Source organism: Macaca mulatta, chromosome 4 (genome assembly GCF_049350105.2).
Source record: "Macaca mulatta isolate MMU2019108-1 chromosome 4, T2T-MMU8v2.0, whole genome shotgun sequence".
In the NCBI taxonomy this organism is placed as follows: Eukaryota; Metazoa; Chordata; class Mammalia; order Primates; family Cercopithecidae; genus Macaca; species Macaca mulatta.
In genome coordinates this window covers 11,884,799-12,114,552 of record NC_133409.1, presented here as the reverse complement: position 1 = coordinate 12,114,552, position 229,754 = coordinate 11,884,799, and the positions used below count along the sequence as shown (strand labels likewise).

Below are 229,754 nucleotides of genomic sequence, written 5' to 3'. Positions count from 1 at the left end.
GCCCTTCGCCAGGCACCCTTCATTATGGTTCTCGGTTGTTTGATGGGAGAAAGAGAGATGTTGTTTCTCTAGGGAACTTTGGAAGGTGTGACTTGGAGGTGGATGCTAGAACTTCCGCCGGAAGTTGGAGCTCCAGACCCTCCGCTTCCCCAGGTTCAGTTGCTTTGTTACTCGCTCTTCCCCTCAAACTCTGCCCACCTCTCAAGAAGAGAATGATTACTCACAAAGACAAACCAAGCACAGAAATAGCCAACCTATTTGTGGCTTAAATGCAAGCAGTTTTATTTTTACAGTGAGTTGCTGTATTTTCTCTAAGGATAAATCATTATCTACCACAAATGCGACTCCAGCTCCATCTGCGATAGTTCCTGCTTTGTTAGTGGTGCCAATTAGTCACCAAACAACTGGGGCCTTCCGCCACCCACTCAAGCTGGGGGCAAAGAGAGCCACCTCTTTCAGACTCCCCTGGCCGGCCACCAACCCCTTTGGAGACTCTCCCCCTACCTAGAAGCCATCAGGCCACCCTGGCTTCCTGGTGGCTTGCTCTTCAGTCACCTTGTGACCATTATCAATTTCCAAATTGTGCAGCTTGTTGTCCTCTGCCCATGTGGACAGACTTCTGTTAGGCACTGGAAAAAGCAAATTGGTGAGGCCCTCTGTTCTGTTGACTTACATAATGACGTTGGAGTCCTCCTTCTAGTTGGTCACTCTGAGCAAGGTTTCACAGCACCCATAGGGACAGGGTGAAATGTTCATAACAGCTGGACAGCCCCTGATCCGAGAAGCAACGAATGTGGAGCAGAGAGGATCCCTCTGTCCCATCTCATCTCCTTCATCTCTCGTTTCCTTCGGGATCAATTCCTCCCCTGCTGGGACTGGAACCTTCCTGGGCAGCCTGTTATTTTTCCCTAATCACGTTTTCTTCTGTGGGTCTGATCCTTTCCCACCAGGCGCTCCTTCTTTTCTGCCTTGCAGTTTGCTCTAGATGGTGCCCGTTTCCTTTCTAGTTTCTGACCGTCCTCTGGGAAACTAAAGTTCTCCAGGAGGCTGAACAACTTCTTCCTTGGAACATCAGAACCAGGTAATGAGAACACCTTTCCAACTTCAGGACTGAGTTCCCCTGGTCTGTTGATTTGCTGCTCAGCACTACCTACCTAGTAGATGCCCGCTGGCTTCAGGGAAGCTCTCTTCTCTCCCCTTTCTTCTTCCCACTGGGAGGACTGAGCTGCTGGTCAGGCTTCCCACAAGAGTAGTTTGGCTCTGCCCTGGGACTATGGTCTTACTGCTTATGAAAACAGTTGGAGGGAAACTTCATCTGTGGGTTCCTATGTCCGCTTTCCCACAGAGTCTGAAATTGCCTTCTTATCCCTTTTGATATAGTTGGTCCCTGGGGTCTCTTAATACTTTGGCACAGTAACTGTGAAGGATCCCTTTGAACAAGAGAAAATGCTACCATGAGTGAGGGGCGGGTCTTCAGGCTTGGGATCTCAAGCTTGGCTACCTGAGGTCCAAGAGATCCAAAATTCTCAGCCTTTGGGGCTTCACATTGGGTTCTTTGAAAAATGGGTAACATATTGAACATTTTTGGTTTTTAAAAGATAGAAAAACAAAAAACCTAACCAAACAAAAAAAACTGCAGAACAGGGATCGGGGAAGCTTTCATGTTCCCGACTGCACGGGTGAAAGTCTGCATCTAACAGAAACAGCTACTCCCAGGAGGAGTCCCCGGACCAGGCTGGGAAGCAGTCTGGGCATGGCCAATGGTGCAGACCCCTGCCTCCACCCCTGAACACACTCCTTGGTTTGCTTGCTTTTCATTGCACCCTATGAGTCTTATATACTACACTGAGCAGGATACTCTCTGAAACTGGGTTGTGAGAAGGGAACAGATCCTTAACTATCTAGCCATGTGTCTCTTGCATGTCTCTCTGGGTCTATACATAGACTCATCTCATCATTACAATGTTTTGAGTTAATATTATTAGCTCCATTTTACAGGTGGGAAAACCAAGTCTTAGAGAGCTTGGCAGAGGTCACATGACTTATTAGACGCTGAGCAGGGAACTTGAGCTGGTTCTATCTTTCTACTACACATGCGGTTTTGCCCTTCCATGTGGCGTTTCTCCAGGTCATCTTTCTCTTTAGCCCTGCCTGGCCTTAGTGGTTCAAGGTGGTCCACCGCCTTGCATTGTCACCAGCTCACACCCTGCTCTGGATTGGCGTGAAGATTTTCACTCGAGTGTGTCACTGAATGATGCCATTGGAAGCTTCTGCTGATAAGCGTGGGACCATCTGCTTGGCACATCTCAAATATTTTCAGCAGTGGGAGAGCAGCTCTAATTCCTTCAGAGATGAGAGGCTGCAGCCATCCTTCGAGATGTTGGGACCGGAGACCCTGCAGGCTGGCTGGGCATTGATGCCCCAGATGCGAAGAGAGAGCCAACCTGTGGCCACCTCTGACCCTTCCTGAGCAAATGACACCAGCGAGTCTGCTTCCCAGTTTTTCATTGCTTAGCTGTCCTTGACAACCAGAGTAAGATTTTCTCTCTTTCAAAAGCTATTTCTTGGGTAACTCTTTTCTGTGCTGGTTTTTCTTTCTTTCTTTCCTTTTTTTTTTTTTTTTCCAGTGTGTTGGATGTTTGCCGTTGGTGTGTGTTGGCAAAACTTCTCTTTCCTCCTGCCTTTGTTTTGGAAAATTTACTTCTTTGCTGCGTTAACTGTTCCCAGACATTGTTTTTCAACTTCAGGGTTGAAACTTCTGCAGTAGCGTTTTCTTTTTTAACTCACTGCAGGGGAAAGAATCTTAGGATCAATTCACGGTTTGAATGGTGGACTTGGAGGTTTTCACGGTTGCTTAATGAAAGCTTATAAAAGAAGTTGAGGTTTGAAAGGGTTGTTACTGAATTTGATTTCTCTGGCGAAATCTCTTGGCTATCGGCTCTTGGGCATCACAGGGGCAAGCTGTATTGATGTTTCTTTGTTTTTCCTTAGTGGGCCCTGGCATCAGTATTAGCTTCTGTTGCTTTCGAAGTCATGTGCAGTCCTTTGGTGACAAGGTGTTTATTAAAAGGAATCTCCTGCTCAGTCTTGATCTTTGGTATGAGCATCTTAGCAACACTTCCCAGCGAGGATACTTAGGAGTAATTTGGTGAGAGAAGGTATAGTGTGTTGTTAGAGTGCTGTGGGTGCAGCAGTAAAAGGGTGGTAACAAGCTGGCCTCTAGCAGAGTGCCACGGCCTTGGCACCATTGACATTTTGGACTGGGTAATTATTTACCATGTGGGCTGTCCCGTATATTGTAGGATGTTTAGCAGCATCTCTGGCCTCTACCAACTAGATACCAGTAGCACACTCCTCTCCGTTGTGACAACCAAAAATATCTCCAGGCATGACAAACATCCCTTAGGGGACAAAATCACCTTCCCCGCTTTTAGACCAAGGCTCTAAATTGATCCAGTGGTATGTTTGGAAAGGGAGCAAGAAGTGTCTGCTTCTGCATGCAGATGGCCCCAGTGCGGGGAAGACGGGAATGATGCATTTAATACCAGGACAGATGTTCCTGCCCTGCACATTCCCATCAGAGCCCTTGCCTGCCATGGAAATTCCATCTCACAAATGGGTTTCTGTTTGTCCAGGTGACTGCACACGCACACAGGGAAGAGTTTGCTCTTTTCTCTGGATCTGCACACCTAGAAAGTCCAGCCTAGGGTCAGGCTGTCTTTAAGTTGCCTGGGAACAACAGGCAGTTTCAGACGGCCCACTCCTCCAACCTGAGTTCTGCTGGCTTTTTTATCTTTCCTTTTTTTCTCCCTGACTTTCTCCCCAGCCCCCTTTCTTTATTCTAAGAGTGATGTGCTAGGCTGGGAATCTGGGGCCCTGGGAGGACTGTGCTCAACTGAATGGGAATGTGGAAGGGGTTGTTTGTTTCTGAGGTCTCTAGAGAACACTTGAGCAGCATAAATGTATGGCATTTAGAACTCTCTGCCGACTCTGAGTCTCCTTGTTTTTTCTATCAGCTCCGCCACCCATCTGCTGCTCTCACTTTCATTGAGAGGTAAATGCAGCCAGCAATCTCAAGTGGACCTGCCAGGACACAGGCTCTGCAAAGCCCACATCCTTACCCATCTATGGAAACCACCATGCTTGTTTTCCCTGCTTGTTGATTCATTATCTCAGTTTGGCATTTCCATGAGATTCATACTGGCAAAGTGCTTTCAATCTCTAGCATTTCTTATACCCCAGCCTTTCAGAACTACATTAAAATGCCAGTATGTCAAGCAGTTAAGGCCCAGTGGGGTTAATCTGCTTGATGGAGGACTTGCTTCTCATGGTCAGTTTGACTGAAAGTGCAGCTCCCAGGCCAAGCAGCCGTAGGCACAAGCAGAATAGGCAGTGATCTCTGCACTGTACTTTGATCAATGTCAAAACCCCTCTTCTCAAAAGTCTCTTCAGGATTCAGATGCGATACTGCCTACAATTCTTTGAGTTTTGCAGGAAGGTGGTGGGTATTAAGTCCTACTTTCCACCATGGTCAGCCTGGCTTGTGGTGGCTTGCGTGAAGTGCTGGAGCCTGAATAGGCAAGGATCATCCCTATGGGGGCAGCCATGCCAGGGTGAGGGCAGTGGCAGTGGTGACATGGCAGGGGATGTCAGTGCTTGGCAGAGCAGGATATCTGCGTGGCAGGTACAGGGAACTGGTGCTGGGTGTTGGCGCTCCTGCTGCGTGAGGTCTGTGTCTCAGGGTGGGGGGCAGGGGCAGCACTGTTCCAACAGGAAGTAAAAGAGTCCAGCAAAGTGAGGAGGGCATCTGTGCAGGGCAGGGGAGGAGCTGTGCCAGACATAGGCAACTGTTCATAGGTGGGTTGATCAAATGAGGAAATGCATAGAGGGCCATGGAAGCCAGGTTTCTTAGAGAAGGGAGTTACAAATGTGGAGAGGGAGAAAACTCAAATGAATTCACTGGCGGTGGGTCAAAATTGGAGATATTGGGGTCAATTCATGATTATATGTGTATATTTTATAAAGATATACAAAGATACCAAAATACAGCTGTAGGTGTGTGTATGTATGACTATACATAAATGTATCTATGTACATATATTCCTTAGCCCTACCCCTGAGAGGCCCTGGGAGCAGTGACAGCCTTCTAGCAATGAGCACATTTTACACCCAGATCTTGGCTTCTAAATATAATTATTTACTGAAAGGAACCAGGGCTCCTTGGAGAAATGGCTGATTCTAGGCACTGGTGCAGGGGACATACAAGGTTATGGTAAAGTGTCCAGCTTTTTGTGTTGGAAGGCTATTAGGCATATTGGAGGAAGTGTGGACCAGTGGGGAAGGTTGGATTGCTGTTTTGGCCCACTGAGGCTGCTGTGCCACCATGAGACACAGTTGGAGAGACCCAGGGCTGTTGGTTATATGGGTCTGACATGCTGGGGAGATGTGTGAGCTAAAGCTGTGCATTTGAATTTCATCAGCAAGTGGGGATGGTTGAAACGGTGGGATTGAGCAAGACCACCCAAGGAGAATCTGTAGAGTAGGAAGCGAAAAGGGTCGAGAATGGAGCCTGCAGACTGGCCAACATGGCAAAACCCTGTCTCTACTGAAAATACAAAAACATTTGTCAGGCGTGGTGGCGGGTGCCTGTAGTCCCAGCTACTCGGGAGGCTGAGGCAAGAGAATCACTTGAACCTGGGAGGCGGAGGCTGCAGTGAGCAGAGATGGCGCCACTGCACTCCAGCCTGGTGATAGAGTGAGATCTTGTCTCAAAAAAAAAAAAAAAAAAAAAAAAAAAAAAAAAAAAGAATGGAGGCCGGTGGAACTCCAATGTGCAAAGGGCAGTGTAAGAAGGGATCCACCGAAGGAGACAGAAGAAGAACTGCAGGCAGGCAAGAGGAGAGCCAGAGGGAAGAAATATGCTAGGCTCTAGCATCATCTCAGAGACAGAGGCAAGGAGACATAAAGTGGGGTTCCATAGCAACACTCACGCATTGGGGAGGGGCTCGAGCCCCAGATCTTGTCTCATCCACCTTCTGGAGGACTTGGCTGAGAGCACTGTGCTGTTGAATGGATTGGCTCCTTTCTCTTATTTGTTCTGATGAAAGGACGTGCCTGAATTTCCCCCTCTGACATCAATTATTTTTACACATAATGGTGAAGCATGGTGTCCTTCATCAATAGATGTGTTTATTGATAATGATGATAGCTAGGAGTCACTCTGTTTCACAGAAGAAAGTGACAACAGAGACAGTATTTCTGAAAGCAACTCATTCCTGTGTGTTTGTGTTGTTTTGGTTATGGGTTTGGTATTGGCTAGATGGTGCTTTAATAAATAAAAATCCATTCTTTGATAAATAGATCCATCCTTTGATAAATAAAAAAATCCATCTTTTAAGGATTTTAATTACTGACAACCCAGTTGATAGTGTGGTTGCTTCTGGTGACATAAAAGCCATTAATAAATGTTCCAAAACTCTTAAGAGCCCCATGAATGGGTGTGTGAACTTCACACACAGATGGACTATTGACAATAAGCTGGTGTGTGTATATGTTGGGTGGGGCAGGGGAGAGCTAGATATAGCGCCAATTTGGACCTGGGGCAATCCAGGCTCTGCTGCTGCCTTTGTTACTAAGTAGGCAACCTTGGACTAGTCCTGAGTTAATTTCCTCACCTGGAAAAACAAGGGGGCGGTCTGCAGTATCTGCATGATTTTTTCAAGCTCTAAATCTTAATGATCAGCACAGGATGGTCTTTACCAATAAGGAAGTGTTTTTAAGAAAACTCCAAGCAGCATCCTTTCATGTCTTTTATAAAATACTCCAGTTTCTGGGGAAAAATAATTGTAACATATAACATATAACAAATTGCCATATTTACAAATGTTTCTTGCAATTCAATAAAAGAAATGAACATAGAGTTTGAAAAAACAATCCATCGAAAAATACAAGTAACTGTTAACCTAAAAGAATGTCCAACCTCATTAGGAATCAGATAAATGCAAATTAAAACAAGGTATCTTTTATCACCTATCAAATTTGGGAATTTAAGAGACTGAAGATGTTGTAGAAAAAGAAACATATATGCTGTTGTAAAATTTATATACTGTTGATGTTCGTATTAATGTAATTGGCATGGTTATTTTGGATGACGGTTTGTTAATGCACATTTAAATCTTGAAGAATGTTTATACCCTTTGGTCTAGCAATTCCACTTTTAGAAATATGTCCTAGGGGAATAATTAGAGATGTGCACAAAATTTGCATCCATGTAAATTCATGACAGTGCTTTGTTTTTAAAAATAGCGGTGAAAAATCAGAAGCAAATGGTATGTCCAAGGCTAGGGGATTACTAAAAATAAATAATGAAAGCTGGGCACAGTGGCTCACGCCTGTAATCCCAGCACTGTGGGAGGCCAAGGCAGGAGAATCAGTTGAGTCCAAGAGTTCGAGACCATCCTGGGCAACATGGCAAAACCCTGTCTCTACAAAAAATACATAAAAATTAGCTGGCATGGTGGCATGTCCCTCTAGTCCTAGCTACCTGGGAGGCTCACTTAAGCCCAGGAGATTGAGGCTGCAATGAGCTGTGATCTCGCCACTGCGCTCCAGCCTGGGTGACAGAGTGAGACCTTGTCTCAAAATTATAAATAAATAAATAAATCATGATACCTTCAGTTAGTGATATTAAAGTCATACTTTAAGAGTGTATACTGACATGAGAAAATGTTTACAATATGATATTGAGTGAAGAAAAGGTAGAAAGGATACCAAAAGATTATAAAAATGCAATCTCAATTTTAAAAAAGAGTGTGTATAAGACATTGAACAAAGACTAATGGAATATCCTAAATGTTGAATCAGGTTAATTTTTTAATAGTAGTTGTATGTGTGGACTTTCTAAATTGTCTTCAATGAGCACATACTGTTTTAAAATTAGAAGAAAGGTGATAAACGTTTAAAAGAAAATACCCGCATTTTGTGTTAAGACTAAAGAAGCTATAAAATGAGCCCTGTTGGGACTGTAACTGCTTAAACTTCTCTTTGCCCCCTGCCCAGACAGAGCTGATTTATCAAGACAGAGGAATTGCAATAGAGAAACAGTTTAATTCATGCAGAGCCAGCTAAACGACAGACCAGAGTTTTACTACTCAAATCAGTCTCCCTGAAAATCCAGAGACTGGGTTTTGTTTGTTTGTTTGTTTGTTTGAGACGGAGTCTCGCTCTGTCGCCCAGGCTGCAGTGCAGTGGCGCGATCTCGGCTCACTGCAAGCTCCGCCTCCCGGGTTCACGCCATTCTCCTGCCTCAGCCTCCCGAGTAGCTGGGACTACAGGCGCCCGCCACCTCGCCCGGCTAATTTTTTGTATTTTTTAGTAGAGACGGGGTTTCACCATGTTGGCCAGGATGGTCTCGATCTCCTGACCTCGTGATCCGCCCGCCTCTGCCTCCCACGGTGCTGGGATTACAGGCGTGAGCCACTGCACCCGGCCGGAGACTGGTGTTTTTTTAAGGATAATTTGGTGTGTAGAGGACCAGGGAATGGGGTGTGCTGATTGGTCAGGATGAAGGATGAAGTCACAGGAAGTTGAAGCAAGTTGTCTTGAGGTCTGGGTGGGATCACAGAACTGGTTGAGCCGGATTACCTGTCGAGTGGCACCAGCTGGTGCATCAGAACGCAGTGTCTGAAAAAATATCTTGAGCCCTAATGTTAGGTTTTACAATAGTGATGTTATCCCTAGGAGCAATCGGGGAGGTACAGAATCTTGTGGCCTCTAGCTGCATGACTCCTAAACCATAATTTTGAATCTTGTGCCTAACTTGTTAGTCTCACAAAGGCATTCTGGTCCCCAGGCAAGAAGTGTGCTTGTTTTGGGAAAGGGCTGTTACTGTCTTTGTTTCAAAGTTAAACTATAAACTAAGTTCCTCCCAAAGTTAGTTCAGCCTATGCTCAGGAATGAACAAGGACAGCTTAGAGTTTAGAAGCAAGATGGAATCAGTTAGGTGAGATCTCACACTGTCAAAATTTTCTCATTGTTATAATTTTTGCAAAGGTGGTTTCAGGGTAATCATTTATTTAGTGGCAGAGGTCTCTGAACAGGCAGGAGTGGTTTGATCAGTCCCTGTGGACTACTTCACATGCAGAGACCACATAGTGGCAAAGTCACAACTAGAAATTAAACAAGCCTTTTTTTTTTTTTTTCTTTTTGAGATGGAGTCTCACTCTGTTGGCTAGGCTAGAGTGCAGTGGTGCAATCTGGGCTCACTGCATCCTCCGTCTCCAGAGTTCAAGTGATTCTCCTGCCTCTGCTTCTGAGGAGCTGGGATTACAGGCATGCACCGCCATGCCCAGCTAATTTTTGTGTTTTTAGTAGAGACAGAGTTTTACCATGTTGGCCAGGCTGGTCTCGAACTCCTGACCTCAGGTGATCTGCCTGCTTCGGTCTCCCAAAGTGCTGGGATTACCAGCATGAGCCACTCTGCCCAGCCTAAACAAGTCTTAATAAAAAATATTCCCTACAATATGATGACTTTAATTCCTTAAATAGGAAAGGTTAGAGGCAGACTAGATTGGAAAACTTAAGTATAGAGACGCTATAAAAGGTAAAGTCTTAAAAATAGGATTGGGCCCCAGAGTGTAGTGGAGAGAGCTCCGGGCTAAGATCAGGCACGCTGGGCTACAGGGCTTCTCAAACCAGTTGTGAAGGTTGGCTTGCCTCACAGGCTCTCCAGCAACCACTTACTAATCTGCAAAGTTGAGGTGTTTGATAGAACAGTGATTTCCAGACTATGACTACTCCTCCTCCTCCCTCTTCCTCCTCCCTCTTCCTGTTCCTCCCTCCTCCTCCTCCTCACTCCTCTTCCTCCTTCTCCCTCCTCCTCCCTATTCCTCCTCCTCCCTCCTCCCCCTCCTCTTCCTCCCTCTTCCTCGTGCTCCCTCCTCTTCCTTTGTCCTTCTTCCTCCTCCTCCCTCCTCCCCCTTCCTCCTCCCTCCTCCCCCTCCTCCCTCCTCCCCTTCCTCCTCCCTCTTTCTGCTTCCTCTTCCTCCTCCTCCCTCCTCCCTCTTTCTCCTCTTCTCTCTTCCCTCCTCCTCCCTCTTCCTCCTCCTCCCTCCTCCCTCCTCCTCCCTTCTCCTCCCTCCTCCTCCCTCCTCCTTCTCTCTCCTTCTCCCTTTTCTACTTCCTCCTTCTCCCTCTTCCTCCTCCTCCCTCTTTCTTCTCCTCTCTCTTCATCGTCCTCCGTTCTCCCTCTTCCTCTTCCTCCTCCCTCCTCCTCCTCCCTCTTCCTCCTCCTCCTTCTTCCTTCTCTTTCTCCCTTCTTCCCCTTCCCCTTCTCCTTTCTTCTCGTTCTCCTCCCTTCTCCCTTCTTTTTTCTTCTTACTATCTCAGCTTATGGTCAGAAGTCAAGTGACCTGAATTTCTGCCTGGCCAACACTGTGATTAAGATCCGCATAAGTTTCTGAGCACTACAGCCCTGCAGGACCCAGAGAGCACTGGACACACTGGAGCAAACGCAGATGGTAGGTCCTTTGGGGCTGTGCAACACGGTGGCTCTGAGCCTGGCGTGGTTATTAATCCTTAGGTTTTTCCCTCTAAAAAGGGGGCAATGACATCATCCTTATCAGCCTCCCAAGCTGATTTCAAGGCTCCAAAGCTAGGATGGAAGGAAAGGTGCTTTGGCCTCAAGAGCCCCACACCACGATATTCTCACAGACTAACTTATTTCTTTCGCCCTAGACGTCTCTTTTGTGAGAAGAAAGAGGGGAGGGAAGATGCTCTGTGATGCTTCCAGTAATGCTGACCAGTCACGGTGCTGTCACCTCCTCGTCTGTCTTTGCAATCTGTTCCCAACTGAGGTTTCCGTTGCAGTGTAACTGACACTCCAGGGGCCACTGAGGGCTGTCAGGATGAACTATCCTTCCACCCCAGGCTGTCACTGCCAGGTAAACATGCATCCCTGCAAATGCAAGTGCTGTGTAAGAAAAATGATTGCTGGCCGGGCGTGGTGGCTGATGCCTGTAATCCCAGAACTTTGGGAGCCTGAGGCAGGAGGATCGCTTGAGTCCAGGAGTTTGAGACCAGCCTGGGTAACATGGTGAGACCCCATCTCTGTAAGAAATAACAATGACAACAAAAATTAGCTAGCATGGTCATGAGTGCCTGTAGTCCCAGCTCCTCAGGAGGCTGAGGTGGGAGGATCACTTGAGCCCAGGAAGTCAAGGCTGCAGTGAGCTATGATTGCACCACTGCACTCCAGTTTGGGCAACAGAGCAAGACCCTGTTTCAAACAAAAAAAATATAATGAAAAATGTTTGGCATGTCTGGGCAGAGAGCCTCTGGTCCTAGAACTGGGTTGACACAGAGAGAAGTTACCTACTGATTCACCCTGCAGTGCAAGTGCCTACCTGTCTGCATGGTTTTCTGAGATCTCAACTGTGTGGTCTTCTCTCTGCTGTTGGGGAGACTCACTAAGCCAACACAAAATTATTCTGAGCTAGACTGTTTTGTCAGCTAGCAGCAATTACCGTTCTATTCTCCTCACACTTCCCAACTTCAGATATCCCCGTCAGTCAACCACCGGCAGAGATGAAGAATACACAAAATGACCAAGGAGCTGGGGGAGGAAAGGGTTGGGGTGGCGAGCACGTAGGGCCGGCTGTTGTCAAGGCACTTCTCGCCATCTGCTATTTCGCTTCAGAGACCGAAACTCAGTTGGTTGGGTAAGACTGGGAATGTGATTTTTAGCAATGTGTTCGTTTAAATAGAACCCCGCTATAAAAACAATTTGGAGGATTATGATTCGTTTTTAAATGAGAACTAGTTTCAATGGAATTTTTATATGCATTCCAATCATGACTAAAATCCACATCATGATCAAAGTCTGCCTGAATGCTGTATGTGCTTCATGAGTTGTGCTCTAACGATTCGAAACCCGTGTTTATTAAGTGTGATGCCCTGCATGGAAAGTGGTGGTTTTTTCTCGTGGGGAAGCGGAGTATATTCTTAGAACTGTTATAATGGGCTTTATTTCTTGAAACAGTTTGATAAGTATTTATTAAATGCTTACTGTGTGCAAGTGTTGGAGATTCAGACACAAAAAAGATGAAGTCCTGGTTTCAAGGAGTTTGCAGTTTAGTGGGTGTATTAGGCTGCTCTGACTGCCATAACAAAATACCATGGACTGGGTGACTTACAAACAGAAATTTATTTTCTGACAGTTCTGGAGACCAGAAGTCCAAGATCGAGGCATCGTCAGGGCTGGTCTGGTGAGGGCTCTCTTTTGGTTTGCAGACGGCTGCCTTCTCCCTCTGTCCTTACCTGGCTTTTCCTCTGTGCCCTCACGGAGAGAGATCTCTCATGTCTCTTTCCCTTCTTACAAGGACACCACTTCTATTGGATTAGGGCCCCACTCTTAGGACCTTATTCAGCCATAATTACCTCCCTAAAGGCCCTATCACCGCATATAGTCACATTGAGGATTAGGACTTCAACACATGAATTTTGGAAGGGAACACAATTCCATCCACAACAGTCAATAAGATAGAATTTTAACTCTGACGCCAGGCACAGTGGCTCTCACCTGTAATCCCAGCACTTTGGGAGGCTGAAGCAGGAGGATTGCTTGAGGTCAGGAGTTTGAGACAAGCCTGGCAACACTACAAAAAATTAAAAACAAAATTAACCAGGTGTGATGGTGCATGTCTGTTGTCCTAGCTACTCAGAAGGCTGAGAGGGGAGGATTGTTTGGGCCCAGGCGTTGGAAGCTGCAGTGAGCTATGGTTGCACCATTGTACTCTAGCCTGGTCAACAGAGTGAGACTATCTCTAAACATTTTTTATTAATTAAAAAATTTTACCTCTGCTCTGTTACAAGGAGAGATGTATTGGCTATGAACATAACGAGACCCCATCTCTACAAAAAAAAAAAAAAAATTGAGCCAGGTGTAGTGCCATGTACCTGTAGTCCCAGTGATTTGGGAGGCTGAGGCAGGAGTGTCACCTGAGCCCAGGAGTTCAACCTCCAATGAGTTATAACCACTCAACTGCACTCTAGCCTGGGCAACAGAGCAAGACCCTATCTCTAAAAAAAGAAAGAAAGAAAAAAAGAAAGAAAGAAAGAAAGAAAGAAAGAAAGAAAGAAAGAAAGAAAGAAAGAAAGAAGATATAATTTGAAACACCTTTCCCAGTTGACTTTTGTGAATTTATTTGGAAACTTTTGGGGAAAAGGAGAAAAGTTGAATACAGAAATAGAAACTGGTATTGTAAAAGGAAAGGGTAGGACAGGCCGCCTTGAAGGATGGGTCAGTGGTGAAAATAGAGCATGCCTTGAATCTAGGATGAGCAAGCAGGGTGACAGAGAAGGGGAGGTGACCTGGGATAACTGAGAGCTCTCTCCACATAGCAAGAAGCTGCAGCTGAAGGACGTGGTCCATGAGAGATCCCAGGGAATGGACCGGAGGCAGAAAGACGATCTTGTCAATGTTCTCGAAAACTTGGATTAGGTCCTGAATTTATATTTCTGGTCTTTGGTTTAGGTCAGTAATTAAAAGATGAAAGCACTTGGCTTCCTTGCATAAGTGACTTTGGTTTTGCCATGGCTGTTGACCTGTGATGGCCAACACGGGAGCCCCAAGTCGCATGAGGCTCCTGAGCATAGGGAACCAGGCTCATTGGAAGCGAGAGGCCCTGCATCTGGGGCACTTAATGCATAGAAAATAATATTAATACCTCATCCATATTTTTTGTATTGATGATGTGTTGAAATAATATTTTAAACACATTAGGCTAAATAAAGTACATTATTAAAATGGATTTTGTTGGTTTCTTTTTACTTTCTTTAACGTGGCTACTAGAACTTCCCTTACACAGGTGGCCCACGTTGTGTTTCTGTTGGACGGCACTGGTCCAGGCCCTTGTTACCCCTACCTTTTGTGTACTATGAGTTACTTTTCTTCCCTCTCTCCTCTCTCTCCAATACCACCAGCAGCAGAAGCAACAAAACACCAGGCTCCAAAGTGCATGCTGGCCACTGTATGGCCTCCCACCCTCCTTGCTGTGGTCGCTTCGGACCTCTGGGCTGCTGTCCCAAATTCCTTGATGATTTTAGCACCTGGATTACAGCCAACGATATTCCTGGTCTCCAACACTATTTCTCAGCAATTTCAGCATCTGTGGATAATTCTTCCAGCCCTGAGGCTCCAGGTTCTGCTCTCAACTCAAATGATCTTGTCCTCCACTCTCCCTCAGCCCTTCTTTTCCATGGTCATGCTCTGCACTTAATACTGATAACCCCAAAACTACACTGCCCCAAGCTCAGTTTTAAGCATCACGTTCTCCAACCCCCACCTCCTCCTTCCCCTTCAGTGCGTTTAGTATGGGGACTTCAATGATTTCTTGTCACCGCTGGGACCTCCAATATGTAGCTCCTATTTCCTGTTCACGTCTGTTACCTCCCTCGTGCCCTCACTTTTCTCCTAACCCTGTTGAGCTCTAGAGTCCATTATCGTAGGCCTTCCCTTCTACATGCTTTGCTTCCTTTGGCCCCCACTCTGTGTCGTACCCGCCTGGTAAACCTCAGCCCTGGTTAAATCCAACTCTCCCCTTTCTCCATACCAGCACCTGGACAGCTGAACCGAGCTGGAGAGAAGCACGGGTGAGGCTGAGTGGTCTCTCCCAGGTTCCCGAGCACTAGCCTGGGCGGGCTCTAGGTTAGCCTGGCTGGAGATCCTGCACTTTGTGTATGTCCCTAGCCCTCTCTTTCCCTCATTTATTTCATGTCTTGCCCTCTCTTCTTAAACCTTTAACATCGGCTGGGCGCGATGGCTCAAGCCTGTAATCCCAGCACTTTGGGAGGCCGAGACGGGCGGATCACGAGGTCAGGAGATCGAGACCATCCTGGCTAACACAGTGAAACCCCGTCTCTACTAAAAAATACAAAAGACTAGCCGGGCGAGGTGGCGGGCGCCTGTAGTCCCAGCTACTCGGGAGGCTGAGGCAGGAGAATGGTGTGAACCCAGGAGGCGGAGCTTGCAGTGAGCTGAGATCTGGCCACTGCACTCCAGCCTGGGCAAGAGAGCCAGACTCTGCCTCAAAAAAAAAACAAAAACAAAAAAACCCTTAACATCTCCTCACTCTTAGCTGATGACCTTGCTTCTTACTTTGCTGAAAAAGAGATACTGTGCATTCAGAAGACAACTTCTCGCCTTGGGCACTCCCACAACCACGTCTACCCACCTCACCGTATCTGCAGCCACACACCCAGCCTTCCCCTTCATCGGGTATAAATCATGCTCTGGCAAGGCCGCCACTCCGCCCAGCTCTAGACCCCTACTTCCTGACTCCTCAATTGTTTGCTTTCTACTGGATAATTCTTATCCGTTTATCACCTCTCAACCCCACAGCCCCCAAGAGGGTTGTCTACACTCACTGTCTCCACCTATTCTCCTCCTGTTCTCTCTAAACCACTTGCATCAGGCATTCGTTTTGTCCAGTCTACTGAAAATACTCCTACCAAGGTCAGCAATGACTCCACCCCCATGGTCAATATCAAGTTCCAGGTCTCAGCCCACTTGAACTTGCAGTAGAATTTAGCCCAGTTGATCACACTTTCTTCTCCTCCAACTCATTCTTACTTGGCCTCCCGGGAGCCCTTCTTCCCCAGTTGTCCTCCTGCCTCTCTGTCAGGTCATCCTCAGTTTCCTCTCCTTCTTCCTCCTCATCTCCCCAGCCTCTAACTTCCAAATGCCTCGAGGCCCAGTACTTGAACCTCTTCTTTTTAATTGTATTTCACAGATAATGTCATCTCACTCATGGCTTCAAATTCCCCCGGTTTGCATACAACACCCACATTTATATCCCCAGGCTACAACTGTCCCCCCGGCTCCTGACCTCCCCTGGACATGGCCTGGCTGCCTCACAGGCTTCTCAAACTCCATAGGCCCTGCTAACCCACTTCACCTGCACCTGTCCATTCAGCAAATGGCTAAACACGTATTCTCTCTTTCTACCACAACACATATCTCTTCCGTCAGTGAATCAAATCAAAGACCTCCCACCAGATATTACTACCTCTGCCACAACCTAGTTTATGCTAACATCCTCCCTGTGTCTAGGCCAGTGCCTTCACCTCCCACATGGCCTCCTCCTTCTTGCCGTGGCCCCTAGAGTGTCACCTGAACACAGAGGCCATACCGAGGCTGTTCACGCCTCAGTCCCCCAAGTTAACCACATTCCTCCTCTAAGAACCTCCTGTGGTTTATTGGCTCATTGGGAGTAAAAGCCCCAGCCCGCAAAGCCCGTTTGGACCTGGCCGCCAAAGACCCCTGCCTTCAGCACCTGACCATTCTCCTTGCCAGGCCGTTCCTGCCTCACTGGCCTTTTTTGCGGTTCTTCACTCTTGGCTGCCTCCTGCTTCTGGAACTTTGAACTTGCTGTTCCCTTTGCCTGGAATACTTTTCCCCCAAGAACCTGCAGGCCTCGGTCACCTACTTCCTTCATGTCTTTGTCCAAGTGTGACCTCATGAGTGAGTCTTTTCCCATCACTCTATGGATGATGGAACCCCCAGGTCCCTGCCACTCCTTTCCTTTAATGCTGCTTTACTTTTTTCCATAGCACTGTTTATGCACTGACGTCAGTTTGGTTGTTGTTGCTGTTATTGTTTTTTGTTTACCGACTGCCTCCCCACTGGAATATAGACTCCAGCAGGCCGGCACTTTGTCTGTTTTATTTACTGCTGTGTCCCAGTGCCTACAACAGTGTCTGGCATGGGATAAATGTGTGGGGGGAGAATTGGGGGAACATGGTGGTCTTACTTGCAAACTTCTAACAAGGCCCGGTCTCTACAGCAGGCCTTTGGTTAGCCATGACAGGGCATGTGAGCTCTCGTCCTGTGTGGGTTCCTATCGGGGTCTCTGTCTTCTAATTATGAAGTAAAAGGAAGCTCTCCTCCAGTGAAAGTAATTTCCTGCATCCCATTAGAACAGCTGAGGGAAGTGTCAGTGGGAGAGGTGTGATCGGGCCCACTGAGGCAGAGGCCTCCTTGGAGCCTGGATCACATTGCTGGAAGGAAACACCTGTTTCGCCAACCCAAAGGCTACCTGCTGGCCCAGGATCCAGGCCCGGCTGTACTGAGATCACAACTCAGGGCCCTGCACATGCTGGGGTTCTGCTGACTCGATTCTGGAAATGTCTAATATCACCAGAGCCATTAGAGTGCCACGAAATAACACATTTATGTATTATTCTGCCTCCGGTGAGCTCATGAGAAAAGGCAGATATCTACTAATTAAAAATATTTTTTTGATCAGCCAGCATGGTGGCTTATGCCTGTAATCCTGGCACTTTGGGAGGCCGAGGCAAGCGGATCACCTGAGATTGTGAGTTCAAGACCAGCCTCACCAACATGGTGAAACCCTGTCTCTGCTAAAATACAAAAAATTAGCCGGGCATTGTGGCGCACACCTGTAGTCCCAGCTACTCGGGAAGCTGAGGCAGGAGAATTGCTTGAACCTGGGAGGTGGAGGTTGCAGTGAGCCAACATCTTGCCACTGCACTCCAGCCTGGTGACAGAGCAAGACTCTGTCTCAAAAAAAAAAATTATTTTGATCAGCTTCCTACCGACAAAGTTCAGAAAACAAAGAACAATGTTTTACTACATACATATGCATATGCATGCACACGAACTAGAAAAAAAAATTTTTTTGAGACAGGGTCTGCTCTGTCACCCAGGCTGGAGTGCAGTGACATGATCACAACTCACTACAGCCTCAACCTCCCGCGCTCAAGCAATCCTCCGACCTCAGCCTCTCAAGCAGCTGGGACTACAGGCATGCACCACCATGCCTCGCTAATTTTTGTATTTTTTTGTAGAGACGGGGTTTGCCACATTGCCCAGGCTGGTTCTCAAACTCCTGGGCTCAAGCAATCCTCCTGCCCTGGCCTTCCAAAGTGCTGGGACTGCAGGAGTAAGCCACAGTGTCCAGCCTAAAAAAACTTTTTAAAAGCCAAGGACAAGTTAGTTTTGGAACAAGGGAAATGATCTCTGTTGACAGCCTCCTTTTCCTTCTCAGTGGTAGGGTATTTTTGTTTTAGCAAGAGGGCAGAGCTGTGCATATATTCATTTTGTAATTGGTAAAATGTGAGGGAAAGTTTCTGAGAATCTTTCCTTTGCAGCCTCAAATGCTGAGCATTTTTCCTGGTTCGGGAGAGTGCTTTGTCTGGCATCTGGCGATGGTGTTTCCGGCACCGTCTGGCCTGTGGTCTGTGGGGACGTACATACGTCTTGTTAGGGCTCTCCATCTACTCCACACATGGCTTGCCTGGCTTATGTAGTCTGAGCAGGTGCCCAGCTTTGTCCCAGATATTGAAGCCGTGTAAAATAAATGCCTTTTGATTGTTCACACTGTAAGCAATATTGGTACAGTATTGTCCAATTGTCCCAGGCGCTCCCTCTCCTTCCTGCTTATGGCACTTCATGTATTAAAAAATGACAATGGCAGCATTGCCCAAACATGCATTTTGCCATCAAGTCTTAATGCAGTCAACCTGGTCCCTCAGGAAAATGAATGGAGGCCCAGAAGATGAAATGATTTTCAAAATGCCATTAGGAAAGCTCGGGCCAGAACTGGAAATGGGTCCTGCACAGGGCACTCGGCCACTCTTGCCTGGCCATCTCCTTTTTGGCGCTAAGCCACAAGCACACAGTGATATAGAATGAATGGCTATCACTGGGGATCCAAAAGGGTCATTCAATCACTTCTCTCTTTTATCAGGTCTAAGTTCTCTTTCTTATCAGATCCTAAAGGCCTAATCTTATCATTGGGAAAAAGATAACTGTACAGTCTGTTAAACTTTTTTTAATAACATGAAGATTATGATTTATAGCTGAATTTCTCCCTTTTATTCCAATCCAACAATTTTCATGGATTTTGTGTTTGTTTTTGTTTTGGATATATTTACAGAAAATTACCTGAAGAGTTCCAGCCTGAGACCTCCTCATGGATGGGTTAAATGTGACATCATCTGTTGTTGAGGAACCCACGAACATCTCAACTGGCAGGAACGCCTCGGTTGGGAATGCACATCGGCAAATCCCCATCGTGCACTGGGTCATTATGAGCATCTCCCCAGTGGGGTTTGTTGAGAATGGGATTCTCCTCTGGTTCCTGTGCTTCCGGATGAGAAGAAATCCCTTTACTGTCTACATCACCCACTTGTCTATTGCAGACATCTCACTGCTTTTCTGTATTTTCATCTTGTCTATCGACTATGCTTTAGATTACGAGCTTTCTTCTGGCCATTACTACACAATTGTCACATTATCAGTGACTTTTCTGTTTGGCTACAACACGGGCCTCTATCTGCTGACGGCCATTAGTGTGGAGAGGTGCCTGTCAGTCCTTTACCCCATCTGGTACCGATGCCATCGCCCCAAGTACCAGTCGGCGTTGGTCTGTGCCCTTCTGTGGGCTCTTTCTTGCTTGGTGACCACCATGGAGTATGTCATGTGCATCGACAGAGAAGAAGAGAGTCACTCTCGAAGTGACTGCCGGGCAGTCATCATCTTTATAGCCGTCCTGAGCTTCCTGGTCTTCACACCTCTCATGCTGGTGTCCAGCACGATCTTGGTCGTGAAGATCCGGAAGAACACGTGGGCTTCCCATTCCTCCAAGCTGTACATCGTCATCATGGTCACCATCATTATATTCCTCATCTTCGCCATGCCCATGAGACTCCTTTACCTGCTGTACTATGAGTATTGGTCAACCTTTGGGAACCTACACCACATTTCCCTGCTCTTTTCCACAATCAACAGTAGCGCCAACCCTTTCATTTACTTCTTTGTGGGAAGCAGTAAGAAGAAACGATTCAAGGAGTCCTTAAAAGTTGTTCTGACCAGGGCTTTCAAAGATGAAATGCAACCTCGGCGCCAGGAAGACAATTGTAATACGGTCACAGTTGAGACTGTTGTCTAAGAACTGAGAGGGAAGTTGTGGATAACAATGGTGGAACACAGGTCATTTTTAGCTTGTGCTTGGAATATAACTTAAGTATCTCCTAAATGTGATACAGAGGGACATCTCATCTAATATGTATGAGATACTAATTAATGATGAAATTGAACTCTTGTACTGTATCTTCTGGAAATGACCTGTCATTTCCGTACTTGATAAAGACTCTTTCTATTTCTTTCAGCTCTTTTGGCAGCATCTTACCATGAACCATAAAAATGACTCTAGCAGGAAGATTTACAGATATGTACGGGACAAGGTAACAAAAGTATTTGTTGGAACTTGAGGAGGCAGCTTGATGTAGCAGGAAGAACAAGGGTCACTTCCTGTGTGACCTCAGGCAAGTTGTTAAACCTCTCAGAGCCTCATTTTCTCACTCATATAATGGTCATGGCAACAGTCTATACCTCCTTGGTCTGCTGTGAGGATGAAATGAGAAGATGAGGCTTGCAAAGCACCTGGCACATTGTGGATGCTCAACAAACATCAGTCTCTCCTCACTCCCTTCAATGGTAGACAAAATATAAATTTTTGTTTCGTAAAGCGCACACACACACATACACACAGCTCTATCATGTACAGAAGTTATTATGTGTTTTTACACATTGAATGTAAATTTACGAAGGTCTTCTTTTTGCTTGCAGCATGAAAGCTTTTCATGGCATTACCCCTCTATTGAAAAACATCGCGGATGTTATGATCTAAGCAGCTATGTGCTCGTGCATCATTTCAGGTTAAGAAGAAAAACATTTGGCCACCAGTAGAGGAGTTTCTCATGGCTTCTCTTCCCTCTGTGGGTATACTAGATGAAATGAAAGTCTGTGTTTTGAAATCCTTTGATTGCATATGAATTTTTATGAATGGAGTTGAATTTATGACTTCCTGGTGGTGACTGGGATCCTCCTCCCCCATGAAACGGTGGGTTATTTATAGCCAGAGTTCTCACCTGCAGCCAAGTGCAGGTATCTGCACCTGTTTGCCTCCTCGCCTCCTGAGCCTTTTTTTTTTTTCTCATCATACCTGGAAGGAGGCTCAGTGTAAGGGCTAATGAGAATGTGGACACATCCTGGAGGACTCTGATATTTTTGCTCATGGCAGATCCTTGCATGACATCCTCAGCATCTTTATTCAGCACTCCAGGGCAGGCTCTGCCTCTTGCCTGCCACGAGTTGCCCTCCAGACACCACATGTCCTGGGTTTTAGCTGTGAAGCCCGTCTCAGCCTATAGACTGCATAGCGATGTTTATTTCCTTCTGTCCCTTCTAGGAGTTCCACAAAATGCCAATATGTCACGTGATTCTACAGGTTGTAAAATGTTCAAGTCCATAGAAATGAGCCCGATAGTATTTATTTTAACCATTTGCTCTTTAAAAGGTCAGAGAGGCAGTGATGAAACGGTTCTCTGTTGCTGCTGGTCCTTCCCCATTCTCTTCCTTTCTCAAAAGAAACGATGGGGGTCAGCTTCGCTGAGGGAGCTGAGTCTCTCCCGTCGAGCCAGGACCCCACTACCAGCCAAGCTTGGATGCCGGAGGCTTTTCAGTGGGTGACAACATCTGATTCAGAAACAAGGCAGCTTTGCTGTCAGGAGCCCAGATGGGGTGTGGAGCAGTGACATTTAGAATGATCTTGGTTTTGGTTGAAAACAGAGCATCTTCCCTGGGAAAGAACAGAATATGGAGATCAGAGCGACTCCCCTCTGTTTCCTGTCCTCTCCTGTGTGTGCTGCGTGCTGGCCTCTGGGGTAGGGAAAGGGGGCCAACCTCATCTCATTTCAAAGGGGATCTTAGTCTCAAAGAGGACCCTAAAGACTATCAGATACAAGGAATTTCTACCTAAGGAAAATATGGTGAACTAATAGGAAGCCCCCATTTATTGTTTTTCTGCAGATAAAGTTGGGAAATCAAATGTGATAATGAATATAAAAGTTATTCTAACCTTTTAAAATGATGCCTTACCAAGAGGTAGGATTCAGAGTTTGGCAGGGTTATAAAGACTAATTTCTTTCTCTCTTCCCCCAAATCCATTCCTAAAATGAACTGTAAGGTTAAAACGAAAACAAGAAGATCTGAGTAGATTTGCAAATGTGTAGAGAATACTAAAAAATTTGTACCCTTTAGGCATTCAGACAATTTGCCTAAGTCACTGTAGGTTACTAGGTGCCGCTTCCGAGAATTCCCTGGGGATGGGGAGGAGATTGTTTGGATAATGCCTGTCCTAACTGAAGAGGAAGGGTTTGTAGCGTTCCTACTACAAAGATTCATGGACAGCCTTCTCTGCAGAACGCCATGATGTGGACAAGGCAAAGATGGGGAAGTGGAAGCCGCTGTCCTGTGTCGTAGGAGAGAGAGACACCGCATAACTAAAACGCCAGGCTGCACACAAGTTTGTTTGACAAGTGTTAGGAACAAAATTGTGTGGCAGAGGTCACCGCAGCAGGGGGCTCTTCCTGCCACCCCCACACTGCACACAGCCTCTTCTGTTCCCTCCCCTGCCCACTGGCGTTTCTCCTCAGCAGTCGTCATGCTGTGTATTGATTTGCTTATTTGCTTGTTCTCTGTCTCTTCACGCTAGACTATAAGCTCCTTGAGGGCAGGGATGTAACTTTGCTCACTGCTATAGCCCCAGCTTATCTGCTGTGGTGGTCTAATCCACTGCACCCCTCTCTGGGATGTTTCCCTTGCACATATAAATAGGCTCAAATTGCTTCCACCTAACCACAAGCCATTCCTTGCCCCATAGTCCTTTCCTTTCCAGTTTCTATCTCTCCTCCCTCCCTTCCATCCAAACCACCTTCTGGAAAGGCTCTTCCACACTCACTGTCCTGACTCTTGCCACAATTCACCCCTCAACATCCTACCAGTTGTCTTGCAGTCTGACCATCACAGAGAGATTGGTCCAGATAGGAAGGTGAGTAACTTCCACAGTGCCAAATCTGATGGGCTGTTTTCTACCTACGCCTTTTGTGGCATTTAATATCCACAGTCTTCCTGAAATTATCTCTTTTCTTGGATTCTAGTTTGCTACATTTTTCTCCAGGTCTCTTTTTGAATCCTGTCTTCCCGATTGGAATCTTCTCACTTCTTTCCTCCCTCTTCTACTGCTCCTCCCTTAAATGGACACATTTTCCATAATTCAGTGGCTGGGCCTCCACTCTCCTCTTTCTGAGAACTCTCCCTGGATCCTGATCCATAATCATCTGCTTATTAATGAACCTCAAATAGACATTTGCTGAGCAGAACCCTTTGCTGGCTTCCAGTCCTGTGTGTGCAACCATCTAATGGACTTTTTGACCCAACGTCCTACAGGTGCTTGTAACCCATTCATTTCTCCACCATTTCTTTTTTCTTTTTTTTCTTTTTCTTTTCTTTTTTTTCTTTTTCTTTTTGAGACAGAGTCTTGCTCTGTTGCCCCACCTGGAGTGCGGTGGCGTGATCTCGGCTCACTGCAACCTCCACCTCCCAGGTTCAAACAATTCTCCTGCCTCAGCCTCCCAAGTAGCTGGGATTACAGATGTGAGCCACTGCACTGGACCCACCCCTATTCATTTTTCAGTGAAGGACACCGCTGGTCACCCTGTCCCCCTTGCTATGCTATTCCCTTTGCACAGATTGCTCTACCTTTTCTTAATCTAGCAAACTCCGTTTATCCATCTACATCCAGCTCAAGCGTTAGAGTCTCAGGAGAGCCTCTGGAAGCTGAGTTCCTGGATAACAGTGTCATACCTTTTCATTCCCAGACTTTCCACATCTTTCCCTTCCTCACTTTCGGCTAATGATGGCTGGTTCCCCTTTACACAAGGGGAATAGAAGCAACTGGAAGAACTCTTCCAGACATCCCTGCCATCCCCTCTGCTGACCTAGCTACATCTCCTGCATAGTGGCCTCTCCCCTCTGTGCTCGGGGGAACTCGCTATGCCCCTCCCTGGCTAAGGTGACACCCTGGCTGAGATGCTCCAGCCCCTTCCGCTGTTGCCTGCCCAATGGCATTTCTCCAGCAATTCTCCCTCTCTGTCCTGCACCATCAGTTTCAGTCCAGGATAAGGGAGGATAGAATTTTCAGGAAGCAGGATGGAGGAGGGTTGGTGAACAGCACCACTGGCCTTGACTAGCCTGCTCCCGGCCACACATACTGGTTGTTTCTCTGGAGAGAGCACTGTATTCACTGAGATGAGCAACTGGAGAACTACCAGCAGCCATCCCCTCCCTTTGTGCCTCACAGCCCCAGTGACTGATGGAGATGGAGACAGGATCCTTGGCTGCCTTCATGGAGTTGTTTAAGGAGCACTTAGAAGATGCTTTATGGGGCTGGGCGCAGTGGCTCAGGCCTGTAATCTCAGCACTTTGGGAGGCCGAGGTGGGCGGATCACAAGCTCAGGAGATGAGAGCATCCTGGCTAACACGGTGAAACCCCGTCTCTACTAAAAATACAAAAAATTAACCGGGCGTGATGGCGGGCGCCTGTAGTCCCAGCTACTCGGGAGACTGAGGCAGGAGAAGGGCGTGAACCCGGGAGGCGGAGCTTGCAGTGAGCCGAGATCGTGCCACTGCACTCCAGCCTGCAGCCTGGGCGACAGAGCCAAACTCCATCTCAAAAAAAAAAAAAAAAAGAAGAAGAAGAAGAAGAAGAAGATGCTTTATGGGTGTCCCTACAATTTCACCATCAGAAGAGTAGTTCCGTTAGGTTGAAATTTGTCTTTTTACTCAACCTCTTCTAAAATTACAAATCATCCCTGGAAAGGATAACACATCAAGTCATACATACTTTATCCTGTGCTTTTTCTCATGGAGTGCAGTGCAAGACAAGACATCCAGGTGTCCAGGCTGCTGAATGTGATGGTGTGGAGTGGGTGGTAGAAGTGAAGAAAGGAGTAGGTGGGAGCAATCAAGTATTTGCTTGCTTGATTCCACAAACAGGAGGCTTCTTTTCTCTTTACCTAACCTTTGGCTGTTTAACTTTGCAAGGTTATGTGGGAAACAAAAATCCTTAATATGGAAACATTAGCAAATGTATCACTTATAAAATGCGTACCATCAGGCCTTCCCCTGCTTAGCACTACAGTCTCTCTCCCTGCCTCATCTAGTTTTGTGGATCAGTCTTGTGATGCCTGAGAGTCAATGTAAACACTATGCAAACTGTCCTCAAACTTTAATTGATGATCTTGACAAACATTCAGGATTCCATGAAGTTGGTAAGAGAGGTGTCACAGAACTGCTAAAATAACATTTCAACTATTGATAAAAGAGCATGGAGCAGAGTGAGACCGGTTAGCAGCTGAATCAGAGGAAATAAACAAGGATGATGATGAGATGGGAGCTTCCAAAAAGAAGCGTTTTAATATCAAATGTTGAAGAGAGGCTCTTGGGAAAACTGTTGAAGTCTTTAGATATTTTTGCAAAAATTACCCACTTTTTGATATTCAGCAAAAGTAACCATTAAGTAAAGACAGAAAAATTGGCCGGGTACGGTGGCTTATGCCTGTAATCCCAGCCTGTAAACCTCAGGCCGAGGTGAGCAGATCACCTGAGGTCAGGAGTTTGAGACCAGCCTGGCCAACATGGTGAAACCCCATCTCTACTAAAAATACAAAAATTAGCTGGGTGTGGTGGCGGGTGCCTTATAATCCCAGCTACTTGGGAGGCTGAGGCAGGAGAATTGCTTGAACCTGGGAGGCAGAGGTTGCAGTAAGCTGAGATCGGGCCAGTACTCTCCAGCCTGGGTGACAGAGTGAGACTCCATCACAAAAAAAAAAAAAAAAAAAAAAAAAAAAAGAAAAGAAAAGAAAAAGAAAAAGAAAAAGAAAAATTATGCCAAAAAATTAAGTATTTTTGTGGCTTAAAAGAACAATGTATTATCATTTCTCAAGGCTTCATGGGTTGATTGAGCTCAGTTTCTCATTGGTGTCTCTTGTAGTTGCAGTGAGTTGTTGGCTGAGGCAGAAGCCACTTGAAGGCTTGACTGGGCAGGGCAGTCGAGGTGGTGCACTCACAAGGCTGGTCATTGCCTGAGGCTCAGCTGGAAAGGTGGACCTGGGTTCCTATACAAGGCCCTTTGATGTGGTTTGGGTTTCTTGCAACATAGTGATTGTGTTCTGGAAGGAAGTCTCCTGAGAATTAGCTTTTCCTGAAGGCCAAAAATCAACTATTGGGGTCTTATTAGCTTAAAATTATTGGCATGTTGTTGAAATTATAATGAGTTTTAGTAAAGCAAAATTAAAACAATTTTCCTGATTTTAATTTGACTTTTTCCACAATTTTCTATGAAATTTTGGCCCTCATTTTAACAAGATTCCTTTTTAACAATCTTTTACTAAAACTGATCATTCATGGATAAGAAGATCCTCTTACACTAATTATTTAAATGTGTACATATACATGTTAATACAAAGGGTCGAATGGTTAAAGCAGATTCAGAGTGACTTACAGATCTTACTCAACATGAAATTAATGATTCAAATGATAAGAGCCCAGTGCCAGGCACAAATGAAACACCCTTTTCTTGAGGAGACCAACAATTTTAATTGTTTCTGGGTTTGATTTTTTTTTTTTTTTTTGGTCAAATTTCTCATTTTGTTTCTGGATTGTTTTCCAAATGTCATTTAGTTTTCTATGTGTGCTTTTTGTGATTCCCTGAACTTCTTTAGTAGGATTATTCTGAATTCTCTGCCAGATGTTTCGTAGATCTTCAGTTCTTCTGGGTCCATTGCTACAGCTTTGTTATCTCTTTTGATGGTGTCGTTTTCCCGTGAGTTTTCACAGTCCTTGCACTTCACGTCGATCCCTGTGCGATTGAGAAGACAGTCACCTCTGCCAGTTTTTCAAGTGTTCTTCGGTGGTGTCAGAGCTTTGCTACTTAGTATTGGAACTTAAACTCTGGTCTGTTGTTTCTTCCTGTTCTGAGTGAGACTTGCGCTGAGCACTGGAACTTAAACATTGCCCTGGAACTATCGTGCTGCTCTGTCAACATTTCCCAGTCCGGGGAAGATGTAAGTGGGTATCAGAACTTAATCTTGAGCTTTTTGTTGTTTCCAGGCCAGGGGAGGGCTCTCGAGTATACCTGGGCTCTGTGGAAAATGCAGCCAGGATTTGGACCTCCCTGTGGATTGTGCCAGCGAGTCCCTTCACCATGGTGTCCCCACTGATCAGAGCTCAGAGTACACCAGTGCACCTGTTGCTGCAATCAGCACTTGGCTTTGTGTCTCCAGTTCACCCCAGGTCATTCAGCCATCCTGGCATTCCCAGTGGTTCCTGTGGGACGGGGCCAGAGTGGGCGTCCCATGAAGATTACCAGATCAGTGGGGAGATAAAATGTTCACCTCTAATTCCCTGCTGTCACCTTGGAAAACATGGATCTAGAGACATTCTCTGAGTGGCATTATACCCACTGGGGGTGGTGGCACAGTCCAAATTGATTGTTTCTCTTACCAGTTCTGGCCTCTTTCAATTCTGTGGACCCAGGGTTTTTCTGCTTCTCCCCAAAGTTCTGGTGAATTTAGGCTGGCGTTCTTGTCTTTGAATAGCTGGAATATATTTCTGTGGGGGAAATGGTTCCGGAGAATCTTCTATTCTGCCATCTTGTTGAGCTCCCCCAAAACGTCCCCTTCTCCTACATTGGCACACACTTTAGTTTCATGTTGACTGATGAGTTTTGAGCAACGTATATAAAGAAACATTGTTCTCAAAGGAAACTGGTGAAAGTTTGGGGGTGCCTCCATTTTGCACGTTGTTCATTACACAGGTAGAATACACTTACGTGACTACCCGTATCCCTTCTCCAGCCTCCCTGCCCCATAAATCTATAAATCCCAAATTTATTTATAATAAACAATTTTGACAGATTAGGTATATCCTGCTGGAAATAGGACTAGTTCACTGAGTATAACGTTTCTACAGAGCAGTCTGATTGAGGTCTTCAGCGTCTTTGCAAGGTGCCCTGGTTGAGAATATTGTCTGTGCAGGCATTCCTGTGGGGAAAGAGTGATTTGCAGGCTTGATGCTAACATTCCCTGTGTGGTGCCTTTTGATCAACACCAGCCTGTCAACGCCTGAGGCAGAGGCCTCAGGAATGAGAAAACAGCACTAGAAGCCTGACTGTCTACTTAGTAGCTTGGCAAGTGTCAACAAGTTAATCTCCGTGACTGGTGACTTAGTTGGAGTTCCACCCAAAGCAGATCCCAAGACAAGGATTTAGTGCAAGTAATTCATGTAGGCGCCATCCAGAGGAACATGAGAGAAAGTGGGGAATTTAGACAGGGAAAGGAGGAAGTTAGCAAAGGGTGAGTGAAGGAGAACAAGGGCCTAGGATAGTGAGGCCCCACCTCAGAACTGCCCTCCTGGAAGGGCGAAGGAGCCGTGGTGCTGACCTCCACTTCCTGCCCCTCAATAGGGAGCATCACTCACTGACGTCAGCTCCCATCTCTTCCTGGCCTGCCCTGTGCTCAGGCCTAGCATGACCCAAAGCAGGGAATATGTCTAGGCAGAGCGACACAGGGAGCCATGGGTAGGTACAGGATCTACCTGCAAGTGACCACAGGGGTGGCTGCAGGGCTGACCAATGGCATCTGCTCTCATGGAATGGAATTAAAGTAACCTACCCCACAAAGTAGCTGTGCCAAGTAAGTGAAGTAATGCACAAGGAAATTCTGTGTAAACTTTCAAGCATCAAACAAATGTTAGTTATTTCTTGAGGACATTATGCAAAGTGAAATAAGCCAGGCCCAGAAGGACAAAGACTGTATGACTCCACTCATATGAAGGGCTTAGAGTTGTCAGATTCATAGAGACAGAAAGTAGAATGGTGGTGACCAGGGGCTGGAGGGAGGAGGGAGTGGGGAGTTAGTGTTTAATAGGGACTGAATTTCAGTTTGGGGAGATGAAAATGTTTTGGAGATCTGTCGCACAACAATGGGCATGTAGCTAACCCCACTGTACTGTATTCCTTAAAATGTTTCAGATGGTAAATTTTATGTTATGTATATTTTACCACAATAAAAAAAGTTAGTTATTGTACTTTCAAGGCACTCAGTGTGTTTCTTAGGATGCTGGGCAGCACATGGCCCCGAGACAGGCACCAAGTCAATACTTGGGTGATGAAGGATGAAAACAAACCTCCTCTTCATCTTCGCTCCAGTAAGGGGAGCACTGGCACTGTCGCCAGCCAGGGGCAAAGACATGAGGCCAATTCAACAACCCATCTCAAACCTGTATTCCCAAGTGAGTGCAGACTCCCCTGATTCCAATGAAGCCGCTATCGAGGGCCGGATAGCAGCCACTCTCGGCTTTGCGGGCCGCACAGTCTGTGCTGCAATGACAACTCTGTGGGTGTGTGAAAGCAGACAGTGCTTAGATGAACGAGGATGGCTGCACGCCAACAAATTCATTATAGACACTAAAAATTGAATTTCATGTAATTTTCATGTCATAGAAATTCTTTCTTTTCCCCTTCAACCATTTAAAAATGTAAAAAACTATTCTCAGCTTGTGGGTTTTATAAAAACAGGTGGCAGCCAGATTTGGTAGTGGCCGGACTTTGCCACTGCCAGCCTACAGTGTTTTGGTAATTCCCCTTCCTGAAATGTTCTTCAATGTGGCTGCAGCACGTCCATTTGACAATCCTGACTTCAGTAGTGGCAAATCTTGCTTGTTTCCTGGTGGATTTAACTTTGCAGAAGGACCAGCAGACATCCTGACCCAAACCTGATGGATGAGATTGGTGTAAAGTTGAGAAATTCTGTTTTGGGTTAATCACAAGGCGATTTTTAAAAATGAGAGATTTCTGTAGTGAGTACCTTGGCTGTAAATAGAATTTCAATTCTACGTGCTCAGGGACCATTTTGTTCACTTGTATCAAACTATATTCTCTGGATTAAGGGGGAATTATTGGAACTTTTCAGAGATCAGGGATAAAATGTTCATGCACAAGAATTTTGTGTTGGGTTTTTAGAAGAATAGGATCTCACATATGGCTTCTGGGTACAGCATGAATAAAATGTAGTTGCTAACAAATTAAAAACCAGAACATTCCTCACATTGGGTTGATTAGCACTTGCAGGGTCTGTACCATCACTATCCTCAGCAAGGAACATAAGCCTTGCCCCAGGTTGCAGGATAAATATTTCAGGAACTCAGTTGCAAAGGTCATTATTACATTGATTTATTGATGTATGCTTTTAATCAAAGTGTACCCTTTAGAATTAGTTGCTCTTAGGCAAATGTCAAAAGCTCAAAACATTCCTTAAAACACTTAAAACAAAATAATGACACAATAAAACATCATTACAAATCCTTCAGGCTCATTAGCTCTAGTTGAAGATGATTGAATGTTTACGAGAATTGAATTGAGCTACAGAGAACTTCCTGTCTTTCTTCTTCCAAGACGGAAAATAGATGAGGGTTGAGAAGCAGTTTTCCTTCTGCATCTGACTAAGCTAGGAACTTGCTAACCCAGCGAGTGCATGACAATGCTGATTGTATTTTGGGAGGGTTTAGCATCCCCAAATCTTTTATTTCTACAGACCAAAAACAAGGGTATTTCCCTGTTGAATTTTAGGTGTAGACATATGGGAAAGAATAATCTCTATTATCTTTACATGGATAAAGCTTGCCTATCAGCCTGTGGCCTGTGTCAGTCCTTGACGTCCAGCCATTTTCTCCTCCAGGACAGTGGCTCAACACCCTCTCCCACAAGGCTTCGAGCACTATCATGCTAGACTGTTCCTGCTTGCTTTGACTTCTCCTGGCAGACCTTCTGCCCAACTGGTATGGCCTGAATGCTCATGTACTCCCAGATTCATATGTTGAGATACAACCCTTCATGTGATGGTATTTGGAGGTGGAGTTCTTGAGAGGTAAATGGGTCCTGAAGGTGGGTCCCTCATGAATGAGATTAGTGCCCTTAAAAAAGAGGCCTCCCATTATCTCCCTCACCCCTTCCACCATATGAGGACGGGGTGAGGGAGATAGGTGAGAAGGTGCTGTCCATGAACCAGGAAGCAGCCCTCACCAGGCACTGAATCTGCCAGTGCCTTGATCTTAGACTTTCCAGCCTCCAAAAGTGTGAGAAACAAATTTCTGTTGTTTACGAGCCACCCAGTTTATGGGATTTTGTTATAGCATCCTGAACAGACTAAGACACCAACTTTTGATCATTTTCCTTACTTTTCATAAAGTTGGTGAACAGAAGTGAGTGAAGACGATGCCAGTCACAGCAGAACATTGCTGAAGGCTGCAGAAATATGACAGCCCCTGGGCCCCCGCACTTCCCCTCCCTGCACACACAACAGCATGGTGAAGAATAGAATGAAGTTATAATGCTTGGGAAGTGGCCTGTGAGGCCTGATGCGCCCATGCCCTCTCTCTCACATGGTAAGAGATGACCCCAAGTGACCAGAGGAGCTCATCAGAGCTGATCTGAGTTCAGTAAAAGTGCTGATGTGGAAGATGAGGCAGAAAGTGGATCTTAGATCTCAGAAGAGTCTGTTGGATGATGGAGATCTTCACAGGGAAAACTTTCTCAGGAAGCGTTCCCAGCAGAGGCCTCAGCCCCTGGCTGATTCACCGTCTGGGATTAGAACAGAGATTGAGTTGGAGGAGATTCCACCTCTCCATGCATTCCCACTGTCCTGAAACTAGTCAATGTTAGAACCAGAATTCAAACTGACAGTCTGAGCCCAGAACTCTGCTCTTCATCTTATCCAGTATTAGATTCATTCCCATGTTGACCGAAGATTTGCTTTCACTGTTATCCTGAAAAGTAAGTTGAGAAATTGACATGTCATGTAGATGCTGCGAGGAATCACTGCGGAGAGATGAAGATGTTCCTTCAAGCTTCATATCTTTCAGAGAGATAAGTGGTGTGGAGTTGCGCTGTTGGGAAACAAGTCTTGGTGTTCTAGCTCTTCACTTGTTCGCCTGCCTTCCTCCTCCAGCCCAGCTGCTGCAGTGTGGTATGTTACACTTACACTTCATGGAGGAAATGGAACTGGGGTTGCTCCAGTGTTCTCTTTTCAGGTTTTAATGGAAGGTTCTGCATTCAGCTGCACCAACACTGCTTGCAAACAAGAAAAGAACCCAGATAGTGGAGAACGTTGTGTGGGGACTTGGGTATGGATTTCAGGGAGTACCTGGAAATTCGCACCTCGCAGGTCCATCTCACCTGGTGGTTGTTCCTACTGAAAAGGGATATGGTCCTGTGTCCTGAGGGCCACAAACAGCATAAATGTTCTGGAGCAGAGCCTGGAAGTGGGAAGGTACAGAGGGAAGACATAAGAAGATGGAGGTGGAAGCATGAAGGGCAGTTCTAAAGTGTCTTGGGGAGAATAGGAGATAAATTAGATGATAATGCACAAGGACAAGGGCGTGGAAAAATAAGGAACCAAGAATAATGAAACTGATTTGATAAAGATAACAATTAACAGTACACACAGTTATGAATAAGAGATATGTTACGTAATAATTAGCAGGTATCTATAGGTTGGTGCAAAAGTTATTGCGGTTTTTGCCATGGAAAGTAAAGGCAAAAACTCGCGATTACTTTTGCACCAACCTAATACATCTTCTTTCACCAAGGATCGTAAATGTTTTAAAATAAACAGAATGTCTTTATGCACCCTACCTCCCTCCGCAGTTTGGAGCCCTTCCTTTTCCAGAATGATCCAGCCCAGGTCCCCTCACCCTCTGTCCTCAACAGCAAGTCTCCGGAAAGGCCTCATCTTTAACAGCTTTCATGTCTCAATAAATGTTGAATGAATGAACAAAGAAAGCTATATATATATATATAGTTATAGTTATTAACAAATAAATGATTTACCTTTTTGTCTTCCCGTGTACCACACTCAAATTTTGCTTTTGAAAATTCCATCAAGGCAGCTATGATATCCATGTTTAATCTACTTATGCCTGCATCAATGGCTACCCTAACTTTTTTCTCTTTATCATTCTCTTGCAATTAACATTTTGTTATACTTGTGTGCTATGTAATATATAGTTTTTGTGTTTTCTTGAAGTCTATAAAAATCATAACGTGTTCTATGTAGTTTTCTTCATATTGTTTTTTCCACTCAGCATTATGCAGAGTGGTTCAATGTCTTTGTGTGTAGTGTAGTTCATTTATTTCGACTGCTCAAATATATTCCACTGAGTAAATATACTAAATTTTATTTATCCTCTTGTCAGTGGACTGTTTCCAGGTTTTTTCTGAAATGTGGAAACATTACTATTTAAAAAACTTTTCTATATATGTCTCCTTGTACACTTCCGCGAGAATTTCTCTTGGGTGTGTACCTAGGAGTAAGATTACTAGGTCAGATTTATAAAACAATATCAAAGTGCTTTCAAGGTGGGTCAGTCAGATCAAGTGAACCAATTTACACTCTCATCCACGATATATGAGTCTACTGGATCCACATTCTCTCTGTACTTCTCAATGTTTGCCAATCTGCAGGGTGTAAAATGGTATAATGTTGTGGGCTTGATTTACATTTACCAGATTACAAAAGTGGTTGAGCATCTTTTTATGACTCTTAGCCATATGGTATACTGAGTTGAATAGTGTCCCTGCCTTCCCCAGAATTCCTGTCCACCTGGACCTCAGAATGTGACCTGATTTGGAAATAGGGTATTATAGCTGTAATTAGTTAAATTATATTGATGATATACTGGATTAGGGTTGACCCTAAATACAATGACATATGTCCTTATAAGAGAACCATTTGAAGACAGAAGTGATATGGTTTGGCTGTGTCCCCACCCGAATATCATCTTGAATTGTAACTCCCACAATTCCCACATGTTGTGGGAAGAAACCTCTTTCTTTTGTAAATTGCTCAGTCTTAGTTATGTCTTTATCAGCAGCGTGAAAATGGACTAAGTTGGTACCAGTAGAGTGGGGTGTTGCTGAAAAGATACCCAAAAATGTGGAAGTGACTTTGGAACTGGGTAACAGGCAGAGTTTGGAACAGTTTGGAGGGCTCAGAAGAAGACAGGAAGATGTGGGAAAGTTTGGAACTTCCTAGAGACTTGTTGAATGGCTTTGACAAAAATGCTGATGGTGATAGGAACAATAAGGTCCAGGCTGAGGTGGTCTCAGATGGAGATGAGGAACTTCTTGGGAACTGGGGCAAAGGTGAGTCTTGTTATGTTTTAGCAAAGAGACTAATGGCATTTTGCCTTGCCCTAGAGATTTGTGGAAATTTGAACTTGAGAGAGATGTTTTAGGGTATCTGGTGGAATAAATTTCTAAGCAGCAAAGCATTCAAGAGGTGACTTGGGTGCTGTTAAAGCCATTCAGTTTTAAAAGGGAAATAGAGCATAAACGTTTGGAAGATTTGCAGCCTGACAATGAGATGGAAAATAAAATACTATTTTCTGAGGTGAAATTCAAGCAGGCTGCAGAAATTTGCATAAGTAACGAGGAGCTGAATGTTAATCCCCAAGACAATGGGGAAAATGTCTCGAGGGCATGTCAGAGGTCTTCACAGCAGTACCTCCCATCACAGGCCTGAAGTTTTAGGAGGAAAAAGTGGTTTCCCAGGTTGGCCCCAGGGTCCCCATGCTGTTTGCAGCCTAGGGACTTGGTGCCCTGCATCTCAGCTGCTACAGCAATGGCTGAAAGGGGCCAAAACAGAGCTTGGGCCATGGCTTCAGAGGGTGCAAGCCCCAAGCCTTGGCAGCTTCCATGTGGTGTTGAGCCTGTGAGTGCACAGGAGTCAAGAATTGGGGATTTGGGAACCTCCACCTAGATTTCAGATGTGTAGAAACACCTGGATGCCCAGGCAGAAGTTTGCTGCAGGGGCGAGGCTCTCATGGAGAATCTCTGCAAGAGCAGTGCAGAAGGGAAATGTTGGTTGGAGCCCCCACACAGAGTCCCTACTGGGGTACCACCTAGTGGAGCTGTGAGAAGAAGGCCACTGTCCTCCAGACCCCAGCATGGTAGATCCACTGACAGCTTGCACCATGTGCCTGGAAAACCCGCAGACACTCAACACCAGCCTGTGAAAGCAGCTGGAAGGGAGGCTGTACCCTGCATAGCTACAAGGGCAGAGCTGCCCAAGACCATGGGAACCCACCTTTTGCATCAGCATGACCCAGATGTGAGACATGGAGTCAAAGAAGATAATTTTGGAGCTTTAAGATTTAATATGCCCTGCTGGATTTTGAACTTGCATGGGGCCTGTAGCCCCTTTGTTTTGGCCAATTTCTCCCATCTGGAATAGCTGTATTTACCCAATGCCTGTACCCCCATTGTATCTAGGAAGTAACTAGCTTGCTTTTGATTTTACAGGCTCATAGGTGGAAGGGATTGCCTTGCTTCAGATGAGATGTTGGACTGTGGACTTTTGAGTTAATGCTGAAATCAATGAAGAATTTGGGGGTCTGGTGGGAAGGCATGATTGGTTTTGAAATGTGAGGACATGAGATTTGGCAGGGGCCAGGGGTGGAATGATATGGTTTAGCTGTGTCCCTACCCAGATATCATCTTGAATTGTAACTCCCATGATTCCCACGTGTCATGGGAGAAACCTGGTGAGAGGTGATTTAATTATGGGGATGAATCTTTTCTGCACCGTTCTGATGATAGTGAATGAGTTTTATGAGATCTGATGGTTTTAAAAAGGGGAGCTTCCCTGCACAAGCTCTCGTTTCTTGTCTCCTTCCATATAAGATGTGCCTTTCACCTTTGCCATGATTGTGAGGCCTCCCCAGGCCTCCTCCCTTCTTTTGTACATTGCCCAGTCTTGTGAAAACTGACTAATACAAGAAGGATAAGTTGGAGTGAGGCATCTACAAGCCAGGGAACACCAAAGATTGCCAGCAACCTCCAAGAGCTGGGAAGAGACAAGGCAAGATTCTTCTCTAGCGCTTTCAGAATAAGCATGGCTCTGCCAGCACTCTTTTTTCCCCTGGTCAATGTTAAAAAATTTCTCTGGCAAGTCCATAATGCTGTAATTGCCATAGCCTTATGTAAGTCTTGATATCTGGAGGGCAATTTCCTCTGCTGTTCATTTTGTTTAGGGATAATAGAGCAACTGTTGCCAGGGCTCTCCCCAAATCCTTTTGGATTCATTTGCATTGTCCATTGTACTACCAGTTTTTTCTGGGAGTACTTCCTGATAAATTACTTTCACATGTATCCCTGTCTCAGAGTTTTCTTTGGGACTAACCTATTTTAAAACTTTGACATCTCATATACATTTTGGAATATCTTTTCAGGTTACATGAAAATGCTGTTGAGATTTTGTTTTGGAATTATATAGAATGTATACATCAGTTTTAGAGGACAATTGTTCCCTGATAATATTAAGTATTTTTACTGTGAATATGAAATACTTTTCCATTTAGATAATTTTAAAATAACTTTCAATAGTTTTAATAATTTTCTGAGTAATGGTCTTGCACATATTTTATTAGATTTATTTCTAGGCACCCTATAGTTTTTATTGCTATTGTAGATGGTGGGGGGCAGTTGTTATAATTATGTTTCCTGTTGCTAGTATATAGACATGAAATTGATTTTTATTCTTGGTTCTATTTTTTGTGTGTGTGCCTGGAAACTTTTGGTGAATTCTGGACGTTGCATATAAGAAACGTGTCTCAGGAATCCTTTGTCAATCTAGAGAAGCCTAAGGACTCCTTCTTGAAGAATATTTTGAAATGCAGAAAATAAAATCTATGAGATTACAAAGAAACCAATGATATGAAAATGTAACTATATTAGTCTGTTTTCATGCTGCTGATAAAGACATACCCAAGACTGGGCAATTTACAAAAGAGAGGGGTTTAATTGTACTTACAGTTCCACGTGGCTGGGGAAGCCTCACAATCATGGTGGAAGACAAGGAGGAGCAGATCACATCTTACATGGATGGCAGCAGGCAAAGAGAGAGCTTGTGCAGAGAAACTTGCATTTCTAAAACCATCAGATCTCATAAAACCCATTCACTATCATGAGAATGGCATGGGAAAGACCCACCCCCATGATTCAATCATCTGCCACCAGGTCCCTCCTACAACACGTGGGAATTATCGGAGCTATAAGATGAGATTTGGGTGGGGACACAGAGCCAAACCATATCAGGAACCCTAGCCACAGATCCTTTTTGAGTCCTTAGACCCCCAGTTAAGAATGCTGCAGTTATGGGTGATATTATTATCTTCTTCCAGAGGTGAGTGCTGCAAGCTTTGGTTAGGAAGATAGAGTGAGTTTGATCATCTTAATCTAACCATGAACTGAGCTAACTTGAGGCTGATCTGCAGTTTTGGAAGATGTTGGCTCTCTCCGGTTTGCACTCCCCTGCTGGGGTGTATCACTCCAGGAGTTGCAAATAGGTGCTCATTTTAATGTTAGATAACTTTTAACCAAGAGAAGATCCCAACCACCCAGTACTGTAGGGAATAATACATTTGGCAGAAGCAAATACATTTCCACAGATAATAGCCTCAGACAGATTGTAGATATCAAGACATTTAATCACAGGGTTCTGACATTTAAGAACCTGGGAGTTTGGAGGTTTGTTGGCTTCCAGAGATAGGCAGAATTTAATAAGCCAAATCAATTATTCTTTAGTTTTCTGCTGAAAAGGCTATAAATAACATTTTACAAGTTCTGTCTGACATCTTTTTATGAGGAACATTATTTCCAATATTTTTGTGACAGAAAGAACATTTCTAAATATATTTATTAATTACCAAATAACAAGGCAAATGAAAGATCAGAGGTCGGTTGCCTTCCACCCTTTCTTTCCATGATTCAAACAAATGTTTAAGATATTTTTAAAGGTACAGTTTTAACCTTTTGGTTCATTTACATTGTATTTTGGCAACAGAAAGGGTTATATAATAGTGCAGCCTCCATCTACCAAAAAGAGATCTAAGGGGGGAAAGAAACCTCACTATTTAAATTTAGAAATCTTGAATGTTTGGTTAAGAAGGAACTGTTTTCCCTTTTGACATTTTTTACAGGCTTTATTGAAACTGGAGCTTTATATTCTTTCTAAAAAAGAAACAACAATAAATACAGTACAATACTTTCCAAAACACATTATTTCAGTGGCTTAAGGTCAGCTGGAGGAAAAATACAGTTCTCCACAGTGTGTAGCTTTAAAGTGGTCATTATAATTCTCTACTTTATTTTCCAAATTAGTATAAACATTTATTGAGCACCTTCTGCATGCCATGCACCATGCTAAGCATAAATAACATGATCCTGGTTCAGAGATTTTTGATTTCTTATCACGCTTGAGTGTAAGCCATACAGGATTGCTTTGTGCTAAGCATGCCAGCAAGTCAGGGGCTCAAAAACAAAGCAGAATAAGAAAAATTTGAATAAAACATTCATTTTCAATAAACTCATTTAGCATTTCGCATCCAGAAGGATCTAGAAATTATTTTTACTTTCAGCATACATATAAGTTTGAGTTTTATGGTTCAGTATTGTTCTTATTTGAAGTTCATAGTGGGTGTCATAATCTTTTCAGTATTTGGACCACTAAAGGTCTCAAGTAGTTTGCGTTTTAAGCTCTGACTTTGCCAAGTTGATTGAGAGAAGCTTCAGCGGAAGAAAGGATATTTAATTCACCCTGCCTGCTTCTCCCTTCCCAGTGCACCCTCTATCCAGAATTCCTGAGCTAGGGATAAGAAATTCAAGAATCTTGGAGACAGATTTTTTTGTTTGTTTGTTTTTGAGACAGAGTCTTGCTCTGTGCAGTGGTGCGATCTTGGCTCACTGCAACTTCTGCCTCCTGGGTTCAAGCGATTCTCATGCCTCAGCCTCCCAAGTAGCTGGGACTACAGGCGCCCGCCACTGTGCCTGGCTAATTTTAGTATTTTTAGTAGAGACGAGGTTTTGCTATGTTGGCCAGGCTAGTCTCAAACTCTTGACCTCAAGTGATCCGCCCACCTCAGCCTCCCACAGTGCTGGGATTATAGGCATGAGCCACCGCGCCCAGCTCCTTGGGGAGAGATTTGATGCAGAGGACATGGTGATTTGAAAGTGATCATTTTTTCCCCAAGAATTCAGACAGCGACAGAAAGGATCAAAAGAAAGTTCTTTAATGATACAATGAGGACTGCTGTGGTCAGCTTGAGGGTTTCAAGGCAAATCAGGAAGAGGCAGCACTGCACAATAAGCTTTACTGAGTGATGCTTGAGTGGGGCTGCCTGAGAAGAGGGGGGCTCCCTCACAGCAGGAGACCCTCCCAGAAGGAGAAAAGGGCAAGGAAACTCCAGGGCCAGAGAGAGTCGAAGAGGGGGCTTATGTGTCTAGGTGACGTCACTCAGCAACAAGGTGGGGAGTCTCTGGGTCAGAGACTTCCAAAGGGCCAAAGCAGTTTGAGATCTGTGATGGTTAATTTCACATCAGCTTGACTAGGTACTGAGATGCTCAGAAATGTGGTTAAATGTTATTCTGTTTTATCTGTGAAGGCATTTCTGGATGAGATCAATATTTGAATTGTAAGACCAAGTCAAGCAAACTGCTTTCCCCAGCATGGATGGACCTCATCCAATCTGCTGGAGACCTGAGCAGAACAAAAAAGGCTGAGTGGGGGGAATTCACTGGCTCGGCCTGACCGTCATTGCACCAGGACAGGGGTCTTCTCTTGCCTTAAGACCAGGACCGAAACTTACACCATAGGCTCTCCTGGATCTCCAGCTTGCCAACTACAGGTCCTGGGACCTCTCGGCCTCTGTAATTGCATGAGGCAATTCCTTATAAATCTCTCTCCCTCTGTGTGTGTGTGTGTATACACAGAGAAAGAATATATTTGCCGGGCATGGTGGTTCATGCCTGTAATCCCAGTACTTTGGGAGGCCAAGGTGGGTGGATCATTTGAGGTCAGGAGTTCAAGACCAGCCTGGCCAACACGGTGAAATGCCATCTCTACTAAAAATACAAAAATTAGCCTGGCATGGTGGCAGGTGCCTGTAATCCCAGCTACTTGGGAGGCTGAGGCAGGAGAATTGCTTGAACCTAGGAGGTGGAGGTTGCAGTGAGCCGAAATCATGCCACTGCACACTAGCGTGGGTGACACAGCGAGACTCTGTCTCTAAAATATATATATATAATATATAAATATATGTTATATATTTATATATTGTGTGTGTACACATACAGAATATATATAGTGTGTGTTTATATGTATAGATACTTATGTATATAACATATTAGAATGTGTGTAGTTATCCACTGCCTAATGACATTTTGGTCAATGATGGACCTCCTATATGGTGGTGATTTCTTAAGATTATAATGGAGCTGAAAAATCCCTATTGCCTGGTGACATTATTGCTTCTGTAATGTTGTAATGCAGCACTTTATTCATGTGTTTGTGGTGCTGCTGGTGTGGACACGCCTACTGAGCTGTAATCATATAATAGTATAGCACATACAGTTATGTATAGTACATGATGCTTGATAGTGATAATAAGCAACTATGTTACTGGTTTATGTATTTACCATACTATACTTTTTATTGTTATTTTAGAGTGTACACCTATTTATTAAAAAATTAACTGTAACACAGCCTCAGGCAGGTCCTTCAGGAGGCATCCAGAAGAAGACATTGTGATCATAGGAGATGACAGTTCCATGTATATTATTGCCCCTGAACACCTCCCAGTGGGACAAGATATGGAATTGGAAGACAGTGATATGGATGATCCTGACCCTATGTGGGCTGAGGCTAATGTGTGTGTCTGTGTCTTAGTCTTTAACAAAAAGTGTGAAAAAAGTTTTAATAGAAAAAAGCTTATAGAATAGAGATATAAAGAAAGTATTTGTATAGCTGTACAGTATGTTTGTGTTTTAGGCTAAATATTATTACAGAAGAGCCAAAAAGTTACAAAAAAATTAAAAAGTTTGTAAAGTGAATACGTTACAGTAAAGTAAGGTTAATTTATTATTGAAGAAATAAATATAGTGTTCTCTAAGTGTACAGTGCTTACAAAGTCTATCGTAGTGTGCAATACTGTCTTAGGCCTTCACATTCACTCACCATGCACTCGCTGACATCAGAGCAACTTCTACTCCTCCAGGCTTCATTCGTGGTAAGTGCCCGATACAGGTGTTGCTTTTAAATAACTTTTAAAATACCCTTCACTCTGATGTTTGCATAATGACAAAATCGCCTAATGACATATCCCCGTAGTTAAGTGACACATGGCTATATATACATTGTATCATGTATGTACATACACATTATGTTAATATACAGACTAATACAGGGTCATTGATAGCAGCAGCGTTCGTCTTATCTGTGGCTTAGCAGATGTTGGGCACAGTTTCGTGGGCTATGTAAAGTAGGTAGGATCCAAATTGCCAAAAATAGATTTCTCTGGACTATATTTAAAGCAATCAATGTGGAAGAATTTGAGTTTGGTGTCAGTGGGCTTTGAGCTAGTGGTCTTAGCCTGCTGTGAAGGCCTAAATAACATGGAGCCATTGTAGGCCAACACACGAGGCCACCTCTGGCTCATTTATATAACAACTATGGAGGAAAAAGAGGAGAGCGTTTCATCAGCAAACATCTCAGTAGCTAATGGTGCTTTCCCTAATTCTGGGGTTCTTTCTATTACGAGGTGGCAATGAGCTTGGGGTTGTATGTTTGCTGTAAACTCTTTGTCACCCTTGCTTGTCTACGCCACACCAGGCTGGAGAGGGAAGCGAGGGCTCAGGTAACAGTGGCGGCAGTTATAAAAATAGCTGAATCCTCTCAGCCACCATCCCCGTTCTGGATTTTCCCTGGCAGAGTTCCAGGTGGTTCCATGTGCTTTCCCTGCCTGGCAGTCAGTTTAGTGCACCCACTATGGCCACTGGTGTGTTTGCTTAAAAATGTTTTTCTTTTTTTCTGATTAAAATATGTTAAATGCTTATTATAAAGCATCTGGGAATAGGAAAACAGAGACTTAAAAGTGACCTATACCATAGGTAAGTACTAACATTTTGATGTACTTTTTCTTAGTCTTTTAAAAGGCAGGTTTATAGTATTTAACATCATTACTGCTTTGTATTCAGGTTTTTGCACCAAATTAAATCATGTGCCTTTCCTGTGTCATTAACTATGTTTTTGAAGCATAATATTTCATGCTGGTGTGAAATTACACTCTATGGTCATAGCATGTTTGTCTAATTATTGGACATTCAGGTTGGTACCCAACTGGCCCACTGGTAGCCAATGCTGCAGCTGCTGCTGGAGCCCAGGCCGCCCCTGCTGCTGTGCCTCCAGATGAGACTGCAAAGGGCTCCTGCCCCATCAGTGTTCACACTCCTAGGCTTCAAAGTAGAAAGTTCTTTCTTGGTTTCTTTCCGCATCTCTGACCTTACAACATTTCATTAAGATCATTCTATCAAAAGAATACAAATCTTCTCTCTGAGAAATGGTGAAGCTTCCAAAAGCCAATTAAAAACAAACTGATTTGGAGAAGGAGAGGAAGCCTGGGCTGACTGAAAGGCTGCAAGGGTGACAACTGAGGCACAGTCTCAATAAGGACACTGTGCAGAAACGTGATGTGTTCAGGCTGAATGTATGTGAGAGCCCACAGTGGGCCACTTCACACCTGTGGCTGTTATTAAGAAAAATAACAAGTGTTGGCATGGATAGGGAGAAATTGGAACCCTCATAGATACCAGTTGCCGGTAGGAATGTAAAATGGTATGGTTGCTGTGAACACATGGAGTGGTTTCTCAAAAAGTTAAACATAGAATTACCATATGAACAAGCAGTTTTACTCATAGGCATATACCCAAAGGAGCTGAAAGCACAGACTTGTACAGATACTTATACATCAATGTTCATAGCAGCATTATTCATAGTAGCCAAAAGGTGCAAACAAACCAAACACGTGTCATCGAATGAATGGATCAGCACAATGTGAAATATACAATGGAATATTATTCAGTCTTAGAAAGGAAGTTCTGACACATGCTATGACATGGATGAACCTTGAGGACAATATGCGAAGTGAAATATGCCAGTCATAACAGGACAAATGCGGTATGCCTCCACTTACATGAGGTCCCTGGAGTACTCAAATTCATAGAGACAGAAAGTAGAATGGTGGTTGCCAGGGGCTGGAGGGAGGAGGGAGTGGGGAGTGAGTGTTTAATCATTACAGAGTTTCAGTTTTTCAAGATGAAAAAGAGTTCTGGAGATGGATGATGAAGACGGTTTCACAACAACGTGAATGTACTTAATGCCACTGAATGGTACATTAAAAATAGTCAAGATGGTACATTTTATGTTATGTATACTTTATGTTGTGTATATTTTATATATAATAAAAAGACAAGAACAGCACATTACAGTGGGGTGCACAGCAGCAGGGGTGGAGCCAGAGGCTGGAATCTATTAGAAAAGTGAAAGACAGAAAAAGAAGTCAAGGTTGACTGAAGTCCCAGGACAGTGATTATGCCCGTCTCGTTAGTATCATATCCCCCAATCTAGAACAGCACCTGACATCTAGCGGGTGCTCAAGGTTTATTGAATGAACGAACTAAGCTGGAAAAGATAAGCACAACCACAGGGGGCAAAGTAAGTCCACTGTGTCAGTTATTAAGCTGTCCCTCAATAACCAGCTGTCTATGCTCAGCTATGTGATGCTCGAGCTAAGGCTCTGCAAACATGTCTGCTATGCCACTGGCTCTCTCTTAGTTTTGCTAACTGGGGGCTCAAGAGAGAAGGCTGGAGGAGGAGGAAAGGGAACACACTCCTTTCTGCTTGCTCCCTGTGGGTTCCACGTCTGCTGTGATCCTATGTTCTCATCTTAACCATCTTCCTCCAGTCATGCTGCTTCACCCTGGCAGCTGGAAGTCCTTCCGTCGCAGCAGCTGAGGCCACTTTGCAGTTGTTCCAGCACATGCAGCACCAGCACCATCAGACCTCACTTCAGATATCCCAGCACTTGCTTGCTGTCAGGAAGGTGCCCCCTTCTTCAGAAGCCTGGATCCCAGCACCGTGGTGTCTCCTCTAGATTTACTAGTTTGAATAATGCAGATCCTTCCCTCTGTGCCCTCAGTCCTAGGATATCTGTTCCTGTGATGCTACCTTGGGGTGCTTTAGTTTTCCTCTTGGCCTTTCAATTTAGTTAACAAAATACATAAATACATAAATAAAATGACTCAGGCTCAACAGTTGTCAACATTCCATAGTTCCTTTTTATTTAACTCCACTCCTGTCTTCTTGTTGTTATTCATAGTTATTGTTGCTGAAGAATTTTAAAGCCAATCCCAGATGGTGTGTCTCCCATAAATATCTTTGTATGTGTCTTTGGAGGTTATTCTTGAGCTAAGAAGGGATTTTCTCTTAAATCAAGTGAATATTGAAGGTCATGCCCTTAAATCAAGCGAATATCTTTGCAGGTAAAGATATTTCACATGGACATGCAGGAGAAAGGGATGCTCCCAGGCCTGCCATATCAGAAGCCAATCGGAACTACTCAATGGAGTGGCAGCTCCTATGACCAGATGGCCCAGGCAGCTAAGTCTGGAGTTCAAGAACCCCAGACTCCCCATCACTTGATAGAGGGTGAGTAATTATTTTACTTGCTAGGGCAGATCACATATGTATTTTTGGCACCACTTCATCAGATACAACCAGTGTTTCATTGGTTAGATATGACAAATGTTTGAGTGTCAACCAACGAAGACTAGTCCTGTGCAATATTGACAGGTTGGATACTGGTAGTAACTGCTACTGTAACATCAGATATGAGCTTCCGAGCACCACTACAAGGAATAGAGGGACTCTCATTTGTCAAATATATTGACCAGTAATCCAAAAGCACACTAAACCTTTCTGAGATTGAAAACTGAAGAAAAAGAGATTGTCATGAACTCAAAAGACCTTTTTGATAAACTGAAAAGTGTTAGCATAACTTTGACTTGGAGGAAGAGCATTGTGGCTCTATGAAGCAGCCCACAGCTTGGCCTCATGCCCAAGATCCTTGTTTAGCAGATGCTAGAGAGGAGATACACAATTCCCCAGCTCCCCCCCAACTATGATCTTTTCAGAACCTTTAAAAAATCTGTGTGGCAGCAGATGGGAACTTAAGGGTGATCTCTTTTCTTGGTGCTGTGTCTTCGCTCTCTGGGAGCTTACCTGAACTGGAACTCCCCACCAGGGTTTTGAATCTCCTGGTAAGTTCCACCTGATGGTTGACTAGCATCATTACTACCTTAGCATGGTCAGGTTCTTGCTGTCTCATCATTCAATATTGGTTTCAAAGGGTCACCTAAGCAGCCTTCTTTGCCAAATGACCAACAACTGTAATTTTCCTAATTCCACAGCTAGACAAGCCCTGGACCCAGTGGAACCCCCAGCCTCCAGGCTGCAGAGCAAGAGCTAAGGGTGGTTTGGAGAAAGCCACAGGTGCTTAAAAGAAGTCAAAGAGGCAAGTTCAATAGAGGGAGCAATGCACAGGGCCCAAGGAGGAGTCAGAATCCAGAAATGTGGAGCAGGACAGAGGTGTTACAGACCGGAAGTGGGTTTAGAAGGCCGGGGGCAGCTGATGGGAAATGGGAGAGAGGAGGTGGAAGACGGGGAGACGGATGGTTTCTTGGGCTATTTGGTCCCTGTTTTGGGTGATACTGCATTTATCCGCAAGGCATAGAATGTGCCGATGAATAACACAGACATTGGAGCCCCACAGCCAGAGCCTATATTCTGGCTGTACCAGCACACTAGCTATATACTCCAAACAAGTACTGGAACCCTCTGTAACTCAGTTTCCTGATCTATATATGGGGGATCATTATAATAACGTTTCTCTCATAGGCGGCTGTGAAGGTGGACTGAGTTGCCATGTGTAAAGTGCATAGTGTAGCATGTAGTACACAGTAAGCACTGCCACCAGTGTCAGTTATGATCACCTCTAAGCCCTCGGGGCCTCAGTCATGGGTGAGAAGTGGTTATGGAAACAGAATTGGCTCAGACTGGTACCCATAATGCTTATTAAACATGTTATGGGCAGCTTTCACATGCCCAACCTGCTGAGGTTGCAGGGCAGCCATTATTATCTTTATTCTACACAGGAGAGGCTGAGACTAAGAGAAGTTAACTTATTCTGACTCACACAGCAAGCTGGTGGCAGAATTCCTAAGATGTAGCACTATACTTACTTTTTGTTCTACTTGCATCCTCCCTCCTCCTCTGCCCCCTTAAGCTTCATGAAATTGTGGCCATCCCTAAGAGCATGCCTGGAGAAATTGGCATCAACTTAATAAAAAGTAGAATGCAACACAAGAGGCAAATGCCTGACTGGCTTCCAAGGGGCTGAGCAGTGACATGCTACTTAGAAGACCTTGCTACGCAGCTGCTCTGTGGTCCCAGGGCCCCTGTGGGGTTCTAAGCAGCTGTGATCCAAACTCAGGAGCTGTTGCTACTCTTGGAAGCTTTGGTGCTCCTGGGCCACAGATGTGCTGGACAGAAATCACAAGGTCAAGGAAGGAGACCCAAGCCCAGAGTCACCTCTACTGTGCCCAGCACAGTGCTCAGCACACAACTGGCCCCTTTAGCCACTCATTTATTTATGTATAAAGGGGAGCATTTGAGTATATAATCTCAATGCAAGAACCTACATTTCTCTTTATACGAAAAGACCCTTGAGAGTTTGTATGTGAAAGGAGAAAAAGAGGAGGTGGGGGGAAGTAGAAACCAAAGACTCAATTCTTTTCTTTTCTTTCTTTAACAGGTTCATATTTGCTGTTCTGTTGTTCTTGGTCGTGGCAGTAATTCAAAGTCTCAAGTATGCAAAAACCAGTTGGAAATGTTTTAAAAGGGCAGCCAAGTAGGCATTTCTCTTCCAAATAACAGGCTTGATTCCACTGTTGGATTTTTTTAAAAACTTTTATTTATCTTCACTAATTATTTAACTTTGATTTTCATGCTTTCTCACTGAATAAATATTCCTAAATAGGTTAAAATAACAGAGAAATGAAATCATCTAAAGACGTTAGTCACACAGTGTGCTCTGGTGATAAGACTCCTGGACTGCATGAGGAAACTGTGCGGCTTCTGGCTCTGCCACGAAGTTGTTGTGTGATTGTGGAAGCCGTTCACCATCTCTGGACCTGTTTCTTCCCCAGTCAAATTAAATGGGGAGGGCTCTCAGGTGGGCAATTACTATTTTGTAGATGTTCACTTTCTATCTCCTTTTTCTTTTGGTAATGAGACCCTGTATTTCCTTTGGGAAACCACCCCTCTTCTACAGTCAGTCATTTATTTCAGCTAGGGGACCACCATGAGCTTGAGATGTGGGATGCCCTCTGTGACCGTGGGACTTGGAAAGGATGCTTCTTATAGCATGAAAGGATAACTAGAAACAACATTTTTTATGAAAGTAAAAATGGCTAGCAAGTCAAACTATTTCTTTTTTTTTTTTTTTTTTGATACGGAGTCTGGCTCTGTCACTCAGGCTGGAGTGCAGTGGCGCAATCTCGGCTCACTGCAAGCTCTGCCTCCTGGGTTCACACCATTCTCCTGCCTCAGCCTCCCAAGTAACTGGGACTACAGGGGCCTGCCACCACGCCTGGCTAATTATTTTTGTTTTTAGTAGAGACGAGGTTTCACCATGTTAGCCAGGATGGTCTCAATCTCCTGACCTTGTGATCCACCCACCTTGGCCTCCCAAAGTGCTGGGATTACAGGCGTGAGCCACTGCGCCTGACCAAACTATTTCTTATCTCCTGTATTAGTCAGCTACTGCTGTGTAACAAATTACTATGAACTTAGCAGCCAGAACAACACACACTTATTATCTCCCTGTTTCTGTAGGTCAGAAGCCTGGGCATGGCTCATCTGGGTTCTCAGCTTCAGCATCTCACTAGGCTGCAGTCAATGTGTTGACTCGGCTGCAGTGTCATCAGAGGCTCACCCAGGGAAGGATCCACTCCCAAGCTCCCTCAGCTTGTTGGCAGAATTCATTTCCTACTTCTTGGAGGGTTGAGGCTTTGGATTCTTGCTGAAGCTGTTCTCAGCAATGACAGGTTGCTTGCAGTTCCTTGCCATATGGGCTTCTTCACCACGGCCCCTTACTTCATGGCAGATTCTTCGAGGCCAGTAAGGGAGAGTACAGCATGTCTGCTCCAAAGAGGGAGTCTTATATATATAGTAACTTAATCATAAAGGGACATCCTGTTATCTCTGCCATATCCTGTTAGTTATAAGTAAGTCCCAGGTCCTGCCCACACTCAAGGGGAGGAGAGTACCCAGAGGCATGATCTCAGAAGGTGGGTGTCTTTGGGGGTCACTTTGGATCTTTCCACCACATTCTCCACTGGACCTTCTAAGTGGAAAGACTGACTTGACATGTAAATGAATATTTAATGCCTTCTCCATTCCATTTGGTAAGTGTTTCCAAGTCTTGGACTGACACTGCCCTTATTGTACATACTGTTCAATGGTTTTATCTTGAGTTCCTTGTGATTTTATTGTAGTAAAAAGCCATTTATGGAATTCCACTCTGTAGTATGCATTGTTGTGTTCAGGTTCCAATATATTTGCTTTCATTTTAACACTTGCGTTTACTGGGTGGACTTTCTCCTGGGCAAATCTGTGACCCAGGAAACACAGTAACCTGGTTGGTGCTAGTGTGTGACAGAGCTCTGTGTCTTTGTGTTTATCCATCTGTGAGATTATCCCATTAGTGGGACACTCCTCAGTAGAAGACCTTTCTCAGCAGGGTGCTCTGATTCCCAGGACACAGAATGGATATTTTCATATCCTCCGTTTGTGTTATGCCAGAACAGCAGTGATAGATGATGAGAGCCTGAAATCCTCTTCTTTAACTTCCCATGCTTTCATACCTTCCATCAGCACTGAGAATTTTAGATTCTCTTGTGAAAAGACTTTCAAGATCCATTTTTCTTATCTCTGATTAAACCAGAAAAAAAAAAAATGACATGACCAGGGTTGAGGAGAAGGAGGAACAGATGGAAGGGTATTTGAACCAGGAAGGGTTGGGGGTGAAACCAAAACATGTTTGCTTCTGCTGCATGGAGCCATCTATGGCCATTTCACAGCTCAAAGAAATGCATACCCAATCAAATAGGAGTCTCCAGAAGAGTGAAGATTTATGGTCATTTTTCAGTTGGGAAGATAATAAAAAAAGAGAATGGTTACTTTTTATAATGGCTAGGTTGCTTTTCATTAGTTTTAATAAACCTTTCCTTTCCCTAACTTTTCTTCTAAACAGTTACTTGGACCTTTAACAAAAAACAACTTTTTATTTTAGAATAGTTTTAGATTTACAGGCAAATCACACAGATCATATAGAAGGTTCCACGTTCCCTGCTTCCCTAACTTTCTGTCCAGCCCTGCCCATTGCCCAGTGCCAGGCTCATGCAGGTCATCAATATCATGCTCCTAGAGAGAGAGCTAGAGACAGCCTCTTTTCCTACTTCCTTCACAGCATATAACTGTCTCACAATTTCTGAAGATCGAGAGTGATGTTGCAAGAGGGAAATGAGGGACAGGAAGGAGGTACAATAAATTCTTTAATATTCCCAAATCTGATTTTAATGTCTCATTTCAGCCCCTGTGTCTGCAAATCTTTACAGAAACTGCTAGCCAGTTGGATGGCCCAGAGCTAGGAACACCAGTAGTCCTTGTTCCTACAGGAGCAGGCACTCTTCCTTGCCATTGAGAGTGGCTACATGAGGCCTTTTGTTTGCTGTCAGCTTGGCTCTCAGGCTGGTTTAGGGAGCCAATGATGGATGAATTTTCTGCAGAGCTTCCCATCATCCACAGAGGCCCAGGAAATTCTCTGTTGCAACCTGTTGGCAGCAGTTCTAAGACCCTTTGAGCAAAAGACGGGCCATGCTCACCTCTAAGAAGAGGTTGTAGGCTTTCCCCCTTGACTTGGAAGGAAAAAGGAATTCCAAATCTCCAGGATAAAATGAACCTCAGAGCCATTTTTAAACTTCTCATCATGCTCAAATTCCTCTACTGCAGTCAAAACAGCATGCCATTGGTATAAAGATAGACAAATAGATTAATGGAACAGAGTAGAGAGTCCAGAAATAAACTCACACGTATATGGACAACTGATTTTTGACAAAAGATGCTGGAATAGGTGCAAAAAAAAAAAAGAAGAAGAAGAAGAAGAAGAAGAAGAAGAAGAAGAAGAAGAAGAAGAAGAAGAAGAAGAAGAAGAAGAAACTTAGTTCCTTGAACCCATAATTTAAAGTGTGTTCAGAAACTAACAAATGCTGGGCACAGTGGTTCATGCCTATAATCCCAGCACTTTGAGAGGTCAAAGCAGGTGGATCACTTGGGCCCAGGAGTTTGAGACTAGCCTGGGCAACATGGGGAGACTCCATCTCTACTAAAAGAAATACAAAAAATTAGCCAGGTGGGGTGACGTGCACCTGTAGTCCCAGCTACTTGAGAGGCTGAGGTGGGAGAATCACCTGAGCTCAAGAAGTTGAGGCTGCAGTGAGCTGAGATCATGTCACTGCACTCCAGCCTGAGCAATGGGAGTAAGACCCTAAAAAAACAAAAACCAAAAGCTAACAAATGAGATTATAGACTTAAATGTAAAATCTAAAACTATAGCATTTCTACAAATTATAGGAGAAAACCTTTGTTACCTTGGGTTGGGCAAAGAAAGATTTCTTACATGTAATGTCAAAAGCACCATCCGTAAAGTAACAAAGTGATAAACTGTACTTTATGAAAATTAAAAACTTGGCCATTCAAAAGTTTCTGTTAAGACAATGAAAAGATAAGCAATAAATGGGCAGAAAATCTTTGCCAAGCGTGTATGTGGAAAGGACTTTGTCTAAAATATATAAAGAACTCTCAGAACTCAACAATGAAGAAACAAACAAGCCCATTTAAAAATGGGTAAAAACTTTGAACAGACGCTTCACAAAGAAGATACATGGATGGCAAATAAGCACATGAAAAGCTGTTCCACATCGTTAGACATTATTAATAAAACCACAATGAGATACCACTACATACCCATTAAGATGGATGAAATTTAAAAGTCTGATGATACCAAGTGTTGGCAAAGATGTAGAAAAACAAACTCTCAGGCACTACTGATGGGAATATAAAATGGTACAACCATCTTTGCAAGTAGTAGACCCACCATCCATTCCATCCATTCCACTCCTAGGTACTTACCCCCCAAAAAAGGATAAATGTCCAATGATAGGTGAATGGATACACCGGTATACCCATACAGTGGGATATTACTCAGCAATAAAAATGAGTGAACCATTGATACACACAACACAAATGTCAAAATTACGCTGAGCAAAAGAATCTACATAAAAAGGAGTACATACTATATGGTTCCATTTATATTAAATTAGAAAATTCCTTCTAATCTATGGGGACAGAAGGCAGATCAGTGGTTGCTTGCAGGAGGCAGAAAGGTATAAAAAGGAGGGACAAAGGACAGTTTTGTGGGGGATGGATGCGTTCACTATCTTGATGGTGCTGATGGTTTTATGGGTGTATGCATATGTCAAAACGTACCAAGGTGTTCAGTTTAAATGGACAATTTATTGTATGTCAATAAGCAAGTCATTGCATGTTAATGATACCCCAATAAAGCTTTTAAAATTAAAAAAAATCCCTTACTGAATCACCGCCAAGAGCTTTTCAGCAAAGCTCCCTTTATCAAAATCAGAGATAAGGCAGTGCCAAAACTGCAAATAAAATGAAGTCATTTGTACTGAATAAGAGGAAGTTTTCCAGTCACGAGAGTTTTCTCCAGAGGGATTTAGTCAGCGGGACTGGGTCAGGGTGAACAGCAGGGCTGGCAGGTCAGCAAATCCAAGAGGCTTCACTCCATCTTCAAGCTGAGTGTTCTCATCGCTAAGATGGCAGCCTTGGATAAGGTGATCTTTAATACCCAAGACATCATGGCAGTGGAAACACTGAGCATTTTCTATTGGTCTGGGTTGGGTTTCATTCTCCACCAGGCGCTGGTACTAGTGTTGGCCTTGCGGCCCTCAATGCCTTGGCTTGTGTGTCCTCAAGGTCGACACTGGAGGTTATTAGCCCCTTGCACCTGTGGGGAGGATTCATGGAGTGGTGTTAAAGAGTGTCTAGCTTGTTTTCTTCCTTTTCCTTATTCTAGTGGGAATGAAGTTCAGTCCAAGTCAGACATGCCAGAAATTGATTTTCTTCTTGACATTTTTGGTACTGAATTTAATTTCTACTTTGAGCCATTGACCCACTGTTGAGTAGAAATCAATTAATGTGGTTGGTGCCCTTCCTCAGAGTAACTTCTAAGTTGAGGAAGGTTTATGTGGGGGCCTCTGGGCATGACGCTTGCTGGGGTCTTGTCCTCGTCAGGAGCTACTCAGCAGTCAGTGCCCTCCACCTTCCTCTGGCTGAGCACCCACGGCTCATGATTCAATCTTCCCGGTGCAGCCTCAAGCCTCTTCAGGCCCAGCTCTCCTTGGCGTCTTCCACACACAGAAGTCAGAGGCGTGTGACATGGTGGCTCATGCCTGTAATCCCAGCACTTTGGCAGACTGAGGCGGGTGGGTTGCTTAGGGCCAGGAGTTTGAGACTAGCCTAGGAAATACGAGGAGACCCTATCTCTACAAAAAATAAAAATTAAAAAAAAAAAAAGAAGTTAGAGGCATGGGCTTCAGAGACTGTTTGGATGGGGGGAAGGTCCCACATTTCCCAGCAAAGGCAGGACTTGGTTTTTGCATCTGAAAACAACAGTGGGCATTAATTAAAAATAGTTTGACTCAGATCCGGCATGGTGGCTCACGCCTGTAATCCCAGCACTTTGGGAGGCTGAGGCGGGAGGATTACCTGAGGTCAGGAGTTCAAGACCAGCTTGGCCAACATGGTGAAAACCCATCTCTACTAAAAATACAAAAATTAGCTGGGTGTGGTGGTACCTGCCTGTAATCCCAGCTCCTCAGGAGGCTGAGGCAGCAGAATCGCTTGAACCCGGGAGGTGGAGATTTCAGTGAGCCTAGATCATGCCACTGCACTCCAGCCTGGGCAACAGAGCAAGACTCAGTCTTAAAAAATAAATAAGTAAAATAAAAATAAAAGTAGTTTGTCTCACAGGGTTGTTGTGAAAATTAAAAGAGTCAGTACTTAGAGCAGTGCCTGGAATATGGTGAGTCTTCTGTAAGTGATATTTATTTTGTCACACTGGAGTCAGGGGAGCTTGTCTGCCCTTCTTCCTGGGCTCCTGGTTCCTTCAGGTTCTACCCAGGAAATGTGGCTCTTGTGCCTCTGATCCTTTCTCTTCAAAATGATCCAGGGATTCTAGGGATGGAGAGGGCAGGGCCCAGGGCCTTATCACAATCTATTTGCTTACGGCTTCCATCTTTAGAGAGGTCTAGCCCCAGAAATCTTCATCCAGACGTGGGGAGAAGGTGCAAGAGCAGAAAGCCTTGCTACTCCTCATCGTGCATTCTCCGAAAAAAATACATTCAAAAATATCTCCACCAGTCTCTCAAAATGCAATGCCAATTACTCTCCTTTTCTGTCTGCATTCTGCTCTGCCATCCCTTGAATGAACCACAGGCGGGGGTGCCCTGGGTGACTGCATGCGGGTGACTCAAGGACACAGGGAAATGGAGGAGGAAGCCCTGAACAACAGGTCCAAATGTTAACTTCCACCTGGTTCTCTGTGGGTTAAGAGGAGGCACCCAGTGCTAAGAAGCTGCCAGCAGAAGACGCCTTGGTACCCTGACCACCCATAAGTCCTGACACTCGGATGGCTGCAGTCCGCTCCTCCTGCAGGAGACAGGACCTACTGTGTTAGAATCTCTTGTGGTCGGTGCTTGGGAGATTGGCATTACCTGTTGTCTAATGCCCTTTGCAAAGACCGGGGGACACGGGTGAGGATGGCCTGGAAGTCAAATCAACTTCTGTTCCATTTTCTCCTGGGGACATGCGATGTGCTCTAAGGGCGGCTTAGTGGGTAGGCTACCAATATTTTGGAAGATAATTCAAACCGAAAATGTTATATTGAAGCACAATGTCATTCTGCCATCTTGTGGCAGTATCATTCTCCGGATTCTTTGGTGATTGTGGTCTGTGGCTGTTAGAGACGTGGACTTATCCTGATGAGGACAAGTGCTTAACCCTGCATGATGTCTTACTAACTACCATTATGCTTTCTATGAAGAATGAATTATTTAAATAGGAAATCTATCATTAAGATGAATCTTTGAGGTGTATACAACTTCAAATATTCATTCAGCAAATATTTATCTTTCTATATGCATGGAAAAATCCTAGACTCTGGTAAACAATATATAATTATAGTCTCTGTCTTCAATGAGCTTCAATGAGCTAGAGAATAAGGACAGTTTACACACATACCTGTATTACAAGGCAAAAAAAAAAAAAAAAGAATAAGTGTGTGTTATATGAGGAGCTCTAAATAAATGGAAAGAAGTTAACAGCATTGGACACTGGGAAGGGTAATGAAGAAAGTGGTGTTTGAGTCCAGGGGGTCACCGAAGGGTGATGAAGAAAGTGGTGTTTGAGTCCAGGGGATCACCGAATATCTTCGAGTAAAGGAGGGACATAAGAAAGGCAGGAAGGAAAGAAGTGTGGCAGGAAAGAAGGAAGTGTGGCAGGAAGGTCACTGGGCTACTAGCACAGAGCAGTGATCCACAAACTTTTTTATCATGCACCTCTAACAAACCTACCAATCAAACAAAACCGAGTGAGCATGCAACCAAACCGAAGCATTTTACTTATAAAATATAAGCATTTATGGATCTAGCATATACAATTTAAGACGTATATTAAAAGAAAGAAATTAAAGTGATAAAAAAAATAGTAGCCCAAGTATTTTCTTCTTGCATCCTATTGGATGTCAGGTTCCCCTGACTTTGAAGATTGCTGTTGTAGACCAGTGTGGGCAGGAAAATGGGGAAAAGAGAATCAGAAAGACCCTTGCAGGTCATGATGATAGTGATAGTGCAGACAAGAGATCACCTGGACCCAGGTAAGGTGGAGATGCAGGGAATGTAAGGTAATGGACAGACACTCAGAGACAGAAGTAGAAAATTGCCAGGAGCTTAGGGAGAGGGAACTGTTCAAGATCATTCTGGGTTTGAGGTTTTGTTTTGTTTTGTTTTAAAGTCTTACGCTGTTGGAAAGATGAGGATTCATTTTAGAGAGAGTACAGGGGGAAAAGGCAAGTTTGTGAAGAAGACGGTGAGTTTGTTTTGTATAAGGTGAGTTTTTTGTACCAGTGAAATCTGTTTATCTGTCCTCAGAAATCTGGAGATTTAGGATTGGACTCAGAAAAGGAGTCCCGAGTGGAGCAGTGTCATCTGATTCAGACGTGATGTCAAACTTCAGGAATGTGTGAGGACGCCCAGTGCAAGAGTACAGAGTGAGAAGAAAACAGAGCCAAGGACAAACCCACAAGGACACCGGCATCTAAGTGTGTTGTAGCTCAGGTTCCTTGAGAAGTAGCCTATGAGATGGAAACTTATGAGCAGGAAGTGTATTGGGGAGTGTTCCAGAATCAATACCTGTAAGGAAGGAGGAATGCTGGATTGGGTGGAGAAAGAAGTGGAAGTCTGATGTGGTTTCAACAGAGGCCTCAGCTGATCCCGTGAGCAGCTCTGAAACCAGGATGGCCCTTCGAGGGATGGCTGGGGAGTGCTGAACTGGGTTCCCTGGTTCCCACCAGCTGGATTCCTGAGTCAGCTGTGTGGATCTCCTCCCAACTCCTCATTCAGTGATGTCAGGTTGATCTTGACATTGGCACAGTGGGAATATTTACACCATGGAAACTGCCCAATATTACAAACCAGGGCTTTCCCGCTCCGCCAGGAACAACTTGTTAAATATGTACCAGTATTCACATGTATGTTCCTAATGAAGAGGGGAACTAAGTCTCTGGATCTTTTCATAAACTGATCATTGGATGCAGGCTGTCCCTGGGGAGAAGATGTTGTTTCTCACACTCACTCACCCTCCCACTTTCTGCCATGGGGTGACACAGAAGGCCCTCACCAAATGTGGGCCACTTAACCTTGGACTTCCCAGCTTCCAGAACTGTGAGAAATACATCTCTGTTCATTATAAATTACCTAGTCTGTGGTATTTCATTATATCAGCAGAAAACAAAACATGGATGGGGTAGCCCCTTTCAGTCGAGGACTGTACCTAGAGAAGAACACAGCTGTGAAGCAGAAAACATTTCCTAAATCTGGAGAAATTAGTGCCTTTGAATGTGAAACGTGGATATGAACAGCATACCACAGCATCCTCTACAGCCCACCTTTTGCCCAACTGCTTCATATAGTAATTTCATCTCATCTAGAAACAGCTACTTCAGGATCTTAGTTACTCTCTTTTCCTGGGTAAATTTATGACAGTAATATTGGTTGCTATGGTTTGAATGTCCTTCTCCAAACTCATGTTAAAATTTAATTGCCATTATGACAGTATTAAGAGGTGGGATCCTGAAGAAGCTATTAGGTCACGAGGGCTCTGCCCTCATGAGTGGATTAATGCTGTTATTGCAGAAGTGGTTTTTCTATTGCAGGCATTCGGCCCTTTTCCTCTCTTTTTTCGCACTCACCCTCCCCCTTTCTGCCATGGGGTGACACAGAAGGCCCTCACCAAATGTGGGTCACTTGGACTTCCCAGTTTCCAGAACTGTGAGAAATAAATCTCTGTTCATTATAAATTACCCAGTCTGTGTATTTATTCCATTATATCAGCAGAAAACAAAACTAAAAGAAAATTGGTACTAGGAGTGAGGTTGTTGCTGTAACAAATACCTGAAAATGTGGAAGTAGCTTTGGAACTGGTTAATGGGTAGAGGCTGGAAGAATTGGGAGAAGAAGGCTAGAAAAAGCCTAGACTGCCATGAATGTAGCATTAAGGGCAAATCTGGTAAGGGCTCAGAAGACCCCAGAACTAGAGAGAGCCTAAATCTTAGAAATTACTTAAGTGGTTGTGATCAGAATGTTGGTAGAAACAAGGATGGTAAAGGCCATTCTGATGTCTCAGATGGTACTGGGAACTGGAGTAAAGGTCATCCCTGTCATATGGTTGCAAAGAACTTAGCAGGATTATGTTCTTGTCCTAGGACTTTATGGAATACAGAATGTGAGAGTGATGAACTAAGATATTTGGTAGAGGAAACTTCTAAGCAACTGAAAATCAGGCTGCTGTGTAGCTACTTTTAAATACATATAGTGAGATGTGAGAGGCAAGAAATGACTTAAAGACAGGCTTTCGTAATGAAAAGAAAAGAAGAATGGAAAGATTTCGAAAATGTGCAACCTGGCTATGTGAAGAGTAAAAAGGTGTGTTTGGGAGAGCAAATCAAGGGTATGGTCAAGCAATTATTTGCTTAAGAGATTAGTATGACGGGAAAGAAGCCAGGTGTTATTCATCAAGTCAATGGGCGCAATACCTCAAAGGCATTTCAAAGATCTTCGAAATCTGCCCCTCCCACCACAGGCCTAGGGCATCTAGGAGGGCAGAATGGTTTCAGAGGACAGGCCCAGGGCACCATCCGTGAGCTCACTGGCCAGGGCCACTTCAGCACTCTGCTCTCTGCATTCCAATATAATACCCCTCAACTGTCCCAGCTGTGGCTCAAGCAGGCTCAGGTGTGGCTCAGACTCCACAAGGTGCGAACAGTAAACCTTAGTGACATTCACATGGTGTTAAGTCTGTAGGCTTACAGAAGAAAGAGATGTGGGAGCATAGCAACCTTCACTTAGGTCTCAAAGAATGTTCAGACAACATGGGGGCCCAGGCAGAAACTTGTTTCAGGGGTAGAGCTACCCTAGAGAGTTCCTACTAAGGCAATGCCTAGTGAAGCCATTGGAACAAGGCCAGCACAGAGAGTCCTCACAAAGGTAATGCCTGATGGGAGTGGGATCACCATTGAGACCCCGGAACTGTAGCTACCAGTGTGCAACATCAGCCTGGGAAAGCTGCAGGCAGGAGACTCCAACCTGAGAGAGCTGAAGTGTGGACTGAGCCCAGCAAAGCCATGTGGGTGAGGCTGCCTGAGGCCTTGGGGGCTCAATCTCCCACCCAGTGTGCTCTCTGTCTTGCAGGCTCATTCACGTTTTCATCCGCTGCTATTAGTTGATACAGCAAGAAGGCACTCACCAGATGCTGACACCTTGATTTTGGATTGCCCTAATGTAGCTTTCCCAGCTTCAAGAACTGTGAGAAATGAATTTATTTTCTTTACAAATTACCCAATCTGTGGTATTCTGTGATAGCAGCACAAAACACTGCAAGACATTAGTCTCCTTTGCTGCAGGTGAGGCCACAATCACTATTCATCATCTCTCTTCTTTATTAGCTATTCTAGATCTCCCTCCACCTCAGCCAGCACCTGTGCTGGTCTGGTTACCTTACTGACCCTGGTAGGATGATCTAAACCCTCATCTCTGGGGGTTGGAAATCTTGGTCATCATGCCCTTCTCAGGCTATGGCTGCTGCATGATGTCTAATGATGCTATTAGAATTAGGCAAAGAAATACCAAGAGACACCCTCATGAACTGCCAGTATGCAAATATATTCTTCCATGACCCCGCCATGTAAGGGCAGACCCTCCTGCTGGTCTGATGAATCCCTTTTTTGTAGCTGCTCTCTTGGCACCAAGAGGCCTGATGGCAGCTGCGGCCCCAGTGAAAGCATTCCTTCTCTGGGAGCCAGGGCCTCTCACCCCACAAACACAGGATCCTCCTGGAGTTCATTCATCCAAACTTTAGGAGGTATGTTCCATGCACAGTGCTCTTCAGCCTATTAGAAAATGAGCCTGGGTTCTGTCTGGTGGGAGGTGAACCATTAGGATGTGGTTTGGACTCAGAACAGAACACATTGAAGAAGGCCCAAAGTGTTGCCTGTGGTGAGTGGAGATTCTCCTCTCTCACTAAGAAGACTAAGAGAGGAGGAGCCTGAAAAATGTGATTTCTTCTGTCTCAGCAGGGCCTGGTAGGGAGTCATTGGGCCCCCTCTAGAATTAACATCACTGCATGTAAACATTAGGGACGGTTTTTTTTTTTTTTTTTAATCCTGTCTAGGTATAATGTTTTCTTTTCCATTAGTAAGTAAAGTATATTCTCTTAAGTAAGCTATGCCATGGATAATATGGAATTTTTGTCATAAGCCTTCCCCATTCATCATACTCCCCAACACTGTTTTAGATCTTCCAGTCCTGGTTTTCAGATAATTCCAGGTGCACTATCTCAGAGGTATAAAAATCCCCAAAATGAAATTGATTTTAATTCATTTAAAATGCCACACCACACAGCTATTAAGAATGGAGAAGATTAGAGAGGAAAGAGGAAAATTATCTGCACAAACCAGAGAAAGATGCCATCATTCCCAAAATACTGGGAATGATAACACACTGCTTTGTAGTCCCTAACTGCAATTTCCCAGGGGGTGCTATGTTTAACTCTGTGGCTGTGTTGTTGATTCTTTAATGCTTCTCCTGACTTTCCATGGTGTTTACCACAACTAAGGAATGGTAAGGGGCTGGCGAATAACAAATGATGAATGGAATCACTTGATTGTTACCAGAGAAAAGGTCACAGAGAACTTCCTATATGAACTTGATTTTCATCTCTATGATGAATAGGCCACAATAGATTATCCTACGGTATGGCGCAATCTTGATGTTAGGCCATGTAACAAAATGTCTAATCTAAAAATTTCCTCCTGGCATTTATCTCTCATTTCTCTCTCTGTGCTTAGGAAAAGTGGAAAATAATCACTCATTGGAAATTATCTTCTCATTTATTGATTTATTAACCATTTCAATGAATTCCTCATACATGTATTCCACTAGGCATTTGTGTATTATCTCGTGAATCAAACATATAATAAATAAACAAGTAACTATAAAGTGTGAAATGCTATAAAGTTTAAAAAACAAAAAAGAAAGAAAAGAACGTTGAGATAAAGAATGAGATGGGGCCAGAACAACTATTTAAGCCAATTGCAACTGACCCCACCAAATCTGAGAAGGAGCTGGTATGGGAAATACCATTTTTGCCAGAAGAAACTGTACACACATAAGCCCCAAAGTAGGAAAGAGCTTGGCAAGTGTGCCCATCAAAAAGGAGACCCAGTAGGACAAAAGCTTGGTTAGAGATGGAGAGGTGGAACTAGAGTCTTAAAGGCCTGAGGCCGGAGTTTGGATTAATTTACAAGTGCAAAGGAAATAATTACAATATTTTTAGCAGGAGATTGCCAAGAACCCACAGAAGGCATAAACTTCTCCATCCACAAACTCAGGTGTGCAGAAATGTGACTTCTCTAAAATTGAACTCAACTTAGCCAACAACTTTTTTTTCTTCTCATGGAGGAGACCTATGGCTTGTCATGCTTCAATTGTCTCCAGTTTACTACAGTTTCTTCTGAGAAACCACTCAGCTAACCCAAGATTCTTTCAAGCCTCTCCCCTTTTTCCTTTCATCCCAGGTGGTGCCTGGGTTCAGGTGAGGTGACTACAAAGGGACCTGAAATGAGCCTCCAGAGATACCCCTGTTTTGCCAACAATGAGAGCCTTGGTGCCAACATGAGCACCACTGTGTTAACTCAACCTCACCAGGTGAGCAGGAGTCTCTGTGGAGTCTCCTCTCAGATTTTGAATCTCCCTAATTTTTGGTTTGAGATTCAAACTTTATTCAACTGACCTGACTTCACACTTGACAGGGTTGGAAATGAAGCTCTATTTTAAAGCTTTGAGGTGGGAGCTTTGCTTGTTAATCTCTAGAAATTCTGCCCACTGCGGGTTTGTGATTTTCACTTTTCTCTGAGGTTCAGGTTTTGTGTGTCTTACTCATTAAAATTTACAACCTTTTCTCTTATTCTAAATTTGGTCAAAGAGAAAACAGTTTTCTCTGAAAAGAGAAAGTGATATCCTTGTAGCTTAAGTGAAAAATGTGTGATCTGTAAACTGGCGGGATTCTGCAACTTGGTGCAATTGACAGATCTAAAATTTCTTCTTGAGTGACTGAAATTCCTCCCACTAGGTCTTTTTGGTCTTTCAAAGGAAAGTCTAAATTATGGACAATTCTACTACTAAAGGAGAAATCTGCCTTAGAAATACTGCCTGAATGCATGTATGATACTAATGATACCTTTTCATTCATATATTCAGAAAAATGGTCTCACATAACTTAGGAAGACGCCAAGTTACAATGGCCAAAATGGGGTATCTTTAAAATACCTAAAGTAGTTTATCTGTGCACTCAATCAGAAAATGCTGGCCGAAATAAAACAAAATAACAGATAGAGCTACCTTCAAAGTACTTAGAAGCTTCTAGGCCAGGAGTGATAGCTCACACCTGTAATCCCAGGATTTTGGAAGGCTGAGGTGGGAGAATCACTTAAGCCTAGGAGTTCGAGACCAGCCTGGGCAACATAGTGAGACTCCATCTCTATTTTACAAAGCTTCTAATAAAGTCATTTATTTGCAAGAGGAAAACAATTGTCTACAACAATTTCTGAATTGAAAAAAAGACTGCCAAAATTGATTTTCAGTTGGGTTCTCTTTAGGGAACATGTTTTCCTCTTGGTTCCCTCAGCTCCCATCCACATGATATGCAGAGACTTTTAAAAATTATATAGGCCGGGCGCGGTGGCTCACGCCTGTAATCCCAGCACTTTGGGAGGCCAAGATGGGCGGATCACGAGGTCAGGAGATCGAGACCATCCTGGCTAACACGGTGAAACCCTGTCTCTACTAAAAAAAATACAAAAAACTAGCCGGGCGAGGTGGTGGGTGCCTATAGTCCCAGCTACTCCGGAGGCTGAGGCAGGAGAATGGCGTAAACCCGGGAGGCGGAGCTTACAGTGAGCTGAGATCCGGCCACTGCACTGCAGCCTGGGCGACAGAGCGAGACTCCGTCTCAAAAAATAAATAAATAAATAAATAAAAAATAAATAAAAATTACACAATACACCTATCTCTTTCTCTCCAAAGGGGAATAGTTATCCCCTGTGTGGATGTTAATAAATTGCATGCCATTTCCCCCATTAATCTCTTTTTGTGAGTTCAGTTTTTTCAGCGAACTTTCAGAGGGTGAGGGGAAAGCTTTCCCATGGCCCCTAGAGCTTTAGCACTGTGAGCAGAGTACCCAACCTGCTCTGCTCTAAGCCCCAGTGAAGGGAACTGAGGAACTGACAGGCCAGCAGAAGGGTAAGAACTTCTTACCAGCCAGCCTCCCCATCTTTCATTTTGTGGAATCTGGTTGAGCAGACAGTAAAAACCATGTTTGTCTCTTTTTCCTCTGCAAAATTTTGGCTAATGGGAGAAAAGGATTTGTATGACTAGTCTTGGGTATAGCAACCTTGGTGTACTTCTTGGTACACATATGGGATCGAGTTGCTCTTAGAATAAGTACACCATTAAAAATTCTAATCATCACTGGCCATGAGATGGATCCTTTGAATTATAATAACTTCTAGATTTATATATACATATGATCTCTCATTCTAAACAAATTGCCTTATTTGTATTTATGGGAAGATCAGATTTTTTTTTTCTTTTGAGACTGAGTCTTGCTCTGTCACCCAGGCTGCTGGAGGGCAATGGCATGATCTTGGCTCACTGCAACCCCTGCCTCCCAGGTTCAAGCAATCCTCCTGCCTCAGCCCCCCAAGTAGCTGGGATTACAGCCACCTGCCACCATGCCCGGCTAATTTTTGTATTTTTAGCGAGACGGGGTTTCACCATGTTGGCCAGGTTGGTCTCAAACTCCTGACCTCAGGTGGTCCACCGGCCTTGACCTCCCACAGTGTTGGGATTACAGGTGTGAGCCACCGTGTCCGGCCAAGATCAGATTTTCTAAAAGACACATAATGGTACCATGGCCAGCCTTAGAAATTCTCTTGACAAAAGTAAAGGGCAAAAATTTGACCAAAAACAAAGTTAAAATCCTGTGTAAGCTCAAGTGACTGCTTCAGATGCCCTATGGGATTCGCAGTGAAAGTTGCTCCGCCTGGAATTCTGGACAGTGAAATCCTGTACCTTCACCGCCATGGCCTGGGTTCGATCCCTGGTTAGAGAACCATCCCTTTGGTTTGGTATTTGGGTGACTTTTGGCTTTGGGGATACCTGTTTGTTACTGACCCTGTTCCCTTTCATGGACAGCTTTTGGTTTCTATCTTTCCATTCGTGGGACACATGGGGGCCTTCAGGTCTTCATGTGTAGGTGCTCAGCTGCCCACAAAGCTGGACAGAATGTGAGTTGTCCTCCATTTGTGGTTAGTGAAACTATCCTTTCGTTGAGCTATCTTCAGAGTGGTTCTGGATCTTGTGAGGACTGCTTTGCACCTCTTCAGAGACACCTCATGCGTTCTTGATTAAATTACAACCTTGGTTAAGCCTTATTGGTTTTGGTAATTCACTTGGGAGGGTACTTGGGTGAAAAAAAAAAAAAAAAAAAAAAAGCTCAAAAGCCAGGAATCTCATCTGTTTGTCTCAGTAATAATCTGATAATAAGAGATTTAAAGGAGTTTTTAAAAACGAGCTCTGGCCAGGTGCAGTGGCTCACACCTGTAGTCCCAGCACTCTGGGAGGTGGAGGTGAGAGGATTGCTTGAACCCAAGAGTTTGAGACCAGCCTGGGTAACATAGTGAGATCTGTCTCAGAAATTTTTTTTTTTTTTTTGAGACGGAGTCTTGCTCTGTCGCCCAGGCTGGAGTGCAATGGCACAATCTCGGCTCACTGCAAGCTCCGCCTCCCAGTTTCACACCATTCTCCTGCCTCAGCCTCCCAAGTAGCTAGGACTACAGTCGCCCGCCACCATGCCTGGCTAATTTTTTTGTATTTTTGGTAGAGACAGGGTTTCACCGTGTTAACCAGGATGGTCTTGATCTCCTGACCTCGTGATCCGCCTGCCTCGGCCTGCCAAAGTGCTGCGATTACAGGTGTGAGCCACCGAGCCCGGCCTCAGAAAAAAATTTTTTTAATTAGCCTCACTTGGTGGTACATGCTAGCGGTCCCACCTACTCGGGAGGCTGAGTGGGAGGGATTGCCTGAGACCGGGAGATTGAAGCTGCAGTGAGCTGTGATTGTGTCACTGCACTCCAGCCTGGGTGACAGAGTGAGACCCTGTCAAACAAAACAAAACAAAACAAAACAAACAAAGAACTCAATGGTCAAAGTTGGCTGAATTAAAAGCTGATTTTCAAGCTCCTGCTTCCTCTTGCTGTATTTAGTAGCATATGAAGGAATGTAGAGAGGAATTCTAGTGACTCAGGCTCCTAAAAAACACAGAAAAAAGTGCCATTCACCCCCTTTCTGGGATCTTCTGTCTTCCTGTGGAGTCTGAGGTGTCATAGACAGGTAGGTTCCTCTCAGGCCTAAAGCTCAGCTTTCTTTTGCATTATATGACCTGATCTCTTTGGCTTTTGGGGTACCAGGGATCACTTTGTACTGTGAGAGAACCACTTTTGCGTGTTCGTATTCAGGGCAACTTGAAGTTATGCTTCTGGGTGTCCATTCTCAACCATGGTGCTTGAATAAACTTTTTAAACCAGATTCTGACCTTTTTGATTATTTTAGGTTGATACCTCAGAAGACGTGCACTGCCCTGCAAGACATACATTATTATTGGGGTAACTTTGTTAGTCCTCTTTATCCCAGTTGGGAGAGCCCCTTCGGGACCACCGGCCCCCAACTACTGTAGCCATGTCCTTGCCGCCCTGATCCCCCCACGCTGCGAAGCTTCTCTCAAGCCCATCTACCAGAGCATGGACCTCAGGACTGGTGCTACCCAACCACTCAGGTGCCCTGCGGGCATGGGAATTCTCTTTGGGGTTTGCAGCTTCCAGGGCCAAGTGCTCTTGAGTTTTCCCGAAGTTTCTATCTGGTGTTTCTGCTCCTCACTCAGCCCTGGAAGGTAGGGGGCTGGACTCCTTCCCTGGGATCTTCCTGCATCTACATTCCGAATGACCCTCAGGTTCCCTTATCACAGTACAGGGCGCACGCTGCCTTTCGGGTGGAACACGGCTCTGATCTTTGTACACATTTCCCACTCTGAAGGTGGAGTTTCCCCATTCCCCAGGAGGATGTGTAAACTCTCTGCACTTTCCTGCTGGGAGTTAAACACTGCTTCCAACATTTCCCCTCCTCCTGCCCAACCTTCTTCCTCAGGAAGTTCACTTCCATAAGCACCTCCCTCTTCTGCTCTAGGGGGATTTTGGAGCACTTGGGGCCCTTGGGTGATGGATTGGAAAATCTTGAGGCACAGGTTGAGTCAACTAAAACCAGCAGATTGTCAGACAACGGGCCGGGCATCCTTCCCAATAGTGGCTAGAAGCGAATCTCTGCCAGTGGGTTCCTTCACTTCTTTCAAACACGGGGCTGCCTGACCCTGGCTCTGTGCTCTCTCAATGTTTCACTTTTCTCTAGAACAGACCTCTTCCTCCCATCCTCCTCCTGTACCAGTGCTAGGAGCAGCAAACCTGCTCTGTGACTCTGCTTCTGAATTTTCTTATCTGGCCTTGAGGCTTGTGACTTCTGGGCCGAATTGCCAAGTGTTGGAATTGCCAAGTATTCGCCAACACTCAGGGGCCCTCTGGTTACAAGTGAAGGACTTGGGGCAGGGGGTGCGGTTGCAGAGCTGAGTGGGGAAATTCACTGATGAAAGCTTTGCAAACTTGATTCTAAAGCATTCAAACACTATAAATAATGTGCCCGGAGGCTGCAGTGTAGGTGTGACATAGAGAAAGGTAGAAGGTCATCAGGAGGCTGAGGCTGATGGGGACCTGGCCTGGGGGCGGCTTTGGAGTCTGGAAAGATCAGAACCATAATGACTTGTTTTGTATGCAGAGACTCTGGTGTCCTGTGTGTGCTCTAAGTTAAGGACCTTGCTCATCATTTCAAGGACCCTGGGAGACTAGTTCTGCATATTTGTGTGATTTATAAATCCTGTTTCAGTCCATACACCTTTTTCGACCTTGCAGGGTCATCGGCTTTTGTTTTTGTTCTGCCAGGGACCAGCCATAGCACAGAAATCTTGAGGAATGGCAACAGCAAGCCAAAGAAAGCAGATGTCTTCTATCAACACACCCAGGATCCACCTTGTCTCTTGAACGGTCACCCCCGGGGGAAGACCCCCAGAAGGGGTTCCATTTATAAATGATTAAACAGTGAATGACACCTGTGCCGTTAAAGGGGACTGTACATTTGCTGTTCATTTGTAAAACGCGTCTGATTCTCCTAGCCTAAAGCTGGCAAGTTCCAGTGATGGGAACCCCTGAGCCCAATTCACCTTGGCAGAGGCCACACAAGCTGCCTTCCTCATTCACCAAAACAGCGAGATTTGCTGGAGGGAGGCCAACCAAGGTCAGTCGGGGGACACACTCCTGGTGCCCATGTGCCTCCTGCCAAGATTTCCTATCCCTTTGATGGCATATCTGCCCCTGCAGTGTGAACAATCACACCATTTGCACGGAGTCTGTGGGACAGAAAAAACAGCAAAAATCCATATATAATTAGTCCCCCTTCACCGCCCCCAGCCCTTTGCAACTTCTGTGGCCACAACTCCTATAGCACACTCTTGGGAAACAGGAAATCCTTGTAAGAGCTGCTCAGTAATCACGCTGGGGTTATTTCACAAACTCAAGAACTGAATTGCTTAACAGCAAAGCACAGCTTTAAGGTGCAAAAATCAAACGCAGGGCACAGGGGCGGTTAGAAACAGCTGCCTGTCAGGAACCATTTTCTGGAGTAGCAGCCTGTAACCAAAGACTTTTTTGTTTTTCACCGAAAGCGATTGATACTTCCATGACAGTGTCTGTAGGCCTGGCATGGTGGGAAGACCTCGCTCCTGCTTGTTTGGCAACAGTTATTTTTTAGGACTGTTGGCAGGATTGACTTAAACAGACCCGTCAGAAGAACGTGTCATGAAATCAAAGGGCACCCGCCTTGCTGCTCAAATGGTTTTCTCACAAAGATAATGAGGGCGGTGGCGTGACTTACGGATATGGTGAGCTGATGTCAAGCGATGCTAAGCGCAGGTAGCCACAGAAGCATCCAGGTCCGAGGTTCCCAAACCTTTTGGTTTCAGCACCACTTTGCACTCTTAAAATCAAAGAGATTTTTTAAAATGTGAGTTGTATCTATTGATATTTACCGCAGTCAAGATTATAATGGAGAAAATATAAACACACAGGAATAGTGAAGCCTGCGTGCCGTTAGCGGAGAGGTGACGTCATGATACATCAGATTGCCTCTGGGAAACAACACTGCCCGCATACGTGCAAGTGAGAGTGAAGAAAGCAAGAGATGTCGTGCAGTATTATAAAAATAGCTTTGACCTCACAGATGCTTTGAAAGGGTCCTATGGCCCCTGAGGGTCCCCAGAGCACACTTTCCTATGTCGGTCAACATCCAGCACTCCAGCCTGGGCAACATAGTGAAATGCCATCTCTGAAAAAAAAATTAGCTGGGTGTGGTGGCACACAACTGTAATTTCAGCTGCTTGGGAGGCTGAGGTGAGAGGATACCTTGAGCCAAGGAGTTTGAGGCTGCGGTGAGCTATGACTGCACCACGGCCTTCCAGCCTGGGTGACAGACTGAGACTCTCTCTAAAAAATAACAATAATAACTTTTAAAAATATATTTTAAAAACTCAAACATCTGGCACATGAATGTTTTTACATGCTTGGCCTTGTACTAGGTCCTGGGGAAGACACAGAATAATAGGATGTAGGGACCAAAAAGGATATAAAATGTAGCCCTGCCTTTGAGCATACTGAAATAAATGCTCAAAAATGGAAAATTGCCTAGTGATACAAGGCGGTATACAGTAAGTGCCAAACGACAGTCAGAGCTAAGGAGTGTCCCTGGCATTTGGAACAGCAGTCACTAGGGCCTAAGTGGGGCAAGCAAGGTGTCTTGGAGAAGGAGAGTTTTGTGCTGGGCTTAAAGGAAAGATAGTTGGATTATGGGAAAGGATGGAATTGGCATCAGAAACTTGGATTCCTTTGGGTTCCAGTTCTGCCATTAATCAAACGTGTGAACTGGAAGCCCATTATGACTTCCCTGGGTGCAAAAGCAGTTGTGACATTTCCAGGTAGCTGATCCCAGCTTGAATTCACCCCTCTCCCTGGTAGACGTCTCGCTGTCCCTTTGCTCGCTCATGGTCCAACGTGCACCTCCCCAGGGCCTGGCATACCTCCCCCCGTGTGGCATGTCCCATCCTCGAACTCAGTGTCACAGCCAGAAGCACTGGATAAGCACAAACTCCTGACAGATACACTCTTCCCACTGTTTCCACACTGAGTGGTTCTATGTAAATGCCTTTGATGTCTTGCGGACCTGGATCTAAGTCCAGGCCCCTCTACTTCCTTTTTCTATAACCTTAGGCAAGTTGCTTAGCTGCTTGGAACCTCAATTTGTTTATGTGTGAAATTAAGGGAATAATACCTTGCAGGGTTGTGGGGAGAGTTGATTGTCAATCTCTCAGTCCAAGACATAGTCCAATGTGGGGACTTCCAAGTTAGAGCTGCAATTCATCATCCATCTCTGGTAGGCTGCACATACAACATAGTTGCAAGCAACAGAAGTTATGAAATATGATATCGGATTAATTGATTTCTTTGTTTCAAATTTTAAATCACCACAGAACTGGGTCATCATGGAAAGATAAAAAAGAAATAGAAAAACAAATATTACTGATCCTACTAAACCTCCCTAGGAAGAGAACATAAGAGAGAGAAAAAGACTATGAGTGTTGTAACTTTATAAGGTTTTCAGCACTTTTTGATTTTAATAAGTAATCACAAATCCTTATTTATACCCTTCTTGATACTATGAAATATTACTTATGAGGACTAGTGATACCCAGTATGCAATGATTTACTCAGAAGCAGAAGTTGGAAAGTCACAGAAGATCTGTTTTTGATTCCAGGCCCACATTCCTCAAACCGAACTTTACTAATTGCTATTTTCCAAAAAAGAAACATAAAAAGGAAGGAAGGAAGGAAGGGAGAATGGAAGCAAGGAAGGAAGGAGGAAGGAAGGAAGGAAAAAGAAAAAAGGAAGGAAGAGAAAGAAAAGGAGAAAGTTAGGAAGGGAGAAAGGAAGGAAGGAAGGGAGAAAGGAAGGAAAGAAGGAAGGAAGGAAAGAAGGATGGAAAAGAAAGGAAGGAAGGGAGAAAGGAAGGAAAGAAGGGAGAAAGGAAGGAAGGAAAGAAGAAAAGAGAGAAGGAAGGAGGGAAGGAGGGAGGGAGGGAGAGACGAAGGGAGGGAAGGAAAGAAAGAAGGAAGGAAGGAAAGAAGGAAGGAAGGAAAGAAAGGAAGGAAGGAAGGAAAGGAAGGAAGGAAGGAAGGAAAGAAGGAAGGAAGGAAGGAAGGAAAGAAGAGAAACTGCCTTGTATGGCCCTTCACCTACCCCTTCAGGGGTCATTAGCATACTGCTGCTTCATCACTTTCACAGGTTAATAATTACTGCTGTTTTCTTTCCCCTGAGTTTTATCTTAGGTGGGTTGGGAAACTCTAGCTAAGAGAAGTGATAGTTTGTGATCTTTTTTAATTATGGAGAAGGATGAAGGGTTTTCACTTTCAATGGAATATGTGTATCAAAGGCATGTGCATACATACAGTTAATGTGACTGAGACCCAGGGACGACTTGGGAGGTAGTTGGTGATTATTTCACTATTACTGAGTTGTAATGGTAGAGTTTTACAACTTGCATGCCATGATCACACATGTTTTTCCATTTAGATCTCATAACTACCCTTGGAATAAGGTTTTCACTTAGGATGCCTTTAGCCAAGATAACAAATGACCCAATTCAGAGTTAATAAAGAGAAGCTGGAAAATTTTTTAGCTTACATAAGAAGTCCAGAGGAAGATTCCTCTCTGCTATTCTGGCCATCAGATTTTTCCTAAGGCTGGTAGTACAGTGCTAGTCCTAGCTGGGCCTGTCTGCTTCCTTGTCCATGCCCAGCGTAGAGAGAGGCCAGCTTTGTGAAGCAGCATTTTCTTAAGAGCGAGGATGCTGATTTCCCAGAAGCCACAGGTAGTTTTCTGCTCGTGTCTCATGGGCACAGAATGGCTTAGGCAGGCCTGTTTCTATACTAATATGGCCCCGGGGCTAGACATCTTGATTGGCTTAGACTCATTAGTTGGGATAAATAGATGTTGAGCAGTCAACTACAATGTCCTCTACATATATCATTTTCTAGATCAGAGGTTGGCAAATTATAGCCTTTGCACCAAATCTGGCCAGCTGCCTGTTTTATAAATAAAATTTTATTGGAACACAGCATGTTCATATGATTGTGTATTGTTTATACCTGTTTTCGTGCTAGGATCACAGATTGAGTGGTTGTGACAGAGACCAGATGGTCCACAGAGCCTAACATATGTATTATCTGTCCCTTTACGGAAAGTTTGTTGACCCTTGTTCAAGATGAAGAAAGTGGAGTTGAGGTTAAACAACCTGTTCAACATCAAAGAGCTGGTAGACAGAGGCTAGAGTCTAAGCCAGAAGCCCAAAGCTCTCTCTGCTACCAGCTCCACTGGGAGAATTTCTTAGGATAGGCTTGCATGTTTTGTGATGTGTGCCAATGCTGCCTTTTACACAGAGCAACACTGACATAGGCCTGCTGAAATTAATATGTCCATAGTGATGAATTCAGTTCTTAGGAACTGAAATTCTACATGTTAATGTGAATAGAGGGATAAGGAAGGGCATGAGAAAATGAAAAGGATATTTTATAATTTATCATAAAACATTGGACACTCCATTTTTAAAAGACACACAAACACCAACTGGAATAAGATTTAAAAATTTTAATAAAGGCCGGGTTGAAATTACAGAATTACAGATTTTCTTTCTTTTCTTTTTTTCTGAGGCGGAGTCTCACTCTGTCACCCAGGCTGGAGTGCAGTGGTGCAATCTTGGCTCAATGCAACCTCTGCCTCCTGGGTTCAAGCGATTCTCCTGCCTCAGCCTCCCAGTAGCTGGATTACAGGCACACACCACCACGCCTGGCTAATTTTTGTCTTTTAGTAGGGGTTTCACTATGTTGGCTAGGCTGGTCTTGAACTCCTGAACTCAGGTGATCTGCCCACCTTGGCCTCCCAAAGTGCTGGGATTATAGGCATAAGCCACCATGCCCTGCTGAAATTACAGATTTTCAACAGATAACTTCACACAGATTGAAATTTTGATTCATGTTTACCTTGATGAGTTTAATTCACAGAAAGTTTTAAAAATGAAGTTAAAAACATGAAATGAATATAGTATTCACAAAAAGGACACATGTGTAATATCTGTTTTTTCTTTTATTATGCAGTCAATCCCTGCTCCCCAACTGTACTTCTTCAGCCCCTCACCTACCCCCCATCTTTCTATAGTAGTTTGTCTCCAAGGTGGCCCAAGCCCCTCTGGCCTTCTGGAATTCATACCCCCATAGAGTTTCCTTCCACATCATCTAAGAGTTGCTCTATGACCAATAGAATATGGCTGGCATGATGGCGTGCAATATCTTAAAAGGCATCACAGAGTCTACCTTGGTTTCCCGGCTTGCTTGCTCTGGGGAAATTCAGTCGCCATGCTGTGAGGATGCTCAGGCAGCCCTGTGGAGAGCCCCCTTGGAGAGGCACCAAGGCCTCCCACCAGCAGATGCACTAAATTGCCAGCCATGTGAGTGAGTTCATGGGAAGCAGTCCCTTCAACCTTATCAAGCCTTCAGATGACGGCAACTTTGGCTCGCCAAAGAGGGTGTGAGAGATAACAAGTGCTTATTGTTCTTTTTAGTCATCATGTTTTGGGGGTAATTTGTTATGCTGCCATAGGTAACCAATATTGACATGCTTGCCTCATCACATGATACTCTTTTTCTTTCATTTTTGGTCAAAAGTGATGGTGGAAGAAAGAGGCAGGCAGGTCAGAAGGAAGAGTTAGGGATGAAATGGACAAAAAAGGAGGCTAGAAAGATGTCAAATGAAGGGACAAAAAGGGGGAAAAAAAGAGTCCCAGATTTTTCAGAATAGCACACGTTCAATTTTTCTGATAACAATAACAATAGGTAGCTTTTATTGAGCACTTACTAGGTGCTCGGCACTGTGGTGGTATCTACAAGCATATTTTCTTTAAGGGATCAGGGGTTCTATTTTTTTTTTTTTACTAAAAATATGCACCTTAAAGGGAGGAAGTAATAAATATGAGGGGTAAAAGCTGGACAATGGAGAACATTGTAAATAAGGCTATACAGAAAAAAAAAATAGTATGGAACTTTAAAATTTGGTAAAGAAAGGGGAAACTTGAAAAGATCTATGTGTGTATTATGGATATGAAAAAGATATTCTTCCTCTTTTCCTTCTTTTAGCCATTTTTCATTTGTTCAATAAATATTTGTTCTAGGTACTAGGATCCAGCATTAAGCAAAATGCAGTAACCCTGGGGCCATTTCCTCTTTTTCAGAGGATGGCATCACCAAATAGTCATGGTGCCAGAAACCTGAGAGTCATCCTAATTCCTCTTTCTCCCTACCTCTACCACCAATCAATGCTGGGGTCCTGGCAAGCGCCTCTTGCTGTTCTCTGTCCCATTGCTGCTACCTCTCCTTCACTGGGCATTCATCATTTCTCATCAGCTGCAACCATTTCCCATGGCTGCTGCAACAATGTGCCACGAACTGGGTGGCTTTGAACAACTAACATATATTGTCTCACAGGTCTAGAGGCGGAAGTCCAAAATCAAGGTCTGAGTAGGGCCATGCCTCCTCTGAAGGGGAAGAATTTGCTCCAGGCCCTCTCCTGGATCCCCGGGGTTCCTTGGCTTGTGCAAGCCCAACTCCAGTCTTCACATGGTGCGTTCCCTGTGCACGTGCCTGCCTCATTACGTGATGCTCTTTTTATAGGGACACCTGTCATGTGGGATTAGGGACCCTCTCTAGAATCATCTCATCTGAACTATTACATCTGCAACAACCCTATTTCCAAATAAGGTCACATTCTGGGTTACTAGAGATTAAGACCTCAACATCTTGGAGGGAGTGGTCACAACTGAACCCATACCACCTACGTTATGGCACAGCCCATCAGCCCACAAATCTTGAGTCCCTATCTCCAGTAATCCCCTCACTGCTCCCTACACCTGTCCTGCATATGGTGGGCAGTGTGATCTGCCTAAAATGAAAACTGGATTATGTGATTACTCAGCTAAAAAGCCTCTCAAGTTTCATTTATCTTTAGCAAAGCACAAAGTTCCTTAAAACCTGCCCTGTGCTTCCCTCACTAGCTCCATCTCCCCAACTCTTTCACTTTTACTTGTATTTCAGTCACAAAGAACCAGACACATTTCCCAGAATCTGTCACAGGCCCCATTCCAAGGCAAGCTTTCTCCCATTTTCATGCTGTTTTTTGCTTTTTTTTTTTTTTTTAACTAAGTTCTCTCCCCCCACCCCCACCTTTGCCAAACATTGCCCCTTACAAGACTCAGCTTAGATCATTTGCTTTGGGAATTCCTCTCAGATTCCTCCAGACTGAGTTAGAATTAGAGGTGTTCTCTGTTTCCCTTAATTATCAACCTACTCATCAAGTTGAGTTGTAAATAATCTATTTGTCTCTCTTTTTAAACCTGTCAGTCCCTCCGGGGAGGGGCTGTGCATCCCCTGTCTTTGTATTCCTGTGCCTTCTTGTCTTTGCATCCCTAGTGCCAGGTATGTTATTGTCTTAGTCTGTTTGTGCAGCTATAACAGAATACCTGAGACTGGGTCATTTATAAAGAACAGAAATGTATTGGCTCACAGTCTTGGAGGCTGTGAAGTCCAAGAGCATGGTGACAGCATTGGGTGAGGGCCCTCTTACTGCATAATCCCATGGCTTAAGGCAGAAGAGAGCAAGAGACAGTGAGAGCAAAGGATTAAGAGGCCAAACTTGCAGGCTCTAGGCCTTTTATAATGCATGAAGGTGATGGCCTCATGACCTAAACACCTCTCATTAAGCCCCATCTCCCAACACTGTTGCATTGCGGTTTAAGTTTCCCACACACGAACTTTGGGAGAGTTCATATGTTAGAAACTTAACATATGAACATAGCAAGTATCAATTAAAAATAAGTATTCAGTATATGTTTGTTGAACTAACTTTACTGCCTTCTCTTTGAACTGTGCTTTTGCAGAGTGCAAGTAGAATAGAGAAAGGTGGTGGTTTGATAAGCCACCTCGTTCTTGTTGCAGTTTCATGAGAGAACTTAAACTATATCTTGCAAATACAGATCTAATGGGTTTTATTTATTCTGAGCTCTTTGACTCTGCTGGTATGGAACTTTAAAAATAAGGAAACTGAAGCACATATAAAGGACACTGTACATTTCCCTATCTTTTCACTTACATTTCCCTATCTTTTCACTTACACAAGCTGATCTTGGCTCCCCAGCTGAAGAACTTAAGTAACGAATGTCTCTAATTAATCTGTAGACTTTTCTTGTAAACACCAACCTAAAAGTGCTATTTTTGCTAGTATCCTTCACATCACGGCCACCACCATCATTTCCACATGTGCTGAGCTCCACATAGTCCCCAAATGGTAATTCACCGAAACTTTCTCTTTCCGCTTGGCTCCTGTAAATCCCCTTGGTTCTCTTTCTATGTCTCTGCTTGTTTTCTAGTGAATTTTCTCTTACTCATAACTGTGGTCTTCAAGTGTGGCAAGTTATGCTTTCCAAAGATGGCCACACCTGGATATTTATTCCATTTCACTTTTTCTTCTTGTGATGTGAGTAGCCCTCCCCCACTGAGAGCTAGAGTCTAGGTTTCCTCTTCTTGAAGCTGGGTAGGGCTTGGTGACTGTCCTGATCATAATGGCAAAACTGGTGTCCTGTGATCCAAGGCTGAGTCATAAGAAGCATATAGCTTCCACCTCGCTTACTCTTCCTTCTCTCTCTTTCTGCTTGACTTGGAACTCAGCTACTACAGTTGAAGAAACTCAGGCCACATGTGGAGGCTATATGTAGGCATTCCAGCTAAGGTCTCAGCTGACAGCCAGCACCAACCACCAAATGTGCAAGTGAAAAGCTTTCAGATGATACCAGTTTCCAGCCTTCAAGTCTTAAAGCTGAAGGCCCAGAAGTCATAAAACAGAAATGAGTCATTCCTACTGGGCCCTGTCTAAATTTCTGATCCCATTAATTCTCAGTAGTGAGAATTAATAAATGGTGGTTGTGTTACACCACTGGATTTGGGGGTAATTTATTACATGCTGATAGACAGTTAATACCAAGAGTCTATTTTCTCTTTTGTTCTCTCCCTGGCAATTTCTTTCACTATGCCAATGTCTAGTTATCCTTCTCTTCACCTTCCTCCCAATGTCAACTCTCCCATCTTTGCGAGCGCCTCCCCATAATTACGTCAAACGCAGGCTTCCTGCCTGTGTCCAGTGTTGCATTACCAGTTGTCTAGTGGTCACCTGTGAATACCCAGACTTGCTATTGCGCAAAAAGATACTTAGCATCTTGCTCCTCAGATTCATTTCTCTTCTGTTCTCTCTGTTCTCTGGACTCAACCTACCTATCTAGAAGCACTGATCATCATTGACTCTTTCTTTCCTGTCTGTCCTACCCAACAGGTTGCTAAATGCTGCACTGGGTCAGCTGGTATGCTTTTGGCTGCAAGAAATACAAAGCCAGCTAATTACGGTGTGGCAGTTTGGGAGTTTGGTGTGGCAGGAGGTAGAAACAGGGGAGTTTTAATATAAATAATCACTAACTATGAGAGAGGAGTAACTATAAGATATAAGAAAACACTACATAGTCCCTCGGGCTGACGGAGAGGACTCAGGGAAGGACAAGCATTCAGATCTGAAGGCATTCAGATCTCATGGGAAAGAGTTTAGTTCCATTTATTGGATAGCAGACTGGCCAGGCTGGAGCTGGTCTGCACTACTATGCAGGTTGGGGAGGAGATGGTCAGCACCTCATGGTATGGATGTCCTGGGAACAGCAGGAGAATCTCTTCTGCAGTTTCCCTCCAGTGTCCTCTGTTCAGAAAGCTTAATGTCATTTAGTTGAAAGGAGAACTGCTTAAAAGAATTCCTTTGTTTATCACAGAGCATATACTAGAATGTGCATTCAAAGCAGAGAGGCAATACATTAATAACACACACACATGCCTTAGGAATATTTATTTATTGTGTCACAAAACAAAAGATCAGACACAAGAGTTTTGGTGAAGTGGCCCAGTGTCATTCAGGATGCTGACGTCTTCCGTGTTGTGCCCACTGTGTTGGCCACATTTTCCCTCACAATTACGAGAGGACAGCAGTTTCATCTAGAAATTACTGCATCCAGAAAACACAAAAGGGGAAGGGATTTCTCTTTTGCATCTCTTTATATTGGAGAGAAAACATTTTTGCAGAAGATCTCAGGAGACTGCCCATCGAGTTCCATCATCAGGACTGGGTCATATGCCCTTGCTCTGACTGTAAGGATGTCTGGGAAGTGAGAATCTCGCACCCGCAGCCTCTGGTGGAGGTGGGCTTTGCCAGCAATCAAGGGCATGAGATGCCTGCAGGAAGGCAGCCAACCACACCTGCCTCATGCTCTAGACCCATTCCCCTCTAAATTTCCATGCCAAAGCCTTAGGGCATTACCTTTGATAGTTATGTGGCCAGGTGTTAACTAATTGGGAACTGGGTGTTTTTGAAGGACACAAGGCTTCCTACTGTCGATTCTGTCACCTTAATTCTGATACTTTTAATAAATTAGCTTCCAGTCTATCTTAAAACCGGATGGATTTTCCTGACGTGTCACCGTAAACATCTCTTTCTCATTCTCCAAATCTCTCAATGAGGAGGCAGTTTATGAGTTAACAGCATGGGCTTTGGTCCCAGATCACACAGCTCACATCCAAGCGCTGTCACTTACCAACTGCATGACCTTGGGCAAGGTATATAATTTCTTTATGACTGAATTGCTCATCTTTTCAATGAGGGTAATAAAATTACCTATTTGGTGGGATTGGTATTAAAAGTAAATGATATAACACAGGAATGGCATTGACAGAGTAAGCCTTCAGTATGTATTATTGTATCTGCTGTTATTGTTCCCTACTTCATATCCAGCCAAATCTAAGCTTATTAGATGACCATTTAAGATCCTCTAGGAGCTGGGCACAATAAAAATTTCAAACTTATATATGAATTGACTATGTCCTAAACTGTGAGCTCCTTGAGGGAGGGATTATATTTTATAAGCCCAGGATCTAGCACAGTTTTTGGCCAAAAATAGTTTTTCTTTATTCCCATGTGACTTTTGCTCAAGCAAAAGGCCTTGTACAGAAAATACAGCTTCTGTATTTTACCATGGCCTTGCACTTGCTGTTCTTTTTGCCTGCAACGTCCTTTCCCTAAATTTCCTCCTATTCTTCCAGATTCACTCGAAAGCAATCTCTTTCATGATGAGATCTCTTTCCCAATTCTCATTCTGAAAAATGTCAAACCTACAGAAAAGTCAAAAGAATAGTACAAGAGCACTGATATACTCTTCATCTCCATTTGTGATTGCTAATATTTTTAACATCTGCCTGCTATCCATACATATATTCCTTTTTTCCCCTCCAATCATTTGAAAGTTGCCAACATCATGACACTTCACTTTCAGCATGTATCACATAAGAACAAGCACATCATCTATATAATCACAGTAGCTTTATCTTACTCATGAAATTTAACATTGATTCAATATTATCTACTGTACATTTTTTCTTGGCAGTTTATGATCTTAGGAATCAAGAAAAGCCTACAATGAATCGCAATGTGTTTTGAGGGTCTTTTGGTAGAATCATGCTCCTTTCTGGGTGTTCTAAAAAGTCCCTGGGTCTTTGGGGTGAGATTCTGTTTGGGTTTCAGAACAATACGTGCATGCCATCAGTTTGACAGCTCATGGTTTGTGTTCCAAAGGGGCAGCTATTAGTGTTACCTGCCCCTGCTATTGCTCTTGACACCATGCGGGGATATCCTCAGTAGCTGCTATTTCTGTCCTTGGTCTGTCATTTGAGCTTGTGCTTCCAAAGTCAGGCCAAATGTCAGGTGCAGGAAGATTGGGTCACCACAACAGGGCGGCGGTTGGAGCACCTGGATGCCAAGCCTGGATCTGTCCTATCAGTTGAGGGACATTTGTATTCTTGGCTATTTGTGTTCATAGGCTGCCATAACAAAGTACCTCTGGGTGGCTTAAAATGACAGAAATTGTCTCACACAGTTCTGGAGGCTGGAAGTTCAAAACCAAGGCGTTGGCAGGGTCACACTCCCTCTGAAGGCTCTAGGGGATAATCTGTTCCATGCCTTTGTCCCAGCTTCTGGTGTTGCTGGCAATCCTTGGTGTTCCTTGGCTTGTAGATGCATGGCAGCCCCATTCTCATACGGCTGCCTTCTCCTTGTGTGTCTCTCGCCCACTTCTTGTAAGTACGCCAGTCATACTGGATTCAGAACCCACCCTACTCTAGTGAAACCTCATCATAATTTATCTATAAGGAATGACCCTATTTTCAAATAAGGTCACACTTGAAGTACTGGGGGTTATGAGTTCAACATATCCTTTTAGGGGAAACAATTCAGCCTATAACAGGGGGTCTTAGGCTGACATCTGCGAGTCTCTACTTCCTCAAAGGTTTTTCGGAAAATTTAAATGAAATAAAGGAGAATTATGCCCTATAGTATTTGACTTTAGAACAGGAGTCCCCCAACCCTCTGGGCCTTGGACTGGCACTGGTCCGTGGCATGTTAGGAACCTGGCCGCACAGCAGGAGAATGAGGGCATTACCGCTGAGCTCCGCCTCCTGTCAGATAAGTGGTGGTGTTCGATTCTTACAGGAGTGCAAACCCTACTATGCATGCGAGGGGTCTGGGGTGCACCATCCTTGTGACGCCTGATGAAACCATCCCCTACAACCCCCCTCCGCCATCCGTGGAAAAATTGTCTTCCATGAAACCAGTGCCTGGTGCCAAAAGGTTGGGGACTGCTGCTTTAAAGTGTCTTATATATGATTTACATAAATATTTTCCAGTGGTCTCCAAATGTCCCTTATACCTTCCTATTTTTGAGTCTAGGCTCCAATTAAGAACCATGCATTGCATTTCGTCATGCCTTTTTAGTCTCCTTTAATTTAGGACGATGGTTCTCAAACTTCCATGTGTATGAGAATCTCCTGGAGAGCTTGGTAGAGCAATATCCTGGGGCCCATCTCCAGAGATTTTGATTCAGTAGGTTGGGGCAGGACCCACGAATTGGCATTTCTAACAATCTGGCAGGTGACACAAAAGTTGCTTGTCTAAGGACCACACTTTTGAAAACCACTGATCTAGAAGAGAGGTTGGCAAACTTTTTCTGCAAGCTTTTTCTGCGGAGAGTCATATGGCAAAATACATTAGGATTTTCAGGTCATACAGTCTCTGTTGCAACTACTCAACTGTGTCATTGCAGGCAAAAGCAGCCATAGATAATACATAAACACATGGGTGTGGCCGTATTCCCACAAAACTTTATTTACCAAACAGCTGCCTTACCACATTTGACCCACAGGTTATTGCTTGCTACGAGGATCTACAATAGCACTTCCACTTTTTTTTTTGTTTTTTGGAGGAGAGTTTTTTTCAGAGTATTAATATTTTGCAATAGTCCAGTTCAGTTTTCTTGTCATATGTTTCACAATTTGAAGTTGATTGTTTTGTCTTAATTAAAGTTAAACTTGGCAAGACTACTTGTGATAGTGTGTACAGTAGGGAATAACTGTGAAAGACTTTGAAATGGACCCAAAATATTAGTGGTCAACTGTAATGGAATGCTAGTTGTTGTCTAGTACACTCCTTCCTGTTATCTGATTCTATGGGGTCTTGTGCCTGCCATTGTCTTTGAGGTATTTTACAACTCTGTAACTTGTAGAATAGTGATGGTAATATATATGATTTTTGTCTTTAGAAATGCAAATTGTGTCCATTGGGTATGCAGCTGTTTTTTGACCTATGGCTACTGACCAATTTTCCAACTATAGGCAATCTTTCAGCATTCCTAACTGCCTGAATATTTGTTGGATTCTCTTTGGCTTTTCCTTTGAACCAGCTGTGACATGTTACTGGTTCTCACATTAATGAATGAACTAAGGAATACCTTTGATACATGTTCATTCCACATCTGAGTTATGATTATACCATCTTTTAAATATTACCCTTTTGCATTTTTTATTGCATCACTTTAGAAAGCAGAAAATGGTAGTTTTTAAAAAATTGGTGATACTAGCTTTAATCATTTGATTAAGGTGGTTCTAACAGATCTTTCCATTGTGAAGATGTATTTTGTCTTTTTTAAGGAAATATACTTTGAAGGTGATACTTTGAGACAAAGAGAATATTCTGTTTCACAATAATTTTTCACCAGATGGTTTTAGTACTTACTGATGGTCCTTGCCTGTATCCATTATAACACTGGAGTTGCAAAACGCAAACCTTTTTCGTTTTCTTTTTTTTTTTTTTGAGACGGAGTCTCGCTCTGTTTCCCAGGCTGGAGTGCAGTGGCGCTATCTCGGCCTACTACAACCTCTGCCTCCTGGGTTCAAGCAATTCTCCTGCCTCCCGTGTAGCTGGGACTACAGGCGCGTGCCACCACGCCCGGCTAATTTTTTGTATTTTTAGTAGAGATGGGATTTCACCAGGTTAGCCAGGATGGTCTCGATCTCCTGACCTTGTGATCCTCCCGCCTCGGCCTCCCAAAAGTGCTGGGATTACAGGCATGAGCCACTGCGCCCGACCACCGCAAACCCTTTTTCGACGTCCACAGTTCACACCTGAGCTCTCCCTTTGAATCACTACAACACTTCCCTTTCTTGGGCAATATATGACTAGCACGGCAGTTAGGTCACAGGCCTTGGGTTCAAACCTCGGCTTTTTCACTTACTACCTGCAAGACTTACTAGTTATTTAATTTCTCCATTCCTCACTTTCCCTATCGGCAAAACGGGTGCAATAAAGGCACCCCTCTCAGAGGACTGTTAGGATTAAATGAGCTAAATTACAGTGTCAGAACACTTCAGTACTGGGTACATAATTACTTGCTCAAGAAATGTTAGCTATTATTGGGTCATGATTATTTATATGTGTTTGAATTCCAGCTTTACCACATCCCAGAGTGTCTTTGAGTGAGTTACTCAATATCCTTGTGCCTCAATTCCTCATCTATTAGAAGGTTCCCATCTCATAGGTTTTTAAAGATTCACGCTTACATGCTTAGCAATGTCTGGTATGGAATAAGCACTAAAAAAGATGAGCTTTTATGATGATGATGATTACTCTTTTCAATCATGATTATTTTGTATCTTAGCTCTGAAAGAAAGTGAATTTTTTAAATTCAAGACTTTTAGATTCATCGTACTACTTTCATTGTGGCTAGCTCATGGCCATCCACATAGTGAATTAATAAAGCTTTGTTGAGTGGCACTTGCTTGACAGCCACACTTTTGTCCACTCTTTCACCTTGCTGTATTTGTGCTGCCTTCCTTGCTGTAGGAAGCCCATGCTTGGGCAGTAACATTCCCACAGAAGGTCTGAGAGGCTCTGATGGGCCAAGGTTGTAAACCTCCATGATGTGACTCGATGGGCAGTTAAAGTGTGTTCCCACCCCCCACGGATCCGCTGCCACGAGAGTGTGCGAAGGCATTTACCTCCATGCCACTTTGATCCAAGTTCTCTATTTTCCCCTACCCGTCGGTCGAGGTTGGGAACAGTTGCTGTAAGCTGGGAAGCACCCGCCACAATCCAGCAGGGCGCGGTGGGAGGGGAAACTGAGGCCCGGCCAGGCACCCGCGCCTCACCCATCCCGCCGAGAAGCTCAGGCCCCGGGAGGCACCTGGCGCCTGCGCCCCGCCCGCGTCGCTTCCCGTCCCGCGCGTGCTGCGCTCACGTGACCCGGGCCTGGGAGGAGCCGGGGCGGGCGGGGGTCACCTGAACAAGGGAGTCACGTGAGCGGGGGGCGGGGGTGGGGGGCGGTGCCGGGCGGCTGTCACGTGACGCGATTCCGGGGCCGCCGCTGCCGCTGTCGCTGTCGCCGAGCCCAGTCGAGCCGCGCTCACCTCGGGCTCCAGCTCCGGCTCCGTCTCCACCTCTGCCTTTGCCCTGGCGGCGCGACCCCGTCCCGGGCGCGGCCCCCAGCAGTCGCGCGCCATCAACCTGGCGCCCGCCGTGCAGCCTGTGCCCGGCGCGATGGGGGCCGCCGCCGGCCGGAGCTCCCACCTGGGGCCCGCGCCCGCCGGCCGCCCGCAGCGCTCTCTGCTCCTGCTGCAGCTGCTGCTGCTCGTCGCGGCACCGGGGGCCACGCAGGCCGAGGCCACCCCGTTCCCCGAGCTGTGCAGGTGGGTGGCCCACCCGGACGCAGGCTCCGCTCGCGGTGCCCGGGGCGAACGGCCGGCGTGGGGGGCGGGGAGCGCTCGAGGAGCTCCTGGGGTCTCCAAGTCGCCTCCGGTCCGCGCCGGGTCCGCCCCGTTCCCAAGGGAAAGTTGCCTGCGTGGTGTCCGGGAGCCCCACCGGGTCCCGTGCGCGGGCGGGGGGCGCGGGGGGCGCGGGGGCACACGCGGTCCTGGCGTTCCTGGAGTCCCGCGGCCGGCCACTTGTGGCTGTCACTGAGTCGGGGGCGGCTTTGTGCGGAGTGGCCGCCCCCGGCCCTCGGGGTCGGCGGCTGCCCTCGCGCGGCCGGGTGTCCGGGAAAGTTGGAGGCAGGAACTCCACTTCGCTTTGTTCCCGCTGCGCGTTTGCATCAGAGTTTCGCCAGCGGGGCACCGTGAGGCCCCTTGGTGTGGAGAGGCTCACCGGGGCGTCGGAGCCCGCAGGAATGGTCCTGGAGTTGAGTGTTTGTGGTTTCATTTGCTGATTGATTTCCCCCCGTGGGCTCATTTTCTCTTTAAAGTAGTTTTTTTTTGTTTGTTTAGCAGGCGGTGACTTTTGTCTTCTTTAGATTGGGGGCAGGGGGGTGTCCTCCAGTGTGAGCTCTCAAGACTTGACCCTTCACTTTTCTGAGCCCAACTTCCTGCCTCGTTGCTCACATGATGTCATTGTCTCCGGGGCGGATTATTCTAGTGGATCTTGCTCTGGGAACCATGATTGTATAACCCATCAGTCCCCTCGAGGGCTGTGCATGTCCCGCAGCTGCCAGCAGTCCAGGACCTGGGGAACTTCGAATTTCAGGAATTTTCTGACCATTCTTTTCTGGAATGTTTAGGGTGATGGAAAATTCAGCTTTTATTTACTTTTTTTAAACTTTGGTAAAAAGGAAACAAGATGAAAAGTTCTGAACAGACAAGTTTCTCCCTTGGCAATAACAAGTTGCTTTTCAGAATGAAACAAAGTTGAGCCTACTTTGGGCTGAACGTGGAGTTTGTGGTAGGGTTTATGGGGGTTCTTATTTTTCCTTTGCATCAGAGAGAGTTTTATTAGCACCCCTGTGTTCAGAACATGCAGAAATTATTCTAAGGAGGGTGAGGCTGATCTCACAATAGAAACTCTTTGGAAAGGCCCGTATTTTTTATTCTCGCTTTTTTGGAAGGGGAAGGGTGGATGGAGGGAGAGTTTGTGACAGTGTAGTTTATAGACCAGTTAGCTACCCTAAGATACACAGTTACTCCAGTAACTAGCATGATACAGAGAAATGGTGGCAACTTAAACCAGCTCAGGCTGAGACCAACATTTGGAGGAAGGCATTTTGGAATACTGGCTTCTGTGACCAAAAATAAGTTAACTCGCCTGGGCGTGGTGGCTCATGCCTGGAATCCAGCACTTTGGAAGGCCGAGGTGGGCGGGTCACTTGAGTCCAGGAGTTGGAGGCCAACCTGGGCAACATGGCGAAACCCCGTCTCTACAAAAAATATGAAAATGAGGGCCGGGCGCGGTGGCACACTCCTGTACTCCCAGCTAAGGGAGGCTGAGGTGGTAGGATAGCGTTAGCCTCGGAGGTCGAGGCTGCAGTGAGTTGTGATCGAGTCGAGTTGCGCTCTAGTCTGGGCGACAGCGCAAGGCCCTGTATTAAAAATAAAGAAATAAATACAATGAGAAATTAACCCAGCTGACTTAGTGAAGTTGAAGTCTTGGTCCTGTTAACAAATTGAAATTTGTTTCTTCACAGTTAAGATTAAGGTTGGCTTCAAGGTCAGACTGATGATACTTTGGCGGATTAATGGGGCCCTTACTTTTGCATTAGTTTAGTCATGGCAGTGTCTTGAACCTGTGTTCACGAACCTCGTCTCCAGGTGGAACACGACCTCTTGGTCCAGTAGGAATGGACTTTGTATCTTAACATTTTTCTGGCCACTGTCACATGTGGGCATACTTAGCAAATGCCGAAGAGGTTTCTGAGGTTGATGTGCATTGTGAATATAAGAAGATGTGCCCTTTGTAGTCTTAGAATACCTTCAAAGTTGTGTGTAATTTTTCTGCCAGATTTTCTTAGGACAGCAAACCTGCCAGTCATTTCAGAGATGGATTTTCACCCACCTCTTTCCCTGTTACTTCCCTGTAGTTGCACATGCAGACTTCTTCATAGCCACTTGCAGTCTCTACTTTAAACCCAACGTGTGCAAAGTGAACTTCCTGTCTGTGCCTGTTTTATAATTTTTTGAAGCAGGGTCTCACGGCGTTGACCGGGCGTGAGTGCAGTGGTGCAGTCATAGCTCACTGCAGTTGTGAATTCCTGGGCTCAGGCAGTCCTTCCGCCTCTGTGTAGCTGGGATTACAGGTGCATGCCACCCCGCTTGGCTCATTATTATTATTTTTTAAATTTTTAATAGAGATGAAGTCTTGCTGTGTTGCTCAGGCTGGCCTCGAACTCCTGTCCTCAAGCAATCTTCCTGTCTCAGCCTCCCAAAGTGTTGGGATTACAGGCGTGAGCCACCATGTCTGGTTTATATTCCTGTTTTAAATTGATACCTCTCCTTAAATACTTTTTGAAAACTTTTTTTTCTTGGGACAGGGGAGGTGTCAGTCATCTGTACTTTTATGAGATAAAATTGGCTAAAATTTCCTTAAATGTAGCATGTAGTTGAGGAATAGGAAAGTAAGTCAATTTTCTTTTTTAATTTGATACAAAAAATTCTACGAAGTGTCACCACAGTGTGATGTGTTAAGCTACATTTTAATTTTGTTCCTGGGCATCAGTTTGCTGAAGTGTGAATAATTCTGCCAGGTCTCCAGTGTGAGCATGAAAAGTTGAGTCCTACAAATGTCCCCATTTGTTTTTGCTGCTTGGTCACATGGAGGCAGTCCCAAATGTACAGAAGGATCACATTCCAAATGTTTGTATATTGATCGTTTCAAACGTGGAATGCGTTTTTCCATTGATAGTATTCTTGTTCATTGTTGTATGGTCCCCAGAAAGTCATTATCCTTGCAAAGGTTTTGGAGCGCCCAGACACCATATGGCTTTAACAGAATTCTAGCCGTAAATTCTCATTGTCTCTAAAAGATGGAGTTGGATTTCCAGGAAAACAACCTCTCCTCCCAAGCCCAGCTCTCTAGAATCTAGAGAGAATATTTTTCTTCTGCAGTCGCTTAGACCAACAAGAGGGACATCCGGGCCTGCTTCAGGGGTGCCTGCCAGGCACCTTGTGGGGGCAAAGCGTCAAGGTGACCTTTGGCTCTAAGCACTCCTGGGATGGGGTGCAGTTCCTGGTGCAGTTAGTAATTGGGAGGGATGAAGGAGACAGCACCGTTTCAGCAGCAGCTTTCACTGTGTCCACGCATGTGGAGGGGCCTGCCCTCTGTGAGTTGTGCATTGAACAGTCAGGCACGACAAAGGCAAGTTTCCCCAAGTGTATCTGGCTTGAAGCAGTGCTTTAAATAAGTGCTTGGTTTTTGGAGAGACTCAGCAAAGTGTTAACTGTCAAGTGGATTACTGTGCCAGGTGATCCCTGTGCTGAGTTAGAAGTTAATGATTCTTATGTAGGTATTTCTTGGGAGGTGATATGCTAGTACAAAGTTAGTAGAAAATGTGTTTCCTGAGGCTAGTGTGATAGGCTGTGGGACTGGCCTATGGAGAAGACTTGGGGCAGGAAGGAGTGTCTGAAGGTCAGTGGGGGCAGGAACAATAGAGCAAGAAGAGAGGGCATTCAGGAGGAGAGGAGCAGAGGCCAGGCCATGCAAAACCAGCAACAGTGTCTACAGTGACCTCAGCTTGTCAGTAGCTTTACTTATTACCATATGCTTTAAACTTTGTAAAATGTCATATTATATACGTAATACGCACGTTTCCAGCCTTTAGTTAGGCATTAAGATGCTTAATGGGTGAGGTCTTAACAGTGTGCATTAATGATAAAATAATGCATTGGGATGGCTAGATTTAGGTAGTTAAGAACTTTAAAATTTATACAGAACAAGTTTTCCCCAAATTGTTTAGGTATAAATGCTAGAAAGTTTTTACTATGTTGAGGACAAGAGAATAATGAAGCCAGCTGGGAGTTGAGGTTGGTTTAGTTACTGTCTCTAAGGAGATTTTTTTTTTTTCCCCTGTAATTTTTCCAAAGGAATAATGCTTATATGTCTAATTTGGGCCACATGTTAAACCTGGATCACATCCATTTGTGTGTGTGCATTTCTTTCAATGATAAGTGTATGTGGATGCCTAAGGTTGTTAATTATGGTTACATTAGATCTCATGGATTAATTCTCAGAATGGCATCCTGGCAGATTCCCAGGAAATGAGTGCCTGAGTTGGGCCTCGTATCTTTTATCAGCATTTTATATAGAGAGAGATTTTTAAAAGATGGGGCTGAGAGAAATAATTGAGATGTTCCCTTCTCTATTTTGATCTTGGTATATGAACTATTGTATTGGGGAGAGAGTTGAGCAGGCTCTAGAACTGAGCCTAGTGGCAGAGAGCAGCTCATCACTTTGAGGTGCTGTTCTTTTTCTTCTTCCTTTTCTTCTTTTGATTGTCCTAGCCATGGAGAGTTCTTGCTAATGCCCTAGCTGGTCGTGAATGGTGTGTGAGGAGGTGGACGTGGCTGTTTGACTTTATGGGAACCGCCAAACTGTAATGCTGAATTACCATTTTGCAATTCCACCAGTGATGTATGAGAGTTCCAGTTCTACATCCTTGTCAACACCTGCCAGTCTTAATTTTAGCCTTTCAAGTGGGGTTGTAGTGGTATCTCAGTGCGGTTTCCGTTTTCACCTCTCTGCTGACTCATCAAGTTGAGCAAGAAGGGAACATCTTTTCTTGTATTTATTGGAGTCCTGGGTGATGTTCACCATCATCACGTGCTTACTGTTGGGTATTTTTTGCAGCGTCCTTTAAAAATCATATTTTGCCCGTTTTACCCCTTAAAAATTGTTTTTGGGGTCTTCTCCTTATTGAGTTGTAAGAGTTCCTCATGTCTTCTGGGTACAAGTTCTTTCTTAGATATGAGTAAGGTGTGAGTAGTATGAGTATTTTCTCTTAGTCTTTGCTTTGCCTTTAAATTTTCACAGTGCTATCCTTTGAAGAACAGATTTTTAAAAAATTTGATGGACTGTAACTCTTTGTGGTTTGTGCTTTTGGTAGCTTAAGAAATCAACCCTAGAACTAGTCACATTTGACCTGGGGAATTTTTTGAGGACTGTCCTGGGCATTGTAGGATGTCAGCCAGCATTCCTGGCCTCTACCCACTAGATACCAAGACTACACTCCACCACTCCCTCTCCCCCAGTGGTGACAAATAAAAATGTCTCCAGATATATCAAAGGCCCTGGAGGGGATGGGGCAAAATCACACCCAATTCAGAACCACTGGCCTACCCCAAGGTCTCAAAGATTTTTTCCTATGACTGCCCCTAGAAGTTTTATAGTTTTAACTGTGATTCCTTAACTCTAGGATCAATTTTTTAAATTTAATTTTTATATATGATGTTTCCAGAAAACTCAAACCATATTTTTCCTTTGTTCTCATTCCATGACAACAGTCATTAACACAGAAGACTTCTGTGATCAAATGTGTGGTGGTTTTCCCCGGGCACCAAGCAGTGACCCCTGGCCGATTCAATTCCCGACCCTGTCTACCTGGAGATAGTGTCAGATGCCACAGGTTTGGGGCTCAGTTCCCAAGACTGCTCCCCAACCCACACCAGTCGCAAGTCCAGGCCTCGGGAACTTCTGACCAACTGGCTTCAATTTGGGATTCCCACAGTGCCTCTTTGGGTCTGATTAATTTGCTAGAGTGACTCACAGAACTTAGGAAACACTAAACATAAGCTGATGATTGGCAGTTTGTAAGGATATTACAATGGATACGGATGAAGAGATGTGTAGGGTGAGGTATGGGGGAAGGGGTGTGGAGCCTCCGTGACCTCCCTGGCTCACTACCCTCTAGGAACTGCCGTGCATTCAACGATTTGGAAGCTCCCCCAACCCAGTTTTTATGGAAGCTTTAGGAGGTCAGCATTTCTTCTCCCAGGGTATAGGGTGGGACCCTCACTGGAGAGGATCTTAAGACCCACAGTCTGAAAGTGGGGAAGATGAGAGTCCTGCCTTGGGGCAGGTGGAAGGAGGGGCAGGTGGAGAGATTGTTTCCTGAGGCCTGACATGCCCGACATTATAGCAAAAGACCGACACGAGGACTGCGGGAGTTAGGAGCCAGGAACCAGATTGGGAAAAAATACATACATACATACATATATGTATATACACGCACACATACATATATAAATAACGCCACAAAAAGGGTGAAAGTTTATTTTTTTTTTGCATGAATATATCCAGTTCTGTTTACTAATACTTTATGAAATGTGCTTACAGCTCTGTTTTTAAGTGAGATTGGGCTACAGTTTTTTTGCTCTGCCGTTCTTGACAGATTTTGTTATCAATAATATGTTTGCTTTGTGGAAGGAGCTAGTTAGCTTTTAGTATTTTCGTATGTGGTGAAACAGTTTGTATATAAGATGGACATTTTCTGTTTCTTAAAGTGTGGTAGAACTCACCAGTAAAACTATCTGGGCCTGGTGCTCTTAGGTGGAATATCATTGGGGAGGACTTTTGATTATGGTTTCAGTTTTATCTAGTTTATTTTTCTATTCAGATTTTCTACTTTTTCTTGGGCCAATTTTGGTAATCTCTGTTTTCCTAGAAAATTGTCATTGTAATTATGTATTCATATATAAATAAGTAGCATGCTACTGTCATATTTTTGATACTCTATAGCTCTAGGTAAATTTTAAAAATTCCTAATGTTTACTTATGTACTTTTTTTTCTTAATTATATTTACTAAAGACTTATTTACCTTTTTAAAGTCTTTGCAAAAGAACTAGTGTTTTGTTTTTTCATCATCTTTTCACCATTTATTTGCAATTTTATTAATTTATCCACTCAGTAACTTCTACATCATTTTCCTGTTTCTAGTTTGAATTGAATGCTTAGCTCTTTTATTTTAAATCATTTTGCATAATTAAGAAATATATTTAAAGCTTCATGTTTCTTTCTGTGGAGTACCATACCGCTCTCATGGATTCTGATACTTTTTTTTTTTTTCCCCCATATTTCAATTCTGTGTATTTCCTTTTTGGACTCAAAAGTTCTATCTGTTTCAACTTCTGGACCCACTAAATTTTTAGATTTTTATTTTTTTCAGGTCAGTAAACTTTGGGGGTTTTTAATTTAGGTTTTCCATTGTGCTGGTAAATGTGGTGGCACTTACTGACATTTCCCTTGTGGCCTAACACCTAGTCAAGTTGGGAGTGTATTATGTGTTTGGAAAAAATGTTCTCTGTTTGGGTCAAAGTTACTCATGGTGCTGTTCAGCTTTTCTTTGCCCTAACTCTTCTTTGGTTTGTCTGTTGCTTTTATTATTTGTATCTGGCTGCCACTGTGGACAGGCACGTAGACAGATACCGTTTGCTGCTGTCGCCCAGCTTACCGGTTCTCCCGTGGTTCAGATGCTCTTCTGCTTCCCTGTTGTCTTTTGTTGCAGGATCTCAGCTGATCTGTAGTCACAGCTGCCTGTTCTTTCTACATGGACGCTGTAGCTTCTGTCAACCCTCTGAAGATCTCTCTTAAAGTTCTGTTCTGATTGCCCTATTCATTCTTTTTCCTTGGGTCCAGTTTCTTTGGTTTGAGTTTGTCACCATGATTGCGTGGTGCTGGTGACCTTGCAGTGATAAGTGCCTCCTGACTGTGCTCTCTGCAGTGGGTCTCCACCCGGCCTTGGCTGCCTCTCTGCGCAGCTGCATAGGGTAGGGCTGGGAGCAGTTGTTGGAATTTGGCTGCAAATTGTTTTTGGGGAGACTGGGGGATGGGCAGGATGTGCCTCTGTGGCTGGTCTTGGCGCCTTAGGTCCTTTCCACCCTCTTGATGTCACCCCTAAGCGCCATTCCTGCCAAGAGACAGCTGCTAAACCCCTGTTGATTGCTGCTGGCAGCGTGTGGCCTGAGATGGGGGATCTGGATTGTTGAGTCGGCTGTGTCCAATCACTTCTTTTTTCTGGATCTCATTTTCCTCCTCAAGAGAGGTGGGACTTAGTTTTCTTTCCCTCTTTCCTGCTTGAAAGCCTCTCATTAGGGAGTTAGTTTTGGAAGTCACTTTCCTGGGTTTGAATCCAGACTTCTCCCCTCACAGGCCTTGGGCAAGTCACCGAACCTTCAAGGTCTTCCTTTCCGTGTGTGTCCCGTCAGGATGCTAACTGTGTTTGTAGGCTAGGTGTGGGATGCTAACCATGTTGTAGGCTAGGTGTGGGAATTGGGAGACATTTGAATGCCTGGCACGTCCTCGGTGTTCATCGGTGCTATAGTGGTAGCAGTTGCTTTATCTGTAAGTTACAGATGCTGCCTTACATCAGGGATTTATTTTTATAACCTGTTTCTTGACCTGCCGGCACTCTCCATTAGTGTCTTGGGGTTTCTGCCTCAACCAGACAGCATTTCTTCATCATCAGTTTCATGATCAGCATTCCATATAAGCTTCCTCATGAGAAAGAAAGGTTTCCACTGTTTAAAATTTAAAGTTTTAAAACCACGGGATTCCATGATTTCCAGGTCCATTTTGCATCCCAAATTCTGCAGTTCTGAGGTTTGCAGCCTTGAGGAGTCCTTACCGACTCGGATTCCCCTGAACAATGATAACTCGAGGTGTGGAGTTTGGGTGGAGGCCGGGGGTCACCCTCCTTCCTGTGGCGGTTTGGTCCCAGGCTGGGCTGGGAGCAAGGGGGCTGTTGTGGTTCCAGGGCACGAAGAGCCGTCCTCCGTGTTTCCCTGTGGTCGGATCAGGAAGTCCCAGCTAACTTCTGCACATGGGTGCTGTTGTAAGTGGGAACGGAAGTGTCCAGACCAGCGGCTTGGATGTGAAGTGCTTCATAAATTCTACCTTGCTGTGCAACTTAAAAAAAAAGTATGGTGGCTTAGGTTTTCGAGGTGCCCAAAGCAATGCGTCATAAGCCTATTTTTGTCTCCATGTTAGCCAGGGCAGAGGGGCACTTCCCTGTGAATCCTCCAGGGTGGGGAAAATCCCAGGCGCTCTGTGAACCTGGCTCTTCAGCCAGCTGCAGACCTGTGGTGGGAGTTTTCTTTTTCCTTTTGTGTGCTTTTCGATCCCCTGGGCTGCAACCATTGTTCAGTACATCTGGAGGGTAAGTTGTCCAGGATGAAGAAGCAGATCCCAGGAGTGTCATCCTTCACGGGGAGGGGTGTGGGAAGTGAGGGAGGTGGTGGAAGCACTGGCCCAAGCTCTGTTTTCAGGAATGTGTGACAGCGAAAACTGGCCTTTGTTTTGCAGTTTGAGTTGCCTGTGGGCTGTGGCCTAGAGGGAAGGTCAGGAGGGTCTTGCAGTCAGGGCTGCCACCTTCTTCATGCCTGCTCTGTGCTGGGAGGAGGTCAGAGCTCCTTCAGAGCGGACCCACCACTGGATTTTGAGTGTGTGTAAAATTACCTCGTTGCCATCTGCACGGTTATCTCGACTCCAGAATCAGTTATACATTTTAAAACAGCTGTTTAGTACTTAAAAAACTCCCCCAACACTCCCTGCACCCCACTGTGGCCTGCAAATAGAGTGCCAAGCCACCAGAATAGAAGCGCTAAAGAAGTGGGTTTCCTAGAAGTGGCAAGTCTGAGACTCCAGTGAGTCACCCTCATTGTTCCCCTGAGGCACCCTCCCTCCACCTGGTCTCTGCTCTTGAAGTGCGTCAGTTATGCCAGCACTTCTCTCTTTTCTTTTCTGTCTTTTTAGAGTCTCCCCTTTAGAGTGACAGGCAGCGTGAGCTCATGGCCTTGACTTTGCTGGACCTGCAGAGGGAGAGGAGAGCTGGTGGCAGAGTCAGGGGTGGGGCCCCGAGGATGGGGCCATTTTATAGGAGAGTCCACTGTCCCCAGGCCTTTCTGTAAGAGGCTGGAAGTGAGGGAGTGAACCAGGCACGCGGATTAGGGGCCTACGTGTCAGACCCGGAGGGAAGCATGTCTGACTTTGTTGAGAGGCAGCCAAGGGTCCAGCGTGGCTGAGTGGGCTGAGTCACTGGGAGAATGGAGGGAGGGGCCAGAGAGCGTGGGGGACTAGCTGTGGCCAGGTCACAGGGGCTGTGGGACTTTGGGCTCCCTCTGGGTAAAAACCAGAGCCCTTGCGGATTTCAGTAGATGGGTCGATTGAAAGGCACATGGAAGGTTCCATTGCTTGGATTGCCTCAGGGAGCTGCGAGATCCCTAGATAAGGGTTGCAGTTTAGCAAGGCAGCTGCCTTTCCTCTTCAGGTTGCCTTTAGGCTGCGATGGAGATAGCCTGAGCTCTGGAGGAGGACTAGCCTCTTTCTAACATGGACTTGGCCACTTTGTGAATTTGTGACCTGAGGCAAGGTCACGTACCTCTCACTAGGACCTCACTAGGCTGTCAGTTCTGTGTCTCCAAGAAGGTGGAGAGGGAGCCTAGCTGGGTGTTAAGCAGCTGGGTGTTAAGCAGCCCCAGCTGGGTGTTAGGCTTTGCGGAGCCTCTGCCGTCTGATGTTTGGCCCCAGCATCTTCAAAGCAGGGGCCTTTCTCCTGTGTCCCCCTGATTGGCGTTTGTGAGGAACCACCGCCTGGCAGTGGCCTCACTGGCATCGTGGGCCACCCAGCTGAGCGGACAGCCGGCGAGTTTTCTAGAAAGGCCCACCTTACCTTGTAGTTCACACACTCCAGGAAGGACCCTGGGTCTGGGAGGGTTTTTTGGGACCTTGGTGACAAGGGAGAGTAGGGGGCTGAATATTAAGGTCTGAATTCTGCGGTGGGGGCTGGGTTGTTCTTAAAGGCGGTTGAACTCAGACATCCACATGGTGAAGCAGGGGGTTTAGCCCATCTACAACTCTTCTTTATATATGAGGAGGGAAGTATGAGACCGCCCAGGTAATTGCTCTTATTGGAAGAAAATCATCACGGAGCAGGGCTTAGAGTTGAAATACTGGCCTGCATCTTCTACCGTTGAGTTGATCTGAGCCAAGGCTAGCAGAGAGAGGGCGGCCATTTTTCTGGTAGCTTTCTGTTGTGGAGGGCACTTGCCCACCTCCTGGGAATGCCACGCCCTGGCGTGTTTGCACGGGTCCTGTTTCCCCTGCTGCTCTCCTGCTGGAAGCTCTGAACTCACCTGTCTCTGCTGTGGATGGTGCAGGGCGGGCAGGCCCAGAGTGCCATGCCTGTCCTGAGAAGTCCCAGGAGGCAGTTGAGTGTATGTGTGTGTGAGTGCGTGTGTGAGTACACGAGTGTGTGAGTGCAAGCGTGTGTGTGTGAGTGTGTGTGTGAGTGTTTGTCTGAGTGCGTGTGTCTCTGTCTTCATTAGCTCCGCGGAGATTCCTCCGGACAGGGGCCTGCCCGGCTCTCCCTCCGGTTCTTTGCCAGTGTCATGTGACAGTCCTTTCAGAGGGCACCGCCCCCAGCCAACTCACCTTTTTTTGTAAACTTAGTTTTTAAGCCGTCCAGATCTCTCTCTGGATTCAAATGAAAGCTTTAGATCATAGTCTGTCTCAAAAACTCTCTGTTTCTGGTGGTGGTTTTTCCCTCACAGCGTCCTTGAGGGCTAGCTGAGTTTTGTCGAGGAAGTTGAGCTGGGAGAGACTGTGGCTCACGCAGCCTGTTGGTCAGCTGGGGCAGGAATCTGGCCCAGTCTGTGCATGGCACCTTTCTTAGGGTAGCCAGGAGAATTCTCCCCTGTCTATTCTAGGTGACCTCTGTTACGCAGTCCCCATTGCCTGCCCCCGTTCTGTGGGCTCTGACGTTGACTTAGATGCCATGTTTGACTTAGAGCTTCTAACCGGATCCCTCTCTAGGCACCGGGCTTCCTTCCAGACCCTGCATACCTCTCAGGGAAAACCAAAGGCTGACGTCTGGCACTTCCCTGCTTCTCTTTATTTGTATTTGTCAGCCCTGTATCTTTGTCCACAGCTTTGTGGGTTTGATAGAATAGGAAGTGAAGTACTTCCTATATAAGCCCTGGCCATGCTGTGTCAAACTCATGTGCTTCCCCAGCCTTTATTTTGGGGTACGAGTCTTCGTGCAAATCAGATTGTTTCTGTTTTAGTGTAGGCAATAGAAAGTTGTTGACGACAGTGTTTACCTCACGTTCTTGACATTCTGCTGCCAGGGTCCGGTGTGGGAACCTGGCCTCCTTGCTCCTCTTCCCTGCTGTTTTTTCCCTTCCTCCTTAGTTTAGGAGACTGGTCTGGATTTCTGAAGGTGACGGTGCTGGATATGTATGATCTGAAACACTGTCTGATACTGATAAGGGGCAGTAGTGAGCCAGGTGATTTCTTGAATATTCTGTGAGAGGACTTGCATGCATGTCAAAAGTAGGAAAATGTTTTTTGGATGTTCAGGTTGGAAACACTTCACATTCTCTTTGTCTCCAAGGTGTTAGATTTGTTCCTTGCTGTAGCCTCAGAGAAACATTTCTCTAGCTAGTGACCACGTATCTTGTTATGTGAATTTCACTTATGTGTCACCAACTGGGTTTCTGTCTTTTAAGGAAACCAAATTACAGATTCACACATGCCTACTTATATTGTTACTGATCCCATCCTGCCTTGATCTTGCTTTATGTGTTGATTATTAATTGCAGGCCAGTAATAAAATGTTTAATAGTTACATGACAATTAGCATAACCCCAAGATTGACAGGAACTGAGGAAACTAAGATATATTTTAAAAGAGTTTGGCTTTATGGCAATAAATGAGGAAGGGACAGAGTGATACTTCATGGAGATGTTTTGTGTTGAAAGGAAACCCAGTTTTCTAAGATTTGTTTTCTTTTAAGAAATTGAGGATACCATATATTTTGATCATAGAATTTTACATACTTTAGACGCTAGCTATTTTTAAAAGGAAAGAACTCCAAATTACATCTCGCAAGCTATTGTGGTTTTGTAAGCATTCGGTGATGGCATATATGAAAACTCGGAGAGCTGTCATGTTAAGATACCAATGTCAGTTTAAAGATATTCTATATCTGTATCCCTATGACATAGTATTTTGAATTTTTTATTTTTCATTTTTGGACAGACGTTTAGAACTCACTCAGTGAAGCTGGCTCTCCATCTCTCTGTTTTAAGCTTTTTGAACTCCAGGCAACTGTGTCGGCCTGGAGTTAGATTCACTTCTTCATTGCTGCCCCTCGATTGGTTTCGTCTTGACCAGGGTGGGTTTTGAATGCGGCCCTTGCTGGAACAGTAGCAGGAAAGTAGAAACACCTTCCTGTCTCTGGGTTGGCTGACAGTCTGTTACTTGTGTGCTTCCTTCTAATTGGTAATCTGCCAGCACCTTTCAGGATATTATGAAATTCCAAGCAAATGAGGTTAAAATGGGACCTCTGTGCTTCTGAACAGGCGTGAACTGACTGCAGTTCTCCAGGATGGTTTCAGCAGAAGCAGTGAGATTCCAGTCAGGAGCAGAACTGTATCTGAGCTTTCTTTATGGGAAAGATTCCAACGGTGTACTTGGTTTATATGGTTAAATTAATTGTCCTTGTTAAATTTAAAAAATAGGGTATGTTTCAACCACAGACTTTGCTTTAAAAGCAGACATCTTCTAAAGTCATTTGCCTTGTGTGTGACTTCTGCTGCTCCCTGTTTCCTGCTGGGCCTGATGGGTTGATTGTAGAATGTTTCTGAGTTGTGGATAACACTCACTGTTGGACTCTGCTGAGCTGAGTAGTCTGATTAAAGGAGAGTGTGCATCTGAGTTGAGGAAGACAATATAGATGTGGTCCCTGTTTGTGGAGTTCACAAGCTTCTTGTATAGAAATAGCAAGGACAGTGCAGCCAGTGGGAAGGAGCCGACTGAAGGAATTGGTATTATTTCCATGGAAACCAGTTGGGTATGGGAAGAGAGGTGGTGGAAGGCAATGCTCTGGTGTTTGGCAATTCACACTGTGCAGAAGAGAAAGCAGAAGTGGACTGGGAGTATAGAGTAGCAGAAGTTTAAGCTTGGGGAAGAAGTTGAGCAAGAAAGCATATGATCTGTTGATAGCGTGATGTGATGGGGTCTGAATCTTTGGACAGTTCACAGCTTTTTCATAGAGGCTGTCCTCAGATGGGTTCAACCACTCTTAGAATTCTGCCTTTATTATTCAAGTAGTATCCATGACATGCAAAATGAGAAGAGAAGCGTTTTGGCCAATGACGGACTGCCTAAACTACTGTCTGCATAAATGACCTTGGTCCTAGAAGATTATGATGAAGCTGAACAATTCCTATCACCTAGTGATGCTGTAGCCGTTGTAACGCCATAGCACAACGCATTAGTCACATGTTTGTGGTAATACTGCTGTACACGAACCCACTGCGCTACCAGTCTTATAAAAGCGTCCAGTCAGGTCCTAGGCCTTTACATCCACTCACTCACTGGCTCACCCAGAGCCACTTCCAGTCCTGCAGGCTCCGTTCATCCTAAGTGCCCTAGGCAAGCGTGCCATTTCAATCTTTCATACCGTATTTTTCTGCGCCTCTTCTATGTTTAAGTATGTATCATGTAGTGCAGTTGCCTGCGGTATTCAATGCAGCATCATGCTGTGCGGGTTTGTAGCCTGGGAACAATAGGACATACCCTATAGCCTAGGTCTGTAGGAGGTGACACCATCTATGTGTGTGCAGATACACTCAGTGATGTTTGTGCAGTGACAGAATTGCCTCATGACACATTTCTGACAGTGTATCCCCATCATTAAGTGAGTGACTGTAAACCAGTCCCCCCATCAGCAGTTACACTTCCTAAGGTTTCAGTTACCTATGGTCACCTGTAGTCTGAAAACATTAAGATATTTTGAGACAGAGGGAGAGACGCCATATTCACATACCATTTATTACAGTTATAACTGTACTATTATTAGTTATTACTCTTTTACAACAACTAGTTTATAAATTCAACTTAATCATGGGTATGTATGTAAAGGAAAAACCACATCTGAAACCATATTCCTGGTTTCAGGCCTGTACTGGGGGTCTTGTATCTGTGATTACAAGGTGCCGTGAAGGGAGGACTTTAATTTTTCTGTATGACTAGCATTTTATTGAATCAAATTGTGTAGGTGGTTGGCAATGTAATAGGAACTCAGAGATCTTTATGCTATACAGAGTCTATCATTTTAATGGCATTTATTGTGACAAGATTTAAACTAAAGTTTTGTGGAATGTTTTGCCAGTTTTCGTGTTGTAACTGAAACTGAATGTTTTCTGAAAAGTTAAAACCGTTTTTTAAAATGGAAAATAAATGCAGCCGTTTACGTAAGTGGTTAAGGACTCACCCTTGGGCCTCACACTGCCTGGGTTTATTCTTCACTTTGTAATTCTGTGATGCTGGGCAAGTTCCTCCTTCTGAGCCTTGAGCCTTGGGATCTTTGGCCTCAAAGCTGAGGAACTTGGAAGGGTTGGATAATGGCGTCCAGTTCTGTGGGGAGATTTGGCTCACATGTTAGCCGTGTGGGTGAGAGCTGTGCTGTCGTGGGTTCTTAGCCAAACTGGCCAGTTTCCTTCTCAAGCCATCAGTAGATGCTGATCCTGCATCTGCCAGTCATTGCTCCAGGAGGGAGGACATTACTGTCCCAGAGTGACGGTGTCGTTGGGGATAACAGGCACCTCAGAAGATGCCACCACTAAGCTGTATAAAGTGCCATTGCAGCTAGTGCCAGAGCTGTGGATTCGGCCGGGGAGCACTGTCTGGAGGAGCTGCTGCAGCACATGTGTGTATCTCCAGCTGTCGGGCTGGCTTTGGAATGCATTTGGATTTTTTGAGAATGAGAGAGGGACCATTGGCTGTTTTATGCTCTGAAAAATGATATAGAATAGCAAAGATTTTGCTTACTTTTGCTGATTCTCTAGAACATTTTCTGTCCCAGAGTGATGGTTTTGAAGAACCAAGGTTCTTGGACAGATGGTTTTGCATCCAAAAGAGTGATTCTAACTGAAATCAGGCTGCCTCCCTTGAGGATGGTCACTGGATTTTGCAAGGCTGGGACGATGGGCAGGGATCCTGGGTTGTTTCCAGTGGACAAGCTGCTTCTGTGGGCCTTTGCAGTTCTCCCCGCTCCTCCTCCTGTGTCCTGCTGGTTTCCTTCAGTCGAGATGGAATACAGCATAGCGTCAGTGACTTTTAGAAGACTTGACAGAGTTTCAAGAAAATGCTCACTGGGCTTTTTTACCTATCCTGCTGCAGAGGTTGTTTTTTTTCGACGGAGGGAGTCTCACTCTGTTACCCAGTCTGGAGTGCAGTGGTGCGATCTTGGCTCACTGCAACCTCCATCTCCTGGATTCAAGCTATTCTCGTGCCTCAGCCTCCCGAGTAGCTGGGACTATCGGTGTGCGCGACCATGCCTGGCTAATTTTTGTATTTTTTTTTTTCTAATAGAGTCAGGGTTTCACCATGTTGGCCGGAATGGTCTCGAAGTCCTGACCTCAAGTGATCCTCCCACCTTGTCCTCCCAAAGTGCTGGGATTACAGGCATAAGCCACCCGCACATGGCCTGAAGTTCTTTCTTTCAGAAAATGTATTCAACACATTCCTTCGTGTGTGTGTGTGTTTGAGTGAAGACTGTGTTTCCACACAGCTTGCAGATACTTTCTTCCAGAAGCTTGTTTGTTGCTAACATTTAACATCTTAGTATTACAGCTTAGTTTTCTCTGATTGAATATGTTGATCTCTCTTTTTTTTTTTTTTCTGTCAGTTTTTTTCTTAAGTCTTTACTTGTGTAAGCTCAGATAACTTAGTCTAGAATGTAGGCTTTTTCTGGGAATCTCAGCTGAATGGTTCCATTTGCTTGGCTGTTAAATGAACCATACTGTTGTGGAATAGTTTCCTAATTCTGGCTGTACATGTGCACTTCGGGTAGAGAATTTTCTAATAGACAAACTTTCAGACAAAAAATTTATTATTCCTCAAATATATCATTAAATTTTATTTAGTCTGTAATAATTTTATTGCTTCTGAAACCATTTTCTAGTTCTATCATGTGATCATGGTGCTTTTAAACTTTAATACCAATTTAAGAATGATTTTAGCTTAGGCCATTCTGGGGGCTTAGCCTTTAATGTGGAAAGAAATTTAGAATCCTTTAGTTTCAAACATGTGATTTCTTAAAACTTGTTATCAGTTATTTATATGATTTTACATTTATTATGAAATAGTCTTTAAAAAATATTTACTTTAGTGGAAGCATGTCTAGTGATAGTTTAACCAGAGTGCATACCAGAGTACATAATAGTTTTTGGAATATTCTTCATAAATTTTCAGATAGATTATTTAAACCACATGACTGTTTCTGAGCTCCTGTTGATACTAGGGGTTAGGCGTATTAGTTTAGTTTTTTCTTTTTCTTTTTTTTTTTTTTGAGACAGAGTCTCGCTCTGTTGCCCAGGCTGGAGTGCAGTGGTACAATCTCAGCTCACGGCAACCTCCACCTCCCGGGTTCAAGCGATTCTCCTGCCTCAGCCTCCCAAGTAGCTGGGACTACAGGTGCGCACCACCACACCCGGCTAATTTTTGTATTTTTAGTAGAGACGGAGTTTTACCATATTGATCAGGCTGATCTTGAACTCCTGACCTCGTGATCTGCCTGCCTCAGCCTCTCAAAGTGCTGGAATTACAGGCGTGAGCCACCGCGCCCTGCCACTAGTTTGTTTTAAAGGAGACATAATGTCCGTTGAAACATCAGAATGTTTTAAGTACTGACAGCTTGCAGGTGTCTTTGGAGTGAAGTTTAGAAACCTATTGTGACCATTTTTCGTTTTAAAGCTGTGACTAAGAACTCTGAGATATCGGTACCTTTGCCTCAAGTGCTGCTGAGGGCTTTGAAGGGCATTGAGGTTGCCAGGCCTGGAGGAGGGCTGCCTTGTGCTGAGTAGTTAAATCAACCCCCTGAAAAAAGTCAGTGTTCAAGTATTTTAATAGGCTCCTCCTTTCCTACTCCCATAACCACTTATATTTGATGAATCTTGACAAAACAAGTATGAAATGCAAATAGAGAAAATAATATAATTGAATAGAGCAACACTTTTCTCTCTAGCCCTGATTTCCAGATTATCAGGACAATATCCATTATTTCATTCTTTTTAAAATCTTGATTCTGCTCCCCAAGCACACACACTCTTTACCTTATTTAAATATCCCCTTTGCAAAAATGGTGGATTTCTTTTAAGGAAAGCATAGCCGGCCAGGCGCGGTGGCTCATGCCTGTAATCCCAGCACTTTGGGAGGCTGAGGTGGGCGGGTTCACGAGGTCAGGAGCTCAAGACCATCCTGGCTAACATGGTGAAACCCCGTCTCTAAAAAACTAGCCGGGCGAGGTGGCGGGCGCCTGTATTCCCAGCTACTCGGGAGGCTGAGGCAGGAGAATGGCGTGAACCTAGGAGGCGGAGCTTGCAGTGAGCCGAGATCCAGCCACTGCACTCCAGCCTGGGTGACAGAGCCAGAGTCAGTCTTAAAAAAAAAAAAGAAAAGCATAGCATTTTAGGTACTTGTGGATCTCTTTAGCGTTGATTCCTACCAGTTAACTTATTTTAAATGACACCCTCATGCACCAATATCATATACTTAGGATTGTGAAATAGCTTAATGATGCCACTGCTGCTTCTTGAGGTTTGTCTCTGGTATCCTGGAGAAACTAGTTATGGCTCCTGATAAGAGATTAGCATTTTTCCTGAGTAGTAGCCAAGTCTTTGTTTACCTGTTTATCTCATATCCTGCAACCTGGAATATACCCTCCGAGAGGGCAGGGCCTCTTTGTTTTGTTCATTGCTGTACTCTCCTGTGCCTCCCGCGGTAAGTACTTAAGAAATACCTGTGAAACACATGAATAAAGGTTAATGAAGGGCAAAGGAAACAAGCCTTTATGGATGATTTTTCTCTGTGCCTGATAGTACTTGGGTTATTTTCTCATGTCCTTGACTCATCCCGAGTCTAGGAGATAACTCTTAACATGTTCCTGATGAAGAAGCTGAGTTGAGGAGTAACACCCCAAGGGTGTCACCCTAAGACTGGGCACCTAAGTACCCCAGCCTGCTCTTCAGGTTTGTAGCCACTTAGTGGCCATCAGACCTTCCATCTCCCTGCTTTTAAAGGCCTGTGTATGTGGTTTGGTTTCTTGGCAGGTGGGTTCGATGGGTTTCCAGACCTAGGAGTTCTTGGCGCCTTGTCTTCCAGTACCCCAACAGGGCTACTATGGCTCCTCCATTGCTGAAACTAGTTCAGGGTGGGGGAAGGGGGACATGTTGTGGGGGACCTGGTGGTTGGTTTTGTGCTGAGTCATTGCCTTGGTGCACTGTGGAAGGGAGCTCTGGGAAGTGGACGGCTCCTTCTGTGAGGGAGTGCTTCTGTCGTCAATGGGGTACTGCATAGGCTGCATAACACTGCTAGGTAGATAAATATGGTGGTCTTACCCCAGGGCCTCCACAACTCCTGGATGGGCCTAGCCTAAGCAATTCTGATTTAACTTATTGCCCCTTCTTTTAGCAATACTGTTGAGTTAAATAACAGCTTTTGTATTTAAAATGATAAAAAATATTTTTGTAGATATGGGATCTTGCTATGTTGCCCAGGCTGGCCTGAAACTCTTGGCTTCAGGTGATCCTCTGGCCTTCGCCTCCCAAAGTACTGGGATTACAGGCATGAGACCCTGGCCTGGCCTTTCCTTTTTACATTTTGCAAGGACATTTTAAGACACTTTCTTCCTTTTCTGTTTTTACTCCTGCTGAGGAGTTGATCCCCATTTTACAAAATGGACAAAACATTCTCCCCAGGGCAGAGTAGACATTTGAGAATAATTGTTTTCGCAGAACCGGGAAACCACCTATTTTGTCCCAAGTATACTGGTTGATGCATTAGCAGTTACTCACTATCTGCTTTTCCAGAGGTTTGAACGATGAGTGTGAATGCTTGGTGTAGTGAATTTTGTGTGATTTCAAATGTGATAGTTGACTCATTGCACAGCTCTGTCTTGCAAGTTCAGATCTGAACTGTAGCTCTAAGAGGTAAAAGCAGAAGTGGAGCTGCCTTTCGTGCCATAGCTAGCTTTTTAATAAAATAGAGTTAAAAAATCCTTTGGCTTTTCAGCATTTCGGTGTGATTGGAAAGGCTATTACTATCTTATATTCAGCATGAGTCTTGAGCAAGTACTGATTAATATGGTTTGGCCGTGTCTCCACCCAAATCTCAGCTTGTAGTTCCCATAATCCCCATGTGTCGTGGGAGGGACCTGGTGGGAGGTAATTGAATCATGACGGGGGTTACCCTCATGCTGTTCTCGTGATCATGAGTGAGTTCTCACGAGATCTGCTGGTTTTATAAGGGATTTTTTCCCCCTCTTGCTCCGCACTTCTCCTTGCTGAAAAAGGATGTGTTTGCTTCCCCGTCTGCCATGATTGTAAGTTTCTTGAGGCCTTCCTAGCCATGCTTAACTATGAGTCAATTAAACCTCTTTCTTTTATAAATTACCCAGTCTTGAGTATGTCTTTATTAGCAGTGTGAGAACAGACCAATACACTGATCTGAGTTGATATTCTTAAATTAATGGTAAGATATTTCTTTCTTTTTTTTTTTTTTTTGAGACAGAGTCTTGCACTGTTGACCAAGCCGGAGTGCAGTGGCGCAATCTCGGCTCACTGCAACCTCCACCTCCCAGGTTGAAGCAATTCTCCTGCCTCAGCCTCCCAGGTAGCTGGGATTACAGGCATGTGCCACCACGCCCAGCTAATTTTTGTAATTTTAGTAGAGACGGGGTTTCATTATGTTGGCCAGACTGGTCTCGAACGCCTGACCTTGTGATCCACCCTCCTCGGCCTCCCAAAGTGTTGAGATTACAGGCCTGAGCCACCTCGCCCAGCCAGATATTTCTATTTTGATGATCTTTGAGTCCTGAGGTAGCTTCAGAGTGGATTGAACCAGAGACAGATGGTGTTAGTAGTTTCTGCCCTGGCTTCTTTGCAACTTAACATACTTGACTTTTTAGTGTTTTTGGCTAAGGAAAGTGTATTTTCTAGTTTGTGGCAGTTTTAAGCAAATGTGGCTTGAATAAAACTAGAGAGAAGTTTAATTTTTGATAAATCAGTGACAGTGACAAGTTGTTTTTCTTCCTTTCCAGTTATACATGGGAAGCTGTTGATACCAAAAATAATGTACTTTATAAAATCAACATCTGTGGAAGTGTGGATGTTGTCCAGTGCGGGCCATCAAGTGCTGTTTGTATGCATGACTTGAAGACACACACTTACCATTCAGTGGGTAAGTAAAACTACCTTAAATTACTGGATTGGCAATATGATTCCTCAGTTTTGCAAAAATGACTGTGTATAGCTATATGTATATAGCTATACAAAAATTATGAATGTTTAGAAATTATAAATGTTTATAATACATAATACACATTTGTTAGTAGTTAAAAATGATAACGGTTTGAATGTCTAGTATGAGCTGAAACTAGGTTAGTCCTGTCTAGTGGATACTATGCAGACAACCGTTATGAAGAATTATGTGGATGTGTATTTGATATTGAAAGATGTCTCCTAGATGGCTCTCCCTTCTCACCCACGTTTTTCTTAAACCCTGTTTTTACATTCTCCCCCAGCCCCCATTTCCTTTAGTGCTCCCCGCACTCCCACTCCTTTGTGCCTTCCAGTTTTGGCTGTGGTTCCCAGACAATGTGTGTGCCATCAAAGATGGTCACCGGAGTTAGGCTTACATTAAAGGTTAAATAGTCCTGAGGATTGGCAGTCTCAGAGAAAAAGGTGCGGCCCCTTCTTTCCTAGGGTTCATTTCATTTCCCCAAATGTATGCCTTTTGGATCAGGATCGCTATCCTGTGAAGAATATGAATCCAAGTGGATTGATAGCACCAGGTTACATGGAGTGGGGTCAGGGCAGATACCTGAAGGAGGGGATGCAGGGCGGACAGAAAAGCAGGACACATTGCCCTTGGGTTTGGCAACATGGATGTCTGTGGTGACCTTTCAGTAAGGCAGTTAGAATAATGAGGTTTGACCACAATGGATGGTCATGACATAGTGATGGTATGTGACTAGGGATCGTCTGATAACTAGAAGAGGATGCTAGCTAGGCTTTTGGATTTGGGAGAGAAGCTTACTGTGGTAGCTCTGTCATTTTGTTTTGTGTTGTAAACATTTTTACAGATTTGGGGGTTCAAGTGCAGTTCGTTACGTGGATATATTGCATAGTCGTAAATCTGGGTTTTTAATACCTGTCACCTGAATAGTGTTTTTTAATACCTGTCACCTGAATAGTGTACATTGTACCCAGTAGATAATTTCTAATTCCTCACCCCCCAACCTTTCTGAGTCTCCAGTGTCTGTTATTCCACTGTCCATGTCCATGTGTACATATTGTTTAGTTCCTACTTATAAGTGAGAACATGTGGTATTTGATGTTCTCTTTCTGAGTTATTTTACTTAGGATAATGGACTGTTGTTTGATTCATGTTGCTGCGAAACATGTGATTTCATTCTTTTTTATGGCCAAGGTGTGGAATTTGACCATAAAAAAGAATGAAATCACACACACCCCCCCCACATTTTTTGTTATCCAGTCATCCATTGATGGACACTTGGGTTGATTCCACATCTTTGCGATTGTGAATAGTGCTGTGATAAACATTGAGTGCAGGTATCTTTCTGATATGATGATTTTTTTCCTTCAGGTGTATAGTCAATAGTGGGATTGCTGGATGGAATGGTAGTTCTATTTTTAGTTCCTTGGTAGATCTCTATACTGTTTTCCATAGAGGATATCCTAATTTACATTCCCACCAACAGTATGTAAGCGTTCCCGTTTTTCTACATTCTTCCCAACATCTTTTGCTTTTTGACTTTTTAATAATTGCCATTCCGGTGGGTGTAAGATGATGTCTCATTGTGGTTTTAATTTGCCTTTCTCTGATGATTCGGGATGTGGAACATTTTTACATATGCTTGTTGGCCATTTGTATATCTTCAGAGAAATGTCTGTGTATGTCTTTAGAGAAATGTCTGTGCATGTCCTTTGCCCTGTTTTTAAAGGGGTTCTTTTTTCTTTTTAAATTGCTTTGAGTTCCTTGTAGATTCTGGATGTCAGTCCTTTGTCAGATGAACAGTTTGCAAATATTTTCACCCGTTCTGTAGGTTTTCTGTTTACTCTGCTGTGCAGAAGCTTTTTAGTTTAATTAAATCTTGTCTATTTTTGTTTTGTTGCATTTGCTTTTGAGGTTTTAGTTACGAAATCTTTGTCTAGGCCAATGTCCAGGATAGTGTTTCCTGGGTTTTCTTCTAGAATATTCATAGTTTCAGATCTTACATTTAAGTCTCCAACTTTTGTGTATGGTGAGAGATAGGGATGTAGTTTCATTCTTCTGCATATGGCTGTCCAGTTTTCCCAGCACCATTTATCGAATAGGGTATCCCTTCCCCAGTGTTATGTTTTTGTCCGCTTTGTCAAAGATCAGTTGGTTGTTAAGTATGTGGCTTTGACTCTGGGTTCTCTATTCTGTTCCACTGATCTGTTTGCCTGTTTTTACATCAGTACCATGCTGTTTGATTACTATAGCCTTCAGGTATAATTTGAAGTCAAGTAACATGATGCCTCTGGCTTTGTTATTTGCTTTTGCTATTCAGGCTTTGGCTACTCATATTGTTCCATATGAATTTTAGGATTGTTTTTCTAATTCTGTGAAAAATGACTTTGGTACTTTGATAAAAATTACATTGAATCTGCAGATTGCTTTGGTCATTTATGGTCGTGTTAACAATACTAATTCTTCTAGGCCATGATTTTTGCATGTATTCATTAGGAATATTGGCCTGTAGTTTTCCTTTTTTGTTGTGTCCTTGCCTTGCTTTGGTATTAGGGTGTTACTGGCTTCATAGAACAAGTTAGGGAGGATTCCCTCCAACTTGATTTTATTTTATTTTTTTTGCAGCGAGCAGTTTCAGTGGGATTGGTACCAGTTCTTTGTACCTTTGGTAGAATTTGGCTCTCAATCTGTCTGGTTCTGTGCTTTTTCTTGAGAGATTTTTAAAGTACTGATTCAGTCTCACTACTTGTTACTGGTCTTTTCAGGATTTCTGTTTCTTCCGATTCAATATTGGGAGGTTGTATGTTTCCAGGATTGTATCCATTTCCTCTAGGTTTTCTAGTTTTTGAGTGTAGAGATGTTTATAGTAGCCTCTGATGATCTTTTGTCTCTCTGTAGTATCCGTTTTAATGTCTACTTTTTCATTTCTGATTGTGCTTGTTTGAATTGCATCTCTTCTTTTTTTGGTTGAGTAGTGGTCCATTGATTTTGTTTATCTTTTCAAAGAACCAACTTTGTTTTGTTGATACTTTGCATTTTTTTGGGGGGGGGGTCTCAGTTTCATTTAGTTCTGCTCTGATTTTTGTTATTTCTTCTGTTAGGCTTCAACTTGGTTTGTTCTTTTTTTTTTTTCAAGTGCCATGAGGGTTATATTAGGTCATTAATTTGTGATCTTTCTTTTTGATGTAGACATTTAGTGCTATAAACTTCGTCTTACCGCTGCTTTGCTGTATCCCAGAGGTTTTGGTCTATTATGTCTCTATTTATATTCATTTCAAAAAATTTTCACGTTTCATCCTAACTTTGTCATTGACCCAAAGGTTATTCAGGAGCAGGTTGTTTAATGTCCATGGATTTGTGTAGTTTTGAGAGTTCTCCTCTTGGAATTGATTTCTAGTTTTATTCCACTGTGATCTGGGAAGATAGTTGATATGATTTCAGTTTTTAAAATGTATTGAGACTTGTTTTGTGGCCTAACATATGGTCTATCCTGGAGAGTGTTCCATGTGCTAAGAGGAATGTATGTCCTGTGGTTGTTGGGTAGCATGTTCTTTAAATGTCTTTTAGGTCCATTTAATCCTGAGTCCGATTTAAGTTCAGTGTTTTATTGTTGATTTTCTGTCTCGATTATCTTTCTAGTGCTATTAGTGAGGTGTTGAAGTCTCTCATTATTATTACATTGCTGTCTGTCTCTTAGGTCTAGTGGTAATTATTTTATGAATCTGAGTGCTTTGGTGTGGGGTGCATTTGTAGTTAGGATGGTTATATCTTGTTGAATTGATCCCTTTATCATTATTTAATGGTCTTCTTTTTGTTTTCTCTTTTAACTGTTGTTGACTTAAAAGGCTGTTTTGTCCAAGTATTTCTTCTCCTGCTCACTTTTGGTTTCTATTTGCATGGAATATCTTTTCCTACCTCTTTACCTTGAGTCTTTGTTTTTACCAGTTAGGTGGTTTTCTGTAAGCAACATATGGTTGGATTGTTTTTTTTTTTTGGTAGATATGTGAGTTTTATACCTTTTGTCTGGGTTAATTCAAACCTGTCTTTAAGCTGTCAGATTCTCTTTTCTGCTGGTCTAGTCTGCTGTTCAAGCTTTCAATTGTATTTTGTAATTCCTACAATGAATTTTTTATTTCTGGAATTTCTGTCTGGTTTTCTAAAAAATAGCTATCTCTAGTAAAATTTTAATTTAGATCCTGTATTGTTTTTCTGGTTTCTGTTGGTTTTTTGACTTTCTCTTGGACCTGATTGTGCTTCTTTAAAATCAATATTTTGAATTCCTTATCTGGTATTTCAAGGATTTCATTTTCATTAGGGTCCACTGCTGGAGAGTTAGTGTGAGTCTTGGGGATGTTGCAGCACTCTTTTTTTTTTTTTTTAAATACTTCTAGAGTTGTTACTCTGCTTCATTCTCATCTGGATAAACTGTCTCTTCTTTATTTTTAAATTTACTTTGGCAGAATTTTTTTTCCCTTGAGAATGTGAATATAATGTATGTTGTATATAGTTGTTTGACTTCAGTTCTGGTTGCTTTCAATGACAAAGACTCTGAGTTTCTTGGTTATAGATGGCCTTTTTGTGGTAGCTTTCTCAAATGCTAGTGATAGTAGTGATGTGCTGGGTGTGTGAGCAGGGTCCTCACCCTTCTCCCGCTGGGCCTGGAAGGCAGAGTTCTCAGGAAGTTATCTTGTTCTCCTTTGCTTTGCACTTGTGGCAGCAGAATTTATATTGAGTTGTGCAGGCCAGCAGGTGGTGTTTACTGGTAAAAGCCAGCTGCAGTGGAATCCGATGGGTTTATGCATGACCTTTGTTTATGGGGGAAGCTCTGTTGCTTCAGGCAGTGATGTGGTCTGTGGAATGCACAGTGGCCTGAGCTCCCTGCTCAACCCCCTGAGTGGGGGATAAAGCTAAACTGAACTGCCAGTTCTCTTGGATACTCCAGTGGTTCAAGCACCAGCCCTAACACGGGTAGCAGGGGGAGCTCTGTAGAAGTTGCCAAGGTGTCTGTGGGGAGGTGTGGGGACTGCCCCAGCTCTATGGCCTGGGCAGATAGGAGTACAATCTGCCTCCCTGTCACACCCCGTCCTGGTGCTGGGGACATTCAGAACATGAGAATATCGCTGTCTGTCTCAGGCTGCAGTGTAGTGAGTGCCATGAGAGACACCCATGGCTTACTACCAACTTGTCTTCTGCAGTGAGCCTCCTCCCTCAACCCAAAGCACACAGATTTGTAGCTCTCCTGCTCTTTGCCACAGGGATGCTGTGGGTCCATGTAGAGAGGGTGGGGCCGCACCTTTCATACAAGTCCTGGCCCAGTGGGCACGTTGCCGGTGGAAACAGCTGCCCCTAACAGCCACAGAATGGCCACTGTCCCTTGTGCCTGTGCCAACCTGTGGGAGCAGCCACGACTGTGCCCACAGCAGTGGGTGGAGGGTGGGGGAGGAGAAGTCCCACTCCCCACATCCGTGCCCAAGCACTGAGACCACCTGGCTCCTGGGCTGGAAGCATACGCCTCCCTTGCAGAGCTGAGTACAGCACCCCTGTGTCTGCTGCAGGTGGCACAGTCTCTCAGCCCACAAGCCATGCACCCCTGTCTCCACTGCAGGTGGCACAGTCTCTCAGCCCGCAAGCCATGATCCTGGGCACAGGAAAGTGCATGCTCTGGTCTCCTTTGTCCCAAGGGGTGCCCCCTTGGCATACTGGACTCTTTCTTCCCTTAGGAGCAGCACTCCCTGAGGGTAGGCCTCTGGGAACCCTGCAGCTCCCCTGGGTCCAGCCAGCCCTGTGTGGCTGCTGCAGTCTCAGCAGGTGCCAAGAAAGGTCTGTGGGGCCTCTGGTGATATAGAGACATCAGTGCTGAGCTTCCCCAGGCAGTCCTCCAAGGACTTTGCCCTTAGTATGATGCCCGCTACCACTGCCGCCGCCACCCAGGTCCACTGGAGGGTGAGTAACCTGACACAAGCGGTAGTCTGATGTAATGCCCTCAGGACATCCCCAAATTGCTGCCCGCACCAGTGTTTGGGTTTGCGAGGGCAGAAAAGCTCTCCCACAGTTTGGGTACCAGCAGTTGGCCACAGAGGCGAGGGGCAGCAGTGGCATTCCCACCACCCCTTTCAAGGGAATACCAAGTTCCTCAGGGCTCCTAGCCGCTCTCTGCCCCTCTCTTGTTTCTTTTTTGTTTTTTTTGACCTGGCTTCATCCCAGGGGTTCTCCACTAGGCTCCAGGACTTTCCACTTGATAGTCCATTCTGGTGATGGTTGCTCGCCTGTAACTCTGGTTGTTCTGAGAACTGGCCTCTGACAACTGTGTTCAGCTGTCTCGAAACAAACCCCCACTTGTCGTTTTGTGTAGAAATTCCTAAACACAGTTAAAAGAGCTTTGTAGAAAGCAGTGTTTACAGTAAGAAGATAAGGGAGTGCAAGGTCTGCTGGTTGAGGCCCAGCTCCTGTTTGATTTCCCTCTCTGTCTACAAAGACACCATCCAGACTGAAAAACCTGGTGGGAGGGATTTGAGGCCTGGGATTGAGATCTGAGAAAGCACTGGATTGTCGTGAATTCTTGGGTCTGACAAATGTTGCCCTTTGGTGATATACTTGGGAAACTTACAGATGAGATGGCCAATTTCCTCATCGTGCTCTTTTGAGAACTCACAGAGAAAGGCCACAAGTAAGCCTGTTGGCCGGTGTGACGTAGGTGTTCAGAAAGAAGGAAAAGTAGCTTTTTTCTTGATTTTATTATAATACTTCAATATTTTTGGCTAATGAAAGTGTGTCTTGAGTTTATGGTAGGATAGGATAGGATAGGATAGGATAGGATAGGATAGGATAGGATAGGATAGGACAGGACAGGACCACGTAGACTGATGCCAGATGGAGACAACTTACTTGAAGGATAATTTGTGAGCTTGGCCTCACTGGACAGAGTTTGAGTTTGACCAAGTTCTGTGGGCCTTGAAAGCCAGGGAGGAGGAGGAGAGTGGTTATTTTCTGGTGGGGAGTGGATCCATTACAGATCTTTTGTGATGGTAACGGGGAGGTGATGTGATAGAAGGTGTTTTTAGGAAGCTGGCCACGTGGAATAGGAAAGGATGCTTACGGGGGAGATACCAAAGATAACTAGATGACTAAAAAGTAACTTACAGGTTAAGTTGATGATGATACTATTATAAACCAGCAGTTTCCAATCTCATTTTTTCCCCGAAATACATGTGACCGATCCCTTTCCCAGAGCTTGAAACTTCCAGAGGGAGTCATCGTATATACTTTCAGGACTGTCAATAACGGCTCCCTTTCTTCAACTGGAGAGAGCAGTTTGTATGAGTGAATGAGAGTGACATTGACAGTAGCGTAGGGATAATCCTGAATCAAATCTAATTTGCATATACAATAAAAATACCTAAATTTGTTGCGCATTCATGTGCTAGGCCTAATGTTTTAAAGTAAAATATCTCATTTAATTCATTCAACAACCCTTTACAAGTAGGTGATTTCATTTCCCTCATGTTATAAATGAAGAAACTGAAGTGCAAAATGGATCTGTGTTCCACAGTGGGCGGGTCTATGCACATCTGCCCCTGGAGTCCCAGGAAGTTGAGAGGCTGAAGAAAGAGGCTGACACCCAGTTTCTCAGAAAGGAACATTTAATAGGGACTTATGAATAGAAGCCACATCTCCAGAAGTCACGAGATGAGATGGATCCCTCCGCCATTACCCACCCGGGACCCAGGGCTCATACATCATAGGGAAGGGGTGGTTCAGAAGGGATGTGTAGGACAATTGAAGTAGGTTTTTTGACCTAAGGGGAGGATTCATGATAAGTACCTGCTCTTACACAAGGAACAGTAGATAAACCGGAAATCTTGAGGCCTTCCTGGAACTGGGGTTAATCAGAAGTCAGCAGGGCTGTTTGGCCCCCAGAATGGAGTTACTGTAGCCTCCACAATGAGCACCTTGCTGGAGGTGGTGTGGTTATGGATTTGAATGTGGACAGCCAGCTCCAGAGCCTGTGTATTCACTCAGGGCTGTGTTTTTATGTGAGTCATTTGGTCACATCAGACAGATTGGAGCTGAAATGGAGACCAGGATGGGAGATGTGAATGTGTGGCTCTGAGAGGACATCTGAGAACAAACTTCTTTTGATCTTGCTAGAAAGGAAAAAATGTGAATCTTCAAAATGACCACAAGCACTGGAGCTCCCAGCAGATCGGAGGAACAGAAGAGGTAGTATAGAAATAGATCCAAATATATATGATAACTTAAGATAACTTACAACCAAAAAATTGGGTGTAAGTAGCTATTGTCTCTTAGGAAACAACGTTCAATCCCTCCTTTAGATCACATACCGAAATTGCAGCTCAGTTAAGATTTGAAAGTAAAAAGACAATAGAACATTGGGAAAAAAATGAGTAACTTGTAGATATAATCTAGAAGAGCCTTCCTTAAGGAAACCTGGAAGCCATACTGGAGAAGAGGAACATTTCTTATTACATATCTTTTAATGACTAACAGGTGTTCTAAAGACAAAAGACATATGCTAGACTGGGAAAAACATTCCCAGCATGTTTGTCAATGTACTAATAGGATGAGAGCTTTTCTTAAAAATTGGTAAGAAAAACAACCCAGGAGAAAAATGGCAAAGTCAAAGAACAGGTAATTTGCAAAAGAAGAAATCCAGACGGTCGATACAACTTCACTAGTAAGCCAGGTGTATTAGGCCTTTCTCACATTGCTATAAAGAACTACCTGATACTTGGTAATTTATGAAAGAGAGAGGTTGGATTCACAGTTCCGAAGGCTGTATAGGAAGCATGGCTGGGGAGGCCTCAGGAAACTTAAAATCATGGCAGCAGGTGAAGGGGAAGCAGGCAGCTTCTTCGCATAGTGACAGGAGAGGAGTGGGGAGGTGCTACACCCTTTTAAACAAGCAGATCTCGTGAGAACGCTATCACGAGACAGCACTTGGGGATGGTGCTAAACCATTAGAAACCAGCTCTGTGATCCAATTACCTCCCACCAGGCCCCACCTCCAACACTCGAGATCACAATTCATTATGAGATTTGGGTGGCGAGACAGCTAAGCCGCATCACCAGGTATAAATGTAAATCAGAGCAATTATGAGATCTCATTTTTCTTTGAGAAGTTGGCAGAAATTTAAGTGGTTGAATCATAGAGTGCTGGCAGGGAGCCTGGAAATGGGCAAATTTATTTATATGTTGCTGTAGGAAGATGGTTGTCTCTTAATCCTTTTGGGAAGATAATAGTTGGTGTGAGTTGTTTTTTTTTTTTTTGGAGATAGAATCTCACTCTGTTGCCCAGGCCGGAGTGCAGTGGCGCGATCTTGGCTCACTGCAACCTCTGCCCCCTGGGTTTAAGTGATTCTCCTGCCTCAGCCTCCTGAGTAGCTTGGATCACAGGCACCACCATGTCCGGCTAATCTTTTTTTTTTTTGTATTTTTAGTAGAGATGGGGTTTCACCATTTGACCAGGCTGGTCTTGAATTCCTGACCTCAAGTGATCCACCCGCCTTGGTGCCCCAAAGTGCTGGGATTACAGGCGTGAGCCACCTCGCCTGGCCTGGTGTGAGTTTTAAAGTGCTCTAAGGTGGGGGTCCTCAACCCCCGGGCCACAGACTGATACCGGTTTGTAGCCTGTTAGGAGCTGGGCTGCACAGCAGGAGGTGAGTGGCGGGTCAGAGAGTGAAGCTTCATCTGTACGTACAGCCGCTCCCCACTGCTTGCACTACTGCCTGCGCTCTGCATTCTATTAGATAAGTGGCAGCATTAGATGCTCATAGGAGCGCGAACCCTATTGTGAACTGCGCATGCAAGGGACCTAGGTTGTGGCCTCTTATGAGAATCTAATGCCCGATGATCTGTCACTGTCTCCCATCACCCCCACCTGGGACCATCTAGTTGCTCAGGCTGATATTGATTCTACACTATGGTGTATTGTATAATTATTTCATTATGTATTGCAATGTAATAATAATAGAAATAAAGGGTACAATAAATGTAATATGCTTGAATCATCCTGAAACCATCCCTCCCCCAACCCAAGTCCGTGGAAAAATTGTCTTTCATGAAACCAGTCACTGGTGCCAAAAAGGTTAGGGACTGCTGCCCTAAAATTTTTTATAGTGAGAAACAAAGACCTAACTGCTGGTTTAAACAATATTACATTATTTTAAATTGAGGAATCATACATTATCCACACATCCAAGGAGCTCAGAAGAAATTTAAAAAATCCTACATTAGTGTTTCCTTAGGCAAATGATATTACATATGTGAATCTTAGCAAATGTTAGCCATCATTTTTATAGGGCCTGTGAACAATATTTGGTCCCATTTGCAACCTAATTATCTTCACATTTTAAAGTGGTTTATACGTTTTATATACATTTGACCCTTGAACAGCACTAGATTTAGGGGCACCAACCCCCTGCACAGTTGAAAATCCACGTTTAACCTCACTCCCTCTAACCAGAGCTGCTAATAGCCTGCTGTTGATGGGAAGCTTTACCAGTAACATAAAGTCGATTAACACATATTTTGCATGTTATATGTATTAAATACTGTATTCCTACAATAAAGTAAGGTAAAGGAAAGAAACTATTAAGAAAATCAGGCCGGGTGTGGTGGCTCACACCTCTAATCACAGCACTTCGGGAGGCTGAGGTGGGAGGATCAGTGGAGCCCAGAAGTTTGAGACCAGCTTGGACAACATAGTGGAACCCCATCTCTGCAAAAAGTAAAAGAATTAGCCAGGCATGGTGGTGCATGCCTGTAGTCCCAGCTACTTGGGAGGCTGAGGCAGGAGGATTGCTTGAGCCCAGGACTAGGTAAGAGAGAGACTGTGTCTCAGGAAAAAAACAAATCATAAGGAAGAGAAAATATGTTTATTATTCAGTAAGTGGAAGTAGATCATCATATAAAGATCTTCATCCTCATTGTCTTCATGTAGGCTGAGTAGGAGGAGGAAGAGAAGGGACTGGTCTTGCTGTTCTGGGGTTCCAGAGGGGAAAGAAAATCAGTGTATAAGTGGACCTGGGAAGTTCAGACCTGCGCAGTTCAAGGGTCAACTGTATTTGATTTCCTTTTTAAGTACCTCAGATGTCTGACTTAACAGTTAAAAATTCAGTGTAACAATAATTATAAATTTATGAGTATTACATATTTAATAATTCTTGTATATTTACTAGTTATGATAAACCTAAAATTCTCTTAAGTATTCTAATACTGTGGCATAAGTCTGAATTAACTGCTGAGTTATAAACTTTGGATTGGAGTTATATTAAATATCGCAGTAAAAATACCAAGTACGTTCACATTTTTTCTATCACATCAAATATTAATATTGTGATTTTAATTAACCTTCTGAGGATTAAAGCTCTATATCCATTTCAGGAAGCCTGTTACCAGCCCATTTAACTTAAGGTAATGTACTCACTAGGGAACAGTGTTAATTGAGGTTACCACTAGAGCCTGGAATTCTGTTTGGCTTCTTGCTGGTGACCTGGTAGGACACAGTGAGTCCTACTGTAGTCGCCGTCCCAGGTGATTCATTTACTCTAAAGAGCCTGGCCCCTAACTTCCAGTGATTTGGTAGTGTCTAATTCTTGTATGCATTCACAGAAATCTAGAGCAGGCATTTGGATTGATCATTGGATTGTATCTTTCATCTCTTTGTCTTATAAGATGTGAAAATGCCTTTTCCTCTTAAGTCTTTTATTTTCTTAAAACCTAGAATTCTGTTGGATATTTAAGATGCTACCTGGTTGAGTTTTGGATACAACTCATGTTTTTATCTGATTTATGGTCTCTCCTGATAGTCTGGCAATACCTGTTACGTTTTAAAACGTATATTCACATAATCTTTTGTGACTCAAACGGATAGAAGTAGTAGTACTATATGTAGGTATTTCTACAAAAGGTTTTTGGTAGCATTGTTTATTGTGGCACATATGCTGGAACAATCTGTATGGGTATGGCTCAGTAATTTATAGTGTATTTTCTTCTTATTTACTTGGTTAAATCATCTAAAATTGTATGTATGCATTATATTAAAACAGCCAACAGTTAATGTTTATTTATAATAAATATTTGACTGTCAGTGACATGTAGGCCCTGGTTTAGGTACTGGAATTGAATCGGTCACTACAAAAGACAAGAATCTCTTTTTTTCATGGAGCTTACATTTTAATAGGGTGGGAGACAGATGAAAAAAGCAATGGCTAAGTAGTATGTTAAACTATGATGACTGCTATAAAAAAAGAAAGGAAGGGTAATCAGGAGTACTGAGGGCTCAGGGGTGTGTGTGCAAGGATATTAAATAGGGTAAGTGTCACTGAGAATGTGACATGTAAGTAAAGACCTCAAGTTGAGGGAGTGAGCTGTGTGTCTCTCTGGGGGAACAGCCAGTTCAGGGGACAAGAGGGGTAGCCGAGGAGTGTGTTGGTGATAGCAAGAAAAATATCTTTTTAAAAGAGTATCCATATAAATAGAGAAGCTGGAGGTAAAAAAACACTGGATGAGTTTTTATTTTTTTTTTTAATTTGGCAAAATAGCATGAATAGTGTACGTTGAAGGAAACGCTAAGTGGGTGTGCAGGGGAGAGAGGAAAGACTTGCTTGAGCAAATCAGGAAGTAGGACAGGAAGGGTTCTCCGCCTTGTAGGTTCTAATTGCCATGGCAATAATATAATTTTGCCGTAGCCCTGCGGCAGGCAGGGGGCTGCTTGTGAAGTCAGGATCACCAGGCTTTGTGGCTTCAAGGAGGCCTAAGCACTGCGGGCTTGCTTGGGCTTGGAAGTGCGGCCTCGTGGGCCCGCAGAGTGCGACTTGGTGGTCTGACTGAGCTGCACGTGAGGGCCCGGTGCAGCCTGGCATGGTGGTACCCTTGAGAGCATGGCCTGGAGGGCTCCGAGGTGCAGCCTGGCCAGTGTGGTCTGGAAGGGCCTGGCAAGCGCTATCTGGAGCACTCGGAGGTGTGGCCTGGTGGTCCGGGTGGGTCTAGTGAGCGTGGCTTGGAGTGCTGGGTTGTGTGGCCTGGCTGGCACTGAGGTCCCTGCGGATTCTGGAGAACCTGAAGGTGCGGCTCCGGGGGTGCGGCCAAGTGTGGTGTGGTGTGTGGTGTGGAGGGCCTGTGTGTGCAGCCTGGTGGTTACTGTAAGCATGGTTTGGAGGGCCTGGTGAATGTGTCCTGGTAGGCCTGGTGAGTGTGTAAGCATGGCCTAGAGTGTCACCAGACCAAACCGAACCCGTCTGCCAGTGCACCAGGGAAAGCCAAACACCGAAGTGCAGGGTTTTTGCTGGAGAGTGTGGACTGCACTGCGACGAGACAGGAAGAAAGCTCAAACCTGTAGCCCCAAGCTGGGGGCTGGGTGGGGTTTTATAAGCTTATGGTAATAAGGTGTGATCTGATTGGATCTTGCAATTAGATGACACCAGGGCTCTATCTGATTGGATCCTGGATCTTGCCTTGCGGTGTGCGCTTCTTCAGTCCCGCTCCTCAGTCCTAGCGCTTAGATTCCCCCCGTGTTGCAAGCTTGGTTCATCTGGGCAGGCTCCGGTGACGTGATCTCAAACTGGGAGCCCTGGCGGCTGAAAAACAACGAACAACTCTGTACATAAAAGATACAGCTTGGTCTAATGTGGTTCTAAAGAGGCTCTGCCAGCGAGTCCTAGGGGTTCCGCCGCTCAGCCCTGCGAACCTGGAGCTTAGGGTCCGCAGTCTGGGAGGCCGAGGCCTGGCATGTTGGGGACAGGCTGGGGGCCTGGCGTGGTGGCGGCAGCCCGCAGTCCTTGCCTGGCGCTTCTCTGGGAGGCCGCGGTTCTCCGCGGCTCTCGCCGGTGTCTGCCCTTGGCCACTGGGCTGCGAGGAAGCCGGTGAGGGGTGGGTGTGCGCCCCGCCCGGGTCTACCGCCGAGGGATGCAGTGGCCGCCAGCGTGGCCGTGCGGCTGAGTCACTCCCTTCCCGCTTCCAGGGCTTTTTTTTCTGCCTCCTTTTCAGGACGTGACCCGCACATTATTAGGGACTCTCAGGGGCTCTTGGCACAGAGGGGTCACCCTGTGTGCGAACAGGACACGAGGTTGGGGGCTTGCCTTCTGAAGCTGCCAGGAGACGCTGCATTCCTTTGCCTGTAGCGGTCGGCCCCCATCCTCCACCCACCCCATTCCTCTCCTCCCCCAACTGCAGTCTTTCGCGCCTCCTGGGCTCCTCGAGCCTCCCTGGGTCCCTTGCACCTCCTGATGTCCCCCAAGACTCCTGGCTCTCGCGCTTCTCCAGGACCCCTTGCCTCCTGGGCCTCTTGCGCCTCCCCGGTCCTCCGCGCCTCCTCGGCCCCCGTGCATCCCCGCCCTTTGCGCCTCCTGGGGTTCCGTGCCTCCGGAGGCTTCCTTGCCTTCCGCCCCGCGCCTCGCCACACCCCTCGCCTCCTCATGCTCCTCCGGCCCCCACACCTCCCCACCCTTGTGCCTCTCTGCCTATCCCCTGTACCACCCGGCGCCCTCCACGCCCCATGCGCCTCCCCCTTCGCGCCTCCCCCTTCGCGCCTCCCCCTTCGCGCCTCCCCCTTCGCGCCTCCCCCTTCGCGCCTCCCCCTTCGCGCCTCCCCCTTTCGCGCCTCCCTGTACTCTTCATGCCCCGTGTGTCTGCTGCACCCCACGCGCCTTCCGCGTCTCCAGCCCTCACGCACTTCCAGCTGCGCGTCTCCCTAGGCGGGTACTTCGACACCGCTGAGCCCGCCCCGGCCCCTGCTGAGTGCCTCCCAGACACGCCCACTGCAGGCGGGACTCGGGGAGCTGTCCAGGCGCAGGAGCTGTCCATGCGCAGGAGCTGTCCAGGCGCGGGGAGCTGTCCAGGCGCGGGAGCTGTCCAGGCGCGGAAGCTGTCCAGGCGCAGGAGCTGTCCAGGCGCGGAAGCTGTTCAGGCGCGGGGAGCTGTCCAGTCGCAGAAGCTGTTCGGGCGCGGGGAGCTGTCCAGTCGCGGGGAGCTGTCCAGGCGCGGAAGCTGTCCAGGCGCAGGAGCTGTCCAGGCGCGGAAGCTGTTCAGGCGCGGGGAGCTGTCCAGTCGCGGAAGCTGTTCAGGCGCGGGGAGCTGTCCAGGCGCGGGGAGCTGTCCAGGCGCGGAAGCTGTTCAGGCGCGGGGAGTGGTCCAGTCGCGGGGAGCTGTCCAGGCGCGGGAGCTGTCCAGGCGCGGAAGCTGTTCAGGCGCGGGGAGCTGTCCAGTCGCGGAAGTTGTCCAGGCGCGGGGAACTGTCCAGTCGCGGGGAGCTGTCCAGGCGCGGGGAGCTGTCCAGGCGCGGAAGTTGTCCAGTCGCGGGGAGCGGTCCAGTCGCGGGGAGCTGTTCAGGCGCGGGGAGCGGTCCAGGCGCGGGGAGCTGTCCAGGCGCGGGAGCTGTCCAGGCGCGGGGAGCTGTTCAGGCGCGGGGAGCTGTCCAGGCGCAGGAGCTGTCCAGGCGCGGAAGCTGTCCAGGCGCGGAAGCTGTTCAGGCGCGGGGAGCTGTCCAGGCGAGGGAGCTGTCCACGGGGCACTGTCCTTGGTTTCAGAGCCCCTGCAGGACTTCTGTGTCCTTTTGGCTGAGCCGACCAGGCAAAGGTTTTAGAAAAGACCCTGGGTGTTGCAGATGGGGAAGGATGATCCTGGCCGACTTTTGCACGCAGGCAGAAGAACCACCGGGCCATCAGTCTGGTGCTGTGGGGCAGCGCTGACTTTTGGTTCGCCCCTGCCCCAAGACTTCAGGTGTATATGGGATTGGATCAGCTGTCATCCCGAGCTCATGACACATACAGTGATCCATGTGGTAATCCGTGGACTAACCTTTTTCCTTTTAAAAAATTAGTTGTTTTGTGTAACGTAGTGAGCCCTGTTACCAGCAAAAATCTAGGATCTTGGCAGTAACCACTGTCTGTTTTGCTTTTCCCTCTTTGACTTTCCACTAGAAGTAATCGTTAGCTCCCATCTTGTATTAATTTTTTTTTTACTGTATCTAATTTCCAAAAAAAAATCTGTGTGTGTATGCAACTAACTTTATTAAAGTGTGTATCTTCCTATGTGTAACTCTTTGGGACTTAAATGATAACAGTAATATTACTACAAATCAACCATATTGTTGTTTTTCACTGTGTTTTATTCCTTCCGGATGCTGTAATATTTTATTGCGTGGATCTGCCAAAGTTAATTTATCCACTCTTCTGTTGATGGGCCTTTGGTTATTTCCAGGTTTTTGCTCTTCAGAAGAGTGGAATAACTGAGTGGAAAAACTAGGCCATAGGGCACACAAATGTTCAATTTTAGGACATAATGTCCTGCTGACTTACATAGTTGTTGAACCAGTTAACATTTCACTAGCAATACTGGAGAGCTCTGAGCCATCTCACGTCTGACACTTGGTATTTAATTTTTGCCAGAGGGATGGCTGTAAACGGTATACCATTTTGGTCTTGATTTGAAATTCCTTGATCACCAGTAACATTGAACATCTCTTAACATACTTATTGATGTACGTTTTTCTTCGGTTTGCTTGATCATGTCTTGTTTATTTTACATTGGGTTTCTATTGCGTGTGACCTAGATTAGAATTTTTTCTTTTCATTGGATATTAAAATCCACCACTGTGTGGCTAGGTGTGGATTTTTCCTTCTCTCTCCTTTCTGGCGTGGTGTGTGCTTTCTCAGTCAGAGGTAATTCATCGTCCTTTATTTCCTGGAATTATACATAAAAAATTCTTTTTCTTATTTGTTTGCATGTGAATGTATGTAGAAATTCTTGATGCTGGTTCTTTGCCAGTTCTGTGTTTTTCCCAGTTTATAACTTCTGTTTTCTTTAAACTATTTTTTGATGAGTATAAACTCTTAAATTGAATAGGTCAACCTTATTAATCATTTTGAGTCATAAGAAATCTTTCTCTATCTTAAGATTTCTGCCAAGTTTTGAAGTTTGTATTTTGATGTTTACATCTTTAATCCATTTAGACAGGGGTGTCCAATATTTTGGCTTCCCTAGGCCACATTGGAAGAATAATTATCTTTGGCCACACCTAAAATACACTAATACTCATAATACTTAATGATCTAAAAAAAAAAATCACAAAAAATATCATAATGTTTTAAGAAAGTTTACAAGTTTGTGTTGGGCTGCATTCAAAGCCCTTCTGGGCTGTATGTGGCCCATGGGCCACGGGTTGTACAAGCTTGTGTTTAGAGTTGGTTTTTGTACCCAGTACTGGACAGAGATCCAATTTTGTCTTTTTCCATATGGATAACCATTTTGTTTCCAGTTCTGTTTTTATTTCCAGTTCTGCTTATTGAACAGCCTCCTCTTTTCCCTGATCTATTACTTCTGTCATAATCAAAGTTTAATTCACATTTGTGTCTCTGTGCTCTCTCTTCTAGTCAATTGCTCTCTATTCTAGTCTTCTGATCAGTTTATTCCTATGCCAACCCCCATCATGTTGATTTTTACATAGACTTTTTATTCTGGACTGTTATAGTTATGTCCCAGACAAACAGAGATGTGGTCACTGTACTTGTAGGCCTTTCTAGAGAATGTTGATTTTTTAGCATATGTGATGGGAGGTATTGAAAAATTTCAGTGGCCGAGTTATATATTCTGATTTATATTTTTGAAGATCACACTGGTGCAAGATGGATGAGGAAGTGAGGCTGGTGAGGGATGAGACTAGTCTGGAGGCATGGGGAGCAGTTAGGTGGCCAGTGCTGGAGCGCAGGTAGTGGTTTTAGCGGGAGTAGAGGTGGAGAAATGTGGACAGATTTGAGATGGGCATATAGCTGTGGACCTTTCTGATGTATGGAAAGCAGCAGACAAGGTAAAGATAATGTAATGGGGATGCCACTCCTGAGATGGAAAATTCTGGGAAAGGAAAGTTTTATAAATTTATAAGCTGTCAGATAAATTATAATGCTACTTTTAATTTGCTTTTTCTTGGAAATAGCTGTTTGGTTATGTATATTTTATAGCTTGTTCACTCTCTTTTCTCTCCAAATAGGTGACTCTGTTTTGAGAAGTGCAACCAGATCTCTCCTGGAATTCAACACAACAGTGAGCTGTGACCGGCCAGGCACAAATCACAGAGTCCAGAGCAGCATTGCCTTCCTGTGTGGGAAAACCCTGGTGAGTCCACACAGACACTTGATGTATTTCTTTAAAAAAAAAAAAAAATGTCTGCCCCTTGGTATTCTGGCTGTAGAGGTATTCCAGGAAGAATCAGTAAGCAAACTTAGAAACATAAATAAGAAAAACCCTACCAAATCACCATCACCATCAAGAACCAATAAGTAAACAAATTCTAAACTTGTTACAACTTTTAAGTAAAACATGGACCACGTCTTTTGTAAAACTACAATTAAGTGTGATTAGTGTGGTAAAAATCAGTGCACTATTTAATGTTTATGTTATAGGCATAATTTTTTTTTTCTAAAACCTCTTCTCCTAGCATTTCATTTTGATGGGTTTTAGAGCAGCGTATTTAGTTTTTTTGAAAATACTTTTCTTTCCTCATTTATATTAAATTAGAGATAGCCACATCTGTTTAGGAGAAGCCTTGGCCCGTGGGTATGGGGTTCTCAAGTTTTTTGGATATTACTTGGTGTTTAAAGAGGACATCATTGTGTAAATTATTATGATTGTTCTTATGGGCATATTGTATGTAATTTGTTATTTTTAATCTTTAGTTTTTGGAAAGGAACTTGCAGTAAATAATTGTTTTAGCTCTTGGGAGAAGGAATTGTTATACAAATTCTATGAATGTTCTTGAATCAGAGTAAGAACCCAATCCTTAGGAAAGTCAGGTCGAGTGAAACTCTGTGGCTACTAAATTGCTTTAAAATATCATTTTAGAGTTTGGGACTGTGACTGTTGCATCTTCAGGTCCACAGTGTCTCATCTGAAGAACTTTGCAAATAAAACTAACATTGTTAATTTTGGATCCGCGTATGAAGTGCATCGTTGTGCATATTGAGACCTTAAAAAATAAAAGAATCTGTGTGCAGCGGCATTAAATGAGAAGATTTATATTACAGAATAAAATATATAGCTGCTGTTTTAACTTTAACTAATTTCCTTTATGAATTCTGTGTTCACCATACCAGAAGTAGAACTGTGAAGGATAACTCCCTAGACTTGCCCGTGGGAGCGTAGAGGCAGTTCCTGCTGTGCCTGTGTCACCCTGCTATGCTGTGATCGGCCTGTTTGTAGTACACTCTGGTCGAGGTTAACAGGAGGGGCTGCCTTGATGGGTGGGCGTCTGGTGGATGTACTAACTTGATCAGATGCAGATGGGCTTCTCATGGGAGCCTTTTCACGGGAAGCATGAGGTCATGTTTCCTGGCTTTGGTTTGCTGGCATTTGCTTAAGAGAACATTTGGAGTTTGAGAGGAGAGTGACCGAGGATTTCTTCCCATGAACTCCCTCACTGTACTTGCATAGCTGGGGCGGTAGAATGCTTTTGGATTAGTTACACAAAATCCCAACATGATTTTATGAAGCTTTGGTCTCAGCATTTTCAGATTTGGGAACGTCTTGATGACCCTGTTTAACTAAAGCGGCTGCATCCCCTGCCCTTCTTGCTGCTGCTTTCTTTATTTTAGTAGCCTTTACTGCATTCTAATTTTAAAGAAGAATCTTTACAATGTGTGGCATGGTAACTTATTATAATTGTTATTATTTTTTAATAGGGAACTCCTGAATTTGTAACCGCAACAGAATGTGTGCACTACTTTGAGTGGAGGACCACTGCAGCCTGCAAGAAAGACATATTTAAAGCAAAAAAGGAGGTAACACGGGAACTTCAAACTTACATGCTTATGAAGTATACTCCGGGGAGCTTTACCTTTCAAATACTCATTCTAACCTTTCGGGGTGAAAATCTTTTTTAGCTTCGAAATTGCATTTGAGCAGAGATACCATGTGATTTAATTTTTTAAAACTTGTCTGAGTGATTCTTATTTTTAGGACAGGGCATTTAAAATATCACAGGATGTGATTTTTGGTCCAGATTGGAAATAGAATGGCTCATCCATATAGGGCAAGTTAGTTCTTGGTTTCTGGTGCTGTGCAACTCAGTAAACCAAGTGGCGTGGTTGGGCTTGGGCTTAGAGTATTCACTCTCCCTGCAGGGGCCATCTGTTTCTGACGCTGACTGCTTCATCTTCCTTTGCACCTGGTGTTCCACCTGTGTTGCACCCCGCTCTGATAAGTCTCCTTTACCTGTTTGCATTGTTAAATCTGTCTGTCCCTCTCCTCAGCCTTGGGATGACTTCTGGCTGCAATGTGAGTCCAGGCCACGTGCCCCTTAAATTCTTTTCCAGCTGACCTCAGAGACTAGGTCTCTAGGTTACTGTTATTGTTACGTCCACTCTTTGTTATTTGAACACAGCATTCCTTGGTCAAGACATTCTTCTTGGGTGGGTGTATGTATATATATCTGTATATGTACACACCGACCTATATGTATTTATTATGTGCAACATGATGTTTTGAAATTGAGAAATGGCTACATTGAGCTAATTACATATGCATTACCTCACATACCTCCTTTTTTTGTTGTGAGGACACTTAAAATCTACTTTCTTAGTGATATGCAAGAATAAATTACGTTGTTATTAACTGTGGTTGTGGTGGTGTGTAATGGATCTCTCGGGCAGGCCACTCTTGTTGACTAATGAAATGTCCTCTTCCCCAGCCTGGACTCCCTGATGTTGCACTGCTACTGGATCCTCCCTGGTCCTGGGGAAGAGCAGACCGTGTTCCTTCTGCTGCTTCTCCATGCCCACCACCCGAGATCCTAAAGGGAGTTTTCTTTTCTCACCTGGATCACAATCTTAATTAATTATCTCACTTTTCTCTATTACTTTCTGTTTTTAAGAATTTTCAAAGGTTGTAAGGATTCAGGAACTAATGAATGGTCATAATAATTTTTACTGGTGGCCTAATACCATGCAGTTTAATAAGGCAAAAAGAAATGTTTATTTAAAAGCATTAATTCAGATTAAATTATGAATAATAAATCACTGATTTTTTCAGATACGGTCATCTATGAAGGGAAAGATAGTTTCATATGGAAGTGGAAGTGGTAAAATACTGCCTCCCAGAAAAACCATAAAGCATTCAATGAAAAAAACCAAAAGTTTAAAGTGGAAAGAATTAAGGCTGATATTTAGGAGGTAGTGTCAAAGGTAAACTTCATTTAAAAACTCAGGTGCAGCTGTTAGATGACATACTGTTAGTGGTAGGAAAAGCATCTGAAAACAGACATCTGCTTGGGGGTTGGGGGCGAGGATGGGAGCAGTGTGTTCATTCTCGCAGTGCTATAAGGAAACACCTGAGACTGGGTAATTTATAAAGAAAAGAGGTATAATTGGCTCACAGTTCTGCGGGCTGTACAGGAAGCACAATGGCAGCATCTGCTTCTGGAGAGGCGTCACGGCAGAAGGCAAAGGAGTATCGAGCACCTCACATGGCCAGAGCCTGAGGAAGAGAGTGGGAGCGGGAGGTGCCACCCACTTTTAAATGACCAGATCTCACAAGAACTCACTCACTATCATGAGAACAGCAAGGAGGGGGAGATGGAATCTGCCCCTATGATCCAGTTACCTCACCAGGCCCCACCTCCAATGTTGAGGATTACAGTTAGACACGAGATTTGGGCAGGGACACACAGTTATCCTGGGATTACAGGCATGAGCCGCCACACCACCATGCCTGGCTAATTTTATTTATATGTGTGTGTGTGTGTGTGTGTATTTTTTTTTTTAGTAGATACAGGGTTTCTCCTTGTTGGTCAGGCTGGTCTTGAACTCCTAACCTCAGGTGATCTGCCTGCCTCAGCCTCCCAAAGTGCTGAGATTACAGGAGTGAGCCACCACGCCCAGCCCCACACACAGTCATCCTCAAGTGTCCAGTTGGTCGGATCTGAGTTGCTTCCTGTGGGAGGTGGAGGCTGCGGCAACAGCAGTGCCCTCTGCTCTCTTGCTAGACCTCAACTTCTCAGTCCCACAGATACTCTCCTGGGCTCTGATTTTCCAACCTGATCATGATACCCTTTGTTTTGTTTTATTTTTTGTTTTATGTGAGTGTACCTCTTACCTCATGTTGCTGAATTGGCAGTTGTGTCTTCTACCACCTAGGAAAAAATTGCTTTCCAAAATGAATAGCAATTTGTTTTCTATGGGTCAGAAATCACCAACTAACAGCCCATGGTTCAAAGCCTGCCCTGGCTCTTTTTTTTTGTACAAGCCCAGGACTAAGAATGGTTTTCACATTTTTACAGGATTGTTACAAAACAAAGAGGAATATGCCACAGAGACCTATGTGGCCTACAAAACCCAAAATGTAGATAGCACGTGGCCCTTTGTAAAAGAAAGTGTGCTGATCTGTCTTCTCAATAGTTTTTGGGGTGGGAGTGGGGAGGTATAGTCTGTGTTTTTCTCAAAACAATGACTTGTAATTTCTCTTAGAAGCAGATTGAAGATGCATGAGAAACGTTTGTAATTTGTACTTCTTATCTCTTCAGATGTAGTTGGCATCTGGGGCTTTATTCATTGAGTTTTCATTTATTGAGAGCCTATTGTGAGCTAAGCAGTAGGAATTTTGTTAAATTTTGGAATGCTTTCAGGGAGCCTATAGACTAATGATGTGGAGGACATACTCATATTCACTAACTCGTTTTTTTTGTCTTAAGATAGATTAAATGGAAAGAACTGAAAAGCATAATGATTGCTAAAAATGTAGTGCTGTCACTGTTAGCAAATCTTAATAAAGCGTATGCTCTTTTTTCTGTTTTCAGTTTGATTTGATTACACCTTACAGGCTATGATATGATAACTTTAAAACATATTGAAGGTTTATGTACTTATAAAACACTTATCATTCCCTAAAGAAAAAAAACCTCAGTTTGGTTTAGCGTCAGTATAGTCTTGCTTTCTACACCTTACTAGTATCTCATTTATTTATTCGTTTTGCTCTGTCACTTTTAGAATGATTTCGATGGACAAAAATCTTGGTAGTTCCAAACAACACCTTTAAAACTACTGTTATAGTTTGTTCAGTGGATTCTGGTAGGGGCTTTAAGATAATTATTTCTTTAAAGCATTGTGTAAATATACCTCCCACCTTAGTGCCCTTGGGAACAGGCAAAATTCAGAACTGGCCTGCTAGCAGTCTTACCAGGGTTATAAAAGTAAAATTATTATATACGAAACAGCATTAACTCAATGTGTGGTGTGTTGCAGCTGGCAAGCAACCTCGCTCCCCAGGCTGCTAAATTCATGGTCTTATGAATGTCTCCATTGCTGTGTTTGCTGTAGCAGGAAGTGGGAGGACGTTCCCCAGTAGCCTTGACTGTTTTTCCGATGCACATTCCAATTTTGTGGAGTGCTGTGTGAGGCATGTCTTTTCTTCCCTCCCGGAGTGGGGAGATAGCCAGAAGTTGCTACCTGCCCCGTGGAGGGTGCTTGCAGATCTTGCTGACTTGGAATTCTCTAAGTGTCTTGATGAAATGGAGCTATTTTCAGAACGAAGAGTTCTTTCATTTTCCCGTCGTGCCATATGCCATCTTGCTCCCTTTTCTATCGTAGGCTTTTATTTTGCTGGTTAGAGAGTTGCATCTTGTCTTGAATCCTACCCAGTCCACTGACTCACTCCCCTCTTGGGTTAATGTTTTCGTATAATCTTGCTGTGGGATGACAAGCTTTAGATTTTGCAGGATAATAGGCACTTGTGGCTTTTTGCTGTAACCCAATTATAGTCTGTGGCAATAATTTTCTTTTATTTTCATTGCCTTTCTGCGTGAATGTGGTGGTAGGCTTAAGCTCCATGTGCTGGTACCCTGTGAGCTCTAGAGGTTCTAACGTCCTCCATTATTAGTAGAAACACTTAGGTGTCTGGGAAGTATTTTAGGCGACAGGCGATTTTGCTTTGAGGATATGGTCGAAATGAGCTCGAGTGCCTTTGAGGCTGTGAGTAGGTGTAGGTCGTTTGATTCACTCTATTAGCTGTCCATGAATCTCTGACAGCAGGACTGGGGAAAAAGGTTAGTGGGTTAGAGCGTTCCTGCAGATTTGATAGCCTACTTCTAAGAGAAATTTGAAAGCTAAATATTAAGCAGTTAACTTAATAAATAGACCCGTCTGTGAATAGCTTCAGTCTAAAAAAATAAAATTTTGGGAAATTTATCCACAGAAAATAATAAAACTATCTACTTTGAAATGATGGCAGAGAACACGAATTTTTAGAATATTCTTTGGAAGAGGTAATTGAAATGATGCCAGTGTGTTATTTTGGAAATAAAACTTACAGGAATGTTTCACATAGTCGTGGTTCACTTGGTGACCGGGGCCTTTTTTACCCTGGGTGGGGGTTCGTCTTTGGCTTGAGTTCTTGCTGTGATGTGGAGGTTGGGCGCCCCTACTTCATGAAACTACCGCAGAGGTGTGGCCTCAGAGCCATGGTTTCTGTCCTGGGCAGGGAGTCTTGCAGCCTGGGGCCGTTTCACTATCTGAGCACAGACCCTGATGTAGTTTGGATTTTGTCCCTGCCCAAATCTCACGTTGAATTTTAATCCCTAGTGTTGGAGGTGGGGCCTGGTGGAAGGTGATTAAATCATGGGGGTCCCTCATAAATGGTTTAGCACCATCCGCTCGGTGCTGTCCTCATGATAGTGAGTGAATTCTCATGAGATCTGGTGGTTTGAAACTTTCTGGTTGTTTCACTCTCACTCTCTTGTTCCTGCTTTTGCCGTGTGATATGCTTGCTCCTACTTCACCTTCTGCCGTGAGTAAAAGCTTTTTGAGGCTTCTCCAGAAGCTGAGCTTTGCTTCCTGTACCACCTGCAGAACTGTGAGCCAGTTAAACCTCTTTTCTTTATATATTACCCAGTCTCAGGCATTTATAGCAGTGCAAAAACAACCTAATACAGACTGCTTGGGACTGGGCTGGCTTTTTTGGCCTGCAGCCAGCGATGGGACACAGGTGGGAGACTCACTGAGTTAAGGGCAATAGAACTTGGTGGGTCCTGCTATTGCCTGTTACGCTGTGGAGCTCAGGCTGCACCTCTTCGTACCATGTGGGCTCTTTGATGTAGTAGAGGTGCCTCTGTCCCTCCCTAGAATGTTGCCCTGGAGGCCTGGTGATCACCCCTGGGGCCAGTGCTTGTCTCGGCTGTTGGAGAGCCTGAATATGTGCTTGCCTGACCCAGCTCCACCCAGCTTTCCTTCCTCAACCTGCCTTGCTGGCAGAACACAAGATAGCAACGACGCTTAGGTGTCCAATGGCCCCACCCATTGTCTGGGACATGGGAGTAGTCTCCTCGTTAACAAAGGCCAAGCATAAATCCTGTTGCCACGACTGCAACTGCCTCTTTCCTGCAAGTACCACTCCTGGCCAGGAGGTGAACTTGCATAGCCCATCTGCTGACACAGCTGTGTATACAATTGCACAGTGCTACGGCAGGAGACAAGCTTTGCATGGCCTCAGTTACCATCATCCCTCACCATACCCTGGCTACTCAGAAGGCCTTGAGCCTGCTCACCGGCCTGGTATATTACTACTACAACTGATACATGAGAAAGTCACCACACAAAACCTATCTATAACCAAGGAATTCATCCAGAGTCTTTGCCGCTGAAAGCGTCCAGAAGCAAAGCCAAATAAAACTATGCAGCATACATTATAGTCACATTCTCAAGGCAGGGGGGAACCCTCTAGTCAAAGCAAAAGAAAATTCAAACCAAAAAGTGACAGTTTCTCTAGATGAGAAGGAACCAGGGTAACAATTCTGGAAATATGGAAAAGCATGGTGTTGCAACACCCTGAAGGATCATATTAATCCTCCAGAAACAGATCCTAACCAAAGTGAAATGCTTGAAATACTAGATAAAGAATTCAAAATACTAATTTTAAAGAAGCTTAATGAGATACATGAGAAAGTTGAAAACCAATACAAAGAAATCAGAATATCAACCCAGGATATAAATGAGAAATTTACCAAAGAGATATTTTTTAAAAATCAAATAGAATTTCTAGAAATGAAAAATGTATTATGGGAATTATAAAATACAGTTGAAAGCTTCCACTGTAGACTAGACGAAGCAGAAGGAAGAATCTCAGAACTTGAAGACAGGTCTTTTGAATTAATCCAATCAGACAAAAACAAAGATTCAGAGGAAGTGAACAAAGCGTTTGAGAAGTATGGGACTACATGAAACATCCAAACCTATGAAGCATAGATATTACTAAGGGAGAATAACAAAGTCTGGAAAACGTATTTGAGGAAATAATTGATGTAAACTTTTTTAGTCTAGCGGGAGAGCCAGACCTCCAAATATAAGAAGCTCAACAAATTCTAAGGAAATATGTTGCAAGAAGGACTTCACCACAACATATAGCCATCGACTGTATGAGGTCAACGTGAAGGAAAAAATCCTATCCACAAGAAAAGTATCTAATCACCTACAAAGGAAACCCCATCAAACTAAATAGGGGACTTCTCAGGAGAAACTTATAAGCCAGAGAGATTGGGTTTTTGTTTTCAAAGTGCTTAAGGAAAAAAAAAAACCTGTCAACCCTGAATTTTGTATCCTGCCAGAATAAGTTTCACATATGAAGGAAAAATAAAGTCTTTCCCAGACATGCAAATGCTGAGGGAATTTGTCATTACTAGATGGGCCATACAAGAAATGCCCAAAGGAGGTCTATACAGGGAAACAAAAGTTTGATACTTGTTATCATAAAAACACACAAAAGTATAAACACTCTTATAAAACAATTATGCAAACAAGACCACAAAACAACTAGGAAACAGCATTATGACAGGAATAAAACCTCATATTAATATTAACTTTGAATGTACATGGATTAAATGCTCCACATAAATGATACAGATTGGCAGAATGGATTAAAAAAAAAAAAAAACACCAAAAAACGGAATCCACCCATATGCTGCTTACAAGAAAGCCAACTAATTGGTAAGACATAGACTGAAGCTAAAGGGATGGAAAAAGATATTCCAGGCAAATGGAAATCAAAAGCAAGCAGGGAGACCTATACTTAGATAAAACTGACTTTAAATCAACAATAGTAAAAAAAAAGAAAAAGATGGTCATTATATGATAAAGAGATTATTCAACAAGATGTAACAATCTTAAATATATATGCACCTAACTCTAGAGCACCAAGAATCATAAAACAACTACTAGTAGACTTAAGGAAAGAAATGAACAGCAATACCATAATAGAATTCAATCATTGAGAAAGAAAATCAACAGACACTGGACTTAAATTGGTTCAGGACCACGTAGACCTAACAGACATTTATAGAACATTCTACTCACAACCGCAGAACATATATATTCTCATCCATGCATGGACTGTTTTTCGAGATGGACCATATGTCATACCAAAAAACAAGTCTCAATAAATTGAAAAAAAACCAAAATGATACCAAGTATCTTCTCAGACCACAGTGGAATAAAACTAGAAATCAATTCCCAGAGGAACTCTCATAACTATGCAAATAATTGGAAATTAAATAGCCTGCTTCTGAATGAATTTTGCGTCAACAATGCAATTAAGATGGAAATTAAAATTGAAACAAGTGAAAATGGATACGTAACATAAAACTTCTGGGATATAGCAAAAGCAGGGCTAAGTGGGAAATTTATGTTGTTAAATGCCTACATAAAAAATATAGATCACAAATTAACAACCTAATACCACACTTCAAGGAACTAGAAAAAAAAAAAGAAAAAACCAAATTGAAACCTAGCAGAACAGAAGTAACAAATATCAAAGCAGAACTAAATGAAATGGAGAACAAAACATGCAGTACGAAGGATCAACAAAATGAGAAATTGGTTCTTTGGAAAGATAATGTTCATAGAATGCTGGTCCGATTAACCAAGAAGAGAGAGGATTCAATCAGAAATGAGAAAGTAGACGTTACAGCTGATACCACAAAAAAATCATCAGAGACTACTATGAGCATCTGTGTACTCACAACCGAGAATTTAGAGGAAATGTATACATTCCTGGAAACATTCAACTTCTTGAGATTCAACCAGGAAGAAATAGAAATTCCAAAAAGATCAATAATAAGTATTGGAACTGAATCAGTAATTTTTTTAAAAAAATCCTCCCAACAAAAAAAGCTCAGTACCAGACAGATTGACAGCTGAATTCTACCAGAGGCACAGGGGAGAACTGGTACAAATCCTACTGAAACTGTTCCCAAAAATCAGAGGCAACAATCCTCCCTAACTCATTCTTTGAAGCCAGTATTATCCTGAAAACCAAAGCCAAACAAGCACACAAGGAAAAAAGAAAACTATAGACCAATATCTATGATAAACCTAGATTCAAAAGTCTCAACAAAATACTAGCAAACTGAATATAACAGCACTTCAGAAAAATAATACATCACGATCAAGTGGGTTTTATTCCAGGGTTGCAAGGATGGTTCAGTGTATGCAAATCAATAAATGCGATTCACCATTTAAACAATTAAAAACAAAAAATGTATGACCATCTCAGGAGATACAGAAAAAGCATTTGATGAAATTCAACATCCCTTAATGAAAAAAACACTCAAAAAATTATTAGAAGTGACATACCCCAGAATAATAAAAGGCATATATGACACAACCACAGCCAGCATCATACCTAACAGGGAAAAGTTGAAAGCATTTCCCCTAAGAAGTGGAACAAGACAATGATGCCCACTTTTTCATCTCTCCTATTCAACATAGTACTGGAAGTTCTAGCTAGAACAGTCAGGCAAGAGAAAGAAAAGGCATCCAGATCAGAAAAGAGAAAGTCAACGTGTCTGTGTGTGCTGATGATATGATCTTACACTTAGAAAACTCTGAAGATTCCTCCAAAAGTCTCTTAGATATGATACATGAATTCAGTAGTTTCAGGATACAGAGTCATTGTACAAGAATCAATAACATTTCTACACATCAATAATGATCAAGCTGAGAATCAAATCAAGAACTCAATCCCATTTATAATTGCTAAAAAAAAACCCCACTAGAAATACATTTAACTAAGGAGGTGAAAAATCTCTATAAGGAAAACTATAAAACACTGAAGAAAGAAATTGTAGATGGCACAAACAAATGGGAAAACATCTCATGCTCATGGATTGGAAAAATCAATGTCATTAAAATGATTATGTTGCCGAAAACAATCCACAGATTCAATGCAATTCCTATCAAAAGCCAACATCATTTTTTACAGAATTAGAAAAAAGTCCTAAACTTCAAGTGGTTCCCCCAAAAAAGTCTTAATAGCCAAACCAATCTTAAGGAAAATGAACAAAGCTAGAGGCATCACATTACCTGACTTCAGATTATAGTGGAGGGCTATAGTAATCAAAACAGCTAGTGCTGATATAAAAATAGTCACACAGATCAATGGAACAGAATAAAAAACTCAGAGTCAAAGCTACATACTTAAAACCAACTGATCTTTGACACAGTTGACAAAAACATACACTGGGGAAAGGACAGTCTGTTTAGTAAATGGTTCTGGGAAAACTGGACAGCCATGTGCAGAAGAATGAACCTGGACCCGTCTCTCACCACATTTTAAAAATAACTCAGGTTGGATTAACGACTTGAATGTAAGGCCGCCTGAAACTATAAAATTCCCAGAAGAAAACCCAGGAAAAACTCTCTCGGATCTTCGCCTAGGCAAAGAATTCATGACTAAGACTTCAAAAGCAAATGCAACAAAAATAAAAATAGACAAATGGACTTTACTAAACTTAAAAACTTCTGCACAGCAAAATATATAGTCAGCAAAGTGAACAGACAACATACAAAATGGCCACAAGTGTTTTTAAACTATACATCCAACAAAGGATCGATATCCAGAATCTACAAAGAACGCAGACAACTCAACAAGAAAAACCACAATCCCATTAAAAAGTGAGCAAAGGACATGAACAAACATTTCTCTAAAGAAGACACAAATGGCCAAGAATCTCCTAAACATGCTACACATCACTAATCATCAGAGAAATACAAATCATTATAAAACCACAATGAGATACCGTCTTATACCAGTCAAAAATGGCAATTATTAAAAAGTCAAAAAACAACAGATGTTGGCAAAGTTGCAGACAAAAAGAGAACACTTATACACTGTTGGTGGGAATGTAAATTAGAATGACCTTTATGGAAAATAGTATGGAAATTAATCAAAGAACTAAAAGTAGAACTACCATTTGACCTAGCAATTCTCACTACTGGGTGTCTACACAAAGTAAAAGAAATCTCTGTATCAAAAAGATAACTGCACTTACTTGTTTATTGTGGCACTATTCACAGTAGCAAAGATATGGAATAAACATAACTGTCCACCAACGGATGACTAGGTAAAGAACACACACACACACACACACACACACACGTGTATCATGGAATACCACTCAGCCATAAGACAGAATGAAATCCTGTGTTTTGGAGTAATATTGATGGAACTGGAGGACATTATCTTGAGTGAAATAACTTAGTCAAACACCACATATTCTCACTTATAAGTGGGAACTAAATAATGCATACACATGGACACAGAGACTGGAATAATAAATATTGGAGCTTCAGAAAGGTGAGAGGGTGGGAGGGCAGTGAGGGATGAGAAATGAGAAATTCCCTAATGGGTACAATGTACAGTATTCCAGTGCTGGTTACACTAAAAGCACAGACCTCACCACTGTGCATTATCCATGTAATACAACTGCACTTGTTCCTCCTGAGTCTGTATAAAACAAACAAAGAAAGAGGCACCCTCTTAAAGCACAGGGTCTTGCCAACTCTAACAATGGGGTTTCTTGATGTTTTTTAAAATAAAAAGACCATTAGTTCGTAGGTATGAGAGACTGGTCATAAATTAGAACCAAGTAAGGATGGATTGAAATACCCAGAGGAGGAACTCATCTTCACAGTTTATGGAACAAATATGGAACAAATATTTACTGAGCTCCCGCTATGTTCGAGGCATCATTGTTAGCCTGCAGTGACAAACCCTTGACCTCAAGGAGCCTCTATTCTAGTGGGAGGAAAATGATAAAACTCAACAGATGACAGTACCTAGTATCATACATCACAGCGCTGTGAACAAAAGTGAGGCTGAGTGTGGGAGACAGAGAGAGGCGGAGAGTGCTGTTTTAGGTAAAGGTGTCAGAAGAGGCCTCACTAAGGGTGGTGTTTCATCAGAGATGTGAATGAAGTGAGGGAAGGAGCCATGTGTGTATTGGGGGAAGCACATCTCAGGCAGAGAGGACTTGTAGTTTCAGGAGGGCAGAGTTGCATCAAGAGGTGAGTGTGGCTGTGTGGAGTGAGGAGAGTGGTAGGTGAGGGCGGTGTCATGAGGGAGTTTGAGTCTCCTTCTCAGTGTAGTGGGAAGCTGCTTTGAACAGGAGGGGTGTGGCCTGATTTAATTCTGAAGTGCTAATCCTGTGCTTGTGGAGACTTGGGCTGAGGTCGTAGGGCATTGAAGCTGGAATTGGGGGGCCAGTTGAGATACTATTGCAGGCAAGAGATTGCAGTGGCTTGGACAGAGTGGCAGTGGTGGAGGTGATAAGGGAGTGGATCCAGGATTTAATCTGAAGGGACAACTAGCAGGACTTGCCGATGGTTGGATGTGAGAGAACTTGGTGGTGGGACGGGGTCCTCAAGGTTTTGGCCAGGCAGCTGGTTGAATGATGGTGCCATTTGTTGAGATGAGCAACAGTGGGGGCAACAGTAGGTTTTGGGGGAGAAATCAAAGGCTCATTTTAAATACGTGAAATTTCGGATGGTTTTGTGTATGCAAGTGATGATGATAAACAACAGCAATAAATAACACTGATGCCAACCTGCCAGGAGCTGTACCCCAAGCTTCACATACCTTAGCTCACTCAGGCCTTACAGCAGCCCTGTGAAGGAATAACTGTCATTATTCCAGCATGGCATGTGGGGAAACTGAGGCATGGAGGTTAACTTCATTCATGGTTATGCAAAGTGTTCATGCCAGAGTTTGAACCCCAAGCATTCTGCTTCGAGTCTGTGCTTATAAACATAGCTTCTGCTATTGTTGGCTGTGGAAGCCTGCAGTTCTGCGGAAAGGTGAAGGCTAGAGACATGAAATTGGGAGTCATTGGCAGACATTTGTAACCATGCACGAGGTCACCAAGGGACTGGGTGTAGACAGGAAAGAGGGCTGCTCAGTAAGCTGTGGCACACCTCTGCATTGAGAGTCAGTTAGAGGGAAGGTGAGAGGTGTTTCCAGGAGGCTGAAAAAGCAGGAAGTGGTAGAGAAGAAAACCAGGAGCCTGTGGATGCAAGCCACAGGGAGAAGGGGTTTCAGGAGGTGGGGAATGATCGGGAGCATCCAATGCCATGAGAGACCATGTAACGGGAAGGCAGGACACCAGTGCTGGGCGTGTCAGCAGAGATGTGGGTGACCTGGCAAGCGGGGTTTTGATGGAGTGGGAGACAGCAAGCTGATGTGACTGTGTTCAAGAGAGAATGGAAGATAGGAAGAGGAGGAGATGTGTAGGGCCAATTGAAGGAATTTTGCTCTAAGTTGCAGAGACATGAGATGATAGCTGAGGGAATGTAGGTACCAGGAAGGACATTTGTGAGGTGGTAGATCTCATGGCATGCTGAGAAAAACGACCTAGTGGAGGGAAAACCTGGCGATGCAAGTGAGAGATGATTGCAGAACAGTCCTCATGTAGCAAAGAAGAGATACTGAAAAGAACGCAGAGGAGCCAAGATGCCTATTGACCTTTGCCCGAGTTCCTTTGTTATTAGCGGACACCATAGCGTGATAGTCCCTAAAGAACGAAGAGCAGTGTTGTGTGACGTTGGCCATAAGCTTTCCTGATTGAGCCAGATGTGTATTGAAGACTCGCTTTTCTCTTCCTCCCTTCCAGGTGCCGTGCTATGTGTTTGATGAAGAGTTGAGGAAGCATGATCTCAATCCTCTGATCAAGCTTAGTGGTGCCTACTTGGTGGATGACTCCGATCCGGACACTTCTCTATTCATCAATGTTTGTAGAGACATAGGTATGAATCTTTGTGGAGCTGAGGGGGTGGTGGTGAGGGATTTCTTCTGTGGCTTCGATATCTTTGCGCTTCTACCTTTATTTCTGTTTGCACATCCATGTTTCTGAGTAGGCCCTCTAAGAAAGCTTTTGTCCCAAAAAATGTTGTCTTTGCACAACCCACCTCTTCTCCCCTAGTAGATTCCATGCCTCCTCCCCAACCCCTGCAGATTCCATCCTAACTGTTGGTCCATTCCATGTGGGTGTTCTCTCGGCCAGACACCTTGGGTTTCAGGATTCTACAGTAGTGAGGGTCGGTCTTGTTCTCTGTGTGCCTGAATCCCTTGGCTCTGAGTTATGGGCCGGGTGAAAAAGAAAAAAGGATGATCAAGGACTTGGGTACTTGGCCGGGATGCGTATTTTGACCCAAACTGACTTGTTCCTAACTTTCTCTGTACTTGCCAGAACTGGTGTGAGAAGCTTTAGCTTTAGAATCTTTGATAAATTAACTAAAGGCCATAAATAAATGGTCTTTATTTAAAAAGGGCCATGAAGAGTTTTACTAAGACTTTGACTAGCCTTCAGCTAGTTTTACTAAGCCAGGTTTCTAAAACCCAGCTTGATGTTTCTCTCAAGGGCTATGAATTGTTAGTCTTGTAGGCCAGGTCTTGTCTTTCTACAGTGCTAGCCATGAGTAAATTCTGCTGGTGACTAATGAAAAGGTCATTTTTAGTGTTTTTCTTTGTTTTTTATTTCTCAAATAGTACATAATGCTTTACCCTTAGAAAAGTTTAGAGAAAATTTTTAAAAACTCAATACATGGTATTGCGGGATAATAGATGAGTATTAATTTATAATTATTCTTTAAATTGTACATATACATTATGACTATCTTGTTTGTGTATTGTTTCTAAACAGTTAAAAACAGTAAATATACCCCATTCAGGGCTCACCAAAAGTATCCAGTGATAACTAGATTTTTTTTGTGTGTTAGAGTATTACATCTTTCTTTTGTTCTCCAAGGATAACCTTTATTGGTTTTTTGGAAAAAGACTAATACAGTCTTTGTCTTAAATGGGTCTGTAACTCAAATTTGGTTATAAAGTTGATGAGTTGTAGATTATTGAATTCTGAAATAATATGCTGTTTTGATTTGAAAAGCATTTAGGTTTCTGGTCTTTTAACATGTTACAGATCATCTGAATTTGCTGGGTATTTTCTTACGAAAGTTTTTTCTTTCCAATTTACTGGCAATTTGAGTTGAGCTTGAATGACTTTGATTCATAGTAGAGGTTCCCTGGTTTTTACTCAGACATTCTCCATTCCCAGGAAATTGCTCCAAGTCTCAAACCAAGATCAAATGTGACCTTCAAACCCTTGTGGATAGTGTTGGACTTGCTACCACGTGCTTACCTCCTTGCATCCTCAGGGCGCTTGCCGTATATTCTGCCTTTGGTATACCAAGTGGATTGTCTTACATTGAGTCCCCATGAGGGCAAGGAGCCTGCGGCACAGCAGATACTATAAGTGGAACAAAGCAGTCCATTTGTGACATTTCATAATTCCACATAATTTCATAATTGTTTGGAAGGCTTGAGAGTTAAAGGTTTGCTTACCTTTTCGCTAGCTGGTGCCTCCTTATTGCAGAAGGTAGGCGCTGATCTAGGTACTGGATTATAGCATTGAACACACCACAGTTCCTGTTTTCCTGGAGCTTTAGTTAGATGGGAGAAAAGATACATAGTCAACAAATAAATCCCAAAGTATACTGTGTAAGGTATTGGGTCATGATCATAGAAACGAATGGTAAAGAGCAACCCAGCTGTAATCATAGCTATTGCTACTGGCAATCTATGAAGCCTGCATGATGATCTGGACATATTCTGGGTATGTTCTCATCTTTAATCCTCCCCGAAACCTGTGCATTAGCACACTGGCAGTTGGATAGTTTCATAGTTAGACCAACGTTATAGAGATAGTAAGTGGTTAATTTAGGATTTGAACCCAGAGCTGTGGGTTCTTTCCACTAATCTCCTAATTGTTCCAGTCATCTGTGGAGTGCCTGCATTTTCTAGTCTCTGTAGCTTGAAAGGAGATAATGCTAACGTTGTTGTACCTCAAGCAGAGGATGGGTACATTTGTTAATTACAAATAACATCATAGCCCGTTTCCTGGGCACCTCTTATATACCAGTGCAGAGCCAGTACTTTACGTTCCTTCGTCCTGAGCTTTGTTTGCAGAGGGTTAATGGCTTGCCCAAGGTTTCAGAATAGTTACTTACGGAAACTTTTAGGAATTCAGTAATTTGTTTAAAGGGACCCTGGATCTAAGGGTATGTGTGGTTATCACTCCTGACACATAATCTGATTTAATGTAATACGTGATTTTCAGACACACTTCGAGACCCAGGTTCACAGCTGCGGGCCTGTCCCCCTGGCACTGCCGCCTGCCTGGTAAGAGGAGACCAGGCGTTCAATGTTGGCCAGCCCCAGGAAGGACTGAAGCTGGTGCGCAAGGACAGGTCAGCCAAGGCCTCCGATGTTGTTGGTGTTTTTAATTTCCAGCAAGAACTTGGCTTTCAGGGAGCTGCAGGAACATCCTTTTTCAGCAGGGCTTGGGATAGTCCCTGCAGAGTTACTATCGTAAGATTGTTAGTCATTGCTGTGAGTCAGATAGTCTGGTATGCTTGTCTGCTTTCTAATCATTTGTCTCTTACAGCAGTAAAAATATATCTCATGATCCAATCCATAGTACATACCTTTATTTGCCTCATGAAATAATGCCTATCTTAAGGTGCCATCTGATATTTTTCATTCTGTGGCACCCGTGAAATTGATTTTGTGTCCATTGTTTTCTCTTCTTGGGAGGGCAAGAGACAGGAGGGACAGTTTGCTGGTGACCTTCACTGGGACGTGACAGGCACCCTGGTTCCTGGCGTTCCTTATAACAGGCTGTGCTGTGTACACATGCTCTGGTACTGCCTTTGTACCTTACCTTGGCAGACATATGCATTTCTCCAGTGTGTTGCTCATGACCATATCCTGAACTTAGATCAAGGATTCACATTTTCTCCCCGTTTAGGGGCCTTTAGTAGACACTTTGTTGTGCTTGCTCTAGTCTGGAGCTTGTGGCATGTCTGGGTAGGGAGCATGTGCAATTATAGATGGCACTCTGTCCAAAGAAAAGACTTGAGCATAACCTAAGGGGAGAAATGTTTGGAATTTTCTATATGTGTGTCTGTATTAGTTTACTCAGGCTGCCATAAGAAAATATGACAGGCTGGGTAACTTAAACCACAGAAATGTATATCCTGCACAGTCTAGAGGCTGCACGTCTGAAGAAGGTGTCACCAGGGCTGGTTTGTTCTGAGGCCTCTCTCCTTGGCTCGTTAGATGGCCATTTTCTTTCTGTGTTTTCACATGGCCTTCCCTCTGCGGGGGTGTGTGTCCGAATGTCCTCTTCTAATAAGGACACCAGTGATTTTGGGATTAAGGCTCACCCATATGACCTCCTTTTGCCTTGTTCACCTTTTTAAAGGCCCTGTCTCCAAATACAGTCACTTGCTGAGCTGTGGCTTAGGCCTTCAACATAAAAATTTTGAGGGGAAACAGTTCAGTCCCTAACAGAATCTTCAAGGTGACACATCGGTAATTCTTAATATGAATGAGTGTGAGTGACGATGTAGTAACATGTGGGACACTGAGCAAAACTGTGAACTTCTCTGGTGGGAAAAAGCAGATCATCTCTGATCAGCTATTCTCTAGGAGGCAGCCAGGGGCACTGGGCCCATTCCACACTGAATGAGTGAACTCTGGTGGTGGGGCCGTGTTGGATGGTGGTTTGGGTAGTGGAAGAGAACCCCACCCAGTTCAGTCCCTGCTGGGCAGGTGCTCTGGGGTTAAGACAAAACAAAACTTTGGCTGGCACTTAGAATTTATTGTGTAAAGAGGAAATGATTGACTAGCCTTGTGGGCAAAAATGCAATTGGCCTACTTGTCTGCTTTTTTTTTTTTTTTAATTTTGTTATCTCATTTACAACATTTTTTTATTTGTTTGCTTTAGTCAAATGGTGTTTCTTCCTTTTTTTAAAAAAGTACTTTTTTTTGTTCCTTTTTTCTTTCCTTATTCTAGGACATGAAGCAGATCAAACAGGTTTTTTTTTCTTTTTTTTGTTTTTGTTTTTGAGATGGGGTCTCGCTCTGTCATGCAGGCTGGAGTGCAGCGGTGTGATCTCGGTTCACTGCAGCCTCCGCCTCCCTGTTCAAGTGATTCTCCTGCCTCAGGCTCCTCAGTAGCTGGGACCAGAGGTGTGCTACCATGCCCAGCTAATTGTAGTTTTGGTAGAGATGGGGTTTCGCTCTGTTGGCTAGGGTGGTCTCGAATTCCTGACCTCAGGTGGTCCACCATCTTGGCCTTCCAAAATGCTGGGATTACAGGCGTGAGCCACCGCGCCCAGCCAGGTTTTCTTAATATATCAAATTTATGTGTTGGTCACTTTATTTATTTGATTTTTAACAAAATAACACTCACTGGGGTTTACTTAGAACTTTTTTTTTCCCAAATGGAAATGAAATGAAGTCATTTTATACCATAGCTTCTTTTATATTTTGATATTTCTTCTGCTACCCTCTCCCCACAAGTGAATGTGCTGAATGCTCAGGGCGGCATGTGAATTTGGATGCACTTTATACTTTCGTAATATTCTTTTCTCAATGTGGCTCTCCCAGGCTTGTCCTGAGTTACGTGAGGGAAGAGGCAGGAGAGCTAGACTTTTGTGACGGTCACAGCCCCGCAGTGACTATTACGTTTGTTTGCCCGTCGGAACGGAGAGAGGTAAGTGACTTGTCTCCTGGTAACTGTAATGTGGCGCAGGTTAGCCTGGGTTGCCCACGCGAACGCGTGTCTGGGCTTGGGGCAGGGTGGGTCTGGGTGCAGGAAGCTGGGAGCCGTGACAGAGGCACTGGTGGGCTCTCAGGAGGAGACGAGCTTCCTGGGATAGCTTCTGTCACATGAAGCTCACTCGGGGAGAGCTGTTTGCATTTTGCCTTTTGCTTTTTTACAGCAACCCGGAGGGGCCTCCACATATAATGGGATGGTTTTTTGTTCTAGTCTCTGTGAGACGATTTTAAGTAGTTTATGGGCAGATATTTTTGTTTTTGTAGTTGGATTGTTTTAGTGAGTAGTGGAAAAATGCAGTATAATTTCAAGCCTGTGATTTCTGATGAGAAGCGTTTCCCTCCCTCTCTTTTCCCAGTCGGCCCCTAAACCCCCACCCATGCCTTCCCCCCTCCTTCTCATCACAGGCCAATTTATTGCTGTGCACTCTGCTGTGGATGAAATCTCCAGTGCAGTTGTAAACTCTTTGAGTGTAACTGCTGAGACTTACTTGTCCTTGAGTCCTCAGTGCCTGTTTAAGTGTTTTAACCGGGGGCAGGTGCTGATGGAAAGGAGGCATCCCCCAGGGAGGAAGGGATAGGGCAGGGCTTTCCTTTAGTTTCTTTCTGCCTTCTTAGTAATAGGGTGAAGTAGGGAGGGGCTGAATTCTTTTGCAGAGAACCACACTCCCCTTCCCCCAAGCAAATGTGGAATTTGCTCTGACGTCAGGCTGGCAGCTGGCCTGGTGTGTGTGGGATATGGAGACAGTGCTGGGCTCAGCTTTCCACTTTCTGTCCCCAGACTTCCACGTCCATGTACTGTCAACTGAATGAAGGCCTGAGTGTCTGATGTTTGTTCTGAGTATGAATGGGGAGGAATATTTATTCACACTTTTCATTTGTACCTACACATGTGAGTTGAAATCTCTTAAGCCCAGTTAGATGTTCTCAGGCGGTGGTGGTTTTAGTGTTTTCCCTTTTTATTTGCTCTACATTTGGTAAGAATCATTATACTCTATGAGAATCAAGAGAATTGGGAGTTTTCCTCCTTTTTCGTCGAAGGGGTATGAGGCATTTCTTGGTGTTAGAAGAAGAGGCTGATTTGGTATTACTGGGGCAAGAGGTTCCTTTTTTTTTTTTTTTTTTTTTTTTTTTTTTTAAAGACAGGGTCTCGCTCTGTCACCCAGGCTGGAGTGCAGTGCCACGATCTCAGCTCACTACAATCTCTGCCTCCTCAGTTTAAGCAGTCCTCCCACTTCAGCCTCCTGAGTAGCTGGGACTACAGGTGTGCACCACCACGCCTGGCTAATTTTTGTATTTTTAATAGAGACGGGGCTTTGCCATGTTGCCCAGGCTGGTCTTGAACTCCCGGGCTCAAGTGATCCACCCACCTCAGCCTCCCAAAGTGCTGGGATTACAGGTGTGAGCCACTGCGCACGGCCAGGTTTCTTTTCAAGCTTGACTATTCACTGGGCAGACCTTGTGTGACATGTGCTTGGACACTGTAATACTTGGGAGGTTTGTTTAAGCATTTACGGTTTGCTCATTGAATCATTTTAGGAACTGGTATTTAGTAAACACTCACTTTGTCATATAGATCTTTTAAAAAATGCTTGATTTATTTACTGGATTTACATACTGTAAAATTCACTGGTTTTTTTTTTTTTCCAGTACAAGTCAGTGGTTATTAGTATTTTTTTAGAAGTGTGCAACCATCATCACAGTCTAAATTTTACATTTCCATCACCCCAAAAAAGAAACCTCCTTCCCATTAGCAGTCTCTTCCCATTCACACCCCAAGCCCTGGTAACTGTGCACCTTCTTCCTGTCTCTGTGGATTGGCCTTTTTTGGATGTTTTATGTCAGGAGAATCCTGCACTGTGTGGCTTTCTGTGCCTGGCTTCTCTTATGGAGCCCTGGGGTCTGCATCACCGTGTGTCAGACTGCACTGAGCCACGTGGGCAGAAGCATTGATTTTGAGTCAGACAGAAGAGGGTTGGGCCTGCAACTCTGCAACTTACTAATTGTGTGCGACCTGTTTGTAAACCTGTCACCTAGTGCCTGGCATGTTGCAGGTGCTCAGTGCGTATTTATGGAACGAATGGTGCTGGGAAGCAGCACTGCTGTGCCCGGTGCTAAGCCCAATAAGATGTGTCTCCCAAGGATGGTTAAAAAGATGGCAGTGACATTCCTGGTGAGCAGGGACCCCATCAACCCCCTTCATGGCTCTCATCAAAGATGAATGGTGGAGCTCCCACTCTGTAGAAGCAATACAGTGGCAGAATCGGGTTTGTGTCTGGGTGGTGCCCTGGCTTCACCCGGGAGCAGGTGTGGGTACAGATGTGGTGCCCAGGATCCCACAGGGGTTGTGGACCGTGCCCTTGGATGTGCACGCGTGTGATGATGTTCACTCAGTGTCGGGCTTGCACCACTCCAGCAGCACCTTGTGGAAAGCGGTGAATGGACCATGCACCCTGCACGGCCTGTTAGCGCCGACGTCTAGTGATTGCCACATGCCACTGAGTCCAGGTGCTCACTGGCCAAAGCTTGAGTGTCTCTCTGAAGGTGACTAGACTAGAAAGGGAATAGAGTGTACAAAGTTAATGGAGGTGTTACAAATCAAATGGAAAAAAAAAATAACAGTTTAGAAAAAAAAGTAACTTTACTGAGTTGTTATAAGTCAAATAATCTTAATGTGTTAGAGGCAATTCATGATTCAAAAAACAGAAACAGCAAAATGTAGAAACCTAACAACCTGTCTTTGAGCTTTTCGTAAGTGTGGAAAATCTGCACTTAAGCCACATGAACCATTTTTTATTTTGCCTTTTTCACATTGTTCCCAATAGGGCACCATTCCCAAACTCACTGCTAAATCCAACTGCCGCTATGAAGTTGAGTGGATTACTGAGTATGCCTGCCACAGAGATTACCTGGAAAGCAAAACTTGTTCTCTGAGCGGTGAGCAGCAGGACGTCTCCATAGACCTCACACCACTTGCCCAGAGCGGAGGTAAGCAGGCGCCTTCTGCTTCCTGGCGCTGCTTAGGAAGAAGGGGACTGAGAGAGGGTACGAGACAATAGGGGGCCAAGTCAGTCCATGCCTGCTCCTGCGTTGGAGAGAGCTGTAGTTTGGGCTGGTGTTTCAGAAATACGATTCAGGTTTGACTAAGTAATCCTGTAACCTTCTAATACCCGTTCATGTAAAACAAGCCTCTTGTTAATTTCCCTCTTTTTAGGTTCGCCCTATATTTCAGATGGAAAAGAATATTTGTTTTATCTGAATGTCTGTGGAGAAACTGAAACACAGTTCTGTAATAAAAAGCAAGCTGCGGTTTGCCAAGTGAAAAGGAACAATACGTCTCAAGTCAAAGCAGCAGGAAGATACCAGAATCAGACCCTCCGGTACATCAACAACCTCTGTGTGCTTTTCCTTTTTCTTTGTATTTCTTGAGACAGGGTTACACTCTGGCGCCCAGGCTAGAGTACAGTGGCGCGATCTCGGTGCATTGCAGCCTTGACTTCCCTGCCTCAAGTAATTCACCCACCTCAGCCTCCCGAATAGCTGGGACTACAGGCATGCACCACCATGCCTGGCTAATTTCTGTAGTTTGTGTAGAGATGAAGTTTTGCCATGTTGCCCACGCTGATCTTGAATTCCTTGCCTCAGTGATCCTCCCACATTGGCCTCCCAAAGTGCATGGATTAGAGGCATGTGCCGTGGGACCCGGCCTGCATAATTTTCAAGGGCATTGTGTGTATTCTTGTGAAACATAACTCCCTCTTTCCATTTTCCATAAGGTACAGGGAAGTCAGTTACGCCAGCATTCCTTCCTATTAGACTTTGGCAAGTTGCCGTTTGTCACTAAACAATCAAATGTTTTTCCTGGCTTTAGAGTAAGAATGCTTCTGTTAGAACTGTTCACTTTATAAACTTGCTGTTTGTACGGAACCTACTGTAGGAAAATTATTTAATGAGTTGACAGTTGATAGGGCTTTTTTATTTTAAAATTTGTTTTTAAGGAGTTTTGATTTTTCTCTGGCAGTTTGAGAATCTCAAGCACCATCGACATTATAGAAAATTTTAAACAACTAAAACAGTGCATTCAGCCATTTCTTTTGACCCTTAACTTGGTAGTTAACCTTCAGAAAAGCAGGATGAAAATGCAGTTTTCTGAAAACGTGTTAGGGGCAATTACGATTCAAAAATTAGGAATAGAAAACTGCAAAAAACCCCAGAACTGGTCTTTGAGCTTTTTAAAAGCATGGAATATCTGCCGAGAAGCCGCATTTTAAACATTTTATTTATGCTTCTTTCAAATTGTTCAGGATCAGTATTGTCCAAGGCCCCTCAGGCACGGCTGTGTTCATGGCGGCTGTTAGGAAGCCTGTCTAATTCTTGGGCGTTATTTATTTTGTACAAAATCTAAAAGTGAGAACAAGAGAAGTCTTCATGCTCACAGCAAAACCTTCAGCACTTTCTTCCAGCCAGTTACTACTTTGAAGCGAGAGGATGTCAAGCCCATACATTTGGAACTCATTTCCTGTAGATATTTTTCCCTAGCTGGCTAGAGAGCTTGCTGTTTTAGATCAGTAGTGATTTGTTGATGCTATGCAAAAGGCTTAGTGTAGACATTTAAAAAGAGTCAGGTTTCTTTCTTGGTTCTCCCAAACACATTTGTCTTTATATTCACAAAAATCTAGATATTCGGATGGAGACCTCACCTTGATATATTTTGGAGGCGATGAATGCAGCTCAGGGTTTCAGCGGATGAGCGTCATAAACTTTGAGTGCAATAAAACCGCAGGTAAGTGTGCGCTGGAGTTCAGCCCCTCCTCTTTCCATTCGTGGGCATGTGCTTGTGTGTGTGCACAGGCGTGTTCTTGGAAGTGAACATTGAATGGAGGAGTCAGATGCCGTCCTTTGGACTGGCCAGCTCTAGCCCCCAGACTGGGTTTTTTTCTATTGGAGTAACACTTTCCCCACCCCCACTGCCCCAGTGGACACACACATCCTGTTTGCATTTTCCTCGGTTCTCTCTGTTTGTTTTGGGAGTGGGCCCAGCACTGAGCTTGTTGGGAAAGTTTTCGTCTTGCATTTTGGTGCACACTAAACTACAGCAAGGACAGATTCGGCAGGGGCGAGATGGCTTGCCAGTTTTGTTTGAGTGACCTCTTCCTTTTTGTAATGAGTGTCAAGGTAATCCTTTTTGCAAAGTGGTGAGCCTGTGGTAGAGTTTGGATCTGGGGATTGCACAATGTCATTGGGTACGTTGAAGCCGAAGGCGTGCATTTCTCCGAGTGATGAGGAGCACCCTTGAGTCACCAAGACACTGGCATTTCAAAAAGCGGTGCCACTGTCCATATCTTGACGATTGTAGACACCGTTGTAGCTGCCTCTGGGTTGGCAGCTGCGCCCAGGAGGTGAAGGTAGAAGTCATTCCTTAAAGAGAGTGGCTTAGTGTACTTACTAAAAACCACACCATCAGAAACTTGTGCCATCTGTTGACCCCCAGGCTGTGACTCCAGGCACCCTGCAGGGCACCCTACCACTGCTCAGAGCAGTTCTAGAGCCCATTCTGGGTTTCTGTAGTTTGCCCCAAGTGCTGCCACACCCAGAGGGTCTTTCTGGCCCTTGCTTCCGTGTGTTCTTCTATGGCAGAGCTTTGTGTGGCTTGGTGATAGGGTGGGTTGCTACAGGATTCACTGTGGGATGAGGGAGAGGCAGCTGGACATGATGGGAACCTTGCTCTCGAGGCCTCCGGAGATGAGGTGTGCGTTGGGAGAGCACTTAGGCACCCCTGCCCTGGTAGCTCCGCAGCGCTGCGAGTGTCCTAGCAAGCAGGCCAAAATCCAGCCCGGGGTCTTCCGCTGGGAAGGCTTTCCAAAATGCCCCAGTAACTGCTGTTGTGGCACCTGCCCCTGGGGTGCCCTCGTTCACAGGTCTGCCATTGCTGTCGTTGTTCTCTGCGTGGCCGCTTTTGTTACTTTCCCAATACACACATATTTTTAGTGCCTATTTGCTTAGGCCCTATGAGGCTGGAGGGTGTTGTAAGGATAGATGGCTCTCTAGGTGTTCACAGACTAGGAGCAGAGAGAGATAAGGAGCATGAGGATGGAGGTTCAGGGCAGTGCTGCCGGAGTACAGCTAGTGCTTAGTGTCGTCACTCCGCTCCTTTACCAGGAGGGAGGCACGAAGGTCAACTGGCTGGAGTCTGGGCTGGGTGCAGGGGCCAGGCAGTTGAGAGAGAAGGAAGTGCTGCTTGAGCCACGCTACGTTTAGGAACGTGCCAGTCCCGTGTTGGGGTGGCTGTAGGGCCTGGATCTCCAGACATTCAAAGGCATGGACCAGGGTAGCTGCAAGCGGGTTAGAGGCCGTGTATGGGGAATGTGGCTGAAGATGACCTGGAACGGTGAGTGTGCAGTATTGTAAGAAACTTGTATGTCCTGCAGAGGAGCTGGATTATATCTGGAAATCTATGAAGTCCCAAGGATTTTCAGCAGGGGTGTGACAGACATCTGACTCGTGAATGAGAAAATGCACCTCCCATCTGGTCTAAGCACTCCCTGCACCCCTCAGCTTCTCCATCATTCTCTCATCGCCCTCACCTCTTAGCCTACCTACGCTACTAGCCTACTTAGCCGTGTCTGCACCCTGAATCACATCTCTCCTACTCGGTGTCCCCAGTCCCTAGGGATACAGCCTGTATCTTCCGCATGTGCCCAGCCCCTCTGATGCCCAACCTTGGTTCTGGCTCCCAGGTCACCCCAACTGGCTCTCCTAGACTTCCTGCTAGCTTGGGCTGCTCTGCTGTGGTCTGAGTCTCCCTCCAACTTTGTGATGACCTCCTTTGGCCCTGTTCTGTTCAGGGCTTTTTATTAATGACTTGGCCGAGATCTTTGAGAGTGTGCTGATCTCATTTGGGGATGCTGGGAAGACGGAATCATTATCCAGAAAGATTGAAAAGGATGAGCAGCATATGAGAAGGGCATTATGTCGTCTCAGACTTACAGGGAAGAGGTATGGGCATTGAGGAGCTGCCAGCCAAGCAAACAAAAAACACAGGAGAGAAAAACCAAAGAACAGAAAGAAAGAAAAATAGAAAAAAATTAAAAAGACCCGCAGTGGAGTGGGGAGATCTTGCCTTGTGGTTATGAGCATGGATGAGGCCACACCCTCTGGATTTGGTTCCCAGCCGCCCTAGTTTTTAGTTACGAAACCATGGGGCCCAGAGAGCTAAAGCCCAGATGAGGTGAGGCTTGACAAAATGCTCCGTTTTTCCTTTCCGTTATAAAAATTTTCAAACACAGAAAGAACATTGAAACAAAAATTTACATGCCTGCCACTCTTAAGAGCCCTTGATGTTTTGGCAGATTTTTCTTGTAAGCCATGCGTCATTGATGGCCCATATCACCCCACCCTGATGCCAAGAAAGAACATTCCTTTATATAAATTCAGTACCATTGTTGTACTTAACAAAATTAACGGTGACATCCTGATATTAAAAACCCATGTTTTCCTAAGCTGTGATCTTTATGATTGTAACAAGGAGCCTGGACAGAGAGATGTTAGGTGTTTTGTGGGAGGGTTTTGAGCTGGTTCTCAGGCAGGAGTTGTATTAAAAAATACTTTCAATTCCTTCCAGCTCTGTAATTCAGCACTCCAAACTTTGAGAGCAAACTATGTACTGCAAAATTAGTTCATTGTTACTTTGCTCGAATTTAAACTTAGAGTTTTTGAAGAAAATCCCTTGGTGGACTCTGTGTATTAGATAGATGTAGTAATGTATTTTTGAAGGTGAACGGGTGATAATTGGCTGTGTAATAGAAGTGTAGTTTAAGTTGGATCTCTAGGAATTATGCATGTGAATCTAAGGTTCATGCGTTTTTCAGGATGTAAGTGTACCTTTTGGTCATAATGTTTTTTACCATTTGTTTAAATCTAGTTGTAAAGTGATGCTTTATTATTGGTGTTTCCTTTAAATAAGGATGTTAGATAATTTTTTGGAAGAGCAGAATTCATTAGGATAGGCTAATGAAAAACCACTCACAAATTTAAGTAGCTCAGCCCATTAAAGGTTTCTTGTCTTAGTTCAGTGCTAGTCCTTGGGGATAGGGTTGGGGTAGGGGGTGCAGGCTCTGCTCCATGTGGTCATTTGGGGACCTGCACTCTTTCCATCCTGTGTTTCTGCCATCTGTAGGTGTGACTTCCAAGGACTCTGTAGGATGGTAACATCAATTTCCTTTGTTTTGTTTTTTTCCAGGCCAGAAATAAGTCACTTGGCCCAGCCTGAATAGCAGGGGAGGCTGGGAAATGGAGTTTAGCTATGTGTCTAGAGGAAAAATTAAACAAGTTGGGTAAGAGGTAGCATTGTTTTTGCCACAGAGAAATGGGTGCTGCTGCCTGCTCCTTAGGCAGAGAGCTGCTTGGTTCCATTTGAAAACCTTCCTTCCGCTTTTGCTGGAGTCGAGAGACTGAGGACACAAAGTGGTGTGCTGGAGAATAAACTTGAGCCTGTGGAGCCAGACTGGCAACTTGGGGATTGTGTGAGTGAGGGAGAGATTGTGCAGAGCTAATCCTAACATTGCTGATGAGCGGACAGAAACCATAGGCCTCATGAATAGTGATTTCTGAAGTCAAAGCCCAGTATGCTTAAAAATGAACCGAAGTGGTTTGGGAGAGGGGAGCACAACTTACTGTTCTGCTAACATTCTTTGAGGAATGAAGTAAGAATACGTGTAAGGTACATAGCAATGGTTATTTACAGTGGACTCTGCCAGCAGATTATTAGTACGTCTCAGGTGCAAAACCAGCTCAAAAGTACGGACGAGTACTAGGACGATTTGTAGTGGTATTTAATTGTTTGTAAACTTACCTGGTAAAAGAAAAACGCAGTGAATGCTTCACGTTTGCAGAACACAAATCTTTTTCAATAGTGAAATGTGAATCCAGTAGGATTAAACTGTGTGTAAACCTTGTGGGCGGGATGAAGAGAAGCAGAGGCGCGTCATTATTGCTAAGTTAGTTCGCCGACAACCTCAGGGGCCAAACCAAACAAACAAAAAACACAGGAGAGAATACCAAAGAAAAAAAGAAAAGTAGAAAAAAACCCCACAGTAGAGTGGGGAGATCTTGCCTTGTGGTTATAAGCATGGATGAGGCCAGACCCTCGGTCTGATTCGCACTGCCCTAGTTTTTAGTTATGAAACCATAAGCAAATTATTTAGGCATCCTAAATCTGCAAAATGGTGCTAAAATTGTACCTTTGCCATAGGGTTTTGAGGATCAAATAGATTAATATAGTCATGTGTTGCTTAACAATGAGAGTATGTTCTGAGAAATGTGTCTTTAGATGATTTTGTCATTGTATGAACATCATAGAGTGTACTTAACACACACCTAGATGGTATATCTTGCTGCACACCTAAGCTATATGGTGTAGCCTATTGCTCCTGGGCTACAAGTGTGTACAGCACGTGAGTGTACTGAGTACTGCCGGCAGTTGTAACACAATGGTAAGTATTTGAGTATCTAAATATATCTAAACATAGAAAAGGTCCAGTAAAAATACGGTATTACAATCTTTTGAGACCACTGTTGTATATGCAGTCTGCTGTTGACCAAATGTTATGCAGCACGTAACTGCATAAAGAAAGTACTTAAACAGAGCCTGTTTTTCTGCAGCTCGCCCTTATGTAGCTGAGATGCTGAGCTCAGTGGCTGGCTGCGACTGTGCTCAGTACAGGTTCACTGCTGTGGCTGGTAGTATAATTATAGTGATGACACTGTTAAAGATTTGGTAGAAATTACAATTGAAGTATCGTTTGCTCTTGATACAGAATCTTTCTTCCCATTTTCTTAGATCATTGCATAGCTTATGATACCAAACCGCAAGGAGGCAGATCACATGGTGGGAGGCTCAGACAAGGATTATGAAACCATCAGGGTTGGGAAAAGGAGGGTTGTGCCCACGGCCCCCTAGTCTGGAAAGGTGCAGGCATAGGATTTCCAGCAAGGAGCAAGTCAGCAAAGCCTCCGAATCTCCGCGTCCATGGGATGGGGACGTGACCTGTGAAGAGCTGGTTTTCAGACTTAGACCTGAACTATTCCTGCTGAGGAATGGGAAGTCTGGGGGTCTCACTCTTGGTGGAAGAAGAGGCTCAATTTGAGGAAGGTGTTAACAGACAGGTGCACTGACGGAGCCACAGAATGCCAGCACTGTTTGAAGATGTGCCGCTAACATTGTTGGGCTGGCATAGGACCTTGGCGTGCTTTCACTGGGAGCAACTGACTGTAGGTGGTTTCCACCCATGTTTTACTTTAGGGATGAGTCCCAGAGAACTTGTCTTGTTCACAGTCGCATCACGAAGTCAGTGGTGCTCAGGGAACTAGAGCTCCATTTCTGTCTTCTTTTCTGCGAGTCCCCAGTGTCACCCAGAGATGTTCAGAAGCCTCTGGGAGCTGATCATAGCCCGGGAGCAGAGGATCCCACTCACTGCCCTTGCGTTCCTCCTGCCTGCCCTTTTAATCTTATCTTTGAAGGCGCTGTACACGGCCTCTGTCAATGTCTCCCAAGGTGAAAGGCACGCTGGCCTGCCAGCCTGCCATCGAGGACTTAGGGTTAAGCATCTGAAGCTCAATAGAAGCCTCTGCCATCTCAGACCCCCAAGGTCTCTAAGAAAGTCTGGACCTGAATTTTTTCACTGGTCAGTTGGCATTGGTCCTGTTCAGTTTCTTCCTTGCTCCTTAGCTGTTCCCCAGTTTTGGTCACGTATGGAGTTTAAATTTCTCCTCTTGAATCGTACAGGTAAAGATGGGAAAGGAAATCCTGTATTCACAGGAGAGGTTGACTGCACCTACTTCTTCACATGGGACACGAAATACGCCTGTGTTAAGGAGAAGGAAGACCTTCTCTGCGGTGCCGTCGACGGGAAGAAGCGCTACGACCTGTCCGCGCTGGTCCGCCACGCAGGTACTGCCCTCCTTGCCGTGTGGGTCTCAGTCCATGTGTTCGTGGAACAATTTCCCTGAGTACTTTTGGAAATGCTGTTACTATTTTCTTTGTCAGTGGGCTGGGTCACAGCCCACCGCCCGCTTTTTTCATGTGGCTGTATGAATTATTAGAAGGAGCATTGGATTGGCAGGTGGAGTATCTGAATCTGAGACCAGCATTATTGTTTTCTGGTCGGGTTACCTTGGGCTTATCATAGTTGAGCGGAAACTGCCCTGCACCTGCAGGGCGTCAGGCCTGTGCTCTGTTGTTTAGAAGCTTACTTGCTTGCTTTTTTTTCCTTTAAAGTTTTTTTTTTCTCTCTTATAACAGCCTTCCCATAGGCCATATTCCCACTTAACACAGGAACTCTCAGGCCCACAGAGTGGAGCTGCGGCTCAGTTGCTGTCTTTTGACCTTGTGTTTTTACCCTTTTACACACTGCCTCTGTTCCGTCTCTGAGGTGGGATCTGCAGCCTCTGCCCCCTGGGGTTCTTCTGTTTGGATCCTCTAGGCAGATGGATGTGTGCCTTGGGCCGCTGTTCACTGGTGCCTCAGTGGTGTGCAGTGGGCTTGTCCTCGAGGCTGAGCTTGCTGTTGCACAGCAGGCACCGGACGAGGTGCCGAGGAGGCAGCAGTGCCCCCCACAGCACAGTCCCTGTCCTCGGGGGCTTGGAATTTAGCAGGAAACAGAGCAGATCGAGTAAGAAGAATGGGAGTCTCAAGCAGGGATAATCTGATGGGGAAGATTTCTGGTTTTACCCTTTTGGCAGCTCAAATTAGTTGTGCAGAAGCCAGTTGCCTCTGTAAGGGGGAGATGACCTGAAGCAGAGAGAATGACTTGCCTCATGTAATTACCAACCAGAACAGTCACAGAACTGCTGGCGGTATGTTCTCGCTCGTAAGTGGGAGTTGAACATTGAGAACACGTGGACACAGAGGGGAACAGCACACACCAGGGCCTGTTTAGGGTTGGGGGCGAAGGGAGGGAACTCAGAGGATGGGTCAGTAGGTGCAGCAAACCACCATGGCACATGTATACCTATATAACACACCTGCATGTTCTGCACATGTATGTCTTTTTTTTTTTTTTTTTTTAGAAAAATAAAACTGCAGCAGTGACAGGACTGCTGCTCCTGTCCTCTGAGCCCCACCTGGTTTGGAAAATACCAGGTTAGAAAGAGGAATGAATCCCTCTTGTGGAGTGTTTGAGAACCTGCCTCACTGTGAACCGCCTGGGCAGTGAGTGCTGGCAGTGCTGTTGTGGTTAAACACCCTGTGCGCTGCAGGGAACGGTGCCGTAATTAATTCTGCCACATGTGTGCTAGTGAAGACACTGGTTTTCTGTGAAGTGGAAAGAGTTCTAGCTGCAGAGTTGGAGACCTGGCTGAGGACTGATGTTGCCACACCCAATTGCGTTTGCTTGAGCGAGCTGCTCTCCCAGCCCGAGTTTCTTCCAGTAAAGTGGGTGGTCCTGTGAGATCCCTTAAGTCAACCTTTTTTTTAAAAAAAAAAAAAAAAAAATCACTGTGTATAAGAGACAACCTAGGACCTGTGAGATAAGGAGAGAGACATTTTTCAATCTGTAGATTTCCTGACACAGCTCTGGTCTCTTGGAATCTGGAGTATTTCGTGGCATTTGCACGGAGATAGCCCTAAGGAAGTTACGAGGGGAGAGCTAAAACTGCTCCTTACTGCTTGAAGAAGTCCCTTAAGACTTTACAGCCCACCTGGCTCCACCCCAGACTTCCAGTATTTAGGGCAGGTCCTTGTTCACATGCACAGTCTTATATGGTTTCTTTTAGGCTGTTGACATTGGAAAGTACTTCTCCAAATGTACTGTATCACCACTGAGGAGTCATGGGGTTTTTGCCTTCCAAACCCCAGTACCCAACCTGCAAAGGGAGCGTTTTCAAATGAGAAGATGTATTTTTATATCTTTACCTCCTTCTTTACACACTTTCTAAGTTACTTCTTCAGCGACTGTTCACCGTGTGGTTTGCTTTTTGTGGATGCCCTTGCCCTCGCGTGCTGCGCTGGTGACACTCAGCTGGTGTCCCCTCACCTCCTGCAGGCGCCTAATCAGTGTCTGCTCACACTCACCAGCTCATGAGTCTTGTGAGTTCAGCGGCCACCTGTGGTACCTTGCTTGTCTTCTGTGGTAGCATGCATTGTGTCCTGCACCGAGTCTGCAGTTGTGTAAGAGGTTGCTGGCTTTTTTTAGCTGCACAGGCCTTCACAGGGGCTGAGCTGAGCTGGTGTATTATCAATGGTGTACCACTCTACTACGGCCCAAGACACAGGATGGCTTCTTGATTTGGGTTTTCAGTTTCTAATTTCATACTGTGGGGCTTGGGAGAATTTTGCTATTTAATTCTCTATCACCCAGTTGGGCCTACTCTTCTGAAGAAGTATTGGGGTGTAGTTTGTTTCTGTCACATTAAATGAGAAACCTGAGAATCTCGGTGAATTTTTGTGCCTTCAGTCTGCCCGGGTTCCAGAAACGTGAGCGCTGGGGATTGAGGGACGAAGTGCTTTGGGAGCTCTGGTCCCTTGACCTTTGGCTTCATCACCATTTATTCTGTGACTCACAGAAATCAGCATTGCTTTCGGCTAAAATACACTTTTGTTACAGAACCAGAGCAGAATTGGGAAGCCGTGGATGGCAGCCAGACGGAAACAGAGAAGAAGCATTTTTTCATTAATATCTGTCACAGAGTGCTGCAGGCAGGCAAGGCGCGCGGGTGCCCCGAGGATGCGGCAGTGTGCGCAGTGGGTGAGTTGTGTCCGGAGGGAAGATCTAGGTGATGGTTTTCTAGGGCATCCAGTTGGGAGTGAGTTAGAAGATCTTCCTGTGGTTCATCTAAGCCTCCTCTTTCTATATTCACATAAAGGATGGTAAAACATTTTTATTCATGAATCAAATGTCGCTGACTGCTTGATGCGCTCTGGAATCCTGAAGTTGGCTGTAGCTTCCTGATATGGGCTAAAGCCATAACTGGGGACAGAAGGAACCATGTGGAAAATACTACGTCATCTTTTGAGTTTGTAACCTGAAGAATATCATTGCCAGTATTTGTGTACAAGTAATTTTATTTTTTTAAACAACTTTATTGCCTAGAATTGTTCAAAAGTTGTGGCTTAAGGAAAGTGTAATCTCAGCTGTAGCCCTAGTGTAGGAGGGGCCTGCATGCTTCGCTTCCTTTTGCTGTCATTGTTTTGGTCCCGTAACTGTCATGTAGAGACTCCTCAATTATTTGATACAGGTATTTAGCACATTCATTTTTGTCTTTTATGACTCACTTTGAAAATGCCAGGCTATGAGAATCTGTTAAAAGCATTCAGTAAGAAATTGTGAGCCTCGGTTGGATTTTAGGAATGACCCTGGTATTCAGAATTGCTGGTGTGTCTTCAAAAGCAGGTTCAGGCATGTCCATGTCTTTACTAAGAAGGACTTCGGAGCAGACTTTTAATCCTTTATAATAAAAAGCAAGTGAACCAAGAAGTAAGTGGCCTCCCGCTTGGGTTGCTAAACAGGTTTCGTTAGTTTCTGCTTTGGATATGAGACACATTCTCACCCTTTGGCTGTGTGGCTGTGCTTTCAAAAGACTTTGTGTCTTGGGATAGCTGAAGCCCCGACAGTGGCGGACAGTGTCAGTTTACAGTTGGCGCTGATGCATGTTGCAAAAGCCATTTGGTTTTTCATTTTGCGTCATTCATGGCACTTTCCTGCTGAGCCTATGGATGACCTTGGAGGACCCCGACGTGGCTGGTAACATCTAGTCAAACGTGGCACTCTAGGGAAACCCATCGGCTGCCCTGGGGGGTTCGGTGGGCTGGAGAAGGGGCTGCACTGGCTGGGTTTGGGCTGATTTCTTCTTTCTTTTTTTTTAATCACTTCTTTGTCCACATGATGATAATTTTTAACCATATCTTTTTTTTTTTTTCCTCCCCTTTCTCTTCCAGATAAGAATGGAAGTAAAAATCTGGGAAAATTTATTTCTTCTCCCACAAAAGAGAAAGGCAACATTCAACTCTCTTATTCAGATGGTGATGATTGTGGTCATGGCAAGAAAATAAGAACTAATATCACACTTGTATGCAAGCCAGGTAAAAATTTTAAAAACGATGAAATCTTTTGTTGGGTCCTGCCAGAGGTCCTGCATTCTTCATATCTCTGTTCCTCATCAGTCACTGCAAAGGTGATCAGACAGATTGGCATGGTGTTAAGCATTTTGAGTTCCAGAATCTTTGGTGATGGGAACTAGGTCATTTGGATTTTTCCCCTCATCCCCTCCCCAAAACCAAATGAGAAATGGAGAAACCAGATGGCGTCAGAAGGAAGTGTTGTGGGTCTCGGCACTGCATCCTCTTCCTCGGGACTGATGCGGGGCCAGTCATGCGGTTACTTAACTTCCTCCAAAGGGGAAAAAAATCATAAATGGTTTAAAACATTGCCCATGATCTCACCACTTAAACACAATGCTAATTTTCATTACCTTTATTTATAGGTGTATGTTTTTACGAAGTCAAAACTTTTATGTTAACAAATCTTAATGTTTCTCAAAGTGTAGTATTTTGTAAATACTCTTCTGTGTTTCACAGTTCTATTAATAATTTTTAGGAACTTCCTTGTTGACATGGTGTGGTTTTACTATTTTTAAACATTTTTCTGATTGTTGGATTAATAGCACGTTTCCAGTATTGCTAATCATGCCATTATGTATCCTCTCTCTACCTCCCATCGAAATATTTCCTTTGGATAAGTTCCCAGCTGTGGGATAAAGTCAGAAGCTAGGATCATTTTGTTTGTTTGTTTGTTTTACGGTAAAATATACAACATAACATACAATTTACCATCTTAACCACTTAAGTGTGTAGGTTGGTGACATTGTTGTGTAATACCATCATCATCCATCTCCAGAACTTTTTCATCCTCCCAGACTGAAACTCAGTTCCCATTAAACACAGCTCTCCATTCCCTCTCTTTTACTTTTTGTCTCTATGGATTTGACCGTTCTAGATACCTCATATAGATGGAATGCTACAGTATTTGTAGGGCTGTTTTTTGACCCTTCCATGCATTCTACCTCATTTCCTGCTGTCCCTTCCAAGTCTACTTCTAACAGAGAAGAATGAGGGAAGATTTTTTAGGAATGAATGGATTAGTGATCCCCATCTCTTTTCCCCATTGACAGGTGATCTGGAAAGTGCACCAGTGTTGAGAACTTCTGGGGAAGGCGGTTGCTTTTATGAGTTTGAGTGGCACACAGCTGCGGCCTGTGTGCTGTCGAAGACGGAAGGGGAGAACTGCACGGTCTTTGACTCCCAGGCAGGTCTGTGTCCAAGCAGGACCTCTGTGTTAATGTGACTTGGAACCACTTAAGGTTTTTTCCTAAACATTCTCTGTGAGGTTTTCAAGGTAACCTGCCTTAGAATTTTATTCATGCTGTTTGAACACAATTCTGAACAGCCGATGTTTGGGACTTATTTGAGATATTGAAAATACTATCTTAAATTCATTATTGAGGTGGGTTTGCTGAATGTAAAACTTTTGGAACTCAAGGGAGTAAATTAGGTTTGAAAAGGCTTTCACGTGAATTCTAAGGCAAGAAACCTCTCTGAGGGAGACCTTACAAGAAGGCCATAATATTGTGCTCATCCTACTTTGAACGTGCTGGTTGTTTATTAGCCAGCAGTTATGGGCTTTTTTGAATAGGGCTTCAGGCTAACCCCGTAGAAGGGAATGGTGGAGTTGGATCCATCTCGAAGGAAAATGTTAGTAATCGCGGTTCTGGTGGCCTCAAGGGGCAGTGTCTCTTCTGCCTCCTCCACTTCTTCCTGCCATTGGGAGCCTCCTGGGAAGGACCTCTGCCTTTCAAACTGTGGGGTGAGACCACTCTGTTAACTGTTCCGACTGACCTTCCATAATTTTACTGTTTTTCTTCTTTTTTAGGGTTTTCTTTTGACTTGTCACCTCTCACAAAGAAAAATGGTGCCTATAAAGTTGAGACAAAGAAGTATGACTTTTATATAAATGTGTGTGGCCCAGTGTCTGTGAGCCCCTGTCAGCCAGACTCAGGAGCCTGCCAGGTGGCAAAAAGGCAAGTAACTAGCTTCTCAGTTCTGTTTCATCCTTAGGTATTACGTGCTAACAAATATTTTTTTCAGGAATAGGTGTGTTCTCACTTAATGTCATCGCTTTATGACAAGCATTTAAATAGTGATGAGACCTGGTCTGAAAACTGAAGGACGTTAGGAGTTTAATTTCCCAGAGGAAGGAGCAGGCCCGTCCTTGGGAAAGAAGGGTGGATTGAGGTCATGCCTCACTTGTGTGCATTTTGCGCTTCTCATTTCCTAGATATTTCTGTGCGTATTTCTGCATTCTGTGTAGCTTTAGTTCGAATGAAGTGAGTTGTCTAAACCAGTGGTGCCAAGAGGAGATTTGGGTCCCAGTGTCCCTGCTGCAGTTAGAGACCTTCTGTGGGTTCCTGTGGTCTGCAGCCCTGGCCTGGTTCTGGTGACTCCCCACGTCGCTCACGGGCCCTCCCTTCAGTGTGGCAGCTTTGCACTGCTTCTGCCCTCAGGCCTTTGCTGAGAGAAATGTGTGTTTATTTCAGTGACGAGAAGACTTGGAACTTGGGACTGAGTAATGCAAAGCTTTCGTATTATGATGGGATGATCCAACTGAACTACAGAGGCGGCACGCCTTATAACAACGAAAGACACACACCGAGAGCTACGCTCATCACCTTTCTCTGTGATCGAGACGCCGGGGTGGGCTTCCCTGAATATCAGGTAGGAATGTTTGTCCCTCATCGCGCTCCCTGAGGATACTCGCGCCTGTGCTGGGCCTTTCATTGAGAGGCAGAGCTTGTGTCAGTCTGGGTTTCTGGCCAAATCATCACCATAATTAGATTTGACAGGGTACCTAGGCAGTATTAATTTCTTAAGCTGTTTATTTAGTGGGTTGTGCACCTTAATAACAGCCCACAAGCCTGTCAGTTTTGGGTACAAAACATGCAAAAGCATTTAAAAAATCCTGAATTAACCCCCACTTAGCAGAGGCTGAGTTTTCATCCTGATATATTACTGAACAATCTTCCTTTAATAAAATGAAGGGAGATGGGCAGAGTAGGCTTTTTTTCACAGTTTCTCATTGGGAACACTGGTCTTATCCTTTTTTGAATCCTGGCTTTATGTCATGGGTCTTTCTCTTTTTGCCACCCCTCCCTGCATTTCTCTGCTGCCGTGGATCAGGAAGAGGATAACTCCACCTACAACTTCCGGTGGTACACCAGCTATGCCTGCCCGGAGGAGCCCCTGGAGTGCGTGGTGACCGACCCCTCCACACTGGAGCAGTACGACCTCTCCAGGTGAGGCAGAGTCAGCTGCTCTGTCTTTGGCCTGGTGCAGATGCTGAGGTTGCGGGTGTTGCTGGCGAGCCTGTGACTGAGCTGATGATGGGGAGTGATGCTGGCTCTGGGGCTGCAGGACCAAGGTGGGGCATTTTCAGCAGAGTGAATTCTAATAACAGTCTGGTCGCCTTTGGGATAGCAACCAGTCTTGGCCACAGCAGAGCCTCAGGCTTTAGCTTCATCATTTAAACCAATGACTGTCAGTTCAGAGGCATGGGGGACAGTTAAGGTCCACTGCATACTGAGTTTAGCGAAGGTTGAGTGTAATCCTGGTGCGTCATGAGTCCAGACAGGCCAACTTCTGGTTGTGTGATTGGTGGAGCATGCTTTATTTGGTAGCTTTACTTCCCCAACTACATAGAAATAAATTAGACTGAAACGTGTAAGCTCTTAAAGAGCGTATAATTTTGCTTTGAAATTTTAGTCTGGCAAAATCTGAAGGTGGCCCTGGAGGAAACTGGTACGCCATGGACAACTCAGGGGAACATGTCACGTGGAGGAAATACTACATTAACGTGTGTCGGCCTCTGAATCCAGTGCCGGGCTGCAACCGGTATGCATCGGCTTGCCAGATGAAGTATGAAAAAGATCAGGTGAGTCTGTTTTCACTGCTTGTCTCCTTTGCCCTCCTAATTCCGTGACTTAGTGGGAGGAGGTGGTTATTTTGGGACATCCAGATCAAAGGCGGCACAGCTGCTCGAGAGAAATCCTCTGAGTAGGAGTGGGGCCTCCATGTGAACTCGTCTGCCCCCTGTAGGAGCACAAGTGTGTCACACAGGAATCATCGTTCACGTGGAGAATGCTGTGTTGGAGACCTTTGATCACACAAAGGGCAGAGGAAGCACCGAATGGTTATGTCTATCCTGAATTCAAAAGCGTCTTTAGGTGCTTTCAGCAGACACCTGTGAAAAAGAGAGTTTTGCTTCCAAAAGCTCTTGCTTCTGGATTGATTAGGGGGAGAAAGCGGTTTGGGAGAGTTGCTGTGGATGAAATAGATTCCAGCACGCGCTCCCAGTCGCTGCAGTTCGTCACTGGGTTGAGTGCAGTCACTGAAAGAACATTTGCCTGTCTCCTGTGGTCGCTGTGCGTGATGAATCCTAGAATAGAGATGTCTCTGGAAGTTGGCTTCTGTAAAAATAGCATGTTGGGGATGTACTTTTCTTAGTGTATGCTAATGGCAGCCTGGAGGTTTTTGAAAGGAAGGTGGCAAGTGTGCTCTGGTGATTAGGAATCGAGTTCCTGGTTGTGTTTACCTGTGTACATGTGTGTTCTTTACTGGAGCAGTGACTTCAGTGTACAGTCAGTCCTCATTATTCACAGATTCTGCATCTGTGAACTTGCCTATTTGAGAACACTTGTAACTCCAAAATCACCGTGCGGAGCACCCCCTCAGTCATTGCTGGAACGAGTGTAGTGGCCCAGTGTGCATAGTGCCCGACAAGCGTGTTCCTGGTTGATGCTGAACAGGGGGATGCTCTGGGCTCATTTCTGCCTCACCCTGAGACGAGCAGAGGATGGAGAGGGCGAGGCAGTGCAGTGCAAAAGCTCCAGCCCTGGGGCCAGTTGGACGGGGTCTGAATTCCACCTCTGGCATCTCAACTCACAGATGCTCCAGAGCTGGAACTTCCGCGCTGCACTGCCTTGTAAGGTCTCCCTAAGAGAAGTTTCTTGCCTAGAATTCACACTAAAGCCTTTTCAAACGTGACTTATTCCCTTGTGTTCTGAAAGTTTCGTGGGGCAGCCTCAGGTGAGCCACTTAATACTCCTGAGCCTCGTTTTTCCTTTTGTAAAATAAAGAGAATAGAATCCATCAGCATGAGTTGTCTTGGGATTTCAGATTGTAATCTGTGTGTAATAGGTTTGTTTGCCTGGTATACAGCCAGTCAGCACACTGCGACATTGGGGATTACAGCTGAGAGAGAGTTTAATTGTAGGGCAGGCGAATGAGGAGATGAGAAGAAACCTCAAATTCACCTCCCCAAGGAATTTGGGTTTAGGGACTTAAGGGATTTGGAGCGGGCCAAGGTGTGGGGATTGTTTATTGGTAGAAGAGTGCCGGGTGAAGTCATGGGATGGGGAGATGAAGAAACTGCATTTGGCTCCCTGTAGGAAGGTGTCAGTCGTTCCACCGGAATTCAGGATCCGAAGAACATCTTACGCAATTCTTGAACGAAAGCCTTATGATTCTAACACCAGTGATTCTTTCGGTAGCAATAATGGGGATGCGAGTAGTATCTAGTGCTACGTGACTTTCAGTTACAGCCAGCATGCAGCCTGATTGCTGCTTAATTGCGTGCCCGGAACCCAGCATGCAGTTGTTGTTAACTCTTTGAGGATGGTTTCCTATTCCATATGTAATAAGGGGATTTCCCCAGGAGCAGTGGTTATGTATTCGATAATTCATTGTTTGCTGCAACTTTATAGAATGTAACCACCACCAATAACAAATTGACCGTATCTTCCGAGGGAAAAGCCTGACAAGACTGGTTTCCTTGCAGGGCTCCTTCACTGAAGTGGTTTCCATCAGTAACTTGGGAATGGCAAAGACTGGCCCGACGATTGAGGACAGCGGCAGCCTCCTTCTGGAATACGTGAATGGATCGACCTGCACCACCAGCGACGGCAGACAGACCACATACACCACGAGGATCCATCTCGTCTGCTCCAGGGGCAGGCTGGTAAGGCACTGCCGCTGGCCGGTGACCTTCACTGCTGCGTTTTTTGACTGAGCGTTGCCTTGTGTGTCTCTTGACAGAAACGGTCTTGGAGTGGGTGGTGGAGTTAGGCCAGTCTTAGTTCTGCTCAAGGTCAGCCTGCAGTATATATGTGCACAGGCAGGGAGTGATTTGTGGTGCCTTCATGGCTGCGATTTCTGAAGTGTAAGCCACATCTTTTGCTGCGGAGTTGGAGGCTGTGGTGACAGACACTGTTTCATGGATTTTCTTTCTGAGTCATACAGACATTATCTTGCCTCTTAGTTCTTGTGAGTTGAGGATCGTGGCAGTGGAACGGGGCTTAGAGATAGTTTGGTCCTGTAGGAGCCGAGGGAAAGCTTCCCTTTCACCCTTTGAAGTTTCCCTGAAAGTCAGCTGTCAACAGGAGAAAAGACATTAAAATGTTAACGTGTGTAGCACCGGGGAGTAAATAGCAGGAGAAAGATGACCCAGTAGCCTAATGCGACACAGAAGATTATGTACCCTATTTCACAGGGGAGAGGGAGATGGGGGATGCAGACAGTTCTTTTGAGGGGGCAGCAAATGATTATTTGGGAGAAAGAATGGACAGAATGGACAGAAATTAACTTGCAAATGATTCTCTTTGGAGCCTGAATGAGGAAGGCATTATCTTGTGAACAAGTCTGTCCAGGTGTGGTTGCTGTCCTCAGTCTTCTTTTGTGGGATAGATAATGAGAGTTTCTTTTGGAAAGAAGCCTTCTTGGTCAGGTAAGGAAATCCCAGAGAAAGTCCCTCGCTGTGCTTGGGGGTGGAGGTAACAAGGCACAGTTAAAAGGACGACCTTGATTCTCAGGCAGCTTCTCAGCATGTCAAAGCACCAGTCCTTGAGGTATTGCGTTCTGAGCCCCAGCAGCCCAAACCACAAAGTCCACAGATAGGAATCTGAGGCTTGATATATCTCAGGCCTATGGGTGAACAATGAGGGTTGTACGTGTAATACAAAACAGGAATAAGAAATTAAGGCTGAAGGCTGGGCATGCTGGTTCAGATCTAATCCAGCACTGTGGAAGGCCAACGTGGGAAGATCACTTGAGGACAGGAATTGGTGACCAGCCTGGACAACATAGTGAGACCCCCATCTCCAAAAAATAAAACAAAATTCAGCCAAGTGTGGTGGCTCATGCCTGTAGTCCCAGCTACTCTGGAGGCAGAGGCCGGAGCACTCCTTGAGCCCAGGAGGTTGAGGATTCAGTGAGCCATGATTGCACTGCAGCCTGGGAGGCAAAGCGAGCCCCTGTCCAAAAAAAAAAATGGGAGGCAGAGATGGAAGGATTGTTTGAGCCCAGGAGTCTGAGACTAGCCTGGGCAACCTAGTGAGACCCCATCTCTTCAGAAAAAATTTAAAAATTAGCCAAGTGTGGTGGTGTGCACCTGTAGTCCCAGCTACTGGGGAGGCTGAGGTGGGAGGATCACTTGAGCCCAGGAGGCAGAGGTTGCAGTGAGCTGAGGATGTGCTACTACACTGCAGCCCCTTGGCAACAGAGCAAGATCTTGTTTCAAAATAATAATCAGATCAGCAACTTCAGCAAAGTCTCAGGTTACAAAGTCAATGTGCAAAATCACAAGCATTCCTGTACACCAGTAACAGACAAACAGAGAGCCAAATCATATACCCAAAGGATTATGAATCATGCTACTGTAAAGACACATGCACATGTATGTTTTTTGCGGCAGTATTCACAATAGCAAATACGTGGAAAGAGCCCAAATGTCCATCAACGATAGACTGGATTAAGAAAATGTGGCACATATACACCATGGAATACTATGCAGCCATAAAAAAGGATGAGTTCATGTTCTTTGCAGGGACATGGATGAAGCTGGAAACCATCATTCTCAGCAAACTATCATAAGGACAGAAAACCAAATACTGCATGTTCTCACTCATAGGTGGGGATTGAACAATGAGAGCACTTGGACATAGGGCGGGAAACATCACACACTGGGGCCTCTCAGGGAGTGGGGGGTTGGGGGAGGGGTGGCATTAGGAGAAATACCTAATGTAAATGATGAGTCAATGGTTGCAGCAAACCAACATGGCATATGTATACCTGTGTATCAAACCTGCGTGTTGTGCACATGTACCCTAGAACTTAAAGTATAATAATAATAAAAAGACATTTTAAAATCGTAATAATAAAATGAATTAAGGCTAGGAGGTATAGGAGGTGAGTGGGATTGCTGTTGGCCCTGAGTTCCTTAGCCAGAGGAGGACAGCAGACCGTGTGGAGTTTGCTTTGCTCTTCTCTCCATGGAAATGCTTTGGGGCCATTTTATACAGTCCCAATTGCTTCTATTTTTTAATTGGGGTAAAATACATATAATATTAAACTGACCATTCTGACTGTCTTTGGGTTACATATATTATACACATCTCTAGTGTCCTGTGTTTATCACCAGTATCCATGTCCAGGACTTTTTTTCTTTTTTTGGGACAGGGTCTTGCTCTGTCGCCCAGGCTAGCGTGCATTGGGTGCCATCATTGCTCACCGAATCACTGCAGCCTGAACTTCCTGGGCCCCAGTGACCCTCTCACCTCAGCCTCCTGAGGAGCTGGAACTACATGTGGAGTTACCTGTAGTTACCAAAATGGTTTTTAAAGCTTTTGTAGAGATGAGGTCTCTCTATGTGGCCCAAGCTGGTCTTAGAACTCCTAGGTTCAAGCAGTCCTCCTGCCTCAGCTTCCTCAAGTGCTGGGATTATAGGTATGAGCCACCACACACAGCCTAGAAATTTTTTGATAGTCTCAAATCTAATTTGGAAAGGAGAGCTTTATTTCTCATAAAGGTTTGCAGCCTGCAGGGTGGCCATTTCTGACAGGCTGGGAAGCATAGCCTCAGGCCAAAAGCCAGAAACAAGCACTGGGAGGGAGGAAGACTAAGACACGAATGGATGCTGAACACGTTAGTCAAGTATAGATATTCAGCAGGTTACAGGAGCAGCTATGCATATTCATGAAGGGATGGCATGCACACGCGTGGTAGGCAACATGTATGCAGCATGTGTCCCCACATTCATTTTGGGTTGGAGACGTAACATTTAAATATATTACAGTTAGGCCCTGTATGTCGAAAGGTGAAGCAGAGGGCATGAAGGCCCTCTGTGTGCAGCCTCCGTAGACGGCCAGGACCACCTGGGAGTTGTGGTCTCTTATCAGGAGGGAATGCTGATCGATATTGTGTTGTCAGAACTGCAGAAAAGGAGGGACATTGTCAGGCGGTGGATTGATACCAGCAGCAGAGTCTTTGAAAAGGGCCGGCTTCTGTTTGGCACTCAGGGAAGAGAGCCTAGCAGTTAATGAGGAGAGGGGTGTAATGAGGTATGTCTCACCTCTCACCTGTTATGGACAGGAATGCAGTTTTTAAAGTTTCTCTGGGGTCCCCTTGGCCAAGAGTGGGGTGTGTTCAGTCAATTGTGGGGCTTAGGATTTTATTTTTATTTCTTATTACCTGTAGTTTTAGGTTTATAGCAGGGTCATGTGTTTTTGAGAAATTATCAAATGGTTACGAGAGTGGAGAGACCGGAAGCCATGTTCATTATCAACTAAATTATTAACAGTCCGTTGTTAAGGGTGTGTGGCAGCTTCCTCAAGCCCCACTGAAAAGAGCCAGCAGGATGCGTTCCACCCTGCAGTGGCCCAGTGGGTGCCGCCTCACTCGCCTGCCTGGTCCGCTTTGTCGCTGGCTAACGCTCTTTCCTGAGCGACACTTCTTTAGAGTTGGAGATCTCTGTGATCAGGGAATGAATGACGGGCAGGCTGAGCTTGGCCCATGCTCTCTGCAAGAGGTGTTCTGTCCGGGTTGTACACACTCTCCTTAGGTTCACCTGAGCTTGGGCCGCCCACTTCTTTCAATCTCAGGAGGGATCCAGGTTCCGTGTTGCACAGGGAGATGCCCAGGTTGCCCAGTTCAGCCTGGTGGTCTCTGTCTTGGGCATGTCTGTGCATTCCCTACCTGTGGACCGCCCCCTCCCTCTCTGGTTTCTGGTTGCCGTTGAGACACTCGGTAGTTCCGGAAAATTGTTGAATCCTTAGTTTTCCAGCTTTTCTGTGATACCTTGTTTAGTTTACAGAGTAACTTCATGTTGTTGTCGTGTCTGTCAGCACTCACATGGGGCCTGCTGCACAGCAGCGGCACGGGAAATACACTCACTGAGGGATTCAGGGCCACTGTCCCAGGGGTTTGCAGTCACAGAACTTTCACAGGCTAAAGCTCAGTCCCTTTCACAAGCACATTGTGAAGTGGAAGGAGCAGGTGTGTTTTTGTTCTGCTGTTAGTGTTGCTGAGGCCTGCAGTGGGTGGGGGCTTTCCAGGGCAGAGAGCGCTTGATGGGCAAGCCACTCAGTGTCAGTGGCTGTTGTTCCTGAACCCGTGGCCCTGGGCAAGTGTCTTAACTTCGTTGTGCCTCGGTTTTCTCATTTGTAGGCTGTGTCTGTGGGTCATTGTGAGGTGCAGTTGAGAAATGCTAACAAAACTCAGTGCAGTCCTGGTGTGTGATAAACACTCCCTGATTGGCAGCTCTACCATGGCCTGTGTGGTGGTGGTGCTGTCACCAACCCAGTAGCTCTCTGGGGTAGCTTTTCATGGACACATACACACCAAAGGGCACACAGATGATAACGTGACACAGCTGGATGAGTGTCCACAAACTATACATCAAGAAAGGACATGCTACCCGCTAGGAGCCGTCCTGTGCCTTCCTGACCTCTGACAGCACAGACCAGTGTTGCCTAATCCTGAGCTGATGTCAGTGAACCCTGTGTACTATTGCCTTTGTATATGGCTTCTTGCATTCAACTTTTTGTGTAAGGTGCTTCTCAGAACCTTGGACTCAGACCTAGGTTTGGATCCAAATTCTACCATTTACTGCTGGTGTGATTTCTATATTTCTGAATATCCAAGCGTAAGAGATTATTTTGCCTTCATAGGGAGAATGAGAACATTAAATTCTAATTAGGTAATGCACATTAAGTGTCTAGCTGTATTGGCTGACTCATAATAAACATCCAGAAGATTTTGGCTATTTTTATGTCTCAGGCTAGTATTCTTATGGTTAGATCAAGTTCCATGTTACTGTATTAACTTTTACCCTGGATTTGCCCTTTCAGAACAGCCACCCCATCTTTTCTCTCAACTGGGAGTGTGTGGTCACTTTCCTGTGGAACACAGAGGCTGCCTGTCCCATCCAGACAGCAACGGATACAGACCAGGTATGTGTGCTTTCGCCTGGCCCTCGTGCTGAGCTGCCTGATAGACATCGTCAACTCACCCCAGTGTTCCAGCTCTGAACTGACCCCTGCCCCTTCTTTCTGAATCAGTTACTGCGTTGCATTGACAGTGGGTGTCTGCAGGTCACCCTGAGTTCCTCTCCACCCCCAGCTCCCAGCTCCTAGCTCCTGGGATAAGAACCAGGTCCCTCAGTCTTACTCTGCCCACTGTAGTTTCCTTCCTTTTGTTTCCATTCCTTTGTTTCTCCCATGTGGCAGTGGCATCTTGGTGGGCTCTGGGGCTTCTGCACCACTGGCAGATGTCTGACTATTCGATATGTCACTCCACACCTAAATCATCTCAGCGCCTGTCCCCTAGAGGGTAGAGCCCATATGTTTTAATGTGACCCTATCCATAGAGCACAGCCTGCAGGTGTTAATGGGATCCTGTCTATAAGGCCTGTGTGTCTCGTCTGTGCATAGGCCAGAGCCCACAGGTTACTGTGGTCTTGTCTATAGGGTGAGGCCTGTGTGTCTCACCGTGGCCCTGTGTGTAGGCCAGAGGCCACAGGTGTTACTGTGCCACTCGAGGCTCTCAGTGCCTACTGTGTCCTCTGGCTCTTCCCGCCCTCTTCCGGGTCCATGCTCTCCCCTTGTTGAGTGCACCCTGCAGGGCATAGCAGTAAGCTGCTCAGCGACGTTCTCTCTGACCTCCCCAGGGTAGTGAGTTGTTTTCACAGCACCGTGTATATTTCTTTATGGTGGGACCTGTTTGCCACTTCCTGTTCTAAGCTACACCGCAGACTCTGGCAGCAGAGACCAGGGCTTTTCTGAACCAACAGCCCCGGCACAGGGCCCTGGCTTTGTAAGTGCTCAGTGAGGGCAGGATGTCGGGCGCCCTGTTCATGGACAGTGTTTCTGCGTCTGTGGCCACCGCCCCCTTCCCTGCATGCAGTGGACAGAGGGAGGCCCAGGGCAAAGTTAAATACGGAGAGGAGAGGATATCATTTGACAGTCACCTGACCATACGTCCCATGATTACCTTAAGGGAGTAATTGAGACAGAAAACAGAACATGAGTTTTCTTAAGATGTTTATTTTCTTTAAGAAACTAATTTATGGGCTGGGCGCGGTGGCTCACGCCTGTAATCCCAGCACTTTGGGAGGCCGAGGTGGGCAGGTCATGAGGTCAGGAGATGGAGACCATCCTGGCTAACATGGTGAAACCTTGTGTCTACTAAAAATACAAAAAATTAGCCGGGCCTGGTGGCGGGTGCCTGTAGTCCCAGCTACTCAGGAGGCTGAGGCAGGAGAATAGCGTGAACCCGGGAGGCGGAGCTTGCAGTGAGCTGAGATCGCGCCACTGTACTCCAGCCTGGGCGACAGAGTGAGACTCCATCTCCCAAAAAAAAAGAAAAAAGAAAAAAAGAAACTAATTTATGAGTCTTATGTTTCCTCTCCAACTTTAGGGAGTAACAGTAGTCTTCTTAGAGAAATACGGTAGCCTTAACAGCTTCCAGGTGAGTGTCATCTCTGAGTCTGGGCTCACACTTAGTATACTTTGGTGTATTTGAAGAGGCTCCATGTAGGGCTACATTTTTGATAGGGATTTTGAAAGTAAATGGAGAAACAGCTTTGTCAGGTGCGTACTTGCAGGTTTCTGGAGGTGCTGTGTGTTTGTTTTGTTCCTGTGGAATTGGTTTAAATGCGCCCCTTTTCCCCCATTTTGTTTCCTGTAGGCTTGCTCTATAAAGGATCCCAACAGTGGATTTGTATTTAATCTTAACCCACTAAACAGTTCGCAAGGATATGTGTTCTTCAACATTGGGAAGACTTTTGTGGTAAGAGCTATACCATGCATTTCCAGTTTGCTTTGAAACAAGGGCAGAGTGCATAATTGAAGTCACCTGCACCTGGTGATTCAGGAGACAGAATTGCCCAGGCCACTGTGGTGGCAGGTCTTACTCAGAAGGAGACGGGAAAATCCGGATTTAAGGGAAAGATGAAGTAAAACCATTTACCACCATTCTGGCACAGTTCAGACGTGAAGACTGTTATTCTTCAAATCATAAGTTGTTCTCTTTAAAGAAATACTTCTATCTGTAGTGCTGACGGTCTCTCCTTACTGTATCTGCACACCAGAGAGCATTATTTTCATTTTTACAACTATAATAATTTTTAATGGAATGATATCAAAATTTTTAAGAAATGTAGGGTACCACTTTACTTCTAATTAACATGATTTCAACAATATGTACTTTCTCATAATTGAAAATACTGTAACATTATGACTTCTATGTCTTCCCTCTCTTATATATGGTACATTATTACATGCACCAGATCTTATGCATTTATAGATACAGGGATGTATAAGTTTAAATGATGTATATATACTAAACCTTAGAGGCAGGTTATAGATACTGCCCTTTGAACTTAGGTACTAACTGTACTAACATGCTGGAAAGTGGAAAGTTGGTAAGTTGACTAACAGATAAGAAACGTTTAACCTAGTGGGATTTGGAGTTGCTAGGGTTCTTGTCTATGGAGATACGTGGCATCAATTTGTTTGCATGGCTCTTACCGTCTGATCTGCAGTTTAATGTCTGCGGCACAATGCCTGTCTGTGGGACCATCCAGGGAAAACCTGCTTCTGGCTGTGAGGCAGAAACCCAAACCGAAGATCTCCAGAATCTGAAGCCAGAAAGGGCAGTCGGAATTGAGAAAAGCCTCCAGCTGTCTACAGAGGGCTTCATCACTCTGACCTACAAAGGGCCTGTCTCTGCCAAAGGTGAGCTCAGAGCCGTGTTGTTTTGTAGCTACAAAGGGCCCTGGTGGCTCTGTGGCTGGCCATGCAGCTTCCTGAGTGTAGGATGTGCACGCTCCCCTGTCGCCATGGGCTGTGCTGTCCACCTTGCTGCAGGAGCCACCACGTTGGTCTTCCAGCGTTTGACCTCGCATACAGGAGTCCCATTATCCGCGGGTTCACTTTCTGTGATCTCACATGGTCCGAAAACAGTAAGGTATTTTGAGAGAAAGAATGAGAGAGACCACATTCACGTAACTTTCATTACAAGTATTGTTACAGTTGTTCTGTTTTATTGTTAATCTCTTGCTGTGCCTAACTTACAAATTGAACTTCATCCTCGGTATGTGTGTATAGGAAACAGCATAGTATATATAGGGTTCTCAATTTCAGGCATTCACTGGGGGTCTCGGAACATATCCCCCCACAGATAAGGGGGGCTGCTCTAGCCCGTATTCAACACAGCGGTCAGAGTGATGTTTCTGAAATGTCTCATCATATCACTTCCCAGCTCAGAACCCTCGGAGGCCCTGCACTGCACCTAGAGTAGAAGCCAGCGTCCATAGTACGGCCATGGGACACCCATGCGGGCTCTCTGAGATGATCACCCCCTGCTCTTCCCGCTCAACCTGCTGGCGCCACTGTTGCTGATATGAACGAAGTGCAGTCTCCCCCACCCTCCCCTCCTGAGTCTTTGTACTTGCAGCTCGCTCTGCAACCAGCACAGCTGCGGGCAGGCATTTTCGTCTGCTTCATTCGTTCCTACACGTGGTGGGAACTTAGTATTTGTTCAGTAAGCCAACAGATTAGAGTTACACTGTCTTCTGTTGCTTGGGTTGATAAACTCGTGGGATTTAAATATTTTCTAGAAGAGTAGGAATGCTAGGATGTTAGGCTCATGGTAGAAATCTGTCATAACGTAGGCCACCGTTGCAGTGTGTGAACCTGTCATCACATAGGCCACTGTTGCAGTGAGTGTGTAAAGCTATCGTAACATAGGCCACCATTGCAGCGAGTGTGTAAACCTGTCCTAACATAGGCCACCGTTGCAGTGTGTAAACCTGTCATAACATAGGCCACTGTTGCAGTCAGTGTTTAAGCCTGTCGTAATATAGGCCACCGTTGCAGCGAGTGTGGCCACTCTGTTCATGTCGAGTCCCTCGATACAGACTTGCTGCCCTGGTGTCATTGTTCCCACGAATGGCTGTGAAGCTTGTTGTCAGTGGTGGCCTTGTCCTGTTGCTGCACTGTGCTTGTGGGCTGCGTCATGAATACTGTTCTGTTTCTTAAAACCTGGGCCTTCTTGCTTTACAGGTTCTGCTGATGCTTTTATCATCCGCTTTGTTTGCAATGATGGTGTTTACCCAGCGATCTCCAGATTCCTGCATCAAGACATCGACTCTGGGCAAGGGATCCGAAACACTTACTTTGAGATTGAAACTGCATTGGCCTGTGTTCCTTCTCCAGTGGACTGCCAAGTCACTGGTAAGGCGGTGCAGCCTAAGAACTGAGAGGCCAGTCAAGAGTCAGTGTGTGTGTGAGTGGATATGAAGGTGTGTTTATATTTGTGTGTGTGTGGTGTGTATGCTTGGTTTTGCAGGCAGCGTGCCATTTCTGTTATATATTTTCTTTGAATGATGCCTAGAGTTGTAATGTTTTTCTTGAAGAGACTCTGACTGCATAGTTAAGTTTTAAGCTGTCTTTTGGGATCAGATGCATCTTAAGAACACAGAAGAAAACGCAGAGGAAACACATTTCACATACACTGTCAGAGCTGCTTATTTGGGGATGAAAAGAAAAGAAAAAAATGTTAAAACTCCCTAAGCTGTGCCCTGGAAGCTGACAGTGTATGCAGGAGACCGTGACCTCTGGGGTTGGCCCTGCCCCCTCTGCAGCAGTGGTACTTCCTTGTCAATGGAAGTGGGGGTTTGGTTTTTTCTTTAAAGAGTCTTTAGGGTCTCACTGTGTTGCCCAGGCTGGCCTTGAACTCCTGGTCCTAAGTGATCCTCCTGCCTCAGCCTCCGAAGTAGCTGGGACTACAGGTGCATGCCACCAGACCCGGCTGTGAAGGGCAGTTTTGAGGGACAGAGCGGGCGTGTTTTGTAGGCAAAGCCTCTCAGCCTCCTGTGGATTTCCTTATTCTCATAGTTAGGAATGCCAGCTTCACGCCTCCTCAGTGCTTATTTAGGGTGAAAGGCCGTTCTTGAGAGCTCACAAGGAGGCAGAGTTCTCCAGCGTGGTTTTTTGTTGTTTCAGACCTGGCTGGAAATGAGTACGACCTGAGTGGCTTAAGCATAGTCAGGAAGCCTTGGACGGCTGTTGACACCTCTGTCGATGGGAGGAAGAGGACTTTCTATTTGAGCGTGTGCAGTCCTCTCCCTGACATTCCTGGATGCCATGGTGAGTTCTACTTGGTCTCTTGATTGGCATCTGTTCATATTGTTAGAGCATTTGACTCAAGGTCATTGCCTTCCTCATGCCTAAACCGCTAATTCTGTTCTTCCAGGCAGCGCAATGGGGTCTTGCTTAGTGTCAGAAGTCAATAACTGGAACCTGGGTGTGGTGCAGATGAGTCCCCAAGCTGCGGCAAATGGATCTTTGAGCATCATGTATGTCAACGGTGACAAGTGTGGGAACCAGCGCTTCTCCACCAGGATCACGTTTGAGTGTGCTCAGATATCGGTGTGTGTTCAGACCAGCGATGACATGTTGTCCCTCGGTCACTCCATTTCCCATTTCCCTTGAACCTCTGAATCTTCCAGCTTGTTTAAAACTTGCCTGCGTTTTCATGGAGTTTCGGCCATTGCTGGGGTTTGACGAGAATGCACTCATTTCTTCAGGTCTTAAATGTTTAATAAATGCTATGTAGTTTGCACATGGAGGTCAAAGATTGGGTACTAACTGTGGCTATCATGTATTTAATTTTTTTTTTTTGAGATGGAGTCTCACTCTGTCACCCAGGCTGGAGTGCAGTGGTGCAATCTTGACTCACTGCAAGCTCCGCCCCCCAGGTTCAAGTGATTCTCCTGCCTCAGCCTCCTGAGTAGCTGGGATTACAGGCACCTGCCACTGCGCCCAGCTAATTTTTGTATTTTTAGTAGAGACGGGGTTTCACCATCTTGGCCAGGCTGGTCTTGAACTCCTGAACTTGTGATCCACCCACCTCGGCCTCCCAAAGTGCTAAGATTACAGGCGTAAGCCCCCATGCCCAGCCCCATTTGATTAATTTTTAAAATAAACAGGGAACAAATCAGGCTGTTGATTTATATTACAGGGCTCACCAACGTTTCAGCTTCAGGATGGCTGTGAGTACGTGTTTATCTGGAGAACTGTGGAAGCCTGTCCCATTGTCAGAGTGGAAGGTAGGACTGGGCCTGTCCCTATGAGTCATTTTAAATGTATAGGGTAGCAGACGTTCTGAACGATGCCTTAGATATGAGACCGTGTGGTAACGGCCATAGCTGGGGTCATGAGACACACGCTGGGGGTAGATAATTTCTCATCCTTGAGCTTTTCTTTTTACTGAAGCACATTGCTAATTTCACCAGTGACATTTTTCTTGTATGCTTGGATCGATGGGTTTTTGGCATCTGATGCTTGAAGATACTAATGTGGGGTTTGGTTTTGTGTTTGATGAAGCAAGTCTTTTTTCAGGGACCTAGACTTTCCTAGAAAGCTGTTTGCCTGGCGAGTTGTATTATATATTAACAAAATCATGTGAAAATGGCTTTTAATGCCCATTTATAGCTGGAATTTACCTAACCAAAATTGTAAAACTTTTTTTTTTTTTTTTTTTGAGACAGAGTTTTGCTCTGTTGCCAGGCTGGAGTGTAATGGCGCCATCTTGGCCCACTGCAACCTCTGCCTCTTGGGTTCAAGCTATTCTCCTGCCTCAGCCTCCTGAGTAGCTGGGACTACAGGGCACCCACCACCATGCCCAGCTAATTTTTATATTTTTAGTAGAGACGGGGTTTCACCCTGTTGGCCAGCATGGTCTAGATCTCTTGACCTCGTGATCCGCCTGTCTCAGCCTCCCAAAGTGCTGGGATTACAGGCATGAGCCAGTGCGCCTGGTGGTTTGTAAAGCTTTTTGCTTGAAAATATGAATGCGTGTGTGGTTGCAGTGGCCCTTCACTTCTTCCATGTTCTTGAAGGAGACAACTGTGAGGTGAAAGACCCAAGGCATGGCAACTTGTATGACCTGAAGCCCCTGGGCCTCAACGACACCATCGTGAGTGCCGGCGAATACACCTATTACTTCCGGGTCTGTGGGAAGCTTTCCTCAGACGTCTGCCCAACAAGTGACAAGTCCAGGGTGGTCTCCTCCTGTCAGGAAAAGCGGGAACCGCAGGGATTTCACAAAGTGGCAGGTACCATTGTTTGTCCTTTTCCTTTTGTTGCAAAGGAATGTAATTAAAGTATTTTGCTAAAGATGAATTTTCCTTTGAGTCAGAAACATGAGTGTTCTACTGTAAAAAAAAAAAAAAAAGCATATTAATGATATTTCAGATTTTGCTTGGTTTTTTTAATCAGAGTGCATACTGAAGGATGTTGGTAGAACATGTCTGTTTTATTCTTAGCCATGCCAGTTACTGACTCTAAGGTCATATTTCTCTTCTTTCCGACAACATCGGGACACAGGGAGCTAGCCAGTGATGGATGTTCTGAGGTAGTACTTGATAGCATTGCGTCAGAGGGAATGCATTTAGTACGAGGTTTGGTTGTAAAAATTACAGGGCAGGCTGTTGGTCCTTCATGCTGTTTCAGCAGTTGGGCAAGATTTAAATACATTTAGGAAATTGTAAAAATGAAGTCAAAGTAGCTGGTGGTGAGTACATTGACAGCCCTCAGGCACAGTGGAGAAAGTGGCATTCCCTTAGGTGATGAGGCTAAGGAATGCCCCATGTCATCATACACAGTTCAGTCTGTGACGTTGCAGCAGCCTTGGACAAGGGGAAGCCTGATTTTATTCCCAAAGTGTAATGTGACAGGAGTGCACGGTATCGTGCTGGGAGGCCAGGGATGCTTTGTCCCACACTCTTCAGAGTGTGGTGTCACATGTCTTAGGCTAAGTGTGACAGCCTAGGGACCTGAACCAAACCTTGTTTAACATCCTCCTTCTTTACAGGTCTCCTGACTCAGAAGCTAACTTATGAAAATGGCTTGTTAAAAATGAACTTCACTGGGGGAGACACTTGCCATAAGGTTTATCAGCGCTCCACAGCCATCTTCTTCTACTGTGACCGCAGCACCCAGCAGGTGAGCTTGTACCGACAGCCCTCAGCGGGGTCTTCTCCCCACCCTCAGGCTGCTGGGATCATATTAGAAAGAATCTGTCCTCAGATCTAATCACATCTCCTGGTTAGCTGAGTTTAAAATACCATTTACAGAAAATATGTTGAAACTTTCATCAGTTAGTGTAGATTTTCATGAACATAACCATTCTTTACTATTTTCATTCTTAAAACTCAAAGCATAAACTAAAGTTTTGCATTCTCACTTTTATATATGTGCCTCTTAACTTTTTTAGCCAGTGTTTCTAAAGGAGACTTCAGATTGTTCCTACTTGTTTGAGTGGCGAACGCAGTATGCCTGCCCACCTTTCGATGTGACTGAATGTTCATTCAAGTAAGTCAATGGATACGTTGTCTCTTTTGGACAGACTAACTTGGTATGATTTTGCTTTAATAATTAGTGATCTTGGGTACAGGGGATTAGATTAGTCAGTTGATTTACCTAGGACTCGGTTTGCTCATATTAAAATGAGGAGTCGGGCTAGGTTAGCTCTCAGCTCCGTCACCACCTTGAGCTGCTGTGGTGACTGCATGGGGAAGGGATTGGAGCCGAAGCAAAGAGTGGACACCGGCACTCTTGTGTGATCCACGTGTCAGTGAGCAAAGTGGGCCAGGAGTGGTGTGGTGACCCCTGCGATGAAGGCAGGTCTTCGTTGCATGTGATCGTCCACAGAGCTGCTCTCACAGCTTTGCCAGATCGCCCTCTGGACACCTGGGGTCCCATTCTTAGAGATTTTGGTTCTGTGGGTCTCCGGTTCTGTTTTTTGGAGGCATGCCCTGGCAGTTCCTCTCTGTGAAACACCCAGTACGAGCCCCTTGGTCACAGTTGACTTTCCTGGGGAAAAGTGCAGGCAATTCTGTTTCCTTCTAGCCTTTGTCCTGTTGTGTCATCTGTTATTTATGTAGGTGAAATAATCATTTGGTTTTAGGAATGTATGTAAATGCAGGCATTTAGTAATTTATGTTCAATGACTTTAAATCATAATTTTAGTAACCTTACCTTTTCCAGTTAACATTTTGTAAATATTTTCGTGTGAAACTAATTTGTTTCTCATTTCTACTGGATGGGATATGTTCTCAGTAGATATCCCCGGTTCACTTAGCAGTTCTCTTTCTGCCATTTGAGGCTGCCTTCAGTTTTCTGGTATTTATATTCAAGGAATAAAACTTTGATTTTCTTTGCACATAAAGCTTTTTTCCTAAAGATACATATATATCTTTCCTAAAGATATGTGTGTGTGTATATATATTTGTGTGTGTGTATGTATATATGTATGTATTTTTTTTTGAGATGGAGTCTTGCTCTGCCACCCAGGCTGGAGTGCAGTGGCGTGATCTTGGCTCACTGCACCCTCCACCTACCTGGTTCAAGCAGTTCTTCTGTTTTAGCATCCCTGGTAGCTGGGATTACTGACACCACCATGCCTGGCTAATTTTTATGTTTTTTTTTTTTTTTTTTTTTTTTTTGAGACAGCGTTTCACACTGTTGCCCAGGCTGGAGTGCAGTGGCGCGATCTTGGCTCACTGCAATCTCTACCTCCCAGGCTCAAATGATTCTCCTGCCTCAACCTCCCAAGTAGCTGGGATTACAGGTGCCCGCCACCACACCCGGCTAATTTTTTTGTATTTTTAGTAGAGATGGGGTTTCACCATGTTGGCCAGGCTGGTCTTGAACTTCTGACCTCAGGTGATCCTCTGCCTGCCTTGGCCTCCCAAAGTGCTGGGATTATACATGTGAGCCACTGCGCCGGCCTATTTTTTGTATTTTTAGTAGAGACGGGGTTTCACCATGTTGGCCAGGCCGGTCTTGAACTTCTGACCTCAGGTGATCCTCTGCTTGCCTTGGCCTCCCAAAGTGCTGGGATTATAGGTGTGAGCCACTGCGCCCAGACTTCCTAAAGATATTTTTATGCTAAGTTTTTAAAAGTAGAATTAAGTCAGAGGAGAATTTTATAATCTCTTATACTAAAAAATAATACATGTCTATTGTAATTGAGAGTCCAAAAATATTAATAGATGAAATTACTCTCCCCCACCTCTCCCTCCCCTACCCCTAGCTTCACTACACTTTTTACCATTTCCTCTTGTGGTTCTTTTTGAAACCTTCTATAACTCTAAACCTCTGTTTGTCAGCTTCTAATGGTGTCTGTTGACTCTCTTTTAAAAGGTGAAAGCTGTCCTCACCTGTACTGTTCTCCTCTCCTCTTTCCTCTGCCTTGACTTTGTTAGTTCTATTTTTATTTCTTCTACTGACTACTTTTAGAGCATTTGGTGATATTCACTAAGCTCTGTTCTTGCCGCATCACCTTCAGACAGCTTCCCCTTCCTGCCACCTGCCCCTGGTTTGGGCTCTCCTTCTCTTGTGCCAGCAGTACCGCAGCTGCCACTCCGAGGTCTCCCTGCCACGTGCCTTGTCACACGTTTGGTTAGTCCCACACAGTAATCAGAGTGATCCTCTTGAGATAGAAGTCCCACCATGTTGCTCTTGCTGGAACCTTCAACGCAGTGAGCGCCTATCTCACTGGGACCCACAGGCTGAAGTTCTTCCTCTGACGGACATGACCTCCGTGTTACCTCTAACCTCGCTTTCCCTCTGTTCCAGCCACTCGGGGCTTCTGCCTTTCTCAGGTCGCGCCAGGCTTATGTGCCTCGGGCCCTTTGCTCGTGCTGCTGTCTGCCCGGGATGCTCTTTACTGGGTGCCGGGATGGTAGTGATTCCATTTCTCTCGGAGTCTATTCACAGGTCCTCTGCTCGGTCACGCCTTCTCTAAAATTTCAACAGCTGCTTTCCTCTGCCCCACAAACTTCATATCCCCCTCCTCTGCCTTTTCTTCTTCAGGTCCTAATTCCATCAAATACACTATGTATTTTTAAAAGTCTACCTTGTTCACGGTCATTTTCTTCCACAGGTAATTTTTGTAAATTTTGTAAGATTGATGATGTTTATCTGTTTTATTCAACACAGTACCCCCAGTTTAGCGCACAGCTTTTGAATGAATGGCCAGTTTTCATTCCCGTCTGAAGCACTGAGAGCTGCCGCTGAGGTGGCACCTGTAGCTGCTCCCGTCCCTGCTCCGTGTTGGCAGAGTGTGTGTCTCGCTCACTGTCAGTACTGCGCCTGGCATGGGCTTGGTTCCCAGTTAATGTCTGTATTTGGGATTTGTGTAGTTAGTGAACCTTTAGCCTGTGCAGACAGGTCAGCAAGCCCATTTTAATTTTAGGAACTGCCAGCGGCCTTGGTTTTAAACAACAAGTGGCTTGCGGCCGCCCCGGGCATGACCCCCGCTGTGTGTGCTCCGAGCATCTTGGCTGCTCGCCTTTGTCACCAGCGAGTTCCACTTCTCAGTGGCCTGAGCACAGACAACACGCACTTTGCAGACTTGGGTTTTTCTGTTAAAATTAAAATTTTTTTTTTAAGTGAGCCTAATAGTTTCCTGAACTAGTATGTTCAGGAAAGTTATGTTGTTGCTGATTCTGATGGGGTGTGTGTGTGTGTGTGTGTGTGTGTGAGAGAGAGAGAGAGAGAGAGAGAAGTCGGGTCTAAAGTTCTGTCAGGCTTAGACTATGCCTGAATACTTGAACCTTTCTAGACAGAGTGCCCGGTGTTTAACTAGAATACGACCAAGCCTCACTAACTGCAGGGTTGTCTTCTTTTCAGAGATGGAACTGGCAACTCCTTCGACCTCTCGTCCCTGTCAAGGTACAGTGAGAACTGGGAAGCCATCACTGCGACGGGAGACCCGGAGCACTACCTCATCAATGTCTGCAAGTCTCTGGCCCCGCATGGCGGCACTGGTGAGAGAGGGCCTCCTCGTGGGTGGTGGTTGCAGTGAGTGTATCGAAGGCCGGCACTGGTGAGAGAGGGCCTCCTCGTGGGTGGTGGTTGTAGTGAGTATATTGAAGGCCGGCACTGGTGAGAGAGGGCCTCCTCGTGGGTGGTGGTTGCAGTGAGTGTATCGAAGGCTGGCACTGGCGAGAGAGGGCCTCCTCGTGGATGGTGGTTGTAGTGAGTGTATCGAAGGCCGGCACTGGTGAGAGAGGGCCTCCTCGTGGATGGTGGTTGTAGTGAGTGTATCGAAGGCTGGCACTGGCGAGAGAGGGCCTCCTCGTGGATGGTGGTTGTAGTGAGTGTATCGAAGGCCGGCACTGGTGAGAGAGGGCCTCCTCGTGGGTGGTGGTTGTAGTGAGTATATTGAAGGCCGGCACTGGTGAGAGAGGGCCTCCTCGTGGGTGGTGGTTGTAGTGAGTGTATCGAAGGCCGGCACTGGTGAGAGAGGGCCTCCTCGTGGATGGTGGTTGTAGTGAGTGTATCGAAGGCCGGCACTGGTGAGAGAGGGCCTCCTCGTGGGTGGTGCTTGTAGTGAGTGTATCGAAGGCCGGCACTGGTGAGAGAGGGCCTCCTCGTGGATGGTGGTTGTAGTGAGTATATCGAAGGCCGGCACTGGTGAGAGAGGGCCTCCTCGTGGGTGGTGGTTGTAGTGAGTATATTGAAGGCCGGCACTGGTGAGAGAGGGCCTCCTCGTGGATGGTGGTTGTAGTGAGTATATTGAAGGCCGGCACTGGTGAGAGAGGGCCTCCTCGTGGGTGGTGCTTGTAGTGAGTGTATCGAAGGCTGTCACTGGCAAGAGAGGGCCTCTTCATGGGGTGGTGGCTTGTCATGAGTTTATCGGGGAAAATCAAGTAGGATGGGGATTCTTTGGAGGCACTTTACTCTCTGCAGCATGGACGTGGTTTGGCCAAGAAGCAGCAGGACGAAGAATGATTTAAGGGTCTTAACAATTGATCCCTAGTATGGCCCAGCATAAATCAGTGCTGAGGACTGCTGGGAACATGATAGCCCTTTCTGAACATGAGGAGACGGAGGTATAATAGATAGAAGTAATAACCATGGTGAGGAATCCTTCTTAGCAGGTAGGAGATGGGGGGTGTGATGTGGAGGTCCTGGTGTATGCCTGTGTTACGCTGAGAGTTGTATAGTCAGTCCTTTTGTGATGCAGGGACAGCTCACCCAAACCTGCAGTGCTTGGCTGAGACTGGATGTCAGCTGTACATGGGAAACCAAGGGCACCTCTAGGGATCTTGGTACCACTCATGGCCCCTTGGAATCCTGAAGATGAAAGTCATCCCATGTTCGTGGCATTTCATACAGCCCTGCCTGCATCTTGGGTGGCTCACCTCAAAGGGGGTGTGGCTATTTTTTTGGTTTTTTTTTTGAGACAGAGTCTCACTCTGTCGCCCAGGCTGGAGTGCAGTGGCGCAATCCCGGCTCACTGAAAGCTCCGCCTCCCAGGTTCACGCCATTCTCCTGCCTCAGCCACCTGAGTGGCTGGGACTACAGGCGCCCGCCACTGCGCCCGGCTAATTTTTTGTATTTTTAGTAGAGACGGGGTTTCACCGTGGTAGCCAGGATGGTCTCGATCTCCTGACCTCGTGATCCGCCCGCCTCGGCCTCCCAAAGTGCTGGGATTACAGACGTGAGCCACCGCGCCCGGCCGGGTGTGGCTATTTTTAGCTGCAGCAGGTGGTTCCATCCTCTGCGTGGTTTGAGGCTGTGGTTCCGCTTCCCCTTGCTGTGTTGTGCCGTGCAGACTTCGACACAGGGGCTCTACCCCTGTGGCGTGGGACTAGTTCTTCACCCAGGGCACATGGCACAGGCATTTTAGGGACTGGGAAACAGGCAGAATTCTTGGTCTCTTCTTGAATAAAGAAGGTGCGTGGATGTAGGCCATTTAAAATGTTCCTCTGGCTTAATTTGGGAATTTGAGCTTCATCCTGTATGGGGTTCAGAAAGAATTTCGGCTGCTACAGCCTAGCTATCCCTCTACACCTCACGCCCACCTGCCCCAGTCCATCTGTGACAGAACAGCATGTAAGTGAGTGAGAAGTAACGTGATGTCATTGTCATCTGACTTATGTGAAAGAAATAGGTATTTTGGAGTGACTCTTAGAAAGTGTATGAAGTTCTGCAGCATGTGTGACATTTCTTGCCTGATGAAGTTCTGTTCTAGCCTGGGGAGTCACGAAAGGCATCCCTTTCTTGTGTGTGGTGTTGCAGAGCCATGCCCTCCAGAAGCAGCCGCGTGCCTGCTGGGTAGCTCCAAGCCCGTGAACCTCGGCAGGGTAAGGGACGGACCTCAGTGGAGAGATGGCGTAATTGTCCTGAAATACGTCGATGGCGACTTATGTCCAGACGGGATTCGGAAAAAGTCAACCACCATCCGATTCACCTGCAACGAGAACCAAGTGGTAAGGGACTGTTCCTGCGCCTTCTGCTGTTGCAGCTTTGGGATTTGGGCCCCTGTGCAGGGCGGTGAGCCCCACGTCCTCATCTGCCTTGGGACGTGAGTTCTAGAGCCTGGGATGATGCCCCCTTACCAGAGGCTGGGGAAACAGCGTGGCTGCGGCCTGCAGTCTGGGGAACCCTCATGCTGTCTGGCTCCTTAGAAGCTTGCCTGGCAGTTCCTGACTCAGAATTGGTTCTCTTCAGAGTTGGACTCAGACCCCGCGAAGGCTGTGGGGGAGACTGTTGTTTGACTACATGCCCTTTGTCTTCACGGCGGCGGGTTGGGAAGCACGAGAAGGTTGGTTGGGCCCAGGTCACAGGTAGCGCTGCCACTTCCCAGCCGCGTAACTTGGTTAATTACTCAGGTAGTGTGCACTGCTCCCTCATTCATAACATGAGGTATACTTGTCTTGCCCGTTGCGGGGTTTCGAGAGAAGAGATAGGAAGTGCCAGGTGTCATTTCTGACACACGGGAGGTGCACAGTCAGTGGGCATGAGTGCCTGTGATCAGTTCTTTCCTTGTTTGGCATGCACGTCAGCAGGTGTCGACGGCACGCTGGTTTCTCTGTGTGATTGTGGTGAGCCCCAGTGCTAGCGTGCACGACGAGTTTGGTGGCCAAGTTGGGCATTAACTTGGGCAGGACCAGCCCGCTGGGTGTCAGGGTGGCTCGTCCCATGCTCTGCAGGGTGGGCAGCAGTAGTAGAGGAGCTTGGGATGGGAGCGCTCCAGGAGCTTCAGGCCTGCCCTCTTGCCTGGAGCGGCAGGGAAGTTTCCTCCTGGAAAGATTGTGCAGAGGCTTAGCCCAGACTCATGAGCTGCTGGGGCCCCTGAGCATTCTCCTCTCTGATCTGAGAGGCTCAAAGCCGAGGACAAAAGGGCTGCCCCACGTGTAGGGGACAAAGGTGAGAGGTTATATGGGGCCCCTGTGCCCAGGGCCCAGAAGGCTGGGAGGGAAGGGTGAGGGTGGTGTGTGAGGTTCCCCATGTCCAGATCCCAGGAGGCTGGGAGGGAAGGATGAGGGTGTTGTGTGGGGGCCCCTGTGCCCAGGACCCAGGAGGCTGGGAGGGAAGGGTGAGGGCTGTGTGGGGGCCCCTGTGCCCAGGACCCAGGAGGCTGGGAGGGAAGGATGAGGGTGGTGTGTCGTGTCCCCTGTGCCTAGGATCCAAGAGGCTGGGAGGGAAGGATGAGGGTGGTATGTCGTGTCCCCTGTGCCTAGGATCCAGGAGGCTGGGAGGGAAGGATGAGGGTGGTATGTGGGGGCCCTGTGCCCAGGACCCAGGAGGCTGGGAGGGAAGGTTGGGGGGTGTGTGGGGGCCCTGTGCCCAGGACCCAGGAGGCTGAGAGGGAAGGATGAGGGTGGTATGTGGGGGCCCCTGTGCCCAGAACCCAGGAGGCTGGGAGGGTAGGGTGGGGGGTGTGTTGGGGGCCCTGTGCCCAGGACCCAGGAGGCTGGGAGGGTAGGGTAGGGGGGTGGGGGTCCCTGTGTCCAGGATCCAGGAGGCTGGGAGGGAAGGGTTAGGGGTGTGTGGGCCCCCCCGTGCCCAGGATCCAGGAGGCTGGGAGGGAAGGATGAGGGTGGTATGTGGGGGCCCCTGTGCCCAGGATCCAGGTGGCTGGGAGGGAAGGGTGAAGGGTATGTGGAGGCCCCTGTGCCAGGACCTGGGAGGCTGGACTGCAGTGTGGCTTATCAGGGTGCCCAGCAGGAATCATGGGGTTTACCTGGGAAGGAAGGTGCTGCTGAACTCATCAGGCCAGCTCTGCAGTGGACATGAAGTGTTTTGGGATGAGCAGCGTAAGCCTTGGCTGGGGCCAGTGGGAGGATGCGTAGAATCGGCTAGTTCTCTTGGTGGATCTTTTTGTTTTGACTGTGATAATGGATTTTACCTGATTTGGTTTTTAGAATTTTATCAGTGATTGCCACATTTGTGTCTCCTGGTAGCCCTTCCAGCATTCTTTGCACGCCTGTCCCCAACCCCTGTCCTGTTCCTCAGCCTGAGGGACCTTCCTGGTCCCCTAAGTGGGTTGCTGTCTATGGGTGTTTCACTTACCTGCAGGGGAAGCCCATGATGGCAGCTCAGGACACATTCTGACCCTTTGCTTTTCCCAGTCTGCATCTCATCCCACAGGCACATGGTGACAGAAATGTCACATGCTGTGGAGTTTTTCAGAGAAGCTTCCACTTGTAAGTTGAAATCATGATAGACGTGGAATTTTTGCGTGATCCCTTCAGGACCTGTCTGTGCTTTGTTGTAGAACTCCAGGCCCATGTTCATCAGCGCCGTGGAGGACTGTGAGTACACCTTCGCCTGGCCCACGGCCACAGCCTGTCCTGTGCAGAACAACGAGCATGACGACTGCCAGGTCACCAACCCAAGCACAGGTGAGAGGTGCCAGTCGCTAACCCCAGCGCAGGTGAGAGACGGTGCCCTCACCAAACCCAGCTCATCAGGGGGGAGACCTAAGGAGAAGCTGTGGGCAGCAGGCGCCCTGGGCAGAGGTGTCGTGGTGTGTAGGTGTGTTTGGCCTTTCTCCGGATGGGCCGCTGTGTGTTCTCCTGGCTCTCCTTCAGTGGAGGAGAGAATGTTCCCTCAGAGAATCCATCTCCCCTGTCGCTCTCCTGGTGTGAGAGGTGCTCCTGGCTGGGGTTACTGACTGTGTCAGCCCAGCAGCTCTAGGCTCACCAGGGCAGGCTAGAGCTGGCCCCTGGCTGGCTTTCAGCGTCAGCGTAGTGGATTGCCGGGAGTCTCCCACCTGCCCTTGTGCTGGGCACCCAGAAAGGCACAGGCACAGTCCATTGGCAGCAAGAGGTGCGCTGGCAGCCTCTCCCCATGCCCACGGGAATCTTAGTGGCTGCTGTGGTATGGCCCAGCAGAGGGTGCTGTGAGCCACGATCTTTTCAGCTAAAGATGGGACATCTCATGGATCACGGGACTGACAGTCTCATGATACAGCCTGGCTGTTGGTGGAGGATTTAGGACAGGGGTCGTGGTGAGAAGTCAGAAGTCCCAATGCTGGCATAATCTGCACATGAGCTCGCCAGTGATGAGCCTCCCAAATCTAAGCTCCCTGAAGTCACTGTGTCCCCATCTTCTTCCACCCTTCAGGACACCTGTTTGATCTGACCTCCTTAAGTGGAAGGGCGGGATTCACAGCTGCTTACAGCGAGAAGGGGCTGGTCTACATGAGCATCTGTGGGGAGAATGAAAACTGCCCTCCTGGCGTGGGTGAGTGCTGTGTTCTCTCGTGTGCTGTCTGACTCTCCTGTCCTCCGGGGTTGTCCTCGGCCTCTTTGCATGCCGACGGCAAAAAAGATGAGCAGAGCCAGGAAGCTGAGACGCTTCCGTGTCCTGCAGCAGTCAGCCCATGTGGGGGACACATGGCCGTGTGACGGAATGAACATTCAATGTAAAACAATGGTTAAAGCCAGATTGGACACTTGAAGTTACAAGTGCTGGCTATGAAATTGATGGTCCTGATTTGCAGAAAGTTCTCATCAGAAAATTGGCCATTGAGTCTGTGATTGTATTTTCTCCGCCTTTCCCTCGTGGTGCAGGGGCCTGCTTTGGACAGACCAGGATCAGCGTGGGCAAGGCCAGCAAGAGGCTGAGATATGTGGACCAGGTCCTGCAGCTGGTGTACAAGGACGGGTCCCCTTGTCCCTCCAAATCCGGCCTGAGCTATAAGAGCGTGATCAGTTTCGTGTGCAGGCCTGAGGCCGGGCCAACCAATAGGCCCATGCTTATCTCCCTGGACAAGCAGACGTGCACTCTCTTCTTCTCCTGGCACACGCCACTGGCCTGCGAGCAAGCGGTGAGTTTTCAAATGGGCACGGGAGAAGTGCATGTCCAGTGCCCAGCTGCACCCAGGCCCTTTCATGAGCTTCATTTGCCCACTAATAGATGCCCAGCTGACCTGTGCACTCCTGATCGCCCCAGTAATAAAGTTGACTGGAAGTGCCCAGTGCTATGTAATGAAGCATTTTGACACCTTTCTTTTTTTGTCGTTGTTATTCAGCTTTTAAATTCGTATGGGTGACCTAGTGGTGATTAGGAAAATTTTTTTGTAGACTCAAAGCAGTCTTTCCTACTTAACAGACGGAATGTTCCGTGAGGAATGGAAGCTCTATTGTTGACTTGTCTCCTCTCATTCATCGCACGGGTGGTTATGAGGCTTATGATGAGAGTGAGGATGACGCCTCCGATACCAACCCGGATTTCTACATCAATATCTGTCAGCCACTAAATCCCATGCACGGAGTGCCTTGTCCTGCTGGAGCCGCTGTGTGCAAAGTTCCTATTGATGGTCCCCCCATAGTAAGTACGACAAATCCAAGGGTGGAGATAATTTTTGCAAGAGTTTCAGTGATAACCTTTGCATTGTTTCTTGCCTTAAGTGGAGAGTTGCTCAAGCATAAAAAAATGGAGAAAGTAAGTGGAACTATGTGTGTTCTGGGTCCACTACAGGAAGATTAAAGGTTTGCACGTTGAACTATCAGCTGATGATGGTAGCCAGTCGTTGAGCATGGGAGATAACATGAATATGTGTATAGGGACTCTACCTGTCATGAGCCTCAGGGTTGACCCAAATCAAGAAGTTTTTAGGTAAAGTGACAGGAAAGCACATTGGCCTAGCCTGGTTTCTTTGTATGAAATGCCTTGTCTACTGCAGTTAAAACGCGTGTGAAATGCAAACAGTTTCTTTGGCGAGGAGTTAATAATTAAGGGCAAGAGTACGTTTGCTAATAGCTAAATATTTTGCCTTGAAAGCTTTGGTTTTATGCATTAAAAAATTATTTTGTAGAGATGGGAGTATTGCTATGTCGCCCAGCGAGGCTGGCCTCAGGCTCCTGGCCTTAAGTGATCCTCCTAAAGTGCTGGGATTACAGGCATGAGCCATAGTGCCCGGCTTGCTAGCATGTTTTAATGGAAATTTGGGTCTTTAAAAATTGTCTCCGTGAGTTACATTCATATTTTGTCAAATCCTTGGTATGTTTTCATACTTGAATGTGTCTCACAAGTCATCTGTATTTCTATCTGTATCATCTATTATGCTTTAAGGATGTAAAATATATTGTAAAATACCTGGATGCCCTTTAAAAGATGGACATTATATGTGGCAGTGATACGGGGAGATGTCAGGAGTGTGTAAGGAGATCGGCCACAGTGTGAATTAGCACAGCTCCAGCTCTGTGTGAGACAGAGGCCTGGACAAGCTGAGTCTCCCCAGGAAGCTCTTTGGTAGTGTCCTTTCTGACAGCGCAGACCGGGGATCCTCGATCGGGAATCATTTCCTCAGGGGTCCGATCTGCCTGGCCACCGGCTGTCAAATGTTAAAAGGTGTAGAAAGTTCTTTGACTGGAGAAGGTGTGGTGCCACGTGGTCTGAACATGCCCCACAGTGGTGAATGAAGAGCATTGTAGCTGAGAACAAAATCATGGGGAGGCTGCTTACACACACACACCCACGTGCGCACACGCGCACGGATACACACGTTCATCACATCCGCCATTCCTGGCCATTCGCCTTTATTTACTTTTTAAAAATAAAAAAAGGCTTTTTTTCTCATAATACTCAGACTGGTCTTTCGTTTATTTGCTTATTCACTCGAAAATATCTGTTGGGCAGCCACTGTGTTGCCAGGTGCTGTGCTAAGCAATGAAAATGAACAGTGAACACCACCTGTCCTCTCTCCCAAGGGCATAGCCAATGGGTACTGCTGGGCCATGTCAGTGGGCAGTCCCAGAGCAGCACTGGGCAGTGAGGGTGGCAGCTCAGCATGGAGGTTCTGGCCTTCCCCTGCCAGGCGGTGGGAGGACTGTGTAGCATCCTTGAAGGTTTTTCAGGTTCCGACCTTCCCTCAGCAGGTGATGGGAGGACTCTGTAGTATCCTTGATGTGACTGGAGAGAGAGATTCCTATTGCTTAGGATCTCTGAAAATTGAAGATACCTATCAATAGAACCAACCTTAGAACTAACCTTAGAATCTAAACGATAACCACTGACATAAGGAGGTTACATAGCATCTGTCAAACCTTCTAACTGGAGTTGGTATAAACCCAGTTTCTTTAGATGCTGCTCATTCTCAGAACCTGTGAGGCCTGGTTTTTGCAATTCTGTATCAGTTCTTAATTCCACTCTCCTAGGGAACGGCTAATTTCCTAAAATACTCTTTGCCCTTGCTCTTTGTTTAGGATATCGGCCGGGTTGCAGGACCACCAATACTCAATCCGGTAGCGAATGAGATTTACTTGAATTTTGAAAGCAGTACTCCTTGCTTAGCGGACAAGCATTTCAACTACACCTCGCTCATCGCGTTTCACTGTAAGAGAGGCGTGAGCATGGTAAGTGTGGGCCTGTGATGATCTAGATGCTTAACTGGATTAGTGAGCCAAGGCTAGACAACCAGAAAGTGCATATCAGGTCCAAGGATACTCTTATTCAAAATGACTGCCTTGGATAAGAAGGTACACTAGTAGTGTGTCTGAATAATTTAAACCACTAATTGAAGGCTGAGTGAGCTCCCTGCAGTTAATAGCATATGGAAGCTTGCTATAATTTAAAAACATAGAACACAAGTATAGAAATGACATTCAGCTTTGACTGCTGATGCATAAAAGTGTCGTAACTTTTGTTTTTATTTTAACAATTACTGATTTTATTCTAACTGGGAAGTCAGAAAGACATTTGGGCAGCTGTAGTCTTTCTGGACATAGCCCAGAAGTTCCCAAGTAACAAAAGACCCCTGGAATTAGAATAACTACAACAAAGTGGCACCTTTTACTTATAAGGAGGTATTGACTTCCATTTTATGTGCATTAAAAAAAGAATACCAGCTTCCATTATAATGAGTTGCACAGGGGAACAGCTCTTTGCCCCAGGAACAGAGCGCCGCAGCCTCTCATCTGCGCTTCTGAAATCTGTGAAGCTCTGAAAACTTGGGGCTCCTTTGACATGAATGGACTGAGGCTATTTGTGGTGTGGGTTTGTCCCACCTAATGTGGATATTGATACGTCTAGCTACAGAAGTATTAATATGCTTGATCACAGGCTCTGGGGGTGTGAGAATTGCCTCTTAAAATCCTAATAAAGATGATGGATTCCAAGGCTCATATGACCCCTAGGAGTTCAGTTGATGGATTAGGATCTGTTGGGTGTCTTGTAATTCTGATAAAGATATCCTAATGATGTTTGGGCCTGGAGCAGGTTTGTAAAGGGACTGTTAGACATGGGTGTGCTGACAGTGACAGAAAGTGACCTGGCAGCCGTCTGGCCAGTAGGAGAGACAGTATTTGAGAAGGAGAAGAAAACAGTCCTGCTGTTTGGGTCTACTCCATAGGGGCTCAGAACACCTCAGAGCCCTTGGATGTGTCCCTGTTCATGAATCTTAGAGTGTAATGACAGTCCTAGTTAGTAAGGAAAGGCAGAGCTGTATTCAGTCCACTCATTTCATCTGTTTATAAGCGTATCTGCATATTTATATAGGGGTGTCTGTATACCTCTGCAGATGCACACAGCATGGGGCAACGTGGACTTTGCCTTGAGGGGGGCTTTAAGTTCTTCATTCTTTAAAGGACAGTCTTCACTTCTAAGACCCACCTCATCATGAGTGATGCTCTGTTATCTCACACCACCAGCTAAAGAGTGTGGAACTATGCCTTGCTTTGACACTGCTGCCAACTTGACAAATCAAATTAGCTAATGTGATTTTAGTTAATTCTCAGCAGCCGCACATTGAGAGTGATTAGTGTTTAATTGATTTTAGAAATGAGGCATCTTATGCTGAATGTGTCTTCTGGTGTCCCAGAAAGATTTTTAGAAGATTTTTCCTCCCCAGCAGTTTTCATTTTCAATGGAAGTACTTTTACCACTGAATCATAGGGAAAAAGATGCTTAACATTAATTACAAACGGAATTCCTGAGAGCTGCCTCATCTTTTTTTTGTTGCTGTTGAATGAGGGAGGGAATAAATAAAGTGATTCAAGAATACTTGGCCTATGGAATATCTGGCCACGTGGCATCTTGCCCCTTGAATAAATGTCTCCCGTGTGTAGAGACAGTGGATTGGAGCACTTGCGAGGCAGAGTGTCAGTTTCACAGACCTCTCTCGTGACATTTAAGTCCTCCCCCTTTCTTCCTTTGAACCTGTAGCAGAGAACGTTGAGGCTTTCTCTCTTAAGTAGGAGATGAGACCTGGATTCAGCCAGGGAGCTCCCGGGATATGTGGGGGGCAGGGGCAAGGTGATGTCTGTGCCTTGAAGATGGCATTGGGTCTTTCAGCTGCTGTTGTCCAGCGTCCCTTCTCTCTGAGAGGCCCCTGTAGGGGCGTGGTGTGTCACTGCTATCTATCCCTGTGCCATGGGGTTTTTAAGACCCATGCTCTTCCTGGCGATAGGGAATGCCTAAGCTGTTAAGGACCAGCGAGTGTGACTTTGTGTTCGAATGGGAGACTCCGGTCGTCTGTCCTGATGAAGTGAGGACGGAAGGCTGTGCCCTGACGGATGAGCAGCTCCTCTACAGCTTCAACTTGTCCAGCCTCTCCACGAGCACCTTTAAGGTAATGTGTTCACCCTGGGCGTGCTGGCGCAGGTATACCAGCTGCTGTGAGGCTGCCCGGAGTGTTTTGGATAATGTGGTAGCTGTGAGCTGAGAGGGTGTGTGTGGCCACTGGGCAGCATCTGGGGGCTCTCGTAGGGCATGCCAAGTCTCAGGAAGGTTCCTGGATTGTGTGGCCAACTCAGCACAGCTGACACTTGCGTTGTACCTCATGACTCTGCACTTAAGGCTTTTTGAGAATCAGGTAACCTTATGAGGTGGGTAGTGAGACCCTTTGTATCAGACAGAGAGCAGGTGGGGCAGCCTGGAGACATGAATATAAGGTATCCACGGGGGCAGGGCCAGCTCTCGGGTGGCTGAAATCTACGGGGATTTAATTCTTCCAACCTGGCTAAAGATGATCAAGGCAGTTGTTTGCTGATTGTGGCAGCTGTGGGTGGAGGGAGGTAGGAGGTGCCTTGGAATTGAGAGGCACTTGGGCATGTGCCTCCATGCCATCCCAGAGCGGCCTATGCTAGGTCTGTGGGCTGTTGGTCTTACTGATGTGGTGTCGTAGTCGCTGGTGCCTGGGGGCCCCTAGCTCCCTAAGCCTCGATATCTAGGCGTTACCATGCCAGTGCCTGGACTGGGGTATGGAACCCCAGCACCTGCTGTGGCATAGCAGCTGGTGAGTGATGAGCTTGGAGTTTTGGGCCCAGGTGCCAACACCCTGGCTCCTGTGATGGAGCCCTCTGCCTAGGTACAGGTCCTCCCGACAGGTTTGCAGCAGGTGTGAGCCTTCTGGGCGCTGGGTGGGCCAGGAGAGTCAGGTCCACGCTTCAGCGTGCAGCGTCGGCTCTGCTCATTCACTCACTTGGCCTGCACAACGCCTTATTACACAGGTGAGGGAGGTGGGGTGAGCCTGAGGCTCCCCGCTGGGTCCCTTCCCACTGGGCTGTGACGAGACGACAGCCAGAGCAGTGGCTCGCTGAGGGGGTGGCCGAGGTCCCCGGCAGGAAGCAGGAGGAGCAAGCAAGCTGGGCCTAGGGGTTTGGGGAGGCCTCCCAGGGAAAACCGAGGGCCAAGGCGATTGCGTGGCTCTGATGCACACAGAGGAGTCTCTGCTCTTCTGCATGAACCTGCCTCTGGCACCAGCTGCAGTAATGGTTCTCTCTTCACCTTGAGACCTGGGTGCTGCCACCCTGCTGACGGCCACGCGTGGTGTTTGTCCAGGTGACTCGAGACTCACGCACCTACAGCGTTGGGGTGTGCACCGCTGCGGCCGGGCCAGAACAAGGAGGCTGTAAGGATGGAGGAGTCTGTCTGCTCTCGGGCACCAAGGGGGCATCCTTTGGACGGCTGCAGTCAATGAAACTGGATTACCGGCACCAGGATGAAGCTGTCGTGTTAAGTTATGTGAATGGTGATCGTTGCCCTCCAGGTAAATATTTGCAATGAGGTAAACTTCAAGCTCACAGTAAACTAGAAATTAGACATAGCAGCAGAAAGAAGCTGAGGAGTGGAGCTCCAGGGTCCTGTGAGTGCTGTAACCTTGGGCGTGAATGTGAGCTGTTCCTCTACACCCCCGGTGTGAACCCTGGTGCGTGAATCACACTGTGTTCTCTCAGTTGCCTGGTGAGGTTTGGTGGGTGAATGCCAGTTGTCACATAGGTGCTTTACGATGGGCAGCTTCCTTAGGGACTCCTGCTGCATTCTTAGGTGACTGTGCCTGGTGAGGCACAGCCGCCACACTGGTAATGTGGATTATTCAGATGTTCCTCTTCTTTCTAGAAACTGATGAAGGCATCCCCTGCGTCTTCCCCTTCACATTCAACGGGAAGAGCTACGAGGAGTGTGTCATAGAGAGCAGGGCAAAGCTGTGGTGCAGCACAACGGCGGACTACGACAGAGACCACGAGTGGGGCTTCTGCAGACACTGTGAGTAGGAAGGCTCTGCGTCCCCGCATGGCCTGGGGGCTCCATTCACACTGAGACCTTTGTGGATGCGCCAGTCAGTGGCAGGAATTCTCTTGCATAAAATATTTTCTTACTCGGGCCGTTTCCCACGGAGAAACATTTGAATCGCTCTGTGAGATTGCTGGGTAACCGTATCTACAGACCGCAGTAGAGCTGCCCTGAAATGCTGTGCTGGGTGGCTGGCTAGGCCCACGCACTAGCCAGAGGGCCTTGTGTCCGCATACCAGGTTTTAGCCCTGGTGGTTCGAATTATGCCTCAGCAAAATAAATGTCTGCCGTGGGTCTTCAGGATTCTGAAGCTAGTGAGAATTCCAGTAAACCAGGCGACTCATTGATTGACTTTCTGCCATGTGGCAGCCCACGTGTGGAGTGGGGTTTCTTGGTGAGCCACACTCAGCACCTTGTCCCTGTGGTGCTCAGGAAGTTTCATGAGAGGAGCCAACTGCTGTGACTTGTGTCTACGGACCGTGAGATGGAAGAAATGCATGAAAAATTACTAATTTTCATACATGTCCAGGGACCATAATGGGATGTATTAAGGAACCAAATGTGTTAAATTTACAAAGGATTACTATAGCTTTGTTTTGAGGCTTATTTTGACAAAACATTATTCCCTATTTTCTGAATCACACTTGTGTTTTCAAGTACTTGTAGGTATTGTATTATTATCTTAATTTTTTTTTTTTTTTTTTTTTGAGATGGAGTTTTGCTTTTGTTGCCCAGGTCAAGTGATTCTCCTGCCTCAGCCTCCCAAGTAGCTGGGATTACAGGCGCCCACCACCTTGCCCAGCTAATTTTTTTGTATTTTTGGTAGAGATGGGATTTCACCATGTTGGTCAGGCTGGTCTCGAACTGCTGACCTCGTGATCCACCCACCTCGGCCTCCCAGAGTGCTGGGATTACAGGCATGAGCCATTGTGCCCAGCTGTCTTAATTTTTTTGGTGATTAGTAGACTAGTCAAATATTGAACACCCATCTGAGGAATTACCTAGGGCTGTGGGGTTATTAAGAAGTATGATGAAAAGCTGTGCCAAGGAGCTGGATCTGTTTGGAGTCAGGATACACATGAGTGAATCAACATGAGATGTGGCCAGGGCAGCACATGGGGCATTGCCAGATGGCGGATGGAGTCTGCAGGTGCTCCTGAGGCAGCTTGGGGAAGAGGTGCGGGAACGTGCCCTGGTGCAGGCCTTGGTCTGACGTTCTCCCGCCTCTGCTCCCCAGCAAACAGCCACCGGACATCCAGCATCATATTTAAGTGTGATGAAGACGAGGACATTGGGAGGCCACAAGTCTTCAGTGAAGTGCGTGGGTGTGATGTGACATTTGAATGGAAAACGAAAGTTGTTTGCCCTCCAAAGAAGATGGAGTGCAAATTCATCCAGAAACACAAAACCTACGACCTGCGGCTGCTCTCCTCTCTCACCGGGTCCTGGTCCCTGGTCCACGACGGAGTCTCGTGAGTGCCTTCCCATCCGCCCGCAGCACCACACCCTCAGCCGATGAATGTCAGACTGCTTGATGATGGTTGGCTCTTGGGGTTCTAAGGATGGGAATACCACGCCCATGTGAGGCTGATGGCGGTTGAGCTGTGGCTGCTCCTGGAAGCAGCCCGCAGTGTCAGACCTGGCACAGAGGGTGATTCTGAGGTCAGAGTGGGAGCGGGAGCTTTGGTGACCGGAAACGGAGCCTCCGGAACTGGAAGAACCTGGACTCACTGAGTTAGGCCGGGGTCAATTTGCATTTGTGTGTAGCTCAGGTTGTGGGAGGTGTGTCGGCTTTCTTGGGTCTTTGGCAGGAGCTCCTTAGGCTTTGCTGGCTGGGGTCAGCCCATGGTCCTGACCACTCTGTGTGGGGAGCGCCCTCTTGCCAGGTGCTCCTGGCAAGGCATCACCGAGGAGCAAGGGCATGGACTCAGAGGGTTTAAGTGGCTCTAAGTAAGGTGGGAAACTTGCCAGGATCCCAGCCCCTGCCTCTCCCAGCCCCAGAGCCCTTCTTTCTGCCACGCCACGCTGTGTTCAGCGTGACCGCAGATGTGGATATTCCACTCCGGGTGTGCCTGGTTGGGAAGCTCCCTTCTTCAGTGATGACTTCCTTTTGTCCTATTTTTTTAATTGGAAAAGCTACATTCAGTGATGGAATGGAGCCCTTAGTTACAGAACCTTTCTCTGAAAGTAAAGCGAAGAGCCCTCCTGTGTCAAGGGCAGAGACGTCACTTGCTTGCCTGTTTCTTGCCCCTTTGTGTCGTTTTTCTAGGTACTATATAAATCTGTGCCAGAGAATATATAAAGGACCCCTGGGCTGCTCTGAAAGGGCCAGCATTTGCAGAAGGAGCACAACTGGTGACGTCCAGGTCCTGGGACTCGTTCACACGCAGAAGCTGGATGTCATAGGTAAGGCCTGTGGGTCCTGGTCCTTGGTGCAAGGAGCCGCATCTGAACCGGGAAGGTGAGGGTGTTCTCAGGATAGCAAGGAGAGTGAGCATATGCTTTGGTGGAAACCTCCAGATGTGATTGCCTGTCACTGTCTCACAGGCATTTTGGCTCTCCTGGAACATTAAAATGAGTGCCGTTTTGTATTATGTGAGATTGCAGGTCCCAGTCTGTGTGTTTAGAGGGGTTTGGCTATCTCGGGAAAGTGCATCTATCCAGGGGGAGGTCTCAGAATGTTCAGCGTTCCTCTGAAGTTTATGTTCTAGCTGTAGATCAAGTGCCTAAACTGACATAGACACACGTGTTTGTTGAGGCAAGCCAGACGATTGCATGAGGACTTGGTGCAGGTAGTTCAGGGCTGCATCTTGGTAAACTGTCTTAACAATTTTGAAGATAATAACGATGCTTTTTAATGGGGAATTGATCTTGTAGTTGGTTGGTGAGTGAAAGATGTTTTCTTTCATTATTTAAAGGCGGAAAATAGAGGTTTCTTAGCTTAAGAGCAATTAGGATTTGTTGGAGGGACCAGTAAAGGAAAATATTCACCGTTGCCTCTTAACACTGGAGTGGGGTTTCCTGAGTTGTCCTGATTCAACTATAGGACTACTTCAGATTAGCTTGAGATGTTGAGATGGAGAAAGAGAATTCCGAGAAAACTACTGTCACCCTTGATAAAAGTCATACGCAGACTCTGCAGGTTGGTAGTGGAGGGAGAGCTGCCGTATATACAGGAAGTGGCGCCCAGATCGCCAGCCTGAGACCCGCCTCCCCGGGAGGTTCCTAACCGCTTTGGAGGTCAGTGGTTGCTGTCACTCCCACACTGCCCCAGAGGGGGAAGGAGGGAAGGTAGTGGAGGGCGGCTCTCTCCCCTGTCATGTCGCAGTACATACAGGTATTCGACTAGTCTTTCCCCAATGTCAGCCAACTGCAATCACTAAAACACTTAAGGCTTCACTAAAAGCTTGAGGCAGAAGGAGCAAAAGAGAGTAGTGAGTGACATGGAACTAGATCGTCTGACTTCTCAGTGGTGACCTGCAGGCCACCTCCATTTGGGGAGCACCATTTTGCAAGTCAGGCCTCGCCAGGCGGGAAGAGCTCTTGCTTTCTCCTGGGGCTGGCATTTGGTATCCTGAGCACCTGCTGACTGGAACGAGAAGTAATCTGGTGTCTGACGCACCCAGTGAGCTCTTAGTCTTTGGCACCAACAAGACAGCATCTGCGGACAGCCACGGTGCGTCCATTGTCCACTTAGGGAACGGACCCCACCCTGTGGGGGTGGGAGGTAGACTTTTTGTTTCCGGAACCAGCATGTCTCAAGCAGCTGCGCTTAATATATGTTTAATCCCCATGCGCTCCATGGGGCAGTGTCGTCATCCGTTCCACACACTGGGCCCCTGAGGCGGGGAGGTTGAGCCTCCTGCCCAATCGGTATGGGCTGTTTACACTCCTGAAGTCGTTGCTTGTTTGATCCCATATGCCGGAAGTTTTAAACATTTTCTGCAAAATAGTGGAATTCTTTTTTCCAAAATTTTACACAGAAGCCCAATATTTAAAACAAATTCAGCTGGAGCAGCTTTGAATTTGGGGCAGGGCTGAGAGCCTAGAGTCCCACCTCCTACCTCACCATCCGGCAGCCCCCAGCACCTCAGCCTGTGTCCTGTGGAAAACACTCGGGAAGTGGGCACTGTGCCCGTGTTACCTCCACCGCGTGCCCCTGCCTGGAAGAATCTGTGTGTGTGTGATCGGGGTGGAAGGCACATGCTTGCCCTGCACACCCCGCGCCATGCCCTGGAGACTTCGTCTGTCCATGCAGCCAGGCTGGGCCTGGACCATTTCCAGAACAGCCCCCTGGGCAGCCACGAGCAGCCTCTTGCGGTGGCTTGAGAGTTGGAACCTGGCGGCCACGCTGCCGCAGTGATACTTGCAGCTTAAAGCATATACTCGCTTTTCTCTCAGACCCTGCAGGTTCGAGGGTTCAGGTTTTTCTTTTAAAGGGTCACTTTTAAAAGACAGTGCTTGACTTAAAGCTAGAAGACCCTAGAAAACCACAGTTGGTCTCTGTTTCTGGCTTTTCACTTTTTCTGTTCCCTGCTGTGTTGTTATTGGGAGGCTCACATGAGGGTACCTGTCAGGAAAGCACCTAATAGGATACAGAAGTTTTACACAGTTGGAGCAATAATGAAGGCTGCCATTACCCGGGGTCCCACTGTTCACATGAGTTTGTCGGGCGCTTTCTATACATGCCTGAGACTTGCCTGCTTTGGACAGTGTCCTGTTCTGCAGGGAAGGCCCTTGAGGCTCAGAAGCTTAGCAACCCAGGGCCACAAAGTACGGGAGTGGGAGGGTTTGGGTTTGACCCCAGGACTTGGGCTGTGGCAATTGTGCAATGGGCCAGGTGGCCACCCCTGAGCATGAGAATGCAAGAACTGGTCGATAAACCTTTAGGGAGCCAAAACTTGATTTTTTCCTGGCCTTTAAACCAGATTTTTACTCCCAACTTTGAAGCTTCATTTGTTTTTTTTTGTTTGTTTTTGCTTTTGAGATGGAGTTTTGCTCTTGTTGCCCGGGCTGGAGTGCAATGGCACTATCTCGATCTTGGCTCACTGTAACCTCTGCCTCCTGAGTTCAAGCGATTCTCCTGCCTCAGCCTGCCGAGTAACTGGGATTACAGGCACCTGCCATCGTGCTCGAATAATTTTTGTATTTATGGGGTTTCACCATGTTGGTCAGGCTGGTCTCGAACTCCTGACCTCAAGTGATCTGCCCGCCTTGGCCTCCCAAAGTATTGGAATTGACAGGCGTGAGCCACCGCGCCTGCCTGAGGCTTTTTATAATGTGCTAGAAATAATGTCAGTTCAATCGTTTGTGTGTTTCAGGTGACAAGGTGGTTGTCACGTACTCCAGAGGTTATCCGTGTGGTGGAAATAAGACCGCATCCTCCGTGATAGAATTGACCTGTACAAAGACGGTGGGCAGACCTGCATTCAAGAGGTCAGGAGACTGGGGGCTCAGCGCGGGACTGTGCAGTGAGCACACTGGAGGAATTCCTCCTTGGGGTTTTCACGGGCGGGTTTTGGCTGAGTGTGAGGAGGTCAGGGCCAGAGCCATTGATTGTGCTGTATTGGGCAGGGCTGCTCCAGGCAGGGAAGACCCCCGGATACAGTGCTGAGACACTGTTGCAAGACCAGTGCAACTTCTCTGGGCTAGCTTGTCTCTTGAACTATGTTTAGCACTGGCTGAGCAGTATTTAACTGGCCTCCACCTTTGAATGTCATAGTAGGAACAAAGGGGCGTTGATTTGTCCCACCCAACGTGTTCAAGCAGCCTGGCTGGTACCCTCAAGCAGCTGGGACCTGCATCTGGACCTGGGATGTGCTTGGATTATGTTCAAGTTTTCCAGGCCACATTGCATCTGGTGCGGGGGAGAGCTTGGCCAACAGAGGGTGCATGTGAGCTGCTGTTTGTGAACAGAACTGATTCCTTCCAGACATTCAGTTTGGAAAAGGGGAGACTCAGAAATTGCCAAAGGATTTAGGAATGTATAAGTCCGAGAAGCCTAAAAATCTAAAAATCTAGGAGCAAATTTTTCCGGGTTTTCAATGTTGCGTGGTTTACAAATTTTAAAGAGTTTATATTGAATGCTCGCATGCTTTGTCACATTACTGATGTGTGCACCACAGTCATCTTCCCTATCCATTGTGGTGATGAAAAGAAGTGAGTGAAATAACCGTCCTTGCTCCGAGCTGCTGTCAGTGTGGAGTCAGGAAGTTCTGCGTAGACCTGCGCAGCCTGGGGGCTGGGGGCCTCGGGACGCAGCCCACGTCTTGCAGCACCTTGACTGAAAGCCAGTGAGCTGCTTCAGGGGCTGCGCGGTGTTCACTGTTTTGCAGTCTTCCCTCGTGTCTGGCTGGGGAGGTGACCGTAGTCTGTGCTTCCCTCCTCCTAGGTTTGATATCGACAGCTGCACTTACTACTTCAGCTGGGACTCCCGGGCTGCCTGCGCTGTGAAGCCTCAGGAGGTGCAGATGGTGAATGGGACCATCACCAACCCTATAAATGGCAAGAGCTTCAGCCTCGGAGATATTTATTTTAAGTAAGTAAAACGTTTTCCTTTTGAGCTGTGAAATGTGTTCAAAATTACACCAGCAATGCAGCTCTTTCCCTATCGGGGAGCGCTGCAGGATAAATAGGTCTGTGTTTTAGTTACTGTTGCTGGAGTCGTCGTCATCTTTTGCTTAAACTGAGGAAAAGCATTACTCAACCATTAAGTTTTAACACCAAAGATGGTGAATTCTCGTGAGTGTAAAAATAAATCCCCCCTCCTCCTCCCTCACTTCATGATAAGCTCAGGGGTTGAGGCTGAAGCCTTCTGACATGTTTAAGCAGGAATCTTCTGGGCTTACCAGTGTTTGGAAAATAAGTTTCTCAGCGGTGGTACTGGGGCTGCTCTGGGGGGCCGGTGGCCGAGGTGCACAGACAGGGCGAGGGCCATGTGGTGCTGGACACAGCACCTGAGGAAGGTGGATTAGCACTCAGAGGGCAGAACTGGCTGGGGAGAGCCTCTTGAGATGGAAACTGGCATCCTCAGAATCTCTGTGGGGTCACAGACTTGCTGCCCTAGCGCAGGAAAGGAAGCATCGTGGGGTCCTGCAGCGATTCTGAGGACTGAGGGTTTATGCCGTGAATGCCTTCTTGAAGGACTTCCACGTCACTCTGGTCTTTTCTGTCTCTTCAGGCTGTTCAGAGCCTCTGGGGACATGAGGACCAATGGGGACAACTACCTGTATGAGATCCAGCTTTCCTCCATCACGAGCTCCAGAAACCCGGCGTGCTCTGGAGCCAACATCTGCCAGGTGAAGCCCGACGATCAGCACTTCAGCCGGAAAGTCGGCACCTCTGACAAGACCAAGTACTACCTGCAAGGTAATCCGCGGCTTCCCACACAGGGTCCCCGTTAACTTCCTCCGAGGAAGGGGATTAACGTTTTCAACTAACCCCCTTCGGTTGAAATCGCGGACCATTTTTAAAACAAAAACCATAGTCTAATTCTTTGCTTTGTTACGAATTTTGTCAAAATGGATCGAACGACACGTGTCAGACCTGAGCATTTCACTGTAGGTAAATTGTGTCTTAGTTAACAAATGAATGTACAAAAAAACGAAAACCTGGTCTGATCCAGTGGTTCTGAGGTCAGGTGGAGGCTGAGCTGGGCACAGTCAGATTTACCTTTGATTTGGTTTTAGCCATGACACTTCCTTATTTTGGAATGCCAAATAATATTTGAGAAGGTAAGAGATTTTATATTTGTAAGAAGGATGAAAGGAAGCTGCCCTAAGTGTTAGGATGTAGGTTAAAATCAACCAGGACGCACAGAGGGCAGAATCCAGGGTATGAAGGAAGGTTTTATACTGGCACTAATAAGGATGTTGCCCTTCGTTCCCTCAAATAATCCTGAAAGGCTGCTTTTGTTTTGAACAGATAGTCTTAACTATATACCTTTCATAATTTGATTTTTGAACTGTGTGTGGATGTAATAACTCTTAAAAAAAAATCAAGGCGGGGCGCGGTGGCTCAAGCCTGTAATCCCAGCACTTTGGGAGGCCGAGACAGGCAGATCACGAGGTCAGGAGATCGAGACCATCCTGGCTAACATGGTGAAACCCCGTCTCTACTAAAAATACAAAAACTAGCTGGGTGAGGTGGCGGGCGCCTGTAGTCCCAGCTACTTGGGAGGCTGAGGCAGGAGAATGGCGTTGAACCCGGGAGGCGGAGCTTGCAGTGAGCCGAGATCCGGCCACTGCACTCCAGCCTGGGCGACAGAGCGAGACTCCATCTCAAAAAAAAAAAAAAAAAAAAAATCAAGTGTGTTTAAAGAAAACCCCAGCCTGCTGTGATGTCAAAGAGCGGCCGATCGGGTCCCCTAGGAAGGGAGAGTAGTAAATAGCCAAGAAAGAGCGGGTGCCCCGTGCCCTGGTGCTGAGTGCATCCCTGAGAAGGAGCGGGTGCCCTGTGCCCTGGTGCTGAGCGCATCTCCATGACGGCAGCACCTGATGGAGGGAAGCTGGGTCAGCATCGCTGCTCCTGGTCACAGATCGTAGACAGCGCCCCGGTGCATCTCATAGCACCTGTGGCCCCTGAATAGAACTGGGAAAGTGAATGTTCTGCTTTCTGGGCGGGTTGATGGTAGGAAAGTTGATCAGCCTCATTCGCTTGCAGAATTCACAGCTCAGAGCAAGCACTCTGTGTTCCTCTGTTCTCTGCTTCCTCACGCTTCTGTGAATCCTCCAGTCATTCAGAATCAGATGTTGCATGTCACAGGTTGTGCCTTCTCTTGCTGTCCTCTTTCCCAGTGCTCGGTAAATGTTGATTAAAGGAAGGAAGGAAGAATTGTTTAAGGTTGTTTCAAAAGCCTTCAGGGGGCCCTATCATGCAGGGAAGGGAAGTCCAGGCTCTGTCTGACACAGCTGGAAGATGTCTGAGAGGCTTCGCGTACCAGGGCAGCCTTGCAAGCTGCTGCTCCCACACATGCCTCAGCTATCAGTTTATTCACCAGCTCCCAAAGTCACCCTGTAACCTGGTGGGTTTACACGTGCTGCTCTTGGTGCTGGAATGCTTCGGTCCACCTTCCTCATCCATCCAAACCTACCTCCAGTGCCCCTCCTGGGAAGGCCCACCTTCTCATAGCAGGGTGACGCCGCCTGGTGTGTCTGCAGGATTCCAAACCTACCTCCCGTGCCCCTCCTGGGAAGGCCCACCTTCTCATAGCAGGGTGACGCCGCCTGGTGTGTCTGCAGGAGTCTTCAGGCTCCACTGCGCAGCACTGGCCACTTGTCTGGTTCCACATAAGAACTTCCATGTTCACAAAGGGTATGTCTAGCAGACCTTTGAGGATCACCGACTTTCCGAGTGCTTGTGCATGTGCATTTAGTCATTCTTGGTAGATAAAATCCCTTTCAGACCTTTTCACTTTCTTCATTCACCAGCCCCAGAAAGTAGCTTTAGTTTTAAGACCTCTTTTCATCTTTCATGAAGAAATGAAATGTCTGCCTCTTCCTGAGGATTGCCATTCCTTCGGGAGGGCAGCAGCTGTCTCTCCTCAGGACGTGGAGCTGCTGGGCGGTTTGCTCCCCCACACCAGCCCTGCAGAGCAGTCCATTCGGCAGCCCCTGCTTCAGCTACTCCAAGGCGAGAGTGGGGGGCCCTCCCCTGCACCGCCTGTCTCTGGTCCCCATCTGTGTGTGGACACGTCCGTCTCATACCCTGCACTCTCGCCTCTACATTCCTGGCACCCAGCAGCGCCAGCCACAAAGATTTTGAGCCAATGACAAAAGTTGGGAGCAGCAGAGTTCATGCAAGGAGTCCACACAAGGGTTCCTCACTTCTAACTCCAACAGCACACTGAACGGTTCCCAAGCCAACTTCAGATTCGCCCTTTCACCGTGACTCACAGAGCTCCCTGGAAGCAGTTACGCTCATAGTTATGATTTACTGCAGCAAAAGGGTATAGGTTAAAATCAACCAAGATGCACACAGGGCAGAGTCCAGGAGGGAATCGAACGCAGAGTTCCCACCAGCTCTCCCATGGAATCAGATGTGTTGTGTTCCCAGCACCCACGTGTGGCAGCGCACATGGAGTATCGCCAGCTGGAGGTGCTCTCCCGAGCCTTGGTGTCCCGAGTTTTTCCCAGGGCTCTGACATGAGCAGGATTGGTCGGTTGATTGCTCAGGTACTGCATGGTCAGCCCCTGCTCCGTATCCTATCATTAGCCAAGGACCAAGGCCAGTCCTCTTTTTGGGCAAGGTTAAATTCTTGCCTTCCCTCCTATCACTGTTGCTTCTGGCACCATTGCTCCTGGAGGAGCTCCTGGCACAGTGATGGGGTCTCAGGCCTCCACCTTACTGCGCAATGAAGAGCTTGAGGAGATCGAGAAGGAGACTGGCCTTTCCCACTGTCAGATCACTCGCCTGTACAGGCGGTTCAGCAACCTGGACAAAGAAGAGAACAAGACGATTTCCAGGGGATTCCAGAACTTGCCATCAACCCAGTGGGGAACTGGATCATCAATGCCTTCTTTCCAGAGGGAGAGGACCAGGTAAACTTCCGTGGATTCCTGCAAACTTTGGCTCATTTCCGAACCATTAAGGATAATGAAAAGAGCAAAGATGTGAATGGACCTGAACCACTCAACAGCCGAAGCAACAAACTGCACTTTGCTTTTCGACTATATGATTTGGATAAAGATAACAAGATCTCTCGTGATGAGCTGTTAAAGGTGCTGTGCATGATGGTCCGAGTACATATCTCCGATGAGCAGCTGGGCAGCATCACAGACAGGACCATTCAGGAGGCTGATCAGCGTGGGGACAGTGCCATATCTTTATCACAGACTTTGCTAAGGTTTTGGACAAGGTGGATGTAGAACAGAAAATGAGCATCCGATTTCTTCACTAAAGGACAGACAGCAAACTATTCCTTGCGGTCTAGTATTTAAGAACTAGAACTTGACAGTCCTTCTGTCCACCAGCCCTACCTCTACCCCATCATTCCCCTTCTCCCAAAGTACCACTGCTGTTGCATGACAACCCCAAATATGTTCTGTCAACACAAACCTGCCTTTGGTCTATAAACAGGGTATTACAGAATGGTACACCCAGTCTGTTTCTGCTCAGTGTCTATTCACCAGTTCTTCACTTACAAATATTGTCTTCCTCTGTTCTGCTGCTGAAAGCCACACATCCATCCAGTCTGAGAAAGTAAGATAGGAAATCATGCCGAGGAACAGGCCAGCAAAGCTCTTCCACTGGGTGTAGGCTGCACCTGCTGCCTTCCCCCCAGTGAGTCTGCCAGCATGCTTCTCCATCCTTTTTATATGTCCTTCGCTTCCCACTTATGTGTACATTCAGCATACTGTTCACCTAGTCTTGCAGTCTTGCTGCTTTTCGTGAAGCCTCAGAATCTCCTCTGTTCTACTTGGCACCCCAAGCTGTGCCTGGTATTGTATTTCTGACTTGGTACGATAGTTCAGTGGTCTGGCAGTTTTTATCTACTTTCGTTATTAAATGGGCCTCTGGAATGTTGCCTCCCCAGGAGCCTTTTGGTAACCAACACTTCTGTCAGGAGTATGAGATCATCCTCTGCACTGTGCTCTGTCATCAGAGGGCTGCTGGGTGGAGATATTCGTGAGAGGTGGCCTTGGAGAGAGGAGTGGAGTCAAGCCTTCTGGGTTGCTTGTCCACATCACTCTACTTCTGGCCTCTGATTCTCAACTTTGTACCCATGTGGCGTCTCTTGTTAGTGCAGTGTTGACTATTCAAAAAGTAGCAATATGCCCGCAGGTTTGCTTAGTCCTGGGGCACCATTACCACCAGAACAGCTGCTCTGACAATATGCTTGGGGACTTCCTTATGGCTTTTTGAACAAGGAGGCTGCGCACCCTGTAAAGCCTCCTGCATTCACACCTCTGCTGCATGGCTTATGCCTCAGTGTTTTGTGCACTGGAATGCTTTTCATTTGACGTTTCCAAGTTAGAAAGATTAGTATTACGGAAGTGCCTAACTTATCCCAGTCCAAAATATTTAAAGATTGTTCTCTGTGTCTTGAAGTTTCGCACAAAATTATTTATGAATTTTACACTTGTCAAATGTTAATGCTGGAAGCCATAGTCTGCTCCTGATACAAGTCCAAAGCATTGTAGCTCCCTGGTTACATTGGTTTCTCAGCTCCTTGTGTAGACCACTGTTGATCCCTTAGAAACAAGAGTTCTGGCACTAGTAGCACAACCTAAGGTGGCATTCCAAGTCTTTGAGCAAGTCACAGCAGCTTTTCTTGCCAAAGTCAGCTTAGTTTAGACTTCAGTGGTTCAGGCTGTTGCCATCCTAATGTATGTCTCTGTGAGTCTGTTCATTCACATATCTGCCGTTGGCTGACTTTCTTGACTCATTGCTTGCTTGCTTGTTTCCTTGCTTTGGAAAACTATTGGAGATGTGTACATCAGTCTTTAGGAAGGGGATTGTTTAAAAATACCACTGCAAAACGATGGAAAAGGGTGGAGAACAGGGGAGTAGCCAGGCTGGATGGCTCAAATATAAATGAATGAGGAATTCTTTATGAAGTATCAGTTGGACTTTGTGATCGAGTGATGTAACATAGGAATTATATAGAAGGAGAAGAATATCTGATACTGATCTGTTAGATACTTCAGAGGCTCCTTGATTTGCATATTTGCATAATTAAAATTACAGCCTTTCCCTTCTTTTGGCTGCACAGCAGACTGTTTTAATCCACGGTTGTGCCTTATTGTTCCGTTAAAATTGCATCTTCAGTCCATCAATAAATAGTCATGGTCAAAACAAAGCAAAAATTCTTTACTGCACACTGAGTACGCGCAGGGCTCTATCAATGTGCATCGAGTGGCCTCGTAAGCTGTGAACAGAGTGGATGTGGGACATGGGGGGAAGTCTCTTCTGCCTGATTTTAAGTCTTTGCAAACTTTTTAGACTGTAAGGAGCTAAGCTCAATCTGTTTGTAAAAATTGATGGTGACATGCCACGTGTGCCCTTCCTGTTTGACAGACGGCGATCTTGATGTCGTGTTTGCCTCTTCTTCTAAATGCGGAAAGGATAAGACCAAGTCTGTTTCTTCCACCATCTTCTTCCACTGTGACCCTCTGGTGGAGGACGGGATCCCCGAGTTCAGTCACGAGACTGCCGACTGCCAGTACCTCTTCTCTTGGTACACCTCAGCAGTGTGTCCTCTGGGGTGAGTATGACATCCGGACGCTTAGCATTTGTACCCCACATCCTCCCTTGAGAATAAGTGTATGTGTGTTTTTTCCCCAATGTTTTCTTGTGAAATATTCAGAACATGCACCAAAAAATAGAGAAAATGGTAGAAGCAGACCCCACATAGTCAGTGCCCCGCTCCAGAGCTTGTCAGCATCCTGCCACTGATTTTTGGTCCATGGCTGCGTCACCTCCCACCACCCCCAGCAGCAGTGCCGTTGTTTCCTTCGTGCGTACCGTGCCCCGAATAGGGTCCAGTCAGGGCGCCCCAGCTCTGTCCCTCCACCCCTTTCCCATTGCTGCCTCCCTTTCCTTAGCTCCTGGGAGGCAGGTACTGGTGGTGTCTCCTCCTTGTAATCCTGGAACATCGTTTGTGTCCTAATACAAATGATTGCGTTGTAAAGTTTCACTTTGATTTGAGTGTCGTATTTTTATGTTTGAATGAATGGAAAGCTTACTCTGCAGATTTGGAGAATCAGCATGGGTACAGAGGCAGCAGTTTCTGCTCTGAAGGAAGGTGGCACCTCCATTGGCTGTCTTGTGTCTCACTGCCGTTTTATACTTTGCCACGAATAACGTGTTGTCAGTTGCTTTCCTCTTGGATTTATTGTCTTATGTCACCCCGCCCACCATTTTATTTATTTTTATTTTTTATTTTTTTGAGACAGAGTCTTGCTCTGTCACCCAGGCTGGAGTGCAGTGGTGTGGTCTCAGCTCGCTGCAACCTCTGCCTCAGCCTCGTGAGTAGCTGGGATTACAGGCATGCGCCATTATGCCCTGCTAATTTTTGTATTTTTAGTAGAGGTGGAGTTTCACCATGTTGGCCAGATAATCTGGTCTTGAACTCCTGACCTCAGATAACCTGCCTGCCTCGGCCTCCAAAAGTGCTGGCATTACAAGATAAGCCGCCATGCCCAGCCTGGCCCACCATTTTACATAAGCTTTTCATTCTCTGTCCTGAGACTTTAAGATCGGGGGAACATGAATTCTTTTCATGTAATTGTTTCCTTCATGCCCTGTAAAAGGGACCCTAGAGTCAGCAGACGACAGGGGTAGGGGTCATGGGGGAATGAAGATCAAACATTTTACATCTTAAATCAGCACTCCCCCCGCCCACCCTTAACAATGGACATGAGCTCAGCAAAACCAGCTTTGTCCTGCGCTGTTCAGGGCTGTGTACTTAGGGATCCTTAGCTGCACAGTCAAGGAAAGAGGCTTTTGGTTGAAATTTCACTTGTGGTATTTTCAGCTTTTGAATGTTTATGGTGTTCCGGTGAGATCATTACAAAATGAAAGGATTAAGACTGGAAGTTCTTCCTGAAAGAAGCGAAATGTGAATTTTCCTAAAAGATAAAACCCAGCAGTGAACTTTCCCTGCGTTCTCTGTCATTGAGAGGCTGCAACTGCCATGAGGTGAATCCTGCCTCCTGACATGGCAGCTGGTCTTCTGTGTGGGTTTGAGGGACCAGCCCAGGCTGGGATCCTGTCCGTGCTGAATGTTCAGAGTTGGACTTCTGTGAGCGGGAAGAGCACCGTCTATAGGGCTCTGGTGTTTGACTCCAAAACCAGAGAGGAAGATTCTCCAGGAAACCTCAGTTTCACGATGTTCAGAACATCAGGAATGGGAGTTATTTAAATCCCTTAGCACACTGACAAAGTAATAAGGACTTTCAAAAAAAGAAACAGAAGTTGAAACCAAGAGCAAAAACTGAGATGGTAGATTTTGAGGGATGCAGGTACCAGCGGGGGGTGAATGTGGAATAGTGCCTGAGATTTTTTTCTTCCCCAAATGTTATCAGTGTTGTACATTGTAAAATCATGTAAGTATGGCCAGATGTGGCTCACGCTTATAATCCCAACATTTTGGGAGGCTAAGGTGGGCAGATCACTTGAGGTCAGGGGTTCTAGACCAGCCTGGGCAACATGGTGAAACCCTGTCTGCACTAAAAATACAAAAATTAGCCAGGCGTGGTGGCACGCACACCACGAGATGGCGTCACTGCACTCCAGCCTGTGTGACAGAGCAAGACTAGGTCTCAGGGAAAAAAAAAAATCATGTAACTATAACAAACAGGTAGCAATGATCACCCTAATAGATGACCATTTTTAGTTCTTTTAGCTATTTCTTCTGGAATTTACCTCAATATTTTAAATTAACATCCTTTATCTCATCTACTGACTTCCTGCAATAGTAGATGAAGATAGAACTCTCTTACACCTTCCTCCTACTTTCCAAAAATGGTCCTTTCACAATATTTGATTAAAGTCAAAAAACGTACACAAAGTTAAAAGACAGGCATGTACAGATGGAAGGGGCATGCTGTGTGCCCAGCACAGTTAATGACGACAAGACCCACCCGCTTATGAAATACCAGGAGAGCAGATACAAAGACAAGACTGTAAAAGCTTCAGGGGAAGCTAATTTGTTGTATTAGAAAATAATTCAAGAAAGATTAAAATACTTGAAATCCTCACCTTATATCATCGATAGGTTCTTGGAAACTACAACTTTACATGAACGATGTATAGTGAAACCAATTTTTTTTTCTCATCAACTTTATAATGAGACAGTTTTGAAGGAAATGATGTTATTCAAGGACCTCCTATAGTCGCTTCACAGAAGGTTGCAGTTTCAAGGAACCTGTCAGCGACCCTATGAGGACACAGTGTACTGAACACAGTGGTGTCTGGGCTGAGAGGGGTGACAGAGTTCCCGGCTTTTAGCATTTCTTACAGTGATAGCATTGTATGAAAGTAAAACCATTTTCTTGAAAGAAAGGAAGGAAGGGAGAAAGGTAGAGTCCCTAATTGTTTGGAAGACATACTGTTAGACTTCCTGTCTTAGTATGCATGCCAGTATTTCAAGAATAACCACTAAAATAATATAAATGTAGTGTGTAACTTCCAAAGCAGTGGAGAAGAAAAGGAGAAGTAAAAATACTTATATCCCCAAAGAAGACAAGGAGAAAAACAAAACAGAAATCAGACAAGTAGAAAGTTCAGCCTAATATGGTAGAAATAAATCTAAATATATCTATAATCGTTAAGTATAGCTTGACTAAACTTGTCTGTTCAAACACAAGTTGTCAAATTGGATTTCAGAAACAACCCTGTTTACGGGGAACATGCCTAAAATAAGGATACAGAAAAGACCAAAGTCAAAGGATAAGAAAAGATACACCAGAAAATAATCTGAAAGAAAGCTGCAGTAGTTATGTTAATATAAGATAAAATAGGATATTAAAGAAAAATATTAGGGATAAAGAGAGTCATTATATTTTAAAAGGGCCCATTTCCTAGGAAGATACAAGAATCCTAAACTTCCGTCTACCTGATAAAAAAGCCCCGATCCGTACAGCAGAAATTGACAAAACCACACACAAGAAACAATGACAAATCCCCCTTGCTTAGTGATTGCTGGGTTAAGCAGACAAAGAGTAAAGCTTTTTTGGAAGATTGAGACAGCACAGTGAAAAGCTAGATTTAATAGACGTGCATAGAACACTGTTCCCTGCAGCGGGAGAATGCTGCTTTCCCAAGCTCACATCAAACACTTAGAAAACTTTATCAAAAATTAACCACGAAGCAGGCAAATCAGCAATTTCCTTTTTTTTTTTCTTTTTTTTTTTTTTTTGAGACAGAGACTTGCTCTCTTGCCCAGGCTGGAGTGCAGTGGCGCGATCTTGGCGCACTGCAACTTCCACTTCCCAGGTTCAAGTGATTCTCATGCCTCAGCCTCCTGAGTAGCTGAGATTATGGGTCTGTGCCACTACCTGCTGGCTAATTTTTGTATTTTAGTAGAGATGGGGTTTCACCATGTTGGCCAGGCTTGTCTCAAACTCCTGACATCAGGTGATCCACCTGCCTCAGCCTCCCAAAGTACTGGGATTACAGACCTGAGCCACTGTCCTTGACCTAAGTCAGCAAATTTCTGGCTGATGCAATTAGCTACATACATGATGCACTTAAGTTAGGAACCAAGAACAAACAACTGAAAACTAGAAATACATTTGAAGACTAAAACCCACTTCTGAATAATCCATGGTCCAAAGAAGAAATCAAAGGCAGAAAGTAAAATACGCTCAGAACCGAGTGATAACGTGTCTCTTGGATGCATTTCGAGGGGTCCTGAGTGGTGGGAGCTGCTTCTGGGTGAGTGGGTTTCTGGCTTGGAGGGAGATGTCTGCAGAGCTCTCAGACCTGTCTGTGGAGCGTGATGGTGCTTTTGCCTAGAACTGGACGCCAGGCCCTCCCTGTGGTTTCTTGTCTGGCTGATGTTTTGGATTGTTTGGCTTAAGCTGAACTTAGACTGAGAGCTGCAGCCCTTGCAGCCACGCCGGCAGGTTGGCCTGTTGCCCTCAAACTCAGTTTTTTGAGCAGCCGGCATCTTCAGCAGCGCCAGATGAGCCTCGCTGGGGTTGCCTGTTATCTCGAGCAGCACAAGAGGAATTGCTGTTTATGTGATCCTGTTCCTGTGTGTGTGGCCCCGAGTGACAGAGGGCCAGAGAGATTAGAAGTGTGAAGTTGTTATGCTCTTGAGTGTCACGTGGCTCTCTGAGCGCAAGCGCGAAGGGAAGTCCCCGTGGTTGTTTCTCATTTTCTGTTATTATTGTCCTGACTCTGCTTGAGTGTTTGATGTCGTGGAAATGCACTGCTTTTTCCCACAAGTGTGCCTGTGGGTCTTGGGTGGGAATGGTGAACACCGTTGGTGAGGCAGCTGGTGTGCTCTGAGAGCCTTCTCCTGGGATGGAGCAGGCTTGGAGAGAAGAGACGTGTCGGGGGCTATGCTGGGCTGTGGCTGTTCCCTGGGCCCCACCCTGATCGGTGGCCACCGCTGGACCCTGTTCTGGCCTGTTTCTAAGGCCCCCGGGGCCCTTTACCTGTGGAGATGGTATCTCATGGTGGGCTGTGCTCACTGCTTCCAGAAGAAATTCCAAGAGGACAGCTTTGACCCTGGAGAGAAGGGTGGTGCTTTGGGACAGCCTCTGCCCCAGCCTGGTCCTGCTGTGGGTTGGGCCACCTAGAGGGGCCGCGTCCCTCCCGCCTGTCTCCTCTGTGTTTGGGCGAATGACAGTTCATGGAGCTGGAAGCAGTGCTTGCTTTCTTGTCTGTTTTCTGACAACCCTGCCCCAAACTCATCATCAGGAACTTTTTGCAGCCCTTTTCCATGTGGAGTGGGCCTTGTGGCCTTGTTTTCTGGGCAGGAGTAAGAATCACATGGGGTTGGGAAAGTCAGAGCTGCTCTTGTCTTGGGGACTCAGGTCTCAGGTTGTGGCCGTGGCGGCAGGACCACCCTGTGACACGGCTCCTTTTCTGTGACATCCTTGCAGGGTGGGCTTTGACAGCGAGAATCCTGGGGACGACGAGCAGGTGCACAAGGGGCTGTCGGAGCGGAGCCAGGCGGTCGGCACGGTGCTCAGCCTGCTGCTGGTGGCACTCACCGGCTGCCTGCTGGCCCTCCTGCTCTACAAGAAGGAGAGGAGGTGAGCGGGTGCAGGGCGAGGTGGGCTGGGTGGATGCACGCCTCCCATAGCTCATCTTGACTCAGTTTTGCGGGGTTTCATTTACTTATTTGCTTACTTGTTTTTGAGCCCTGCAACAGCAGAGGTCTCAAGTTCTTAGATCAAAACTCTCTGGAAGCAGCCCCCAGCGTTGTGGTTTTTAAACGCCTTCTTTTCCGTCTCACCATGCCTGAGGCCCTCGCACATCGACGTGCCTGTGTCTTCTAGGACCATGGTCCTCTGTGTCCAACGTTGGGTAGAACATTAAATGGCATCTTCCATGGGTGCCTTTTCCCACTGAGCAGCTGGCCCCGCTGCCCTCCCCACGTCATAAAAGCAAGAGTTGATTAGGCGCCTGCTGTGTACCAGCTATGTTGCCATCCTTTTGCCCCACTTTGCTGGGTGAGAGGACTCGCCATGTGACTGTCAAGCAGATTTTCACATCAGGCATCAGTGTTAGTGGCTCTGGCCTGGGGGCAGGAGCTGGCCAGCGCAGGTGTTCCCTGCTGCCACTGTCATTTGCCAGCTGAGCCACAGGCCAGTGAGAGAGGTGGTCAGAAAGTACCAACTGTGGAGGTTGCAGTGAGCCAAGATCGCACCACTGTACTCCAGCCTGGGCAACAGAGTGAGACACGGTCTCAAAAAAAAAAAAAAAAAGGCACCGACTGTGGCCCTTCACACCCAAAATGTGGAATGGGACAGCAGAAGGTCTGGGCCGGGAAGGGCATGTGATGTCCGTCCCCGTGAGCCACCATCGGGCAGGCTTCAGGGCGGCGGACCGGCGTGGTCCTGTTAGAGTCATATGTGAAAAAGTCCTTGCCCAAATGTTAAGTTGCTCTAGAGGGCCCTCTGCTGTTGGATTCCAAAGCCCATGTTCTTTCCACTCAGTCACAATGAATACATTAGGGTAGAACCTGTCACGGCGGCTGCTTATTTGTCATTCAGAATGTGGGAGAAATGCAGCCCCCACCAGCCCCCTGGTGGTGCAGATGGGGCGGGGCTGTGGGGGTGGGGCTCTTGCCCATGCCCTCTCTACCCTGGAGTAATAATTGTCTCCTTTTCATTGTATAGGGAAACAGTGATAAGTAAGCTGACCACTTGCTGCAGGAGAAGTTCCAACGTGTCCTACAAATACTCAAAGGTAATTTTCTGTGGCGAGTCTCTTGAGGGCCTGCGTCCCCGGCCCGCGCGTGCTGCGCTGTCCCTGCTGTTCTCACCAGGGATGCCGAGGACAGCAGTCACAGGCAGACTGGAATCCAGAAGGGAAACGGCACCCGTTGCCTCAGCCGCTTATCCCAGCACATTTTTTTTTTTAAATTTTTTTCCCCTTAAGTTTATCTCGTGGTTACAACTGATTTCTTTGAAGTATTTAATATTTAGGTTGTTTCCACTGTTTTTGGCTGTTCTTTAAAAACACACACACACACGGTGGTGAAGATAGTTGTGCATCTAGCATTTGGATGATGTCTTTCAGATAAATTTCCAGAAAAGAGGCATTGTCTGGATCAAAGGACATAATGTTTGTGGTCTCAGTGGGTGATGATGAATCACTTTCTAAAACTAGGCTTTTGACTCGAGTCCCTCCTTTGACTTTCCTCTGCTGCCATTACGGGGATACCTTTCAGTCGATGAGTAACCCCGAAGAGCCCCTTCTCCTCCAGTGCAGCTGGTGGGTCACTGGTCTCCTTTTCGGGTTCAGGCCATCCTGAACGCCTTCTGCTTGGCCCCACCCTTGGCTGTGAGACTCCTGCCAAATGGCCCCACTGTCACCCTCCCAAACCCTCCTGCCTTGGTGCAGTCTCATTAGGAACAGGAAGGTGTTGCCAGCCCTGGTCTTCCTTTCCCTGCGAACTGGAGATGCAGTGACCATGAGGACAGTGGGCCAGTTCTTCCCCAGCGCGTGCCAGCAGAGGGCGTCCCTGAGAGGGTGGATGGTGGAGCAGAATGGGGTCTCTGAGGGGGCTCACGTGGTCTCTGCTATTGATCCCTGGCAGGTGAACAAGGAAGAAGAGACAGATGAGAACGAAACAGAGTGGCTGATGGAAGAGATCCAGCTGCCTTCTCCACGGCAGGGAAAGGAAGGGCAGGAGAACGGCCATATTACCACCAAGTCTGTGAAAGCCCTCAGCTCCCTGCATGGGGATGACCAGGACAGTGAGGATGAGGTTCTGACCATCCCAGAGGTGAAAGTTCACTCGGGCAGGGGAGCTGGGGCAGAGAGCTCCCACCCGCTGAGAAACCCACAGAGCAGCGCCCTTCAGGAGCGTGAGGACGATAGGGCAGGGCTGGTCAGGGGTGAGAAGGCGAGGAAAGGGAAGTTCAGGTCTGCACAGCAGAAGACAGTGAGCTCCACCAAGCTGGTGTCCTTCCATGACGACAGCGACGAGGACCTCTTACACATCTGACTCCGCAGTGCCTGCAGGGGAGCACGGAGCCGCGGGACACCAAGCACCTCCAACCAAATAAGACTTCCACTCAATGATGCTTCTATAATTTTGCCTTTAACAAAAACTTTCAAAAGGGAAGAGTTTTCGTGATGGGGGAGAGGGTGAAGGAGGTCAGGCCCCACTCCTTCCTCATTGTTTACAGTCATTGGAATAAGGCGTGGCTCAGATCCGCCACAGGGCGGTACCCTGTGCCCAGGGTTTTACCCCAAGTCCTCATTTAAAAAACGTAAGACCAGACGCATCTCAAAACAGAGGGCTGCATTCTAAGAAACCCTTGCTGCTTTAGGCCCGATAGGGTGTTTGACCCCAGTATATTTTAGCATTTTAATTCTCTCCCCCTATTTATTGACTTTGACAATTACTCAGGTTTGAGAAAAAGGAAAAAAAGAAAACAGCCACCGTTTCTTCCTGCCGGTAGGGGTGTAATGCACCGGTTCGTCCATCCTGAGACGGCGAGGCTGTTGGTGTGCGGGACAGTTTCCGGTGGGATTTTGAACTGGTCATTGGTGTGTCCCCTGAGTTGCAGCTCATTCTGTCTCTTTTCTCTTTTGCTTTCTGTTTCTTAAGGGCACACACGTGCGTGCGCGCACACACACACATACGTGCACAGGGTCCCTGAGTGCCTAGGTTTTGGAGAGTGCGCCCGTTCTATGCCTTTAGTCAGGAATGGCTGCAGCTTTTTGCATGACATCTTCAAGCCTGGGCGTACAGAGCACATTTGTCAGTATTTCTTTCACCGGCTGGTGAATTCAGACAACCTGCCCAAAGATTGATTTGTGTGTTTGTGTGTGTGTGTGTTTGAGTAGAGTTGAGGTGTCAGAGAAAATGAACTTTTCCAGATTTGGGGTGTAGGTCTCATCTCTTCAGGTTCTCATGATACCACCTTTACTGTGCTTATTTTTTTAAGAAAAAAGTGTTGATCAACCATTCGACCTATAAGAAGCCTTAATTTGCACAGTGTGTGACTTACAGAAACTGCATGAAAAATCACGGGCCAGAGCCTCGGGCCTAGCGTTGCACTTGGCCTCATGCTGGAGGGAGGCCGGGTGGGCACGGCTTGGAGGAGGAGGGATGCGCTGCTCGCGTTCTTATTCTGGCGGCAGCGCCTTTTCTGCCATATTTAGTGGATGACTTTTCTCGCATTGTAGAATTGTATATAGACTCTGGTGTTCTATTGCTGAGAAGCAAACCGCCCTGCAGCATCCCTCAGCCTGTGCCGGTTTGGCTGGCTTGTTTGATTTCAACATGAGTGTATTTTTTAAAATTGATTTTTCTCTTCATTTTTTCAATCAACTTTACTGTAATATAAAGTATTCAGCAATTTCAATAAAAGATAAATTATTAATTGGGTGTTACAGTTTTTTCCTTGATAGTGAGACGTTCCCGAGCGAGTTGCCAGTCCGCCTGCCTGTCTTTTCTTTCTGTTAAGTGACTGAATTTGGGTTTTGACTCTGGTGTTCTCGTTGACCCTTTATGAGGAGCACTTTCATTTTTCTCTGGAGTCTCCTGGTCATAGGTGTTAACTTTGGGTCCAATCTGCCTCCCCTCAGGTCTTTCTAGATCTGATTCCTTTACCATCTCCAGGCCAACCTCGGGGTGTGGTCCTGTTCATCAAAACAATGAACATGGAGTTTAGAGTCCAGTGAGACAATACAGCTTTTCTGTGTGCAACTAATCTAACACAGGAATGTTTTCTCTTGAGTAAGCTCACTGAGTTTTCCATCTTAAATTACTCAGCAGTGACTGAGAGCTACCTGCATGTTAACCTGGAAGCAGGAAATTACTCCAGTGGTAAAAACAAACCTCTTAGACTCAACATCCTCTCCTCCATCTCTTTATTTTCCCCGTAGAGTCCAAAAACCTCAACCATCTAATTTTTCAATTATCCAATTGGAGTTACCTTTTTAAAAAAGTTATTCTTAAGGACTTCACAATACCTTTCCTGAGGAAGACATGTCAGGGTCTTCTAAAAGTTTATGACCAAAGAAAGACGGTGGTCCTCAGGCATTCTACCCAGGGGGCTGTTCTCCAGGCCATTCCCACCTCCTGCTAAGACCATGGGGAGCCCTCTCTGTAAGGAGGGGCATATGCAGGGACCTGCCCATCCCCTTGGTAAGCTGGATGGCAAAGAGGTGTGTTGTCTGCACCGCTGGCTGCCTGCTAATGTCGCTGTCAGTGGGGAAGGAGAAGTGACAACATGTTTGAGTGCATTTGCTTTGACTCTTAAAAACCCAAGCCTCTGAAAAAAGAGTAACTACTTGCCAGCTGTTGTTACAGGTGATATTTTTAGGAAAAAATACCATGTGACAGCAAATCAGAATTGGACTCTTCAGAGAAATGATTTTATTGATGGAGTACAACCTGGGTATTTAGCTTCCTTTTAACAAAATTTTCTGTGCCCCTTTCTTGAGACCGTCCATGAATGAGAGAGACATAGAATAAGAACTGGCGTGCTAAAGATGGAACAGGCAAACCCCACACAAAGGAAATCCATAGTGAAGTGGAAATCTGGTTCTTATGAACATTTTAAGAGCATCTGAAGCCTGTACTTCACCAACCCTAAAGTAATACATGACACGAGATGATTCCTCAGGAAGGAACATATAGAGTGGAGACAACATACAGACATTAGAACTTACAGGACGACTCTTTCCCTGAGGCATTTGAGACTAAGTTCCCTCCCTTCACCAGGCATTCCTACAAACGAGGACCTTCACACGACTGAGATGCCACCTGGTGATTAGAGAACACTTTGGGCTGGTCCGATCCATTGTACAAGTTAAAGGACTGATGGGTACACAGATCTTACCCCTGTTGGCGACCGGGTCACAAGGGCCAGTGTGTGTGTCACCAGGAGGTCATATGGACGAGACTGGATTTCTGGAAATATCCTTTACCAACTCTGAAGAATCCCATGGCTCAGGGAGATGCACTCATGCCCTTTCTTTTTTTTTTTTTTTTTTTGAGACGGAGTCTCACTCTGTTGCCCAGGCGGCTCACTGCAAGCTCCGCCTCCCAGGTTCACACCATTCTCCTGCCTCAGCCTCCCGAGTAGCTGGGACTACAGGCGCCCACCACGTCGCCTGGCTAGTTTTTTTGTATTTTTTTAGTAGAGATGGGGTTTCACCGTGTTAGCCAGGATGGTCTTGATCTCCTGACCTCGTGATCCGCCTGCCTCGGCCTCCCAAAGTCCTGGGATTACAGGCTTGAGCCACCGCGCGCGGCCGCCCTTTCTTTCTTCTCTGGCTCCACTCTGTCGAGTCGTCGTTTGTTGGCCTCTTGTGTCCTTGAGTCATACTTTATGTCAGTTCTGGACATTGTTCTGTGAGAATGGGGTCAACGGGTAGGTGGTGCAGGTGAGCTGTGTGTGCAAGGCGGCAAGATTGCCATGTTGGGGACGTTGTGGCCCGGGGGTGTTGGATAGGTAAGGCAGAAGCAAGCCCAGAACTTGGAGCCTGCTGTGACTGTCGCAGTAAGGATTTTGAACTTGTCCTGAAAGCAGTTGAGAGCTGTGGAAGGGCCAGATTGGGCTTTTGAGAAAGATAGTCTAGAAGAAAGTAAAGAGATGGAGACACTTCAGCATCCAGATGGGAGGTTGGGCATGGGAGCCGTGGCTGTGCTGAGCTGAGAAGCCTCAGTCTGCCAGCAAGGCGCTCTCTCAGATGGGAGGAAGTCAGGTTTTTTTCTTTTTCTTTCTTTCTTTCTTTTTTGAGATGGAGTCTTGCTCTGTCGCCAAGCTGGAGTGCAGTGGCGTGATCTCAGCTCACTGCAATCTCTGCCTCCTGGGTTCAAGGGATTCTCCTGCCTCAGCCTCCCCAGTAGCTGGGATTATAGGCGCGCACCACCATGCCCGACTAATGTTTGTATTTTTAGTAGAGATGGGTTTTCACCATGTTGGCCAGGATGAATCCTTGTTGGCCTCAATCTCCTGACCTCATGATCCACCTGCCTCGGCCTCCCAAAGTGCTGGGATTACAAGCGTGAGCCACCCCACCCGGCCAGATCTTTTTCTTAAAGAGGGACAGACTGAAGGTAGGCTGTGAATGGTCAGTTATTTGTATTTCTTTACCTTTTATGCTATTTTGTAGTTTGACCAGTTTGCAAATCAAATTGAATAAAAAGTAATTGATAATGTCATTTTGATGCCCAGTGTTTGAGGGAAACACAATCTAGTGAATGGGGTTATTGGTTGTCACTTGTCACACCTGGGAAAGTAAAAATAAAATGAGGGGACTCACAGCCCAGGTGAGGTCACCTGGCGCCACTCAGCACCAACCTGGAGAAAGCAGCCTTGGGATGCTGGCCTCGGTGGCAACTGAGAAGTGGTGGTCGGTTGCTCGAGGCAGGGTGGAGCACAGAGCCCTGGAAGGAAGCAGGAAGTCAGGTTCAAGAAAGGACTGGTGACCTTGCCTTTGGCTTCAGGGTTTTATTTTTCTTTAAGACATTTTGAGACAATGTGTAGACATGTGAACTTACAGGACAAAGAACTCTTTTACCCTGAATCATTTGAGACTAAGTCCCATCACCAGACATTCCTACAAATGAGGACCTTCACACGACTAAGATGCCACCATCAGAACCACAATGTGTGGGGATGGTACTGCCAGCTAAGCCTCAATGCTGTTTCAGTGTTGACCGCTGTCACAATGATGCCCTTTTCAGTAGAGGAGCCTGTGATGGTCACGTGTTGCATTTGATCATTGTGCCATTTGGTTTACTTCTGTCTGGAAAGTTTCTCCTTTCTGTAACCTCCATGACCTTGACACATGAGGTCACTGTTCTCACCCACCTCACCTCTGGGAGGGGTGCCTGCTTTGCTCTGCCCCACCCAGCGGCTTTAGGGCTCAGCTGTCCAGGAACAATTAGGGAGAGGGCCCTTGGGTCTAACTGCAAAATCATACTTGAACTAGAAAACCTTGGCATAGGCATGGGTTGTCATATAGCAACATTTTCCAAAGTGTGCCCCATGGAACACCTGTTCTGTATGTTGTTAACAGATGTTTTGCAAAAAAATGGAAAGGACCTGAGCTCTAAGTTTGGGAAATGCTGAGTTAAAGTGAAACAGCTTTGCTTGGTATGAGACCTCTCAGAGTCTTTAAAGGAGAGTTGCTGAATGAAATCACAATAGAAAATGGCCAGCAGGCCTCCAGCTATGCAACAAGTCCTGGACATTTGCCTGTGTTGCCTGGGGTAGCTGGTGGCCTGTGGACCATCCACTGGGAAATTCCCTTCTGTGGCGAGGTTCTGTTGTTTTCCAGAGGCTCCCACAGAGCACGCTGGGTGGGTGAACTGTATGAGACCACACCGTTGATGAGCAGTGAGGCCCAAACAGGTATATGAAAAAAATGCTCAGCACCACTGATCATCAGGGAAATGCACATCATAAACACAGTGAGACATTGCCTCACACCTGCCAGAATGGCTACTGTCAGAAAGACAAAAGACAGCAAGTGTGGGTGAGGATGTGGAGAAAAGCAAACACTTGTCCACCTTTGGTGGGAATGTAAATTGGTACAGCCATTATGGAAAGCAGGAAGTTCCTCAAAAACTTAAAAACAGCTACCAGCAGTCCCACATCTGGATGTATGTTCAAAAGAAATGAAGTCAGTATCTTGAAGAGATCTCTAAAAGATCTCTGCAGCCCCTGTTCATTGCAGCATTATTCACAATAGTCAAGATAGGGAAAAAACATCAGGGTCTACTGACGAAGGAAGATGGATCAAGAAAATGTGTGTATGTATACACACACACAATGGAATACTAAGTCTTGAAGGAGATCCTGTCATTTGTGACAACATGGATGAGCTGGGAGAACATGCTAAGTGAAATAAGCCAGACACGGAAATAAAAATTCCGCATGATCTCACTTATATGTGGAATCTAAAAAGGTTGGACTCAGTGGAATATGGTGGTGACCAAAGGCCAGAGGGTGCGGGACGTGAGCAGATGTTGGTGAAAGGGTACAGAGGTTCAGCTATGCAGCATGAATGAGTTCTGGAGATCCACTGTGCAGCATGATAACTACGATACTGCTTTGTGTATTTAAAATTTTCAGAGAGAGTAGATCTTATGTTCTTTCCCCTCTCCAAATAAAAGGAAATTATTTGAGGTGATGGGTATGTTTAGCTTGATTGGGGCAGTGATTTTGTAATGATATGTATCTCAAAACACCATGTCGTACACCGTAAGTATACAGTCGACCCTTGAACAATACAGGTTTGAACTCTGTGGGTCCACTTACATGCGGATTTTTTTTTCAGTAAAAGTTACACGTGGTGTGTCTGCCCCTCCTTCTACCTCTTCCGCCTCTGGCACCCTTGACACAGCAAGACCAACCCCCTGCTTCCTCCTCCTCCTCCTCCTCAGCCTACTCAGGGTGAAGACAAGGCTGAAGACCTTTATGATGATCCACCTCCACTTAATATATAATAAATATATTTTCTCCTCATGACTTTCTTAAAACGTTTTCTATATTTTATTGTAAGAATATAGTATATAATACATACAACATCCAAACTATGTGCTAATTGACTTTTTTTATTGGTAAGCCTTCTGGTCAACAGTAGGCTATATTCGTTGTTAACTTTTAGGGGAGTCAAAGTCATATGGGGGTTTTCGATTGTGTGTGGGGTCCGTGCTCCTAATCCCTGGGTTATTCAAGGGTCAACTCTACATAATTTTTCTGTCCATTACACCTCAGTAAAACTGGATGAAAGCAAAAACCAAAATACTACAGAGGTTAAGAGAAAATCAGTACATGCCACTCCAGCACCCGTTCTCCCCAGAGGCAGTCTCCACTTCCTCCCCTCAGCTTTGTCCCCTGTCAACTTAAGATGAGGTTCATAAATTTGAAAAGGAAAGCTTTATTTCTTGTAAAGGGTCATAACCTGCAAAATCGCCATCCTGGCAGGCTACGTGTACCTCTGGCAGAGACCAAAGGCAGACACTTGGAGAGAGGGAAGGATGAGACAGGAATTTATGCTGAATGGGTTGGCCAAGCATACATATTCAACAGGTTATGGGGGGGAGCTATGAATATTCATGATGGGGACATGCACATGCATCGTAAAGAACCATTCCTGTTACATACGCCCCATGATCACTTTGGGGTGGAGACTTAACATTTAAATGCATTACAGTTAGGCCCTATGTGTCACAAGGTGAAGCAGGGACATGAACGCTCTCAGTGCATGCCTCAGTAAACTGGACAGGACCAGTCCATGCTTTGTGGTCTCTTACCGGGAGAAAGTCCCTGAAATCAAGCTCTTGTTGAATCAACGTTGTAGTTATGGCTGGCAGAGCAGGGGGTCAGTTAGTCTGAATCTGGCCATAGGTGGTGTGCTGAAATTGTTGCCGTATTGCTGATCTCCAGGCCCCTGCTTCTTTAGCTGCCAGAGAAAAAGGGAAAACAAACAAGAAACAAAAACAACAAAACTTCGTGGCAGTTAGAACCCAGTTTATTTTTTAAGTGCAGGAGTGCCTGACTTAACCCTTGCCTGGCATGGCCGTAGGTCGTTTTTAATTTGGCATCTTATTGCCACATACAGTATGTTCTGTCATCTTATGATCTGTATTTTAACACCACCAGCAGAGTTCTCTCTCCTTCGGGTCAAATTCTCTTAAGTTAACCTTGGCATTGGCGCTGCTGAAATACTGGAGCCATTGAACTGACACTTCTGACCTGTTCCTACACTATCCTTCCACCTTTGGGTGCTGAGGTAGATTGCTATGGGTTGAACTATGTTCCCCAAAATTCACATGTTTGAACTCCTAAGCCCAGTACTGCAGAATGTGACCTTATTTGGAGATATCGTCTTTAAAGAGATAATTAAGTTAAAATGAGATTATATGAATGGGATGTAATTTAATGTGTGTCTTTATAAGATGAGGAGATTAGGACGCAGACACGCACAGAGCCAAGGAGAAAGGCCTCAGAAGAAACCAAACCTACCCATACCTTGCTCTCGAACTCCCAGCCTCCAGAAGTATGAGAAAACAAGTTGTTGAAATTACGCAGTCCGTGGTACTTTATGGCAGCCTAAGCAAACTAGCCCAGACACACCCAGCAACCTTCCCACTGCCAGTCACACCACGCGTGTGCATACGTGCTGGTCACTCCCCGAGGCCCTGTGCGTCCAGGAGAGTACACAGAACCCCATGTCATGATTCCTCCCATCGGAGCTGAAGGAAGCCAGAGCGTGCTGACCTGCAACATCCTACTTTAGCCTAAGGATTATTTGGCACTGGAGGCAGTTAAGAAGGAGCAAATGTATTTGCCTAAAAGCAGGACGTACATTTTTCAAAGGTGTCTCTCCTTCCCTCTCTGAACAAGAATTGATCACAAAGACAGCTCCAGACACCGTTCAGCTTGGAGATGGCAGCAGAGGTGTTCACGTAACCAGCCTCACTAATTCGCCTTCTCTACCCCAAGCTTTCCACTTGGTGCAGACGCCTCCCTGCAGCGCCGCCTCTGGAAGCCTGAAGCCACTTTCCTGTGTCCGAGCGTTTCTCTACAAATGAATTGTTCCTAGTGAAGATGCTGCGTACACCACAGTGTGAAGCCGCTCTTTCAGCTGCTGTTTCCTGAATTTCTCTCATGTCTATATGAGATGCACATGCTAGAAACTGTTTTTCTCTTATTAATATTTTAATTTTTTTAATAGGAGCCCCAGTAGAAAACTGAGAAGAGTACACAGAATAGGACTTTTCCCTCCGCTACGAAGTTCTGTGTAGGAAGGCATGAGCATTTCTCTTCCTATCACAAGTGTCTATGCCATGGTACCTGGGCTAAAAGAGACGTTCAGGAGCACGTTTTCGAACAGATAGGAAAATGAGTGGATTTTCTGCATCACATTTTCAGTAGCTCCCAGGAACAGTTAGCCTAATGGGCCGTGAGGGCACGGAGGGTGGTGAGTGGACGTGGTGGGGGCCGCCCCGATGACAGGCCTTGCCTGGGGCTCCTCATGGCCGCAAATCAGCCTCCCTGTGTTAGCTCTGCCTGCAGGTCCTGGGCCTCGTCTCTGGATTTGTTTGGGAGGGCTGCCGTAATAAAGCACCACAGACTAGGGGCTTCAACAACAGAAATGTATGTCTTCCAGTTCTAGAGGCTGGGAGTCCAACATCACTAACTCACCTGATGTCGGCGGCTTGATTCCTTCTGAGGCTGTGAGGGAGAATCTGTTCCAGGTTCCTAGGAGCACGGCGTTCCCCTCCGGACAGGCACAAAGCGGGAAACTGCCAACCCTGGGGGCCTGTTGAGGAGGACAGAAGCCTAGGACACGTTGCAGGGCCCTAAGCACAGCCCAGGGGGAGGGAAGTGGCAGGAGCAGGAGTCTCCACCCCAGGCAGGTGCCCCCTCTGCACCTGGTACCATCGGGTGGGCCCAGTGCCCAGTGACCGACTTGCTCAATCATGGCTGATTTTCTCACACATATGTGCTTCCCCAGACCTCCATCACAGCCCTTGGGGCCAGGACTGGTCTGCCCTGTGTGCTGACAGACACTTCACTGGAAGGCACCTGGATTCAGGTACAAATCTGGGCCTGAACCCGGCTCTTGCCTTCTCTCTGTTTCCAGGTGAGACCTGCCTCTGCTCCGGCTCCGGCAGCTGGTTTGATCCCCTTCTCCTCCCTGGCCTTAGGGGGCACTGAGACCTGGGGCAGATGAGATGCCCACCTGGAGTTTGTGTCTAGTGGGACATTAGGTGAACTGGTTTCAGCACGGGGAGTTTTGGAAAATCAGTCCCTGGTGACAGGGCTTTGAATGAGTTGATTTATTGAGACTTGACATAGAGCCAGGCATATGCTTCTGGGCAGGTGACTTGCCCCCTTGAGCCTTTGTTTCTCATTTCTCATCTGCAGTACGTGGAGGATCAGGGGTTCCATCAGATCAGGAGGGGGTGCTCAGAAGGAGCCTGGTCTGCCATCCTAGATGCTCAGGATGGTGGCAACGGCTTGTTCTCAGTTGGCCATGGTCCTCGGTCACGTCTCCCCTTTGCAATTTTGATTGCCTGGGATGTCTGGTCATCCCTTCATGGATCTAAACCATGGGGCTGGGAGATAGTGGAAAAGGAGGGATGCAGGGGTGGGTAAGGGCCCCTCTGCTCTCTGGTCCAAGTCAAAGAAAGGAGGCCTGAGTCCATTGAGCAACCAGAGTCGGGGGCAGCTGCTTTCTCCATGGAACAGGTGAGTAGTGGCACCAGGCTTGGCCTGGCGTGGCCACTGGGGAGGTGGTACCACGAGGGGCCTAGTTTCTCCTCAAAGTGTGCTGAAAGTGGGCCCCTTGCACCCTGGCTGCTTCCCATTCACATGCAGGACACTTGCGTCAGGGCTGTGGGCACAATAGGGCCGGCACTGAGTATGTGCCACCAGCTTCCTCTGGGCTGGGGAGCGTCTGCCTTTGGCTCTCCTCCCTCCTGCCCAGGGCATGCTCAGCCTTCTGGGCGGCAGCCCCCTTGAGCCCTCCCTTGGCAGCAGCTGAGCATTTCCAAAGAAGAAACCCCCCCAGGAGTGGGAATTACGGAGCTGCAGTCCCCCAGGCGGGGCATGCTTTTGACCAAATCAGCCAGTGGGTCTACTGGGCTTGAGGCTCAGCTGAGAGTCTCAGAAATCCAGAGTATGCCTGACACACCATGGGCCTCTGTTTATCTGTGCTTCCTATGTGCATGTGGAGGGACTCACCCCCCATGCCACATGCACTCCTAGGTCCAAAACTGGGGGAGGGATGAGGTGTTTTCCACCTTGCACCACTTTGATGCCTTCTATCAGCAAGTCTGAGCCAGAGCCTACTGGGGCATTACCCCTGTGCAGAGGTAACTCCCTGGCCCAGGTTCCCAAGGAACTTGGGCTATTGCACCATCAGCGAGGAGCCTGCCCAGGAGAGGTAGTGGCACCTGCAGGAGCTCAGGTGGGATCTGGAAAGCCCGGCCATCTGGGTCATTGACAAGGAGCAGACAGTGGGCCTGCTGGAGAGTGCTGGGCTGCTCAGTGTAGGGCAGGGAGGAGCCCTGCAGCTGCTCTGGGTTTCCCAGGAGCCTGAAGCTTTCTTGTCTGTTGCCGTGACACCATATCACCACAAACTGAGCTGCATAAAGCATGCACACTCCATGTCTCCTGGGCTCTGTGGTCAGGAGGGTAGCTGAAGGGCAGCTGGACATTGCATTCAAGGTGTTAGCTGCAGTGGTGGCCTTGCTGCAAGGCTCATCTGGAGAAAGATTTGATTTGGAGCTCAAGTGGATATCAGCAGGATTCAGTCTCTCCTGCTGCAGGACCAAGGGTCTTGGTTTCCTGCTGGTTGCCAGCTGGAGGCACCCACAGCTCCTTGCCATGTGGGCCTCCACCACAGGGCCAGGGCTCCATTGCAGCCAGCAGGGGAGACAGACTCCCAGCCATGTGGATGTTACAATCTTAAAGAACATGATCACGGAGGTGTCATCCGTGACACTTGCCATTTCCATTGGTTACAGGCAAGTCACAGGTTCTGCACACTCAGCTGAGAGGTGAGGATCTGTGGGCCGCTGGACAACCAGTCTGCTACACCCTCTAGTCTTCTTTCTTGTCTCTTGCTCCTCCCTTCACCTTGTAAGGCACTTTTTGGGTGGTGGGGCTGGTTTTGGGGTCCCGTGGTGCCCCATGCCTGCTGCTGTCCCAGCTTTAGTGACTGTCTCTTTGTTATGGGATCTTTGAGTGCCAATTTTCTGGCTGGAAACTTCTGTGGCCATGGTTCCTTTGCATGAGCTCTTTTCTGCATCCGGGAAGAATGAGGTATGCAGACAAGTGAAGGGTGAGCAAGACGAAGATGAGCTTTATTGAGTGTTACAACAGCTCAGAGGAGACCTGCACTGAGTAGCTCCTCCTGTAGGCAGGTCATCTGTTGAGTGTTCAGTTCTCAGTAGAGAGGAGGCCCTGGAGAGGTAGCTCCTCTCTGCAACTGATCACCCTGATGTCTGCAGCTCTCAGCAGAGAGGAAGCCCTGGAGAGGGTGGTTCCTCTCTGCCAGCAGGTTGTCTCCGCAGCTATCAGCAGAGAATGTGGCTCCTCTCTGTGAGTTGTCCCATCATCTCCAGTTATCAGCAGAGAGGGTACTCCTTTCTGCAGTTGGTTGTCCCGTCATCTCTCTGCCCTCTTCACCCTCTGGCTATCCTCTGCCCTGCTCTGGCTGAGTCCAGGGCTTTCATGGACCTCAGAAGGGAGGAAGTGCATGCCAGTTGTTCCATGGGAGGCCATGGGTGGGTCAGGAAGAGGCACCACAAGTCCCCACTCTGGTTTCTGGGACTGGCAGCCCAGGTCCCAGCCTTCAGGCCCTCCTTGGCCTGAAGGCGGGGCCTTGCTGGGGACATACCTCCTTCCTCCCAGGACTCTGTCTGCACTCCTGCTGCCATTCATGGCCCCGAGTCTCAACCCCAACCCTGCTCTGAGATCAGAGAAAGTGCTGGGACAGGAGAGAGGCCAGGCAATGGGAGCAGACTCTTCTGAGCCTGGGATGGGGACTAGTGGGGAGGCCTTCCCAGGTCCCTAAGGATGCAGGCTGCAGAGATGCCCAGGTCTTGTTCCTGGGAGGGCAGCCACAGCTGCATCCACAGAACTCCCACCCTGCCAACTCAGAAGGAGTGGGGTTCCTGCTTGTCCCTGGCTCCTGCCTGCTGTGTGGAGTGAGAGGCCCAGATCTGCAGCCACAGGTCAGGTGATTGCAGCTGCACCCAGGCAGGCAGATCTTGCCTGCTGCTGGCCCCCTCCAAGAGCACAGGAAGGCTTTGATTCACAGCCCCAGGAGGGCAGGGCTTCCATCAGCTCCATGGAGTGTGCAACCCCAGCCATGCCTCCCTGCTGCAGCCAGCATGATGGCAGCAGCTGCTGCCATCATTTCCCCGTCTGAAGAGGTATACCCAACTGCTGTTAGGATAGAGACGATAACCACTCTTAACTGCTTCATGCTGACAAGGGGCATTGTTTTGGGAAAACAACAGTCAAGTCTCTCTCAGAGACCTATCTAAGAATACCCAGTACAAGGGAGTCATCATCTGAGGTTCCATTTTCATGACCATTTGGAGTTTGATGGCCCATCCCTTGTTTCTTCTGAGCTGTAGTCAGAGATCACTAGTTGGTTCACCTTCACAATTGTCAAAAGCTACAAATAGCTCGAAAGAAAACTTCCTTGATTCTGAAAAACAAGATAAAGGATCAACAATATTCCAAGCAAAAAGTCAAAACAAGGTTGCTTCAGTCTTCTATTAGTTCAGCTCACCCAGTAAACTCCTATTCACAATCTCCAAAATTATCAGAACTCTGCGTTTGAAGACTACAATCCATCCCTTGAAGAGGATCAAAACATGACAACAATTGTCTGTGAATGTCAAAATGTCCTAGGGTATTCATAGTCAAAAGCACAATTGATGAAGAAATTTGGTCACCTCTGTGATTTACAATAACCTAATAACCCTAGCTGTGATTGATAACACAAACTCAGGCATCAGAAATCTAGAAATCCCATACAATTTTGAAACACACATTAACATTTTTCACTAAGATATAACCTGAAGATCAAACACCTTATTTTGATAATCCTGTGTAATTAAACGTGTCAAATAACCCTGTTTACCTCTCCCTTTGGATGCTCCAGGGGTCTTCTGTAGCATCCGAAACTCAGGGGTTAGGAAAGACAATTCTGAAGCTGTAAAGGCTCAAAACACTTAACATAATTTCTGGTTACTCTAAGTCATTCATTTAAATGACTCAAAGCAAAAACCTTTAGTCACTAAGCGGGAAGACCTAATTTTCCAAACAATCTATCTCTTGTCCTTCCCTTTGTTTATCAGTAGTTTACTCACAAAGAAAACAAAATCTTTCATTGCATGAAAATCTTGTTCAAGTGAAAGCCAAATTTAACTCTTACATTGGTCTATTAATGTCAACCCCAATTTAAAAAAATAAAACCTTACACAGAAATCCATCCAATCTTAATCAGTTTGACCATGAACTGAGATTGTTATAAATCTTTTATAACCTTTTACATTTTTTTTTGTTAAACAGCATGTAAGTGCTTCAAAGAAAACCTTGTTGTGCTTGTATTCCAATGTTCAACTTACGGAAAACCAATTAATATCCTTTTTAGTTTAGTCAATATGTTCACACACAGGATTCCTTTTACAAGATTAATTTTTTACAAACCTTCCATAACTTGTTTGAACCTTTAGCTTTATCTTATGTAATTTAAAACAATCATTTAACCTTCTGAACTAGGCAAAAATTTACATTCCCATACCTTCTTATATTATTTTGCTAATGATACATTTTAATCTCCTTACCTTGCATGTAGATCTATTTTCAGTAGTCATCACTACATGTTATAATGGTAGCTCTTAGCAATTCTTAATTTTGGTGAAATACCCAGTAAGTTATTTTAGTTATGTACTTAGGTGCAGATGAGGTCTGACTATTTCTAGCATAGCTAGGGAAGGCCTTACCAAACTGTAAAGCAGGAAAGTTGAACAATTTTCAAAAGCCAAAGCAGTTTACAACCTTAAAGCATTTAGCCAACCTAGTTTCTGACTTGCATAATTTAGACCATGTCTGTATTTTGAAGACATTTCTATTTTTATTTTACCAGTAATTTAAAAGCCAGCCTATTTAGCAAAGTCTTAAGTCAAGTGAATTTGAAAATTGCTTAGACTTATTTACTTAATTTATGAACACTCTTTTACTTATAAGCCAATTTGGTAGACACAACATATAACAATAAGTGTACATATAAGTAAACACATCTAGACACGTATACACACACACAAATGAAGATCCAATAGCTTGGAACCCTAGCCATAGGACAGCAACACGAGCTCACCAGTTTTACTTTGTTTGCTCCAATAGATAATCCAATGAAGGCTGTGAACCAAAATTTCGGGTAAAGCAGTTTCCATGGCAGGTTGATTTGTAAAGGCCAAACCTCCACCCACTCCAAAGAACACTGGGGCCAAACAGCACCAAAGGATAGCATCACATGTTATCCAGGCTCCCTGCTTAGAACAACAGCACAAAAGCCTGGATACATGCAATCTCACTTTCCCATTCAACAGTAACCTCCAGATTCCATATAATATTGGGGCCAAACAGTATTGCAGCTGTGAGAGAAAATTCTAAGGTGGGTTCAGTACTAGATCTCAGAACCTCTGCTAAGGGCATCCCCTTTAGAGGGGTTGAGGTCCAGAGGATCCCCTGGGGCATCCGTTTTTGGGATCCAATCTTAGAGTGTCAGACGTCTCTGACCTTAGGTGGGCACTGGTGCTGGTTCATGTTTTCCCTCCAGAGGCAATGGCCTGCTGTGAGCTTTAAGGCCTTGCTTTCCCATGCTTCCCGTTCCACTAGAGTGATAGCCATGAACTAAAAGGCATTACAGCTCTATTTTTCTTCAAAATATCTGATCTAAGCACTTATTTTCTTTAAACCAATCAATTAGAGCTCTTTTTTATATAAACATGACACATATGACATATATATATCAACACAGACAAACAGATGGAGATCCAGTAGTTCCAAAATTTTTCATGTGCCAATCTCCTAATTGGATTACTGGCCCCAGGGTGGTGCTATTTAAGAAGGAGGGCTAGGAAAACATGCAGTTTCCAAGGCCCAATAAGCAGGCACAGCTGGAAGACAAAAACAGATTTTGAAAGGGATCCATTTGCCTCTAGTCCCTGGGACTCTATGAGGAAAGCAGCTTTTTCCCAAAACGGGTCAGTGTTGTCCCCTCCATTTTCCCAAAGGATTCCCAGG

At 45.7% G+C, this 229,754-nt stretch overlaps 2 protein-coding genes, 1 long non-coding RNA gene and 1 pseudogene across 3 annotated transcripts; all 4 read left to right on the top strand.

Annotated features, from left to right (window-relative positions):
* The first annotated feature begins 18,992 nt into the window (after nucleotides 1–18,992).
* Nucleotides 18,993–20,838, top strand: MAS1 (MAS1 proto-oncogene, G protein-coupled receptor). Its single transcript, XM_028847005.2, has one exon. It carries the CDS (start codon nucleotides 18,993–18,995, stop codon nucleotides 19,968–19,970), a length of 978 nt encoding a protein of 325 aa, XP_028702838.1. The 3' UTR covers nucleotides 19,971–20,838.
* A 23,514-nt stretch (nucleotides 20,839–44,352) lies between these two features.
* On the top strand, nucleotides 44,353–48,452 carry LOC144340254 (uncharacterized). The gene is made up of 2 exons (XR_013416150.1): nucleotides 44,353–44,520; nucleotides 45,282–48,452. It is a non-coding gene; the product is annotated as an uncharacterized LOC144340254 (long non-coding RNA).
* A 33,537-nt stretch (nucleotides 48,453–81,989) lies between these two features.
* On the top strand, nucleotides 81,990–215,336 carry IGF2R (insulin like growth factor 2 receptor). Its single transcript, XM_015137631.3, has 48 exons — nucleotides 81,990–82,309; nucleotides 103,478–103,617; nucleotides 121,679–121,803; nucleotides 123,366–123,464; nucleotides 136,610–136,742; nucleotides 139,112–139,241; nucleotides 141,448–141,553; nucleotides 144,441–144,603; nucleotides 144,830–144,995; nucleotides 146,295–146,398; nucleotides 152,399–152,563; nucleotides 155,217–155,357; nucleotides 156,548–156,691; nucleotides 157,780–157,917; nucleotides 158,538–158,685; nucleotides 159,202–159,379; nucleotides 159,842–159,957; nucleotides 160,424–160,592; nucleotides 162,498–162,677; nucleotides 167,842–167,943; nucleotides 169,679–169,780; nucleotides 170,535–170,727; nucleotides 172,057–172,227; nucleotides 172,999–173,142; nucleotides 173,249–173,424; nucleotides 174,017–174,104; nucleotides 174,897–175,112; nucleotides 175,871–176,001; nucleotides 176,273–176,370; nucleotides 179,695–179,831; nucleotides 182,092–182,282; nucleotides 184,574–184,700; nucleotides 185,425–185,544; nucleotides 185,874–186,130; nucleotides 186,415–186,633; nucleotides 188,511–188,660; nucleotides 190,712–190,873; nucleotides 192,085–192,292; nucleotides 192,643–192,789; nucleotides 194,054–194,288; nucleotides 195,086–195,222; nucleotides 198,138–198,252; nucleotides 199,208–199,354; nucleotides 199,997–200,184; nucleotides 205,834–206,020; nucleotides 211,374–211,526; nucleotides 212,616–212,685; nucleotides 213,539–215,336. Exons 1-48 carry the CDS (start codon nucleotides 82,161–82,163, stop codon nucleotides 213,947–213,949), a joined length of 7,476 nt encoding a protein of 2,491 aa, XP_014993117.3. The 5' UTR covers nucleotides 81,990–82,160; the 3' UTR covers nucleotides 213,950–215,336.
* On the top strand, nucleotides 203,010–203,843 carry LOC144340251 (calcineurin B homologous protein 1 pseudogene; annotated as a pseudogene).
* Nucleotides 215,337–229,754: the final 14,418 nt, after the last annotated feature.

Coding starts and splice junctions, on each gene's coding strand:
- IGF2R (XM_015137631.3), top strand. CDS start 82,161: ATGGGGGCCGCCGCCGGCCGGAGCTCCCACCTGGGGCCCGCGCCCGCC. Junction 200,185..205,833: donor GACCAAGTACTACCTGCAAG/GTAATCCGCGGC, acceptor CCTGTTTGACAG/ACGGCGATCTTGATGTCGTG. Junction 211,527..212,615: donor CTCTACAAGAAGGAGAGGAG/GTGAGCGGGTGC, acceptor TTCATTGTATAG/GGAAACAGTGATAAGTAAGC.
- MAS1 (XM_028847005.2), top strand. CDS start 18,993: ATGGATGGGTTAAATGTGACATCATCTGTTGTTGAGGAACCCACGAAC.